Source organism: Amblyomma americanum, chromosome 6 (genome assembly GCF_052857255.1).
Source record: "Amblyomma americanum isolate KBUSLIRL-KWMA chromosome 6, ASM5285725v1, whole genome shotgun sequence".
NCBI classification, from domain to species: domain Eukaryota; kingdom Metazoa; phylum Arthropoda; class Arachnida; order Ixodida; family Ixodidae; genus Amblyomma; species Amblyomma americanum.
The window spans coordinates 86,220,738-86,509,095 of NC_135502.1; the positions used below are offsets into that span (position 1 = coordinate 86,220,738).

General features: G+C 45.7%; 1 protein-coding gene and 1 non-coding gene across 2 annotated transcripts; one reads left to right on the forward strand and one right to left on the reverse strand.

Annotated features, from left to right (window-relative positions):
* Nucleotides 1-18,999: 18,999 nt before the first annotated feature.
* Nucleotides 19,000-227,635, reverse strand: LOC144093809 (protein turtle homolog A-like). The gene is made up of 13 exons (XM_077627515.1): nt 226,911-227,635; nt 135,333-135,668; nt 84,655-84,765; nt 81,115-81,321; nt 66,705-67,001; nt 54,188-54,478; nt 46,716-47,009; nt 38,184-38,489; nt 26,332-26,460; nt 23,919-23,946; nt 21,885-21,988; nt 20,423-20,551; nt 19,000-19,613 (listed from the first exon to the last, which is right to left on the reverse strand). The coding sequence occupies exons 1-12, from the start codon at nt 227,056-227,058 to the stop codon at nt 20,541-20,543; spliced, it is 2,262 nt and encodes a 753-aa protein (XP_077483641.1). The 5' UTR covers nt 227,059-227,635; the 3' UTR covers nt 19,000-19,613; nt 20,423-20,540.
* On the forward strand, nt 170,617-170,697 carry TRNAL-GAG (transfer RNA leucine (anticodon GAG)). The gene has a single exon. It is a non-coding gene; the product is annotated as a tRNA-Leu (tRNA).
* Nucleotides 227,636-288,358: the final 60,723 nt, after the last annotated feature.

Sequence of the window (288,358 nt, forward strand, 5' to 3'; positions counted from 1 at the left end):
GCGTAGAAATCATGTTTTCACACCGCCAACAAAAACCTTGCCTAAGATTCTCGATTGATGCGTAGGAAGCCAATCTCAATCATTTCAGCATGCAATTTGCATCCATACCGTCATTCTCCGGTAACCGACAAATGGTTGTGTGTGTGATGCAACGTTTGCCGACGGGCGCGCGCAATCAAGCGACTGGAGCTGTCAAACCGAATTCCTATTGAAATATCGACGTACAAACCTGTGCAATAGGCAACGATACGCCGTTTCAAAGGTTTGTGCTTGAAATCGGCAGTCTTAGCAACCTGAGAACGCAGTAGGATCAGCCGTCGCGTTCGCATTACAGCCGTCGGAGCTCGCGCGACGGTCTGCATATCCTGCAGCCGGTGCGCTTTTCGCCGCGAGTGGCGCCCTCGTCGGCTCCGAAGTAAAGTTCGCCTGTTGTTTGGTTTGCTACTGCTTCAGAACACTCATCCACCGACACAACCTTGTTGTTGTTGTTGTTAGCATTCACCCCTCATGTTATACCGCGGGAGCATAGGCTGCGCTTCGGAAATCGTCTTCTTTCAATTTTCATTCATTCCTCTCGCGCTGTGCTCTTGCAGTTGTCGTCTTCATCAGCATTCATCCGCTTGCAAGCGCGAAAGCACGTGGACACTTGGACGCAAGAAGTAAGGGCAAAGGAAACGCGATGTGACGAGCATGAAACAAATCACACGAGCAAAAAGTGACACGGAGCAGTTGGAGATTTGAACCAGTGCAGCAGGGCCACAAATAACTTCAAATGTCGCGGGTGTGAATGAGTTCAGCTGGTCAACACAAAGCGTTAACGAAATCTGAGCACACATTCTAAAGAATTGCCTACATATCAATCCCACTGATTGGCAGTGAATTTTATTTGCGACCTCTTCTTTCTGTCCCTGGATAGTTTTTTCACTCCTGCCATGCACAGCAAACGCTCTATTTTTTTCCTTGAGAGTGTGTAATTAACAGACCGCAAACATGAAAAATTGCGCGCTCGCTTTTCAACCATACCGTTGTTTTTCTGCACAAGGTTTGTTTGCGCGTGCGTGTGTATATGTAAGAGCGAATCAGTCAGTGAAAGAAATTAAGATTGCCGATGAGTAAAAGATAGGCACAGCAAATGCCTCACTCTCAGTGGAAGCCTCCACCGCGTCATGAAGGCTTGGATATAGGAGAGAGAGAAAGAAGAATAAAACAATATTCCCTAATGGGTGGCTTAGCCAAAGAGCGTAACCATACAGCATTATGGCACAAGATGTTTAGTCCATACTAGTGGGAGTCAAAGACCAAATGACGTACTGAGCCTCCCACAACGGCCGATTTGCGAGCACAGAGAGTCGCTGCCGGCTGAAGCGAGGTCCAGTTCGGACGCGAAAGACTTGAGTGGTCCAAGTCTCTATCATTGCGGACTCACTGCACATGAGTAGTAAATACTAGTATCATGGGGAATATAATCTCCCTTTAAGCAAATACACATATGCAAGTGAAGTACATCGTTGTCATTGCTGTGAACCACCCCTTAAAGGAGACGCTTACAAAACTTGAAATTGACTGTAGCCTCGCCTGTCAAAAGCTGTTTTATAGCTATATAAACCTATGTCGTTGCCCGCAGCTCGCACCACTCCTTTCACCAATTCTTACTTTCCCTGTTGTAAAGATTAGAAGAAAGGGCCTAAAAAATTATTCATACCTTGTGGATGCAAATTGAGATAATCGCTCAAAGGATGAATAATAACGTCCGGTCAAATAGGTGACCAAACCGTTTCAAACTACGCGTTCTATTTCAAGCAAAGCACTCCATCCTCATATCGGCAAAATTAAGTTTCCTGTAGTGATCCAGTTGGATATTCCTTCGGCTACATCCAAAGATAACATAGAAAGTGACGTTGGCCTGTCGAATCTCCACCCCACAAGGCAATACAGACATCCTACAAGCGTATACGTTCTGGTTCTAACTTCTTGTAACTTCTCGCCGCTAGATAATTTACCGGGACCCAGTGACCACATTGAAATTTCAATCCACGTTGCTCCGCTTATTGCCATCCCTAAGAAAAGTAAAAAGAGATAAACATAGTACTATACTATACAGAAAACTAAGCGATCAATAATTCGAAATGCAATGATTCCTGCGCACTCTTTATCCGTGATATTAGAACTGCTCGATGGGTACTAACAGGTCTTTTTTAAAAAGAAAAGTACTCATTTAACACAACAGTACATTTATATAACCATCGTCATCGAAACATCACAGTCACTGTTGTGTAGCAACGAGCTGAAGTACCTCAATGACAAAAGAAACTGCTTTATTGATCCCTTGAACGCTTGAATGCTGCATACATCTAGAAAAATATTATTCCGCAGAGCAGAAACGTTATCACGAGCAAGGAAATTTACGCGTTCTTTTTGCACATCAGTCTTACGTTCTACGTTACGCACCAACCCTCGCAAGTTTGAGATCACTAGCAAACTTCTGCTGCTTCAAACCTCTAATACTACATGCCAGTTGTAATAACTTTATTACCATGACGTTCGTTGTCTTTTAAACAACTTTTTGTGCTCATTTTTCACTGAAGAGTCGAATCTCTAATTACCAGCCTCTTCGGCCCTCGACTACCTGGTCATGCTAGACATTACACTAATTTAATAGCATCACATGTTCCTCCTGTTCTTTAGAAAAGCCAGCACCTGTTCATCTGTGTCACTAAAACACAGGCGGGCTAGCTAGCACGGTGGGCAGGTGGTAAACTGCCCGCCATTGCTGTTCGCGATGAAATAATTGAAGTTGCTACCAGACTACCGTGGCAATGTGCATCAGCTCATTGGTGAAGAGACACAAAGCCTCCTGAAGAGCTATCTGCAAAAATGGGCCTTGCAGGAGATTGGGCAGAGCAACGTGCGTCTTACAAACCCCACCGGTGGCTTTGTTTGAAACAGCCATTTGCCGGGGAAGTGGCTCATTTGTTTACCGCTGCCCGCTATCTATGAATCTGGTAAAGAGAAGGAGTACTTCGGCAGGAGAGCTCTGCGATTCATTCGAGCTGTACTCTTAAGCGCCGTTTAAGCGACGCTAAGTTTTTTTATCCTAATGCCTTTATCATACAGATCGAGAAATTTAAACATATTAATCTCTGGTAATGACAAGTGATTCGAATGTACTAAATACTTTAAATTCCTGTAAGCATCATCATGTGACATCTCTTTCAGCGTTCCTTTCATGTGTGCTTCCACATAAGCCCTATCATCACATTTCACTGACAATCGTCCATCTAAAACTAAGAGAACATGTTGTTTATTTTCACATCAACAAATTTATTGCCTATCTTAAGTGATTTCATCGTAAACAAAATGGATTCTCAAAGAAACTTCCTTGTGTCTCCGAGACTGACAACTTAAGAACTCAAAACGAGACTCAAAACCGGAAGTCCACCTTCCGCCACCTTGTCTTGCATTGCCGCAATTCCTCACTTGTTCGCTTTTTTTTATTTTCTACAGCCGAATCGCATATTGGGGTTCCTTTGCACCTTCCAGGCCAAGGAGTTTTCTCAACGCCACGCAAACCGACCAAAGTCAAACCACACCACGCGCACGCTGCCTTCGTTAAACGGTCCCTGAAAAGAGAGTTTGAGGTTTCTATAAAATGCTCGCATTATGTAGAGTAGAGGCCAACGAGCGTTCATGCCGCGTACAAGGCCTCAAAAGCAAGCCGATAATTTACAATACAATTTTTAAAACTAACGCTCCCGCGCCTAGCGGCGATCTGCGGTGCTGCGCTTTCGCCCGAAAATCCGCTCTCGTTACGTCAGCATCCGCGCTCGTTACGTCATGTAGCACTCGTTACCTCAGCAGCGGACTGCTAGCATTGGTTCGCGCATATCGTAAGCCGGCGGAGGGGGCGAGTGCGAGGGGCCGGCGGAGGAATGCCGACATTTCAGCGTGCAAAAAGTGACGGGAGGAGAGGGAAAGGTGCGAAGACGCGGAAATTCAAATTTTGAGTAGAGATAACTCAGCTTCCCCAAAACGCATATAAAAAATTTTTGCTGGAGGATATTTGTGAGGCGGCGTCCTTTGGCATCCCAGGCACATTGCATCTTTGTTCAGACCTCCTTTCACAGCCCCTTTAACACTGCGCAATGCCAAAGGCAGGGCGAGCGCGCATTAAGAAAGGAACTGCATAAACTGTACCATTGCGAAGACCGATATTATCGTCACGCTACACTAGGTGCGTTAGAGGCCTAGCTGTCTGAACACGCTGTAGTAGCTGGAAAAACAAATTATGTCACCGAGGAGACATTAAAAAAACAGTAATGGTTAAAGGACATTTTTTTTAGGGCATTTCTTTAGCAAGTCTTTCTCATTTCGCAGCACCCAGAAAATGCGGGCGAATGCCATCGGTTGCCACAACTGCCAAAAAAAAAAGACAAAAAGGGAGATATGGTAAATAGGAACAACCGAAAGGGGAGAGGATATTTTGCTTCTGTGAAGAAAGAACTAATGAGAACCAAAAAAGTGAGCAGTGAAGGAAAGCTATTGAGAAACAAGGCTAGCAGCCCTCGATGTCTGTGTCTTGCATCAGTGGCCAAACGCAGCAAAAAAGCAGCAGTTCAGAGCTGCCGTTGATAGCACCATTTGGCGCGCGGGAAGTCTCCAGGGGCAAGAGAAATAACGCGAGAAGCGACACAACGTGGAGCAAAAACAAAAAAAAAACAAGAAAATGATCCGAAGTATAGTTGCGTCAGAACAGTTCTCAGCACTGGAAGTGGCGGAGGGCATGGTCGTCTTCTGCTGACTTTTCATGTCCAGCTGGACGAGGCAGCAGCCGAATAAATACACAAATACGCCACAAGCACACACAACAGACACTTGCGCTGGCCTGGGCTAGACAGCTTGGGCTGGCTGGCTTTTCATGACTGCAAAATTAGCATCACTAATGGGAATTGTTTTTTTTTTATTTTCTCTTCCGCAAATCCCGTTGTTGTGGTAATTTTTTGGACGCACATATGCACCCGCGCACATCGAAGCGCACGGGCTCCAGAAGAACAGCATAAGAGCGGGGCCCGGGAGCTGCTAATAGCATAATCGATAGGGGTGCCACGCGAGCTAGTGCGCTCTCCAGCACATAGCGAGAAATTTGAAGCGCGCCGAAGACCTCACTCGCCCACGCCGTTGGAGTCATGATTTTTCGTCGCTCAGGGGAAGGAAGAGAGGGGCTTTCCACTGACAGTTATTTGTGGTTTTTTGTGGTGTCAGTGGTCAGCCAATGGCCAATTTACCACCTCTTCGCTGGTCAAAGAGGAGCAATCGGTAGCGTCTTCACCTTCACCAAGGCGCTGGTCAAAGAAGGGGACCAGAAGTACATTGTACCGCTTTGCCAAGAGGAAAAATGAAAGGGTACGGAAATTAGGAGAGGCAGAGAGGGACGTAGTGGCTGCACGAAAGGGATAGCTGTCTTACGGGTCACAAGACTGCATTGCGGCGGTGGTTACGCCAAAAGTTTGAAAATCCTTATTACAGCTAGGGGTTTCTTGCAATCGTTTCAGTTTCACTAAGGACAAATAACACGGTGAAAAAGAAGGACGCGATAGACAGTGAAGACCGGTGCTGATCTTCCGGACGTTTCATGCCCAGCTTTCCTTGTGCCATCTGCTCGACGCCAGTAGCGAACACCGCTTGTCACATCAAAGATGTTTTGAACTTGTAATCTTGAGAAAACTAGACAGCGCAGAGGGATTCCGCGCAAACATAGTGTGTACCATGGCCGAGTACTAACGCTCTCTGCAAGAACTTGATGTGTAAAATGCTTCCTTAGCTCGCAACTATTTCCGATGGCCATAGAAAACAAGTTAGATGTAGCGAACATTCTAAATCCCAGCGGTGATTCTGAGTGCTCAGTGCCATTCGGCTCATGGTGGCAGCCGTGCAAACTAGAGGCGTTTGTCCTTGCGCGGAGCGGCTCCTCTCCGGACCGGCCATGGTCTATTCCAATTTCATAGTGTTTTAGCGGTGGAACGCACGCCGTATGATATCATTTATTGAAGCTCGCGCTTTGCTTGTGCTCATTGCAGGGATGCTAATTTCTGTTTGCCTTCTTTGGTAATGCGGATAATGGGCTTTAGGTTTCCACACACAATTACGCTTTAATCAGACTTTTCCTTAGTCCATACAACTCATCTATTCTTCAGTGATGATCAAAACCTCACAACCTGAAAATTTGACAAATTGGTTATGGCCTTCACATTGAATGACAGCGTGAACACCAGATCGATGCAGTGCCTCTCAACGCGGTCTGTTGTTCTGTATTGGTGTCCAGAAGGAACTTTTATTTATTCTGCAATATCCCACCAAATCAAGTTTTATCACATCATAATTGAAGTTAACGGGGGGGGGGGGGGGGGGAATTAATAGAATTGATGACGCCCGTCGCACATTCACTAAAATCTTCATATTCAATTAAATCTTATGTCTCTGGGAGGCTAGCTGATGTATGTACAGCGCTAGGACCGTTAAGGGGACATGCATGTGAAAAAACGAAAATATTTGTCAAAAAATCTCAAATTTCGTTCGCGTTCTCTTAGTACGTCTAAATCCTCCTCTTTAACGTCTAAGACTGCTAGCGTCGAAAATAGACGCGAAATTACTAAATCTACAATGTAAACCTGCAAAGCGGCCGAAAAATAAGCAGAATTTGGCGACATTCACAACAGTAACCGAGTTCAGTAGCGGCGTTCGCTACCATTGCAGCTATGAACTTAGGTCGAGAAGGCCTTCTTCTTTCAGAATCATCCTCTAGCAGTTTCTTAGCCCGAAAATTTGAAAAGTGACGTTTTTATGTCCCCCGGAAGCTGCGCTGGCACTGACACTTTGACACACAATTTTCTTTATCATTTTCATGCACCCGAAAGGCGCGGGTTTGATCCCGGCTGCGGCGGTCGAATTTCGATGGAGGCGAATTTGTAGAGACCCTTGTGCCGTGTGATGTGAGCGCACGTTAAAAAACCCCAGGTGGTCGAAATTTTCGGAGCCCTTCACTACTGCGCCCCTCATAGCCTGAGTAGCTCTGCGACGTTAAATACCCATAAGCCATTTTCATGAAGCTTCAGTTCGTGTGCACGGCATTCTTGCACGTACGCTTGTCGCGTCACAGTGGTATTTGGTATGAATATGCTTGACAATACGTAGGGGGCTGCTATGCTGATTTTATTAGTTTTGAATATGTGAATATTATTCTGATTTGTTAAAGTCAGTGTAGTCTTATCAAACTGAGACATTCTAAACAGTATAAAATTTTTAAATTATATTTTTGCGCGGCATGCATTTTCGCACTGAACAGAAGTAATGAGTACAATAGAGCATTTTTTGTGTTTTCATATATTAACCTATATTAGCGACTAATATTACACGAAAATAGCCCCGTAATTTAAATGCATGGCTTCCAAAAATTGAATCAACCCAATAAGGAAAAATAACAAAAAATTGAAAATTGGTATTGAGCGAAGGAAATGACGAAGTAACCGTCCCACACTTATCGGTGGGCACCCAAACCGAGTCGCAAGGGATGGGATGAAGGAGGGAGTGAAAGGGTAAAGAAAGAAAGAGGTGCCGTGGTGGAGGACTCCGGGTAATAATTTCGGCCACCAGGGGATCTCCAACGTGCACTGACATCGCATACCACACGGGCGCCTTTTGCGTTTCGCCTCCATCGAAACGCGGCCGCTGCCGTCGGATTCGAACCCGGGTACTCCGGCTCAGTAGACGAGCGTCTTAACCACTGAGGAACCACGGCGGGTAAAAATTAAAATGATAACTGCATTTTAAAAAAGTGATAAATATCATTGAACTCTGAAATTTTAAGCCGCCTTGCATAGATATCAACAAATATTCTTGAAGCAAACGCGCCGGAGCTTCTGCCTGACGCTCTCCGTATTTGGGACTGACGAGCGATTTACTCCCGGAGAGAGCGCCGAGAGCAACCGCAGTGGTAGTATAGTTGTCTTGATCACCTGCCTCGTCTCCGGGAGGTAAACGGTCTACTAATGTCTCCGGGTACCCACCGGGTCCGCTGGAACGGGTACAAGCGCCCAACCTGTTAGTGCTTCCGTGGGAGTCAGCGTCTGGGAGAAGCTCGATAACCCCATGACCACACCTGACAACCTACCTCATTGGTTTCCAGTGGGACATATAGGTATTTACACACAGGTGCCATCGTGTGACCGCAAAAAAAATTAAGTCACTGTCGGCTTTACCGACCAAGACAGATTTCGGTTCCTCGTGTATAGATTTTCCTTGGAGAGAAGGTGGGGTGCTTACAGCCCTTTTTATAAGCATTTCTCCCCGAGGAGCATAGAACCAGGTTGGGCGAAGTTTTGTACCCATTAGAAAAACGGTGGGCACTGGCCATCGAACCCTGTACCTCCCGAATGCAAGGTGGATGGTCTACCACAAGGCCATCGCTCTCCTCTTTGGGGGTTTGAATGCATTCTTAAGAGGCCTCTGCTGCAATTAAGGTGCCTGCTCCAGACTGCCTCCTAGTATTTCTCCTTCTCTGCGTACACCACGTCAGCGAAAGACAGCGCGGCCACAGCTGCTTGTCGAATCTTCAATTCTAATTAACGAGCTCCTATGTTCTGGAGAGGTTGCGAACGTCTTCATTCTATGCAGTGCCCAACCACTCTTCCTCGTCCAAGCCCCCCTAAAGCGGGCTTCGGTTCATGTGTACTGTTAAACTTTCGCCAATGGTATACTGCGGTCGGCATTTCTCCAATCCGCTGCTATATTCTGGCAGCCATTTCGAATTTGTGACGCCGTGGTTCCTCACGGCTCCCTCCCGAGTACGTGATCATTAAGAGGGTCGTGGCTTTTGTTGCAGTCAAGATTCTCGAAATCGTTTTATGTTTTCGGTTACCGCTTTTTCCCCGTTTCGCGCGTTTTTCCTTTCTTTCCGATGCCTAGCTAGAGCGTTTGCGCGCGCTTTTTTATATCTGGTTTCTTTACAGCACGGACACTGTTGTGGAGAGAGCGTGCCAGCCACCGTTTTCCGTGATCGCCTCCGACATTTCACGTCTAAGAACACGACTTTTCTTGCGTAGTAACCTTCGCCCTTGCATTCTCGAAATCGTTTTATGTTTTCGGTTACCGCTTTTTCCCCGTTTCGCGCGTTTTTCCTTTCTTTCCGATGCCTAGCTAGAGCGTTTGCGCGCGCTTTTTTATATCTGGTTTCTTTACAGCACGGACACTGTTGTGGAGAGAGCGTGCCAGCCACCGTTTTCCGTGATCGCCTCCGACATTTCACGTCTAAGAACACGACTTTTCTTGCGTAGTAACCTTCGCCCTTGCATCTAGTGCTTTAACAAGAAAACTACATGAAAAGCCAGATATCTACATCGCGCGCGGCTAATACTCCGGGAATGCTAGGTGCTTCACCTCAGGCGAATAAAACTCGCGAAGACACATCGCAGTGCACAAAATGTGTCCAAGGAAGCCTTAAAAGGGGCATAGCATAGAGTTTCTCGTTTGTACGACGAGAGTTTCTCCGTGTGTCTCTTCATGTTATTTTTCTTTCCCTTGTACTATTACTTTGCTATTTAATTTCTTGTTCTTTTGGTGAATTTGAGGCCACCACCACCCCTATCACTACGCTAACACCACGGAAAAAAAAATCACAGGCCCTCAGGTGAACGTAGATAAACCGAGACGTGCAAAAGCATATGTGTTTGGTCTGGTTGTCTCATGCTTTGGCTTTGTTGGGTCGTCCACACGTGTGGCAACTCATATTAAGCTCAAATCGTTTAAGCTGATTTAATCTCTTTGCGCCGCAGATGGAAGTGGATGAAGACGACGAGATGCAATGCATAGCGTTACAGCGTGTTGCAATTTAACACGAGGCGTGATAAGCTGCGGCGATAGCATAGTGCTTTCCTGCAGTGGTCAGCAAAGCTGTGCTCGCGCCACCACAAGTTCGAAACCCAGTCGTGGAAGTATTTGTTTTATTCCTGCACGGGTTGTTGCTATGATGGCTTTAGACTAGGTTACCATCAAGATCACCCTCCTATTGGCTACATCTGACGCGACGCTGCTCCGAACTCGCCCGTGCTTCCTCCCTTTGGCTGCAGATCGCGCCGCTCCTGCGAACTAACTCAAGCTTTCCCAAGTTATTCCGAGGCTTCACAAAAGATTCTTTGTGGCGACCATGTTAAGCAGTGCTTCCGTTCTAAAATGTTTTTTCTTCAACCACAATAGCATGCTTATATTTAACCCGGTTAAACCTCATAGTAGCCACCAGTGTCGTTGAGGTCTGCACATCAGAAGGATACAAAAAATTCTGATACAGACAGTGAAGATGAAAGGAAGCAACCGACTATGAATGAGCTCATGAAGGCTATCCGTTCGCTAGATGAGAAACTTTCCAAGGTTAGTTCTAGAGTTGACAAGCTAGACAAAGCTATACAGTCACAGAGCTCGAAGAGTGATTCAGTGCTTGAACACATTGAGAAGCAAGGGCAGGTAATTACGGGCATTGAAACTTCGATGGAACTACTCGCCTCCAAATATGAAGAAATGAAGGTGTCTGTGGCTTCGTATTCAGCTGAGGTTTCTGCCTTAAAGGAGAAATCAGAGGAGTTGACGGGATCTCTTGCGGGGCAGGCGGCCACGCTGAGTTATCTTGGCACAGCCTTGAATGACCTGGAAGCCTACTCAAGGCGCAACAACATAGAATTTCATGGTCTCAAGCTTGAGCAAAATGAGGACCTTGACATTATACTGAGGTCACTGGCAGGTAGGATGGAGATTCCAGAGACTACGCTTCAGTCCATAGAGGTGGCGCACCGACTACCTGCCCAAAAGGGAAAGATACCAGCTGTGCTAGTAAAATTCCATTCACATACTGCTCAGGAACAGTGGATAAAAAAACGCTACGCACTTAAGGAAGAGGATGTGTACATTAATGAGAACCTGCCTGCCCAGACAAAGAAGTTGTTGTGGCAAACTAAACAGGAAGCAAAGAAGAAGTCGTACAAGTTTGCATGGTTGAAAAATGGCAAAATCTTTGTGAGGAAGATCGAGGGCTCTGGAGCTATAAGAATTGAGAGCGTATGTGACTTTGATAAGCTTGAGTAACCATGAGTGAGGACTTCGGCTCATTTACCGACTGGAATACACACAGAAGTAGTTTGTTTAACTCCCAAGTAAATTCTGCTCTAGATCTTATCCATATCAATATAAGGAGCATCAAGAAGCACTGGAATTTATTAAATATCTACTTGTCTGATTTGCTTGGGTACCTTGATATTGTACTTTTGACTGAAACAAATGTTCACGAGTATGAGTCTGATACGTTTATTCTTCCAGGATTTCAATCTTTCTCTTGTTGCCGTGACTCTGGTAGGGGTGGTGGCGTATTAGGATTTGTTAAAGAATGCTGGCACATTGAAAGAGTAGCTTGTGCTTTTACTGCTGTGGAAGTAGCAGCTTTCACTCAGTTGCAAAGATGAGACATTTATTGTGCTAGCAGTTTATCGCCCTCCGAACTCAATACTAGAAGTATTTTTTTCTGAACTTGCGGAATTTTTAACTCACCACGATCGAATTAACGTAATAATAGCTGGAGGCCCTAATATTGACATTTCCGAAATAAAGAAACCCGGTGTTTAGTGCTATTTAGATTTACTAGCTTCATAAGGAATAGAAAATATGATTTCTAGTTTTATTAGGGAAAGAGGTCATGGGCACTATGGAGTTCGCTGACCGTTCTTTGAACGAAGACTGAGAAAGGCCGCGCCAGTGTCGGCGCCGCGTGCCGCATCAAAGGGAGCCGTCTGGTCCCTACTTCCTCCGTCTTGCAGCGGACGTCCTTGTTTACCCGCGCCGCCTCGGGCATAATCCGCCTTGAAAAAGCCTAACCAGATACAGCTGTCGACATGTGTGCGTCGTCAAGGGGTGACGAGACTTCGGCGATGCGGGAGAGATACAGCTGGGTGGGGACCGAGTGCTGGGTGGCCAGGAAACGGATTATTCCCTTAACGACTGTGTTCTCTTTGTTGCTGTCAACAACCTGAGTCATCGCCTCGTCGGCACATGTTTCTAGCATCTGTGGTGCCGTGGGTGGCGTGGGCACCGGAAGTCGCATTTGTGTTGTTTGTGTGGTTATTTGAAACCTCCTTCCCAAATGTTTTAATCAGAACTTTTTCCCCAATCTCTGATCAGTGGGCGGACCTTATTTTCCTTTCCCTTACCACTGATTGGAGAGATGGGTCGTTTGTTATCTTATTGGTTGCTGTCCCCGCTAAAGGCGGAGACAGAGGGTTTAAAACCAAGCGCTCTGGGTTGAGCGGGGGCTGAATTCCTCTGATTCCCTTAACGACTGTGTTCTCTTTGTTGCTGTCAACAACCTGAGTCATCGCCTCGTCGGCACATGTTTCTAGCATCTGTGGTGCCGTGGGTGGCGTGGGGAACGGAAGTCGCATTTGTGTTGTTTGTGTGGTTATTTGAAACCTCCTTCCCAAATGTTTTAATCAGAACTTTTTCCCCAATCTCTGATCAGTGGGCGGACCTTATTTTCCTTTCCCTGACCACTGATTGGCGAGATGGGTCGTTTGTTATCTTATTGGTTGCTGTCCCCGCTAAAGGCGGAGACAGAGGGTTTAAAACCAAGCGCTCTGGGTTGAGCGGGGGCTGAATTCCTCTGATCCACGATTTAGTCATGTAAATAGCTTTCTCCTTGCTTTGTTTCTTCTCGTTTTTTTTTACCTATGTTGTAAATAAATAGTTAACCTTCTCCTTTCCTTGAGTAATGTGAATGTTTGCAAGTAGAACCACCGGGTCATCAAGAAATCCCGATTTCATCATCAAGTAGTTTCCTCTCATCGCCACCGGAAGGGGAAACTCAACTGGCACCAGACTTACTCAGTCGTGCATCGACCATATAGCAGTCAGACTCCCGTATAATGTCGCCAACGCTGCAGTAATACGAAGAAAGGTGGCGGATCATTATTTCACAGTGCTGTGTGTTCTCGCGCAAGAAAGGAAAACGCCGGGTCAAACCGTTAGAACGATAAAAATAATTGATAACAAGTGCTTGGATGAGCACGATCAAACTTTTGATTGGAGGTCTCTGCTAAGTCAAACTCACATTGACGCTTATAACTCGTTAGTAGCCAAGTTTGATGAGATATATGCCAGTTCCAAGAAGGAGGTTAAAATCAAGTTAAGAAATCCAGAGAACAAATGGATAACGAATGATATACTTAAACTTTCTCATGAGAAGGACAAACTATGGAATGACTATAAACAAGACGTCGAGAATCTTGCCTTGAAAGAGCAGTATAGGGCACATCGTAATAAGCTTACTGCTATGCTGAGGCAAGCAAAGAAGCAATATTTTTCTGCTGAGTTTTCTAGGTGTAGCAGCAATACGAGGAAAACTTGGAGTCTATTAAATGAATTATTAGGTAGACAGAAGAAATCTAATTTGGATGAGAAGTTGCTCTGTACTTTTCTGAAAGCAGATCCTTCGACCATTGCAAATTCTTTTAATGATGCGTTTGTATCATCTATTTGGGAACTTAAAAAACAAACTGTTGTTTCTACCATTCAATACCAAGGCAAGAAAACAATTAATTCTGCTGCTTTTCGTCCTGTTGATCAAGATGAGTTGTGGAACCTTATTAGGACGCTACCAGACAGCAAACACCAGGCTACGATAAGATTAGACTGCGTGATTTGCGAAACAATTACTCTAATCTTAAAGATGTACTTTTACATATACTTAATGGGTGTTTCAAGACCGTTGAAATACCATCAGGTCTGAAGATCTCAGTACTAAGACCCATCTACAAGTCGGGAAAAAAGACAGATCAAACAAATTACAGACCAATGGCCATACTTCCAGTCATTAGCATCCTGATGGAAAAAATTGTGCACCAATATATGACATGTTTTTGTGAGAAGTATTCTTGTTTGAGTACTACACAGTATGGTTTTCGTCGTAATATTGGTGCGGTTGAGCTTCTCGAAGATAGCTGTGATTTTATCAATGGTAACTTGGATGTTAATCAATGTGTTTTTGAATTACTTTTGGATTTATCGAAAGCATTCGATACCGTGGAGCACTCCGTTTTCTTACGTAAGTTGGAAAGTATTGGATTCCGTGGTTCATACCAACAATTTTTGCAAGTTACATTTCGCACCGTAAACAAGTAGTGAAAATTAAAGAATCATTTAGTACTTTTTCTCATTTTCAGTACGGCGTTCCACAAGGTTCTGTTTTGGGACCCGTTTTGTTTAATGTTTATGTAAATGATATGGTTAGTCTAACATTAAATGCAAAATTATTTCAGTATGCTGATGATACAGCTTTAGTGATATCCCATGAATCAAGCCCACTCGCACTGAAATTACTTCAGTACGATATCAATAAAATAGTAGACTGGTTATCTGGAAATCAAATATACATAAACATAAACAAAACTGTGTTAATGTGTTTCAGAAATCCGCACAAGAATGTTGATCTTACCCAGTCGGTTATTCTGCATGGTAGCAACTGTGCCAAATGCGAATGTTCGCCACTACACTACTCGAGCAGTGTTAAATATCTTGGCCTATATCTTGATTCCAACATGTGTTGGTCTTCCCAAATTGACTATTTATTAAAACGACTCCGTGCTCTTTCTGTGCAGCTTTATCGTATCAAATACACTACACCTATAAACTTGCGTCAGACTGTGTATAGATCTTTAGGAGAATCTATCCTTAGATACGGTGTTTCAGTGTATGGTTCTTGTGCACCTTGTAAGATTAAGAAGGTAGATAGCTTCCTGTGCAGAATCTCCACTAATTTATTGTATGGCACTGCTTACGAGAAGTCCGACCATAACACCAGAATGGTTAAAGCAGGAGTTATTCCTCTGCATGACTTGTACTTGCAGGTGGTAGTTCTGAGAAACTACTTTTCAGCACAGTTTAAACAGCCAGATAAAAAACCAGAGTCGCTTAGGCACATAGTGCGTTATAAAGTTCCAAGGGTTTATACACATTATGGTAAAAGGACACGACAGTTCTATATACCCTACCACTTTAACAAACTACCTGCAAAGGTGTTTGATTGTGATTCATTGACGGCTGTGAAATCTGGACTGCAAGCGTAGTTTGAAAGTTTTAAAGAAAGGAAATACTGAGTTGCTTTCTAATTTCTATCTTGTTTGTGTTCTATTTATTAACTCCAGATTTTCTTTGCGTTACATACTTATCAATCGCTAAATTTGTTGACTGAACTATATGTAATATTTCGGCTTTGTTATTGCGATTTTTTTTTCTTCTTCTTCTTTTTGCATTGTAAATTGGGCAATTTCAGCGTTTAGTATTGACCGCATGCTGTTGTGACTGCCGTGGCCCGCCCACAAGCGCTTGCGCTTCTGCGGGCACACGCTATGTACTGTATATACATATCTTGCAATAAAATTTCTGTATTCCTGTATTCCTGTATACTAGTGGCTAAGCGCGCTCGGCTGCGCGCCATTGCACGGGAGGCTGCGTGCTGCGATCTCGGTGGGTACTCTGAAATCGATTCCCACGTTGTGACGACGTCATATCCGGACGCGGGAAGACACCTTCCGGATCCAAAGACGGGAGATGGTGGGATTGTGTAGTCGTGCCCAGGTTTGTGGCCTTATATACAAAGGTGAGGGTCGGAACCCGGTCCAGTGGTCTGGTCACTGGCAGACTAACCTGGTTACGTCTGCTTGTGTTGGCCAGTATGCGTATATGCCCTGTGCTTATACATGCCGGTCTCTGCTACAGTGTTAACACTGGCGTCACTTCCAAAGAAACGGCTGAGACCGAGCCGCTGGGCTCACCCTGTGCATTCACAGACTTCCCACAGGTCTGTCAGTGTCCAAGTGAAGAGCTTGGGTGACTTCCTTCGGCATCAATGGCAGACGCTCTAGAGAAGGGAGACATACGGGAGTTTCTGGTGAACCTCTGCCGGGCTGATCGGACACACCGTCTGCATAGAAGTATACAGTAAATCCGATAGGGCGGGAACCACGCTCTCCATTTTGTGGCATTTTGGAATGTGACGGTGGAGTTCACTGAGGACCGTATTTTTGTTTCTTTATTTGAACGAAACCCTTGTTTTCACTTTTTACTTTCTTTACACATTCTATAGTAAACAAGGAAGGCAGTACGCAATGTAAAGAAAAGCCGCGCCACTAAGTACAACAACACGACGAAAAAGAAAATTCGGGGGACACTTAAACTCCGCCTGAAGGGTATGACACGAGGGCATTAATGGCTCCCTTCAGCGGCCTGGGGTCCCTTTGCATGTCACTTCGCAAGGACGCACACTGTCGGACAAGACACACAAGCGTTGCCTTTAATCAAGTCGAAGGACATGCCTCGCTGGATAAAGACGAAGTCGATGTTCTAAACGATCGCGTTTTTAATGTTCTCCGCTGCAGTTAATAAATCAGCCCCTGGCTGAGGTGCTGTTGCGGCACCTGCTGCCAATATTACTTATCGTACTGTATTGACCAGTATGCCTGCTTATAAGCTGTTTCTCAACGCAGTTTTTCTGCATGCGGATTTAGCTACCCGTCCCTATTGTGCCGAAGGTTTTAGAGATGCCTCTAGGACAATGATAACGGGCTTAAGTGCCTGTTTGTATAAATATTGTATATATAATCTGTGAGGAATTTTATTCTTCCTTCCCAAGCTTTCTTTTATCATTACAAAGGCTTCAAAACAGCTCTTGTGCACACTTACAAGGAAATACATAGGAATGTGAATACTAATACTGATATGAAACTGTGCCATAGCAGTACACATATATTGCAGTAGCAATATACTTCAAGCGAAGTCCCAGGAACAGAGAAGTGGTTGAATAAGGTGGCTCGCTGAGGATTATCGTCGCTGATGTTCAAGCAGTTTTTGAGTGGTCGTGAAGATTCGTGGCTTGGCCGTACGAAAATTTGCTTGAAGTTGCTGATTTCAACTCCTTTATAGCAATTATTCTTCATATCGATTAATGTTGCTCGGGCATGATCGTCTCTCCGCGGGGTTTGTTCTTGTGTCCTGTGCTACCCGCTCTCATGCTGCTAAAAAGCATACCCAAAAGACGCGTGATTCTTTGCACTTGGCGTCGTGGTTAATTAATATCCACGCTAGGAAGCTGGCTAAAAACTAAGGCGAATCAATTCGCTGCATAAATCAAAGCACTGCTCTTGACTTACCCAGAAAAAAAATGACCCTTCAGTTAATTGGCCGCGGTACATGTTCTATCGCATTCGTTTACAAGTTTCATTAGCATTTGAAGTCAGTTTTGCAGCAAGAAGCTGTTTTAGGGAGCTTATCTACCACGGAAGTTTGGTCCCGTCCCTGGCGAGCTCTCGCCCTGCCGTTCTGAATCCCTTAGGATCCCAACCGCCACGTGCGAAACGGAGGGGGTGGACGTAGCAGTAACCAACCCCCCAACACAGGTCCTCGCAATAAATTAGCGACAGTCGTAGCACCGGTCAGGCCGACATGTCTCCTTATCTGCGTTACGAGCTAACTCCCTCCTTTTTCCCTCCCCTCACCGCCTCCTCCCTCCCCGCAGGACGCTCGCATGTTGGCATGCCTTCATTTTGGAGCACTTCCCCTCACCCTCCAGCACAGCACACCCGAAAGGGCGCATTCGGGTGTGAAAAGAAGCCTCTGCAGCGGCTACTCCAGCTCATTTGGTCGGAACGCCGACGTGGATGCCGGCTGGATTCAGTGAAAACGTTCCTAGTGCCTGCTTCCAAGGAGAATTAAGGGCGAGACTCAAAAGCGCCTGAATGCACTAAGTGCGCCTGTTCACTTGGGAACCACAATAACGGGGTTGCCATTTCAGCGCCGTGCAAGGTCTATCGATAGTTTTGCAGCCACTCTCCAGCGTTGTAATAAAGACTCTTGACCGTCGCTTAAGCCTGACGCACTGAATTTAGTAGGGGTAACTGATTGGTTCAGGATATTATGACATCATTACTCACGTGGCCACACAGATACATCTTATTGGTCCTCAGAATTGGACGTCACCACACAGTCACCAGACCGACGCCTCGGATTGGTTTTTGGTGAAGGACAAGGCTCAAGAAAACTTGGGGGAGGACAACAACGTTTAGCTTAATGTTACGCGAAACGGTCCTTGTAGAGGTAGGATTCCCGGCGCCTCGTGACACAAGGACAGAGGCTCGGTTCCAGCACCTGACCAATCAATATTTTCTAAGCGAAATTGCATGACTCAGACACCACGATCTCTTGACCATCTAGGATTTCCTGTGCCAATGTCGACAAACGCCATGTTTCCGCCGAGCAGGTAGCTTAACGTTGTCGCGTTAAAGCTGTCTGCGCACAGCGGATATGGTCTATGCTGTAGCGGTTAGGTTTAGGCTGAAGCTTGCGGCCGGAAGCCCCTTCTATACCGTCATAGAAACAGCTCTCGCTGTCAGAAAATACGAAAACAATGCAAACGATGCGCACTTTACGGAATACATGATCCCACTTATATTGATCATGTTCCATCTTTAATGAGTAAAACTTTGCTGTATACGGGAGAGACGCCCGTCATTAGACGATTGTAATAGCCAGCGCTGGCTTATTTAAAGCCTTGTGAAACGCCTGTGATACGCCCACCGGGCAGTCGCCGGTGAAACTACAAACCGGGCCTGCCACTCCAGACCTCTCAGCCGCAGATCCCAATGAGCGTTCGCAGATTAATACCCTTAGCAAGTAAGCCCAATTCTACAAATTTTTCCTATCGCTCTGAAACGGTGCTAACTGCAACCAGCACCTAGAGGTATCTCCCACGAGTGCCACGCAGAGCGCGCAAAGGTCGCCTCTTTTCGCCATCTGTTCTCATCTGGGCAACCGTGAGGGCCGAAACACTTTTCAACAGTGCTACTCTTCCCTGGCTTCGCCACCTGACTTGAGCATCCTCAATGGCAGAGGGCGCCACATGAAAGCACCGGACACAATTTTCAGGACAGTTTTTATTTCGTATGAGCCGAGAAAAATATCGTGTGGCGAATATACAGTCATGGCGGTGTGGATGATGAGCGACAGCAGGCTGTCGGTTGTGCTTGTGCCAGGCCTTTTCCCTCTTTCGCGGGTGAGCTGGAGCTCATGCGCCCACGCCTCGACGTTCGCACGCGAATTACGTTTGGCCTCGGTCCATTGTTGCCAATCCTGACGCTTATGCGTACGCAATGGGCCTTGCTCCGCCTCCGCCTCTTTCTGATCTCGAAACCGGCTCCCGCCTATGCGTCACGTCCTTCGTCCTAGTTTCTCCACGACGCTGTTCCTCCATGCGACTGACGCCAGCTCCACCCGCACATGGCAGCTCCGGGACAGGCAGAGAAGCGTCAGCACTGGTCTGGCAACCTGCAAGGAAGTTTCTGATAGCCTAGGGCGTTGTTGCGACCCCCCAAAGCATAGCATTGCTCGAGACACCAGAGTCTTTGGTCTGAGGCAGCGTTTGGTCGTCTAAAGCAAAGAGGCACGCTTGAGCCATGGTGTCCAATGTATGTATCTGCATAATCAGGAATTCCGGACAGGCACTTCCAGTTCCCTTGATTGTCGCCAGGTGGCGCATGCTGTAACAATAAAAAAAACAGCGCGCTGATATCATGAGCAAAAAGAATTGCGGCAGCAGCTGAGATTTCATCACATGTCCTTGAGATTCGCTAATAGCACCTTTAGACTACTCAGCCAAAGAGAAACGGCTACGCAGCAGCGGACCAATTGACTTTGAATCCTACTGCGCGGGATAAGACGACTGTGTTCTGAAAACATCAAATTTTAAACTCTTTTCGTTGTCCTGAGAAACAAAAGCTTGAAGAGCAGAAACCGGAGTCTCTCCTCTATATGCTTGCTTTGAAAAAAACCGATCGGAGGAGTAAATTCTTGAGAAATCGAGTTCTCGTCTCCCAAAACACTTTCAAATCTCCGCCATTTGCATATACTCCCATCCTTAAAACTTTCAAGGGCGTGAGAACCAATTCTTGATCGAACAGCGGTGTGTCGCTAGCTTCACATGCGCGGAATGTCGTGAAAAGTCCGTAATAATCTCAAAAGCTCCAGGCCGATGTCAATGCGACTAGTTATCGGAAAGTATTTGTCTCCTCCCGCGAAGCACTTTCACTGCTGGGCGCTGTGGCGAACACGTGATAAGGAGTTATTAGCAGTTATAAAACATTGGTGGTTTAATTCGTACTGTGGCTATATTACCCCACTGCAGGAACAGAATCGAGCTGTTCAGAGTTTTGATCTGATTCCTATAGAAGAAACCACACAAGGAAGTTGTCCCTAAAGAAATTATGCATTTGTTTCGTTATGCGATCTGTAAGCAAACAGCGAGGACATGGCATATAAGACATGCCAGGGAACCAGCCTCAGTACCCACCTTTTCTGTGCAGTGGTTTTGCCATGAAAGCTCATTGTGTCCAGCTTTTTTCTTCGACGCATGCGGAGTGGAGTAGTCTGTTCAGGTCCCTTTGTGTAAGCAGTTTCTTATCTTGAGCTCAGCCATAGGCTGCGCAGAAAGAAATAAAAAAGTCCTTGGAGTGAGCCAGCTTTTACTAATATTCAAATCAAACCAGTGCCAAACACGCGGACACTTAGGAGACTAGACAGACTGCGCGTTGTGCTCGTTTAGTCATTTCGCTATGCGTGTTTTTCGCGCTGGTTTAGCTTGAATGTGAGTCCTCTGTAACTGGCCCAGTTCACCATCCTTATTAACTTTAACAAAGTTAGGGCTTACATATGTATTTAAGAAAGTTGATGGGAGATAATTATTAGTCAAAATGAGTTTCCCAACATTATATTAGTTCGAATCTTTTGCGGTGCCTTAACGTGTTTGGCACGTAATAGAAACAGAAGTTTAATAGATCTACCTTTTCTTTTTCTGTTAAGAATAAGTGGCATTATTTTCTTTTCGTAGGTTCATCATTACCGTTAAGATTAACCTGCTTCTATTCCGGAATCCAGCCTTAAGAGTTGTAAAATATATAGCCAAAGAAGCTTGGATCTTTAATAGTTTAGGCAGATAGGTCGGATAATATGATTTTTATATGTAAGATTTCACATGAAAGCTCTCACATGGAGATAAAAACTTCTGCCTCCGTCATATGAATTGCCCCTTCTTATATATTGTCATATTAACTAGTTGTAGCCTGTTAGAAACCTTCAGATGTTTCAACTACCCTACGTCTGACCTACGTATTTTTAAATGACGTATTTGATTACCTTTATGTCTCTAAACACATCACTGTGTTACATCATGTATACTCAGGAGGCGATAAGCACGATTTAAATTGCTTGAATCTTCCTGAATTTGCTGACCGTTTGCCCAACAGCACTATCAATTGCTTGTGCCGAAAGCGCAAGGTGCGCTCGTAAAAACTGCCATTAGAGTATAAACATGGCTACAATATACGATGAAACTACCATTAGATTTGAATATTTTTCGCGCTATATGCGCCTACTTCTTTCCTAAACTGCAGCACCTATTTAGGATCATAGGAATATAATCCTTCTTTTTGCACCCACACAACATGAGCCACAATATAATATAAAAAAGAACGTACCGAACAAATATCAAGACGCAATACTACATATTACGAAGCGTAACACCTGTCAAACAAAAACTTAAAGCTCTATAGATAAGGGAAATATGCTAACAACCCTGGAAGCATCCAAATAATGAGGATCTATATTGAATGCATGATATCTGCGAGTTTATTTTTAAGTAGTCATTCAATAAAGACTGCAGAAAGGTTCTTATATTTACTTTCTTGAATGGTCTAGCTTCCTTTATGTTTACACGGAAAACAGCTGTTTCGCACATATTAGTGAAAAGTGCCTACACTTGTAGGTCACTAGGCACAACGGCGTCGCTGGGAGTATGTCTGGTTCCGTCTCCTCAACGTCAGTAAAGTCGTCTGTGTCTTTCTCGAGAACAGTGTTACACCTGCGAAAAAGAGACAGTCTGATTCACGAGCAACAATCACGTGGTGTATCGCTAGTTTCAAATCATGTTTGAATAATCAGCTCTATGGAAGCTTTTCTCGCCAACTGCAATGTGAGATAGAGTGGCACGAAAGATCAAGAACCAGCCTTTTTAAGAAATCATTTTGCAATAGGGTGGCAGTGCCCTTTTTTTTTTGGTGTCGCAAAGGCTTCAGCAAAGAATACGCTGTGCATTTCAGCTGTTATGAAACTCAACAAAATGCAGGGCTGATTGAAGCATGAAGCTAACAAATTTTCTCTTCGGCGTCCAGTCCGTCAACGGCGTTGAAAAGATATAATGGTCGAATGACAAATAGCATTGGTGAAAGTCTGCCTCGTTCAAGATGGCGTCTATATATGCTTCCAGACAGAAAATCAAAACACCCCGGAGCGACTTTTCGAAATATTCACGCGGAGGAGAATCTGTAACCTGCGGAGGTGACAAACACATGATAGTTTTGGATCATCGCGGGTTTTCGTAGAAATGCTGTTGTAAAAAAAATGTCTATTCAAGAACTGCACCAGCTAAAATGTTTCGATGTTTAAAAATAAAAATAAGAAAACTAATCCTTTCTGGTCCCGATTCCGCAATTTGAACTGAGGTGTATCCTAACCGCCAGTAATGTTTATTAATTGCATTTAACAAGTTATTTACCGATTGCAATTAATAAACAATTATAATTTAATGCGAGTCATCAAGAGTGAACCTTCGTGCCGACGTGCCATTTGGCTGTTTTTGAAGACACTCACTTGAAATGTTTTCGATAAGATACTTTTCACGTCCTTCTTTTCTTTTTACGTCTCATTCTCAAGATAACCACGAAGCTTGAAACATATGACGGACTAATAGAAGCTATGTCAGTAACCTCCGGAATGAAAAACGAAGTCACTGTTACTTTTCGTGTTTTCTGAAACAATGCTTCGTGTTTGCTGTGGCCGCGACATCAACTCAGCATCTATGATGTGGCAGCAGCTTACTTAAAGTTCAAGTAAAGAGCCGCCCCTAGCTATCCCTTGAGAATTCCTCGTCCGCTTGTCTTTATCAAATTCCGCTGATGCAGGAAGGCTTGCATCTCGCCACCAAGACAACCAAGCCAAGACATGCGATTACAACAGCTCGGAGTTGGTAAGTGCCGCAGCTCCCCGTTAGCGCCGCATGTCAAGCGAAAATTCGGCGTGCAACAAAGTAGCTGCCTTTTCGCTAAAGGAATGTTTTCTTCTTTCCCTAGAATCAGCCGTTCCTGTTGCACTGAGGTCTGCTTTCCGAAGTTCCTGTGTACGGAGCGAAACAAGGAAACGTCATCGGCCGCTAGGGTCTTGGACACGGGGCCGAATGACGAGAAGTCCTGGCAGAAATGTGACGAGGAAGTCATTGGGCATTTGGTTCAGCCATTAAACTACCCTTATATGGAGGCCAGTGCGAACGCGAAGCTCCGTATGAGAATGTGCATCAGAGATTAGTTACTGCGTTTTACTGGTGCTGTTTCGAGCTCCAGCGTCTTTAACACGAAAGCCGTATTAAAAAAAGCGGAGCGGCACAACGAAGGGAAAGATTTTACAAAAATGTTCTTGGTTTGTGTTTTTCATTCACATTAGCCTTTAGTAGTCCTACGAGATATGGCAGTAATTCATAGCTCAAATAAAGAAAAGCGAATGCTTTTGGAGCAGCTGTAATAAGATGTGTAAATAAATACTGAAAGATGTTTCATTGACGCTGACAAAACGCTGCGACAGAACAACCGAAGTTTTAACTTTAAATTGCGATTGCAACTAGCTTACGGCTCTGTTAACATTTGTTGCTTGAAGTCGATCTAAACTAATTTATCGAAGACACCTGTGTATGTACAGGAAAAGGTCAAAGAATAAAGAAAAGCGCTTAGCGGACAACTTACTTTCCATCACCAGGTTCATTGTACGTATCTGTTAAAAGGAAAGTAAAGCACATCAGTTAGTAAACTTGTACCAGTGCGACAAAGAAGTGTGCAGGCAAATCACAGCTTATAATGTAAAAAAATGAAAATGTACAAACTTAATCACAAGCTTTCCAGACTGAGACTGATTGCTTGTATACAATAATAAGCTCATACCAGAGACACTTAGACACACAAAGAAGGGGAGAAGGAAGAGGAATAATGGAAAAGAATAACGAAGAAGAGGGTAAGAAAAGGATTAAGATACAGAGTGAGAATAATTTTCGTGAGCACATGAAGAAGTTTTAACGACCTCGATAAGCACCCCGAAAAACACAGCAGAAGCTTGTTCCCTACCCTCCGCAGTGACTCAGAGGTTAGGGCGCTTGGCTACTGATCCGAAGTTCCTGGCTTCAAACCCGACCGCGGCGGCCACGTTTCGATGGAGGCGAAGCACAAAAGGCGTCCGTGTGCTGTGCGTTGTCAATGGACGTTAAAAATCCCCAGGTGGTCGAAATTATTCCGGAGCCCTCCACTACGACACCTCTTTCTTCTTTTCTTCTTTCCCTCTATATTTTATCCCTTCCCTTACTGTGCGTTTCACGTGTCCGCCGATATGCGAGACAGATACTGCGCCATTTCTTTTTTCCAGAAACCAATTTTCAAGCTTGTTCCCAAATCCTTTGCAGTTAATGGCTCTTTCCGAGTACAATGAATTCTTTAATGACTTTGTGTTTCTGCAAGAAATAATATCTTGGCAGTTACATATTACGTGCTCAGAGAAATAAAAATAACAGAAGAGCCGACGTCAGAAAACAGGCGAATAATAAGAACAAGTAAATTCATGTACTCAATAATAACACTTTCACATTTTAGGACAGGCGCCTGCTTGGAATTGGGGACTTGTAGCCTGCAGTAAGTCATAGCCCTCCAAGTTTTTAGAATTTCTAAAATATGGTTACCGCTACCACATTGACTCAATAAATTTGGACCATTTATTGCGCTATCTGAGAACCGCGCGCCTATGAAGAGCGCAAAGTGAAGTCTATCAAAACGCGTCACTCCGTGGCGCACGTACCATGTGACAACCTCTGACCACCCAGGCTGCGGTGTGCTCCTCTCCTTGCCACTTCGCTACTTTAGCTTAGGCGGAGGAGATATTGGCACGTGGTACGTGTGCGAATGAGTGACGCGTTTTGATGGACGTCTCTTCGCGCATTCCGCAGGGGCGCGGTTGAAGAATGGCGCGAGAAAAGACACAAATCTGTTGAGCCACACAGATGTGGGTTATCGCTTTTGTGAAATTTTATAAACTGGTATGGCTCTTCCTAACAGCCGGCTACAAATCTTTAATGAGAATGAGGCATCTATGTGCAATGCTTACAAACTTAATAAATAGAATTTACTGAATCTTTTTACTAGTTAACATGATTCGCCTGATTTGTAAAGTCCGCGAACACTGGCATTACTCCGAAAAAAGAGACACTTTAGCGCAAAAAGCATATCTTAAACGTTATTACCGCGTTGCTATAAACACCTGGTATATATATGTATAGGGTTGTAAGACCTTATAAAAAAATGACTATGTTATGGAAGTGGTAAAAAACAGCGACTCAAACAGTACCAAGTTCCACGTTCTCTCTATGTAAACATTTTCTAGAGGATGAAGTTTTTATAAATAAGCTAAGTAACGTTAAAACTTGCAGATTAATCCATGCGACGACTTATTACTGTAGTGCACGAAACTCGGCTGGGAAATCTGTTATACCATGTAGCCGCTTCTCGTTTCGCCTCCTTTAAGAGAGCTCCCACGGAGGCCAAGGAATTCTTCGAGACTGTCATCTACGCGTGCAAATGCGCCGGAGAGCTTATACCTGTATTTCGGAGGTGGGCGCCCTCTGAAGCCCGTGCATTAGAGTGCCATTATTATTATGATGCGTTGGCCCGTATCACGACATTACGAGTGCGCACAGGTGTGCAAGTACAAAGGTGCAACAGAGATAGATTGAGTGTTATGCAAGCGCACTTGAGCGACAGGACTGACAGGCTTGAAAGTGAAAATGCACCCACATAACGTATTACAAAGCCTCTTCATCCTATCAGCAGCGGTAGAAATTTTATGCATGAATGAAGGGAGAAGAAGCAGCTTTCGTATTATTTTTCACAGCTTACGAGCCAGACAAAACCGGATTATTTTACTCGCAAAGCGTTATTGACTGCAACGCTTCGACAGGCTGCGAACAAATTCCTGCCGATGCTTCCTCCTTTAGCTCACAAAAAGAGTAATCTTGGTGATTGCAAAAAGGACCTCGTGTTAACAGTACCTCCGTTGCGGAGCTCTTTGCTTTTTGTAATGTTCGTAATCAACACATAGGTTGCAAGCACACGAGCACACCTCTTTTTCCCTTGGGATACTTGTACTTCACGTAGACCACAGCCATTACAGCTGCAACCAGCAGCGTCGCGGTGAGTCCCAGCAGCCCTCCGATTATGGGCCAGTTGGCGATCATTCCATGACTTCCACCTGTTGCAAAAAATGAGGAGAATAATACATGTGACGCAGTAGAAAACCCCGTCTTTGAAATCATTTCGAATTCTAGGCTTGCAGACCCACTGACGTATATATACTGCCGGCATTGTTATGCTCGCATATCAAGAAAAGAAGTGCAGGTAATGAAAAAAATAAGTTTATCCAAATTCGTTTCACAAAATATATATTGCGTACTAATGGCCGACCATACACATAAAAATGCGGTATAGAAAACCACAATACTGTCCACGTTTCTATGAAGCAATTGTAGCAACAGTAACCGCCGAGGTGGCTCAGTGGCTATGGTGCTGAACTGCTGACCGGAAAGACGCGGGTTCGATCCTGCCAGCTGTAGTCGCATTTCGATGGCAGCAAAATGCTAGAATCCCGTGCACTATGCGCTGTAAGTGCACGTTGAAGAATTCCACGATGCCGAAATTATCCGGAGCCCTCCCCTACAGCGTCCCTCACAGCGTGAGTCTTTTTGGACGTTAAACTCCACTAAACCATAAAACAACAGCGCAAGAATTGTCTGTATGGCCTCAGTATAGAAACTCATGCCAAGAATTATAGCAGCGGAAAAAAAGAGCAGGAAATGCAGGGTTCAGTGAGGAGCTTGTAGCGCCCCACGCGTTACTCTGCGTAGGCTACAAGGCGCTCCTCGTGGGGCGTACGTCAGTGGGCACGAGGCTTTGCAGCGCGTGCAGCGCACTAAAAGAACTGTTCGGGGCCAACACTGTCGGAACCGGCTATTCCCGGTGTTGCTCCTACAAGCGTTCATCGCTAAGCAGCGCTTCATTAAACGTCATTTTCAAAGACTGTGCCCGGACACGACAAGCCCTTCAGAATGTCGCACCGTTTTTCGTTTCAGAAAAAAATATTACCAATATAAAACGGTAATCTGAATAAACAAAAATATATATAACTTTTTGAGCACTGACAAGCTTTATTTGCTGGCCGCGTCACGAGCGATGATTGATAGCTAGCGTCCAATATCAGCTCCGCCGGAGAAAGAAAGTAGAAGCCGATATGATGCGAGTGGGTCTCCCGCAGCTAAGGAAAAACCCGAATGTCACACGCATGCGTAGAAATAATACAATAGCAAAAGAAAAAAGGTAAAGAAGACTCGAGTCGTGTTGACAGTAAACAGACGTTATAAAAAATTTGTAACCAACCGATTTCGTTATTTAGAAAGAGATCTTGCAACGTCTTTTTTTGTTCTTGTTAGTTTTGTTACCCGGGCTCTCTTGCATCCAGAAAAAAAAAATAAAGTCAGATGGCGCGGAGTTTAAGAAGTCTCAGCGAAGGAAAGCTGAACGGGCAACCCTGAGAGGGTCGGGATACACAAACACGCGAACTTGAAACACGTATGATCTTGGTCTCGTCCCACAGGGCACATATTTCTGACAAGTATGATCGACGATGTCTTGAAAAGAACCTCGGGGCTTTCTCCGTTGCGGAATTTGTGCGTGCGCTTGCCTGCGGTGGCGTTGTGCATTAATGCAGATGCGGCATATCAGGCAGAAAGAAAAAACAACAACAAAAACTATGGGGTGCTTGCGCATGGTAGCTGTTTGGGTGATTTGGTTTCTTCTGACAGACAATGACGTAGCACTCGTATCACGAAGACGAAGCGCGGAGAGTGTGCTAGCGCATGTGTTGTCCTGTTCGTTCTACCGTTGAGTTACGATCATCGCTGCATTGTTCATCAGGAGATGTTTATCTACAACGAATCTGGTAAAATCACGAGGCAGGACTATGCCTTAAACGAAGATGAGTGTCGTAAGAGCGCTATGTTTTAGCTTAATTCCGCTTATTTTCACGAAGGTTTACGCAAGGGCTAGAAAAGGCCGAATTACCGGACATTCATAGAAGTCCAGCTTTCTTGCACGTCTCTGTTAATTATGAATCAGAGGCGGAATATTACCAGATACCTTTATGAGATGTCGATGCGCCGCAACCTTCCGTTGCGGAGCAAAATCATGTTTAGAAAGCTTCTCTTCCGCTCACACCGAGTTGTTAGGATTGCTATAGAAAACCAATGGGCTGCCTTTTTGACATAATAGTGAAGCAACAGGGAAAACTGTGAGACATTGTTAGGACCATATTGATAGGCATGATCTAATCTGCCGATGCATAGCAAAATATTGCTTTTAAAGCTGGTGCTGTGTCTGCGCCGAGTAGTTTGTACTGCCTTAGAAAACCAATGGGACACATTTATAAAAATAAATAGCAGAAAACTACAAGCGTCCCAAGGAGAGCACTGCTGATTCGTTGATTGTTATGACGCAGTCTTACAATACGCAAAAAAATGCGTTCATAAACATCTTCCTATTGAAGAAAAAAAAATTAGCCGGCGGTCACGATTCTCAGTAATGAGATTTTTTAGCGCAGCTGCTGTGGTACTCGAACTTCAGGTGACCGCATACAGAACACTCAGTGCCAAATGGATGCGAGTCTGGGTTTCGACTTTGGCAGCGCGTACAGCGTTTCGCCGCCAATGAGCCTCGCCCCTGGCGAACGACCGACGCGCTACTCTACTCTGCATTATTCACACTGCAGCCGTTCCCTCCGTCCCTACTTTCCTACTCGAGCTTTCTTCGCTATCGTCATCCGTTTTCCTCCGCTGCGCTCCGCGCCTGGCTACGCAGAGGCCAAAGAAGACGCTCAGCCCAGGAACGGGCCCCTACGCTCTAAAATGCTCTTGTTCAAAATTTCAGTGTTTAATATATGCTCCATACATATAGTAGTTCCATGAAAAAACGATCCACGATATAAACGGGAAGTGTTGATCAGTTCTTGCAAAGAAAAATGAAAATAAATACTTAAATTTAATGTACTTCTTTAAATGTTCAAGAACAGTGCCTTCAGATTAAATGGAAACTGAAGCGGAATTATGAGTGAACTATTTTGTCGCTTTATTTTCCAAAACGTCCCGTTAGGATGACTGTCGCTTCTCAAATGCACTATAAATGATATCGCATGTCTTGGCATCACGACTGGATAGAAAAATTTTCACTCGGACACCCAGCAAAGTACTTTCTAGGTTGCGCTTGTATTGCCGTTCACTTTTAGCCGCCGTGGTGGCTCACTGCCTGTGGCGTTCAGTTGAGGAGTCCAATGTCGCGGGATGGAATCCTTGTAGCAGTGGTAGCATTAATGTGGAGATGAGCTGCAAAAACGACTGTGTGCAGTGCGATTTCATTGCACTTCAATGCGGTTGGTCTCAGTCAATTCGGGAAGCTTGATTACGGTGTCTCACACAGCCCATGTGTCGCTTGAGGACGTCATATCGAACATACCACACGTACACTACACACCACCCTTACTTAACCGGGGAGGCAAAGTGAAGAACACAAAAAAGCATATATCGTTGGACACCTGAACCGCGCTGTAAGGGAAGAGGGATAAAGGAGGGAGCGAAAGAAGAATGGAGGAAAGGGGTGCCATAGTGGAGGGCTACGGAATAATTTCGACCACCTGGGGATCTTTAACGTGCACTGACATCGCACAGCACATGTCAGTGCACGTGCACTGACATGTGCATTTCCTTTCCCCAAAAAACAATTATTATTATTATTATTATTATTATTATTATTATTATTATTATTATTATTATTATTATTATTATTATTGTTATTATTATTATTATTATTATTATTATTATTATTATTATTATTATTATTATTATCATTATTATTGAAATGCGTTCTGTGTAAGGGATGAAGGTCATTACTCGTAGACACAAACAACTAAAACGGCCCGCCAAAGAACTGCAGCTGATGAAGGGAAGTGCGTGCACGTGTGTTAGAGTCAAAAGAAGCCAAGCGTGCAAACATGATGAAACTGATGCACAGGTAACACTAAACTGCGGCCCTCAAACGCAAATAGTTTCTTCTTCTTTCGCAAGCGCTTGCGATTGCTGCTTGTTTGCTTGGTCGCAAGTGGTGCATCATGTGTTAGACACCTTGGCTGCATTACAAAATAGTAATTTGGCGGTAATAGTGCGTGGACGGCGGTGGAACGTGTCCAAGAAGGGGAGCAAAGAGGCGTCCAGGCCGCTGGCGCGAATGACGACGGCTAAGGGAGCGATAGGAGGCCTAGGGTGGGAAATGGGGAGAATGGTGGTGGTGGTAAGCGCGATGTTGGAACTCTCCCTGCAAGATGCGCTGCGTCCGCTCGGGCGGGAGCGCCCACGCGGGACGGTGTTCTAGTGGAAGCGGCTATAAGGAACATCTGCTACAGCTGTTCGCGTTACAGCCGCCCGCCCAAGGTCGTGCCACCACGCCCAAGTAACAAACTTCTGCTGCTGCTGTTAAAACAAAACCAAAAAAACGACTTGCGCGTGCCTTCCTCCCCCCTCTTTCCTTTCAAAGCTGCCCGTTTTATCATCCTACTCTCCACCTTACTCTTCCCTTCACGCCTAAAGCTGCCGCCCTTCTCTCATCTTTCGACGCCTTGAAAGGAAAGAAGCCCGCTTGCGGTGGGGAAACAAGGAAAGTGAGAGGAGAAGAAAGCAGATCAGTTAGGGGAAGAGAGGAAATAGAGTGTATTTTCCGCCGTGAGCGCTCCTGAAAGTCGCTGCGGGGGCGTTGGTAGCGGCCTAGGGAAGCGTCTGCAGCTCCCTCTAGCCGCCTCTTCCTTGCACAAAAGAGGCTCGTCTCGTGGGGCCATCATTGTCGCGTGCAGCTTCATAGCGATTTCTATGCCCGCGAATAATGTTTCCCCGTTTTATGCCGGCGCCCAGAGCGCCTCTTTCTCTCTCACTTTCTCTTTCCTCGAACTATCCGAGCGTCATGCGTTGTGGCAAGCCGTCGAGACACAGAGGGGCAATCGCTATGAATTTTACTCTCTGTGTTCGTTCTCCTCTCTTGGGATCGCGCATGCATACAAAAGGGTGTAATAAAGGACCTAACCTTAAAATTTTCCTTTGACTGGTGGTTTTCTTAAAGGAATAAAAAAACTCAAAAGAGAGGAATTGAGGAAGCTGCTATGATCGTGGACGGATGAACAAGTTTCGCTGGAAGCGATAATAAATCGGTGGTGTTTTTTGTCTTTTTGTTTAGGTTGATGTGTCTGTGAACCGTTTTTATGCCCCAAAAACATTTTCCCCCGACTCCTGTGTTGCTCGAGCTTCAGGCCTAACAATATTTTACACGTGTGTGAATAAGGTCATGAAAGCCTGCAAAGGAAAGGGAACAAGCGTCAAGGGTTTTTCTCATAGCTCGCCTCACATTTCGACCAAGTATTTTTTGTGTTTGTGAAAGAGAAAAAAGAAACATACGACGCTGAACCAGCCAGTTCAAGGTTTCTTGTCAACCATTTTATTCCGCAATTGTTTACTCGGATAAAGTTTATTCTCTGTCTCTTCCGGTACCTCGTGCAATCACCGAAATACAGTTAGCATGCTTATTAAAGTAACTGCGTCTTTACAACAGCGTATTAAGTATGCGTATGCTCTCGCTCACTATTATTCGCATCAGGGCGAAATGGGATGCAGTCTTGAGACCGAATTGAACCTGCAAAGATCTCATACGCGTGCATGAGGTTTTTAAGATCTTTCCAACTTTCTCCGAACAACAGAGGTGGCTGAATTAGCGTGACCTACTTTACGGTTATATCATATTATGATATAAAACTGAGAACATAAAACACTTGAAATATTTTTGTTTGAATAGTAATATCTCTATAAGTTACAAATATACTGTACAATCGTTTATTTTTGTTATGATATCATCTTCACCTTCAACTTCACGTTAGATTTTGTCACGTGCTTTCATGATTACGCATGAGGCGTTAATACTGGCTGTTTTAAATATCTTAAGCGTGAAATATCGAGCTACTACAACTAGAACAAATCTTGGCACACTGCAGCATTTTAATGTCCAATGAATCTATCATAACAATTTGTACGCGATAAGACATCTGCAGTCTAGTTAATTTTTCAAAAACTATAGCAGGTGTTTCAGCGAACACTTTAAAATATTCCAAGCGTAAAAGGATGAAATGCAAAAAGAAGATTTTTCAAGGAATACTAACTGCAAGCCACTGCAGACGTCAGTTTCTATAAAAATCAGCAATAATTAGGCTTACAATAAAATGACGGGCGAAGAGGATGACACGGGCGCTATACTTTCATGTGGTTTTATTTATTCCACGTGCAAGATTTTATACAGTGCGGGAGCATGAAAAAACAAAATTAAACGAACCTATTACAAGGAATGTTACTGTCCACCACTCCTTTCAACCCTTGCTCCAGGCAATAAGGAGAGCCGTTTTTCTTTCACACGTCCGTCAAGTGAACTCGTCAATGATTGAAAGACGTGTTTCAGTCATTGAGCGCGACATAGAGGAAATGCTTACACAAGCATATTTCAGTCTATTTTTCGATGTCTGGCTTTCACGATTCCTGCTTACGGCTTTGAATTTAATGAAGATAGAAATATAATCACCGGGCTTGCACTCTTCACAGCGTCCGGAAAGGTTTCCTTTATGGTTTTCTATGTTTCTATTGTGTTCTCGTAGCCTGTCGTTTAAGCGCAGTCCGGTTTGGCTTACGTAGAATTTACCACATCTCAAACATAAGGAGTGTACAAACCGATCCTCACAGTAAAAAAAAAAAGAGGTTTCTCCTTGCACGCTTACTTCTATACAAGATAATGAATTTATCATCATACAATGTTCGCTGGTTTTTCAGGTACTGAAAACACTACGCAAGTATTTGCTCGCTGGTCAACTTTTTTTAAAGAATGTAAACACTGTGGATATACAGATCCGCTGCTACTATTTTATACTTCTCATGTGGGTTTGTATCCACGAAATGATCTTTACTTATAAGATAGACCTTCAGCTAACGACTCCAGGTTAGCATTAGAAATAGCCAGCATCTTATTAGCGTTTCACTTACTCATAGTAACTACAGTTCAACCAGTGCCCAAACGACTTTTCCAGCGCTGTTTTCAAGCACTTTTTTTACAACGCTTCTTTTTATCAGCATATAATGTGCAGTACGATATGAAAGTAAGGGGGTGTTAGTTCAACGTATATAGCTCCAGCAAGTGTAGTCTTGACACATGGCGCATCAGGATTAACAACTCCTGGGGCGATTTCTTCATCTCCACGGCGAACATCGGAACGAGCGTCAAGATTTTCCGCACGTTATTAGGCAAGATAACTTGTTTTAGGGGCGTAGATTGATCAGTTTTGTGCTGAAGGCCTGGGAGGCAGACGCGATCGAAGATGCCTCAGCTGCTGCTGGCACATGAACTCGGTGGTATAGTCAGCAAGGCGAAGGCAATGCTGACTCGGGTGGTGCTTCTTCTAGCAGTGGCACTTCTACCTGCTTCAGGTAAAATCACGCTTGTTGACGGAATTCAAATTTTTCAGACTTGCATACCCTTATGCCATTACCCACAGAAGGAATGAAGGCACTGACGATGCAATTCATGTCCTCAGAAAGTCTATTCGAGAGGACGCGGAAGCAAAATAGATCGAACTCTCCAATCTGCTGTGGCGATGAGCGACATGGTGGCAATGTGTTGTCCTCCTCGTGCCGTCTATGTGTTTCAAGCGCTGCATGTTTCGTCATGTAATAGTTTTCGTTTTTAGCTAAACTCAACGAAAATGGTGTACTAAATTCCGCTTCAGGGGGATGTTGCTCAAGCTGTTCATTCTAATTTTCTGTTCGTGCCCTCATAATCTCCTCGATTTTGCAATCAGCTCACAAAAATTATTTTTGGTTGGTTCTCATACCTGAATGATTTCATGGAAAAGCTTGCCTTGCTAGAATAACTGCCGTTGGGCATCTCGCTCTTGTTCTAACTTTTTAACTCGCTTTAAAAGGACGTCCTGTCGCTGACAGTTTCGTACGAAATCTAAGTGCTTTGCACATTGCACTCGGCCCGTCTTGACAGTGGTGAATGATGTAAAAAAATTGCTTGCCCAAACGCACGGCGCTGAGACTTCCTTTACTTTCACGCCACCTTGCGTGAACAACCTCTTTTAATATCTGGAAGATTTCGCAATGTTCCGTGCGGAGTTCTCCAGTAATAAGGAATAAACACCTCTGAAAGCTTCTAGTTCGAGTACCTGCGTTAGGAAAAATAAAAAGAAAATTGCAAGATGGCGGCCCACTGTGGTCTAGGCTTTATGAACTGCTCTTTATAGGCCTTGCGACACTGTCGCCTTAGACAATTTTTCAAGGAGGCCTTCAAGCTAAACTGACAATTTTCTCGTCGATGACAAACTTTCTCGCCTAACTCAATAACTGTAACCTGTGCAGGTCTTCTAACATTGTGCGCGCCTGGGTGTAGGAATTTATGCTTAACTTTTTCGTTTGCAGTGTCGCGAATTCGTGACATAGTGTTCGCGTGGTGTACTGAGTAGCTCGTGCAGCTTGTAGGCAAAGTTTGAGGTCAACAAGTTTCCAGCGGCCAGCACTTTCAGATATAAATGGCTAGCGTCACTAGGAGCTAGCTGTGTGTCGAAGAAAAATTATGTTGCTAAGATTGAAGACTTACCGCGCTTCAGTTACCCTGAGCTCTTATAGTTTTTGTTTAGCCATATAGGCCTGGATCCTGCCATGGAATCACCATCAAGATGCGGTTCACCACCTTCTTCTTAATCTCGTTCTCCAAGGGAAGCCACCTTCTGGGTTATTTCCGGTTGCGGATTCCTCCGCTACAGCCATTACTTCCCAAGCCACTAAGCCAACCGAGAACTCCCACCTCCCCTCTTTCCTCTCGCACTTTCCCTCTTCTTCCTATTCTCTAAAAGTGAAGAGGTGGATCCCTCCTCTCTTCGCTTTTCCACCTGCCCCACATGGTAGGATGAAAATGATTTTGGGTTAATTAAGTTTTTTAAATAAAATAAAATATATTCATGTGATAATGGTAAACTAAGTTATTCAGCAAGTAATTATCGCCTTACTGCTGACAGTGTACATTCCATGGTAAAATACAGAACTATAGGGCTGAACCAAAGCTGTAAAAGCTTTCGCTCTGAAAGGGGGCTCGAATGACCAACTTCCAGGCAGCGTCCAACGATTCCTCGCCTTCTATTTTCTGACATAATTTGCGGGTGAAAAATGAAATGGAGGCATTTGTTTGATTTAAAAAATTGCCTATTCCCTGGTCCTTCAAGCTGGTACGAGGCCTTCGCTTTGGTCTCTCATAGAATTCAAACTAGCTATAACAATTGAAAAAAAGTGCTGATTTTCTTATTGCTGACATGCCAATGTCTCAAATTTTGGTGGCGGTAACAAAATTTTTGTATTCTCTTTTAACTTGCGTATATTAGCTGCCATAATGCGCTGGATATTGATAGAATAAGTTAAATGAGGAATGAAAGAAAAGCTAAAACGGTGAGGAGACTGGCGGATCTACAGCAATCAAACCCTACGTGATTTGCTAGGCTGCGAGCATCACAGGAGCGGAAGCAAAAAAAGTATTCCCGATATGCAGATCTGCGCCGGATACCTGGAAAATACTTTCATTACGTGTTTTCATGTGCCTTGCGGGCCTTTTTATGCTTCGATTTTTTGTGGGCGCGTATGTATCGAAGAACTCTGGGCTGTGCACAGCGTACGCCGTGCCTGCTCCGAAGAAACAAACCTGAGTAAACTAGCTTTCCTGTAAACTTACCTCGCACGTTGAGTCCCCAACACGAACGCGTTGACTTCCGAAAAGCCAGCACCCTCCATTTTCAAGTGATCTTGCTGATGACAGTCACCCAGTCAGCAGTAGCACTACTTCCAGCACTTTAAACCTCGCTTGCATTAAAGTGACATAAGCAGCAAGACGGTAGGTAAGATAGTTATCTAAGCCAGTTTTATCCCCTTGGCTAGAGAAGCGAGGACCCCGACGCTTTCGTTTCAACTACGACAACACCGCCGTAATTCCTGCGATAAGGTTCCTCACACAGCTATTGATTAAAAATTAACGGGGGTTGTAAATTCAGTGCAGCCTACTTCTTTTTTTCTCTCATTTGGCTGTCGTTCTAAGTTTTTATTTTATGACTGCTTTTTACTTATTAGTTTCTATTCCATGACTCTATCCCAAAACAAACTTGCAGCACTACTATAGGCACAAACAACTTCCAGTCAGGAGAGCGTGTTAAACGTGTTCATCCTCACCAAGTCGTCTGTTCGGAGCGTACACAGATATGGTCAGCAAAGAGTATAAATTTACGCGTGTTACGTACCATATGAACGTATGCAATTCTACGTATGCTAAACGCTAGAGTTTTGCGGGGCGCTACGCTATTTGTAACATTCGCACCTTTAGCTAAGCGTATGCAAATTAAGACGCAACGATATGTTCGGCCTAGTGGCGCCATCTGGTTGTTGGAACGGGAAGCATTTTTCTCATCAAACCGACGCTCTTCTTTAGGACTAGAAGCCGTAGAATCGTCGGTCTAAACAAAAACTACATCAAATTTATCGCCAATACGTTTCGTTATAAGCGAGATGAGACGAACCGAAAGCCCGGTGCATATTTATGGCCAGTGAACGGAGGGGTCCGGCTTCGAAGCAGGTCAGTCCGAGGCGAGGGGTCATTTTTCGAAGGGCATCGCCATTTTGGAAAACATATTTCAGAGCACGCAAGAGTCGCGCAAGATAAATTCCAGAAACAGTTCACGTGCCGCGAGCGTACGTTAAGGTTCCATATCATATATTGTATGGCGCACACGCACTTTAAAGAACGCTATCCCATATGCCCGTATGACAATTTTATACAGGCAGGTTGCCTGTGCGCTCATCGCAGCTCTGTTATACTGCTTCGAGGAACAACTGGGATGAAGTAAAGAAGTCCTCAAAGAAGCGGAGCGAAAATGCAACAGATAAATTTAATTCAAACACGCAGCGGGAAAGCCAGCTGCTCCTCAGTAGCATCCGTTCCACCAATTCCTCACCCCTAGCCACCCACCCAGTCAGCTAGAAGACTGTCCATTCAATCACCGCCACCCTCGACTCGCCTTCGCACACCTGTACGCTTCAGAAATAATCCATCGCGTGTGTGAATCCTCCGCTTACAGAAAAAGCATTCATTTGAGCAAAAGCATCAAAGTAATGGTCGAGGGTAAATCCGACTGTTTCCGCAGAATTGTCTCATCAGATGTCTGAGCGTCCTATAGTTTTATTCTCTTTCACAGTAGCAAATGCCAGTAGTGCTTCCTGTGGGATTCGCGATGACGTCACACAAACTCCATGGCACGCCATCAAGATTTATCGATGGATGTTAGGTCCTTTATGGGTACTCATTAATGTTCGAGGGGGGCATTCATTCGGTGAATAAAACATCATCGTGCGTTGGCCGGATCCCAAAAGTGTGCCCTAATACAAAATCTGTACAGCAACACAACATTTAACATTATATCAACGAAGCGTCACAGGTGCCGTTGTCGTTGACACTGCGGTTGCCACAGATGTTAAAACTTATTTTGTGCGCGTAGAAAGTTCACCAGACATTAATCATATTGCAAGTTGAATTTCAGCTAGAGCTGGTATGGTGAGAATGCTGGTGCCACTCGGAGCATATAGTAACTGAGGAAAAATTGCGTGATGTCTGCTACATTTAGGCCGCCTTGCACTCAATGAGGATCAGTGGGAAGGGCTAGTGAATTTCTTCCGCTGACAGTGCTGGAGTAACCGGCCGCAGTAAACAGTCATGCGGTGTAGGTCATAGACGTGACGGAGAACATTGTTTCGAGGCACCCACCGGTGAGCTTCTCGGCCGGTCTCAGCGTGCTGACGATGAAGTGCACAGGGGACCGGTGTCCCTTCGGGTCGGCCGAGTAGAGGAACACCCGGAAGGTGGCGCCGCCTTCCAGGCCGCTGAAACTGAACGCTGGTCCCGAAGAGGAGGAGGCGTTGGCCACCAGCCTGTCCGAGTCCGCCTCGCGCAGCTCCGCGACGTACGTCACTGGCGCCACGCCGCCGTCCCAGAATCCCTCGGTGCATTCGAACGACACTGAGTCCTCGGTGCCGTTCACCTGGCTGCAGTTGTTCACGGGCTCCGGAGGACCTGCGGGTAGAGTGTTAGTGCTCTTTAACGAATTCCTTGAACTTTCCTTGTCCAATCCAATAAAAGCAAAACAGGATTATTGTGCTCGTTTAGAACAACGTTATTGTGAAGTCAGGAAGATGGCTGAGGCGTTCCAAAGAAAACTGATTGTGGGCGAACTTGAGCTTGAAAACAATGCAACTCGGTGTCGGCGATAGCAAAAACTGCATGCCATGGGCGTCTCTAAGGAAATGGCCATTACTCCTGACCGCACTGAATTTAAAGGAGGCAGGGGACCTTGGTGATCAGGCGTCCAAAATACCTACGAATTAACGGAATTTCGCTGAACATGCTGCGCGCACTGACAGTACCAGCGGGCTCTGGTCGCGCCTTCCATCACAATTTAAAAGCCCGCTTTCGTGCTTCCATAGGAGCACGTTCCTGCGTTGATAATCAAAGCAGATAACAACTAAAATATAGTTGTGCGGCAATGTTACACACAGTCTAGTTCTATAATCCAAAGAGCTTTAAAAAGGCTGGAGATTACTACCTGGGACTGATTGCTAAATACTTGGATTGAGAGCCCTTGTGGCCAATGATTCAAACCTCCCAGATATAATTATCCATCGCTATAGCTGCGACCGCTGTTCAGTTCCCCGGAACAGGAAAAGATCGTTTGGTGCATGCAGTACAAACGCTCTTCCGGGAATTGTTTGTTCTGGTTGGTTTTTGATTGAAGCCCATTATGAATAGAGCGCACAGAATTATCCCGGCTCAGCTCACGTACTAAGCCTGCAACGTGGATGTTTTTGATATCGCCTAAACCTTTAGCAAAGTGTCGTGGTTAGCCACTTCAGAGACGACTTCGGTTAATCTTCGCTGTAATAAAGAGAGTAATAATTTTTAGAAAGAATACACAGTCGACATCGAAGCAGGGCTCGTAATTACAGCCGTGCACACCACGTTTAGGCAGCGATGAATGCATGCAATTATCAGAATTATTAAGCGGCAGCGCGAGGCACGTCGGCTGCGTCCGCGCGACCGTGCGCTGCAAGTCTCACTATTTTTGTGCGAACGATATCCGCAGCTTGGCGGGAGTTACCCACAGGTCGGAAGGACTTGTCTGTGTGGCACAATGTTCTCATTTTCAAATTTTCCTTTTTTATTACTTTTAGCCCTGCTTATGTATGCCTTTAACCAGCTGCTATAATTAACGACTTGCCCGACACGGACACGCTTTTCACTTTTACTGATGTTTACGGATTAAAAAGGCCGGCAACGTCTGGAAGACGTTGATGTAGCGAGCGTTGGCTGTTTGGTTTACTAGACGAAGAAAGCGAAGAAGAACGCGCCCGTTGTCCAGTTACACCCCCTCAAGATGCATCCCAAGCGGAACTTGCTTTGTTTTGGGGGGTCAAGGTAGGCTTAGAATTCGGCTTCCTGCGCTATATGGTAACGCTTCAATTAGCAATTGCATGTATACAATGTTTACCTATTATTTAATTGTGGTTTTATTTCTATACCACACACCATAGGGTTTTATTTACCTACCAAATTCGGTACACAACTCTCCCCGGATGGGCGCCCCTTGTTGTCGGAGTAGATATAGCGAACCGGATGTATACACATATAGTGGTCCCGTAACCGGACAGTTTCCTTCCGTTTTAGCATATCTTTTGGGGAATGAGGGGGGAAAGGGATGGGAGGACACAACCAATTTTAATGGCCGTCATCTTAGATTCGAGAAACCGAAACATTTATTCTCTTGACGTCATTCTCACATCGTTCCACCCCTATCCACCATATTGCACCGAGAGGTCATCATTGGCAGGCGGCAGGTGGTTGTTTCTACAATGCTATTGTAGATGGCGCTAGAAGTCCCCATGCGAGATATGCTGTTTTTTAGTTGCTGCCACAGATGGCGCTGTGATGCCAGGGTGGTAGCAGACCCCATGAAATCTCGAAACGTGAGAAGTAAGAGCTAACGCTCTTAAAAACTGCGGGATTACCGCGCAACCACGTGCTCATGGTAGTTTTACGCGCGCTCTATTGCTCGGCTCGGCGGTGGAGGCCGCACCGTGCTAAAGAAATGTAATGGCGGCGTCTTGAAACAACCTAGCGAAAAGTTCTCAAACAGAACGAATTTTATGCGCGAACATGCCGTTTATCTGTGTCTTCTGTTGTCTAGCACCAAAGAGAAAAAAAGGAAGGAAAAATATATTTCCTTGCGTCAGGTTACCTTTGTCGATTTACACTGGGAGGGGGTACAAATTTCTCGAGCCACAATCGCGCGCTCCATACATTTGAGATAACCCTTCAAGGGGAAATCGGGTGTCCAAGAAACGCAGAAACAACCCTCCAAGAAGGCTGAGATAGCAGAGAGTACGACTTACATAAACCCGGACTCCATACTTCAGCAGAAAAGTGAAACTTCTCATGATGAATCGAACACAATACGAATAGAAATCTGGCGCCCTTATACAACTCAGCCTATCAGGCAAACAGATCCCCTTGCTGAACCCGTGCAGAATACTCGGATTCTTTATACATGGCCACAATCCAAGCTCTAACGTTGTACAATATCAGAAAGATTACCGAATTTCCACGCATCTAATCCGACGAATCGTTAGCAAAAAACACGCGCTTACTTAAGAACAAGCAACGCAGCTCGCCAATGCGCTCTTTTGCACCAGACTCCTTCCCACCACCCCGTACTTCGTACTAACATAAACGCAAAATAGAAACCTCGAATCTCCACTGAACACCCATCACAAGACCGCTCTGGGTCTATCCATATGCGCCTCATATCAACGACTTCAACGCACATGGCCTCTTTCACACTACGCGTTTTGTCCTGTGCTTTATTCTCTGCCTCCCTCGTCGTTTTGCGCGATTACAATATGCACTACATTGTTCACACCCTCACCGAAATAACACAGCAACACAGAGACAGGCAGGTAGAGCGCTTGTCTTGCACAGAGCAGGGATGCGACATCCTGAAACGATGGAAGCGACTGAACAGCGCTGACAGACAGGACAGAAGACAAGAACACAGATACATCTGCTGAACAGCCTAACCAAGCCCCTTTTCTGAAATTAGCCGGCATTACCCCCTTCAAGCTGACACCAGTTAACCAAGGCTCTCAGCTACTGTCCAACACCGCATTTCCAAATATACCAAAAAACATTTCGCCACACCGCCATAACGCTCGACGCAAGCAGAATCAATTCATCACCGCGGAGACCCGTGATGTATAGCGATATACACGGACGCCACACGCTGCATCATGGGGTCATACGCGTATTCACTATATGCATCCGGACAGAGAGCCCCGATCACTGACGCAGCTGTAGATTTAAATTCATCCTGAGTTGCACAGGTAGTGATGCTAGGATCGACGGAAATGGCTTGATTTATCAATGGACCCCCGAAATAAGCAACGAGGCGCGATCGATCCCCTGCGCATATCCGACGTTAGTGGAAGACACCGCAACATACAAAGAGCAAATAGCTGAACATTACCACTGCACCAGAATTACCACTGCACAAAAATACAGAGCACAATTTTATCTACTCCTCACCCGTCATTCAACACGGAACAAGCCACGTCCTCCGCAAAGTTCAAACTAACTCTCCTGACCCCACTCATACCCTAAAACTTCGGATGGCGTGACACAGACCACAGTCTATGCTTTCTGGAGGCAAGAGTAGACACAGAACAGTCTGTACTCATGTAACACTGCCATTAAAGTAAGACATGATGCTGGCATAGCAAGTTTATAGTGATCGCCAAAGAAAAAAAAAACTTCGCGAAGACGACGGGACAAGAGGAGGCACAGATACGCACACACAAAAGCGCAGAACCTATTCTGCGCTTTGTGTGTGCGTCTTTGCGCCTCTTGTTGTCCCGTCGTCGTCGAGCTCTTTTTGTTTTTGCGACCACTGCCACTACCTCTCCTTATTTCCCGCCCCTCCTTAGTGGAGTGCTTGGCTTCACTCGGCCTTGGTAGATGGTCAGCGGGCTTTAGCGGAGCAAGTCCTTTTTATTCACTGTGCTTTAGCGCTGGCCCTAAATACGGTATTTTCATCCTCCTCCACCTCTTCCTCCTCGTCATATTTCAGTGAGATTTTGATATGAAGTATGAAATCAGGCACTGTTGCGTTTTGATCTAGAAATGTTCTTTTGCGCAAATAAAACGACACACGAGAAAGGCGACACACACACACAAGCGCAAACTGTCAACTGGCTTTATTGGCGGAAGGCCATACCTTATAAAGGCCGAAGGGTGGGGTTGCGTTATTTGGTAGAGGCGTAAGCTATGCGGCCCTCATTATTATTTATGTTTAGTTTGGTTGAACATAAGCGTAGGTCACACTACTCTCTCTGTTTAGGGCGTGAGTCTTGTTATTTCTTATTCTCCAAATGCTCGTAATCGTTTGCGGAAAAAGAGTTACTATATGTTTGAGTTCTTTTGTTTGAGACTGCAAGCTTGCATAATTGGTCCTACTGCCTTGCAAATGAAATGGAAAGAAAACGCACAGCTGTGGAGACGCCTCGTAGGTATCATCTCCAGAAACTGTAAGTCATTGTGAAAGGACAGGAAAGCAGACCTTCCCAGCCATCGAAATTATTGCGGCTAAAATCAGGGCCCAGCAAGCAAAAAATAAGCGTCTTTCAACTATTTACTGATGACAAAAGAAAACAACAAAAGAATACGGCTGTGGTCCTATGAAGGAGCCTTCGCACGACGCTCCTACCGGCACGCTGCTTCTATATGACTACAAGGAAAAAGCGATTATTTCAGTTATTCTTAGATGTGTCTAAAGACAGGGCATGTTTTCGAAACTATCGTGCTGAAGAAAGAAATTCCCCTGCGTCTCTGAAACGCTGGACAGAACAAACAACGACTTCGTGGCTCCTTACGTCAGAAACAAAGCATCACCGCCGCCTTGAAAACAGCTGAAAGACACTAAGAAATAAAGTTCTATATTCGCCGTCAGAATGCACTTGTGCATCGTTTGGCTGTTTAATGCACTGTATTTAATATCTACCGCTTTCGTCGTTTTTCTGTCTTTGTTACCTCACTCTTCTGAGCATGTTACTTGCATATGATTAGAATTAATACCACGAAGACGAACCAAGTGGCTTTTTTTTTTGGATTGCGTACTCTGGCTTAGGATGGAAAATCCGCCGTAGTTCTATAATTACCCAGCACAGGGCTGTATTCGCATTGCAGCTAGGCGGTATATGCAAACAGCTTTTATGGCGCATTAATTATTGCGATCCAATCCGCATGCGGAAGGGCGCTAATTTAAATATTATTTGCATAGTTTCAGACCACACGAGTAAGGCTCCAGGCCGAGCGATAAAGTGGCGGTTTGCATTTTATCAATTTATAAAGGCTAGCAAAATATACAGAGCGGCTGGGAGGGTGCGCGCTTCTAGAAAAAGAAAAGAATTCTGCTAATGAATTTGAGCGTGGGCAGTCCGCTGCACCCTGGCTTCGTCTCAGTGCTTCTGCTCGTAAGAGTGTGCAGACACAGATATGGTTTCCCATTGATGAGAGAAAACTAAAAGACTAGTAATGTCTGGTATGCCATAATAAATAATTAGTGCAGCTGTGGCCAATAACTGCGCACCGGATTCCAGCAAAACTAAGAATTCTTAAGCACGCGGCTTTTGGTACAGAAAATTCGGTATTTGTAATGGAGCTATCAGTATTGAGAATACTTCGGGTAAATTCAACGCGCTACATATGCACGGTAATGTCTAAAGACTTTACCTTGCTTGTTTCCATACTAGGTGCGAACATTTTCATGTTATAGCCTTGGTGAAAGACAATCAGGAAGTTGTGTTTGGTTATAAGACACGTGGTGTAGCTTTTCTGGAATCCCTGAAGGTCACGAGCTACAAAGCGGTGAGTACGAGAGTCCTCTTTCGAGAGATTTTAATATGCTGACTGCTCAAGTCAAGCCACACAGCATGGTCCGCGAGCAGTTGCTATGTAAGAGAGCTTCTTCGGGGTAAGCGTTGCCACTATGGCTGATATGCCCCCTTTTGCCCAAGGAGGGAAGAAAAAACCGGTCTAGTAGCTTACAATGTCTCAGACAAAAGACACCTAAAATTTTAGTTTTGATTTGTTTGCTCCATTTTTTATTTGCGTGCTATATCCCGGTGTTTTATGGTAGGCACTTCGGTGATGCTTATCATAAGTTAGGAACGCAACAAAACTAGCTTTAGAATGCACCATAATGCGCCATTTTCTCTCAACGCAGCTCCGAATCAGAAAACAAAATACACAAAAGTGCCACCACGAAAGCAATGTAAACAATCTGAAAGTTCAGGCAGTAATATACACCACACGGCCACTTAAAACTGTTATCTGAGATGGCTTTATCTCGCTTTCTAATGCGTTCCCTCGTTCACAACCAATAAATAACAAAGAAAAATAAAGAAATGCATAAAAAGAAGCCGAGAGGAGAAGGAGTGTTGGTGAAATGGAAGCTGCTCGGAAGCCCATGCTCTTCATCATGCGAAACCGTACGCCTTCTAAAATACCTTGTTTCAGGTAGCTGAAAAAAGAGCTGGGGTATTCGCTTCTCTGGCGGAACTTCCCTTTCAGTGTCCACTTTTGGAGCATGCGGCGCATCATGCAGCGTTGCGACACAAGACGAACGATGTGGGGCTTTGGCGCCTAAGCTTTTCTGTGCCCGTGGGGATGCCTTCTGGAGGCTTTTAGGAATGCCCTCGGGAATGAAATAAAATTATGTTTACGCGGGCCATAAAAGCCTAGTGGGCGGTGACTGGAAGATAGTGCCGATGCGTTCGAGCTGCTCTGAAACCAGTGGCTTCGCATGCACTTGCATACGCAACCCACGATATATTTTTGAAATATTACTGAGCCGAGCAGACGTGCGCGATGTTGCACTGCAGTCTGGCATCATAAATGGGCGAGCATAGCAGCAACTAGAAAAAGAAACAGAAATGATCCCACAGTAAAACAAGGCTGCCCTTGTGGTTATGTATAAGCGTTTTAACTCCCTACCATTCTATTCTTCTGCATTAATGCGTCACCTTTCGTAATCTCTTTTTGTGCTTTGTGAAAAACAAAAAGGTACCTTCGTAAGGTTTGCTCACTGGATGCTAACGAAAATCGCCCTCTCTTAACTAGTGATAACTATGGGACATTTGAAAGAAAGGGATTAAGCTTACGAAAGCGCTTTTTTTCGGCTTGCATTGGTGTGAAAAATTACAAACAAAAAATAGGGGCTTTTCAGTTCAATACTGCATTTCCAGGGAAGTTGAAGCACTCTTGCCTTAGCTTATTTGCTTTTCACTGCCACTCGAATTTCGCAGTCGGTAATGGAATACGCGTGCCGCAATTTGCCGCTATTGAATACGACCGCAGAGTAGGGTATGTTGCTATCATAGAGTGCGCAGCCGTGAAAAAAATTGTTCAACACCTTTGTACATGGGTAAAATATGTCACATTTTGAGGCATTTCAAGCAATGCCCAAAATTTTTAATGGCAAAGAAGACACGTTGATGAGCACGTATGAGCAATTTGGACACCTAACACAGTTTTTACTGCTTTTTGTGTTGTTGTGTTGCACACTGCTCCTCTCGTATACATGAAGATGGCGAACGGGTCTACTGAATAACTAGCCAACGCTAAATGAAAAAAACAGGAAAACACATAAACGGCGAAGAAAAACAAGAAGAAAAGAATAGCGGCGGTCAAGAATATCTCAGTATTCATTACTGTGCAATGTTTGACTGGATGTTGCTCCAGAACAGTGGTCTTTTCACGTACTTTCACCATAGCGCTCTTTTCGTCTGAACATTGTGTTCTGAGCTTTTACAAATTACACTAACGTTGGATCTTTCGTATAGCCGGGAGAGAGCAGTGCGGAATGCACACGCTAAGCATGCAGTCTAAGCGCTTTCTGCGTCCAAATCTGGTGGGCGCCGAAGTGGCGCTCACGGCCCGGTTTAAAGAACTCTCCCATTACAGAGAAAGAAAGCAGCGAAGTACAAGCATTCGCCACCTCTCTTACAAGCGCTGGGGTAAGTGGACGTCATTTACAGCGGGTGTTATCGCAAGGTGAAAGGGGCGGAGCGTAACAGGAAGGGAGTGGTAAAAGAGAGGAGAGGAGATGGCATCTCAATTAGGTGTGATGGTAGCGGCCACCACGAGGCGTATAAGTCATTAGCATGTTGAGCGAGCTCAAGCGAACGGACTCACCGGCAGGGACGATGGTGAAATTGCAGGGTCTCTGCTGCTTGCCGATCTCGTTAGCGCCCCAGCAGAGCAGGAAGCCGAAGTCGTCTGCGTTGAGAGGCGAGTAGATGGCCATACTTCGCGTCAGCGCGTGGCTGTAGCTGGCCAAGTCAATCCGCTTGCCGCTCGACGAGCTGTTGAAGCGCCAGTAGAAGGTGACATCCGCCGGGTCTGCCTCTAGCTCGCAGCGTACAGACACGGACTCGTGGCGAGAAACTCCATAGATGTGCTTCTGATCCGGCTTGCACACGGGGGCATCTGCGAGGGCGGGGCAAGCGGTCGACAGGTCAGTGGAATAACGGTGTTCTGCTATGTTCTGTGGCAGTTATAGTATGTCGCTGCGAAATGAATGTCGCGGCATTGCAAAATCTACTCAGTCCATCGAAAACGATCATGCACTAAATAAAGAGAGGATATAGAAGGCTCATACAGGTTAGACCGTGCGGATACTAGTCAAAATCGCCTATAACTTGTCCGTGCTTACACAATTCTAATACCACACCTGCAGACCCTTATGTGGAGGCTTTCGAGGCAAATTTAAATAAAGGCACTGAACGAGCCTCCCGGAAACGAACTTCACAAAACACTTTCCTGATTTTGTTTTTGACGGTTAAGTTGCGCTGCTACACACGAAGGCCCTGAGCAAAGCATGAAATCAGCCCGTCACGTGGAAATGTGGTGCACCTTTTTTGGGCTCTTTTTTTTATTAAAGTCACTTTCCTTCAACATGCTCTCCTAAAGTGTAGTGTGTACTAAAAGTAGTGTACTAGAAGTAGCGCGTGGCGCAGACTGCGCCCTTTAGCGCGTTTCGTCGCCGCTGGAGATCGAAGTGGCAGAGCTGGAGTCGTCCATTCTTTAAAGCATGTTCGGAACTGCTTGGCCTGCAAAGAAAATTGGTAACTACCGTTACGTCGCGTGCCTTGGACGTAAAAAAAGAACTAAATATTTGTCTTCGCTTACGCAACCAGTGGGTCGGCGGGCATCTAGGAGGAAAGAAAAATTGCGTCCGCTCGCGACAGGGGCAAGAAGCGTTATCGGCAGTTTTGCGATCGACAACACTTGAAAGCGGGCTGTCTCTACTCGGGAAGCTGCTGGAGCCACACCAAGAACACGTACCGTAATTTATTATAACGCATGGCAACACTAAAATGAGCAATGAGTTTAAAGAAAAAAAGGTTCTATTGCGAAAAATGCCTGGAGGAGACTTTTAGGTAACATTCAATTTGCTCGACCCCATTTATCGTATCATAAACTCATAAACACTAGTAATTCTTAACGAAGCTGCGCGTCGGGATGGAAATAAAAAAATATAGGACCATTATTGTCGGTGGCAGCTTTAGCGAGGGAGGGCAAGTTGTAAGAAGAAGAAATGCACTAGTAGTGACTTCGTCAAATCTCTGGCACTATTGCAGATATGGAAACTAAGCTCACACTGCTGCTAAGAAAACCCTCGGTGCGCACTGTAATGGTAAATTTCAGGCCACAAGCGATCACTGCTGCACCACGTGCGAAAGGGAATGTTCATATAATCTTAACCAGAAACTCTGGACTAGCGCAGTTTTCAACCGGAAGTTGTTTATTAACGCAATTATTTCATACATTCTAAGTTCCACTATACCAATCAATACATTTACTAATATCCCGTCGGCAGGCTTGAATTTTCTTTCAATTAACGTTCTTGCTGTCGTCAAAAACGTTCCACATTGCTTTTCTATGGAAGTATAGACTACTCGTTGCTGTTGACGGAAAAACTTTAAAAGAAAGATTTTGCAACGCATCCCATCAATGGACCGTAATTTTATATTTCCAAAAGAGTGCCTTGCTCCAAAGTTGCCTCTCCATTAAAATTAATGTACAAGAAACAAGGACTTGATCTCTCCTTGAGCTCTTTTAGCAATATTTGGTTATGCCAGGATTCTCAAGAACAACGTCCTGGAAGCCTTTATCACTTCACTTCCTTTCATTTGAATTCTTTTTTAGACAATGCGTGCTCCAAAGACATCGCAAAGCGACTGCGCTTTAGTTCCCCTTTAGACTCTTGCATAAGCACGTGTACACGTCTAAAAAATTTATTTTTCAGTGAGCACTAAGCTCGAAAAAGTAGCAGGCACCACGGAGTTTAAGTTTGGTCATAGAGACAGCATACCTCGCAGTTGGCTTCGCATGTTTTGGGTAGCAGCAATTGGTGCCAATGCTTTCACTGGTGATTATGATCACGTAATCAACAAAATATAGGCATTTTGGTCATTCTGGCACAGCCCTATAACACGGCGGCATTCTATCTCTGCAGTGCTTCTTACCTAAAAGAACTAACTGTTTTTCGATATGCGCCTGCCTATAATTACAAAACTTCGCGGCTCGCAATAGCTTAAAAAAATTCTGGGAAAACGCACAAACGGCAATAAAAAGGGCAGTGCCAAAAAAGGAAACAAATGAAAAGAAACAAAGAAACGCGAAGATCTACAAAAAGCGTTCCAAAAAGATAGAAAAACAAGCTAAACACATTAGCTTTGAGCTCTTAAGTGGACGCGCTGAGTTAGTTTACAATGCTGTCGTTACATAATCGGCGTATTCCGAGCACAAAGTGGCCCATCAAGGCAGTTAGCAGCGGCAACGACTTCGACCGTGCTTATATCGCGTCGTTTTGCGAGACTGAGCGCGATGTTTTCGTGCCTCCCAGAGAGGCGCTGCTTGGCCGCTTGCTCAGAGCTGCCTTTTATTTTATGGATCCTAAAACCGCTGGTCCCCCTGCCCATCGTCGGTTAAGTTTGAGCCTTTTATACAGGGCGACGAGAGCCGGACTTTCGCCACTGACATTCCCTCGCTTGTACTGTCGTACTCAGCAACGGCATTTGGAAACGAAGCTGTTTGTCCCAAAGAAGACCTCTTTTATGCCTATCGCGGTTAATGGCTGGGAGTAACGGTTGCCATTCTGGAGTGAAAAAAAAAGAAAGAAAATTAATGCCAAAAGCCAAGACCCATCGACTACGTGCAGTGTTTTACTCACGAAAATGTGAGCAAAAATATTATTACTGCTTGTGCTCCAAATAAGTCCTATTAAAATGCGGACCTATCCCCGGCCTTTATGGGCATGGTTAATTTTTCATATTTGTATTGCGAGCCTAAATTCGCAAGCGGCGGAAAAGAGGTTTTTTGGTATCGTTTGTAACGGGGTGTTTAACGTCCCAATGCTTCACACGGGCTATAAAGAACGTTGTACTGGAGGGCTTCAAATTAATTTCGACCACCTGGAGCCGTGTTTCATAAGCTGTTCCTTTTCCGTTGTCCATTTGGTCATCTTTCATTCGTCACTCAGATATGCCCGCGGCTTCCGAGCGTCCGTGGGAAGCTACCCGGTAATTGGGTGGTTCGTGACCGGACCTCACAAATGGCTGCATATCGCAGCCAATGGTAGCCGGTGGTCAGGTCCGCGCTCCCCTGCTGTTGACATATTGCTGCGGTGCACCTCACCATTGGCTGCACATCACATCAGCCACATCCCAACCTGTACATCACAGGCTGCACATCACAGCCAGTAGCAGCCAATAGTGAGGTCCGGTTACCAATTACCCAAGGACCAGTTCGCGTCCCACAGCTCCTTGAAAGCCGCTTCCCACAGCTCCTTGAGTGACCAATCACACAGGACCAAATTGATGCGAAATGGACAATGGAAAATGGACAGCTTATAAATACGGCCTTTGGGGTTATTTTACGTACACGGGAGTAAAGAACACGACAGTCTTTGCATTTAGACTCCACTTAAAAGCTGCCGCTGGGGCCTGCATTAGATACCGAGACCTTCAGGCCTGCAGGCAAACGCCAAAGCCAATACGCTACCGCGGCCCATTGCAAGACAGTTGCAGAAGTGGAGTAACGGAAGCGCCACGTTTTACTACACTCTTGTGTGCGTCTTCCAGAACAAGATTGATGCGTCTTATTTTTGTTAATTTATGCGTACTGCAGCCTCTTCCATGCTGTAGAATGGAAACGTCTAGACAGAACAACTCCTGATTGTTTTCTCTTTTCTGTTTTATTTCTCCAGTAAATGAGCGCATTTAAGGTGTTGATATCGACGCAGTACCCTTTGTTGATATTAAGTCACCAACTCGCCTAACAAGACACACTCTTTTTGTACGGTATCGACACTGTCTCTAAATGTCACGCTTAAGTAGTATTTTACGTCATTAGTGTACTGCGCCAATAACAGCTTGTGATAGAATCTGTAAAATAATAACACAGAAAGGCAATAAGGAAACCATCATGTGTTTAAGAATGTTTAGATTTGAAGCAATTAAAGAAGCAAGCGTTGTGCGAGCAGTCACACAAACAGGCCTACTGCCAAGCGGTGAGCTCCTCATGTCTACCTGACGCGGCTCGTAGTAATTCCTTATTTTTATTCGGTACATGATACCTCTTGAACGACTCTGGTACAGGCAGCTAATAGCACAGCCTTTTTGTAATTTTATACGTAGTTTTGTAATGTAATTTTTTCTAAGATATTGCGCACGGGAATGCATACGTTAGACCAGACCGTCATGGCACGTGCTTCATGACCCTGTTATATTTATTCTCCCAGCTTCCTTTTTCATTTGCTGACTTTTTGTGTACCTTGCACCTGCAAATTAAAACAATTAAAAAGATTTGTCGCGTCATTGACAGGCATGCCTGCAACATATTTATACGAAGATGAAGCATGGGTGCTTTGTTAACTTGCAACGACGCCTATGTACGTACATGTTTAAAATGTCACGCGGGTAAACATCCGCGAAAATGCCGTTTTCACCAGCCTTCTTCTTTGCAGGACTCCTCTGTCGCAGTGAATTTTACGCAACTGCATCACCAACAAAATGCTCCGTGGTCTTCGCTTATGCTGTATTTGCATCACATGCCTCCTGAAAGTTACGCGCACACCATGTAGGCGTTTCGTTACAAATGCATCGTATGTTCGTTTTGTTTGCTAAGCGGCGTATTGCCATCTGGCTTTACTTTATGAAAGAAAAAAAGAAGTAAAAGTAGATGAATATCGAGTGAAGACGCCGTTTGGTTGCTTTGTGTGGCTCTGATGCTTCTGCCAGCTTGCTTCCAAACCACATGCGTTAGAAAGAGCTGGAAAACGAAAGCAAATAACTGTCCATGCCCGCATCGGCTGCACGATTATCGAACTGCATGCAGTGCATGAGTATCGTGAGTGGCTGCAACCAAACAAATCAACGCGTATTTATATCACGCACGCATTACTTTTAATTGCGAAGGCTTCTAGCTCTTCGTACCTTCGACAACGCAAAAATCGATTGACAGTTTTTGCTGATGATGCATTGGCTTCAAATGGTGACCGCAGTAATTAATTCGCTTTCTTGTTTTCTCAACGGTAATATTGCACACGTATGTCTGGCGTCAGTGAATAAGTGCCTCCTTGAAAGCGACGCCTTCACATATTGGGAGATTGCACCACTCTCTGTCCAGTTGGAACTTGATTTGTGTCGCAGGGTAACTCTACATGCCCAGCTTTCGTGACATCTGCAACTGGCGTCATCTGCTGGCTGCCAGTAGCGAACACCTCGTAAATGAATGGGATATTTTAAACCTGTTATCTGGAGAAAACTGAAAAATCCCGCCCAATTTTGCACGAATGTAATGATTATCATAACCGACTATTACTTCTCCTCGGGAAGCCTGGACTCTAAAGTGGTTCGTGTGCCCCCCACAGCTATTTCCCACGGCTATAGAAAATGAATGGGGTGTACCGAACGTTTGAAATTCACGTGGTGCTTCTGAGCGTTCAGCGCCAAACGGCACGCGGTGGCAGCCTTCCAAATTAGAAACCTCTGTCCAAATTTACTTGGCCTGAAAGGTTCGATGGTTTAAAATTGCCGGGCGGAGTTACACAGAAAACGGAGAACCTCACGAAAACGCATCTCGCATTCTCTACAGCGCGCAATGATCCTCCGCGCGCGCATTGATTGCGTGTGGCCCGCGGAACGACAAGAGCGTCACGGAATCGCGATGTGTGTGACGGATGCGGCGCAGTGGAAACACTGAAGCACCTGCTCCTTCGCTGTGCCACGTTCGCCGATATACGTCGCGATATGTTTGAAGCCTCTAGGGCGCTGGGCATACTATTAGACTTCTTGAAAACGCTATTATGTCCACATGGCAGTGCGCGCACCAGTGAGCGAACCTTGGGGAGCCTAAGTGCATTCCTCGAACAGACGGGCCTGACGGGCCTGACGTCCCGTCTGTTCTGACGTCCCGTCTGTTCTCCGCCATGTGGTTACGCGCAGTGACCGAATGCTACGTACGTGCTACCTTGACCGATTAACAACTGGGCGCCCCACTCCAGTTGTAATCAACATAGTGCTGTCCTCGTGTGTTTTTATTGCTCCATCTCGAACTATTCGCGCGCACAACCTGTACGTATTTCTTATTGTGTAAATAGTTTGTCTATATTACCTCTCCCCCTATCCTCTCTTCCTGTCCTCTCACCTTTTTCATTTCATTTCTCCATTCTGCCTAATATCCTTTATTCCCGCTGCCCCAGCTAAGGTGCTTCGGTATCGATGGCAGATGTCGGGGCTAGCAAAAATTTTTTTCTTCCTTTTTACGATTATTTTTAATAAAACCACTTAATACTACTACTCTGCAGAATAACTCTCCAGTGTAAGCTGTTGCACTTGTTTGTTTTGGCCAGAATGGTCGCTTTATGACTCTTTATCACTGAGGCTCTCGCATCACAGCACGAGCGGGCCAAATGTAGCTGCAACGTTTTTCCTTAATCTAGCAGCTGCGCCTTCCGACGTATTGGAAATAAACAGACACACTACGCTGACATATAAATTCAGTACCGAAAGACTCACATATCGATGCAGCGTGCCTTTTTAATGCCTTTAGGTCACGAGTGAATGCATTTTAGTTTTAGGGCCGAGTTCGGCTCATTTCTGAAGCCTTCTTTAGTTGTATTAGAATGTGTTAGCGAAAAATAAGTCTGCCAGAGAAGCAAGGGCAGGAACGCAGTCAATCCTGAATGTGATCTACTCCTTGAGGACTCGCAGTGTACTGTTCTACTGCACTGGTGAGATATATGGTTTGAATGAGTGAAGAAAAATTCTAGCATTATATTGAGCATTGTTGTCGTTAAAACCAAAGGTGCTTCTTTGGCTGCTTTGGGGCACGTTTTCTGCGAAAGCGATGCGCGTTCTTAGTTGCATTCGTTCAGGAAGCGATGTCGATGCATATAGACAGTGAGATTGCTAATTAAAATCCAAGCCTAGAGCAAGTTCCGCCCACTATCAAGGACTGTGCCATTGTTTTAGCGCTAGGTGCGATTCAATCAGTTGTATTTAACTGAAGTTGAACTTCACTATTATGTAACTGCGAAGACCACTAACGCCGAAGCTTTGTTCACCCTGTCTCTATATCTGTCACGGCTAGTGACTCACACTTGATGCGCAGCATGAACACGTTGCTGGTGCCGTGGCCCTCCCTGTTCATGGCGATGCATTTGTAGCGGCCCCGCCGCAGACGGTGCACTTTCTGCAGCACCAGCGACTGGCTGCTCACTATGACGCCGGCACTGGTGTTGGTGGTGACCTCGGTGCCTTCGAAGAGCCACGTCACCTCGCTGGCTGGCGGGTTGGAGTCCACCTCGCAGTCGAGGTACACGTCGCGGCCCTCTCGAATGTCGTCCTCCCGGAGGTTCTGGCCCAATCGGAGCGAAACCAGGGGTTTGTCTGCGGACCGTAAAGGAATAAGAGGTAAGCAGGCCAGGCGAGAGCTCCTTCCAAACGTCGGTCAGGTAATTGCAGTCGAGTGCCACACCGCATTGCTGTACATGCATTCATCTCCTCTTTTACTATTTACAGGAAGAACCTAGGGGAGTAGCATGACGTCTCTCTATAAGGTATCCTACCAGCGTGTTTTACTAAGGATGGGCCCCGCCAGCCGTCGCGTCATTCAGACGTTATCTGCCCAATATTTATTTGTTATTTAAAATACATACATACATACATACATACATACATACATACATACATACATACATACATACATACATACATACATACATACATACATACATACATACATACATACATACATACATACATACATACATACATACATACATACATACATACATACATACATACATACATACATACATACATACATTCATGCATGCATGCATACATACATACATACATACATACATACATAGATACACACATACACACACACACACACACACACACACACACACACACACACACACACACACACACACACACACACACACACACATACATACATACATACATACATACATACATACATACATACATACATACATACATATTTTATATATTTCCAGAAATTGGAAAGGTCTCGCCGCGGTGGCTCAGTGGTTAGGGCGCTCGACTACTGATCCGGAGTTCCCGGGTTCGAACCCGACCGCGGCGGCTGCGTTTTTATGGAGGAAAAACGCTGTGCGATGTCAGTGCACGTTGCGATGACCCCCATAATGCGCAGGTCCACACGGGACGGAGAGGCAAAGAGACACCGTATGGCTCAGTTTAAACAAACAGATATATTCAATAATTATACATGATTAAGATTCAGAGGCTGGGGCGTCCGAGCTTACGTGCCGACGACTTCATGGGGGCGATGCAGTGGCTCCGGAGTTGGGCTCGAGCGGTTGCTGGCAGAAGCTGCACGCCGTCGGGCTTCGGCGCTGAAGGCCCTCTTGGCGAACGATGTCGTCCTGAGCGTCCCTCTTCCGTACTGCTTGTCGATTTTTATATCCTCTTCTCCACACTCCCTAGGGTGAGGACGCCCACGCCGGAGGGGAAGGAGGGGGGCTAGGGCTTTCACTTGGGCGCACAAACATACCACCGCACTTATGGTCTCGCCCCCCTCACGTGTTGAGTCCGAGGGAAAGAAGGTTGTCTTCGAGGTAGCGCATAGCGTCGGCTGTGGTAAGGCGCGCTCTGGCCCGCTGACAGTTCCCGCGGGTCACCGGCCTCCGCTCTCCATCCATCAACTGACACTCGCTCCTCAAGGTAAGGCGCGCTCTGGCCCGCTGACAGTTCCCTCGGGTCACCGGCCGGGAAAGTGGTCCCTTGTCCTGGGATGTGCTCGGGAGGCCTCCCCTGGAATCGCCACGGTAATTGGGGAGGATAAAGCCCGTTTCCCCGCGGCGGCGGCGGCGGGTCCGGTTGGGTCCGGTTGGGCTTAAACCCCTTCGTTCTGGTCGTCACTCTCAGAGAGCATGGCTGGGTAATTGATGATGCCGCTGTCATCTGGGTCTCCGTCCGCGCCGCGCCGTCGAACGTGGAACCTCGTAGCACACACAAGGAACGTCACACTCGCTCACCCTCCAGAAGAATGTTCTCCGAACATTTGAGTCCATGCGGCTCCCCTTGTCTTTCTGAATCGCCTCGCACAGTGCGTCCGACAAAACACTTTTCGCTGCACTCAACACCACTGCACAACACCATATGCCTCCGCTGTCATAACTGGCGTCTCCGGGGGCAGCACTGATCTTCTTTTACAGATAAACATGAAACTCAGAACCCAAGCCTCTCCTTTCTAGTCCAAACTGGACGAAATAAATTTACCACAGTTACAAAGGAGCTCCCACTTCTAGCACGATCACGGCACAGACAAAAATATAGATAACGAAAGGAAGTAGGGCAGGTTCTGCATGCGCTCCGCATGCTCTCCTGTGAAGGTGTTACTTAATGACAGAAAGGTTTAACTACCAACTCCGATAACTTAACACATAAGCACATAGCAATATTATGAGCTGCGGCATTACACAATTCTAACCAGTTCACAACTCCGCTCTGTTTACGCCATTATTCCGACTTAGCTTTGCGATTTCGCAGCGGATATCGGCCTTCATGAGTCATACTAAGTAAGTCTGTGACCCTTTGTCTGCTTTGGGACTCGCGAGGGCTCGTGGCAGGAGCCTCTCCTGGCGTTATCTGCGCGGCAACCTCGCGCGCTTCTTCTTCTAGCAATGCATGAAGTAAATCCGGTGGCATTCCGGCCGTCACCTCTGGCGCCTGCCGAACAAATGCAGGAGAGGGCGTTTCTTGCGAACTATCTGCGCGCTCCGCTTCACTTCTGTCCCCATCAAAATCCGCGCTTTCCCTTTCCTCATTTCGTGAATACTGAACCGGTGCCGACGTGAGGCGATTTGCGTGTATCCTTATCAAGCGCCGCTTCACGTCTCGGACTCTGAAGTTTACCGGAGAAAGCTTCTCGACAACCTCGCACGGTCCTCTCCACTTCGTCTGGAACTTACGAGCTAGCCCAATCTGCCTTTGGCAGTTTTCAATGTACACGCTGTCCCCCACATTAAACAGCGCGTCTCTAGCACTGCGATCGTGCACCTCCTTCCTGCGCTTCGCCGCTTTCTTTAAGGCCTCCTTTGCGATGTCCCTCGCCACTTGCAAGCGCGATTCTAGCCCAACCTTATAGTCGTCCAGTGAAGCGTATGGGACACGACGGGGGCCCTCTGGCACTTCACTAGGCTGGTCCGGGTCTCGGCCGTAGAGAAGAAAGAATGGCGATTCGCCCGTGCTCTCGTGTGCTGCGGAATTGTAGGCAAACATTGCATACGGGAGCCACAAGTCCCAGTCCCGCTGGTCGCGCGAAACAAAATGCGACAGGAACCCGGCCACGGTTTGGTTCAGTCGCTCCACCGCGCCGTTGTAAGCCGGATGGTACGGTGTTGTCTGCTTCTTAGCGATCTTAAGCAGCTCGCAAACTCTCCTCATTAGCTGCGACACGAAGTTCGTTCCCCGATCTGTCAAGAGTTGCCTCGGGGGTCCATGTCGGAGCACGATCTGTTCGACAAATGCTCTTGCAACCGTGTCTGCCTTCTGATCTGGGAGTGCTACCGCTTCCGCGTATTTTGAAAGGTGATCGACAAATACTAAAATGTCCTTGTTTCCGGAAGTGGTCGTGGGCAATGGGCCCATTATGTCCATACCTGTCCGCTCGAAGGGAGCCGAAACCTCAGAGAACGGCTGAATTGGAGCTGGTCTTCGTCCCTTGGGTGTTTTTCTTTCGAGACAGGAATGACACTTCGCACAGTAGTCTCTAACGTCCTGTCGCATGCCACTCCAAAAGTACAAACGGTCCACACGCCTGCGTGTCTTCGCTACGCCAAAATGACCGGCGCATGGCGCATCGTGAAACGCGCGAAGAACCCTTTCTGTCCACGACCGAGGTATGACGACTCTCTCCTAAGCGGTTTTCTCTGGTCTCCCTTAACTGGTTGGCCTCGTGCGCCGACACAGGGTGCCGTCTTTGCCAATGAAATAACCTAGCTGTTCGGGGTGAGATGGTGCGCCCTCTAAGCTTTCGATTATTCGCTTCAGGTCAGGATCTTTGCACTGCTCTGTGCGTAATTCGGCGGGGTCGACTACGGGGACAAACTCATCTATAGCTGCCACGGCAGCTGTGCGGCTGAGTGCATCAGCATTCAGATGTGTCTTTCCTGACTTGTGCTCAACTTCAAAGCAGTATTCCTGCAGGTGTAGATTCCATCTAGCGAGTCGCGAGCTAGGGTCCCTGACACTCATCACCCATTTCAGAGGATGGCAGTCTGTGACTAGCTTGAATTTGCGGCCGTAAAGGTAGCATCTGAAGTGCTTTACTGCCCAGACAACGGCGAGGCACTCCCTTTCCGTAGCTCCGTACTTTTGCTCAGTGGGGCTCAGCTGTCGGCTAGCAAAAGCAATGGGATGTTCTTTGCCCTCGATAACCTGAGATAGCACGGCACCAACTGCGAACTTTGACGCATCTGTGGCCATAACGAAGGGCAAATTAAAATCCGGGTGGCGCAACAGCGGTGCACTCATTAGCTTCCTTTTCAGGGCCCCAAAAGCATCCTCCGCGTTTTCGTCCCAACGAAAGGCGACATTTTTGGCTGTTAAGGCGGTGAGCGGCTTAGCGAGCTTGGCGAACTCCTCTATGTGCCTTCGGTAGTAACCGATCAGGCCGAGAAACTGCCGGACCTGGCGGACGCTAGTCGGTGATGGAAAATCCGAGACACACCTTAGTTTCTCAGGGTCCGGTCGCACGCCGTCAGCTGAAACAACGTGCCCGAGGTATTTCACCTCGTTTTTGAGGAATTGGCACTTAGAGGGCTTCAGCTTGAGACCCGCTCCTCTTAGTCGCACCAAAACCTGCTCAATATCGCGCAAATGGTTCTCAAAACTGTCACTGTATATGATTATGTCATCCATATACACGAAGCACAGCCTCCCCAGAAGACCTGCCAGGATAACATCAGCGGTTCTCTGCCAGACAGCAGGGCTGTTGGCCAGACCCATCGGCATTCTTTTCCATTCATAGTGCCCTGAGGGCGTGTTGAATGCCGTTTTCTCGGCATCTGCCGGATCCATTGCTATCTGCTAGAATCCCGCCGCCATGTCCACTACCGTGAAGTACCTGGCAGAGCCCAGCTGAGAAAGCGTCTCCTGTATATTGGGGATGGGGTATGGATCGATGCGAGTTACGGCATTTACTTTACGGTAGTCCACTACCAATCGATACGAGCCATCTGGCTTTTCCACCAATAGTGCTGGTGCTCCCCAGGATGACTTTGAGTGTTCGACAATGCCGCGATCAATCAGGTCCTGCACCTGCCGCTCCATCTCCTCACGTTGGGAGTAAGGAATCCTGTACGCACGCTGGTAAACGGGCGATGAAGTGCCGGTTTCTATCCTGTGCTTTATAACGCCACAGCAGCCCAAATCCAGGTTGGACGCGGCGAATACCTCCGAGTAGTCGTTCAGCAAACCAGCCAGAGCCTCCCTCTCTCTGGATTTTATGTGAGAAAGATCGAACGACACCTTTGGAGCAGCCGAAGGACTAGCATGCTCTACAGTTGCGAGTACCGTATCGGTGGGCTCACGTTTCTCTATCGCAGAGGTGAAGAAAGCTAATGTTTTGTTCTTGGGACGGCTCAGTGGCTGCTGGCTATAGTTAACCACCCGTAGGGGCACTCTGTGGGCGTCATTAACTGTCACGAGGCACGCGGCTGCCTTCAGGCCATTGCTGAGAGAGTCGACCGGCTCAAGCACTCCCACGGCGCCGCTCTCTACATCTGAAGGCACAAACGCGTACAAAATGTGCTCCGACCAAGGAAGGACGACCGCCTCGTCGACCAGCCTGACGGCAACCCGCGAATATACCTTCTCCAATGATCCCACTGTTGGGCGGGTGTCAATATCGGTAATGCGAATCTCAGCCCCTCTCCTGTTCAAAAACGGAACTTTTGAGCCGCCCGCATTAACCTCTTCCTCAGAGAATGAGACTACTACCTTCCCTTTTCTCAAAAACTCCTGCCCTAATATACCTGACACTCCGTTTGGCAGAGACACCGTGTCCGGGCATACGTAGCAGGGGTGCTCCAATGCAATTCCGCCGAGAGAGAAGTGTAACCGGTAGAGTCCACTTATGCCAAGAGGATCCCCCGTTATGCCTACAAATTTGGTTGCCATACCACCAGACGCTTCCAACACCTCGCGGTCAACCTTCCTTCGAAGCGTGTTAAAACTGCTATCCTTGGGCAATGTCACCTTTGACCCCGTATCTATCAACAATCCCATGCAACAACCATTTACCTTCCAACGCACAACAGGGCATGCCTCGTCGGCCACACAAACTACCACCACCTCATCATCCACTGCTCCCTCTCCACGCTCCTCAGGCTGGGGAGGACTAACTAGTTTTTTGTCTCGGTATCTGGAGCCCCGCGGTAGGCTTGCTTAGGGCGTGTCTCGCCTGCTTCTCTTTGTGGCTCCCCACGGCGCACGTTTTGGCAGAACCTGGCGATGTGTCCGCGACCCTGGCAAGCGAAGCATACGATTTCTTCAAAATCTCGCATAGCGCGCCTGTAGCTTTGTGGCGGTCTCCGGTTTCCCGCGAATGGGCGCTGATGAGCGCGCGCTTCAACCTGGCGTTCTACCTGCTGAGATAGCAGCTGTTCTAAGCGATCTAACCGCTCTGTCAAGAGAGCAACCTCAGGGTTGAGCACCGCTCTCTCTATGACGCGTACTCTCGCTGCGGCTGTCGTTAACGCCTCATTTCGTTCCTCATCCAATGCGGCCTCCACGGCTTGGTCGAAATTGCTCGGCTTGCGCGAGAGCACGAACCGGCGCACGGGGTCTTGCAGACCAGCCACGAACAAAGCGGTCATTTCCTCTTTAAGTATATCCTCCGCGTATTTCTTCTTTAGCTGGTCTCCTTCCTCCTCCCTGCTTAACTTATCGCGCGCTAAGCGCTGAAGCCGCGACGCAAACGTTCGCACGTCCTCTCCTACCATCTGTCCGGCGTCACGGAACCTCTGTACCCGCACGTGACGTGGTTCAGTGTCGAAATGCTCAAACGCGAGCTTCTGAAATTCCGCAAATGATTTTGTGGATTTTACTTTTTCGTCTCGCCAAGCAAAATCATGAGCAGCTCCTGCCATCTTACACCTCGCCATTCCCAGCATCTGAGCATCGGACCATCCCCCCATTTTCCCAATCTCTTCTAGCATGGAAAAGAAATCGCAGATTGGAACCCCTGTCTTATCTCCCGTAAACGTCGGAATGACGCTTCCTAATGCCAGCATGCTTGCTCCGAGCGACGGCTGGGGAGTGGGAGCTCCCTCAGATACAGACATTTTTTTTTCTCAAGCCCTCCAGTGCCTCAAGCCTCTCAAATGGGGGTAAAAGTACCACAATCAGTCCCGTGATTCAATTTTGATTACAATTTTGAAGTCATGAATGTCACAGCATTCAGAGGACATTTGCTTTTGAGACCCCACTTCTGACACCAGTGCGATGACCCCCATAATGCGCAGGTCCACACGGGACGGAGAGGCAAAGAGACACCGTATGGCTCAGTTTAAACAAACAGATATATTCAATAATTATACATGATTAAGATTCAGAGGCTGGGGCGACCGAGCTTACGTGCCGACGACTTCATGGGGGCGATGCAGTGGCTCCGGAGTTGGGCTCTAGCGGTTGATGGCAGAAGCTGCACGCCGTCGGGCTTCGGCGCTGAAGGCCCTCTTGGCGAACGATGTCGTCCTGAGCGTCCCTCTTCCGTACTGCTTGTCGATTTTTATATCCTCTTCTCCACACTCCCTAGGGTGAGGACGCCCACGCCTGAGGGGAAGGAGGGGGGCTAGGGCTTTCACTTGGGCGCACAAACATACCACCGCACTTATGGTCTCGCCCCCCTCACGTGTTGAGTCCGAGGAAAAGAAGGTTGTCTTCGAGGTAGCGCATAGCGTCGGCTGTGGTAAGGCGCGCTCTGGCCCGCTGACAGTTCCCGCGGGTCACCGGCCTCCGCTCTCCATCCATCAACTGACACTCGCTCCTCAAGGTAAGGCGCGCTCTGGCCCGCTGACAGTTCCCTCGGGTCACCGGCCGGGAAAGTGGTCCCTTGTCCTGGGATGTGCTCGGGAGGCCTCCCCTGGAACCGCCATGGTAATTGGGGAGGATAAAGCCCGTTTCCCCGCGGCGGCGGCGGCGGGTCCGGTTGGGTCCGGTTGGGCTTAAACCCCTTCGTTCTGGTCGTCACTCTCAGAGAGCATGGCTGGGTAATTGATGATGCCGCTGTCATCTGGGTCTCCGTCTACGCCGCGCCGTCGAACGCGGAACCTCGTAGCACACACAAGGAACGTCACAACGTTAAAGATCCCCAGGTGGTCGAAATTATTCCGGAGCCCTCCACTACGGCACCTCCTTCTTCCTTTCTTCTTTCACTCCCTCCCTTATCCCTTCCCTTACGGCGCGGTTCAGGTGTCCAACGATATATGAGACAGATACTGCGCCATTTTCCTTTCCACAAAAACCAATTATTATTATTATTCCTGAACTAAAAGCTTTTAGCTTGACTAGCCCCAGGAGACGCAATACATGGCAGTAGCGTGTGTTTACAAAAAAAGAGATAAATAAACATTCACTCAAAAAGTTCACAAATGAAACTGATCTGTACTATTTCCATAGCACACACACAGCTTTTAGCATACATGGTGCATATCACAAAAAAAAGAGATCTCACGCAAAGCAAAACAACAAGAGTAATAACATCAATGTAGAATTCAATATGAAATATTGCTAATAGAACAAAAATTGCAGTAGAAATCATATATTAGCAAAATAGGAATGCAGCTGCATGACACTCTATTCATAAATAGAGTAGTATTTGTTGAGCGAAACACGAAGGTTATGGGTCAACCACTGATGTTTATAGAAAGTGTGAAAGCACGGGATTGCCCATTTGTCTGTGTTTCTTGTGTTTATGTTTGAATACTAGAAGCCCTTTCGAACTTTGAGAAGTGGGAATGAAATAAACAAAAAAAGAATAACACAAAGGAACGGATAGCAAGTTGCGGAGCACATAGGTTGGAATTCAATAGAGTAAACAACCACGATTAAATGAAAAATACCGACAATAAGATCGCAAATTGGACACAGTAAAAGGTGCACCATGCCCGCGCTAATACCTCGAATGCGAGTTGTCGCAGAAACGCGATACTCAGAGTGTGGTTTCCACTCTAGTCAGAAAAACTGGGCGGAAAAATGCCTTGTGTCACGGCTGCCCCCGGTCAAAATCTAGGAAATTATGTCCAGGCCTTGCACGAGTGCGTCTGGCACATAGTACTGAGCAGGACACGCGTCCGCGAAGAGAAAAATTCTGCTTTGCAGAGTTAACACAATGCATGACATCGCGATAACAGATAATTCTTCGTGTTCCTTTCGCAGCGCACATCATGGAAAACCGCAATTAGAAAGGCTGCCATGAAGTCTGCCACTGCATTTATTTCATTCCTAATAAAAAAAAAGTAGACAATCGCACAGAATTGGGCATACTTCTTTGGCCGAGGAAATGTTAATAAGCCACGCTAAACAAGGTGCGGATAAAGGTAGGGAGTCGGAGGATGAAATAAGACGAAGAAAGGAGATGAGATCCTTGAAGGGGAGCTTAAGATGTACACAAACTTTGAAAGGATAAGTTCATTCGTGCTGTTAGGCTTCAAAGCTCTATGTCCCCCGGATACACCGTGCGCTTTCGGCTGGGGGTTTAATCTAGGCCGGCAGAAAAGAGCGTTAACACGCAATGTAATCTAAGCACGCTGGAGCTTTTGCATTTCCAGGCCTTAGAGATGCAGAATCCTTCGTACTGAGCGCACGACCTTCAGGCTTTATCTTTTCTTGATCCTTCAAGCTTTTTGCAGGTTTGTTGCGCCGAGCACAGTGTCTCTGTCTGCACGGAGAGCCAGGAAAACCTAATTTACTCCCTGAATAGGATTTCGACCTTACGAAATTAGAGAACCGGGACACGGAGCGGGAATTAATGGCACATTGGGCTCCGCGGAAATCCCAACGGAGGCGGGCAGGCCATGTTAAGTCTTTGTGTTTACGCAAGGGAAGAGGATATTTTCCAGGACCGCACCGGTGCTGTAATTCATGCTCCGAAAGGCGACAAACTAAAAACGACGGCACGCAGCGCGATCACTGTGCCTACTCTCAGTATAGTGCGTAACCCAGCTGATGAAGGAAGGCGTAGGCAGAACATGCAGCTATGGAGTTCGGCATAAAACTTCTCCATACCATGAACGAACTACGAAATTTGCAAAATTTTACCAGATATCAATATAGTCAGGATCTTCCTCCTATATCAACAGTAGAGGCAACCGTGGAAAGAACTCATTTAGAACCAATTTTTTTTTCTTTCCGGAAAAGACGACAATAAAGTTCTGACGAACGTTGCTTCCAGCTAACTCCCCATTACGCAGTGTGGAAGATCTCTCGAAGAGCCCGATTATTTCACTACATCTATCTGCGTTGATCTACTATATTGATCTGCTGGCAATCACAGGGTTTACAGCTAGGAATTCAAATACTCTACGCTCTAAATAATTTTGCAATCTTAAGGGCGCATTTCCGCGGCTATTACTCATACCCATGAACACGCTGAAATGGATGCAAAATACGGCATTCACACACTTGCATTGCGGAATGAGAGCTGCACTTGCACCTGCTTCCCGGCTTCGCAGTTTCGCCAGCCTTGATTGCTTCACATTTTCACGAGAACGGTCTGCTCTAAAAGACGCCGTTCATTATTGAGGTGCGTGCACTTATTAACGAAAGCTAAACACTCTTTACGTAAACGTGCCGAATACTTGTCTTAATATGCACTAGAATTATTTAGCCCCTGACAATAATTATGGTACCCATATATGTCTTTCACGGTGTGTCTGCACCTGTTTGCAGTAGTCACATTTTTCATGTCAGCATAATTTTCAGGGCACAAGTTTTCAGCCCCTGACAATAATTATGGTACCCATATATGTCTTTCACGGTGTGTCTGCACCTGTTTGCAGTAGTCACATTTTTCATGTCAGCATAATTTTCAGGGCACAAGTTTTCAGAATTCATTCTGAAAAGGGAAAAAATAAATTCCTTCAAGGTGGTTAACAGTCAGCGAACTCGCTCGCACAGTAACATGATGCTAGCATGAGCTCCGTAATTATCCCAACAAGAGGCAACCATGGTGAAAAATCATTACAATGAGTCATACAAGGCTCCTCAGGTGATACAGTTAAAAAAACAACACACTGAGGCTGGGCTTCATATATATATTCACTTTAAGAAAGCGTGTGTCCACTGACAGAGCTGGCTTGCGCAGCGCACGTGTTTCGAGAAAGGAAAATGAAGGGTGAGGCAAGGCTCTTGCCCGCCCTTAAGTGAGCAAAATGTTTACTGAGTAAATGCATTAGGATGCTTACTCACGCGCATCGAAAGGTTTTACGCCAGTCCGGTTTTCAGCATGCTCGTGAAACGGCCCTGAAACGATGCCTGGTATTTTCATCGCGTCACAAACAGCGATTATGGAATAAACCGATTACGAATGTACCACCATCATTACTCGGATTTCCGGAATCCTCCGCTGCATAAGAAAGGTATCTTCCTTTGATATCTCGGTCCTGCGCGAAAAGCGGCCATCTTGACCCAGATAACGTCGTAACCTAATTTGCTCCCCTGAATTGCTGCCCCTCTCAGCGGCCTTTACCTTACCTCCCCCCCCCCCCCCACAAAGGAAATGTCCCCCAAAGGGAAGGGTTGACATTCCCCAAAGGGAATATCAACCAACTTTTCTGCACATTACATGCACTGGCCACATCATCTCTTCACGTTAACAATCGGCATGACAATATTAACTACGGTATGTTTTCTAATAAAAGCTTCCACGCTTTCTTGCTAGTAATGTTACCCCAGATACCTTGCTTTTCGTAGCACACTGGGCTGTACTGAATTTACTCGCAAGCATTTTCGTTACCCTGCAAGTTTCCACCACATACAGGAGTAACGACAAAAGGCAACGTTTATAGTGCTTTTTTTTTCAGACATATTACTCAGTTGCAGCTGAGAGCTTACGGAAGTTTGATAAACGAGCGCCACACAGTTTTATCCAGATTACATTATGGCATGCTCAGCGTCTGAGGTCACATTTGAAGTTAGATGTACTATCGCACTCAGCTGGCGCAAATATTGAGCGTACTTTTTTTTCCATTGACGTTAATTCTCTGTCCCACTGGGCTCACACTGCTTCCAGCTCTGAGCTCATAGCATAGCTGGTGCTTTACAGCCCCACTGCGCTCTATAGTACAACCTTGCAATTACCGGTGCCTTACTATATATCGTAAACAACTGTCAGCTCCCCGGTCTTGAAGTAGTAGTATATTGAGCCAGCCCTAAGAGGAGCGAAAAATTAAAAGCCTAAGCTGCTGCCTGCCAGATCAGTTAGTTTGATATTGCCTTCAATTTCTTGTTTCAAGTCTGCTGTCGTGCTCTGCGCGTTTAGGTTCTGAATGCGTAGTACCTAGGGAGCCCCGGTAAGGGCAATTAAAGAAGGAATTAACGTTCTGCAGGCACTCACAGAAGACGTCCAGCTTCCAGCCTTCCTCGATGGCGCTGCCCTGGATGAACTGGTTCTCAGCCCGGCACGAAAGCACGGCGCCGTTGTCCTCCCGTCGCGGCGTGAAGAGGAGCACGCTGGAGCTGGTCCCTTCGTGTCCGCCCTCCTGCTCCTTGGCCGACAGGAGCTGCTCACCCCCTTTCCACCAGGTGAGCAGCGCCGGGGGACGCGAGCCGCTCGACGAGCACACCAGCTCTACCGGGTGAGCGGCCGACAGCGGGTGCCGAGGAGGTTGAATGGCCACGTCCAGAGGAATCACTGCGTGTCAGAGGGGGGGAAGTTTTAAAGGGCGTTCGTGGAATGTCACTTTAGTTTCAGCATCACCTATTAAAGGGGTCACTCTTGAGATGAGGTCATTGCGGCGACGTACACGTAAAAGTGTCCCGGATTGCTATTCTGAACGTGTCCAAACGTGCGCCTGTCTAAATTATTTTAGATTTAAACTCAGCGTGCGTCTTTTGGCCTAGAAAAACAGACAACACTGCCGCCACTGTCTCGGATCGAGTGAATTGTACAAAAGCCTCCATAATTGTTATGCCGAAGATAGCCACCTGTGCCTGTTTTAGAATTTATTGATATAAATAACAGTCGTTTTCAGACCAAGTGGTGCAATAATAATTTTTTCTCTAAAATTGTTTTCGCAATGGAGAGAACAGGTTATGCAGAGATGACACTGCAGGAGAGACTGGCCAGCTCTCGCCACACAGTCATCGCCAGCGAATTTAGGGCTCCGACTGCAAGTTGTCATGTAACCCACCAAAACCCTTACATAAAATTCAGTGAGCCACGTGACAGATTGATCATATAAACGACGACAATGGGTCGTGTGACTGTCCTGTTTGACGGCGTAAATTCTGCAAATGACAACCACAGCGCCACGGCAAGTAGTGAGCTCGAAACATTCCCTATTCCCGGCGTCGATGATTACAAAGACGGGATGCCACTCTCGTCAGAATAGTCTACAGTAGAATTTTACACCTATTTGCCTGATGGATCTGGAAACTAAAAGCCCATACCATATGACCTCACTTCTTAGTCTGCTGTTTCAAACATAGATAACATCGTTATGATCGAAGGAGTTTATGTCCTTCCTGCTAACCAGGTGACTAGCTCGGACGACGTTTGTCATACGCTTAAGATATAAAACGAGTTATAGTACCTCCTAATTTTGCCGCCTTTTTATAACGTTCCTCTGATACCGAAAGCGTACTAGGTCGTTGGAGCATTACCTTTGTGTCCCCGGTGGTACTTTTAAATGTGGTTACTCATGTGCAGTTACTATTAAGCTCTGGCCAATTCTTTAGTTACTAAACCCTGCAAGCTGATCCGTAATATTATCCTTTTTAATTAAACTAAAGAAAGCTTAGCCTCTTCATTAACCACATAGTTTCCGGCAAAGTCCTTCTTGTGAAGTGCAAGGTTTTTTAATTTAAGGCGGATATTCACTTTGCCATCTGTGGCTCATCAAATATTGATGCCAAATGAGTGAGTTTTAGGAGTCTTTTGCCGGGGTTAACTGGAAATCTCTAAACGTTCTAGCTTGCCAACATCTACCTAAATGATGAAGTTTTTATCTGAACCAATAAATATATATAAAAAACGTTAACCATCAGTTCATGCTTACAAATGTCAATTATAGCAACAGTCATACAGGGCATCCTGCCACAAGCATAGAGTTGAGCCAAATATGGTCTTAAGCTCCAGTAAACATTTTAAGCACTGACATGTGTTTTTTTTACCAAGTTGTCTGCAAACGTAAAATAGCGCTATTCATAAAAGTAAAGCAAGCTCGTTCGATGGTAAATCATTGCAATGAGGAATGCGCAAACTATTTCTATTGTGTTAAGATCTTTAAAAAGAAATTATGCAACGAAGACGGAAGTAGTGACGTTCATCACAACAAATAAATATCAGCTCTATTCATACTCATTTATAACGCATGGCAAAAAGGGCAACTAGTTCAAAGTATTTTCGTGTCCAGTTGTCTTTTAAACCAATACTTCATCAGAGCATCGAAAATGCATTTGTGTGCCGCTCATTCTTCTGCCAAGGTTTTAGCTTCCACATCCTTAGTATCTTACGACGCGATGTTTCTCAACAAATTTCTTTTCTGAATTGTTACGCAGCTCTTTGTCTGAGTTTTCACTTCCATACTTGTGCCTCCGCTATCCAGTCTCCCCTTTTTGAGACAACACAAGCGCTTGTGTCGGTCGGTCGGTCGGTCGGTCGGTCGGTCGGTCGGTCGGTCGGTCGGTCGGTCGGTCGGTCGGTCGGTCGGTCGGTCGGTCGGTCGGTCGGTCGGTCGGTCGGTCGGTCGGTCGGTCGGTCGGTCGGTCGGTCGGTCGGTCGGTCTCAAATAAAGCTGGCACATACCCACTACGGAGGAGTGGCCAAGACACAGGCGGTTAATTGCTGGATACAGGAAAGTTTTGACGGGAAAAGGAGTGGTAATAGTATGTAGCTGATAGATTGGAAGAAGAAAGGACAGGGGTCCTGTTAACTTGGAGATCGAGGACGGGACAACGGCTTAATGTGCATAATAGTATACAATGCCTGTAATGTTACAATGTCGTACTGACTGAGAGCGGGAAGAAGAAATTAGAATGGGAGGCGCTGCGTTTCTTGAAGAAAATTTTGCACAGCGGAGCACACACTCCTCTCGCTTCGTCCAAGCAAAGAAGCGCCAATGGAAAGAACAACCGTGGAAGACACAGGCAAGCCCAGTTGATGAAATGGAATTTGCAAAAGACGCTTCCTCAAATGAGAGAAGCGGTGGCAGAACAGCAGGAAGTGATCTATTGTCTCAGGTTCGGCACAAAAAGGGCACAGTGAGGAAGCCGCCAGGCCAGATCTCTGAAGGTAGAAATTTAGAAGGGGAACCCGGCAACGCAAGCGCGTGAAGGAGACCTCTAGTCTGCTTGAGCGCCAGTCTGCTACTCCAAGGATGCAGAAGATGCTGATATTCGGGAGATGATGTAAGAGCCGAGGCAGCAAATTCCTGAAATATTGTGTAGCTGTGAAACCTCACCGCAGCTGTATATGCACACGTTGGCAGGACCGCAACAATTGGGCCGCAGAGAGAGGCTCTTGCTAAGGAATCTGCAACCTCATTTAAGTGAAAACCCATGTGACCTGGTACCCAAAGCAACCTTACCGAATTTAGATGGAGCGGAATCAGGAACTTAAAGAGGCGTAATGCCCGAGACTCCGTGGGCGAGGATAATGAAGAGCAAATGGACAGAGATTCTGTCATAACCATGACTTGGGAAACGGTAGTTTCTAATTTTCGTAAGGCTAAGATTACTGCTAATAATTCAGCCAGATAAATTGGAGTGAAGTCAGGAAGACAGAGAGAAAAAGACCAATCCAGCGAAGGCGAAAAAATTCCCACACCTGCCTTTTCGTGATCCTGCGAGGCATCGGTAGCAATAAAAACATGAGAGGGAAAGGACCTTAGGTGGTCCTGCAACACACCCCGAAGAAGCGGGAAGGGCTGCAGCTTTGAATTCGATGGAAAAAATGTCATCGAATTCAATCTGGACAGATGATGAGTTGTTATACAATTGGTGGACAACTGTGAAATGAATATTTATGCGATCAAGGAGGGACTGCACGTAACATATCTGCGGGGTATGAAATAGAGACCAGGCAGCACTAAAAAGGCGGAAGGTTGACTAAGAAATATTATACTGGAAGCGTGAAAAGGTGAGTCACACAATTTTAAAAATGTTTGAACTGTTAAAAGGTGAAACCTAGCTGATAACTATGGCATTCGCGCCTCAAGGTGCAGAACAGCATTGGCGACATATTTTGGAAGCCCAAGACAAAGGCGCAACACCTCACGCTCCAACAGCACAAGAGGGCGATGTTTATAGGCAGGAGCTCCTGAGAATAAAACACACCCGAACTCCAAAATTGGGCGGACGTATTTATACGTATTTTACGTGATGATTTTATAAACCATCAGAAGTGTATGCCTTCTAATGCCTGAGCTAGGACTACAAAGCCTACGCAGGATGCCAGGAAAGAGTAGAATCGTATATTACTCCGAGATACTTCACCGTCTGAACTTGAGGTATTATGTTATTTCTATAGACCAGGCAGATATTTACAGGAACAGAAAATGGAAATACTAACAATGCGCATTTCTTCACATTAAGGGACAGATGAATTCTTCCTAACCAATTGTCAAGAACATTGAGGTAATTTTGCAGGGTTCGATAAAGAGTGTGAATGTCACCTGCTGATAGATAAAATGCAATATTGTCGGCGTACACATCAGTTTTAATATTTTGAATACATAAAATTGAGCTTAGAAAAATGTTAAAGAGAACAGGCGAGAGAACTTCGCCTTCTATTGATATCTCCTAGAGGAAACACCATTTTGGCAGCAATAAAACTCTTTGTTTTCCAAAAAGCACAAGCCCAGCCTACAAAATAGTTTGGGAAATTGAGTTCTTGTAACCTGAGCAACAGCTTCGAGTGCTCAACGCTGTCGTAGGCTTTGCTGGCATCCAAAGTGACAAGCGCGGCAAACTGTTTTCTGTTGCAAGCTAATTTAATACGACTCTCGAGGTCAGTATGAGCCCACCAAATGGAACAGCCCGACCTGAAACCAATTTGACGCGGATTCAAGATAGCATTTTCAGAAATGAAAGACATGACACGGCTGAGCAGGCCTGCAATGCGACACCAACTCGCCCATCACACAGAAAGAAGAGAGAAAGACGAAAACAAAGCTTGTGTTGCTTTCGTCTTTCTCTCTTTGTTCTGTGCGCGCTTACATGCGGTGTGCAATGCACCGCCAATTTGCGCGTCAGTCTGTGCTTTTGAGTTAATGTTGAGGCGAATGAATACTGCGAGCCTCGTTTGAAAGCGGCGAAGTCCCGATGAAATCTGCCGAGTTCAAATGCCGCCAGAGAGTTATAAAAACACATCTTTGGAACAATTGGGGTCAGGTTGCACAGAGAGATGTCAAACACGTGGCTTTGCCATAGTGTCCCGCCAAGTACGCCTTTTCCAGAAGTAACAATGGCAACAGGGTTTCTTTCTTGCCCATGTAGTGGAGCACTTATGGAGCCCTTAAGCTCACTATCTGCGTAAGGTAAGGGGAACCGGATTTTTATCTTTAGAAGTGCCGTTATGACTTCTATACGACTGAGAAGCAAACTCCTTTGCCTTGTTATTGTCGTAAAAGATCGCACATGGAGCTAAACTAAGGCTGATGGATGCCCATAGTACACGTGTCCATGAATGTACATACCTTACCTGCAAGACGTAAGAAAAGGTCCTGCCACTCCTTTCCAGCTTACAAATCATTTAAGAACTATAGCATGTGCAAGGCACCATTGTAATCGTAATAGACAATGGGTAAGCTGTTCGAAAACGCCATAACGTTCCTAACGAATTGCTTCTACAAGTTACGCTCAGTTCCAGGCCTCCCACAATCAGACTTATTCTGTTCTAATAACTAACATCGATATTACACTGCAAGCGCAAATAGTAGAGAAAAATAACAAGAGTTCTCCAAACCCTCTTTTCTAATAAGAAATGTGCTCTCTCTACAGCAAGCAGCATGTCGTGGCGCTGCCTACACTGCCAGCCGAGCCATAACACACAGCCTATAGAGCGAGCGGCGAAAGCAGGTTTTTGCAAACTTAGTAGTTTTGCTACGCTTCCCGCCGCCACCTATCGGAAGCGCTCGGGTTCTGCCGAGACCGCACGCATAGAGCACGTTTGCTTGACTGGGCAGCGCCCAATGCCCCATGGTATTGAACGCAATAGAGAAGATCCTCTCTCGTATATGAAACAACCAGTCTGTCCTGTATAGAGTGGCTACTTCATTTTCATCATGACACGTACTAATTTTTTTTTCCTGTATTGCCTGGCTTTGACACAGAAAATTGCACATAACAAACAATCAACAAAAGACAAACGCTATGTACACCCGACTCGAAGTCAGCCAGCATGAGTCTGGCTTCGTCAACTTAAAATTGCCGTCAGTCGTTTTCAGCAGAACAGTCGAACGATCAAAGCGCAGACTGTGCTGTGCGTGGCCTATGTAGTGCAGCCTTCGACAAGCGTTCCTGTTTTTGCTATTGCACTCCTGCCGCCGTGACCCACTCGCTTCTGCCAACGATGAAGGAATCACCCGAAAGAGGACGCCAGATCAAATTGGAGCGCGCACCACCATTGGAATTAATTGATTTATTTGCAGCCCTTCCAACGGACTTGAAATGAGTTCGTGCGCATGCGTAGATACCACACGTAGCTGCTATGTCAAGAACACATGGTGATCTACAAAATTTTTATTGTCCTTTTTTGTAGCTCTGTTGATTGCAGCTTTATATGTCGTTAGAACATGCACCGAATAGCGTGTTTAAGTTCGTTGCGAGGGCTGATAAACAGCTGCCAGTCGGGCAGCAGCGCGCGTCGTTCTTTGATGTCTTCCTCCGCTCCTTTCTCGGCTAGTTTATTCAGTGTCGGCCGCGACTAGAGTAGCCTAGCAGCTCGTATTACTGATTCTTCTGATTAAATTTTTGCTAACCGTTACGATTACTATCTTCATCTGCGCCAACCCGTCCCTATGGTGCTGTCAGACGCCGCCTCCAACCTACAAGAGAAGCCTTGCCCACTACCCACTCACCTTTTCTCTCTTGCACCATCTCCACCTCTCCAGAAGCATCCGCCGAACGCCGAATAAACCATCTTCAACCTCCATAAGGTTGGCCCATCCCAACTACCCATGTCAAGCCACAAGATAACATTCATCTACTACCATCACATCTTTCCCAACCACCCACTTCTACCCTTCAAAAGACCTCAATCCACAACCCTCAACCGTTTACCCTCCATCCACCTCAAGCCTCCAGAAGACCTCTGCCCACTACAATAACACCATTACCCTCCACCCAGCTTCACAGAAGCCACCACCCACACCATCCAAATACGTACACTCTTCAGAAGGCCCCATTCACAACCGTTTGCTCACTGCCGCCCTTCAGACGCCTCCACCCCCGATGAGCCCACGCAGCAATTAAACAAAAAAGCGACGCCGAAATACAGTTGAAAGATGCAACACGAAGGTGACCCTTGAAGATGTGAAATGTACAAGCAATGTGCTAATGCAGATTTGTCTTAATACGTTGGGTGATTGCCTGTGCAATTTTATTAGTTTTCGTTGACAGTGCTCTGCAAATAGCAAAAGAAAACAGTCCAGAGCATACTGATTCTCATTCCATCTTTTCGTGCAAGACAGGACGGTTTTCAGCAGCGAAAGTTGAGGCTAATGCACGACAGAGGAGTTAAAACTTCTCGGTCGCGACTCCAGGTCTGTGTGCTCACCACCGTCTTAATTACTAACGAGATGAGCAAATTCTAAAGCTGGAGCATCGCACGCTGTTAAAACATGTCTGATGTTGAACACATAGATTGGAGTAAACGAAAACCATTTCTTCTTTCTCATCGAACTGAAGGGATCTGGAAAGAGAGCGCTATTCGCCGTCCCACTTACAGCCATTTTCGTCCGCTCGACGGAACTTTATTTGCTTTCATTTGCTTTTATTCGACGCTTAGGTCTTTACGAAGTAAGAATAAATTCAGAGCTTGCGCATGAAGGAGCAGACAGTTGTGCCTATTTGCTTCACTGAGAATGATGAACAAATCAAAACAGAATTCTTCTAATACCTGCACCTCTGGCATTTTCGTGATGCATCTCTGAAGAGTAAAGCCATCGCAACTCTCTAGGCATTACAAAAAAGGAAAGAAATAATGACCTTTAGGCTTGTTTACGTCGCACGTGTCTCATTAAGCCCGCGAATCAGAGGTAGGGAAAAACAAGCCGTCTGAATCTGTTTTTGGGACGTGGCTATTAGTTACTTTTTTCAGTCACAATTTTTTCCTTCAGTGAACTTCGCTATTTGGTGCAGTTAGGTTTCGCCGTAGTGTTCCATGTACAGCGGCTGATGTGCGTGCTACCTCGTTCTGAACCTTTAACAGAAATGCGATCAAAGCAGGCATCCTGCTTTTGAAGAACGCTGTGACATAGCCAATGTCATTCGTTAGCGGCATTTATTGAGAAAGTCATAAAGCGACAGTCAGAGCTACACTGTCTGCTTGCATACGCAGAGTATCAAAAGATTGTCTCATTAGTACAGACAATCATATGTTTGTCAAACACTAAGCTCCTCTCTCCAACGATCTACCTGAACGATCTACCAACGTGCCTGAAAGGAGGAGTCTTCGACTCATGGAGACTTATTTGGCAGACAGTAGCTGGAAAGCGCTAATGAGCATAACTCATTTCATTCTCAGTGTCCTAATTTTTATTAATGTTCTGTGTTGAGAACTACTCCCGTGTTTAAAAAACCCGACCCTTATATTGCCTTACTTAGTAGATAGAGCTCATGCATACCGGCTCTCTGTGCTCGTTAATTTTACTAGGGCCGTAGACAGAGACGCTCAAAGGCATTCGAGTCGCCTCTGAGACTTAACTTGCGCGCAACATCTTTTATCCCACTCTCTCCTTTTATGAAGCGAAGCAGTACATCGAAGAGGAGAACAGCAGCTCAAGATAACTTCTGCAATTTCTAAAATGCAAACTACGGCCACTTCAAAAGTTAGTCATAGAAAAATGCTAGTTAGCGGCGAACACAAAATTTCAGGCGTCCCTCTTAGATCCTGGTGTATCTAATTTTTGTGCTCAAGCTGCACTACAACAAAGGGTGAATTGCCATAGCGTAGGGCCGGCAGTCCGGAGTAAAATTTTTCAATTTTCTCGCTGAACCATCACCTAAATACTCAGAACAAAAACAAAGAGGAATGACAGGCGAAGTCAAAATGTCGCCCACATATATGCACGAGGCACCCGACCCCAACTCGTGCGCGTATAAATGTCCTAAGCGCAAAACGTGAATCGACACAGAATTTGGTAGCAAGTAGCACACGACAGAGCTGTCTAGCACACGCAAAGTGAAGCGACGCAGGGTATGCGGGTGAGTGAAGAGGTCATGACCCGACAAGCTAGGCTCGTTAAAGGAAGCAATTAAATTAATGAGCGCAGCGACGAAACGAAGTCGTCAGTAGACGTTTTGCAGGGGCTGGCTGGAGCTGCAAACTCATTTCAGTCTCAAAGCACTCGTTCAAATTGTAGCTCGTTAAGTAGATGCCCCGACGCTCAGCGCGCAGCATCCCTCTGCGCGCTGTGTTTTCTTTGGGGAATTTCCAAGGGAAAAAAGGTAGAGAAAGAAAAAGAGGGAGCAGTCTGCCTCGAGAAATCCATAACTCGTACTACGCCTCACTTCATCTCTCTAGATGCGCACTGGCGCTGGCTGAAAACGCCGCGAAACAAAGCACCAGTGATGAGAGGAAGCGGAGAGGTGGCGGATGTGCAGGTTTGGGGATTTGGGGATAGGCTCGCGCAAAAGGCGAGTCGTCGGTCGGCAGTATTCCCGACACAATGCCCGACCTCGCGCACACGCTCACGTATTTTGCCGCTAATTGAAACCTTGTGGTTGCGCGCGCAGCACTTCGCATTGTAATGTTGTTCGTAGCATCTACCGCAGCCCCACGCTTCACCAGCGGGCGGTACAACTGTCGAGAGATTCGTATGCATATATAACAGATATCAGTACAATGAAGCGCCTTCCCGTGTTCTGTAATGTTGGAGGAAGCAGCAACGGCTCTATTTGTTGGTCTGTTGCGCTCGACTGCCCAGAGCGACCACCTTTCGTGCTTTGATATATGTATATTAGGTCGCGGTTATTTGGAAATAATAACCCCGATAGAGAAACTTTGAAACTGCGCTGCATTCCGCAAACACGACTGTTTTACCTCGGTCGAGCCCTGATTAACCCGTTGTGAATATAGGGCCGTGCAGCGAAGTAAGAGACTAATTAGACAACAGCCCCTTGGAAAGAGTATGAGATGGCAGGGAGTTTTAGCATATGTTGACAGTAGTTAATTTACGTGCTGCTTCGGTTGTATGATTGTCCAGTCTAGTAAGCCACCTGCACTTTTGTAGAATGAAGTTGTCCAGGTTCTTCACTCAATGCCCCAGCATTGAGATAGTGTGCAACCCACAGAACTAGCGCAGCAGAGTGCTGTAAATGAAGGTACAGTGAGGAGGAATTCCGCTTCCCTGCGCGCGGACTATTGCACCCGCACAACTCGGGTGTGCAGACTCCTCTTTGATGAAGGAGACGCGGGTGGGAGAGGAGGAAACGGGGTACGGACTTAAGTGCGTAACCTCGCGCCCTCTTCTTCTTACCGCCTACGTAGGAAGCTGCTTCACTGTTTTTTTTTTTTGACGGGCTAGGGAAGGCGATAGTTCGCCCGGCGCTTAGTAGCCCACAATTAAGCTGGCCCTTATTTCTCGATTGATATTTCTCCTTTGGCGAGTAGGCTCATTCCTAAAAGTCCGTACTTGCGCGAAGAAAACACGGACGAACGAAGAATACGCATGCGCCGTGTACATGTGATGTGCTTCCCACGTTCGTTCCTATCTTCTAGGGCAAGTGTTCTTGTTTTTATGCCTCAATATGTCTAACCGCCTGTAATGGAATACAATCTCTAGCTGAACAATGCTTGAACGATTTATCTTGCACCAGCTTATTGCCTTTCCACCGCATCACATCTAACCCTTTATCATGTTTCCCTAGCGAATACGATGCAGGTTTCGCTTTAGATCACGCTTTGAAGAGTACAAGGACAAATACTCTCTGGCATTGCGAAGGCCGTGGTATTCAGCACAGCAGAAAACGATTAGTACAGTGTTTTCACCTCTATGTAGATCGTCATTCAATTCAGCGCACTCGGCGCTGACATGCGGCCCACCGGCGCTATGCTGCAGCCGTATTCGAATGTAGCATTGACGGTCTCACTAATTTTGTCCGTAATCCGACTCAGCGACGCTTTATATTAGTCGAAGATGCGTGAATATGAACTGCGTGCAGTTTGTCAGAAACTGGCGGGAACAATGGTAACGATCTCAGCCTAGAAGTATGAGCAACAGCGTAAGTCTTTCGCAGTCGTCAGCCGTTTTGTTACTGCCGACAATAGTTAGCAATAAAAAGCCGGTTGAAGAAAAGGCACGTGCACTACCGATCATTAATTAGTTCTCCAAAAACTAGGTGCGTTTAATATATGGGCTAGCATTATCTGTCGCGTTAGAAGAAAGAAAGATACATTCAGTTCCGACAAGTGGCGTCGCGCTATATCTGTTTCAATCATCCGCGTCTGTTCCAATCGATGCCGGTGGCGCTAGCAGTGCCATTCAACTATACCCTGTGTGGTGATCAGAACCACGTTACTATGACAGCAGTCAAGGGCGTGCCGCTGTGTATAACATTTCCGAGCGTCGCCAAGGTTTAATCAAGGTATGAAGACGAAAACAGAAAAAAAACCACGGGACAGAAACAGGCGATCACACAGGATGGTACTAGCGATTTTTTGCCAGATAACACGTGCGATTGATCCTTGTAAGCCACAGTGTTTCTTCAATAAGTGTTCGGTTGTTAGTACCGTCGTTTGTTCTCCCCTGCCTCTGTCCCGTCTCTTTTTGCGGTTTTTATTCTTCATAGCGTCCCACGAACTGGCCTGAAACTATGTGCTCTATAGTTATTAATCATAGCCGGTGGTGACGACGTGCTTTCCAAGATCGCTGTTTTTTCATGCGAAAATTTTACACATAGGTGCTCCGTCGACAGAACACCCGCAATGAGTGATTTCCTCTCTTTTTACAAATTTACTGCATTTTGGGGGATTCCAGTAAAAATTTTACAAACACTGTTTCCACTTCGAATTATTCATCAATTCGCTCTAGCCCTACCATTTGCTAGCCGCCCTGGTTAGCTCAACTGGTGGAGCGACTGCTCCACTGAAGCGGAGGTATTGGGTTCGAATCCCGGGCCAGGACCAATTTTTCTTTACGTGTGGGAGCTTTATAACTTTTCTTTCTAGCCGTATGGCTGTGCTTTGCTGGATGTCAATTAGTAACTTGCTGCCTTAATAAAAACTTATTCGAGCTTTGGGGATTCCCTAAACATGTGACCAACAAAAATCGTATAACTCTTCTCGCGGGATTTTTGTATTACTTGAATTTTTTAAGGTCATCCCCTGATAGATTTTTGTTTGTTTTGTTGGTCGCAAAACCGGCTATGCATATTCCAGCTGGTTGCTATTTTTATGCACGCCATGTTTTAAGATCGTAAAAGTGTAAACATTTTACTCTTGTGTCTTAGTAGCGCCTTTGTACGTTGTTTTGTGCGCTCATTGCATGGACCCAAACATGCACTTGCTAAGGGCATATATGCTTTTCTCGTGCTCTTTTGGTTCTACATGTTGTAAACTAAGTAATCTGAAATTGAATAAAGTGTGCAGGCAAAATTATTTTCATGCTTTCCTAACCCAAGCTTCTGCGGTAGAACATAATTCCAGTCTCCCCATATCTGCTTTGCCCGGCCGGAGCGGCAAAACTATAGCTGATGAATTTTGCCTAGCAAGCCAAGTGACATCATAATTACGTCTTAGAAAGGAGCATTACATATGGGTTTATGTGGATTGTAGGTGAGCGTTTGAGAAATATATTTACTACTTGTAGCTTTTCAATTGGATCAAGTACTGCAACCATGAGTTGTACAAGGTTATTTCAACAGATGGCGGCTACCTGTAAGTTGCACATCCACCCTTAGCTTCATATTCAGTACTGAACTATATTTGAAATGAAAGCAGGCATAGTCCGCAGTAATTAATTTTGGATAAAAGAAAATTTCCTTTTTAATGGATTGCCTGCACCCGGTACAGGAATCACATTGGGTATTCTCAAATATGATGGGCGATATTGAAAACAAAATGCTGTACATTTGCGCCAATATACAGTGTACAAAGGCCGGAATTTTTTTTTTTGTGCATGTATAGCCAGCGGGGTTTGTACCGAAATTTACGGTGATCTAAAAAAATTAGCTGTTGATTACGCTTCTTGGTAATGCAATTTTTGAGTGCTGCTGCGGCGGTACTCGAACCGTAGGTGACCACCTAAGCTACAGGCAGTACCGAACGGAGTCTGCCCTGTGTTTCGACTAGGGATACGCGTTCTCTCACCCATGAGCCTCGCCTCGGGCGAACGACCAGAGCGCTACTCTTCTCTACTCTTCATGCTGCCGCCATTCCCGCCTTCTCCTCTTTTCTCCTCACACTGTCTTCGCTCTCGACGCCTTTTCTCTGCGCTCTGTTACACGAGGCCGACGGCGACGCCCTACGCACGAACGGGTGCTTAAGAGCTGAGCTCTAAAAGTTCTCGATTACTCTGTATTATATTCGACTACAACGCAAGAAAGCGGAGGCAAATCTTCCCCAAAGGAGGCCTTCCAGTCAGTTGTGTCACATATTGCCACGAATACGCGAATAATTCTTTTTTCACCTGCAGGCCGCCCGCGATGGCACAGTGGAAGGTACAAGGTGAAGGTACGTCATGACAATCGGCCGACGCCGTTGGCGTATTTTCCGCAGCGCTCATGACCATCAGGTAATGCAAAAGCAAATTTCTTTTCATGAAATAAAGAAAAGTATTTTCTCCCTGATCACAATGTAGGCTTATCATTATTGGCTGATCCTGGAGTAGTGCAAGAAGCAGTTCAATATGGGTGTTTACAAAACACCTGCTAGTTACTTCTTACAAGTCCACTGTTGGCAAGTCATATATAACATGTTATCTTAGTCAATGCTATTCGAGGAAGCGCAAACATCTCCACTTTAGTGAAGACAGTAGCGTTTATTTTAGTAACCGCAGGTGGAGCATAGGATGGCACGGTGTACGCAATGAAACCTGTTACTCACTCAACTTATTCACCACTCAACGAAAGCCATTCCTTAAGTTTTGGCGGCTATACATTTTCTAGCAATGGTTATAATAACAACCTGCCGCGTACAACCGCAACAGATGCACAGATTACAGATGAAAGCCAAGCGACCGGCGCGGTAGTGGCGTGACTTTCATCTGATCGAGCGGATGAATACGACAACGCAGGGACACAAGATTTGAGAAAAGAGCCCGTGCTCTGCGATACCCGTGCACAGTAGACAAATCCTGTTCTTTATTTGGGAACACGTCTGGGGTGGGTCCTGTTGAAATGCGCGCTCTACAATACGTTCACACACTATGCGACACAACTGTCATGCATTGGCAAGCAGAAACAGGACGAATGCAAGGAATGCATATGCTCAAATAGGCCTCGTCTGTTAAAAAGGTGCTGCCGCACTATGAGCATTAACACTGGCGGCGTCGCACAAGTATATCGTAAGAGCGTTTGCATTACATTGCACCGTCCCTGCGAAGAACGAACTGAGGTCCTGTGGAGAGAGTAATCACGCTTACGGTTCATGTCCAGAGTGATGGATCGGGACACTGCCACGGTGCCGTTGTTGTTCGCCGCCTGGCAGGTGAGCACGCTGAGGAAGTCCGAGCGCTTCAGCTCGTCGATCTCGAGCCAGTTACGGGCCACGGTGCCGTCCCCCACGAAGCTAAAGTTGGAGTCCACGAGCCGCTTGTCGCGCCACCAGGTGACCACGGGCCGAGGCTTGCCTGGAACGCCCGCACGCAAGTTATGAGCTTCTCATGCGCATTTTCAGTTTGCTTGGGATGCCCAGAGGGAAAGTATAAACCAGTTATACATGGATTAACCGTTGAAGGCTATGAAGAAATGACGGGCCTAACTTCAAGGCACAAGAAGAATGCTGGATGGAGTAATAAACAAACGCTGTCTACTGACACCAAAACTGCAGTCTAAAGGAATTGGGCTCGGGCGGCTAGTATAATCTGCAGAACAAATAACCACATATCGTTTAGATAATGGAGTGGATTTAAAGGGCAAGGTGGAAAGTCATTTTGGAAGAACTGGTTTTCATGAAAAGGAAGGGGCAGTAACTGCCTACCTCAGTGCGGGCACCCGGACCTGGCGGTGAAGAAGAGCAGGAAGGAGATGTTGGGAGGGGGATAACAGAAAGAGTTGCCGAAGTGGAGAGCTACGATTTATTTTCTGCCGTCTGGGGTTATTTGTCGTCTACAGCCATCGCGCAGCACACGGGCGTCTATTGATGGTAAAAAAAAAAGTATTTAACCTACTCAACTGGGCTGATGATGGCGACTGCTTTCATTGTGCGACAGGTGTCGTCAGTCTGTTGGGTACGCGTAAAAAAAAGAAATAAGAGCATTGGCATTTCTTTGTGCGCTGATATTACCCTGTTCAATGTCTCCCATGAGTATCATTGCCATGAGCCCTGGTCAAAGAGGCAGTATCTACATACAGCCATGAACGCACCACTCTATGTGACGCAGAGCCTTATGGCACAGGCCTCAACTTTAACTAATATATCCGAACAAAAAAGTACCAGGATTATTTCGATTTAATGAGTACGGCGTAACCTTTAGCATGGTTGGCTCTGGAAATGTTTAAGGAGATTGTTTTAACAACGACCAAATAGGGGCTGACTGTTAGCCATGACGTTGAATATGGCTCATTTGACTGCTGCAATACGACGAGCTGACTGCACCGGTTTTCTCCGGCAGCACACAGTTATGAAATAAACGCATGCCCGGAGATTTTCAGTGTGAACGCAGTGTGTGAAATGAATGCGTTTAAAGATAATTTATGTGGTAGAAAAATAATCCCGATAAGATTTCATCAAGTTTGAGAAATAATTTGCCCGAAAAATTTAATACCTCCGTCAAAGTAAGCTACAGCATTGCGCACATTTATGTGAGGCTTTCTTAATACGACTTGGAGCATATCCTGTTGATGTTTGATGTTTTTTCGGTCTAGATTTAATTTTCTTGTTATGTAAACATGTACAGGATTCGCGCCTACTCTCTTTTTCAGCGCTGAAGAATAAAAAAATCGCGGAGAGCATAGGCAGCATAAACCAAAACAAACACAAACACAGGTAAGAGTGTTGCACACACAGCAGGCAGGGTTTGATCTAGACAAGCTTCAGTGCATCAAGAGCAGTAGTGAGCATTACTTAAGTGATCAAACATCAGTACCGAAGAAAGAGGAAAGCATATTACACGTAACTTTTTAAACAAAAATAAAAACGAAAATGCGGCCGCTACAATGGATTGAACGGAACGTTTTTTTTTTAAAAAGTTCATATAAATATTTAGGTTTTACGGTCCAACATCCACCGATTTAAGAGGCTAAGTTGGATTGGTCACTTTAATCACAGTGCATTCTCGCCATTAAAAGCACTTCTAAAAGGTAACGAAGGAGCTAAGGATTTTGTCTGATCGCCATTTGCTTAATGCACTGCACAATAAGTGCGACGGAGATTTTTGAGGAGTTGTGCTGACTACTCCTGACTTGAAGCATTTCCTTTAAGACTATTCAATCACACAGTTGGTAAAGTGCCTGACCTCGTCATTACTTTTAGAAACCTTTGTTTTTCTGATCTGCAGCGGTCAACAGCCAGTTTATATACATTGTTTGCTCTTAAGGCACACAAACGTGTACAGTGCTTTTGGGTACTTTATGCTTCAGTGTCGTCTCAGTATTATCTTCCATTCTTCCCAAGGCGGTATTGCACTACTAGAGAAACTTTGCAATTTGTAAAGTCCTTAATGAAGTGAATGTGCAATCACGGACAGGTTTAACTTTTTTTTTTGGTCAGATCCTAGCAGTTGCGTCCTAATGCAAAAGCACTATTCGGATGGGTTCACCCCGAGCAATATCTTGCAATGTTTGTGGTTTTGTGCGAAGTGAAAGAAACAAATTAAATAAAACATAAATATCCGCAACTGGAATTCGAACTCGCGGTAGCGCGAAAAGATCTGTTTCGTTGGCCACAGTGCGACAGCACTAGGGTATCGCCGCAGCCTAACATGCCTCATGTTAAACTGCAACACACTCTCGCGCGGCTCATTGCACGTCGTCGTCTTAATCAACTGATACTACTTTCAAACTAATAGTCTCGCTTTGCGCTGGCGCTGACAACATTGCCGCAAAAGCGCGGCACTGGAGCATAGGCCAGTGGCGTACATTGGGTAAAGTCGCATTGTCGATGGAAAAGCTGAAGACGCGTTTTACTGGCTCCCTGGGTCAGTGGACACCTCAATCGCGCTTTAAGGTACGTGGCGGTGGTGTCCACCAGCAAAGACCGGTGCTTCCACACAATATGTTGTGCTTACAAGTGCTAAACCACCAGCCATTTTTCTCACATCTTTACCAATTATCAGGCTCGTAAAATGATCTGTTTACTTCTTTCGGCGTGTTAGCGATTTCAGGACATACAAAATATTGCCTTTTAAAAGCGCACAAAATAAATTACAATCGATTTTGAGCCTCAGCTCTTGTGCCACGACAACGATGTGTAAAAATTCTGCCCGTTTCTGTTTCACCGAAATGATCGACCGTGTAAACGACAAGAGAAATAAACAGTGAAGGCAAGAAAGCCATCAGCCTCCAATTCTGCTCGAGAAGAACACCGCACCGGGAAATTACTGACGGCCTGACACCAAAGCAATCTGCACGAAGAGACAGACTCAATCAGTCTCGGTTAGTGCTCTTTTCCCGTCCTGAGCGAGTGAGTATTGTTCTATAACATATTTCAAATTTTCAACAGCAACACAAGGGCTAAAAAAAACGGTGACGCCGAATAAAGCACGTGAAACACTCCGGTGAGAGACTAATGCCTTCCGCTCAAGCACGAGGTATTTCTTTTCTCGAATGACCGCTTACCTCGGGGGGAACTACAAAAGGAATCGCCGTGCGACGCGACAACGAAACGAGCAAAGTGGACGGAGAAGAGACAGAGGCGAAGCGCGGGGAAGTGAACAGGAAGACACGGGATAAAAGGAAAAAAATAGGGAAAGAAAGGCAGAAAAAGAAAAATTGGATTGTTCCAGCGTGGTTCTTCCACCTACCTCCTCCAACTTCGCAGAGGAGCTTCAGCTTTCGTCCTTCGCTGAAGCGACCCACGAGACCTTCCAGCCTTCGTCCGTCTTCGTCCATAATAGCCGGATCGCCCGGAGGTACTGCGCACAGAAAGAGGAAAAGGCGGGGTTCAGAATTGCCGCACGTGCACCCCTCGCTAGGAGAAAAGTGCGAGGGAGAGCAATATCACACGCGAGTAGGTGTACACGTGCGCACTGAATCGTATTCTGCGAACCACATGCCTAGCGCCTCAAAGAGAGGGGAGGTTTTGATGTTTGCCGAAGCTCGGCTCCACTCTGGTTAATGGAAAGACCGGCAGGTCTTACTTGATACAGACGCCCATGCAGAGAGGGAGAGAAAGAACTTTATGCCATAGAATGTCGAGATTTGGGGAAGGTGGGTTTGGTGTGGCCCCCCGGTGAGGCGACTTTCTGATCCCATTAAACGATTGCAAGTTGGGTGGTCATGCCTGGCCTTCTGAGGAGTTGGTTACACCCCTCCTGGGAAGGAGCTGGCAGTGAGATGTGTTGGGGCCGGTATCCCACTCAACCCCAGAAGATATGTGCCTGGGTGGCGATACCTCCCTGGTTACAACTTTGGCAGGCGGGGCACGTCAGGCGAGCCCCGATGAAGTGCAGTATGGGACTGTGCATACTCTTTTCTGTACGACACTTGCTTTTTATTTTTGTGATTGCTTGTCACGTGCCGCTAGCTCTATTTATGCAGGTACATCACAGTCGTGTGCTGCAAATAATTATTTCTGGTAGTTACTGAAAGCGATGTGCTGTTGAAAAAAAGGCGAAGAATGAGTCAGGAGAGAGCAGTGCAGTTTGTATAGAGAACAAAAGGCCCAATAAATTTCCTTTATGGGGGGGTTAAGCTTGCTGGCTATATTTGTACAGTCGTTTACAGCAGTTTAGTTTATGTGCCAGTTGACGTCAGGCGAAGGGCACCCTCCGTTCTTTTTTTTTAGGGGGGGGGGGGAATAGGGGCAAGCGAAAAATCCGAACATTTCTGAGAGCGATAATAGGCCTCTCTTATGATGCAATTTAGATGTAAAAATATTTCTCTAAGATGCAAAAGAAAACTTTTTCCATCCGCTTACTGCAGACGATATTGTTTTTTTGAAAATCTTTCAGAATTTGCTTTTTTTACAATAACGAGATGCCTAGATTGCCCTTGTACTGCCCTGAAAAATCCCAGCGAATAAGTTTTTTCTTCATTTTTGGAGTGTATATAGCACCACCCAAAGGAGGCGAAGCCCAGTAGTCAAAGAACGAAAATAGCGCTTGCATAATGTAAGTTCCACAGAGCCAGACATCCCGATTGAGGCGGGACAATCCCGCTCCTAGAGCCATTGTCCCAGTGTCCCACCAACTTGCTTGTGGGGCGGCGTTTTGTGCCGCTTTGGCTTTCTCAAAAGAAGCTTTCATAACAATGTCTTCGAATAATCTCGTTCTAATCAGGGTGGTCATGATCACCACGAATCTAATTTTCTTTTCTTCATCCTCTTTCCGAATGATGTTCCAGACGTTCCAGTGGTTCAAAAAATCGTACTGCGGGCTAGGCTTTCAGTAGTACAAAGAGCCATAGCCACCCCAACCAAGGTCCTGAATTGAGGTCCGTAGAAATGGTCACATTAACTTGCAGGGTTCGATGACGGGGAGTCAAGCGCATGCTGCAATTTTTCATCAATAATTTTCGCAAAGGTCGCTACCTGAAGCTGGTTGGAAGACTGTAGCAACCGACGCAGCTCTTCTTGGACAATGTTACGGATTACATCCCGAAAGGTCACCTTGATTTCTGTGCACTCCAATATGCGTGCCGAGGCGATTTCGAGAGGTCGTGGCTAATCGCAGACTCCTACATGAAGGGTTTTCTCAATCATGACTACTTCCTGGTGAATTTTAAGGCGGTCTTAAGTGATTTGCAGTTAAACCCAGCGATGCCTCTCGAACACCTGGCAACGAAAGCTCTACCTTTTTCTTTGTTATGTCCGGATCGGCTGCCCGGAAAGGCAGCTGAGCTCTTTCTTTCCACACTAGGCTTGTGAAATTATTGAGGAACTCTCGTTTGAATGCACCTGGCCATAAATGAAAATATTTTAAAGGTATGTCATCAAACTGCTCAGTTTGTAAAGGCTCCCACTTCAGATTCAGCTTTATGGGCTGAATAGCAACGATTGCCTTCAACGTTAAATCATGCTCTAACTGTACTATACGCCGGTGATAAAAGTCCAGTATTAGCAGATTGCGACGAAACTGCCTCGATTAGGAAAATTAACATTAAATTACGAATTATACATAAATAGTGCAGAGCGAGAGCATTTAACTGTAGTCCTAGTAACACTGTTTTTATATCCTTCAGCTCTGAAAAGGAATTGTTTCTCGCCACTCGTACGGAATTTACAATAACATGCATATTCAGCACGCAACCAGAAAAAAAAAATTCTTGTTGATTGAGACTGAAAGCTATCTTACGGTTTGATTTTCACGTCCGGTCAGTCATTCAGAGAGCCTATTATGGCGTGCGCATATTTTCTAAATGACGAAATTTCCTCCCATAGATTTTCTAGTTGACATATCGCTAATGCATTTTTTGATCCCCATACTAATTAGTGTATGTCGGTTCGGGGATGTACTTACTGATCACATCTGGCCCCTTTATCCTTTTTTTTAAAAAATAAGAGCTCGTCGAAGCGTAGGACTGAATATTCAGTATGAATATTCTGAAAAATTATCTGCACTTTAAGGTATCCTAAATATCTATGCCCTAGTAAGATAATTATACTGCCCCCTTAATATGCCAAAAAATGAACGGCACATTACACTAAACAACCTTATAGCTTCGTCAGTCATCACCGACTAACAGGTCAACTACACTACATCTGCGCTTGCTTCCTATCATGCACATTAATTGTGGCCGACGAACAATGAAATTTGTGGGAAAACCTAGAAATAATCTTGATTATAGCCTTTCGTTTTTACCTTCTCTCTTAACTTTCAAAAGCATTAAAGCCTTCTATATTCAATTCAAAACAATTTACATTTATTAGTTCTACTTTTAAATACTTGTGCTTTATATTTTTAACCACTCTTCTGCGCCTGCAACTTTACAGTGTTTTTTTTTAACTACAAACATTATTTTGCTACTGTTTCGCATGTTTAAGTTTATATTACCTGGGAGCCTTAAGTAATTCTCCCTGCAGTTGAATTTTCGTATTTTTCTACTCTGTGACAAATAACATGTCTGAAACTGTGAAACAAACAAGAAGTCGAGTTCAGTATTACCCTCTGCGACTGTTATATTCTCTCGCACAAAGGAATATATGCGTTTATCCAAACATCGCTTTCCACGACTGGCGCAGTGAAATTTAGAGTCACATGTCTTAGATTTGAAGGCTAAAAGAAGAGGCAAACTTTTAACTAATTTAAAGTTTGAAGCAGGTGGATTTAAATCCGCCTTGGTGGATATACGAACGTAGTTAACTTCAGAATGGGGCATTTTCACAACGCATTTGCAGCAGGTAGCGGAACTTTCGCGGCAATAAAACGAGAGGATAGAACAAATTGCTAATAACGGAATGTTGCTAATAACGGAACTTGTTGCTAATAACAGAATTTTATGCGACATGCCGATGCGCTTTTGCATTGTTTGTAAGGCTAAAGAAGAAGATGCGTCTGATGATTTGAAAAGACGAAGACGAGGTGACAGTGTTCTCGAGAGTTTTTGCCAGCGCTACGCTTGTGTGTCTTTTGCCGATCTGATCCCAGACTGCTGCCGTTGCCGTTCCCGTCGCCCCAGTACCTCGTAACAAACCCTCCGTTACATTTGGTGGAGGTGCCGGGGATCGAACCCGGGGCCTTTCACTGCGCACCGCCAGCGCTCAGAACATCCAGCCGTCAGCAGCGTGTACCGCTCGCGTTGTAATCCAGGGGACCATTTATGCCGTCGAATTCGTCGTACTGCCCTGCTGTTCTCATGCTGTTATCCTGGGCTGGGATTTCCTATCGCGCCATGCTGCTATCATCGATTGTGCTCGAGCTGAAGTCGAGTTCTCTCACCTGCCCGAAGCTGTCTTGGACACTGCCCCTCCTGGTGCCTGTGTTAAGGCCCTAGTTGCCGAAGACATTGACCTGCCTCTCTGCTCTTCAGTCCTCGTACCCCTCTCTTGCGGCACTCTTCGCGACGACACTGTCCTCTTCACTCCGTCCCCTATCTTTCTGCACCGCAAGTGTCTGCCTCTGCCATACGCTGTACTGACTATATCCGCTGGCCTCTCCGTACTGTTCGTGTCTGACCCATTCTCGTTCCCCAACGCCTTGCGCCTAAGTGAATGTCTCGGCACGGTACAACCATTCGCGTCTCTGCTCATCCGCGAAGAGACGGACGACGCGCCGCACCTCTCCATAGCCGCACTCAGCCCACCTACTGCTGCGCCCGATCCCTCCTCAACCGAAGCATTCCTTCGCTCCATCGACGACAACCTTCCAGCGCCGCAAAGGGCACAGCTTCTCACTATACTTAATCAGTTTCGCTCATCATTTGACTCACATCAAAGTTCCTTGGGCCAAACTTCCACTGTCACCCATGCCATCGACACAGGTGACCACGCACCGCTGCGACAACGTCCCTATCGTGTGTCTGTCGCCGAGCGCCAAGTTATTGAAGACCAAGTCGACAAGATGCTCCAGAGCGGCGTCATTCAGCCCTCAAGCAGCCCATGGGCGTCGCCTGTGGTGCTCGTCAAAAAGAAGGATGGCTCCATACGCTTCTGTGTAGATTACCGCCGCCTTAATAAGATTACGCGCAAAGATCTCTATCCCCTCCCGCGCATAGACGACGCTCTGGACTCTTTGCAAGGGGCCGAACTCTTTTCATCTCTTGATTTGCGTTCCGGGTACTGGCAAGTTCCTATGAAAGAAGCCGATCGCCCCAAAACCGCCTTTGTGACACCGGATGGCTTGTATGAATTTACGGTGATGCCCTTCGGGCTTTGTAACGCCCCCGCGACTTTTGAGAGGATGATGGACACCATTTTGCGCGGACTTAAGTGGAAGACATGCCTTTGCTACCTCGACGACATTGTGGTCTTTTCCTTGGACTTTGACACCCACCTCTCCCGTTTGAAGCACGTCTTGACCTGCCTCTCTGACGCCGGCCTGCAGCTGAACTTAAAAAAATGCCGTTTTGCCGCTCGTCAATTAACCATCTTAGGTCATGTTGTCTCTAAGCAGGGCGTCAGTCCCGACCCAGCGAAACTTCGTGCTGTGGTTGACTTTCCCAAACCTATCTCCATCAAAGACCTGCGCAGCTTCCTGGGTTTGTGCTCATATTTCCGCCGGTTTATTCGCAACTTTGCGTCCATTGCTGCGCCTTTGACTCAACTGCTGTCTGGAAGTGCGGATTTATCACTGTGGTCTCCAGCGTGCGACGACGCATACACCACCTTGCGCAGTCTCCTCACGGCGCCGCCCATTTTGCGCCATTTCGACTCGGCCGCTCCTACCGAAGTTCACACGGACGCCAGCGGTGTTGGCCTCGGCGCTGTCCTCGCCCAACGAAAACCTGGCTTTGACGAATACGTCGTTGCTTATGCTAGCCGCACACTCACACCAGCAGAACGCAACTACTCCGTAACTGAAAAAGAGTGTTTGGCGATTGTATGGGCCCTCGCGAAGTTTCGACCGTACATTTATGGGCGCCCTTTTGACGTTGTGACCGACCACCATGCGCTCTGTTGGCTTTGCAACCTGAAAGACCCCTCCGGCTGCCTCGCTAGGTGGGCCCTTCGCTTGCAAGAATATGATATCCGCGTCGTGTATCGCACCGGCCGCAAGCATCAAGACGCCGATGCACTGTCACGCTGCCCCCTTCCAGCCGAGATCGCCAGCCTTTCCACCTCCGACGCTTCTCTGCCCTTGCTTCGCCTCAGCGACATGCCTTCAGCGCAACGCATGGATCCCTGGATCGCTTCCCTTCTCGACTTTCTCGCCAACCCGACGGCTGCTTCACCGTCACGTGCGCTCCGCCGCCAAGCTGCCCATTTTGCGATCCGTGACACCCTACTTTATCGCCGTAACTACAACTCCGAAGGTCGCAAGTGGCTGCTCGTTATTCCACGTCACTTACGCTCGGAGATATGCGCATACTTCCATGCTGCCCCCCACAGCGGTCACGCGGGCGTTTTCAAGACCTACACCCGCATACGGCTGCGCTACTACTGGCGCGGAATGTACACCTTTATCATGAAGTACGTGCGCGCATGCATTCCCTGCCAACGTCGCAAGACACCTCCCCATCGTTCTGCTGCTGAGCTGCAGCCGTTACCATGCCCTCCACGCCCGTTCGACCGCGTTGGCATTGATTTATACGGTCCGCTTCCATACACTGCAGACGGCAACCGTTGGGCTATAGTAGCGGTGGATCACCTTACACGATATGCCGAAACTGCTGCCCTTCCGGCTGCCACAGCGACGGACGTCGCCTCCTTCATTTTGCACCGATTCATCCTTCGCCACGGTGCACCTCGTGAACTGCTCAGTGACCGAGGCCGCGTGTTCTTATCTGAGGTGGTGAAGGCGCTTCTCAAAGAGTGCAACACGATTCACCGAACTACCACCGCCTATCATCCGCAGACCAATGGCCTCACTGAGCGATTTAACCGCACACTCGGAGACATGCTCTCCAAGTACGTCGCTTCTGACCACACGAATTGGGATCTCGTCCTTCCGTACATTACTTATGCGTACAATACCGCTACGCAGTCTACCACCGGATTCTCTCCTTTCTTCCTACTTTACGGCCGCCAACCCTCTGCTACTATCGACACTATCCTCCCTTACCGCCCTGATGAATCCGAATATCGGCCTGTTTCCGACGCCGCGCAACACGCCGAAGCCTGCCGCCAAATTGCCCGGTCACTCACCACTGACACCCAGCATCGCCAGCGCTCCCGCCTCGACCAAGACCAAACCCCACCGAACTACACTTCTGGTGCACTTGTGTGGCTCTGGATCCCTTCAGGAACTCCCGGTCTCTCCTCAAAATTTCTTGCGAAGTACCATGGTCCCTACCGTGTGCTGGAGCGCACCTCTCCGGTTAATTATATCGTGGAACCCCTCACGCCGTCTCCTGATCTCCGCCGCCGAGGACGGGAGACCGTTCATGTCCAGCGCCTCAAGCCCTACTACGACCCCGCCGTCTTGCCATCATCCTAAGTCGCCAGGATGGCTCCTCTTGTCCCCGGGGTGATTGTAAGGCTAAAGAAGAAGATGCGTCTGATGATTTGAAAAGACGAAGACGAGGTGACAGTGTTCTCGAGAGTTTTTGCCAGCGCTACGCTTGTGTGTCTTTTGCCGATCTGATCCCAGACTGCTGCCGTTGCCGTTCCCGTCGCCCCAGTACCTCGTAACAAACCCTCCGTTACATAGTAATCTTTTTTTTTTCGTGTAACTTGCTTTTAGACCACATGCGTGAATAATTAGGTTTAGATAAGTTGCTCCGAGTACCTTGTTAGCTTTGTTTCATAGTATTTTGCCGATGAATAGACGAGAAATGAGAATGCTAGACAACTACGAAAGAAGAAATATTACTTTTTCACCGTCCAACCAGATGTCCTCTTGAAATCGCTCAGTACGTTTATTAAAAAAAGAGCATTCGTAAAAACCTTTGGGGGTTTTCAAGTATCATCAAACTGGATAAAGGTTCATTACTTAATGAAGCCCGCATAAGCTGTTCGCGCTGCTCGTCTGGGGCCCTGCTGCCGAGAAGATAATACTCGGGCACATTAAAAAGTGCCTGGCAGCCGCTTGCTACCACCGATACCGCGCACAGAAAAAGGTAAACGCTGTAAAAGACAAGAAAGAAAAGAATGATAATTCTCGCTCAACATACGTGCATTAATAAAAATAACTTTATTTCCCGTAGCTGATTGACTTTGGTATTAAGAAAATAACCGGAGCACGCAATTCGAGAGACTAATAAATGCAATCCACCTCCACGACGCAATTCATAATGAACGCGCTTGCCAGGTAGATTTCCTCGCCGGTGTTCTTAGCTTTTATTGACGGTCAAGGCAAGCATTTGTTCGCATAAAGACCCGACAAAAAATTGAAAACAACACGTATATTTCAGCGAAGTGAGAACAGGTCGGAAGCCTGAGGCGCCATCCTTATACTTCAGAACAGCTGAGATGCCTTTGCTCGACTTAAGCAAGTCCCGGTTACTATTTATATCTGTGGCGCAAATGATCTGCTAGTAGGGAATAATTAATGGCAGAAGGTGGGATAGAGAGGCATATTAACTGAAATATAAATAACTTAAATTTGCGGAAACTCTTCACATGTACGATCGATTCTTAATAGAATACGCAGATTCGTGGATGAGCTTTTTGGCGCGCTAGGTGGTCCATGAAGTCAAGTGAAGGAAACAGCGCAAAAGACAAGCACGTGATACAACACACCGGCTTTGTTGTCGTGTCCCCTCTTTGCTTTTTGTGCTGTTTCCTTCACTTGACTTCGTCAATGGGGCTTGATGACGAAAGGATTTTTCAATGAAGCGATGTTTATTGCATACTATGTCATCAACGTGGGAAAAAAAGCCTCTACGATTGTGCTTACTGCTTTAGACCAAGGCAGTAGTTGTATGTGGTGCCTCATCCTGGCACCCGCTAAACCCCACTACACTCTTTCGGTCGATTTTCAGTGCTTCTTCTTTCATCGGTTGCGTCATATGAGGGCGTATAGTTTACTTAATCTCATCTGTCCAATATGCATGTTCTTTTGCAACGGGGGAGTGCGCTTGGTCTCACCACCTGTTCCTCATAAAGTTCTTATCTCCTTTAATCCCTTCTTTTTCGGAGGGCTTTCATTATCTCTACGCCCTTCTCCACCAACCTTTCCTCCTCACCCTCTTACAGATGACGCCAACGCCCCAAAATAGCGCTAAACAGCTGTGCTGCAATAGTAAAAGATAACACCGAGACTTTGGTATTCCCGCTAGGGCGAACAGGTGATAAGTGATAGCTTCCGTTTGAACGGACTCACTTTAGGCTCACATAGATTAGGATTTCTTGAATGACATAAGAAAAGAAGATGCATCCTTTGGCATGTTCACCTCACCACCAGCTTGGTTAATCTTCATATCATCCATCACCTGAGCGCTACAGTTTATTGCAGCGTCACATTAGAAGCTGAAGCAGTTTACTCCTATAAAAGCTTTCGCCACTGATCTGGTGTACCCGGGTTCGAATCCGACCGCGACGGCCACATTTCGATGAAGGCGAAACGCAAAAGACACCCGTGTGCTGTGCGATGTCAGTGCACGTTAAAGATCCCCAGGTGGTAGGAATTATTCTGGAGCCCTCCACTACGGCATCTCTTTCTTCCTTTCTTCTCTCAGTCCCTCCTTTATCCATTCCCTTACTGCGCGGTTCAGGCGTCCGCCGAGATGTGAGACAGATAATGCGCCATTTCCTTTCCCCAACAACCAATTTTCAATTTTTTCAAGATCGTGCTGTAAATGCAAGCACGTAGAAAAACTAACGACCCTTCTTATCATCACTGGCATAGTGACTACCATGTTCTCAGAAAATCTTCAGCACAAAATCATTTCCGTTGGACGACACGACACTTGTACCTTTTCTCCTGGCAAGCTACAGAACTACTACAACGACAGTATCATCCAGAATACGGAGCGAAGGCGCCGTAAAATCAAACGTTCTTACAAGAACTTCAGCTGTTTACGGTGCGATTTACGGGCTTGCGGGCGCGATTTACGGGATTAATGTTTTATAAGCCAGTAATTTAACTTCTGGAGAAGTTAGACGTCAATTACGACCAAGGTAGCCGAGAGTTTTGTTAACGTTGTTAATTATCCGTTTTCTATAAGTAGACCAGTTAAGGGTACCCGGGATGTCAACACCAAGATACTTAATGCTATAGCGGGGTAAGAGACTAGAACCGTTAAGAAGATAATTTAGGGTAGGGTAATTTTGTCGTCTGTGGAAGGAAACAAGCGCAGCTTTGTTAGTCTTTAAGACCATCAGCCATCTACGACAGCATTCCTCCAGCCTTAATAGATGACACTGAAGAACATTATTATCTGCTGCACTATTATTAGAATGGTAAATGACACAATCATCAGCGAATAAGCAGATGTTTGATTAAATATGATTAGACAAGTCATTGATGTAATTTAAGAAAAGGAGAGGGCCAAGAACTGTGCCTTGCGGCACACGAGGGAGTAAGTTAGAGAGTGAAGAAGGTTTGTTGTTGGCTTCAGAAAACTGTTGACGGTTAGTGAGGAAATCCTGTATCCAGTTGTGCCTGGCTACTGCTTAGAGCCAAAAACAAATTCTATGACTAGCTTTCATCGTATACATACATGCAAACATCGTCCACTATTCTTAAAACAAAAGCTTCCCAGAAAGTTGAACAAATTCATGAAAATATGCCCCATCAGGAATATATGAATGGAATTCATTTCATTCGCGTGCAATTTGCGGAAAGTATGACAATAACAAGGAGTTATCAGTAAGCGAAAATTACGCACGAGATTGCACCTAGAGACCGACAGAAAATTGTTATTCTAATTTTCCTTGTGAGATTCTACACGGATGTCGTTTTGAGAGCATATGTGTCAGCAAAATTTAGGGGGGCGCCTTTAACGACGTTATGTAATATTGTGTGGCTTAAGTTCTCTGTAGCGCTTCTTATTTGGCCTTTTATAGTTTTGTTGGAGTATATAAACGTGGGCGAAAACCAGAGCCTCTGCACTATTTGTTACTTTTTGTTTAGCCTCGTGGTTCACGTGCTATGCACGCGTTCTGCTTGCTTGTCACTTAGGTATATTCAGAAAAAAAATTAAATGGTATACATGATATAATATTTTCATTCATTTTCTGCCACACACAATGAATATTTATTAGGTAATTAGTAGAGAAACTATACAAGTCATGGTACTTTGAAGTTTGAAGTTTGAAAAGTTTGAAAAGTATTTATTTGAAGTGTGTTTCATACACTTCAGGAAGGAGGCCAAAAGGCGTGGTGCCTGACGAGGGCCTTCCTCCCTGGGGGTAAGCAAACTGCACTCGGCACATACACACACAAAATAAACAAATAAAATAAATGTAGCGGTCGCCATTACACTTGCTGGCATGTTAAAAGAAAAACAAAGGAAAACTGTACAACAATGTTAAGGTATCTTAGAAGTTGTTAAGATGCGTGCTGTTGGGTTACAGGGAATTATAAAAAGGAAAAAAAATATATACAATCATGTTGACTGTTATCAATTTATAATATGTCACAGGATGTACCGGTTAGTCATGTAGTCAACAGTGCAATCACTTTTCTCTTGTACATTTTTTGAGTTCTGCATTGATGGAGGAGGTCATGAAAATTTCTGTTTTCATTCAAAAAGGTAGTCATCTGATATCTAATCGTTTGGAATCCGTAATTTGTTCTTGATTTTGGTGCTCTTATTGTCGTGTGTCGAAGGGGATATGGGTTTTGCGGTAGTTCTGGTGTTGCACAAAAATTAGTTTCAAGATGAAATCTGTTATATGTTTCAAGTGCTAGCCGAAGAGTTTTTAATTGAAAAATTGTCAGTAACCCCAAGCTGTTCCACCACGAGTTAATGCTATCCAAGTAGCCTAGATTAGCAATTGCTCGTATGGCCTTTTTCTGTAGTAAAAACAAAGCATTTAAATTAGTCTGTGTTGAGTCTCCCCATATCAGTAAACAATGGTGAAGATGTGAATGAATTAAACTGAAATAAAGTTGCTTTTTGAGCCATACTGGCAATAGAAGTCTAAATTTATTTAGAAGGCCCACTGATCGCTAAATTTTTTTCTTACTTGATTAATATGGTCAGTCTACAACAGGTGTTCATTAAATATAACTCCAAGGAATTTTATTGACTGTATTCGTTGTAAAACATTCGAATTGTATAATATGATTGGCTCATTATCTATGACTTTATTTTAGCTCTGAATATTACATACTTCTTCTTCGTGATGTTTAGTTCTAACCTGTTGGCCCTCAACCATAATGTAAGGTTTTCTAACCAGAGATTAGCTCTACATTCTATTGCTTGTAAACTCGCGTCATGAAAGAAAATATTTGTGTCGTCAGCGTATAAAACTGTTTCGGAGGAAGGAAGAATATTAACAATGTCATTTATGTGAACTAGGAATAGAATAGGACCCAGTATTGAGCCCTGTGGCACACAGGTGCGTATAAGGCCGTGGCTTGAAGGTATGTCGTTAATCATTGTGAATTGTACTCTGGATGATAAGTAGCTCTGAATAAGATTAAGTGCGGAACCTCGTATCCCATAGAATTGTAATTTGCGCAGTAAAATTTTGTGACAGACCGAGTCGAAGGCTTTTCTAAAGTCTAAGAATAGTCCAAGTGTAAAAATTTTGTTTTCTATATTGTTAATTATTTTATCCTTTATGTGAAGTAAAGCTTTTTCCGTAGATTGTAACTTGCGTCAAAATAATATGCATGTTCTGCCCTGTAGAAAGCAAATATTTACTTCACAGTATACCGTTTCAAGCTACACGTGGCATTCACAAAACGGAATAATTTATAGCTCAGCCGGTCGTCTAAAGATTCTTCACATAGGTCAGTTGTTGGAAGTTGTAAAACAAGACAATGTATAGAACAGAACTGAAGGCTCTAATAATAGGAGTCGGCGTGACAACAAGCTATTTAAGGGTAAGGGTGAACATAAAGTCTAAATGCGATTCGTGCGCATTTTTCCCGTATTCATAATGCACCAGTTTCATTACGGAAGGTATACGTTACCAGTCGTGATAATTTTACTTGGGGACAGGAGTTTAGCGTGTAATAATGCAGAGAGTCAAAATATATTACTTTAAAATTCGGAGGTCTACAGACGGTATCCACGTGTAAGACGCATTCTTGCAGATACGCATTGTACCACATAGAAGAAAGAGAGGAACATCGGGCCTTCTTTCAAAAGAATTACAACGCCCCAAACCCGTCATCCTCTCTTCATGCACACAATGGCCTAACCGGATGGAACAATTTCGTGATCACAAGTATTCGTCTGTACCTAAGACTTAGTTATACTGACAATAATTATTGTTTCTACTAGTGACAGTTATGCATATTAATCACTTATGCAACTGCCTGAAAATCCCCAAAAGCCTGTATTTGCGATTAGGCTTCAAACAGCGCAAAATTCTTTGCAGAGCAATGACGCATGATGCAGGCTGATGCAGGCCCGTGTCAAGCCCAGGCAATGTGCAAAATCTTCCACACTCGTGACTTTTCCGCCCGCTTACTTTTACTTTGCTGTAGTTAAGGACCCATGAAGACATGCTTATTAGTAAGAGCCATGTTGAAGTAGTCTATGAAATACATTTTCACAAAATCTAAAATCCTCTTTAAAAACCTCCAATTTTCTTGTGTGAATTGTCTCGCTCCATCGACCCGGCTTTTTCGTACATGCCGGGAACCTCTGATTAAGCATTGTAGCTATAATGATCTCGTTACATCACTGGTGTCCCCATAAATACATCATTTTCCCCCTTCCCTACCACTATACACGAAAAAAATCTTGCAGTGCAGTTGCATAATAAAGAACTAATCGGCTCAAATCTGGAGCAGTTGATTTCTTTAGAGAAACCAAATAATGGGTTATATGCAATTATTTTCCAGCTTACTGGCTCAGCATAACTGTTTCTTTAGTTGAGAGACTTGCAACTTAACAAATGAAATTGTGTTTCTAGCCACAGCGGTCGAACTTGCCATGGCAAGCACTACAAGACAAAGTAAATCAACATCGCGGTACAGTCGACGAGGGAGGACATCACAGGGCGCTTTTTTTGCAGTCACTGTGTTATTTCCTTTTGCTTGCACCCTGTTGCTAAGGTACTAATGAAAAAAATATAAAGCGCTGCAAGGCAGAAAGTTCGCGTTTTATTATGCTCTGAGGGGTTTTATATTTTGACGAAAAAAGTATACAAGGTGCAGCGCATAAACTTTCTCGTCTCCAAATCGCCGTCACAAGCTGAGAAAAGCATGCGGTCTGTCGGTACGGTCACTTGATGTTTGCAGGTTTTTCTTCTCTTACAAAACCCGGCCCTTTTGAAATATACGTATTTGGCGTCATCTAAAGGTAGTCTTTTAAATATAGACTCTTCTTGTTTTCGCGGACCTCATCTCTTTCAATCAAATACGTATGTGGCTGCAGTGTTTTCTTTGTGCACACACTAGAAGAATTATATTTTTTTACAAAATGAATCTTAATATCGGAATTTTTTCTTAGTCAAAGCTCATATTTGACGCCATGGCCATCACATATCTTGATTTCTATCCTTGCCTGCGTAATTTGCTTCTCGTCAATGTGTACCGTTTTCTAACTCCTCGTCTTCAGATATCACGCAGTTTTGATATAATTTCTATGTATACATTCACAACCTTGTATACGTACTTAGTATCCGTCGTCAGAGTCACCCTACATACACAACATCGTCTAAATGCAAAACAGTTGAATAAAGCACATCCTCAGCGCTCTGAAGATCGCGGAATGTTCACTGTTTTAGCCCCAGCAGCAATTCTTCATTTGGCGCGAAGTCAAAGATATGCAGCACCATTTGCGTAAAGGTGCATATTGTTCTGCCGCCACAGGAAGCCTGGAGACTGTAGCCCGTCATGCGTAAAAATGTTTTTTCTACATATTCATTCACCAAAGAAATCAGCAAGTAAAATTTATTGCACTTGGCATGTATGCGGCCCTTTCACACAATAGTCGCGACTACCCAGGTTTCCTTCATCGACGAAGTACTTTCAGGACAACACAGAATATCTTTCGACTCGCGCCTGAGCCTGCCGGAAGTTATTGGACTTTAGGGAAGCGCTTCCCCCGCGTCTCCTTACGGAGTGAATGCCTTGTGGCTTTCATCCGGGACACCGGACTGAACACCGTCCTGTAGATAACACTGAGTACGCGTCAGTGTTCGCGTGAGTTGTGGGCATCCGGTTTGCGGGCACGGTCCATTCCTCTTTCGCCTTTATTGTAGGGAGCGGCTTGCAGTTCCGGTAGCTGAGGAAACGGTTTCTAGGCACCCTAAAATAATTCTCGTTTTCTGTGTTCGTTTTTTTTCTTTCTGCAGTACGTTGGCATCAGAGTATATCAAGCAAGGAATGTCTGGAAATCCCTAGGCTGGAGGTTAGATGCTGCCTAAAAGCCTAATATATGCATCTCCGACTTTTGCGAATCTGGTTAGCCGCGAGATGAGGCGTTCTAGAAAAATATGCAAGTATGCGCAATCAACACCAATATGTCCACTGCTAGGCACTTTACGGATATTTTCCGCCGCATTATAGGTTACGAGAACCAAAATCATTTCTTGCTTAACGCACTGAACTGAAAGAACAAAAAACACAATTGCCTGTATGCGAGCAAACGGAAAGGTAAAAAAGGTCCGATGAAAGTGAAAAAATAACCTACTGACAATAATACGCAATATACACACCTTTCATAAATGTTTCTGAAGGCAGCACTATTACACCAGGAACATTTCTCTCTTCTGTGATTTTCTTTTAGTGCAGTAGCACCACTAGCCGCGTTTTGCCTGCTTTATGGCAGCCGGCCCAGCTGCCAATCGGGTTGTTGCGCAACTTTCCAGGTATGCACATCTGGCAAGCTTGTGTGAAGGGTTAACTTGAGTGAATGCCTTCAACGTAAATGTCTTCAGCTTCAGGACAATGGCCTTTAGGTGAAAAGATTTTATGGGAAAGGCCTTTAAGTGAAATGCCTATAGCTCATAAGAACCTTAAGAGCCCACCGCTTCTAGTGCTTCTGCACGTTATTCCATACTCAGCCACGCTAAAGTGTTTACTCTTTATTCTTCAGTGGAAAGCTTTATGTATAAGGAAGAGTTTGCGATGCTCTGGGACCATCCTAACACAGGTCATAGATTCCCAATAGTTTAAACAAAACGAGACTGGTGAACGAAATCGACAACGGCGGCATGTACTATCAGCCGGGAAACTAAATGAACCACGTAACTCGATTTAACCTTTCATTAGTACGACTTAATGTTCCGTTGAAAATATTGCAAAAATATCAGCAGTGGCTTAACTATGTTACACCCAAAGCTCGTGTATGCCATAGTAAAATTAACCTGGATATTGATTTTGGTAAAAATCAGAGGTCAAATTTGGGGGTGAGGTGGGCCAAATTTAGAATTTAGTAAAACTTAAGGGTCACCATCGTATTCACCATAGACAAATTTGCCCGGATATCAATTTAGGTTCAAATCTGAGAAGGTGAAAGTTTGGGGTTGAGGTGTGCCAAAACTGGAGGTCACCGCCGCATTTCCCATACTCGAATCAGCCTGCACATCGATTTTTGTCCAAATCCGAGATGAATTTTTGGTGTGGGGGTCGGCCAAATTAGGGTGGGGTGGGACAAATGTTGGCAATGACCAGGACCAAATTAGGAAGAGACTGTGTTGGCCATAGAAAAAGTATGCTTCGACATGGCCTACTGACGAAATTTCGATTTGATGTGAATGATATGACCCTCGCCTTCCTTCTGTACTGCAACTATCTCAAGGAGTCGGGACCTTCAGTCAAGCTGTTGCTACAGCTTTTAGTCTCGACTCCTCCTTTGTATGAAAGGAAAATAAACTTGAACTTGATCTGACTTAAGGCTGTTGATATGAGGTTTCCGAGTCCGTTGATGTCTAGCCTGCAGTTCTCCCACAGGTGCAGATTCAGGAGGACCTGCAGAAATTAAGCATTCATGGGGGTTTTGAGTCATACCGAAAGACAAATTTTCTTTTCTAATATTACTTGAAGGGAGCCTCTATAAGGTCGGCGGATATACTCGAATTCTCGTTGGCTGGCGCCAGACTTTCGATGCCGTATAAGCAATTTCTCTTCGTTGAACACGCATACCCCAAGGAATATGCTAGGATGTCATTGCTAGTGATTTACTTTGATGAACATTTCTTTTATTCTTGCCGCATAAAGGCTTGGGTCCGGCCAGGTGAATACGAAGAGTGTCGCTACACACTAAGCCTGAATAGGGGGACGTAGCCGGCTGTGCTTTTATCATAAATGAGTGGACAATCGTGTTCCAACCCCTTCTCTCTCCGTTATTACCTCGTAAGTTTAGCCTACCGCTTACTCTAGTGGTATTACACTACCACTGATTTCTGCCGCATACGTGATGTTGTTTGTGGTGGGACCAGGTTACAGTCAACCAGACAGTGCGACGTGATCTGCGCCCACAGTGCGTTTTCCTCGCTGACCTCAAATTCTGCGACGACGCTCGCAGGCGCCACAATGTCATTAAACACCACTGACGTTCGCCTGGGTCACGTAGGCAACTAAAACTATTACGGAACGTCTTCCGGCCATTTATTACTGGGTCTCATAAGCCGCTACCTAACCACGGCCGAGCAATATTAAACGTAAACAGCGAAAACTTCTGGGGCTCAATCTACTTGAAACGGATAGGCAAAGAAAATCCATCGTCTGGGTCAATGGACCGTATTGTGCGGACAGGTAGAAAATTCTGCAGATAGGGAGAGGCGTATTTGTGGTCGGGTAAACTTCGGCAGTGGCTTGTATGAGAAACATCATCAAAGATCAATTTCAAGTGGACTCATGCTCACCTTTCCTGGACACCAGTACTAGCGAGATCTGTGTGCCGCCAGGACCTAACATCGTGTAAATTTTTCGCGTTTCTGCGCGAACAAGGTTGATTATCTACTCTCATCGTGCTTTTCTGCATTTTTTTTTTCTGTGAGAACATGCTCATCGAAAAGACGTTTTTTTCGTCAGAATAGAAAGAGCAATTTTGTATTAGTTTTTTTTTGTTAAAAGGGAAGCGCTTTTCACATGGCGTCACATGGCGTCACCCATCCACGTTGCGAGCATATTGTTCTTAACTCTTTGGAATAGGTCTTAGTGCAGCCGACGAATTACTAGCAAGCTGTGTCCTCCAGTGCATAAGATTTTTTTTGGCTAGAATTAAAGTAGGTCGGCTGCGAAAAATCAGCTGATTGAGCATTACTCGTTTCAAAAGCAGCACCAAGCCTGTTTTCTGCACGCAAAGCTGCGGCCTAACCTTTTAACTCGGATGGTGCGGAGAAGAATATGGCGCGCCTTCATGAAGCCCTAGCTCCCTTAAGGAGCCTAAACAGTAACCCTAGAGATTTAGAACGTTCAGCTGCACTCGATACGTGGTGGCCGCCGTGCAAACTAGAAGCGTTTGTTCAAATTTCGTGGGCTTGCCCACAATAAGGGCAACGGAACCACGCTGGATATTGCGCAGGCATCTTCGCAAACGTATTCAGTATACCTTCTGGAGGGCACACCTGAGGACCTGAGCAAACAGTTGTAAGTGGCATGTCTTGGCCGCATTCTAGATGGCGAACGTGCAACTTGATACCCCAAGACTATTTCCTTCTTAACCTTCCCAACAGACGAAGTGCATGATAAGCAGCGGAGGTTTCCGGGTGAGGTTGTAGGCCTGTCCGGTTCAGTGAGAAGGAGTAATTTCGCCAGTTTTCCTAATACTGGCAGTTGCCTAGTCATCCGTTAGTAGTTTATGTAGTTTATTAGTTCGAGTAGATTGGATTCAGGGAGGTTAGTCGTAAATGATTAATTCGCACTAGAAGCTGGTTCGAGCCAAAAATACGCGTCGTCCCTGTAGGACTGGCTATATGTGCGGCCTTTCCAGAACGAACTCAGAGCGTCCCTCTCAGAATTCGGGGAACAGTTCATGTACCGAAAGTAACCTTTCATTTGTCGTATTGACAGGCATTTTTTCAAACAAGTGCCTTCTGCATACTTTCGCAGCGATGGTTAAAAAAGGCCAGCACGAGGACTGTGTGTTTTCTTTATATGCAAGATGATGAAGGCTCCATTGTGGGCGTGAGAGGGATGGGTATCATGTAAGTTACTCTCTGTGTAAACGAAGCAACATTCCTTAGAAAAGAGTTAACATCAGTTAAGGTGAACACATGTGTACCATTGTACATGCTGCAAACAAAAGTGTTACTGAAGTAGCCCCGACCACGCCATTACGATCGACGAGGTCACCGCAGCGGTGGCCTAGTCGTTTGAGCATCCGCCTCGCATGCGGGAGGTGTGGTGCTTGATCCCCAGTGCTGCCGGGCGCCCACCGGTGATACAATGACTACTAGTTTTCCCCTGCCTGGTGCTCGGCTTCTTTAGGGTGAAATGCTTAAGAACCGGGTCTTTTACCCACCTTGAGTAGAAGAAACAACCTTGTGCAATGGAGATCTTTGGCCATCATCACCATCGTTGGATCGATGAGGTCGAGAAGCCAGAGTACGCAGCTATTTGTGTAAGGCGAGATTGTTTCGAGGGACAGACTAAACCGTTGCTGATCTCAAAAGACAGTGACCAGAAGGGAGTAAATCTGTTTGAACGCTGTGCGCGAATGTAGCCTGTGACATTGACCAAATGCGAAAGGAATACAAAAAAAAACAGGAGCGAGTCCACACAAAACACTGATACACCCCAAATATCGACCATATCTTACAACTAGCAACAGCCGTACATCCGCGGACAGTGTACGGCAGGGCCTGTTGGTTTTATGTTTGGTTTATACAGGTACCATGTTTTCTCTTATCTTGTACTGACACGGGGACAACTGTCTATATATAAGTCAGAGCCAATGTCCTGGAATACGCTGACGTGCTCTGCAAGTGGTATTGGCTAATAATGATGTTTCCGAATATGCATCCGATTAAGAAACACGCCTTGTACCTTCTTGAATAGGCACTTCTATAATTGATGTAGTTTGATATCATTTAGAGTTATTTTCCCGCTAAGCGAATTTGATTGCAAAATATATAGACTGTCAACAAAATGAACTCGTAGCGATAAACTTCGTGACATTTCAAAATCACCATATAAAAGGAGAAAAAAGTTATCCAATAACAAGGGAGTACCGTCGCACGTATTTCCTACGACGCTTATTGATGGAGGCGAAACGCTAAGGCGCCCGTGTGCTGTGCGATGTCAGTGCACGTTAATGATCCCCAGGTGGTCGAAATTTTTCCGGAGCCCTCCACTACGGCACCTCTTTCTTCCTTTCGTCTTTCACTCTCTCCTTTATTCCTTCCCTTACGGCGCGGTTCAGGTGTCCAACGATATATGAGACAGATACTTCGCCATTTCCTTTCCCCAAAAACCAATTTAAAAAAAATTAAAAAAAAGAAGCATTGCTGTGAAAGGAAAAGCCTTCTTTTATGGCCTGAGTTGATTATTTATGAAAAGCATAAACGGCCTTGACATGTTAACCCCATCAACCAGATCAACCAGGGGTAAAACTTTCGGAGGAAGGAGACACGGAGTCTGAGACCGGGAATGGAAAAATACAGCGATCCTCGTCAGTGCGTCTTGGAAACAGTGTTCTGCTCTCAGCATTCGTTTTCATCAGCAACGGAAGAAGGCAGCGTTGAGAGAAAACCTAAAGGACGAGGTGCAGTCGCGTGCAAACAGCAGAACACGGTTTTCCTTCTATGGTGGAGGCCACGCTCCTGAATGGGCTTTTCTTTCCCTATACCTCAATTGCTGCCAACATTTTCACTTAATTTTCTGCGTTCGCTATTGAATACTGTTTATCAACTTCAAACGTGTGTCGCGCTCGCTGCCTTACAAACGACAGCGGGACACACTTCTCCCACTTGCTATAAGTAGCGGCGAACGAAAGACGGTGCACCTACGTAGCATACTTTTGCGCGCTGAATAATGCCAACTTATCAAACAACCGCTTCAGAATGTGTTTAATAGGCTTCCTTGGTAACCTGTGTGTTCTTACATGCGCGAGTGAAGAGTTCGACGAGACAAACATCTTCAAGCCATCTTGGCGGGAAAGAAAAACTTGTTAATATTGTAACGTGAAGATGTGCACACCAAAAGGGAAAAATATATTTACAGGGAAACAGCTTACAGCCACGCAGCCGAACAACCGGGCACGCGAAGCCCAGCAGCAGAAACGCACTTCGTCCTCTTCGCGTTCCAAGCGCGAGCGCACCAAGCACGAGCGTTCCAAGCACAAGCACAACCGTAGCATAACTCCCGGCGGCAAAAGCACCGTCCCGGTGCTAAGTGGATGATGTAGCAGGCGTGTGGTACGGTTTGAGACGGACTACATGAACGACGTCAGTCAAAGGGCTAGTGGACGACGTCGGAGCATGAAGAGGTGTAATCTCGTAGGTCACGTCGGTCACCTGACGGAGAACTCGATAAGGGCCACTGTACTGACGTAGAAGTTTCTCAGAGAGACCGACATGGCGAGAAGGGGACCAAAGGAGGACGAGTGAGCCCGGCGGATAGTGTACTGGGCGATGCCGGCGGTCGTAAACTGACTTCTGGTAGGTCTGAGATGCGGTGAGCCGGTCTCGGGCGATTTCACGGGCCATAGTTGCTCGGGAGATGGCGTCACGTGCATACTCTGTGGTCGAGGCAGTAGAACTCGGTAGTAATGTATCCAATGGCAGCGCAGGATGCCGACCAAACAGAAGGTAGAAAGGAGAATAGCCGGTGGTATCATGCCGCGACGAATTATAAGCAAATGTTACATAAGGCAAGGCAACGTCCCAATCGCGGTGGTCGGGCGAGACATACATGGATAGCATATCGGTCAGAGTCCTGTTGAGGCGCTCGGTAAGCCCGTTCGTCTGGGGATGGTAAGCTGTAGTGAGCTTATGCTGCGTGCCACAGGACCGGAGGATATCGTCCACTACTCGGGACAAAAAGTAGCGGCCGCGGTCCGTCAGCAATCGGTGGGGAGCGCCGTGGTGAAGGATTACGTTCTGCAATAGGAAGTCGGCGACATCGGTTGCGCAACTTGTTGGTAACGCACGCGTGATAGCGTACCGGGTCGCATAGTCGGTCGCGACAGCAATCCAACGGTTGCCGGAGCAGGACGTCGGGAAAGGTCCGAGAAGGTCGAGTCCAACACGGTAGAATGGTTCGAGAGGTACGTCAATAGGCTGTAGAAGGCCAGCAGGCAACGTTGATGGTCTCTTCCTGCGTTGACAGAGGTCGCAGGAGGCAACGTAACGCCGAACAGAGCGGTACAGACCAGGCCAAAAGAAGCGGCGTCGGACCCGATCGTATGTGCGGGAGACGCCGAGGTGGCCTGCGGTCGGTAGGTCGTGTAGTTCCGCTAGGACAGATGAACGGAGACGCTGGGGAACGACGAGCAGGAGCGGAGGTCCGTCAGGACGAAGGTTGCGGCGGTATAGGACGCCATCCTGAATGACGAACAGTTGCAATGAAGGATCTCGGCTGGCACAGTTGAGGCGATCAATGAGAATACGCAAGGAAGAGTCTTGTCGCTGCTCGTCCGCGATGTTAACCAGATCGGAGATAGCGATGACGTTGGCCAGGTAGAAGATGACGTTGGCCAACTTTAGGGTCGGGTCCCACCTGTTGTGTGTGCTCACGCGCTCGTACATTGCGAGCCAGTCCTCCACGTCGACGCCGTCCGTTCCGTTGAAGGTTCCAGGATCTCTCGGATGGGCAATGATGAACGCCGGGTTGGCGGACGCCGACGGAGCGGCCCCTTCGCTGGTCATGGTTGAAGAGCCGGCGAGCTGACGACCGCTGCGAAGTTCCGTGCTTGCTGTGGCTGTACCCAGCACCTCCACCAATAATGTAACGTGAAGATGTGCACACCAAAAGGGAAAAATATATTTACAGGGAAACAGCTTACAGCCACGCAGCCGAACAACCGGGCACGCGAAGCCCAGCAGCAGAAGCGCACTTCGTCCTCTTCGCGTTCCAAGCGCGAGCGCACCAAGCACGAGCGTTCCAAGCACAAGCACAACCGTAGCAATATGTTCAAGTTTTGCACCTTTTCCATCAGCCAGCTGCGCCAGAATACGTCTTGAAGTAATTTCCAGCTTTAAAAAATAGTCTAATACGTCCAAAAGACTTTGCTACAGAAACGTGCGAATTCCAAGTTTTTTTACGAACTCGTTGCCTCGACTAAGCAACCCCTATTTCTACAAAACCAGTGGACGAAACGCTTTGAAAATGTCATTCAATTCTTCTGGACATTCCGGGCGCTATTTTACCATTGCATGCATGTGACACTTGCCCACAGCTTGCGCCGCATAAAAACAGGTAAAAACAGCGAACGAACGCTGCCCGCAGATGTGAGTTTGTCGATCTAAGTTTTACGCTGTATTTAATACTGACCGGCAATAAATATCGCACGAAGCAATGCTTCGCAGAGGAACGTGAAGAACCTGTTGAACAAATAGAATGTAAGAGTGGCTGCAAACCTCGCAAGTTTCTCGGACAGTGACTGTAGAGGGAGGACATGCACTTACAATCGAGCGCATAACAGGATTTTGTTTGTTAAAACTAAACAGTGAGACGCCATTGAATGTGGTACTGCATAGGGAAGACATCAACTCGGCGGTTTATTTAGCCTTTTATGATAAACAACACGGCCATTTCTGAGCCACCAGTGACAAAATTTTGTGGCAGAATCAAATCGATCCGCCAAGATCTTTGAACGCAAAGAGTCACTGCGCGCCACTTTATAACATGCTATGTCGCTACTAAATAAAGCGAACAAAATGGACAGTCGTCCATTTGTTTTCCGTGGGTTACATTGTAGCTGACGCGCACTGAAGCGCCAGCTAGAGTTATTAGATACGCAAAGCCGGAAGTTGGGCGAGTTGGTGTTCATTGATATGAAAAATAGCACGAAGGGAACGCGAAGGACGAACCAGATCGAACGGTTTTTCAGGACATCTCGTACAGTGACGCGTAGTATACAAATACCAGTACTGTAGGGCCCAAACTCAACAAAAAGAAAACGGTGCAAAAGGCCGTCTAATTTATGGCAAGCTCTTTTGGTTATAATTTCTAGCCAGAATAGAAAATGAGGATAATAGCAATAAGCACCGAATACTCTGATAACGCAAACAAAAGATGTCCTCGTGATGCCGATTCCGGTGCTTTTGCGGCTCAATCGGGGCACAAAGGCTACTCTAATAGGTTCATTTACATTATAGCCTAATTTCGATCATATCATTGCAAGCAAGTAGTACTTGAACTGCCATTTATAGGCTCCGATTTGTACGATCCTCCGAATTATATGCCCGTGTTAAGGATTAGGGGCTTTCTCTCCAAATTAAAGAAAAAGCATACGTGTCAACATGTTTCATTAACCAGTACTAGAATCACATCCGGAAGTGTTAAAGAACCTGTGTTTAAACTTTAACCTTTGCTTGCTAATCCTGAGATGAGCAGTGTTGCGAAAACGAATTTAAAAAAGAAAATCATGTTTGCGGAAGGATCTAAAACATTTAAATATCCGCTTGCCGCTGAATCTGTAAATTTTAACTTACTCCGTTCTTTAGAAAGGTGAGAAAAAAATTAAAAAAAATATTTTACAGGAAAATTCATGTAAGTAATGAGCAAGTGCTTTCCAAATTATTTATACTGCAAGTAAATTTACTGAAGTAGACTGCTGCTGGGTTGATGCTGTTGCATAAATTGAAAAGTTACACACAACCAAAGGTAGCAAACACATGCGGACGAGGTTTGCGCGCAACGTCCTGGTTGACCAAGCGCTAACAACGCCAGACGTAAAAGCACGCAGCGGACGTACGCAGCACACCAAAAAAAAATGAAAATCACGGGCGTGTGTGCTCATTCTCTTCTCGGGCGTGGTGCTCTGCAAATTATGGTACTCATAATTCATATTTGCCCTGTGCTGCTGCTAACTTCACTAAATATCTTGAGTTCGTACCTGCTCTCAGGCTGCTTTCTGAGCGATGCCACTTTTCAAAGACTATAGAACCTAGTTATAACGCATTATACGAATCTATCCCATTCACTTTTCTGTCTGGTGCTACAAGTATCTTTAGAAGAAAGGCGCTATGACCTCAGCCTACATAATAGCTTGCTGGTTCGCTAATGTTGCTCGACGCATCGAATCGGCACCTTCTCGTGTTTCCGGCAGTGAGTGTTCACTTCAGTCTACACCAACGTCGTTCACATGCGAGACACAAGAATAATGGTGCTGTTCTCGCCTTTTCGGTGTTCAACATTCCTCGGATAACTTCCCTGAAGCTGAAAAGAACGAGAGAAAACACGACACGAACCTGTGCATCGTCGAATCCTGCACGGCAGCGAGGCAGCAAGCAAAGATCGGATAGACGTCAGTCTGAAAGCTTCCTGCTTCTCTAACGCTGCATTTTTCTCCATCTTAGCCGCCCCTACGTCACTCCTTTAACTCCTGTTTTCACCAAGCACAAAGAACCCAAGACGCAAAGAGATAAGAGCTGAACAAAGACGCAAAGAAAATGAAAACATCCAGAGCCGGTTTCCCGGGAGAAGGGAAAATGAAACGCGATGTCAGGACAAACATCAGGCAAGCCTAAATCATGGCATCCGAACAGCGGCAAACAAAGGCCCCAGCGACGTTGTGCGTGTATTTGTCTGGAGGGGAGAAATCGAATTTCCAAGAGCCAGACTGTCACCCGGGACAAGCTCCAGACATGCATCGCCTTCTTGGGTGCCCCCGCGAGCCGTATATCCGCTCGCAGCGCCCCATGCGGAGGGGGAAGAGGACTGAAGCCGAGAGCTCCCTCAGCCAACCAAACCGCCTCCGCCGCGAAGCTTTAGACAGGAGACTGTATTGCTTGCTTCTTTCAACATAGAGGCGACGCTCACGGCGCGAGTGGCGCGCCAGCCAGCGCTGGAACAAAGAATACCTACATGTTTCCCGCCTTTATTCGGTTATTTTCGTTTAATTTGCGCCTTGACTCATACGCAGGACACGACGATAAAAGGAAGAGCTAGCGCACAGAACTACAGACCACATACCTACAAAACTGCACACTAGTTGAACGCACCATGGCACAAGACTGAGAGCGCGGAAACATTGTACTCGTGCGCGAAAAGACAATCTTCCAAGGACTTCCCGTTGAGTCTCAATGTGTTAGGATATATGATTGCGCTGTCGAACGTTTTTGCACGCCCTGCAGAAATAGGGTAAAGGCACCATGTCCATAATCTTATATGCTTCGAAGACTCCCGAATGACTCCCTGCTCATCTCATTTGATTTCCAGGCAATCTTCAATCTGTGCGCTGCAAAGAGGTAAGGTTCAAGCTGGAATGATGTTTTAGACACACAGGTTTTATCAGCGTCAAATGAAATGCGAACAGGGGAGCGCGTGGCGAAAAGTCCACTTTATGCGCGCTCATCCGGTTTTTGATAGTTCTGCTTGTGTTTTCTTTGACATTCATTTTCTCACTTTGCCACTGGAGCTGCACATTCACTCTCTCCACCCGTCTCAACTAGATCAGGGCGGTTTCGCTGACAGCACCGGCTGTGGCCGGCGTAGGGGAAGCGAGCCGTTTTAGCTCCCTAGCCAGCAGCGCTTTGATTTCGCTTACATCATCGTCGTGTTATCAGCGTCTGGTTGCGACGCAAGCAGTTAAAAAGACTTATCGGGTTGCGGTCGGTGTCCAACGATACAGTTCCAGAATAACTTGTTTTAGTGTGAGCACAACTTTATCGCCACCTGGAAAGCTCAAATGCCCTGGAATGGAACATTCACGCGTAAGCGTGCAACCTGTAAAGAGAGCGCGAATCGTTTCTCTTTCCCGTCACTGTGTGCAGCAGCGCTTTGGCAACGCGTAATTGCAAAGGAAACAGGTCGTCTACTGTCTGCATTTGCTAGAATTTTCCAGGCGTTCTGTGGTAAGGGAAGGCTCAGGAACTTGCCCCGTGATCACAGACGGCCGGTTACCCGCAAGGACTAAGACCAACTTTTTGTGGCCGCTACAGCAGACACGCCCGGAATTACGGCTCGCTATTTAAAGGACATTTTTCAGCTGTGTGCCAGCACATCAACCTCTGCACGGGGCTGCTCTGCGAAGCCCTGTACCTTTGCGAAACCTAGCAGTCTCGGAATCAAAGAAGCAAATAGAAAAGCAAGGCTTGTGTGTGCACATGACCATGTACCATGGACTACGGAGAAGTGGCGCTGCATGACGTTCTCTAACGAGTCAACGTATTCAACTCGCTGGGACCAGCATCAGCGAGATTGGAGAGCCGACATCAGGTGTGATTTTCCTGCCATACTTGAATGTCGACCGGCAATATTTGAGGTAAGATTGCTTTAATGCAATGCTTTGCTTGCATCATTGCTTTAATGCATAACGACTAGAAGAAACCTTTCTTCTTTTCTTGATTCACGGAACCAGTCGACATGTATTTGTTCACAGCGCAACCGAACGCTGATAACACGCCGAGGAGTGAAGCTAAATCAAAGCCCTGCAGGCCTGGGAGCTAAGAGCGCTCGCTTCACGAAAGCGGCCCATAGCCGTGGCCACCAGCGATATAGTATACCACGGTGCGCGCGTTGCGATCGGTGGAAAGAATGCACGGGGCGCACCAGTATCAAAGGTATGAATCGAACGTCAAGGAAAACCGAAACAAAACGATCGCTAACAGGATGATAGCGCCTATCTCTAATGAGAACAGGCACACGGGGCAAAATGTACCTTTGGCCACGCGCTCCGCTGTTCGCATTTCATTCACGCTGATAGTATGAAGTTTGCGAGAGCGGTACAGAAGAGACTACAGTAAATCAATAATATGGCCCCTCGTTAAAATGAGAACGTTTGAAATAAATGCTTACAGTTGGAAACGAGCACGCATTGAAAAAACGCTGCCTTAGTGTTGATATATCCTGTAATTCATTTCTGTTTCTAACACTTGCAATTCCTTTTCGTATTCGAGAACTTGAAGGAACGCCGAGGTCGAGCTATTGCAGCGAAACGTTCGGCAAGCTTTGCAGCTCACTCAGTGCTGATCATCTACATTTGCTTGAAAATCAAGCTATGAGTAAGCGGAGGTAATCTGATTGCACCAATACTGATAGCTAAGCGGTTCTCCTCACTGGTATAACTTTTTGTGATTAAGCGACATCGCCTGGTCGCATACTTGAGCATGATAATCGAGATTTTCTATTTATAGTTTTTTGAGAATCTGAAAGTCGTTGTTTATACAATTTATTTACGAGGAGTTGCAATCGATTTTTCTCATCGGAAAATCGGCGCTCATCTCAACGCGGAAAAATGCTTGCGGCGTCGCCATTTCCCTTTGAGCATTAAACAGTGCGACCGAGCTAACTTCAGCCAGGCTTTAAAAATATGCCGCGGCGCTCTAAGACTACGCAACCAAATGCATGATGCTGGCTATTTTATGGAGCAAGTCACAATATTTTTTGTATTGTGATTAATTGCGTAATTGGTCGATATTATTTAACCAACTTCGCAACCAACGGAGGTAGGCGAAACATTCAATGAGAGGGTTGTAGAACGGTTCACGAAAATTCCATTTGAACAGTTTTTAACCCTACATCCGTTAAGTATCGGCTTTTTCTCGCTCTCTACAGATGCCCGCTCTCTACAAAAAAAAATACATGTTGGCTTGCGCGCCACGACTGCAGCGCTCTCAAACGATCCGCCAATAAACATCATCTCATCTTGCCGGATGTGCTGCTGCTTAAAAGGTGGCAGGACTTCGACGCACGCGCTGGCTGTGCGATTACGGGAGCGCTAGTGATAAGGACTGCGTCTGCTTGTCGCTATCTTCAAGCGCCGCGAGGGAAGCATACCGCTGGAATAAATCGCACAGGCGGCTGCAGCGTCTCTGCCCTGTCACCTTCTAAGGAGCAACCCACCTGGCTGAATGACCTGTCAGTTCCTATACGGAACATTTGAAAGCACTGCAGTCGCGGTGCGCAAGCGGACATATTACGTAGCATTTTTTGTATTTCCCGGGCATTTGCAGTGGGCGAAAAAAAAAGCTGATATTTAAAAGATTGAGGGATAAAAACTGCTCAAACGCAAGTTTCGCGAACCGTTCTACAACTTTCTAATGGACCTTTTTCGCCTACCTTCGTTGCTTGCGAAATTGGATAATTATTATCGGCTAATTACACAATTAATCACAATACAAAAATAGTGCCAGTTGCTCCATACGATAGGCAGCAGCATGCGTCGTCTTGAGTGCCTTTGCGTATTTTTAAACCCTGGCGAAAGTTAGCTGGGACACTCTGTATTAGTCCCTCTTGAAATACTGCGCAGTTTTATTGTGATCTTCATGTCTGATACCCCGGCAACGTTACCTTTCGAACTTCAAGGACTACATATCGTGGTTTATGCTCCTTTGGAGACAGAGCAGCTTTAGTGGTCTGACTCTGAGCAGCTCTTCTAAATTTATGGTGCGAAAATGTATTTGGCTTATTAACGCAACACTGAAAATCGGAGAAAAAAAAGGAATATATTCAGTTTAGGCTGAGTGTTGCGTTCATGGCATGTATTTTTTACAGCGCAGAAGACTCAAACGAGGGTTGATCGCTAAAGAGATTTCACTGCAATCTGGCTGTACTAAGTGATCGCTAGAGTATTGGTTTTTTCAACGGCACTGTATAGAACCATCGATAGGGTCGTAATTTCCACAAAGTACATGAGTAGGCGTAGAGGTCTGCATGCTGGCGAAAAGAAAGAATTGAGAGGACATAGTAGTGGCAGCCCTAAACAACAGGTACAGAAGGAGAGAAGGCAACACAAGCGCTACTGCTATGTCGTCTCGATCAAAACACCAACTAGCCAAGCTTTCTGCCTAGAAAGAAATTCAGGCCGATAATCTATGCAGCTTGAATCTGACTGTGCTTTCAAGTGGATTCTAGGGGCAACTAGCTCCTCTCCGCTGATTCTGGAGACCACAGTACGGGCCGCCCTGCTATAAGACAGCACTATTAGTTGCATAAAAAAAGCTTACTGACTACTTGCCGCAAGTGCAAGAAAATACTGGAAAAACAGGAGCCAATCACTTTTATCATTTATGGCGAAAGACTGCGACTATGAGTTTTTGTTCATGCTTGGTTTTTAATTTCTAAAGAACCGTTCTGGGAAAAGGAACACTTAATTTTCTTTCGTATATTATCAAGAGCACTGATTGTCTGTCACCCAATTTTTATGCCTGAGACAGTGAATGCCCAGAGCATGAGAGCGATTCACAGCATTGTGATGCATGTTTCGCCCACAGTTCCTATGCGAAGCGACAGTAACTGTTCTCATACGCCGCTCCTCTGGCAAGTTCCCAGGACCGTCTGGCGCACATAATTTTATTTTTTTTATTATGTATTGGACAGAGAAATCCCCAAAACACGAGTAGGAGCCACTACTCTGCTTATGATCAATGAACGTTTCCACTCCCTCAGTAATCGCAAGGTGAGGTAGTTTCGGTCTAAAAGAAGGCACTAATTCAGACCTTGTTCTTCTTTAAGAAGGGACGTTTACTCTGCGCATGCGCTCCTGAGTGGGTAAATTCTTCGATTCGAAGAGCATTCGTCGGTCTACTTAGTGGTCAGGAATCAACAGCGCAGACGGGCAGCATTGAGATGAAAGTAAACAGGATAAAGTGTTGACTAACAGCTCAGAGTTTTATGACTGGACGCCTGCTTCTGTATACGCCTATATATCGTCTTTATGAATGAAAAGAGAGTAAATGCTACAATTAACATTTCAAGTACACAATACTACTCATTTGCCTCCCTATGATTTCAGCAGTTCTCTTTCGTTGTTACTTCTTAGTGCAAGATCGCACTCCTGAGGACGACCTCGAGGTAGTGAATTTTATTACTTGACTATAGGATGCAACTCCTGATGCCTGCCTGTGCTGGGTAGCACATACTCTGCTCCTAGGCGTGAATGACGCAGTGATAACAGCTAACGGGAATGTTACGTAGCCATGTTTTTCAGTTAGGTTGGATTTTACCACAGAACACGGACCAGTTGTTGCACTGCTAGAAATGAAATTAGAAGTTTCAGCTTTCCCAGTCCGCGCATGGCATGCCTGATCTTTAATTCCGTAGACAATAAACTACATATTTATTGAAAGCTTCCGTTCAGCAGTATATGCGGTAACCAAGATGTTCCCAGCTATATTTTCAAGATAACTTTTTACGGCTCCAGGCCCAACACTCTCGGACAATATTTTTATTATTGGAAAGCTGTAAGATACTCTTATGGAAACTTTGATGGTAATAGTTCATTCTTCAGGTCTAAGGTAAAATCTTTCTTTTAAATTGTTACGAAAGCTCGCATCGAGCAGTCAAAACTTTCATAGAAGACCAATGGGGACCGCTTTTGACTATGCCGAAAACGCTAACACCAAAAAAATGCGAACCTGCCGACGGGATATCTCCAGATATATTGATTGTTATAGTGAAATCTTATATTATATGAAAAAATTGCGTTCATAAACTGGTTCCAGCTCAAAAATGCTCTATCCAGAATTGTTGGGCATGCGCCAATACAAATAGGAAAACATAAGTTCCTCTAACCTTATGCCTCTTCGATCACTGTTGTGGTGACAGTTTCTTCAATAAAAAGATCACGCACATATTTCCGTGGGTTCATTTTCCAAGTTAAGAGCCCCAGATGGTCGAAATTATTCGATCCCATTTGCTACATTGCCCCTCATAACCTGAGTTTCTTTGAGTCGATAAGCCACCCCCCCCCCCCCAAAAAAAAAGAAAAGAACACAAATCAAACTTTCCGTACACTCCCTTTGCTCGCACTCATACAACTGGAACATCAGCGACAAATAACGAAAAAAGTGGACCAATTTCTCAGTTGAGAAAAATCACCCAAGTAAGCCCTCCGAATTCAATAAATTAAGAATGAAAAAATACGACCAATATATGCGAAAATAATTAGTGACGAAGCAAATGGCGATAACAAATTACGCTTTCAAAACCAAGGAAGTCCAACACTTTCTCTTAAAAAAAAATCAATGAAAGTCCAGCAAGGTTAATGTTTGCGCTCCTCGAAGAGCTTCGAGATAGGCGTAAAATGATCGGTCACTCCCAGCGCCGCGCCGATTAATGGAGTGAAGCGAAATCACTCGTAAGAAGAAAGTGCGACGCGCCCCCAAGCGTGCCCCGCCCATCACACAGGCGACCGACGGACGGACGCCCGATAATGGAGAAGCAACGTGTCTCTTCCTACGTCCTGCGATTCGCTACATTGTCAGAAGCAGCCCTCTACTCACTAGACGGAGTCGCCTGCCGAATGAAAATTGAGAGAAGGGGGGGGGGAGCGCTATGGAAGGGGGGAGAAGGGGGAGGCGCTAGCGGTAGACTAAACTTTTTGGCACATCACGAGACGGCGTCGAGTCGGCAGCGTCTTTGAACGAGAAGGATCGTCTCCGTCCCCATTACACGAAAACAGAGCATCTCCACAAACAAAACAAAGATCCGAAACTATGATCCAAAACAATATGCTCAAAGATGCTGCCGAGAAATATCGACATTCCGAGATGCCGAAATAAAGAAAAAAGCAGCTTAAACGTTTCAGAAACAAACGTTGAATTGCGCTAATGGTGACACAATAGAAAGGAAATGAAAAAAGTTAGAGGATTAGGAGCGCGTAGCATAGTAACGTTGACGACAACAGATACTTCGTTGTGCTTTGTTTTGTTTTTTTCAGGAAAGAGAAGGCTGAGCGTTTAAAGAAGGGCTTGCGTGTACTCCACCTTGTTCGGCGCTGACAGCACTGTCCACTTATTAATGACTGCTCGAACAGGAGCGCCTTTCGTTTTATATTCTTGCAGCAGTCACTAGCAAGGCTTTCGAGGTTACGGCTTCACGCAGCGTGCTTAACGAGCGCCGAGAAAGACGATATATTTAAACTAGCATCTGTCGACGACGTAACACGACTTAAGGATTATTTTGAGAGGGGAAAATCAGGCGAAAAAATGTAGCAGCAACTGCATCTAGGACAGCAGTGTTGTGTGCTGCATGACATAAACGACAGCAGTGGTTAAAGGAGCTTTAAAACTAAATTGCGAGCTCGAAACGGGCTATATATGTGTTGCTCGGATTTTTGCGCAGAGATTTTTCAAGCCTGAAAAAAAAAGAAGCCTGTTTGAAGTGTGCGTACAAAAGACCTACGTGCGCATCCAGTTAGATCCCATGAAAATAAAGCTTTGTGCAATAACAATTCTCGCGAAATCATATACGCGCTGTCATAAAGCCCGATCGCTTATAATCCTGTACACAGTGCCCCCCGCAGGGGGGCGCCTGCAGCTTGCAGGCGTCGCGACGGTGAGTGGCGACACCGCGGGTTCCCGAGCATCCGCAGGGACATCCCCGCAAGGGGATGATGGTGAACTGTGCATCACCACGGACCCGAGCACCCGCGCCTCGCCGTGCGTGGCATCGCCGTGTCCGGGGAAAAGGGGATCCTGGTGGTTGAGCCGATGCCGAGCGTTTGGACCCTTAAGGCCCCTCGGCGGAGGCAACACACCACTTTGGCCCCAGCTTCCTGTAGACGGCACCTCCGGCCTGACCCGACCGGGGGAAATCGGCAGTCGTCTTTTCCGTATCCTCCCCTCCATCTTTTACTTTCCTATCATCTTTCTTACAACTCTCCTGTCTCCTCCTCCTTCCTTGGTTTTTTTCCTTTTTCCTGGCGGCTAGGGTTAACCCTGTGTGGCGAACTATCCTGGGTTTCGTCATATTCGGTTATAGCAATGGTGTACAGCTGGCGTGGGCAGGACTTGTTTTCAAGTTCCTGTCCTGTCCCCTAGTTGGGCTCCATGGTGGGCGGCTGGCACCAAGGCCGAAGAACAAAATTTTTTATGGCTTCCTCCCTGCTTAATAATGATCGCCCTCTGAAAAGAGGACGGACCGATGTCACAACACAGTTTTTCAGCAAAAAGAAGACAACTTTTCCGAAGTACCACATCGTCCACAATAAAGAAACAGAAAAGCCAGCCAGACAAATATCCCCGTTCCTTGTTTCAAGAGTTCTTACAGAATCCCTGGGCCCTCAGTACAAAGTCACAAAGTTGGCTTGTGGTGACCTCCTCCTCGAACTGCTCGACATAACTCAGATTTCAAAGCTTGCAAACATTTAAACTTTTGGCGATATTCCTGTCTCTGTTACACCGCACAGATCATTGAACACAGTACGTGGTGTCATCTCAGATAATGATTTCCTGCACCTAACAGAGGAAGAGATGCTTGAAGGACTGAACCCTCAGAATGTTACCAACGTCCACAGAATTACAATCCGCAAAGACAACAAAGAGATTCCGACAAAACACCTGGTCCTGACGTTTGCCTCATGCACCCTACCCGAGTCAATCGAGTTAGGCTATGCAAAAATATCCGTTCACCCTTATATCCCCAACCCTAGACGCTGTTTCAAATGCCAGAAGTTCGGTCACGGCTCCCAGAGCTGCCGCGGCCGCAACACCTGTGCTAAATGTGCCTCCAATGACCACCAATCAGACGGCTGCGACGCCGCGCCACGCTGTGCAAACTGCGAAGGCGAGCACGCTGCTTACTCAAGGTCTTGTCCTGCCTGGAAAAAAGAAAAGGAAATCATTACAATAAAGACAAAAGATAATATCACTTTTAAAGAGGCAAGGAAGCGTTATGCAATGTCGCAAGGCACTTTCTCCTTAACACCCCACACAAACTTCGCCGATGTGGTGCGCGGGCGCGGCGCATCACACCGGTCTCAGGCACCTGCCCAGTTGACACCTAGTGAGGCTGAGGCAGGGCCATCCGCGCCCCTGGCAGATGCAGCGAGAGCTGCTATGCCACCCCCAACAACGGGCCGGCCGTCCTCCAAGTCGGCAGCCCGCAAGGCTTCCCCCGTGCGGGAGAAGTCTACCACCCCCCTGCCCGCGGGTTCCCCGCGGAACTCCAGCGCCTCCATGGAGGCGATGGATACAAGTCAAAGCTCGCCTCGGTCGCAACGGCGACGGGGCTCTCTTGACCGGAAAAAAGAAAAAACCACGATAACAGGCCCTCAACAAGGAGGGACCTGAGGTCTCAAAACACTCCTCCTTAAAATAATCATGGCGTTCCTTATCCACTGGAACTGCCGTGGAATTTTAAATAACTACAGCGATGCAACAGATCTCCTACGCTCTATGTCTCCTGTAGCACTGTGCCTTCAGGAGACCAATTTGGGACCTTTACAAAAAAATATTTTTAAGAATTACAAAGTCTTTCGCCGTGACCGTGAGCAGGCAGATAGGCTCTCTGGAGGTGTTGCTGTCGTTGTTAAGAGCGGTGTTGCAACACGTGAAATCCAGCTGCAGACGAATTATGAAGCCATTGCAGTCACCGTCATTAGCTTTAAAACAATTACCATATGTTCAGTATACCTTCAGCCACACCTCACAGTAACACTTCATGACCTAGAATCACTTTTTAATCAGCTACCAGAGCCATATCTGGTAGTTGGGGATTTTAATGCACACTCCCCTTTCTGGGGGAGTGAACAGACAGACACTAGGGGCCGTATATTAGAAGATTTTATTCTGTGCAATAATGTTTGCCTACTCAATACAGGCAAACCCACATATTGCTCTCCAGCCTCAGGAAAAATGAGTTGCATAGATTTATCTTTTAGCTCTTCCTCCGTTTTTACCGATTTTAAGTGGGATGTTCTCGATAACCCGTACGGAAGCGATCATCTTCCGGTAGTGATTAACTTTTCATCGCCACCATCAGTCATCCCTAGTAAACCACGCCGTTGGAAACTACACCTAGCCGACTGGCAACTATTTAGAGAAAAGGCTAGCCTGGAGAAATTATTTTCAAACAGTCTTAACGTTGACGAACTGAATGAAATTTTTACAAACTGCATTATTGATGCTGCGTGCCAAGCTATTCCGCAATCGTCAGGAATAGTACGACAAAACAACAAGGTATGGTACACGCAGGAATGCCGGGAAGCAAAAAAGAAGCAAAATAAAGCTTGGGGAGTTTTTCGAAGATACCCAACTCAAGATAACCTCATCAACTTTAAAAAGACGAGAGCAAAAGCTCGGTACATCCGCCGAAATGCCGAAAGAACATCATGGAGAAGCTACGTATCATGCATAAATAGTTCAGTTACGTCCAAAAAAATGTGGGAACAAGTCCACAAGTTTAACAGAAGCTTTTCTCCTTACACAATTCCTTTCTTAACAGCTCCAGGTACACAGACAAATATAGAGGAACAGGCAAACATCTTGGGAGAACATTTCTCAAACATTTCTAGTTCTTCACACTACACAGAAACATTTTTAAAGCATAAACATGCAGTGGAGAAACATAGACTTCCAACAACGGGCTGCACAAAAGAACCGTACAATGGTTTAATAACACTCCAAGAAATAAACGAAGTTCTCTCGGCCGGAAAAAAGACAGCACCTGGCCCTGACAATATACATTACGAAATGCTAGCACATCTTTCCCAGCCATCTGTGGAGGCGCTCTTGAAGTTCTTTAACCAAGTGTGGGTGCTCGGAAGATTGCCGAAAGCCTGGAAGAAAGCAGTTATTGTACCATTCCTGAAATCTGGAAAACAACCAACATCCCCTACTAGTTACAGGCCGATAGCCCTTACCAGCTGCCTTGCCAAATCATTCGAAAGTGTGCTGAATAAAAGACTAACTTTTCTGATTGAATCTCTTGAGCTTATTGACATCCATCAGTGCGGTTTTAAGAAAGCATGCTCAACAACAGACCACTTAACTCGCCTGGAAAATACTGTCCGAGAGGCTTTTATACACAGACAGCACTGTCTTGCCGTCTTTTTTGACCTCGAGAAAGCATACGACACCACCTGGAGGTTCGGCATCCTTCGTGACTTAGCAGATCTTGGCATCCGTGGCAGGATGTTGAACTGCCTGAAGGACTTCCTTTCCGACCGCTCATTTCAAGTGCGCCTAGGATCAACCGTGTCCAGGGGCTTCGTTCAAGAGAACGGGGTTCCTCAGGGGTGTATTTTGAGCACGACATTGTTTGTTATTAAAGTAAATTCCATAGCCAAAGTAATACCGAAGGCCATTATGTATTCCGTCTATGTTGACGATCTGCAAATAGCCTGCACATCCTCAAACCTGGTAACATGCGAGAGACAAATACAGCTGACAATGGATAAACTGGTGACCTGGGCAGAGGAGAACGGTTTCCGGTTTTCCACACAGAAAACCGTGGCCATTCTTTTCTCTATTCAGCGAGGCTTACAGGCTGACCCATTTATACACCTGAACAAAACACAGCTACCGGTGAAAAATGAGCACAAATTCCTAGGCGTAACCTTTGACAAAAAGCTCACTTTCCTGCCTCATATAAATGCACTGAAAAAGAAAGCCTCCCGATCCCTCAACATACTCAAAGTACTGTCACGAAAACATTGGGGTGCCGACAGGACATGCCTTCTAAAAATTTACCGCTCTGAGGTACGCTCTACCCTTGATTATGGATGTATAGTGTATGGGTCAGCGAGACCATCATACCTTAAACGACTAGATACAGTGCATAACTTGGGTTTGCGTCTCTCCACTGGTGCTTACAGGACATCACCCATTAACAGTCTTTATGTAGAAACCAACGAACCGTCACTCGAGGACCGAAGAACCATGCTCACGTGCTCGTACGTTTTAAAAATCCGTTCGCTTCCCAAACACCTATGCTACCCCATAGTCACAAAGTGCCCATCAAGAACACTTTTTAACAACAAACCACAAGCTATCAGGCCACTCCTCCTGCGTTTTGAAGAGATGTGTCAAAACCTCGGAGTACTGGACACATTACCTGCCATTGCTCGAAGACGAGCTCCACTGCCTCCATGGCACAATTTTCCGGCAATCTGTGATTTTACCCTTACGCAGTTCCAAAAAAAACAAACTCCAAAACAACATATAGTACAGGAATTCCTTGCACTCGAAGAAAAATACAGTAGTTTTACGGACTTTTACACTGACGGTTCAAAAACGAATGTTTACGTAGGAAGCGCAGTGGTGCGAGGAAATTCGGAGACAGCAATGCGACTTCCACAGTGCGCATCCATCTTCAGCGCAGAATGTTACGCAGTATGTGTGGCAACAAAAAAAATACTAAACGAGAACCTCAAGAACACTATTATTTACACAGACTCTTTAAGTGTACTTTCAGCCCTCCACTCTAGAAACGCAACCACTCCCATACTTGGGGACATCATACACAACATTGTAACAGCAACAGCTCGAGGACAAAACATTAAACTCTGCTGGGTCCCGAGCCACGTCGGAATAAAAGGAAATGAGAGAGCAGATTTGTGTGCCGCTCAAGCTCGGGGCAAGGAAATAAAAAAAGTAGATATACCCTTTAATGACTGCATGAAATTAGTTCAACAGAAATTAAGACAAAAATGGCAGTCGCGTTGGAACAGCGAAGTGAATAATAAACTGCACTTTGTAAAACCAGTTTTGGGTGAATTTAAGTCATGTGTGCACCAGGAACGTTTTAAAGAAGTGGTTTTATGCCGTCTGCGAATAGGCCACACGCACCTCACGCACAACTTCCTGCTAACAAAACAAGATAAACCTGGTTGTGAGGAATGCGGAGAAGAACTTACTGTTAACCACATTTTATTCTCATGTGTGAAACTAGAAAAACTAAGAAAAAAGTACTTCACTCAATTTTATCATGAATACATTCCTTTTCACCCAACATTGCTCTTAGCTGATAATGCCATTGTTAACATACCCTCCGTTTTTAGCTTTTTAAAAGCAGCGGGCGTCCTCGAAAAACTGTAATTTTTGAACCACTGGCTCCCTTTATTACATGATACACCTCAGCCACTTTCTCATTCCTGAGAAGTAGGCTGAGGCTTTTTATTTGATTGGTTGGGAGCCTCAGGATCCTTGCCTAGCCAAGGATAGCCGCTAAGGCTGCCTGACCTTCTTTAAGGCTTTTACCATTAGCGATTTCCAAATTTCTTCTCTTCTTTTACTAGGCAGCACAATGTTTTTAGGTCATCTACGCCATCGGCATTTTTTTGATATTCGTAAACATTCTGTAGAAAAGCAATTCTATACCTTGTGCTTGGCGCATGATGGCCTTAGCTGCCTATGTGCCATAAAACCCAACACACAACAACAACACAGTGCCGCCCCCACGCGGTATCCGTCGGGAAGGTAGAGCTGTGAAACTGCGCATTCCTACATCTCTTGTCTTTTTCTCGGCTAGTTTATTTTGCCAGCACCGCGCATCTAACATAGGAAATTCTATTTCGTCGCATCAAGACACAATGCTATATTGTGCAGTGCAAGAGGCTGCGGAAATTGATCCAGATATTTTCTTGTTTTTGTTATTGCTTGTTTCCTCCAAATGTGAGGCAGCGGATAAAAGTGACACATTTTGGAAGGACGAATTAAGGTCTTCATTCGAGGGAGAAAGAGAGAGTGAGGGAGAGAAATTTTTTATTCGCTGAAATCAAACGTTGTCTCCGGCGTTTTCACTAGTCGGGTTCCTTGTGAAGGACTCCAGGACCCGGGATGGTCTTATATGCCTCCTGGGAATAACCCCAGCCTGTCCGCCCTCCCGCTGGTTCAAGTGTTTATAGAGAAGACTATAGGTGGTTCTCTAGGTCTCGAATGCACTGACCAACTTGATCGCTTCCTCCTGCCTTATTCCCTTCCTCCGACTGGCAGTTCTTTCGATTAATGAGATGCGCTGGCAAGTGTTTGGTACTTATGGGTTTGTTACTGATGTTTTCCACTACACACGAACATCAACAACAAAAACAATACGAAGTGCAAGCCAGTTCCTGTTAGATGCTATGCGCAGCCATAGTTTGCAGGCGGAAATGGTTTTGCGCTGTAGCTTGTCTGTACAACAAGCAATTAACTGATATATAGTTTGGCACATTTACACACAATATGGCACATTTTGGGGTACTAGTGTTGGAATTTAGTACAGGTTACATGCTGCAGGTTCAAAAAATGAGCGAAAAAAATATAGGGGACACTTATGGCTCTCCCTTAAGGGTATGACGTGCTATAGCGTTAACGGGTTAACGCCCATAGTGATACCTTCATTTCGCCGCGGCATTTCCGTCAGGGAGAGAAGGCGTCTTCCCTCAAAGACAAAATTAGCCCCGATTGGTCACGCAACGCAGCTTCCGCTTCACCAAGGTTCCCTGTCAGCGATCCCTTTTTCCCACGGACAAAACAAGAGTCTTCAATCGTTGACGAAGCCGCTGTGAGGGCGATGGCTGTAAGTTGGCGCTTCATTCAAGCGCGTCTGCTAATAGCTCACGGTTATTTCTCCCTTGTTGGAGGCCTTTGTCCTTAGCAGGTTCCAACAACTCCCACGACCACCTGCAACAGGTAGGGATTTCTTCAACGCTGACTCCATCGTCCACCCGTTGCTCCCAGTGGTTCCCCCGACGTCGACACCTACGCCGACGGCATTACCTTGCAACGAACAATGGTTCCTGGCACGTCGATGCCTTCAATCCTGACGGCACACACGCGCACATCGAGCAGCAACAAGCATCTGAACGCGCACCCAGAACATTTTGAATGTCGTGAACAAAACTATGAACTTTCATCGCACTTACTGTTTGGATTTTTTAAGTAGGGGTTTCCTGAGTGGTGTGTGCGAGCAACCCATGCATAGTTACATTATTGAGTGTTTTGATTTTGTTCATACGTCTTCTGTCGTAGTGTCTGCTGTTGTCTAGCGTGTATTAAATGTCTTTTTGTAGTTACTGCGTTTGATTTGTCTTTTGACTGAGTGTTCCTCTTTGAGTTTCGTGACAGACCTATACCCTGAGATGCCTACGAAATAGGCCAGTGGCGCATGTCAAAACAAGAGCTGTCAGCACTAACAGCAACTGTTTTTCCTGTCAGACTTCAGGCGGCATACCTTGTATCCTACGGGAAATAGCCAAACACTGTTGATTAAAAACTGCGGCGCTAAGGATACACAGGCAGAAATAGATGAAGACAGGATGAGCGCTAAGAATCGGCTCAGCTTTTACTTCGACAAATGCACGTAAATAAATTTAGGTGCAGCACGCGGGAACACAAAGAAGAGCATGCGTCAAAACAGCGCACAAAAAACAGTACAGCGACAAAACAGCACGCGTCAAAACAGCACGCAGGAAAAAAACGGCACAGCGACAAAACAGTACGACGAAACAAAAACGCAGGGAAAAAACAGCGCGGCGACATAACAGCATATCGGAGTACGTTACAGCACTGCTGGAGGGGTTAAAAATCATTGCCATAAACGAACGGTAAATCACAATGCATAGGGCAGCGACCTTTGAGGTTAGCGAGTGCTCGTTTCGTTGGTTCATTTAGAAACAGGTCGGCTCATTCAATGAGGTACAGCGTTACTTGAACAGTACACATGGCAGAACTAGTGGTTATGTAGTCCTTGCTTACTTGACTTCAATGATCTAGTTTCTATTTCTATTACGTAAGGAGAACCTGGGCAACTAAGAGATAAAATGGTTCGGGCGTCTGCTGCATGGTAAATTGTCCCGGATAGATTATCTCGCCTTACTAGCTGTGTTTCTTGCTAGCTTTTCTTGCGGTCTTTACCGAAGCAAAACATAGCCAGATTGGGCAATACACATCCTGTGAAACGGGATTTTCTGCATTTATTCTATAACTCTGCTTCCGTAGACTCCCACCTTTGTTTGTTAGGTTAGGTGTGTATTTGTTAGGGGTTTCTTGTGGTTCGTCAGCAAAAGGGTCAAAGTTCTTAAAATTCGTGTTAATAAAACTGGCTTCTAAACGAACAAAGTAGCTTTCGTCAAATATTGCGAAAATTGATGTTTCGGGATAATTCTGTTCGAAGTAAAAAAAAAACACTTAACAAATGCCCGCTGATGTATGAATTTTCAGGTAAGCTGTAGAGCACATTAAAAAAATCATAATAACCGCCGATCATCCCCGACAACCACTGTGCATTGTCCTGGTTAATCACCAAACAATCTAAAATTGTCGGATGGGGCATGCCTGCCACTGTTGAAAGTGAGCATCGCATACTGGATATTTTCAGTGTATGAAGGCCCTGTAGCTCACTCCAAGCAAAATTGCTAAATATTCAATTGCCGACAGCGAGAGTTTTGGAGAACAAGAACCTCTGGCACACCGACAGCCTTACGTAGGGCGTATTTGCCAGAATTCAGCATCATGATGATCAACCCGAAGAATCGATGCTTCCAGAACTTCTTCAGCGTTATTCATTCTTTTACCCACCAGAAAAAAGTACATAGTTGAGATCGCGAATATTGTCCTGCACTGTTCCTTACATAGTTTGTGAAACGAGCACTCGCTAACTGCAAAATTCGCTTCCGTGTGTGCTGTGATTTACCGTTCGTTTATGGCCATGATTTTTCACCCCTCCAGCAGCGCTGAATCGTACTCCGATGTGTTGTTTTGTCGTCGTGCTGTTTTTTCGCTGCGCTGTTCTTTCGTCATGCTGTATTTTCGCGGCGTCCATCGTGCTGTTTTGACGCGTACTGTTTTTTTCTCTGTGTTGTTTTGTCGCTGGAATGTTTTTTTGTGCTCTGTTTTACTTTTCGACACGTGCCAGACAGTTCCAAACTTGGAAAAAAAGGCATACAACGAGAGCGGTCCAAGGGCCTGTCGTCGTTCTGCTCCCCCCCCCCCCCCCCCCTCATTGCCAAAAAAATTTATCTCATGAGTCATTAAAGTTGTTTACCTACTTACAGCACTCTTCCACACTTGGGAGACTGCTTCTAACACACATCAGTTTCTTCTGTAACAAGGAAAGACAAGAGGCCCCGACTCAATTATCACCATCCCTGCTGATGTGACTGAGAAATACGCCGGAAAGTATACATAGACAGAGTTATTCACACTTCGCACGCTTGCTGCACACTAGCTTTACTGGTAATGCGCCTAGTAACAATTACACAGCGAAAACGAGGCCGACACTCAGAAACTCCGGCGAGAGAGCAAAGTGTGTCAATGTGTACTAAAAGGTGACCATTTTGGCTTCTCTGAAACTGTTGCATGCCCACTTTAATCAATGTATGGATGTGTTTTCATCGCTTCAGGATTGGCGTACTCACATGTCTCTGTCTGTAAAAGCACTGTAAAACATATTATAAAAGACGCCGCATGAAGTATTTGGTCCGGCCTTGAATTGTAGCACAGCAATAGAATGCAAGCGTAGCAGGGGGCGGCAGAAACTTAGGTGGGCGGAGGAGATAAAGAAGTTTGCGGGGATACAGTGGCCGCAGCTGGCAATGAACAGTGTTAATTGGAGTGACGTAACAGGGGCATTTCTCTGCAGTGGGCGTAATCAGGCTGATGATTATGATAAGGAGGAGGAAGAGGAGGAGGATAATGATGAATAGCCTTCACACCGTTCCCTCGGTGTTCGGGCGCTCGTTCATTTTTAGAGCGCACATCTTAAAACGCCCGTTCCTGGGCTGAGCGGCATGCCTCGTAGTCTTTGGTTTAACCTACCGTCAAGTGAAGCGGAGTATGAAAGACGGTGATAGCGAAAGGAGAGTGAGAATTGGAGATGATACATAAGCTCCACATTAAGAGAATGACGCGAGAGCCTTAGTGGGCTATTATATATGCGGGATTGGTAATTCTACACTTTTCTTCCTAGATCCCTAGCAGTCCTCATTCTACTCCTGGTGCAGCAGTGCACCGGTTAAGCGACGCGCCTCTGCCCTGCAATGGCAGTGCTGCCAACGGTGGGGCTTGTGCGACTCAGGTTGCTTTTCCCAAGCAATCTCTCGCGACTAGTCATTAATTTATCTGCCATTAGCCACGGTGGTCAATTTGTTCACAATCCGGTGGGCAGGTTGTGACGACGCCAAAAGGTCACGTGACCTAAGTGGCCAACCTAAGTTGCTTCTCTGCGAATTTTTCGCTCACAACGCCGACGACGAGACCGACTGCGCCGAATTTTCGGCTGAAAGGGGGCCATAACGCTGTCGCGTTAAAAATAAGAGGGGGAGAGAACTACGGCAGTGTGAACGCAGGTCGTGGAGCGGTGACCCGCGTCACCAGAGTAGCTTGCGTCATCGTTTCCTCGCCGATGACGTCATCGGTAAGTTATGCGTCGATCGCCAGAGACGGCGCCAGGAAGTACGACGCTGAAAGTGCCGTGGTTGCCCGCTCGAGGCGAGCCTTACCAAGTCGAACTTACAAAGCACTCTCCGTTCGCTACTGCCTGTTCCGTATTCGGTCGAGTACGGTCCGAGAACAGGTTCAGACGCGCTGAAGAGTTACATTACTGAGAAGCGTGATCGTCGGCTATTTATTTTGTTCGCTTACACCACAAAGCTCCTTTCAACATTGGGAAATGGAATATGTGGCTTTGGCGTGACACAGCCCTCGTTTCACCTACGCCATGCTATACAAGGTTTCCCAGCTAACTTTAGCCAGGGTTTTAAAATATGCCCCGGAACTATAAGACGACGCTACCAAATGCATGTTGCTGGCTGTTGTATGGAGCAACTAACACTATTTTTCGTATTGTGCTTAATTGAATAATTAGTCGAAATTAATTAAGCAACTTCGCAAGCAGCGAAGATAGGCGAAAAAGTGCAATGAGAAAGTTGGAGAACGGTCCGCGAAACGACCAATTGAACAGTTTCTAACTTGGTTACCCGCCGCGGTGGCTCAGTAGTTACGGCGCTCGGCTGCTGATTCGAAAGACGCGGATTCGATACCGGCGACGGCGGTCGAATTTCGATGAAGGCGAAATTCTGGAGGCCCGCGTGCTGTGCGATGTCGGTGCACGTTAAAGAACCCCAGGTGGTCGAAATTTCCGGAGCCCTTCACTACGGCCTCCCTCATAGCCTGAGTCGCTTTTTGACGTCAAACCCCCATAAACCAAACCAAACCAGTTTTTAACTTCCATCTATTACCGTATCGACTTTTTTTCGCTCACTGCAGATGCCCGCGAAGTACAAAAATAGCCACGTGACATGCCCGATTGCGCGCCGCGATTGCAGTGCTCTCAAACAATCCGTGTAGGGACAAACAGATCATTTAGCCCTGTGGGCTGCTGATTCACAGCGACACGTGGACAGAGCGAAATCGACTAGGCACGGCCTTTAATATACTTAAAAGAATTCCGGCCTGTGGCTTGTATACGCGTCTGGCAATGGAAACCGCGAGGGAAAGCTGAGAAAAGGGAGCTGCTGTTATTTGTTCATCGCAACGGAAGAGCAAAGAACGAAGAGACGCCGAGGAAGGAAGATGGTTGAAATATGCAGGGATTGTTGAAATATGCTGGACAAACTTTAGGGTAGTATCTCAGGCAGGCAAATAATCCGGCATATCATAGTGAACAGGCGCTATATATCTCCTGCAGCAAACATTTCTCAGTGGCCCACATTCTTGAATGCGCTGCTCTTCTTCTTCTAAAAATACAGTAGCTTCCCTATTTCAAGCAAGGTGCATTTCAAGCATGAAGTTGAAGTGTGACTGAGAATGAGCCTCTTCTAGAGTGTCCGGTACTGCAACCATGGTCGCGGCTTCCTCGTGCCGACGGACAAAATTCATTTGAACTTTACTTTTTTCCTAAAAACCATAAATGCAATAAATGGCTTTGTCCCCAGATTTTCGCCGCCACAGTTTTTCATTTCCACTGCAGCGCTCAGATATGCACCCATTCCCGCGTGAGCTCACCTGGTTGACAATAAACAAAAGTTATAGCTTTTATATAAGCAAGTACTGCATGTAAATCCTTGTAGGGCGTGCAGTGCCTACATGGTGGTTTTGGTTGTAGGAAGAATTATCAGTGTATCAGGGAGGCTTAGAAGAAGAGGAACACAGGAAATACTTCGAAACCTTTGACAAAAATATTGCACTTTTTTGAGATCAACAGTGTTAAGAAGACGGAAAAAAAATCGGGATGTGTAACCACGGTTGCTACCGGCAACCGGTAAAATGGCTTGACTAACTCGAGTCTACTGAATGTCAACGTAAACCATTGAAAATTTACAAAACAATAAAATGAATCGGTGCTTTGCGGTCCTACTTTTTGTGAGGAAGGAGATAAAATTCTTCCCCTGTCTTTCTTGTTTATAAGCAACGGCTGCCGTCTGACAATAAAATAGATATCAGAAAAAGCCCTGTCTATGTACTAGAGCAAACAACTTAAAATCTTCACGATCTTGCGTCAACAACAATCAAGTAGATAAAAAGCACAGCCCATGAGTAAAGAAACCGCTCCAGACAGCGGACGAGCAGTGACCGCGTCAATTACGGGAACGCCAGTCTCGGGAGGAACGGTGCCCGGAGAGGTCGGGGGTGGGAGGGGTAAGCGCACCCCGTGGCAACGCCACCACACAAAGCAGAGCAAACCACGAAACAGGCGTCAATGTCCACGCCTCGCTGCATCGTTGCAGACAGGAGGATTTGGCACACATGCCCTCGTGCTCTTCCCGTCCGGCTGGGGCTTTCACTCTTCTAATCGCCTGCTTTCCTTTTTTTATTCTTACTTTTCTGTGTAGGTCGTCCTCCGCATTTTATTCTGCCTTTGCGTGCGCTCGCCCTAAGCGACTTAATTAACTTGTCCCGCATGAGTCTCTCTGTGCGCACACACAGGACGACCACGACGCAAGAAACCCCCCCCCCCCTCCCCCCTTTGACAACGCCCAGACTTCTATCCACGCATGCACGCCGTAAGTTGTGCACTCATCTTCGAGTTAATAAAAGATGCCGCCCAATGCGTGCGAGTTCCTATTCGGTCCTTGCCATAACTGCTGTGAATTCGCATTCTGTTTAATTTGCACTGCACACGCCACTCTTAACGCATTCTGCGATAAATTATCTTCAATTTCTCGGTTACACAAACATAGGTCGATTCGCAGAGCGCCATATGGTGAACTCGTATAGATTGTCTCCTCCGGGGACCAGGATTTCAACATTGAGGTCCGAATCAATGACCTATTCATCAGTAAGATACAACGTCCACAAATACGGGCTGCATGATTGAAAATTCGATCATGCGTACATCAAGTATGTCTGTGCGGTCGAATGATCTCGAAAGTGCGTGCCATCTGATAGCATAAGGGCAAGTAGGCTTCGAGTAATCCTTTATGCGAACGCAACTACTACTGAAGGGTATTTATATTTAACTCAAAGGGTCACGGGAAAAAAAAAAACAGTGGAGTGCCGAGATGCCCGTCGTTGCCGCAGTATAACAGGATTGGTCACTTTGAGCTCGCGGTTCCTGTCTGAACAGCAGTGGCCTGCTCATTTGATGCGAAAAAGCAGCCGCGTCGGGAGAGAAAATGGGTAAGCAAAAACAGTATAATAGCCTCACCAACTATTGGCCGCGCCAGGAAGTTACCGACTATCACGACAGATCAAAAGGACGCACTTTCAATGGTGACGAACATTGGTATGCAGTTATTTATTGTATGGACACTGGCTTTTACGCAGTGGTTACGCAGTAATACACTCTGTTCGATGGAACTACAGAAAAGACCTAAAATACAGCAGCATTAGTGAGCTTCCACTCTCATAATGGTCAGTCTTACAGGGCGACACATTTTTGTCAGCTTTTATTGCTGTGCACTTTACAAGAGCCAAAACGATTAAAAAGCCTAGAATATATCCTGCAATGTTTGCTAATTATTCTATACAGATTTTTTCCCCATAAGCCGTAGAAGATACGCCCATGAAATTTGTTCATGAGTATTGCATGGCCAGTTGAAGTTTTTTTACGCGATAGAATGCATGCGAAGAAAAATTTTCAAAAAAACTTTATTAATCAACTTTCAAAAGTTCAGGGCAAAACGTATTGTTCAACTTAAATAAATTAAAAATAGAAAGTGAAGCGACATTTCAAAATTTTTGATTCGGCAACGCAGTTTGAGATAAGCTTTCGAACGCTCCATAACTTTGATTCCCCCTTCTGCGCATTCATCAAATGACGCCGTTGCATGCAATTTCACCGCAGAAACATCACCCTCATTTTCTACTTTAAAATAAATTACTGAATGAGCACTTCGTAGATTAAATATTAAATTGACGATGGTTTCATGTCTAGCGGTTTAACGTCCTAAAGCGACTCAAGCTATGAGGAACACCGTAGTGAGGGGGCCCGGAAATTTCGACCACCTGGGGTTCGTTAACGTGCAAGGTGACATTTTATAAATGCCCAAATCGGATAGCTGTGTAACCAGCTTAGAAGATTGCATTTTAATTCGTAAACATTGTATGGCTATGTTTGCAGTTTTGTGTTATCGCGATCTTGTCATCATGATAACGTAACGACGAATTGAGTTATAAGAAAAAGAATGGTTCCATTAGATAGAACATCAAAAAATCCCGCAGTGGAAATCATGAGGTGCATGTGGTGGAATTAGTTAATTAATTAGAGCCAATAATGTCCAAAATTGGACGGGGCCGGAGCAAAAGTGGTGCCAAATTTGAAAACACGGGAAGTTCGCGGAGCTAAAGCGTGGCGCTGAAATTGAAAAACCAGAAGTGTGGACGGGGCGAAGCATGGAGCCAAATTTGATAACAAAGCGTGGCGCAAAGTTTGAAAGCTGAAAATGGGCAATGATGGAACTTGATTAATTTAGGCAAAGGGGGGTAAAGAGGGGCGAGGAGTCACTAATGCTTACGCATTTCTCCAATGCGGGAGCCGCAGTGATCTCATAATTTTTTTTCACGTACTATTTCTTAAACCACAACGTCGAATGCGCGATTTTAAAAACTCAGCTCATCTTTGATACAGAGACCTTCATGTTCTCAGTTATATTGCGCCTTATATCCGAAAACGAAAAAGTTCATTAATAAATTTCAGCTCATTTATCTTTCATTTCGTCTTTATTCTCTTTCATTTGCAATGGCCAATGGCCACGTTGCCACACATTAAGCCTGCCAGGTACACACCGAACTATGTTTCAGGGCTTTCAAATAGAAATCTGCATTGAATAATTTCAAACGCCCAGTATGTATTATGACGACGTTTTGTGCGTCAGGCTGCGAACTAGAATGTTGAGGTATACAGCAGAGAATACCTTTCCTGTTTTGTCTTCGTATATAAAAACTACTTCAATATAGCATTGTGCGCAAAGCCTTAAAACAGCTTTCGCTTTTTTTATTTATTTAATTTATTTAATTCGTTTTTGGGGAAAGGAAATGGCGCAGTATCTGTCTCATATATCGTTGGACACCTGAACCGCGCCGTAAGGGAAGGGATAAGGTAGGGAGTGAAAGAAGAAAGGAACAAGGAGGTGCCGTAGTGGAGGGCTCCGGAATAATTTCGACCACCTGGGTATCTTTAACGTGCACTGACATCGCACAGCACACAGGCGCCTTGGCGTTTTTCCTCCATAAAAACGAAGCCGCCGCGGTCGTGTGCGCTGACCTATTGTTATTGAACCAAAAGCGTCCACTACGTTGAGACAAGGAGGGCAGTGCCCACCTCCTGTAAACTTCAAAAACGTCAAACGCGGTGGTATACAAAGGTAAAGATAGCGTACTAAAGCACATACTTTCAAATTTATCGATGTAAACAGCTTGAAAAGTCATCCAGTGCATTTTGGTCAAGAGAGGCCTTTCGAAACCCTGCTACTTTTCGCACTTCAAGTTTTCTCCGTACTGCATTTAGTAGTTGAGAAGCACAAATTTCTGGGCGAGTTGGTAGATGTTCAAGAGAACCGGCGACTGTCTGTGTGTGTCTCCACCTGGTTCTGCGTCTTTTTTCGCTGGCTTTTTTTCTCTTGTGCATTTAGTACTTTGCTCTAGCTTATTTCGTTTCCTCCATGTTCACCACCGTCTGGAGAATGGGCACGCAACGACACAACAGCTGTAACAGGACATTTGGCGACTCTTGGAAGCTAGGAGCGGAAAAAAATAGGCTGTTCAGGTATGCGGTTAGTAAGGTCTGGCCAGGTCGCCACTGCTTCAGGGAAATGGGTATGTGGTCGGGCTGTGCAAAACGTTTTAAATGCGATCCTTCGTCGTCAGAGTTTAAGTCTGCAGAGAGAAGAGGATGACTTAAGTTTATAAAACTCGAAGCCCCAAGGTTCTCCCGTCATGTGAAACCTAAATACATTACAGACGGGCAGCGTTAACGCTGATATAACTTCAGGCCAACTTAAGGTTTTGGAACGCTAGCTAAGACAGGGTATTAAGCTAGGCCAGATCTTGTAGCTAAATAAATCGGACACGCAGTGTACTTCACGTCAAAACTAGCGTTATGGCTTAACATTTCGCGGAATAGTCCAAATTGTATTCTTTTTTTATACAAAATGGATTCAGTTTGCAACGTTCGTGGAACGAAGTATTCATTTGCAGCAATGACGACCTTCTCTGTCGATTTCCTTGCAGCATGTGACCCATTGATACCTTAGTGGAGCATGCGACTTATTGTCATGTCACACATTCATTCACAGTAGGTAATGTGACTCTGACTATTACGACCATGATCTTAACCATGGCCATGTGACCCTGGCTGTTACCGAATCACGACTCATTTACCTACGTACGACAGCATTCAATGCTGACGTTGATATCCTTGTGACATTACACGAACACTTCTGTTGTTGCCTGTTCTTTCATGGACAACGCATTGTCAGCGTCAAGCGCACCACTAGGAGAGAGAGCATTTTACTGGGACGTGGCTCGCAGAATAGCAGCGGTAATCCGATATGAAAAGTGCGCCAGGCAGCACGCCAAGTCAAACAGTTCGGCCACATGGTGGCGCCGGCAGAGCCTCAGCAGTGTGGCAATATATACCCTAAAGGCTCTGCCTCACCAATTCAAAACGCAACTTACCTATAACTTTGAGTTTGATGACGGTGTTGATGGAGCGAGCTTTCCGGAAATCCACTCGACAGCGGTACTCGCCGGCGTCGCCATCCCGCACGGGGTCAATCTGTAGGTGCGCAGGCGAGTGGCCCATGTCGAAGAGTAGGCGCCGTTCGAGGCCCGGTGCCGGAGACTGGCGCGCCTGGTCCACGTGCGCCCGCCGCGAGTCCAGAGTGAAGATGGGCGCCAGGCTCTCGTCCTTGTACCACAGCACCAGCGTCACCGAGTCATCCGGAGACGGAGGACTGATGTCGCACGGCAGCGCCACTTTGCCACCGGCTACCGCCGTGTACACGATCGAGGCTGCAAACAGAGCAGGCAGGATAGGATTTGCTCAGACATAGGAAATTACTTGGATAATTAATAACATCGCGTTTCTGGCTAGTAACCCGAGTGTTTTAATGGATGTCTTGTCGTGTGCTTGTACTGTCGAGAACTCCGTGTATTCGCACTCATGCTGTGCGTTGGCACGTTCCTCTATTCTGCACGATGCATTCGCGTTGGGTGTAGCTGCGCTTTTGTTTACTCTGCTCTTCTTCTGGCTACTTGTACTCATGTGTACTGCTGTATACGGTGGGCTCATGTTGAAAACATCAGTCTTCTTGTCAGAACCTTTGCTGCTTTCCTGCCGTTTTGAGCACTCGTGTACTCAGCAACTTAGCGGTGCTCTTGTCCTGTTGTGTAGTGCTGCGCACAGAGTGCTCTGATCATGTTTACCTGTACTCAACGTCACTGTGCTCTATTTTGTACTTGTGCTGTGCACTTGTGCTTTTGAGTACAGCTGTGCACACAGCAGTCGCGTTGAGTACACCTGTGGTATTTTGTACTCAAGCCTGCTACACAGATCTCCTGCTGCGTACCTGTAGAGTTTAGCATTCTTATATTCAAAAATCTTCCTTAGTGCGTGTTGCCTTGTGTACTACTGCGCACGGAGTGCTCGCGTTGTGCCTAACTGTGATACACCATCACAGTTAAGCGAAACGCAAGCACTCCGTGCGCTAACTACGTACAGAAGCACTGTACAGAAACACTACGCTCTCTAGGCACAGAACCACTCACTCATCGCTCCCATTGTAAACTTGTACTCCAGTACGTTAATGTACAGGGAGCGCTTTTATTTTCTGTACCTTTTTTGTAACGTACAGCTATCGACTGAGGTCTGCTGCTGCGTTGTTGTAGAACGCATGTTTTAATTTAGGTCGGGTGGTTTTAAATTAGAAACGAACAGAGCGTGCAATGAGAGAAAGGCCTTCACTGTATGCATTTCGCCTTCTTTGGCGCCGCCAAAGTATAATGTGGCTGCGAGCTTCTTTCGAGAAAGTAGGCCCCGACTGTCATGCTGTGGTCCACGTAGTGCTAAGGTGAGTACGGCCATTTGCACACACGAGCAGACTAACGTATAAAAAGAAAAAAACTCCCGAATGCCTATCTTTCAATGCCGCTTTCGATGAACCCAAGCGGTAGGAATATACAGCGAGCTCCGAGCAAAGAGCTACCTCGTCGCTTCATTATTTGCTTGATTCGCTTTGAAACTTAACCGAAATATGTATGTCTAATTTAAGATAACCCACAAACCAGATGTTAGACAAATTTAGAGAAACATAAGAAAATATCTCATTATACAATTTCTCAGATATGCTGTCCAGGTAATACAGCAGTTTTTGTGGTGCCCATATACTGCTTCGTTTATCGTGAGTTCCAACCGACAGTGCCAAATGCTGCCACAGGGAAAGGAAGCGCCTCAAAGAACGCTCTACTTTGAAATCAGCCGTTTAGGACCACTTTCAGTAAAGAAAGAGAGAGAAAACCTTTAATAAAAAAGCAGAGAATTTAGACGACGCTTAAAAATCCCTGGCATGCTACTCTGCGTGGGGAAGGAAATTTGGGAGGCAAAGACGGAAAGAGAAGAGTGCGGGAAAAGTTAAATTAGAGAAATAAAAAATGGGGAGGGGTGGGGGCGGAGAACAGAAAATGTGGCCATTGAATGTCTACTAAGTGGCCTCGGCGGGAAACTATGTAACATATGAAATGGTGAGGTGCAAAGTCTGAGAACTGGCCTAACAAAGTTTTGCGAGAAAAATGCAGGAGAGCAACACACTAGATGAAATTAGAGCTTTTCGAGATGTCCAATATCTTTTAAGTAGGCAAAAAAAAGTTCATTTTAATGTCTGTGTTGCCTAAGGCAGACCAAGGGGCCTAAAACACTGTCCATTGTTGGAGGCACTGTTCATAGTACGCACGCTCGTCAGTATAGGCAAGGCACCCAAGCAAAATATGTTTCACAGATTCAATCGAGCCGCAGTTGTCACAGAGCGGACTGTTCGTTTGACGGAAACGGTATCGCAAGGCGTTTGTAAACGCTGCGTTCAGTGTTTGGCTGTGGAGGTTGCCGACACATCACTACAAATTTCTATACTCAGTCGACCCACATCTGCGATCAAGACTCCCGCCTTTCGATCACCACTTTCGGTAATTTTTTTACTCCTCTTTTTAGTTTATTCGCAATATGAATATTCACCTTCATTTACATCCCTTGCACAATGAAGCTTTCTGCAATAGATAGAAAAATAAAAGAAGCACGTTTTAGCCTTGTTTCTGCTGTTTGCTCTTTGTCAACACAGGCAAATAATACTTTAAAGCTGCTGCCCGCTATCCAATAGCTCATGTTGGTTTATCAAGTTGCTTTCTATAGTAAAAACAAAAGAGAACCCATTAACTGCATGGAAATAACGAATACATGAAAGAAACGAGTGCGAACAAGCTCTCGCAGGTTGAGCCATATTTTTTCGTTCTTCGGGAATGATTAGCTGCATGCTTCGCGGTGGAGAAGGAACAAGTTGCGTGGGCAGAATATTTTCTTTATGCTTGAAGTGTAGCGTCGGGTGCAATAGAGCAAAGCCTGCTTTGCATCACGGCGTGCATATTTTGTCCCAGCAGTTTCTTTGTATATTTTAAAAAGATGTTTATGCAGATTCAGTTCGATCTTTGAATGTTTTATGTATATATATTAATGTTAAGAAAAGCGCAGAGCACGGAATGACAGCTGCACAGTACTTACGGCAACAAAGTAAACTTTACATAATTCATGACGCTTACACACCAGCAACTCATCATGTCTTCTAAACTTCTGTTGCCTCCAAGGTTGCACACAAATATTATAGCCCAGAAGAGCCACTCAGAGCAGTCAGCTGCCGGACAAATATCGAATGAATGTTTTAAAAGGTATTTCTAACTAGTTAGACAAATATAGCATCTTCAATCTATCTCCCAGAAAATTTTCTGCATCGGTTTAATGACAACATTTTTTGAGTGTGCTGAAGTGCACGCCGCATTTTAAGGATATCTTTTCACTTTAGATGTCTTACTCGGTCTCTTTTGCCCAGTTTTCCAAAGAATGAGCAAGACATTCGTCACGGTGCTAGAACCTCTGCATAATCATCGAGAAAATATAGAAAATAAATTGTCTCATTTCAGCTGCTGGTACATGAAGCATCTCGTGGGCTGCCGCGGTGGCTCAGTGATTATGGTGCTTGGCTGCTGTGCGATGTAAGGCGTCTCTTACAGCCTGAGTAGCTTTGGGACGTTAAACCCCCATAAACCATCTTCTGCATTAAAAGCTCGTTATCTCAGGACAATTATGTGTAGGTTAACTGTTTAGTCTGCGTTACGCTGTTCGCGTTGTTCGCCGAAGGACAACTTAGCTAGAGTGCCATGGTACAAGAAAACAATCAAAATTCTTACGCACATTGAAATCCTCTGTCTTCAGAATGTACAAGGCATGCTCATTTCGATAGGTGGATGAATTTAGCAAAATCTCTTGGAACGCAGGCAGCCTCAGCAACAACCTCTTTTTATCTTTTAAGCCTTGTTTATCACGCATGCAGGCGAGGTAGATATGATATTATAGAAGAAAGATTGTGAATGCACTACTCAAGTAAAAGACTTTGAAATCAGAGAATAAGTTCAGAATTCATAATAAAAAAATTTATCCTCTTGACGCCAATCTTAGAACGTCGCAATGCAGACACAACGATGTGAGCCCAAGAGGCTTTTTTTGCATGATCAAGATTGTTGAACACTGTAGAACTATTATGCCTAAGTTCAGGCCACAGTTTGCATTCTTTTAACTAAGATACTTGCCGAAACTGAACGCCGTAACTTCCCCGCTTTTTACTGCAGCTCCGAGTGTGTCCAATGCTTGTCACGTATGGGACGTATAAAGTTATTCAAATCGCTAGTTCAGCGCGTCGAAGCAGTTCACAGACCTCAAGAGCTGTTTTTTTTTGTTCTTTAAACATTTTTCTTCTGGCGTCGGGGCAGCATTGAAGGCCTCTTTGTATCCAAACTTTGGAAAAGTCGAAGTCCTCAGGTAACACCAACAAAATTCTAGCTGGAACAAAGGCTCCGGACAAAAGAAAGATCAGAATACCACCAGGAAAAAATCCTAAGGGCCGCACTGTTCCCGTGGAAAAAAAGGGCATCCTAGCGTGACCTCCCCTGGATGTATCTGCACGAAAGCATCTGGAACAAGTGCCTCGCTTCACTGCCGGGGCGTTTGTTTGAAAACCGCTTTTGAATGCCGCATTTCTCTGCCTCTAGCCCCGCTTTCTCAGGAAGAATGTATAAAAAAAATTAAAAGCCTCTCTAGAAGAAACAAAACGCAGGCCACGAAGTTCGCACAAAGTTTGCCCTGACCCTTAAGGGAAGCTTTACAGTGATGTTTGCACAAAAGGAAATGAAGTTCAAGCGAAAGCGAGAATAGCAAGCGAAATTTCGTTAAAGGTACATACAGGTACACATGGGTTTGCGGACTCGGCGGTTTGCGCTTAGTAGCCCAAATGCGTGGAGGTCGCTCGGACATTTTATACCGATGTAAAAGCCGAGAATAAATATTAAAGAAACTTGTAGATTCAGTACCCGGATGGCCTTCCTAGTTTGAAAAGAAAAAAAAACACTGTGTTGCACAGGACACTTTTTGCATTTATCGGTTTCAATTCGCGTCAGGCCCGCACCGCGGCTATGGATGGTCCACGGCAGGAAGCGCCGCGCGCTGAACACTTGCATGGTTGAGCATTTTGTTTGCTTAGCTGCATGCTGGCCGCCGCTGCACAGCACATCAAAAGAGAGATTAACACTGGGTGGAAGGCAGGATAAACGATGCCAGCGCGGTGAAGTGCAGTAAAATAAACTTGAAAAGCAGCCCTCCAAGACGTCAAAGATTAAAGGACTGGAAAACCAAGTCAGCAGCAAACGTTCGAACCCAAATGTTCCGGGGAAATTTGTTTGAGAAAACTTTACCTTCCAGTCAGATCTTTTTCTTTTATTGTGCCCGCTAGCGTACTTCCCTCTAGAAAGATAAAAACTCATCTCAAGTTCGCTTTATTCTGGAGAAAAGTAAGAAAAACTCTGCAAGAGATCTTTACGTATTTAAGGCTTTTTTGACCCAAATGGAAACAGAAAGAAAAGCTGTGGCACGCACACGGCTTCTGGGAGAGAGTCTGGGTTGTTCATTCCTTGACAGCTTCGCGGCAGAATTTATTATCGAGGGTGACTGACAGAGCAGCAGAGGGCGGCCTTTTTTATCGTCTCACTTCGGGCTGAGTGTGAACGATTCAGTAAGTTGTGCGTAATCTCAAACCGGTGTTTATTACGTTTTTTGATATCTTAACGGCTGTTCGTATACCAAAAACGTCAGGACATTAAGGCAAACAGATATGGAAATGAATAATGGGTAAAGGGCACATCCGGAACTTTGAACTCTCGCACCACTGACACCAATGGCTGATATCGCCTTAGCATATTTCTGCATTGGTGCACATATGTCGGTCGCGCAGCTTTTAATCCTTCTGCTAAAGTTCGAACGGTGTTTCTTTATTTTATTTCTTGTCTACGGCATAAAACAAACAATCCTTAGGAAGTTTAACGCTCTTAATATTCCTTACTTACCAACGCTCACACAATCCAGGGGCCGTAAACCACTTGCTGTGCTTTTAAAAAACTTAACTACTGCTATAAATCAGCTACAAGTTCAGTTAACCACTTCGATTAATCTCTTTGCAATGACATCTGCCCAGAGGTTTAATGTTTTGAAATTCACAGTACTGAAAAAGTCATTGTGCCAGCGTCAAACCTTAAATCGACTATTAGAAGTTTTTAACCGAAGTTTGTTATGGTTTCTGTTTTTTTTTTTTTTACGAGAGAAGTTTTGGGATTCAGCTTAGGTGCAGCTTTACGGCCTGATGCGCACTTAAAAAGAAGCGCATTGAAATTGCTTTTTCTGATGCTTCTGGACTACTGAACTTTCGAGGACGAGTGAAAAGCAATGCAACCAAACCATTTGCGTCTGAAAAAGTAAGGTCAAAATCAAAGCCCCAGCTTAAGGTTTTTACGATGGTTATATAACCCCCAAATGCGCAGCAAAAATGAAAAGGACCTATGTAAGAATTATGACCCAGGCGCATGGCCGAAAGGAAATGCTGGCTCAAAGAAACGCAAAAGTACGGCACGCAGTAACCTTCTGCTAAGAAATAGCCAACGAAAAACATTTTATAATCGTTTTTCTAACATACAAATAAAATTAAGAAGAGAGGCCATAAGCAGTCGAACTATGAAACGATAATGATAAACGGCCGATCTTAGTCTAGAGCCGTAATCTAAGAAAAGCATGGACATTTTCTACGTACGGAACAGTCATTTTCTCTAATGGTTTGGAGATATCTACTGCAAGCACAATCGTAATGTACGAAGAGAAAAGTATAACAAGAGAGGTGTATTTTGTTTCATCTCAAATGTTTCTTCCTTTAAGCTGCAAGATGATTCAAAACTTCAGTTTGTTACACAGGGTATCTTTGTACATCATTTAATCGAGCACTAAAGAAAGTGTTTACTGCGCAGGAGAGCAGGAACCCCCGGATAGGCTTTGCTCATTTCACAAAGTGCATTCGCAACAAAATTCAACTTTCATTTTCAACCTTTCAGTGCGAAAGAAGTGTGATTTTTCATGTTGATGCTTTGTGGTGATACATTTAAAGATAGGTTCCGTAATTCTAGCCTAGGAGCCGCATCTGCTCTGGTGCAAGAGGTAGACTTGCTAAGCCGTATACAGGGAGTCCAGGCTAACTTTAGCCAAGGGTTAAAATATAAGATATTTGAGGAAGGCCAAGGAAACCGCTTACATACATCTACCAACCGGCTTGCCCATCATAGGAAATTTCTTGTATTGCTATTAATTAAGTAGTAATTAAGATAATTTTTCTAAACGCGTAAATATTGACTTTAGACAGCAGATGTAAATATCAAAGCTGGAGAGCACCTTCAGAAACCACCATTCCATTTATTTGCGATAAAAAAAAGCCTGACGTGTATCTTTTTTCCGAGCTCCAAAGAAAGCCTGCGAAATACCAAACAAAAATCACTAGACTAGCGCATTCGCGCGCCACTATTGTGCTGCACTCAATCCTGGGTTGAGTGAACGAAATCAGCTGCTGGCAAGGAGCGACGACACCATTGCTCCGGCAGGCCGATATGTTGACGGTGGTTGCGACGCCCGCTCAAGCCAGTCTGCAAGCGTGATGTGCAGAGTCACGCTTGAAAGACGTCAAGTCTTAGTTGACGCTGACTGCGTTGTCTGGCCTATAACGCTCTGTAATGGCTTACGAGGTCGGACACCACACGCCTCATCATGATATGTCTATGTTCATTGCATAAAATATGAATCTCCCATTGTCATGGCTTCTAATTAACCCTTTCTTGCGCCAGCTGCAGCATACTCCCTTCAAATTATCGTACCACACCCGCCTGCATGACTCTTTGCAACCGCCTGCTGCTTTTTCCTTGTCTTAGGCGCACTGCGTCATACTGAGGGACCACCCGTTATTGTTTCTTTGCCCTGCAGGCCTTACCCGCCATTGGACACTTGCATAAACAGAGTTAATAAGCTATTGCGTATAGTATCTGTTATTGCCAGATTTGGTACACGCGGTTACTTGATTTTTTTTTCTAGAGACATCACAAAAAAGCATGTGATTTCCAGTTTCGTGGTGTGAGTAATCACATTCGCTTATCAGGGGCTGTATTCTATAAGCTGTTTTTTTTTAAATCATTATTTCGCGTCCATCTGGTTCGTGGTTATTGGCCACTCAGATATACCTGCGGCTTTCAAGTGTGCGTGGAAAGCGACCCAGCCATTGGGTGGAAGGGGATCGCACCTTACTGTTGGCAGCACATCGTTGCCAATGGCAGCCAGGGGTCATGTCCAGTCGCCTCGTGTTGACAGAGCGTTACGATGCACCTCACCAGTGGCTGCATATCGCAGTCAATGCCAGCCAGTGCTGAGGTCCGGTCGACAACCACCCACTGGCAGGGTCACTATCCACAGGCGCTTAAAAGCCGCGGGTCTATCTTAGCGACCAGTGGCAGATGACCAGACGGGCGTGTAAATGGCCATTTAAAAATCGACAACTTATGGAGTACTACCCGAGGTTTCTTTAGAATAAGTAAAAGATTTATCGTGCGTAATAAAGAAAAAGGCTACTAAATGTGCGCTCATTAAAGAAATGCATTTGTAGCTTGACATTGACCTCTCGACACAACTTCGTATGTAGAAAACGCTCGAATTTCAAGTTTAGCCCTTTAAAATACCTCTCAGTTAAGGCAGTGAATCAAGATGGCAACTATACCACCACGCTAACACGAGACATGAGGTCAAAGGAGAGTTACGAGAATGCAATATGGTGTAACATACTAAGCCTTTTGCAATATAATCATCTGCTCGAGGTAGTTTTGACGGCGTAACTTTCTGAATGTTTGTGCGACCAATAACACGTACATTAAGACACAACAGGTACGTCTTGGGTGCTTTCAGTCCCGGACGAAGAGGCAGCGCTAAACAAACACGGCAGTCTTTCCGCGGACCTGATTGCTCGGGCTCTCCCAGGACCGGCAGTCGGGGATGTGAAGTGTTCGGTAACCTGACGCCGTCCTCTCTCTTGGCACAGGTGTAATTCCCGCTTGGCCTGGGGAGCTTCCAATCGGACTGCTCTGAGAAATCGGCGTGATCAAGGAAAACAGGAGGGACCACTCTCCTCCGGTCCCTTGCACAAACAACTTCTCATTTGTGGGGCAGCACAAAAAAGACCCCCCCCCCCCCCCCAACCCCTACTTCCCACTGCGGGGAGGAGGAAGTGTAGATGTTTTATGTATATTTTTGTATGGTCCGACGTAAATTCTATGAGAGGGAGCCTGCCTATCTCTGCATCGTAGGGGTCGTAGTCTCGAGGTGTCATGTCGCTTCATGTGAGAACGAGGAGGAATTTAACCTTATTATGCGAAAGGCTCGGCAGCGTATTTATGAATGTTTGCCAGCGCACGTACACAATTCGGCCCTGTGAATGCTTCTGAATACACAATGTTACACCAGACACTCTATTTTTTGTTGTCTAAGCTGGACGTTGGTATTTAATTGTTCTTACAGGGTAATCAACAAAGGTGTGTGCCATGGCATACAAGCAGCAAATTGAAAGGAGCAAATCATTCCATTATCTTTTCACTGCACCCAAAGAATAGCGGCACAGTTAAGCATATAAACCCCAAAACAATCACAAACTTATTCGGAAGTGCTAGTGAGGGAAAGGAAAAGAAGGAGAAAGTCTGGTTCAAGCCGATGAAAGCAGACCTTGTTTCGCTGTTTTTGTCTTCAGAAGCGGTTACTATATAACCTAGACGCAAGAAGAAAAACGTTGTTCCACTATTTTTCGCTTCTCACAGAGCCTGCACATTAGCTGCTCTTTGTCAGTATAGATAAAATTCCATTCTATTGACTAAATTGTGCTGAAACATTCTTTTTTTTTTGCTATTCACTCTCTTCGGGTTTCCAGAAATAATAACAATGTTATGTTTGTTAGTTGTTACAGGTTAGTTACTGTTGTAGCCGAACATCATATATTGGTAGCTAAAGTCTACGGAGGAGGCAACTGTAAAAAAAATTGGACGTCATGAAGGAAGATTTAAAAGCGAATATTCAGACTTGGTGCGTAGGAAGAGGAAACAAAGAAAAAATAAAGGGAACAAAGGATCACACGATGGAGCAAGCCAGCTTCAACCTGAAGTGTGAGCCTTTTTTGAGCTTTTAGCGGTAAAGTGCTGAGAGTAAAGCATTGTTCTCAACTTCTATCGTCATATCAGGCTTGAATGAAGCAGAATCAAAAGAACGGGATGCAGAAAGAAACGCACAAAGCAGGCAGCTTTGTCCTTGTTTTGTGTGTTCCTTTCTGCGTCCCGTCCTTTTGATTCTACTGCATCCAAACCAGAAGTATGGGCCAACTAGCTATGTTATCCACCCTTATACTTTCATGCCTGAGGTGAGCTCACGAAGCATCGTTAATCCATTTACGCAAATGGTAGCGCTTGCGGACCCATGGCTCGTTTCGGTAGCAAAAGGTCGATAGTGGTATTTTCGCAAAGGTCCGAGGTCTATTCGTTTTTCCTTTTCTTACCTGATGATCGTTGAACGGCATTTCTAGTGGTAGAAGCTCCATAAGCGCATGGCTAACACCACGCTCGCGCGTCTTAATACAATAAATCAAACCTTATGAATGAAGGCAACTTCTCATTTCGAACTTCCCTAGCTCTTCACGAACAGGCATTGTAATGGCACTTTGAAGAGCATGAATTAAATATGTAAATTTAATTTCAATGCTTCCGACTGCTCCCGTTACAGCCTTGAAAGAATATAACTAAATATTTACAGGGGCACCCGGTTACCCTGTGTATTGTCAGTGAGATAGCTTTAGAAGCGGTTGATGCCCTTACCAGATGTGACGTCCTTTACTAAAACTTCTTTAGACAGTCTATAGACTGTCCATAAACTTCTGTCTATAAATGCTATAGACTCTCTATAGACGAACCCTAGAGAACAGTCAATAGCAAATACAAATGTTTAGACGGTGTATATATAGACTATCTATAAATTTATGGCCATACACGTTTAGTATATTTTTTGTCTACAGACAGTCTCTAGGCTAAGAGTAGACTAAAATAAATATCTATACGAAGGTAGTAGAGTGTATAACAAGTCTATTGACTGTCTATAGACCATTTTTATAAGGGGTCACTTCCCTCCAGGCGATGGAAATGATCCGCTTTGCTCACGTCACTTCCTTCCAGTCAATGGGAAGTATCCTGTCTGGTAACGTCACTTCCTTTCAGCCAATGGGCACATTTTAAGACCGACGACGCTTTTTTTTCCCCGATGAAGCATTCATTGTTCTCACGCTTTAAAAGCAGAGTTGCAATCCAGTTACGAGTTTCAAACCAGCTCTTGTTCAGCCTCGGCACTAGCGCAAGGTAATGAAAAACGAACAAAGTGTGGTTTTGCTTCAATATGCTTTTCGAATCGATAGACCTGATATTTTATTTCTGTGAGGCAGTAAGAGCGTATACATCGCCGAAGCAAATGGTACGTGACGTCCTGCGCCGGGGCTGAAGTCATCAAAGAACCTGTGCCATCGGGCACCCGAAAAGTTTGAGTTTAAAATATTATGTTTTTTTTTTTCGTTAATTTCCTTATGTACCTCAGTTCTCACAATGGTTTTATGACTTGCAGTGCAAAATTGCATGAAAAACTTTTCACACTGCAGTATTTCAGTATTGTTGTGGCATCGGAGCAGTGAACTTGGCGTACCAACACGGTGCCAACAAAAGCCCTTGTCGCTCGGAACAAATACAGTATAGTATAGCTTTCTAGGCACATTTAGCTAATCAAAGCTGCCTGTAAACAAAGAGGCATCGCAGACGTCAAAGCTTGGAGCGTAAAGAGGATGTTTTAAGGATTGCGCAGGTTGTACCAAGAAATTATTGCAATGAAGTGAAATGTCTCAGGGATGAGAGGAGATCATCAGTTTATATTGTGATTCTTTTGTGAGAGTCCGTCCTTACTAAGGTTTCCTCACCATTGCGGTTATTGACACTAAGCACCCATAAGTGGCATCATTTGGGACACGACAAGACAAACATTTGGTTTCGCCATTCAGATAGTACACTCAAGAGAAGAGTGATGCTCGCCGCCGCCCTTTTATTTCTGATATCCCATTAAATCTCACAGAAAAAAAAAACACAATGGGAGTGTCACTCAGAGAGACGGAACGATGAGAATCTTCAATGAGAAGTGGACTAGCTGAATGATGAGCCGTAAAGCATATGCAGGAGATGCGTGCATGAGTTGTGGTTATAATAATAATGTGGATGGACGTAAACAGTAGGATAGTGCGAGGACTAAGACACAAATGATCGATGGCGATGTTCGGTAAAAAAGCAGCGAACAAATTTTTCAGCCTTTAAGCATTAGCATATTCACCAGCACGTACGTTGTCGCACGTATGCAGCGAGTACATCACCACTGATTAGCATTACCGCACGTGGGCTCAATACTTGCGCACGTCATAGCAATTTCCGTGGGGTTACTCTTCGCGCACAAATATAACGTGTTCCTTAAGAGAGCGCGAACGAGAAAGGAAGAATTGGAGTCTAATAGAAACAAGAGGACAAAGTAGAAAGTATTTCTTTCTATTTTCGCTTTTCCTTTCTCCTTTAGTTAAACTAATTTCGTGTATGTGCGTGCGGGTCGCTAAGACGCCATCTCATTTTGGGACTCGACGCTGAAGCTAATTCAAGCCGAGATCGCCCGCGCTCAGGCCAAGTCACGGAAATTCGTAGAGAAAGGACGCAAAGAAATTATGAAGCTGGTTGGGGCGTCTACGTCGATGAGATGCATAGTCCGTATAGTGCGTCCTTCCCGACACACATGCACACACCCCAGTCTCCTGGTGCCTGCTGCTCCGAATACAATATATGCGCGTAAAAAAGGTCCCCGCGAACGTGATCGATGGCTTCGTACGCGTTCCTCGCTTGGGCTAAGGCCCGTTCCTGCGCCGACGGTCACGAAAGCGTCGCCGCCGTAAAGCCACTCTCCCGCTTCGCGGCCCCGGCCATTAGTCGCCGGAGGAAGCGTGTTTCTAGGCTCGGGACAAAGACGACGACGGTGCTGGGCTTCGCAGTCGCTTTTTTCCTATGCATGCCTCCTTCTTACAGGGTGTCCGAGAACGCCGCGACACGAAGACGACGACAAGCCCCGCGCGGTGTTTATTCCTGTGCCACGCCCGGGATGACGAAGGCCTAATGGGAGTTGTTAGAGTGACAGCTGCTGGTGTAAGAGAGCCGTGTCAGGATTTCTAGTCGCCCACATATTTGAAGGTGAAATGACGTGAGCAAGCACACTGGGGCGCGAAATCTCAACGCTCTTGATGTGTCGAAACGGTGGGCGATCTGCGGCCACTTGTAGCTTATAATGGGGTATGAATGCAGGTAATCGAGCAAGTTCAGGTTTGAGGAACAAGCCAGGACTATAGAGATAACGGCTGTTGTCATTTTCTATGTTCAAAATCTTCACTAAATGCAGTATATATATAAAAAATAAGGAGTGAAGAAAAACTGATTCATGTTGCAATGTATCTGTAGCTATCAGTGTTAGCAGCGGAAAACGGTGAGAGCGTTTGGAGCGTATAGAAAATCGGCTTCTCATTTAGGCGAGATACTGAAGTCAGCATAACAGCCTCATTGGACTTCCTTTCTCAAAGTCGTCCGACTAGCGCATTTAGTACCGGAAAGTAATGGCGATAACGTTATGTATGACATTTGGTCGGCGTGCACTTGTAATGGAGTGACGGCTACCTCACTGTTATTTCTGCAATAAGCGAAATTTCTCATGTCATGTACTTTATCACGCGGTGCAATATCCACATTTACCATGCTACTTTTGAGCTATTCTCATTATTTCAGTTAGGAGTAAATCATTTTATTTTGTTTTTAGGGCAGCTAAACCTTTAATGGCTCTATTAGCGCATTTATAGCTCGTTGTTTGAGGATAATTCATTTCACCGATTTTTGTCCACTCCGTGTGCGGGGGACGCATACACCCTGTTTCAAAAGTATACAGTTAACAGACCTTACTTCTGAGCCAAGCAGCTTAACTCCTCTTGCATTCTCAGTATCCTAAGCCCTCCGAAGGTTAAAATACTTGGCGTCCTCATCCTTTCAAAACAAGAATGCCAGAAGTGTGGTCCCCACTACACGGCGCAGAATCAAACCGTCCAGACTACATATTTTTCGCAAGGGCTGTTCGTCCTATCAGTTGTATCTTCGTGTGAATGTGCTATTTTGGGCCACGTGCTCAAGACGCCATTGAAATTGGCCTATGTGTGAGTCAGTATGTCTTTCCCGCCAGAATGATCGCTGTTCAGATGAGCCTCACTCCTGTTCAAGATACTGCTTGGAAGTTGGCCCACTTATTTGCGCCGATGTTCGATTTTTATCACACTTAAGTGATCACACGTACGGCATACTCGATACACTCGTAAAAGGGCAAGTCGACAACATTCACAAAAATGTATAATCGGTGGCGGCTGATACCAGATATGGAGACAAAGTGGGAGTAAAACTACCTGCCCCGCCGTCAACTACGCAGCTTATCGTTCTCAATAAACTATACGTCTACAGTAAAGACGCACCTACAAAAACGTTTAGTCCAATGGCAACTGCTATAAAATGTTGCTCGTTCAACCTTTCAAGCGGCAGCTTAAGGAGCTCCTCGTCTCGCTATGTAAAGTGTGTCGTGGTGCTTGGGCTGGTGCCGCTGGTCTGGCAAAACGTACAGCGGTTCCAGAGTTCCGCCGCTAAATTTAGCGGGCGTGGTGGCGCCCCCAGAGGCCTCGTGGGTTCTTTCTGAGCTGGCTGTAGACGCTAAATTCAAACGACGGGACATGAAACATCACGACTAATCAAGTTTGATTCGTGTGTGATTGGGTGGTCGGGCTAAGCCGTGGTCGGGTAAATCCTCGTCCTATCGTCAAACCCGGTTGATCGTTTCCAACGCGTACATTAATTTTTCTTACCTCGTTGTCTCTGCCAATATATTAATCCTAATCGTAAAATGTTTTCGTCTCTTTTTTTGAAATTTGAAGAAACTAAGATTTGACTACTGCTGAACTAATCGGTAAGGCGCGACGAATCTGAAGTACACAACCAGAAGTACGATACTCCTTTTGCATTTCTCAAATCCTTCTTGCCTTGTCTTCCTAGGATGTCATTCTGTCAACGTATTCACTATTCACAATTGCAGTAATGTAAATTTTTTTGCGACAGCATTTATAACTCCTCATTCACAGCAAGAAACTATCTATCATATTAACTTCTTACAGGGAAGTTACATTTGAGGGGAGCGGACTCGATAGATGCCGTGGCTTGAAAAAAAAAATATTCATGTATGTGTTAGTTATCATATTGAAATAATTCGAAGAAAAACCATAATTCACCCTAATCTATTTGTGCATATGTGTAATACCCCTGTCACAAAAGCAAATTTAATGTTATTCGAATCGAGTGACATTAGCATCTGTCCTTATTCGGCTGCTACACGGAAACTGTTAATGTTATTAGCTTCGAATAACATTAGCCATCAAATGAGTTAGGGGAACTCATTTGCATTTGATCTCAAACCGAATGCTCACTTTGGACAACAGATACGCAGCAGTGACACAAAACATAATGGGCGCGCCGCCAAAACAAAAAATTATATTTAAACAGCTTTGTTAAAAAATTAGCAGTGGCTCAGCTCGGCTATACCAGGATATACGTAGCGAAAGGCATAGCTTGATTAGCCTTCGTTAATCTTGATTGCGAGGAAGTGGCGCCATAGCTGGTCACGTGGTTAGTCACGCGGTTGGTCACGTGACCAGTCACGTGGTTGGTCACGTGGTGCGGTGCGACCACGATGGGAATGCGAGCACCGCGCAACTGCGACTTCGAGGCCAATGTAGCTTTCGCTACAAAAATGTTAATTTTGACGTGAAACTATCAGCACTAAAGGTTATTGTGGATAGCTATTGCTCTCGGTCTCAGAGCAACCCACGGCGGTGGCCGAACTGACGCATGGCCCCGCCCGCGACCGTCGGTCATTGTGGGTTGAATGTTTGCTGTTGGTTGGCGTTCTATGTAAGTTTGGCTCGGAAGTACTTAGACCTGCAACTGAACGCTTCACCTGTTGGAAATAATTTTCACGCTCCGCACGTCGCCACGCTGCACCATGTCAGCCTAGTTGTTTGCCTACATTTATCGCATTCGACTTTGTAAAGCTTTGTAGGGGGCGAGTTGGTCGTACATACTGAGACTGGGGAGCGATACAATCAAGACAAGGGGACAACACCACATAAGGACTCCACGAGACACGAGCGTTGCGCTCGTGTCTCGTGGTGTTCTTATGTGGTATTGTCGACTTCGTACTCGGCTTGACATTTGTTGGATAAAGTGCTGCAGAATAGCCAGAAATATTACTTGAGGCGAATAATATTGCACAGAAATGTTCTGACTCTTTCTTGAAATACAACACAACAATTTCAGACACCTTTTCTGCGCGCTGATGTCCCTTAATTCCAATTTTTTTCCACTGACCGCCATTGCTATCATTTGTGAATGACATTGTATTTTACTCCGTAGCACCGAAAAAGACCGAAGGACATTTGATGCATCAGATGTCTATCGATTCAAAGGGCATTAAAGTCGCTAGTTTGACAGGGGTATAAATTTATGGTTTCTGCGTTCCTTGGAGGACTCCACCGTTACAATTGAGACGAATTTTCGAACCCCTATCACGTTCCATTTAATGGCTACCGTCTTGAAAAGTAGGGTACCACATCCAGGTCGGTGTGCTTCGGCATTTCACCTGCAACACGAATCGCACTCTTCTTTCTTCAACGCTGTACAGGGGTTTCGTTCCCTCAACCGAATTCACATGGTGGATGTTGTGACACCACAGTAAACTACTACTGTCTGACTTGCTGAAGATGGGCCAAAAGCGCTGTGCACCACAGGGAACGGGTATGCGGTGTCTTTCCATGCATTATTGGACGAAAGAATCATCCCCGAGGAGAGGCGCCCGTCGACAGCGACAGACTGTCCGGCAGAATAAAAGGCGGCTGCTCGATTCAAGAAAAGGTCTTGGCCATAAAGCAGTACAGGCTTCCTTTATAAGCCGTGTTCAACAGCGGAAAGCCCGTTAATTTGAGCTGACGCCTGCGGCGTCGCGAGTGCCACACGCTGTTTTAAAAAGGAGCGATGTGAGAAACGGTGTGACTCAAGGCCATGAGCGACTCCGCTTACAGGAGCAGTGCTGTGTAAGCCCGTGCATTATTGCTTCAGCTGGTATGCCGTGCTTGATTCGCTATCGTTCTGATTGAGGGGCTGGACCTGCGGCGCTTTAGGGATGGTACTGAGTGAGAAAACACGTCCTGGTCTCTTTGAACAGGTTTCATCCAGGCGCTGTTCGCAATGAGCTCTTAGCTCTTGGCTTCATGCACCTAAATCTTTTCCTGCAAAGAAGTTTTCATAGAAGTATCATAAAACATTGTTATTTTGGCTTTCCCAATTTTTCAATCATTCAGTCCTTCCTTAACCAAAAGAATGCGACGCACTACAAAATAGAGCCCGGGTTTGAGCTAGCCTGAGCGCCTCACGACAACTGGCGATAAGGGGTGGCATCTGAAGCTAAAAACACCAACAATAATCGGCCAGCGAGACAGCCGCAGTCTCGACACATCGATCACATGTGGTGGGGAGTGCTTTGCTTTCCCTGTGATACTGACTTGGTTTAAGAAAGGGTTAGAGTTTAGAACTGGTTGAGAACTAGTTTTGAAATACTGGAGGTTTGGTCGTCTTACCAACTTGCTTTGGACACAGATGACACTTGGAACGATCATGCACCTTCAGAAGTTGAAGAAGCTTGAATTTTCGCTCCAGTAGAAAGAATTGGGGATCGATACAAGGGCTTTGGCATGAAATCTCGTGATTATATATGCAGTTAATGATTTGGAAGCAGATAAAAAGGAGCACAGTGAACGTTGGTGCGTCTTCGAGCAAAAAAAAAAAAAAGAAGAAGAAGAGAAGCCCAGACAGAAAGAGTGGAATGACCAGGAAGCCAGGTGTGAGCGCGAAAGTGAAGAGCACGACTTAGACTACAAAAGCGAAGAGGAAGCCTAGAGTGACAGTCTGAACTCCGGGGACCTAAATTAGAACTCGAGTTGAGTGAGAGGCACGGCAAAAGTCCCCAGCAAGTGGTAACCTCTTCCCTACTATTAGGAACAGCTCTAGATGTTAAGGCACATGATCAATATGGGATATCATGGGATATCGACATGTTTCTCGCGAACGTCGAAAGAACTTGTGAGAAGCTGTCATTTAAGCCAGAGACTTTATCTCAAAGGCTGTCCACGGTTTTTCCCTGCTAGGCAGCGGGTGTTTCCGCGCAGTTCATCAACGTGGACGCGGATAACTACGAAGAAATAAAGAATTGCCTTCTAAGAGAGTAAATACTAAGCGCCGATGCCGTCAGGCAAAGATTTCGAGGCGCCAGAAAAGTTGAGGGACTAGAGATACTGGGAGTATTCTTATAATGGGAAAGTGAACTTGGTCAACTGGTTGAAGAGCACGCTTTCTACAATGAGTCGGATGACGTAGTTGAGCGGTTTCTCATGAAGTAGTTTCACAACTGTCTGCCAGGACGGGGAAGCAATTGAATAATGAAACAGTGCAAAGCAACGTCTCCGACCGAAGATTCTGAACTGACAGTGAATTTCAGATTGCTTAGCAGCAATAGAAGATGTTGAAGGGTCTTTAATTTGAAAATTAATACGAATAACCTTGATGAGAGGCATTTCGCGAGCTGCAGAATTGCGAGAGAAGAAAGGTGTCCTCGGATAAAGTTCAAAGAAAGAATGACACTGAGAAGAGAGATGTGAACACGCAAAATCTAAGAGTTCTTGAGGCTTGCAAGCAACTCGTTTGCTACAGATGTAATTAGCCAGGTCCCATGGAAGTCAAGTGCCGAAAAGAAAAGGTTACGTTCTCGTATTTCTTGAACCAGGATAAGAGAAGGAACAATTTAGAACCTTACATGCATGAGCCAGCAGGGAACGGGAAGCCGTCCAAGGTACTGCGCGACTTGGCTGAAACGATGAAATTCACTACCTGGCGTGGATCCGCCCGGTAGTGAAAGAACAGAGTGTGTGTTTGCCAGCTGACCAAGCGGTGATCAAGGGCGCTTTCGGCAACACAAGCTGCAGTTTCAAGGAAGCTACCTCTATGCTATCTTTGTTGTTCTTAAACACACTGGATATGTTGTTACAAGAGAGGGGACTCATTTTCGGAGACAGTGCTGTACAGACCTTAACACGCTCAAAGGTAGCGAGTACTGACTACGCAGCTCTCGCCAGAAAATTGCAGTTTGGAGAAAACTGCAGTTATAACCGTGGCGGAAATAGTTAAACGCAGCTCAGAAAATTGCACTAACGAGGCACAAGTGTTAGCTTCACTAACTCTGAAACGATGAAGAGCTTGACAGCACCCTCGCGCGCACCCCTGTAAAGCGATTTCACGACACTCGCAGCTGGGAGAAGAGAATAAGTAACTACTGCGCAGGCAAGGAACGCAGCCACTCAGGCGATTAGAGAGGGCCACAGAATCAGTAAGGTAGTAGAGAAGACTATTTATTTCCAGGACAGAAGCGGTGTGCTGTATCGCTTATAAATACAAGGGTAAGCGGGAGTGGAGCGAGGCCAACTATAAGCGTTCTCCAGCAGTACCGAGAAGACTTACTGCGACTTTCACCCATCCGGAGTTTACGGGTTCGAACCCGACCGCGGCGGCTGTGTTTTTATGGAGGAAAAACGCTAAGGCGCCCGTGTGCTGTGCGATGTTAGTGCACGTTAAAGATATCCAGGTGGTCGAAATTTTTCCGGAGCCCTCCACTACGGCACCTCATTCTTCCTTTCTTCTTTCACTCCCTCCTTTATCCCTTCCCTTACGGCGCGGTTCCGGTGTCCAACGATATATGAGGCAGACACTGCGCCATTTCTTTTCCCCCAAAACCAATTAAAAAAAAAACTTTCACACAGCAATTCATGGTCGTCTCACTTTAGAATTAGGAGAATAAACCACAAGTTATTATTAGAGTACTAAAGGCCTGAATGTCTTAAGAGCGTGGCGCATTTTTGAGCCGTCGTGCCACACATGCCAACGAGCCAGAAAGGCGCTAGGCAAGGGAGAGTATAGATGGTGTTAGTACTTCTGATTAATTAGCCGAGAACTGAGCTACCTAGAGATGGCATACAAGCGCCAGTAGGTGAGAGGTCTTCCAATGTGTGGGCAAAAAAGGAAGTACAATGCTCTATCGGAGGCGTGAAATTCACCGCACAAATGAAGAGCTGTCCCGTCGCCTGGCTGCGCGACGTCAAGTACAGTCACCTTCTCGGTTGGAGCGCCTCACCGTAGAAAAGTTTAGTGTTGACAACAAGTACAAGAGTTACAAGTCAAATGTGAATACGGACGCGCCTAGCCGTTTTTTCTATAAGTGGACCAAAGTGCTCGTTTATGCGTGTCCAAATTGCTGGTTTACTTTTTTTTCGTGAGTTCGTGGGTGTGTCAGTGTTGCACGTTTGTTTTTCTCAGGATATTTTGGTTCAGATAACTTTGAATGTGGGCTTTTCTCCGGCAACTAGTAAAGAATGTCTGATGACAGTCCATTTTTTACATGTTTTCATCGGAGGAGGTCCAGTGCTTGCTAGGGCATTTGATTGAGTCTGAAAGACGGATGGAATAAACGTCGATATTGCGGCATCAACTGGCCAGCAATTAAGTCTTCTCTACGTGCAGCAGCTATGTATGCTACCCTTCGACACTCTTCTAGCGACAGAGGAGATTGCTAAGACCCTACAACCTGCGACGCGCAGTCTGAAGAGCCGAAGATCGCGCGGCGAGAGAATTTGCATGGGCTACCTAAGCATCATTGCAGAAAGGAATCCTTCCCAGAAAGAGGCGTCTGGTGGTATCGATAGACTGCCCGACGGATGGAAGGCACCGGGTCATAGAGCTATCACACACATCCGCTAGAAGACATGTTGAACAGTAGATAGCACTGTTTTTTTTTTATGGATGCCCGGGGCGTCACTCGTGCAACATGTGCTTTTGATGAAAATAATCTGCCTACACCATGGTTGCTGAAATATAAAAGAGCGAAGCGGAGTTCCTATGCCTCCTTGCTCATTACCGCGGTGTGGCACAGGGCAACGAAATACCCCGCTTACTGGAACAGCGCTGTGTCAGCCCGTGCATGATTGCTTTTGCTTATACGCCGGGTTTGATTGGTTGCCGTCCAGGAGCAATGTGTTCTGTGTTTTACTGGATGCCGTCCTGAGGGAGGGGCTCGGTCGGAGCTTATTTAAGGACGATGCTGAGTGAGAAAAGACGCCGTGGGTCCTGTAAACAAGGATCATTCATACGCTCATGGCAATGAACTCTTAGCTCCTGCGTTTTTCCTCTTAAATCTTTTCATCATGTAAATTGGTTTTAGCGCAGGTTCCATTAAATTTTCACGCTGTTGTTTTCAACGCTTTCTAAGTGCCAATACTTCATCAACCCTAAGACTCAGACGTGGTACCAAATGGAGCCTAGGTTTCAGCAAGCCTGACAGCCACGAGACGGCTTTAGTTCTCAGAGTGTCAAGGTATGACGCCACGTATTTCCCGTACCAGCTGTTGTGAGCAATTAACTAAATAAGTTACTAAATTTAATTTACGTTACCTACCCAACCAAAACGTGTTTCGTAGAAAGAAATTGTGATTAGCCACTGCTCTTAATGAAACATGCTAAATTTTAAACAGCGGAGTGTGCTACAAAACTGGGATATTGCCATAAGTGAAAGTATCATAACAACGCTTATAGTACCTTCACGACGTGTTTCTTTGAGTAAAATGTATCCTCTCCATTTAAAGCTCCTTCATGGCACAATACGGCAAGAAAATCATAGATGGCTAATGAATTATATAGATAGTTTTAAACTGCAACAATCTTCCAAATTTTTGACGCAGGATGTGAAAACAATGTGTGAGTGCTTAAAAGCAGAGAAATAAATTAAGCGTTCATATCAAGATGCAAAGAAAGCGTACTACATGAATAAGTTTTTAGAAATACATAATGAGAAAATAGTTTGCTCCGAGACATTATGTGCAAAACCAGTAGATCAAAATGAAGTTTATTTTTATTATCATTATAATTTTGCAGCGAATATTTGAGTGAAATCCTCGTGGCATACCGACTCAACGAACATTTCAGTGCTGTTGGTGCTTCGGCAAATGAAATGGCTCAAAATACCATGACAACTTTTCGTCAAAATACAAATTCGAAATACAGTATTCATATCGCCAAATAAATTACTCAACATAATAAAGCCTTTGAGAAATGTTTGGATCTCTGTAGAGCACGGTAGTATTCCCAGATCATTAAAAGCGCTGCAGAAATAGAAAACACCCATCTTACAGTCTATGCATGCTCTCAAACTCTTTTTTTTTTACCGCAGTGCTTTCAAACGCAATGAAGCAAGCTCGTGAAGATAGCGGATAATACAATACATAATATGTGTGTTGTCTGCTTGGTGATAAATAATATAGCAGTGAATCAATAATACGGGTTTACAAAAAAATGCTAGAAGTCCCACGTCTAGAAGGGAATGAACAGATTCACGAAAGCATTGAAAGTTTTTAAAACAGGTAGTATTTCTGCGCTCCAGAAAGCTATCGACTGCGTACGACACGACGTCCTTTTCAGGAGATTGTCATAGTATGAAATTCATAGGAAATTATGGGTGGTGATAAAATGCAACATATTATGTAGTGGTCAGAGCATACGCATAAACTGCGCAAACTTTGACAGTATATCTGTAAACACGGCACATCGCAAGGATCATTAACTTTTCAAGAAATCATTCTTATAATATTTCAAAGATGTTGCGGTTTTCAGACTTACTACAAAGTTATTTTCATAGGCTGATAACAGGGATTTTTTCTTCTGATGCGCGAATTACGTAGTAGACATATTTGGTGTGGATAACAAAATGTTTATAGATCTCGATTCATCATCACCGTCATCAGCCTGACTACGCCCCCTGCAGGACAAAGGCATCTCCCATGTCTCTCCAATTAACCCTTTCTTTCGCCAGCTGCACCCACCTTAAGCCCGGAAGCTTCTTAATCTCATCCGCCCACCTAACATTCTGCTGCCCCCTGCTACTCTTGTCTTCTCTTGGAATCCACTCCGTTACCTTCAACGACCAGCGGTTATCTTGCCTTCACATTACACGACCTGCTCAAGCCCATTTCTTTTTTTTTCGACTAGGATGTCATTAACCAGCGTTTGTTGCTTGATCCACTCTGGTCTCTTCTTGTGTCTTAACGTTACACCAATCATTTTCCTTTCCATAGCTCGCTGTGTTTAACTCAATTTAAGTTGAGCCTTCTTCATTAGATTCCATGTTTCTGCACAACAGGGCAATACCGGGAAGATATGCTTTGTATATGCTTTATATACCTTATCGGTAAGGTATATTTCTGTATATACTTCTCACTTGAGGGATATTCGTAAATTGCAATTCATGACGTCAGAGAACCTGCCAAATGCGCAGCACGTCATTCTTATTATTCTAGTTATTTCCCTCTTATTATCCGGGCCTGCGCTCACTACCTGCCCTAAATAGACGTATTCCTTTACCACTTTCAGCTTCTCGCTATCAACCGGGAACTGCTGTTTCCTTCCGAAACTGATGAACATTACTTTGGTTTTCTGTATGTTAATGCTATTCTCACCGTTCTGCTCAGCCTAACTCATTAATCACGCTTTGCAGTTTGTACTCTTTGAGACTAAGTAACGCGGTGACATCAGCGTATCGCAGAGTGCTAAAGCACCTCCATTCACCCTTAATCCCAACTGTAACCATTACAAGTCTCTGAATACCTCCTTTAAAGCGGCGGTGAATACCATTGGAGTGATCATGTTGAGTAAAGGTACTGGCAAAATCATACAAATATAGACGGGAAGGGCACAAGGACGGGCATATTATCCGTGTTTGTATTATTTTGCGCAGTAACTTTACTCAGCGATGTACGACTGACTCGCCCAACAACATGCACTAATGAGTGATCGTTCTTCCTGCCTGACACTCTTCATATTTGGAATTTTATTGCTGACTTTATGGAGGATTATTTTGGCTGTGCAGCCGTTATAGATGCGTTTGAGTATATTTATGTAAGCTTCATTTACACCGATTCTGTAATGCCTGCATGACTGCTGAGTGCAATGCTTTCTCATAAACTATGAAGGTTATATAGGTATAGGGGCTGGTTATATTCTGCGCATTTCTCTGTCGTCTGATTTATTTATTTATTTATTTATTTATTGAGTGGTTGATCGATCGATCGATTGATTGATTGATTGATTGATTGATTGATTGATTGATTGATTGATTGACTGACTGATTCTGAAGCACACTCCTTCGATATATTGATATTTTTCGTTTATATCTTTCTTCAGCCGTGCATCCAGCGACTAGAAATGAAGAGTGCATTAATGCGCAGATTCCTTGAAAACAAAAAGCAGGTTTCTTTCTCCAAGATATAGTGTTCGGCAGAATGCTGGAAGCTCTCTTTAGCAGACGCATTGCTGAAGGGTGGCGTGATCGTGCGGTTTGCATTGGTGTTTTCATTGCCACAGGCGTTGCAGGATTTCGGATTCATGACGAATAAATTGAAAACAACATTTTAATGAAGATCTTCAAAGCTGACAGTGATGTCACGTTTCCTCAAAGCATAGAACTCAAGACGACCAAGAAAAAAGATGAGGCCACAGCTGGTACGCTCTAAATCTTTCTCGATAGCTTTTCATAACAGTGCCAATGACTTCCACTTACATTCATCTTATACAAGAAAGACTAGAGGACAGAAACTAAACTGGTCTGTGGCAACAGAGGAAGCCTAAGAAGAAACCCCAAAGCGAAAATTACCATGGATACTGGCTCAGAGGCTTATAGTTGCCGCTTTGGTGGTTTATTATACTTTTCATTTCGTCGCGTCGACTTGACGGATGCGCACTCTTTTTTTTATTGTTTCATACCACTGGTACTCTAGCCACCCTCCTATCGTCTCTAAAACCAAACGCTGAATTCATTTCATGTATGTATGTTTCATTGCAGGCAGCATCCACAGCACGTGGACGCTTTCCTTGTGTCTGATCTCCGCATTTCTTTTAAATGCGTCCCTGAATGCACCGCGCGACCAGTGGCAAGAATGGAAGAGCTTAGAACGTGGAGGCAAGAAGAGTTAGCGCATGTGAGCATTACATCGGCAGCTATGCTGGCCGTCAGAAGAAAAAAAAATTACATAAACTTGTACGGCTGCCGGCTGCAATATACGGCCATCTTTTTTCTCTATAGAGTCCTGTGTTCATCATTCACCCGGGGACCGGAACCACGCCCAAATACATCGTATTTGAGGGAATCTATAGAGGAGGACATGCCTGTCGCACAAGCAAGACACTAAACAGAGCATGAGGGGAGTGAGAGAACCGAACGAAAACTGGAAGATGGAGGTGGTTTAAGATGAAAGCGCTAAACCGCGCTATCGAATACGCAAGCCGCCGTTCGACCAAACCAGATAGCTCCGCGGTGTGCTTTTTAAAGCGGAAACAAGGAAAGTGCAATTCATAGCCTGTTGGCGCCGGCCGAATCGTACGCTTTCCTTCTTTTATATCCTCCTGTTGTTTACTTTTACTTATTTTTTGTTTTTCATTCTATTTGCCTCGCAAGTCGTCGCATATTGATCTGTGAATCTTAGAAAACGACGGGGTCGAATGTTTGAAAGGAGGCCGCCGTTGGGCCGTCCATCCTTCGGGTTTCTCCGAACATTGGACGCCCTTCTCGCTGCCATGTTTTCGATAAACGGGATCTGCGCAGCTGTGGTGAGCGAGTAGCTGCTGAACAGGGAGATGCGTTTGAAGAAAAAAGAAAATGAGAAAAGATAAGAAGGATCGTTTACGGCTTCCTTTCTTGGTAAGAGTCGCAGTGAAAACAAGGGAAATAAAAATAATAGCATAAAAGGGCATAAGTATTTGCAGAGTCCTCTAACCGGGGTCAGAATAAATTTGTCTTCTTATCGGTCAGAATAAATTTGTCTTCTTATCCTGGGGGTGACATCGAGAGCCGTGGAGCGGTAAACTCAAGTTAACAAGACCACATAAACACCAGAATGCCCGAAATTTCTCGAATCAAAGAAAAATGAAATGAAAATGGATTGTTAGGGAAAGGAAATGGCGCAGTGTCTGTCTCACACCTGAACCATCAAAACGCGGCCGCCGCGGTCGGGTTCGAGCCCGGAAACTCCGGATCAGTAGCCGAGCGCCCTAACCACTGAGCCACCGCGGCGGGGCGAACCAAAGAGCGAAGAAATCGTGTGCTGGTCTTATTGCGTTGCGTGTTGCTGCGGTTGTCCCCCGTTATGCATTGTAGATGTCTGCGTTGCACGATGTCTTTTTTGCTTATTGCATTTTTTGCTTTGCTTTATCGGCTTTTCTCACCGGTGGCCACGATGCATTCATTTAAGAATGGATTTCGAGGAAGCGTACGGGGCGATGTTATTCCAGCCCACATTTCCATCACAATATCTTGCCCGAGGTTTGCCTCTACACCTACGCAGCCGACGCCATGCAAGTACACGTGGGTTAGGCAACAACTAACATTTTTGTATTTCGAAACGTTAAAGTTCCTTGCTTCCCACACTTATACTGTCTAGTAGCCCATTCTGAGACACGCAAACCTCACCTTATTTCTTTTTTTGGGTCCTTTGGCTGTCTGCTTTCCTTCCTTGTTTGAAATAGTGAGCGTTCCCCACTATTTCAAACAAGTCACTGCAGTTCCAACTGCAGTGACTTGCCACCCAGCACCTCAAAGCGCTTAACAGGTGTCAGCGCTTACCACAAGCAAGTTTAGGAAAAGTGTATGTAGAGGACAGCTTGATCATCTGAGGTGCGAAATGCAGTCTGCTTTTCTGGAAGGAAAAATATAGTGAAGAAATGTTTGCGTAGCGAAGATTTAATGTGCTCTTGCGCCAGAGAAAAACCGGCTGCATATTCAAAGCTGTTACAGTCAAGTTCTGAAACTCGAAATACGCAAATCTCAATAATTTTCCTTCTCTGGCATATTGAGACGGTAATCTTAACTTGCGTGAACAGAACTTGCCCCCAAACACACCAGTTATCTTAGTAACGGCTTCCTGGGGGGAGATGCAGGCAGGTGAAGCTTACTAAAGCCCCTTCCGGGATGCAAATGTCTCGCCCAAGTACTTACGCAAAGGCAGCCCTTGGTGGAGCACCATCTTCCCATGCTCCCACATAGACGTACGAGGAAAAGCGAGAGGCAGGAAAAGGAGACGGCATGCAGACAGGACGTCGCAAGGGCCCACTTCGGGACGACACTTGGAGTCTGCTCCCTACGTCTCTACGAGTGGCGGGTGAGAAGTGAAAAGTGGGAAGGCGGATACCGAAGGGATCAACTGGGATGGATGGCAAAAGGGAAGAAGGAGTGATTGCGGGGCTGGAAAAGAGAAACGAAAAGAAAGGAGCGCGAGGGTAGGCAAGAAAAGGAGGGGAAGTCTTTCAGTCGTTTCTTGAGCAGCGCAACGTTATAGCGCAAACCGCGTAAATAGCGCTAGCAGCTCACTGTTTCTGCCGCCTGCCTGCAGCAGTCATATCTCTCCACTTCCCCTTCTTCCTCTCCTGCCACCGTCGGGAGGACCCAGAAGCGGCAATGTCTGCTTCCGCCCTGCGCCGCTCGCCTTCCATTTAGGGACAGCTGAGCTTTACGACTGCCTACAATCTAATTCGCGATACCTTTCTGCTGCGAACATCAGGGAAGGCACAAAAAGGGAAGGAAAAATAGGTAGACGGGCTCTGGATAAAGAAAGAGTGTGACGGAGAGATAAAGTGGCAGACAAAAGGATCGCAGAGGAACTTCAGCGGAGCAAACGTTGCTTAGACGAGCGGACCGAAACGACGCTAGAACGGGGCAGCCGACTCTGTTGGCGCGAGTACGCACGCTGCCGACTGGAAGAGACGACGTCGCAATCCGCAACCCATTTCGCGCTGTCTGCTTCGTAATACTCGTCCACTGCCAGCGCGTAAAACCAGCTGGTCACTCTGTCTGGCACACCTAGTCCGCGTATTACGCCAGACTTACTCCTAGAATGCACCATGCAAGAGGGTGAAAGAGATTCACGTTCATAGTATTCCAGCGCAACTGCATATAGCCAAAAAAAAAAAGAAGACGGAAAAGAAGAAGGACGAACACAACGCTGTGTTCGTCCTTCTTCTTTTCCGTCTTCTTTTCTTTGGCTGTGTGCCGTTGCGCTGGAATACTATGAACGTGAATCAAGAATAAAAACTAGCCCAAGAACTGACTCTACTGGAGGGTTAAAGAGGGACAATTAAATCCCGCTGACACATTCGAACAACAGGAGGACAGCTCTGACCATCTCCTGCACCTGCAACTCTGGCAGCGCGGTGGTGTAAGCAGTGTGGTATTTGCCTGGGGGCGTTCCCAACCTAACCCTACCGCTTCCAGCCTCACCTTGGGAACTATTTTTTTTTTCTTTCTCTTCCTGCTTTTCGGGCGTTCGCTTTAGGTCGAGGCTTGTGTATGCCACTTTCGCTGGCCCCCAGCTCCCAATACAGCGGTTTGTTTTGCTTTGTGTGGATTGCGGAAACGGATGATATTTCAACGCCTAGAGTGAAAAAAGTTTGCAGAAGAAATGCAGTAAAAGAAAATAGAAAAGTCTAAATACACGAGAAGAAAAAAATAGCAGCTCACAATAACGACGAAAGAACATCCCTGGAGCGGGCTAACTCAGCAGGCGAATTCAATTTCGAGCACACCCCGATTTGTGAAGCAAAATGATTTCATAGCGCCTCCTAGCGGGATCTGTATGATGCCTTTTTATCCCAAAACTGCATGCGCATTGAAAAGTAACCGGCTGCAGAAGAAATACGTAGCTACAGTTTGGGTTTCTCAAAATTCCGGCGCTAGCTCTTTTGCGCGAGTAATTTCTTGTGTAACTTAATCTAAATTTAGTCATGCTGTTTTGTAATCACTTTGTCTGCTTATGGAAGGCAAATTCAAGCTGAATGTAGCAGAAAAATTCGTACGCTCTGTTTGTTTTCCTTAAAGTTTTCACATAAAAATGTGCATCTTGAAATCGTATTTCTCAGACGCCGGCAAAAATTTGCGAGATGATATATGCGGCACGCATCCTGCAAACCCCTCATGTTTACGTAAGGCGATGTTTGAAGGTTGTCAGAGCAGTTTCTAGAGCGTCAGTTTGTCTAGTGCCCCCCCCCCCCCCCCCCCCAACAAGCGACAACTGTTCGCTGCCATTGCGCCGTGCTCCTGGCAGTGATAAGACAAGCCGAACTTTCCTAGAACGGCCACCTTAACTTCGTGTAAACTGCGTGCAGGAAAAAAATTGCGGGAATTTATGATTCAAAGGTATATATATGAGATGAGACTGGCAAACAAGAATAAACAGTGAAAGAATAACGGCGAAAATTTTGGTGTCCGCCTACGTTGGAGCGAAAAGGCGTTTTAGCGTCTGACGCAGGATAGCAGCCCATTGATTTCAAAAGAGATGGTCTTTCGTTCGAAACGGGCTGCAGGTTTTGAAACTCAATTTTCTCCATTTCTTAAAGATGGCGCGGGTGCTCCAGAAAAATTGAGGAGAAGCCGTGTATAGATGAAATGAAGCCCCGAACTCTGACGCAAAGTGTAATTTTCGACCTCCCAGCCGGATTCTACCCAATATGTAAGGGGAAAATATAGGAATGATAAAAAAGTAGGAAGAGGAGAAACTACACAACCTCGAAACAAACGATAACTGTGCTTAGAATTTTGTGTGGCCTCTTCAAGAAGTCGATCAGATGCATTCTCACCGTGGCGAATAGGTAAGCGTACACGTGTGCATGCAATGTGTGCGTACATGCATTTTGCAAGAAGCCAACTGCATGTACGCATTCCATTTACGTTTCTCTTGAAGTTGGTGACGATCATGTGTAAGGAAAACTTATCTGCAGTTCCCCTGGCGAAAAGGGTGACGACATTTATACAAATACCAGGTCCTGCAGAATAAACATCACTGGGAGTTAATACGTAAATAAATAAGAAACAACCTGCGATCCCAAAAATAGAGGTCACAGGGCGAATTCCTTTCGAGTCACAGTAAAGAACAAGGTTATTCAAAACACGACAAAGGTTCAATTTTGCGCATGTTTGTAGCCTTTAAACACGAGCGCCATAAACTGTCATCTCAGTTCACCTCGACCTGCATCGAGTAAGGCTCCAATTACCTTGATCCTTCTTTTTTGTCTGAAAACGTTGTGCCCAGTTACTCCCGTGGAACAACTAAAACCCGCACGCGGCAATTTGGAACCCACTTAAGTTATTCCTGTCTATAGCTCATGAATCGGTACAGAGTTCCGCTGAGAGGGTTATTTACTCTGCCGACAGATAATACGCCAGAGTAACTTTTCTGAGTCCTCACACCAAACTGTCTGCTTTCATTCTCCGGTGTAATGTTTTAGTGCATTCTGCTTTTCATAAATTCTATTGCTCAAATGATGCTATCTAACTTCTTTATAACTGCCTTCCACAGGCCTTCAGATCCTGTAACCACACCAAAAGTATTTAACTGTCCCATGACCATAGTAGCGCACATTTGTTCTCGTTTTTCATCCATAGAGTGAAAGAGTAGAATGGACTTCTCATCAAAACCATTCCTTACTGCAACCTTAAAAATTTCAAGACATACATCGACAAAATTATATACTGATGTATTTGTGCTGCCTCTCCTGTGTTACCCCTTAGGAGGGACCTGTGATGAGCATTTTTAAATGAATGAATAATTGTGCACTTAAAGTAAGCTTCATCGCCAACGAAAGCAAGCCCTCTCAAATAAAATAGGCGCTGTAATGGCAACTGGTCTTGTTCTTTGAGCGACCCACGTATAATTCCCTCAAAGCTTGGCAACCAACAACCAGCAAGATCCACATGCGGAAACTTTTCTAAACAACTTCCAACCATGGCACGTACAATCCTCCACGACGACCTCTTGTTGTGAAATTGGAGACATGAAGTGCTGGAGATTTCGATAGGCTCTGGCTAGTTGTCTTTGTTTCTTCTTTCTCTTTTCTTCACTCCCGCTGTTATTCAAAGACTAGCGCTACCATGCTCAAGAGATTTGCTCTCGAATGGGAGAGTACATAAAGTCGGGTACATTTTCCTTTCAGCTCCCAAATGTGCACTTGCGTAAGCTCTTTCATAGGATATAGAAAAGACCTTACGCAAGGTTTTGCCATCGGTTGGCTTCACTGCGTAGAGAAGCTTTATACGAACGTAGTAGCGTCGCTTGCATTTCTTGATACAAGATTTAGGACAGTGCGCAAAAGAGTTACTGCAGATATTTCCTACGGGAACAGCCGTACGGTTTCAATACCTATTGAAACTGTAGTGTGCCCTTTCGCAGAAGTAGGCCGTGCATCCACTCAGCACACAGTACTCGCGAGGCCTGCTTGTGTGACAATAGAGGGGCGATCCTTCTCACTTTTACGTGACTCACGATCGCTGGTTGCGTGCTTTGTATTCAACATCTTATATATTTGATACCTCCTCCTTGTCACTCAAAAGAGAGCACTGAAAGATTATCTACTGACTTAAATTTATTGGAATTCAGCTGGCTAGCTTATCAGCCATATGAAGTAAAGAGATGTCAAAAAACACGTGCATTTGACAAATCAGACATCATCGCCTATCGGGCTTCCAGCATAAATGTTCTCAGCAGAGGAGAACGAATTGCGGGACTATAGATAAAGCCTGTAAATGAGAATTAGTACAATAGACATCATGTTCGAGTCATTCAATTCATTCTTGGCGACAGATGAAGAATATAAAGAGCCTCTTACTTTTTTGAACCGATAAAATATTGCATAACCACGACGGGCGTGCGAGTGTAAGTTTTTCAGAATACCGATCGAAGACCCATAGTTTGGTTCCAATCACGAAGCTTTGATGCATGTCGTCTATTAATTTTCATATCTGTACGTACTTTGTTTCATCGCGGTCTCGTTTATTCATGATGTGTGCTGTATTTGCAGATGCCTGAACGCTTATCTTGGTTCAAGTACGCACCGGTAAGCTTAAACACCAAAAAAAAGTCACAAGCGATCAATGAGATTCATAAGGCGCAGTACGCGTAAGCGTTAGCATTCTCCCCTGACGGTGGCGGAGTGGCGTGGTCCAGTACATCAGTCAACTCGTGACACACTATAACCCCCGACTTCTCCTGTTCCCTCCAGCAATTCCATTTTGCCATGGACTACCACCCGACCACTCTCCCCACACCCGGATTTTTCTTGGCAGCCACGCCGTTCCCTAAAATCCACGCGTTGCGTCCCAGCGACTTAACCACTCTCCCTCTCTCTCGTCCTCCCTCTCACTTTGCCTGCCTTTCTCTGAGCCTTGATACGCAGGATGCCAATCCCGGACATTTTTTTTCTACTAGTGCGGGTTCCAATCCTAACGCAGTCAGGCATTCCTCATATTGGTGGAAACAGAAACCTTGCTTAGAACAGCTCAACAATTATCTTGTAACTGTAAACTGTCTCGATGCACTGCTGAAAAAAAACATTGCACGGTGGATCAAGGTAACTTATAAGTAATCCTAACCCATCCTAATAAAAGCGAATTAATATAACACTATCATATAAAATTGTCATGTCATACAAAAAATATTTTGCGTTTGAGCATCACAGGACATTCATGGTAACCCTCAGGTTACTGTATCCCAGACCGTGGAAATGAGAGAATTTGGCCGCGAATAACATCAATAGTGTTTGTGCATGCACATCCAAATAATTGTCCTATCTAATATTCATGTACTTTCGATTACTCGAAATACATGTATAGCTGATTTTTCGAATCGCATGCAAGTATTATACGTAAAATGTTTGAGTCAGATGCGATAATTTTGAACGCTCATAGAAACCAAGTACCCACCTCCTGTTTTATGTTCTCTTATGAAAATATCTCATGGAAGTAGTTTAAGAGCATTTGTTCTTATGATATATACATTACATGTTAAAAGCGGCGACACTGAGTAAGCCATTCCCCACGGCTTGTCTGGTGCCACCGGACTGTTAGTAATAGTCAGACAACGTACAGAGATAACGATTTAAGCAACATCTTTTCAATTACTAATGAATACAAAATAATCAGTCAAGCATTTAGTCGGTATGTCGGCCAGTCCGCCGATACAGTTTAAGTTTATTGATTTTACTGCAAAGTGCTATGCTGAAGAAATTACAATTTCCGATGATTTAATTAGATTAGCCGTAACTAATCGTTTAGTTTACTATTTACGCTGCAGCCTCGCCTCGTAAATAAACGGACTTTGTTTTTTACAGTTGAAAGCGCGAGGAAACGGAATGCTGTTTCACTAGCTTGACTCAAGTTTCATTCACCGAACGAAGCAATGCACAGCGTATCCAGAAGATAAGAAAGAAAATTGAAAAGAAATAAAGAAGGAAGAACAATCGATAGCCACATTTATTGGGGCCGATCGGACTCTTTTAAATGAACCTCTCGATAGAAAGCGGTATTGATTTTTGAAACCCAATCTGTCAATCTGAAATCTTTCCGGCACGCTTTTCCTAAAGAAACTTTCAATGCAGCCCCTTTCCTCAGTTCAGGTTTCACGAAACTGACCAAAAAAAATCATTAAAAGACGCCTTTCTCTCCTTGGCCTATTTACTCGAGTTCCCTGCTATTGCGTATGGTGTTTGGAGGGAAAATATAGCTCTTGATATCCTTGTATTCATTCTCTAGCACTCGTCTTCTCACCCCAGAAAAGGTATAAAAGGATGGGGGAAAAGGGAAAGCGATAGGAGCTCCATTCAGTTGGCGTCGTCCCCTTCCCATGGAAGCGCCGCTATTTTGCGTCTAAGGCGAGATACGAGAGCGCGCGCCAGAAAGTTGTACCGGACGGGCTCTGGGCGAAAAGCGCCCCTTGCTCTTCAATCGGACGTGCCACCGAAGTGGGCCAGATATTCCGGGGAAAAGAAGGAAGAGGAAAAACGGCCGAAAGGAATCCGCGCGTTCTTGGCTTCCGCGTTCACTCGCCGCAACAAGGGCCCGCGCGGAGCGAAAGAAGTGGGGTGGAGGGGGGGGGGGGGGGGGGGGGGAGGGGGGGGGGGGGGGGGACTGCTGGCGTGAGCCCGCACCGCTCACTGCAACAATGTATGAACACTGCTCGTGTTTATCATATCTACGCAGCCGGCCTCCCATGTCCCACCACAATGGGAGTTGGAGGCCACCGGCGGCACAACCGTGGCTCTCACTGCGGTGCATATCGATTGGTTTGGGTTATAGGGGTTTAACGTCCCAATGCAACTAAGGCTATGAGAGACGCCGTAGTGAAGGGCTCCGGAAATTTCGACCACCTGGGGTTATTTAACGTGTACTGACATCGCACGGCACACGGGCCTCTAGAATTTCGCCTCCATCGAAATTCGACCGCCGCGGCCGGGATCGAACCCGTGTCTTTCGGGCCAGCAGCCGAGCGCCATAACCACTTAGCCACCGCACATTGAATCAAGCACGCAAAAGCAAAAGGCTTTCTGTCTCATCTGTCATCGTTTGCGAATCGTTTTGCTCTTCTTATCTTTCTCGTAATATGGATCCTTTGTGAGCCAGGCTAAGCCGAGTGTCTGCATCTTTCCTTGTCTCACTAGACGACCACTCCTTGACGGGCGTCGCCTGTCGTTTTGAAAAGCTGTCGAACGTCAGCTACCAAAAACAAAATTGCGTTTTTATTCCTCAGACAATGCGTGCGACACTTTTTCTTTGGATTTTATATCTGGGCTAGTGTGTGTTGCAAAGTGTAAGTAAATCACAAAATACAATAAACAAAGACGAGCGATACGTGATCATAACACGACGCCTTTCTTCGAATTATTTTGATCAAGTGATCTGAGCCAGCATCAGTGAAACACGAAATATGAATCTGAGGCTATTTTGAATTGTGGGGCATCTGAAGCAAATATACATGCAAAAACCTTGTCTCTGTAACCGCAAGTTGATTGAACGTGCAAGCCCTTGAAAGAACCTCCGGCTCAATTAGGTCTCGCAGGATTTTTTCTTTTTGCAGTGCATAGATTTCTACGCTATATACCCACGCGTCATGGCTTCAAGATGCGCAATGGAATGCACTTCGTTGGCGAGAACTGGACTGGTAGCGTGGCCGAGTGGTCAAAGGACTGGTTTGAGGCACCAGTCTCTTCGGAGGCGTGGGTTCGAATCCCACCGCTGCCACCAGCTGTTACGTATTCGACGGCTAGACGTCGAGGGCGGCAGGACGACCGGCCCAAGGAAAAGACGACCCACGCAGCGCCAGGAACACAATGACCTTTATTCGTTCGGCGACGCGCTTTTTGAGCGCTAAGCAGCCAATCAGGGAGTGGCAAAAGAAAAATATATCGTGGCAAGCGAGGCAATTTTATCTGTAGATTACAACGGAGAGTGCGACCAGCACCGCGAATGTTACACCATCCATGCTTGCATACATTCGTGGCTATAAATTCCTCTGCTATATGCCCCCACTACAAGCAGCGCTCTGGTGGGTGCTCTATACGGGAACGAAAACAGCAGCCTCCGAAGGGGTATTTAGGAGGAAAGTTAACCGAAGGCTCGACGCAGACGCCGGAGGCTTCTGAGAGTAGACTGACAGTTAAAAACAAAACACGCATCGCAAGGAAAACAAGATGGAAGGAATATACCATGCGGATGGGCAGAGCGATAAAAGAAAAACGACGAGATTTCTTCCCCAGCGACAGCCTATGGGCTCTTGTGACACTCCTTTCTTCACGCGCGTACTCACCTCAGCCTTCACACCTCTATGTGCGGGCAAACTCATCGGCACTGAAAAAAAGGCCAAAAAAAAAGACACGTTGAACGATAACCAGTCGCAAGCGGTATAACTGACCAAATGGAGGGACTTCGGCAAGCAGGCTAAAAAGGAAGTTTTCTCTCCTCAACAGCACCCTCATCGTTCTCCTCACACCGTTTTCTTTCTCCCCAGAGTCTCCATACTCTTCGCTTCCCTTTCTCGCGCGTGCAGACAAGCTGCGCGTACCTCGGGCCCAGTCTTGGTTCATTATTGCAGGGTGGCCACCGAAGACAGTCTGCGCGGCCCAGCGCGAGATGGATGAACGCGCTGTCCCGCCGCGGCGTACGTGAGCCGCGTGTCTATCGTCGCCTTCTGTTCGGCAGCCATTCCGCCAGAATACTCACTCCTGGGTCGTGCATAACCACCGGTGACAACGACGACGCCCAGCGTTTTGAACAAGGTTGGTCCGTAGGCACGCGTGCCCCCCCCCCCCCCCCCCCCCTTATTTCTCTCTGCACAGGTACATCCAATCTTCTCGCACTGTGAGCGTACGCGGCGGCCGAACGAAAATACGCGTAAGTCGGCCCCCGGACGTGCTTCTCTATCAGGTGGTCCCAGACTACGTGCAACCTGCATGTACTTTCATTTCCTTTCTTCTCCCGAATCTCCGAACCATATTCGTTATCGGTAGCATGAAGGAATAATTTTTTGTACTGTAATACTATTACGCCTCTCGTGCAACGAGGTGCAAGAAGAGCTGGCGGCGCCTGGAAATAGAAAAAGGTCCTGAGGATTGGCAGTCAGTCGGTGTTGTTCTACGCACGCAGTCACACCTCTAAGAGAACTCGCATTCGGGCGGGGTTTTACTGGAATACTCAATTCGCCTCAGTTGTGAATAAATGGGGCTGACAGCACAGTGAGTGTAATTTGGTGCAGTTTTGCGTCTGATACCGGTTTTTTGCATGCTTCTTTTACCTCAGTTACACACAGCAGCATGTTTTGAGCCATAGTAATTCGTTTGCAACCCGTAAGAAAATCGCGAGCTAAATTATCTAGCAATCGCCCTCTTTTCATTTGGTCAAAGCGTCAACAGGTGTGTACGTTTCCAAAAATGACAGTATTTGAAGCTACAATTATTGTGTATTAATTGATAGGCCGAAGACTACATACGCCACCAAACTGTTCCTATAGGTAACAGGTGCAGCGAAGCTAATAATAACTACTCATCTATCGAGACGGAAACGTTCCTTTCTGCCGCAGCACAAAGCTCTGATTTCGTCAGCTGGTCCACGTACTCAAGTTGTTTTTGCAATATCATTCTGGAGATTCTTGAACGCATGTTGGACAATTTGCGCACGCTGAGCCGAGTTATCAAAGTGGTAGTTGCTGTCATCCCAAATGTATTCATTCACGGTAAAACTCTTCGCTATGGTCAGACTCACTCCAAGCAGTGGGATATAAGCAAAACCATCCGCAATGTCCGAAGAGCTTAGTTGTCAACACTTTCTGCAGCTAGTCACCGCGGTGGCTATGTGGTTACGGCACTCGGCTGCTGACCCGAAAGACGCGGGTTCAATCCTGGCCGCGGCGGTCGAATTTCGATGGAGGCGAAATGCTAGAGTCTGTGTACTGTGCGATGTGAGGCGCACGTTAAAGAAACCCAGGTGGTCGAAATTTCCGGAGCCCTTCACTACGACATCTCTCATGGCCTGAGTCGCTTTGGGACGTTAAACCCCCTAAATCAAATCACTTGCTGCAGCCTCTATACGCCTTCGTAAGTGTTAGATGGCGTGTTTTTAAATTATTCTAGAGGTGGTTTTCTTTGAAAATCTGCGGAATGTACGTCGGTGCGTTCTTGCAGCGGAATTTTGCGCCAAATGCGAACAAAATTCGTACGACAGAATGCAGTTGAGAATATTTATCTAAATACAGCTAATCAGTTAATTAATTTTAGCTTATAGCAACAACATTATTACGCGAAATGTAAGACGCTCAACCTGGGAGATGAAGCCAGCTTACGAAATTTCGCAATCAGTACCCGCGATTCAAAATATTTAACACAGAACAAGTGGCAGGGTTTTAACATAGTTACGCCGAGTAGACGTGCGATAGGATGAGTTTAGCCTGGTTGGCTCATGGACTTGGTCTGCTGGGTCAGCGGCACGTCAGGCAAGGATATTTCAGTTAAGCTCTGATCGAAGTTCAGCTGATCTGATCTGTTCGTGCCGCAGATGGAAGTTGGTGAAGACGATCATGTGCAATGCACAGCGTGAGAGAGTGTTGCAGTTTAACACGACGCGTGATGGAAGTGCGGAGATAGCGCAGTGCTGTCGTGCAGTGGCCAGCGAAGCTGATTTGCTCGCGCCGCCGCGGGTTCGAAACCCAGTCGTGGCAATATTTGTTTCACTTCTGCAGACTCAAGTTCAGGCACGCCAGAAAATTCTTGGTTGGACTGATTGGGTTTCGCGCTAAGAAACGCTTCGGACATCCCACTAAGTCAGCTTTGCCGCATTGCACATTTCTGAAATAACGTCCTCACGGGTGGTATCGCCAGGAAAATCCGCTCAATGTCTTCTATCGAACAGAAGACGTAAACTGCGTCTGTGTTTGATTAAATTGGCTTGAAAAGCTTTCATAAGGGTTTTAACGCGATAGCTTTAAAGGCTCCGTTCGCCATAAAATCAGGCGTCGGTGTTGTCGACGTTGGCTTTCTGAGCGAAAAAATCAGGGTCATGGCTCTGGCACGTGGTCCCCACAGAGCAACCTAGGAGGCCGTTGAGTCTCCTATGTCACGTGACCTTGCGGCGTCATCACAACCTGCCCACCGGATAGTGAGCAAACTGCCCACCGTGGTAGGTGGTAGTTAACTTAATCATTGGTCGCTCGAGAAGAGCAACCTGGGTCGCACAAGGCCCGCCACTCGAGCACATGCCATCGCAGGGCAGTGGCACATTCCTCAACCGCTGCATCACCCAAGGATCTATGAATGTAGAGAATTAACTTCAGCATTTACGGCCGCACTTGCGTAATACACTTAAGGCGGAACTTAAGTGTCCCCTCCAATTTTAATTCAATTTGGATACTACGCACCACAATGCCTATCACGAAATTTTTGAAAACTTGCTGACCTTAAATTCTGAACGTTTTCTACTTCAGCATTCAATCGCATACCCTTGGACCGAAAAAAAAATGTTGACTACTTATTTAAATTGTAATAATTGCCTTTCTGCTGCACTCTATCACGGAAATAATGTCTGCACTACATACACTCAACTTGCAGAGACTGCACTGAAGTACTTTGCATGGATTTTCAACAAAAAAAATCTGCACTGAATAATCTGAAACACGCGGTGTAACCTGCTTTTATTTCGCTTAAGGAGTACAGTTGCGCGGCGTTGCCTACTTGTACAGGGTGTCCCAGCTGAAGGTAACCAGGCTTTTAAAACGACGGAGTGTCCCTGCCCCCTGAAACCACCTGATCGCTGTTAAGAGCCGCGTGGTCTAGCCTGCAGTATTGTTTTTGTTCTCTAAAGTGAATATTGAATAAATACTAATTGTCTAACTCTTTATTATTCAGTTCTGGAATAGTCTCAGTTCAGAAGTTATATGTCACCTTGTAAAACACCTGACAGAGATATTTGAACCAAGGTTAAATTTATTTAAATTAGCCTTTATTGCCTGCCTTTAAAAAGGACTCGGTCTATACAAAAGCTTCCACATTACAGCCGTGCAGCTTCAGCGCCCCAAAACGTGTCTCAGAGCAAAAAATCCGTTTTTCTCTGTAGCGCTGTTCCCGACTGTGCTTCACGTGTGCACTGGGCTAGAGATATGCGCCAGCACCTCTGACGTTGTAATTTTATTTTCTGTAGCGGAGTCTGTAGTGGAAAAATTTCGGTGAACTGTTTTTCAAAGCGATCTACAAATTCTGCATTGATAGTCTATTCCTGAAGCAAATATTCAATGTTAGCTTTCCGTCTTTATAATTAAAAAACTTTGGAGAACAAAACTATCTCCAGACTGGGCCACGCGACTCTCAACAGCCCACAGTTGTTTTCACTGGGGTAGGACACTCCGTGTTTTTTTTTTTTGTAAGTCGTTAACTTAGCAGGTATGCTCTGTATAATACGTTTACACAAGCTTGTTTCCCTTATTAAGGAGTGTCCTGGGGGAAAGCGCGCGACTTGCTCTTTTTCCTTGTGCATTTTTTTTTGTAATGCGCACAGGAGCACAATTCAGTGCGATCTTTTTGGGCAAAGTGATGCATTGCTTTTAACATACGTTTTATTCGCTAATGATTTTTGGTGCTATCATGACACCTATGTTTTAAGAAGATGGTGGCGTTGTCATGTTAGTTTTGCTGGTTTTCTTCAGTGATTAATGAAACTCATGCCAAATTACGCAAGCAGAATTTACCGCAATTTTTTTATTCAACAAAACAACGTGGCCGACGTCTCACTCGAAGGGATATTAACGCTGAGACGCGACAGTTGCATGTCTGGACCGAAAGCATGAAATGCACACTGGAAGTATTATCACAAAATTTGGGCTCTGTGAGATTAGGATCGCTCAAAACCTGCATTCGGTCTTTTTGTTTTTCAACGAGGACTGGTGAAAAAAAAATTGTTATAGTTTTAACGTAGCTAAACCGACTAGGACGTACGAAAGCTTTTGCGCAGTGTGTTGCAGTTTAACAGAGGGTGTGACCGGCTGCGGCGAGAGTATAGGGCCACCGCTTAGAGGATCCAACTGCTGTTTCTCAAGGAGCGTGTCGGACCATGAAGAGAGTGCTCGTGATTTGTCGACGCAATGCTTCATTTGTAAGTCTTCGCACGGCCGCGCGACTTGAGGGAATGAGCACTAACTATATGCAAACAACGTAGGCTAATCATGGCGGTCAATTTCGTTTTCTTGCATGAAAAGTTTTGTTTCCGGACACGATAATGGCTCTTATTTTCCTCTTCCCTTTATTTTAGGTTTTCGGCAGGACATTAAAAAGCCTAAAAAATTAAGAGTGCAAAGCGTAAAGCGTAAGTGATGCGCGCGTGTGAGCATGAAGTAAGAGGAGGGCTGCCGGAAGCGGAAGCAGTCCACGTCGCTTCCAATATCGGCAGATCCGCGCACGGAGCGTGAAATATTGAACCTCCTTCGCCGTCGTCGGTGCTCGCGCAGCCCGGCCTCCGTGTCAGGAGGCGCGCATAGTTGATGGCTTCTCAAATTTGGTCCATCGTGAATTGTGTATTCGCGCCGCTTTCAGCCCGCGCTCGACGGACAGGAGCCGGGCGCCTGTACACTAGGGGGCGCTACATTTTTCATGGCTTGTGACGGTAAACGCAATCATTGTTGTTTGATGGCGCGCGCATTGCAGCGTCGGGCGTCGTAAATGTTCTATACGGCGGCGCCGACAGTGGTGGGAAAAGACCTATAGAGAAGTGATACAAAAGGAGCGAGTGAAGGAAGAATGAGGGAAGGCAAAAGTGCCGACGTTCAGTCATAAATTGGAAAAGAGAGAAGGAAAAAAAAGGACTAAGGACAGCGTAAGAACTTGAAAATACAGAAAAAATAACGTATCCGATTGGAGCAGGAAGAAGTGATATGCTTCCCGTTTCAAGCGATGCAAAAAAGTGGCAGGTAGAGAGGAAAATAGAAGAGAAAGAGGGAGAGGAGTGCACCGCGTTCGGATCTGATCGTGATGCCTGCTCGTGCATTCAGACATTCGTGGAGCAGGACCAACAACACGTCTTTTAAATGTAAAGTTGACTAAAAAAGTTGATGTTTCTCCCCTTTTTTTTCTTTCGCTTTGTAGCGGAATATACATGAGAACATGTAGATGAATATTCGGAAAAGTCGGTGGCAGTGCACAATTTTTCATCTCAGCCAAGCAAGGCCACTGATCACCCGGTGTCTCTATGCACGGTGAAGACGAGCGGTGGGGCCCTATGGAATGCAGCTATGCTGGAAAAAAAAATATGTGCGCGGTATTCTATCGCGTATTACCCACGGCTGCAACAAATTTTCAGAACTAATTTCGGTCCCCTCGTGACAGTAAGGAAAAAAATCCATTGCAATCCCTACACCTTAACTTTGTAAATTATCCATGGTTGAGGGTAGCGCTGGGAAATGCTCTCAGTGGTCCGGTTACACGCAACAAAAAAATTCGGACGTCGTGGGTTCGGATCCCACCGGCGTCATGTGGTTCTTCTTTTTTATTATTCTCCCGTCAATGACAACAAACTACAAACTGAAAAAAAGGCATCTATTATGCTCCTTGGCTTCGGTGTCTGTTGGCTTCCGTCATGCTTGAAAGTATAAATTTTGACAGCCGCCGTTGTAGCTCACCTGTTAGAGCACCATAAGCCATATATGGAGATAGTGGGTTCGAATTCCACCGATGCCTTGTGGTTGTCTCTTCTACTTTCTAATCATCTTGAATTTTAAAAATGTTTATACTACTAATTTCGCATTAATCAACGCCACAAATTAAAAAAAATTGTCCCATATGTTCTCTTTGGTCTGAGTGATTGTTCGCTTCCTTCAGTTGTTTATGTCTTAAAGAGCCCCTACTCTCACAATATTGCCTGCCGTATTGCTATGCGTTTTGTACCCCTCTCACACGAGTCCTTTCAAAGGCGTTTGAATTGAGAGTCCTCGATATTCTCACTTGCTGTCGAGGTAGATGAGTTGTGCTTATGCTACACGGCAAGCTCGAAAAGTGTAGAGAGATTCCATCATTTCACACTAATGTGTTATGGCGCCACCATCGGCTCCAATAATTTTGCAGGCCCGCAAGCTATCATCCAACAAGATTAACCTGAAACGGTTGAAAACGGCAATTTTTATTAGTGAAAAAAGTAGTAACCACTCGTGAAATTAACTTTCTTGCCTTCGGCAAGCTCTAGAAGTACACATGCACTTTTGAGGAAGCTGTTAATGGTTATTTACGCCGGCTGCATTGTTATGAAGGCCCGGCTGTATTTTTCTAACGAAATAAGCTGTGAATTTTGGTTTGGTTTGGTTTATGGAAGTTTAACGTCTCAAAGTGACTCAGGCTATGAGAGACGCCGTAGTGAAGGGCTCTGGAAATTTCGACCACCTGGGGTTCTTTAACGTGCACTGACATCGCACAGTACACGGGCCTCTAGGATTTTGCCTCCATCGAAATTCGACCGCCGCGGCCGGGATCGAACCCGCGTCTTTCCGGCCAGCAGCCGAGCGCCATAACCACTCAGCCACCGCGGCGGCCGTGAATTTTGGATATCCGTTTTTCTTTCAAAGATGATACTGCTTTGATTTCACTACGCATTGCGTTGCTGTGAGCGATGAGCGTCCGACAGCGCACTAAGCCGCCGCTTGAAGGCGCTCAAAAGCTCGGTAGAGGTCCGCGCTGTTCTGATGACTGGGCAAACTTTTGACTCGATGGTCATCGGTGCAGCCCATGGAGCAGCGCCCAAATGGGTTTTTTTGTTTAAGGAGGACCGTGTGATAGGGATATTAGAACACTGATAAGAGCGGTCAGTTTGTTATGAACGTAGGTGTATTTTGAGTTACCGGTGGCACTGCTAAATTCATGACCGCCAGCAATCATCGCTGCTAGTGCACTTTTCCAAAGCTTCGAGTTCAACGTCACAATCTGAATTGTCAAGATTTTCCTGGATGGAATGTGTTCTATAGACTCCACGCCTGTACGCTACAATTACCCACTGGTAATAGATTGCATCTATAGAGAACTTGGCGCCGCTGTGGATGCCAGGCGCTTGCACTATTTCGGCTGCTTGTGCTAATGGTCGCTGCTGCTTGTCAGACCTACTACCAAGAAAGCATTTGCCCGGTTATCATCGATTAATGGTTTCACTAGGCGCCTCACTATTTGTCAGCGTGGTCGACTGTCGACCGCCACACCTGCTCTCATTTATGCGAATGTGAAGACGAAAAACTAGTTTACCTTCCGCGCCTGCAAGCCACTTAGTGAACTGGCGCCTTCATGGATGGCAAGCGCTACGCAGTACTATTGCTTGTTGGGTGGTCTTATCGAAATTTACACGGCACACCGTCCAGAAAAGTGCCGTCTAATCCCACTCTGTGTCTTTATAAGCGTGCTCGCGACTTGACGAGCTTCGTCTCGTATTTCCTTAAACTCTGTGCTGGTGCCGTGAAAACACACTAACTATGGTGTGGCGATATTGAGGGCACTACTGGGCCTATTTTAGTTGAGAAAGAACTGAAAACTCTTTCAGACTATCATGCAGGTATCATCGCTTGCGTAAAACCACTCATTTTTAATGAAATTCACTTGCTTCTGTCCCACCAGAAGGCGATCGAAGGAAAAGTATTTGACCAAGCCGCGAAGGTTGGACAGGAAGAAATTTGTGCCTCATCTTTTTTTCTATCGCAACGGCGTGAATTGTGACATAAATTATTATTTACATATATAGACATACGCCGGATGGTAGACGACTGGATATTTGGGCCGCGCAACAGGATCTCAAGCCTCATCTGCACCGCCCTTAAAGGATGGTGCAGATGACGTGGGTCGACCCGGCCGCGGCGGTCGCACTTCGACAGAGGAGAAATTCTAGAGGCCTGTGTGCTGTGCGATGTCAGTGCCCGTTAAAGAACCCTAGGTGGTCGAAATTTCCGGAGCCCTCCACTACGGCTCTCTCATAGTCTGAGTCGCTTTGGGACGTTAAACCCCAAAAACCAAACGAAACCTTAAAGGACGTAGTAGAAGCATTTCTGCATGTGTTGCAACGGCCGTTTCCTCTCTTGCGGCAGTGCACGATAGCCAGTGTGGCTTAGATAAGAGATCTTTAAAGGACAGTCTGATAACCCATGGCCATTTGAATGCAGCGGAAATATTTTTTTTCTCTGGAAAGCTGAACGTTTCTTTCAGTCCGACGTGTATTGAACCATCGCGCAGCCATACTACATTGAATACAGCCTTTTATCGCAAAGTTCTTGTTGAACCCGAAGAGCGAGCGCTTGCTGCTGCTCCTTAACTAAAAGATGCGAAATTTACTGAAAAGGTGTTCAGCAGACATGGGAAGAAAAGTGAGAAGGAAGCATAATGATGGTTTCGTTTATGTGGGTTTATCATCCCAAAGCGACTCAGGCTATGAAGGACGCCGTAGTCATGGACTCCGGGGAAGCATAATGAGCATAAGCATAACATAATTAGGGAAGCCAACAGCCAAAGAAACGAAGAAGCATAACAGATGTATTTTTTTATTTCTGGTTTTCGTCAATGGGCGATTAATAAAAGGAGAAGAAAAAACAACCACATATCGCCAGTTGAATCCCAACCCACGAGGTCTTTATTACGCGTCCGGTGCTCTACCAACTGAAGCACAGCGACGGCTGTCAAATCTGCTTTCGGCGGTATTTATTATTACATATGACCTAATCTTGAAAGCATTCACGAGCGCCACCCTCGTCCATCAGCGGCGGACCTAGCACGTCCTGTATTACACATTTCATTTCCCTTTCTAACAAAATGCTGCCAGAATAGCATCCAGTAGCTACAATCAGTTATATCTACCGATTTGTTTCGATTGTGCGCTTATTTCTTGCATTGATTTATTACCCAGTGCGAAGACTTTGATGTCGTCGCACGAGTACCTTGAACTGCAACCCGTCGCCGGAACCCACCATCGCGATTGGTAGCCAGCACTGATCGAGCAGATTTCGCTTCAAAATCTCGCGAACTTCAACATTCCGGCATAATTTTGCACAGCACGCCTATTCACTCCATGTTGACTTTGCATTGCGTCTTTCCAAGATAAAATTTTAGTTCTAACAAAGTCATATCTCCGACTCGCGTCATATCTTGTAAACGTCGAACCGATAAGCCATAAATGAGCAGAAATCTTCAGGCATTGAATAACAGAAGACACCGCATGTATTGATGGAATGGAATCAAAAATGGTAGGAACTTCAACCTCAATGCAAGATAAAAGTACATATTAAAAAGAGTGAAAAACAAATGAAGAAAGCAGAAAGCACTTATGTGAGTGTTCTAGAATGAAAGTTTCAAAAGAACCCGAAAGTGTTATGCATGTACTCCAGCTCGCAAGTAAAGCGTGAATGCACTCTATTCCAGAAGTTTTAGATGAGAGTAATTTTGACGAGGACCTGAATGTAAAATCTTAACAGTTAATTAGGTACTTTTAAACCTTATTCTTGCACTTCGAGAGTCACGTTTGTTGCATACTAAGTGTCAAGTATTTACCACAAATTAGCGAGATGTCCTTTGCGATACAGGACAGAGTAACACTACTGTAAATAGTTGGGAAAAACTAAGCACCCGGCTCAGATTGTACGTCTAATTACATACAATGAAAACTGTGTTGCGTCATTTGCGCAATTTCTGGCAACTTTTTCCCAAAATCAGCCAACATCAGTGTCTAACCTAATGATATAAAAAAAAATCTCAAATGGTTTTTCCTGTTTAATATTCAGGTGACGAAAGGCAAACAAGGAACTATAGAGATAATCTTTAGTGTGCTATGTGGGCAATATACACTTTATTTATTCCACCTTTACGGCTCACCTCCAAGAAACTAATTTTTTCTAGTCAACACAGCGCGGTTTTAGAATGGAAATTTCTTCCGACACCTAATTAGCCGCATGTAGTCATGACATTACTGCGTCAATTAATAACAAGAAACAAGCTTAAAACCTGTTTTGAGATTTCTAAAAAGGCGTTTGACTCAAGCACATAATTCCTTACTAGATAATTTGTCGGCATTCAATATACCTGTTGTACTTGGCGCAAGATTGAGACTTACGTTGCTGACGGAAAACTGAGTCTTGTGTTTAACAGAACAAGCCCACCGCATAAAAAAGTCTTATAAGGTATCCTCTGTGGATCTCCCGCTAGGCTTCTTCTCTTTTTGGCATTTTCTAATGATAAGAGCGAGTTTTCAAGTCATGTGAGATTATAGGGCAACAATCTGTGCATTTAATGCGACCTTAATTGCTTAAATGGTGATAGCAAGCTACAAAGTGACCGTGACTATACAGGTTGTTCCGCCTAAGACATCGCGCCGTCGTGCCATACATCGCGCCAAAACGCATGCGCTTTCTGAGAAGCTTGTAGGCAAAGCTCCAGTGTACGTTACTCGTCGAAAGAGCCAAAATTTATTCAGCCACAGCGCCGTGGGTAACCGCATTCAAAAAATTCTAGAAACTGATATGGAGATTGATTACGGTGGGCTACACGCCTCTCAGTAATCAAGGAGCCTAATGGTAATAGATACAAAAGTTGAATACTCAATATTAGTTAACCATACCGCTAGTTAGCACGTCTTAGCGGTATTCAGAGGTACACGGCGGAAAATGCTATGCAAAAAAAAGCGCTCTTCAAAATAAAAAAGCCTATTTTTTAGAATTGTGTAGAGTCTTAGGTGAAACACTGTGTATATTACTCTAGTGAAGAACATATAGTATGACGCTGAATTTTTCAAATGTTAAGTTCTCCATTAAAAAAAATGAAAATTAAAATTGTTATTTGGGGAAAGGAAATGGCGCAGTATCTCTCACATATCGGCCCACACCTGAACCGCGCCGCAAGGGAAGGGATAAAAGAGGTAGTGAAAGAAGAAAGGAAGGAAGAGGTGCCGTAGTGGAGAGCTCCGGAATAATTTCGACCATCTGGGGATCTTTAACGTGCACTGACATCGCACAGCACACGGACACCTCAGCGTTTCTTATCGAAACCCAGCCGCCACGGTCGGGTTCGAACCCGGGAACTCCGGATCAGTAGCCGAGCGCCATTTAAACAACAAACGTCACATTCTAGACACTACATATTATCTGGATGGCGAATATCGATTGGTAGTGTTAAGTTTCAACACCGTTGATGCCCAGTAAAAAACGACATTTAGTAGAATCACCCCACTTACTATATAGGAGCTAAGGCTGGCCTTGACCATAACGTCCTGAAACAAACTTTCACGCAAGTTCCAGCTCAAATAAAGGAAAACACTAGTTTTCTAATGTGTCGCTGTATGCGGAAATACGGACGCGCCACTTGGGGCCTTGAAAAAAAAAACACGTATTGGCGAGTTAAAGCCTATCAAAAAACGTGCAGCACGATTAGAGTGCTCAAATTTTAACCTCCTGCAAATCATCTATAACAAAATAATAAATCTAGGGTCCTCTCTTCTGCAAGAAAGGCGGTAATACATGCGCCTCAAACTATTCCATAATATTTTTAAAGGTGCAACAGGTTTAAGGCATCTAACAAATCGTACCTACAGATTTGCGCGAGATGATCACTCCTGAAATGTGCGCCAACACAAGTGCCGAATCAATATATTTAGGCATACATTTTTTCCCCAAAACTGTCCAAGGCTGCAATATTTTACCAGAAGAGAGCGCCTCGGCATTTGCCGGAGTGTTTTGAAATGCCGTTGTTAAATTTTGCTTTATTAACTATCATGTGGCTTTTTTCTGTCTCTTTAGTGTACATGTTGAGACAAATGTAAGGTATTTATCTGCTTTCTTGTCACTATGTGATCAATTCTTTCTTTATTTAATTACTTACACTACTAGCGTTGCGTTTCATGCTGCAATCTGCTCTCTGTACAACATTCCTATGTTTGCTCCCCTTCAATAATGTACATGTCTTAGGGGCTGTGGATACGGCAAAAAATAAATATATAAAATTGCGATAGTGATGGAGAAGTCTTCAAGGAAAGGTTCAAACTGCTGCGAAGCGTAGCCTCTCGGCAAATTTCGCACACAACCAGCAACCCCATTTTCCATCATAATTTGTTGTCTTTAGATTTTCATACACGCAAAAATACGGCATTATACCAGGTCAATTGAGCTTTTATTAACTATTTTTGCTGATTGAGTTCATATCTGCGGAGTATTTAGTGCCACAGAAGAAATGCTCAATATTGATTTTGTGTTTTTTTTCTTCGTGAGGAGCTTAAATGCACTTGTTCGCGCCTAGAAAGTGAGAGCACATTTGACAAATAATTCGCCGATTTATAACTTCAGAGTGCATGACATAATATTGTTTGCCATGCAGTAGGCTCACAGAAGTATAAATATATTTGAAAGAGCAAAACCTCGGCTGTATAAAGCCTGAAAAATGAAATCAGTACCCGCGATTTTTATGTTAGTTTTTTCAAGCCGTCTTGTATTAACAGCTTTCTTTGTATTGTTCTGAGCAATTGCTGGCGAGCTGTAAAAATGCAACTGCTCTCACGCGCTGAAATTTCATGCCGGGAAACACAATAACAGAGCTAAGCTCTGTCCGGTGCCATTTTTCGACTCAGCGGCAGCCGCATACGCCGAGGCCGGAGAGTGCAATGGAAGCACAGAACCCCAATAGGGGGCGAGCAAGTATAAATGCGGAAACGGATCCGACAAAAGAAGCAGCGTCGGAATAAGGCGTCAGCGCTTTTAATCCCACTCCGAAGACTTGTTGAGTCAGGGAGATTTGTTTTGGTCTCGGCACCACCGGACGTAGCAACGGAAAAGCCGCGAGAACTGCAGAGGTCCATCCATTTTTATTTTCGGGCATACGCATTCCTAACCCTTCGCAACCCGACTTTGCAGGCGTTATAAAATATTTGGCCTTCGTGCCCGAACTTACACTCGTTTGACGTTTTGTACGGTCTTTCTGAAAAATATGCAGCCCAAGGAGTTTTCCTCCAAGCCATGTAGCGGAGCTCTTAAGAACATCTGACAGAGTTAAGCTTGCAGTGGTTGGGGACTTGAGTTTCTTCCGCCTTTGTAAGATTAGGGTCCTTGATTATGCAAAGAGAGCCTGGCTTGAGGGCTCAGAACCACACCCCTTGGGCCTTATACTTTTGACAAGGACTGTACAGGTGCGGACGTAAGTAAGCAGAGCACGCTATTTTGTGAATAATTGTTTTTTTTTTGGGGGGGGGGGAGGAAATGGCGCAGTGTATCTGTCTCATATATCGGCGGAGACCTGAACCGCGCCATAAGGGAAGGAATAAAGGAGGTAGTGAAAGAAGAAAGGAAGAAAAGGTGCTGTAGTCGAGGGCTCCTGAATAATTCCGACCACCTGGGGATCTTTAACGTGCACTGACATTGCACAGCATACGGGCGCCTTAACGTTTTGCCTCCATAAAAACGCAGCCGCCGCGGTCGGGTTCGAACCCGGGAACTCCGGATCAGTAGCCGAGCGCCCTAACCACTGAGCCACCGCGGCTTGTTGCTGTTTTGTTTTAAGTGCAATCACGTCTTCCTTATTGGAGCTGGAACATTGTTTGTCCAAGAGAAAGCACCCCAGCGTGCACTACCAGCATGCACATGCTATTGCCGGGAATTTCAATTAGGCAACACGTGAACATTTTTCGAACACAACTGTGTGCTCCATTTACTTTTGTCCGCACCTGTACATAACCCATTCGATCTCCCCAATGCCGACAGCTGGAAGCATGGTATATAAAAGGAATACACAAGAACAAAATAAAAACAAGCTTTGAACGCCCGCTACTGGCGAAAGAATGCCCAGAGATGTGAAAATTGGCCTTTCACAAAAGCGCATGGCGTGATGAATTTAAAATTTAAAAACTTCATAACTAGAGAAACGCCCGTGTGAGTTCGGCACTTGGTTCATTCATGCATTTTTAACTAGATTTTTTCTTAATTCAGACGTCTTTTCTCCTTTACAGACAGGGAACGGAAATGAGACACGAAGGTGAAAGCTGGTCCCACTCTTCCCAAGCTTTGCCTCGAGGTGAGCCAGCCGATCCCCAACTGGCACGTAACGGGATCGGACTCTTTCATTAGGAAGGGACGTCCGACGTGAGATTCGTACAAGATAGAAATAAGAGTGAGAACGAGGGCGAGAGAAGCCAGCAGAAGACGAAGAAAAAAAGGAATGAGAACGTAATTGACTGAAGCTCGGCTCTGACTTTTCTTGAAAGATAGCCAGAAAGGCAGAACATCCGTGCAGTAACTGTGGTAATCGCACGAGCACGATTCCCGTTCCTTTTTTTGCCTGTATTTTTTTTCTTTACTGCCAAAGACAGAAAGTAGGACTGTAAGAAAAGACTTCTACATGGTCGATGTGTCAGGAAAAAAAATAAGAAAGCAGCAATATATATGGCCCGCTACACTACACGTGACTAGCGGTTCAAATGTTCCAGCCAATGATTCCTGAAAGAAACAAACACGAAATAAATGCGAAGAAAGGACAAACGCGTACTCAATGCGAAACTGCGAGCACTTGCCCAAGAGAGAGCACCGGGTGCAAGATTGCAGGTTCCAACATTTTCTAAGGCGTGCCGCCGGATTCTCTCAGAGTATAATGAACGGTGGTGCACCGAAAGTCTGTATCCTTGTCACGCCGGTGAAGAATCAATTCCGCAATCCTCGGTCGCGTCTGATCGTCTCATGAATATTTTACTATTCACTGCGCGTTCCGATGTTTACGAACCGTCGTTGCTCTCTGAGTTCACGCGCAGACAAAGTCATGAGGTCACGCTGCGAGCACGTGTACAGGTAGGTTCAACAAGTGTCTCGGCTCACCAGATAGCGCATGCGCACTACAACTCACGCAGGTACAGTCGCAAAGGCAAGCACGCGCAGTCTGACGTGCAGGTGAACAAGCAGGGGCCATTGCCAAGCCTCTCCAACCAAGCAACTTTCAGCTCGATACAAAACAAAATTACATGAAGGAGGCCCTAATTTTTCGAGATAGCTAAAGCCAGAATAGTGCTCATATTTCCATATGTCATATTCCCGATTACGTTAGTGTACTTCGTTAAGAGTAGTTAACAATATAAGGCCAAGTTAGGAAAAAAAGACACGTTTGTGGGTAAAAAGGATCACATGCGCTGCCCTGGCTTTTTTTTTTTTCAACAATGGTGCAATACCATTCAGTACATTTTTGCGAGGAGACATCGATGTAGCACGGGCTATTCATTTCAAGGCGTTTTACCTAAAAATATAAAGAAGGTATCTGCCTTTACAAGGTCGTTTCTTATTCCAAAAACACGCGGTTAATGAATAAAACGAAAACGATCTAACGTTTCATGCTAGTTAGGCGGACCAAAACAAGGCATCGACGAAGTCTTTGCAGTATAGTACGAAACTGAACGAAAACAAGTTCTTAAAGTTACAGGAAAAGACAAGCAGTCTATGCAGTACGCGAGGATGGGCGCCAAATAGAAAGGAAGGCGGAAGGAAGGGATGAAGAGTACAACAAAAGCAAAGTTATCTTCACGTATAATAGGGTCTGGACTAAGTTTTGAAATCAAAGAGGAAAATTAATCGGATTCTCCTGAAATGGAGTGGCGAAAAAAAACGAGGGACGGTGTGGACATAAATGCATATCCCGGACTAACAGACTTCGGCTGCAAGACGCTAATGAAACGAATTTTGTAATACCCTTACGCGGACCCAGAAAGAGAACAACGAATCAAAGTAAAGAAAAGAAAGTACAATTAGGGAGAAGCGACGAACAACACTGAATATGATACGCACTGGAGAGGAAAAGGGTTCTCTTGCTCTTGGGTTTCCCCTCATTAGAAAAAGATATGATAAAAATCAGTATATTACACGCATCACATACGAGCAATATAGTACCTAAGAATTATGTATCTAATAAGCCAGCAGGTATGTGAAAGAAAAGCCATATTATATAGAATTCAAGGATGGTGGGCATATCATCAAGTTTTCTTTTTGTTTGCTGATAATTGATGATTCCCCAAAAGAAAAAAAAAACGTACGACGAAGCTTTTTGTCTAATAAAAAAGGAACCTTTGATTTAGTTTCAAATACCGGATCGCAGTCGTACCCTGTTCACCTCGGCCCATGGAATGATGAGCAGTATTTCCAGAAACAAATTTTTACACCAGATATGTCCTTCGTCAGTGGGAAAATTTGCTGCGCAGAAAAACAATGTGAAAACGCACTAAAGCATTTGGAGGCATTTTAGTCTCGTTGATATGGACACGATTGAGAACAAAAACTACTGCGGTCCTAAACAATTGTTCCAATTGTTATCTGTAGAGTGCAGGGCACCGATAGACGGCAGAGCGAAATTGCGAATACCTCAGTGAGCGCTTTTGTTTTGTTGTAGGATTTCATTCTGTACACGTAACGTGTTTCGTTAATGATGGTTTTTATTTCAAATATTTCATCAGTGCTTGTGAACAAACCTCTCTGCAGCTTGCACTCCGTTAAAAACCGAGTTCAGCATCTGTCAGCTAAGTGGGTATACAAAGGTACTTCTGGTTCGCGAGGTGTAAACAGTCTTGTCATTGCCCCATGATTACCAAACGCTTCAAACTGAACTGAATTTTACAAGATTACGCCTATCACAAAAATTAGCTTGGAGTTCCTAATGTTTCTTTTCTTAACTTCGCTGCACACTGGAATAAGCAGAAGCAGACCAGATCACAGATAAATGTTTTTTTATTACTATTTCTATTTTGGTCCACGATTTGTTACAACGGACGGTTCGCTCTATAAGCAGGCTCTCATGGAAACGAAACTGTCCATCGAGTCACGAGTATTGTTCAAGCCAGAAACGACGAGAAGTTGTACAGGCTATACTCTTTCGGAACTAATTATGTTGCCACAGCTATTATACCATGAAAATCCACCAGTACTTATTTAGAGCCAAACTTCAAACGAAACTCATCCTCGCTTAGTAATCCCGTCTGTTAGCTTTACTACAGGAAGAAAAAGGGGTGCGTTAAGTCCAATTCGCCTATATATGGAGTAGGGTGTACAAGGTCGCCTGTTGGCATCTGGCAGTAGAAACGGTTGACGTGATTAAAGCACCGTGAAGGAACCTGTGTAGAACACGTATAGAAGAGTGGAATGGCGGCATTGAACTTTAGGGGCTCTGCACCAGCTTCAAATAGCGCTGCGACATTAAAGATGAGGATGTTATAAAATTATTTAACCAGCGGTGGTGAGGCACTGACGCTTGCAGCTACAGCCGTGGAAGTGTGAACTTACATGGGGCCAATGCATCGCAAGAATTAAGCCGTGCAAATGAAGCTAAACGTGATATGTGAGGCCTTAGTTACGCACCCCATTTTTCTATCGTTTATTCATGGCAGTGGAAAAAAAAATACTAAGAAACCGCGGATCATAATTGTGGTGTGACGCTTCCGATCGAAGATATGCCTATTGTTAGAGGTGTGCCTGCATATGCAGCAGATCCACTGCCATTATGCTCTTCAACCTTCTGCCGGAGCTATCACAGGTTATAAATTTAATATTCTTCCTTTCTTGCACAACGCTCGCGTGGGTGCCCGTTCACAAATGGTGGTAACGTGCTCGTTATTTTCTTTCCTCTGAATTTCTTTCGCTGAAAATGTGGTGCGAAGTGCCTCCGCTTAGCTTATTGCCTTGAAACAACAGGAGGCGATTTTTTTCATCCTCTTAAGAAATCCCAAGATTCTGGCCAAACCTAGACAAAGCGCGAGCCCTTGAATGGTTCCAGACATTCTTAATACCGGCACGCAGCTAGCTCAGCTATGCGATAAACTCGAGACGTTTCGATATAGCCCTAAACTGACGAGAAAAAAAGAATGGGCGAGAAGCGGTAACTCGCTGATCAGCCTGTTTTTTTAGTATGTGCACAGCTAAGAAAGAACGAATGATAATTTTTAGAGTTTTCACCAAATCCCAGTAACGTGACATATTTTCGTTCGGTCTCCAAATTCCAGCGGAAGAATGAGCAGCGCCAGGAAGAACGAGACGCAGACGGACTTGATGACAGACATCTGGATTCGAACTGGCTGCCGATTTTACCGCTGTAAACCCTACTGACAGCCTCCTTTTCTCCACGTTCTTTCTCCTCATTCCCGGATAAAGCGATTTCTCTTTTCAGTTGTCTTTCTTTTTTTGGTGTGTTTGGAGATTTGCGGAACAGGGCCGTCAAAGAAGTTTCGACGTTTTGCGCCACTTGCATGCATCTGTGCCGGTGGTTTTCTCCCAAAGCAGTTACACTTTCACCGTCGTTCAGCAAGCACTTCTTGCGGAGTTCTTCGCAGGAGGAAACTATTGCCGGTTAATAATTTTGTTGCTTTCATGGAACTCTCAGTGCCACTGTCTTCTCATACTGTGCCATTTCTTTAATCTGGTTGGCTATAAGGGCTCTACCTTCAGGGCCTCGCCAACTCTCTATGTGCGTTACTCGGTAATTCTCTGAAATATAATTCACCAGACATTGTCTCCAGCCTTCGGGCTTTTTTCTCGAATTTTTTTGTAAGAGACGTATTGTAATTTCACCAAGCTTTACTGTGGAAGTTGCCTTCACAAGAAAAAGGCGCTTACCTCCAAGTCAAGCACAGAAAACTCATCAGGCAAGATATAGCAGCCCGTCGTACTTTCTTGCGCCGTATTCTTTGGCCTTCCAGCCGCGAGCTTCGGCGTTTGATTACTCTCCATTAGTAATATATTTTGAGCAGAGTTCTGTGGGTTCCATGCAGAATTTATTTTACGTTTCTCTTGTTTTCTGTACTGTAAGAATTGTCGCGTGCATTAATTAGCTTGCTGGTTATTTTTTCGCTCTTTTCTTTCACCTTGTGCACAATTTTTATTTGTTCGTATTACAACCATTATAAAGTTGCATGAAAAATTTATAAAACTGCCCTGAAAATATTTTAAGAATGAGCAAGAAGATGTTGCGCCCCTTCTGAATGGCGCGGTTGCTAGCCTGCTCCTCCGACTTTCATGCAATTCGGTATGTGAGGTGGAATGAAATTAACAGTAAAACTGCTAATAGTTTAATCGCGACCATCCAAGAAACCTTTTATATAAAAAGAGCGAAAGAAGATGGAGATCATTGAGAAGGTTTCTATTTTTACTGTGACGTAGAATTGCAGCTTCCTGGAAAGACACTGCCTTGTCAAGCGTTCTGGTGCGGTTTGCCTTAAACATTGTGGTTCAGAGAAGTTACACGTGAACTCCTTTATATAAGTATTATTCCTATATACACGCCAGTATCCACGTGTCAAGGTGTCACGTTAGGGCATTCTATTGCTGAGGCACTGTGGCCCTGTAGTGGCAACCGCATTTCACTGGGCGGGGGGGGGGGGGGGGGGGGGGGGAGGGGGGGAGGGGGTGTTGAAGGCCGAAATTATTGAAGAAGCTTCCTAATACAAATTGGATTTAGGTTATATATGCGTATTAATGCTACAGGATTAGAGTTAACGCCAGCAGCGAAATCCGCCATACGATGTCACGGAAAACGCTGGTTGGTCGAGAAAGACCACGTGACCTTGTGACTTTACCTGCCGACCGTGGCAGGTGGTATCTGGCCACCGGGTTGTAAGGCGTTTGCTCACTGTGGGAGGTGAGCAAACACCTTGGCACAGCGGCAGATACTGAGGTGGGCGGATGAGCTTAGGAATTTTGCTGGGATGATGTGGTGGCAGCTGTCACTGGGCAGGGTTAATTGGAGGCATTCGGAAGAGGCCTTTTTCATGCAGTGGACGGTAGTTAGACTTGTGGTGACGACGATGAGAAGTAGATGTCCTTAAAATTTTAGTTACTTTAAAGCAACATCTAATGCCTCTTAGCACAAGCGTGGATTGCTGGCGTTTTTAGAGAGACAGGCGGTGTTAGGCGTGTTTTTGTACCAGGAATTGCCTATTCTTCGTCTCGTCCAACCGCAAAACACGAGTGGTAATGCAAATAAATATGCCTTAAATAAAAACAGCGCAATCCCATATTTGTGTTCAGTCAGTTAAAGAGCGTGCATGGAGAGAAAGCTGAACAGAATACTTCTAAAAATGGAAGAGAAGAGGAAAATTGAGCCGCTGGGCAGCAGTTCAACGAAAACTCCTAGCAAGCGCATTTCCAAGCATACGTGTCGCGACGGGGTGTAAACAAATCAGAAGCTGAAGAAAGCTCAGTAAAAAAAAAGACGTCTGGATGTCTGCACTGCTACCAATATTCGCAGTCATAGCAGCGGCTATTCGGCTGTTCCGTGAGCGTAAAGCGCACGCGCATCAAGAACATTCCTTATGCATGAGTGGATTAAACAACAGACCCTCCTCCTCTCCCCAAGAGTGCCAGCGCAAAGCTTGACAGCGCTCAAAGAAAACACAGGCAACAAGGCGTAAAATCTGCGCGCGCCAAGGCTTCGTCAGCGCATTGCGTTTTCTTTTCTTTTTGTTCCTTGATCCCAAGCAAGCCGTCGGAAGGAGATTGTTGCGTCAAAGAAAATCGCAGCGCTTGTGCCGACTGTGCGTCACATAGCTCACTTCTCTTCCTTATCATCCTCCCCCCCCCCACCCCCCCCCTCTTCCGTTCGAATAACGCTACGCACATCTGAAGCACCGGGAATTGCGCAGAAAAAAGGAAAAAAAAAATAGAGATAAAACTACGGGAACCTCGTGTTTTCTCCTCCATGCAGCATAAGCTGTGAAGATGCTCCTCTTCGGGCTAAAATTGACTTAGGATGAAGAGTAACGGTCTCGAAGGGAGCCCCCTTCCGGCGTGCTCTCAAGGATCAAATTGATGTGTTACCCGCGCACTCTGGTGCTCGGGCACGGTATAAGCCATTCCATATGCATGTAGCGCCAACAGTTTCACAGCTATACGCTTTTATTTGGCTCCTCCGCACACCGCCGTCGCCGATGCTTCGGTTGCTAGGAACACTGCCGCTAGGGAGCGTGGATGGAAGTTGCTCCGAAGGCGACCTCCTTGGCTTGCGCCATAACCTCCCTCCGTAATGGTTATATTAGAACCTCTCTGTACACACCGCATGCGTGTTCCAATAGGTCTGCGAACTTTCTGAAACTCGTTGTTCAACGCCAGTTTCTACGAGACTTATGAAGCTGCGATAAATTTCTAAGTCTTCACCGCGTGCGCCAGCCTATTGGGGGGTGCCGTATACATTGTTGAAGCCGATGAGCTCCGTAAGCAAGCGCTTCTTATTCCTCTTGTGAGAGCGCTTTATCCGGTTGTAGAAAACATGATGGCTATAGTTTCAAAATAATCCTGATAATCTGCGAACTTTCCTTTTAAGGAAGAATCTGTGGTTCATTACTGTAAATATTTAGTTTCTCACCTGATTATCTTCGCTGAAAGAGTAAGCCACTTACTGTGCTTTTGAGTCCCTGCTCTAAAGAGGAATGGCAATTTATTGCACCATGACCAGCATAACATGCGATTTTAATGATGTTGCAGGAGAACTCCAGCGGATGCAATTTGGAAAACTGCACATAGTTGCTTTAATTTTCACGCTAATGGCATACAATACCGTTGCTCGGTTTTCACGCCGCTTAAGCGTGTTGGCCATCCTTCAGTCCAGAATGCATTGTCTCTTAATAGAAATTAAGCCTGAAAAACTCTGTCATGTTTTCTGGCTGCCTCCTCGGGCCCCACCGAGTTTACCCAAAGAAAATACGTACAGTCAAGTCTTACGAATCATAGCTGAACAAGTACCACAGAAGCAACTTACAAGGCGGGCGTACCTTGTTGTGGGCAATTGGTGGAACTGTTATCGATCACATGGACGTGATGCAGATTACCACCCGGTACTAGCGCATTTTCTTTTTGACGCTTAATCTACGTGAAAGGTACTCCATTATGTTGCCTTGCTATTTTTGACGTCTTTTTTACCCACCTGCACCGCATCTCCAAAGTGGCTGGGATAGAAGACTGCCCAAACGGACCAATACTTTCCTCTAGCAGCTTCAACCCCAGCAACAGCAGAACAGACGAAGTGCGCATCCCACATTTTTCTACTTTTCCGCAGCACGCAGGAAGCTCCGGCCGCAGCCATTTGAGTGGAAAAGAAAAGATGGACAGATTGAAGGGCTTCATTATTTTTGTGGCATATCAACGCCGCTGCCCAAGTCGTTTGTTTGCTCCCCCGAGTCACGCAAGAGGCCCGTCTGAGCACAGCTCTTGGGAACTCCGGGAAGTGCAGCTTATGTGGGGAGGACGGAAGGGAATCCGGGATGGTTGCTTGTCTTTCCAGTTCTCGCATTTTCGTGCGTGGCACATTCTTTCAACCTGGCGCTGCGTTTTGGATGGGTAGCTGACTCATTATTCTCCCGCGCTTCGCCTGACTGACGGCCACTCCTTCGGATTGCAGGAATGTGATTTCTCAAGAACTCTTGTGCGTGTGTGTCATAAAGTCATCAGTAGTCTCAGTTAAGAATAATTAGTTAACCATTTTGTTTGAAGACGCCTGAAAAGGCAGAACACAATACAACGCCACATGTGCCATTTACGCACCGTTAACTTGTGTTACTGCCCTGGTTTACCAGCACCGTAAGCTTACATTTGCAGAGGACTTTCGGGATGAACAGTCCGCGTTACACGATATACTTGGTTTTAGAGGAACCAAATTATCCGGAAAATTCCGCACTTTTCTGGTTGATCCTGATCAGTTTCCACTAAGCTAAACAGCATAAACGAGGCCCGATGATATGCGGGTGTGGAAAGGTTTGGCAGAAAGAAAGAGTGATGCCCGTCTTAACGCTGCAGTCACGAGGCTTTCAGAAGGCGCACATGCGTACCTTGACACACGCGCAATTTCGAGGTAGGCTTGATGAACGGCAATACCCATGAGCTACATCGCACTCGAGTTGTCAGGGCGGAATGCTCTGAAAAGACGGGCACAGACGTTGAAGAGGGAGGGGTGGGGGTGAAGGGGGATAAATGAGGGGGAAGGTTTGCGAAGGGGATACTGGGCTGACGAAGAAGGATGGCTCTCTCCTCCCACGCCACAGCAGCACCATTCGGCATAAAACGATGAGGCCCCCTCCCGAGAGCGCTGAGCGGTGTGTTTATAAAGAATGAAAAGCATTGTGCCTAACATAGCGGGGGTTAGCGATGTCTCTTTGGGGACAGAATGACGAATAGATGCCGGAACAGTAACATTCCAGCGCAGACTTTCTTTATTTGTAATTCTTTCATTAGTTATCTCCTGCTCCTCGAATTTTGCTAGCACTTCGGCCTGTTTATGACTGCCACAGAACCAGGATCAGAAGGCGCTGGCGATCTGCCTCACTCGAATGAGTCTTTGTATGGCAGCAAGCGCAGCAACAGCTGGTATAGTCGTTGTAGCTGCATGGCCAAGAATACGTAAAAGTGAGAGTAAAGGAATGAACGAAGAGCAAAGGAAGAGGTGGATTAGAAGGAACAAGGGAAAAGAAGGCAATGAAAGGAAGGGAAATGAAAACGAAAGAAAAGGGAAATAAATGAAAGTTAATGAAAGGAAAGAGAATAAAGAAAAATAAATGAAAGAAAAGGAAATGATATGCAAGGAAATGAAATTAAAGGAAAGGAAATTAAAGGAAAGAGAATGAAAGGAAAGGGAATAAAGGAAAAATAAATGAAAGAAAAGGAAATGAAATGAAAGGAAAGGAAATGAAAGCAAATGAAAGGAAGTGAAGCATCTCGGCTATGAGAACGCCGTAGAGGAGGTCTCTTGATAATCTAGATGACCTGGGGTTCTTTAAAATTTCATGACACCGCACAGTTCCCGGGCTTATAGAGAAGTAAGGAAAAAAATAACGGCAAGATTTCATTGCACACGTGGTGTTCAGCTGTGTCTTCCCATTTGCTTGTACCATACACTTTGACAAAAAAGAAAAGAAAGGAGAAAATGATAGCCTTCGAAGCTACTACAGCCGCCGCGCCTCCAACAAAACTAATTCTGGGAAAGAAAACTTTCGCTGTAAGTTTTTGCTCCCGTACTTTGCGAACGATCTGAGTGCACGTGGTCGCTTCTTTGGAAAAACAGTAAGGAAACAAATATTTTTGTGGTCTGTTTTTTGCCCCAGTCCCGGGCGGTATTCCGTAAATGTTTGTGCATTCGTTCGTCATTCATGCAAGCACCGGTTCTGAAGTTTTCAAGCTATTCTTTTGGTAGCCGTATGCCATCGGCTGTGCCAATTTATTACCAGAGTCATACGAACATGCTATACTTCGAAACGTTATCATTTATTTTATGCCGTTTTTAATGAAAACAAAGGAATAAGAATTGAAAGCACGAACATTTATTGGTCGCTTCTTAAAACAAAAAAACATGAGTCGTTCCGGTCAAAACATGCTGTGGACGCTGGCATGCAGCGTATATTATGGCCTCAATCAAGAGAATATTAAGCAAGGCAGCCGCTTCTCGTGGCTCCACCAGGCCTGCTTGCACGACGACCAGTAGTACGCAAAGCATAACCTTAGTCCTCCTATCCTTTTTAACCTGTCCGCAAAGGGGAGAGGCGGAGGCAGCTTTACTGCGGAGGGGAGGGGGGGATGCTGTAGGCTGCTTTCATAAATCATTCACTGCTGCTGGTCGATGCAGCCTGCAAGTGCGAAATGTGCCATCCATCACTGCCTCGTGGCATACCAGGACAGGGGACGGCCTACGGAGGCCCCTGTGGGAATCGAAGGGTCACATAGGTCTAGCCTAGAATACTGGGGCTACAATAAATGAAAGGGGTTGCTAGCAGGTCCGCATATGTGCGTTCAGCATACCTAAGGTAAATAAAGCAGACCTCGTAGCCAGAGAGAAGACAATTCTACATAAGCGCGATGTAGTTCCAAGCGTCACATAAGAAAATACTGGAACCATCGAGAGGCAGCCGGGTCAGAATTAGATACTATGTTGCCAAATGTCCGGTTAAGTGACCTGTATGTAACCGTTTGTCTTGGTTTCACGGCAAAACTGTATTGGACAAAAATTTCAAGAAATTCAAACAAATATGTGCGGGACCTGAAAGTGACACTGCAGTAAACTATCTTCGTCATTTTGTTCTCTCAGTCTACCTGTAAACTGTGATAGGACTTACTGTAACCTTTAATAGTTTTACGCTCTTTCACTACCGTTAAAGTGACTTTACTGACAATAGGTTCCACTCAGAGGTGGGATGTTCTATGAAGTTATCTTTTGGGCTAATAATAGTGTGGGCTCTGGAAGCAAGGATACAGGCAAACGCCTAAAACAAGGATAAGCTGAATTTCTATATCCTTGTAATAAGCGAAATAAACCAACAATACAAACTAGGATATCTACACCCACATCAAAGTTCATGGAACACGCGAGTCGTGGGAAACACGTTAATTGACATTGACGGCATGCTTTCTTAGAGGTATCACCAACGGTGCCTATTCCATTGCAAAACCGCACAAGGCTTCGTTTAAAACTGCATTGGTGCCATTCTAAACCATGTCCAAACTTTAAACGTTTATTTTTAAAGCAGTGGAGATTAGTTTAAAGAAATACCCATTGCAGTGTTCGCAGTAATTTGTAAGACACTAACGAAGCTTCGTGTCCAGCGTATAACTAAATATATAATACCTACTAAGCCTCGATGCGAGAACAGCCATTCAAAGAAAAGTTATAAGCGTGTTCATACCGCCTAATATCAAAAGCGGCGCTCAGTGTTTTTTCTTTTGCTTCCCCTAGAAGAAGAGAAGCTTTCGATAAATATAACGGCAGCCAGATCCACCAACACACTTTTCTTTGATGAAAAGTAAAGAAGGAAGAGTCATTTTGACTGAAACTAACAAGCGTTTAGCCGTGAACAGACGCGCCCGCGGGATAACCGAAAATTGTAAGGCGAATCGCGGGTGTTCGCTCTTTATCTTTTAACTTGCTGTCTTCATTTAGCGCAGTTTCGGCTCCGACTCGCACTCATCGAGATTGTATCTCCCGCGGCCCCACGTGATGTGAACGTGACGAAATAACGTGCATGCACAAGAAGCGACTGCCAGCGAGCGCTTCTGGCCGTTCATTACTGAGCACCTGCTCTTCTTTCTCTTTTCTCTTTAACGTCCTCCTGAATTTTGGCCTTGCTTCTGCCTTTTTTTTTCTTGCGGCGAACCTTGATAAGGGGCAATAATTAGGCCGTGCACCAAGCTGATAGCACAGTTCCGTGTCAGAAAAGGTGGTTTCATATTTCCTCCCTTATATATCATGCCGCGAAACTTTTGCACCAGTAGCAAATTGCTGTCGCAGCAGCGGTGAGTTAACAGCGATGAAATGTGTCCTACCTCAGGGGACGTAGTGGAGGGAGAGGGTTGTTGACAGGACAAAGAGGTGAAGAGAAGTGACGAGGCGGTGGAACGATGGCTCGAATGGTTCATAATGAATAAACCTCTCCCGTGAAAGGCTGCCCGACGCCAGTCCATCGCGTGTACGCGATAGTGCTGCCACTGGCGGTGTTCAGTAAGTACATTGTGAGACAAGCGTTTTGTACAGGGCTGCAGATAAGCTGTTTCAATATCTAGCGACATTTACTGTTGCGGTTTTGCGCAAGCAAAGCTTCAAGCAAATCACCTGCCTTGTGGCTCTGCAAAGTAGCAACCTTTTGTGAAAGCTGCTGCTGTATTAATATTCCCACTTCACTCGTACTTATCTGCAACACCAACAGCAGCGATTTGCCCTAAAGCATTTGCACATTTTTTTTAACAGTGATTGCTTACCACACCCACTGATAATTGTTCACGAAAAATTCTTTCAAACATCGGTGGTTGTGGCAAGTTTGTACAATGCTGCCTTGCGTGATTAGCAGATTATGAGATAGCATTAGTTGGGCAAGAGTCATGGCAATATTTTTTTCGATACGACTATATTTCCTGCATTAAATACGTGCATTTGTTACTAGGCTCATTAATCATTCACATTAATGTATTGCGCTATAAAACTACAATGGCACTGCGGTGGCCTGAATATGTATGAAGGAGTATGGCACATTTAAAAAGTGCTCTTATCTATTAGACCATTAGGACCACAAGTCAGATGCGCGCCAGATACTTTCTGAGCTTTATTTAAGTAAGACGCAATTGTCTGCAATGTTAAAAGTTTTAGTTTATCAATGCAAAGTTCAGGTAATTCGGAACAAAGTTAATGTGCATAATACTCTCCACAACCGGGACAGCTTCTTGTCTTATATAGCTAGAAAACAAAGTTCCACATCGGTAATGTGCCGCCGCTGTGGCTGAGTGTTTATAGCGCTCGGCTGCTGGCCCGAAAGACGCGGGTTCGATCCCGGCCGCAGCCGTCGAATTTCGATGGAGGCGAAATTCTAGAGGCCCGTGTAGTGTGCGATGTCAGTGCACGTTAAAGAACCCCAGGTGGTCGAAATTACCGGAGCCCTTCACTACGGCGTCTCTCATAGCCTGAGTCGCTTTGGGACGTTAAACCCCCTAAACTATAAACATCTGTAATGTGTAGCCTGAAATTGAGAGATGAATTGCGGGTTGGTTGCAAAGTCGAATGTTCAGCGTAGCCTTCGACTCTAGGCGGCCTGAGTATGTAGGGTCTTTTTGTTCAGCATCCCACTTTCCCGAAATCGTTCGCAATAACCGACTTTACTTCCAGTCCTGATTACGAAGCCCCAGTTACAGGAATATTTAATGACTGCGACAGCATATAGTGGTTTAATTTATTTTTAAATCGAATTTCCTCCGCAGTGAGGAATTGAGAGCCGGAGCTCAGTGCACCAGGACACGCCGTCCGGTGTGGGAAAGGCGCGGCTGACAAAGTAGCTGGAGGGCACACTTACCGCGCTGTGGAGGAACCGCTAGAATCCAGACCAGCGGTTCCAATGCACAGACGTATGTTGGAATAACATCGAGGGTGGAGAATGCCACCTCAACCTGTTCAAAGCTAGCTCACAAAAGAACAGGCAACAGCTTGGTGGTGGCTCCGTACAAAAGCTTACCCTAGTTTACATACCCTATGTAAAACTGACCCAACAGTCTGCACGGCCGCCTGTTCGCTGCGCGGGGATGTGGCTACAATATATCACGCCTTGTAGGGCTCCCAAAGTAACACAGCAATCCCCAATATACAAAACCCATGACAGGAGTAGTGGAAGAAGAGTTTTCCCATCTCAAAGCTGGAAGACTAATTACACCTGGTGGACCGGGTAAGAGCTACTGCAGTTTCCATAAGGGCTCTAAGCTAGGGCCTCCAACCAATCGCCAGAGAAGGCTTCGTTCAACCAAGTAAACGTTGTCTACTCACTCATTAAATTCAAAAATGAATGCGTTCATATCAATCATGGTCGTAAAATTCCAGCTGCACTTATTTGAAATATTAAGAAATAACTACAAAAAGACGTACTTGAAATTTCAAAAGTAAAGAACAAAAGTAAACAGAGCACCTTCCTCGCTTCTAATATTTTTCAAGCGTTGCCTAATTGAAAGTGCCAGCGATGGTAACTCCTTGCTGGTAGTGGACGCTAGTGCGTTTCATCATGAATAAACAATGTTTCTTTATTTCCCCCAAGGAAGGCACGATTGCTCTCAGAACAAAACAGCGTGCTCCGTTTACTTATGGCCGCATCTGTACGTCTAAGTTCGGTTCCATGCGTAACTGATACTGTTTTCGCAATAGCACCAAAGAGAAAGAGGATAGGCAGAATTAGACGGGACGATGTACACAGGGCCAACTTGCCCGAGTAGCTGTTGCGTTGAATTAATACTGATATTCGTTTCGTTGTTTGGAGCTTCCGAACATTCGCTCATCTTGTTAGAACCGCCTAATATTCGAAGAGCTTCTATCGGTCGACTCCAAATTTGGCAGGAAATAAGCGGAAACAAACACGGGAGAAAATTTGCGTTCGGATCTTTTGTGTTCAAAAGAACAGTTTAGTTCCGCTGGAATTTTCCTTATGCAAGACCAGTGAGCCACCAAAAGCGGTCGAGGGAAAATTATGGTCGCAATCGTCTTAAACACATGTCGCTGTATCTTTATTTTTTTAAGCTAACCAGTCGCCTACATAGCAGGTCCAGTACCCTCCGTGCTTTAGATATGTAGCTGAAGTAAAGTAATTTTAATAAAGTTCAACCCAGAAAGAAATCACTGCCGCCACAGCTGAATGCAAAAACACGCTGCCATTTCAACGCTCCACAAACTATTGTTTGAACTGCCTCTCGTGAACGGACTCAAGCAACTGCCTCAATATATTGGAAGCGAGAACGAAGCGCCTGCAACAATTCTTGGTTCATCGCTTCTAGAGTTTCCACTGCTATATTCGCTTTTCTTTTCTTTTTGTGAAGCACTGGCAATAGTTGGAAATTACCAGGCGGCGTGCAGCTAGGCCCGATCTTCAGCCTCTGGTTTCATTTATCGCTTTCTGTTTGCGCCGATATTGAAAACAAATGGTAAATGACTCTGCGCGTTCCGCGCCGCTTCGAACACAAAGTAACGGCGCCTTATCAGCGAGGCCCGCAGTGTTTTTGAAAGTTTGCTCCTCAAGCGCTGTATGTTCTGACATAAAATCGTTCGTTATTAATTGTGCCTAGAGTCGCGCTATGCGCGCAAAGCGTTGTTGCGCTTTCATCGATTGCTCGGAATTATTGCTGAAGACAACGATTTCGAATATCAGGGGGACACTGTGGCGAGTTTCACTTCAGCTGCGAGTGTTCAACAAACACTGTTGCCATCTCGGATCGAGCGTGCTTGTTTCCAGCATGTTCAAGCCATAGCGTGGTTTTAAGAAGGATACTTTGTTAAGAGTGAGTGGAGATAAAACTTTGGCTTTACGGAAGAAAGTATCATTATGGTTTGTGTAATCGCATCGGCACTGATAAGGACGAAAATAGCCCAATGCTCTAAAACCTTCTTGTTGTGGTTAGTGTAGCCAAGTATTACAGCTTCTAGGCTTAGAATTCACTGAAAAAAAGGAAACAGACGAAGAAAAAACGCGTAAGGTTCTTACATTTTATTGTCACGGTACTGCGCGTAACAATTATATTTAAGTACTCGAAGAAGATAGAACAACTAGATGCAGAAAAAAATACTCTTTTAAAAATATAGCATAGCACTTCGAAATAGTTCATGCACAGATATTTGCATTCATGACGCAACAAAACAAGAGGAAAAAGGTCTAAGTGTATTTCTTATTTGTTTATGCATGTTTATATTTACACTAGCTGTCTGACAACTGATGCGACAGAGCCGACGCGGTGACCGAGGGGTTATGGCGCTCGGCTGCCGGCCCGAAAGACGCGGGTTCGATCCTGGCCGCGGCGGTCGAATTTCGATGGAGGCGAAATTCTAAAGGCCTGTGTACTGTGCGATGTCAGTGCACGTTAAAGAACTCCAGGTGGTCGAAATTACCGGAGCCCTTCACTACGGCGTCTCTCATAGCCTGAGTCTCTTTGAGACGTTAAACCCCCATAAACCATAAACTGATGCGACAAGACGGTGTAAATAAACTTACAAGAATGAAAGCTGATCCACTTTCGAACTCGCAACGATTAGAACCATGCACATTTTGGGCCATGCGAAGAAAAACTTGAATAGAAGACTCAACGTATTATGCTACTGGCACGGCCAAACTTTTTCTTTTACGCATATGTCATATTAGCCGTAATACTTGCCGTGTTTTGCAAATTGCCTCGGGCAGCCGACCTCTATTCATACATCTTTGACGGAAACAATGTCGGCAGGAATATTTGCCGTAACACCGAAATTGCCTGCCAGTCGCAGCGGGTCACACAACTTACTGCTGTTTTGTGTTCAGTTCGTAACCATTCATGCGTGACATGTCAGCCGCAGACCACCTGTCCGCCTAAGTGAACACCGTTTTTACTCGCGCCGTCCTCCTTCAGCCACCATTTCCTGTCCTCGCATGAATTACCCGCTCAATAAAGGTCGAATTTTCGCAGCGCGAACATGCGAATGAGGAGTCGCATAGGTCGAACACCTGGACCACCATTAACAACGCAACAGAAGGTTCTGGCATCCACAAAACATTTTCTGATAATATCGTCGGACGAAACCACAACGACGCCCTACAACAGGCTGCGTGTTTCTAATTGCAGCGAGTCAAAAGAGGAGAAACCATGCAGAGCGCGCCGTGCGAGGCGGGCATTATCGCACAGCCGTGGAACTTCTCGACCGCCTCGGTCACCGCCGTCGCCTTGTGGGCTCCTTCTTCCAACAACAGCACCGCAACAAAATCGATGCGCCGCCACCGAGTACTGCGCGCTTTCCATTAGGAAACAGGAAACACGTCGGCGCATGGGTGGTGTCAGGCCCTGACGGCCACGAAACCACGCGCCTGTCCCCGTGCAGTCGAACTCGAAAGACGTTGAATGGAAACTCCCGCATAGTATATATGTGGGTGTGTGAATATGTTTATGTAGGCGGGGACGCTGTGTTTGTCGAGGCCCATGCGCCGAGACCCGCTTGCTTGCTTGCTTGCTTGCTTGCTTGTTTGCTTGCTTGCTTGCTTGCTTGTTTGCTTGAGCGCATTTTCCCCACCGATATTACGCTACCAATGCTAGCGGTCAGCATTGTAGAAGCGTAGCTTCTTGAGCTTGTTGGTGCATGGTACCTGGTAGAGAAACCAGAGGAACAGGACGCGTACACATCAACAGGAAAACACAAGGACGACGCTGTGATTACATATCCTTGCGTACGCGTCCGGTTACACTGGCTTCGGTACCTAGCGCTCAGCATTTTTAATATTTTTTTTCGTATGTTCTAGCGGGAGAAATGTTCATGGAAAGCAAGAAGCCCCAGCCCGCAACCCACTATGCCTGCTATTTCTGACGGCGATGCCTTTGCTGCGAGCAAAAAGTAGCCTGCGGTAAAAATAAAACCCTCGGACTATTTGTTCTTATCCAAAGCGGGAAGTTGTACCCAAAGCACCCACCTTCCTTACTGACTTGTGCCCCCTTCCCCATGTGGCTTGGTGTCGAGGCATGTCGAGCGGCTCTAGGCACGGAAGTGTACACTTTAACATGAAGCGACTGCAGTACTTTCTTTTGCGTTACAGTCCCCAGGAAATAACATCTTTCAGGGTTGCGTTTACCGGTCACCTTCGGGTATCACCATTGTGCTTCAGAGACAGCATAATTGTCACAAATGTGTCGAACTAGGTCGTCATTTTATCGCTGTCCATTATTTTTCTTTACGAAACATCTGGTTTCAATTCACACCTATTACAATCACAAGAAATGCAGTGGCCCGCGCAGCTGACAATTTGGAACTGAAGGAACCCCAACGATCCGACGAAATCCCCCACAAATTCTGAATTCTAACAATTTCTGGATACGAGAATATTTTAGGACGACTTTAAACTTGCACATGTGATCCCTAAACTTAAAGAGAGTGGTAGCGCTGATCAACACAACTGCAGGGTCATCTCCCTGCAAATAACTACTGCTGAATACTCGTAGAGCATATCTTGCTTTCTCACATCATGAACTGTGTTAATCTAAATAACTTGCTTCGTTAGAACCAGCATAGATTCCGACATAATCGATCATACCAGTTACAACCTTTAGAGCTAGTAACTGACCATGACGGTTCTATGCATATGTCACTCTACACAGCTGCCATTCTCGTCCACTTTTCTAAGCCTTTTGACCGTGTCCCTCAAAAATGTTTATTTATGGAGACACGTAAATTTGGGTTTGACGATCAAACAACTACTCGAATCCGGCAGTTTTAAAGGGATGGTGACAAGTCAGACAAAATTGAAAACAACATTTCGAAAGCCACTCGCGCAATATCTGCTGTTCCGCAGGGTTCGAGGTTAGCGCCCTAGCTTTTTCTTTAAGTAAACGAGAAAGCTTCTAACATCCCTTTAACTGTGCGCCTTTTCGCAGATAACTGCATAATTTACAAGAAAAGAGCTACACCAACGATGTATTAGCATTCAGTCCGACTTATTAAAACGAACACGTACGCAATAAATCTAGACAAAAGCATCTTAGAACGGGAACAAGTTTGTGAGCGCAATTTTTTCACATAATGCAAGACTTCACTACATAAATCAATATACTCCGAAATCTCCCGTCGGCATGCTTGCATTTATTTTTGCTATTAACGTTTCTGCAAAAGTGTTCCTAGTTAGTTTCCTATAGCAGTCTTAACTGCTAGATGCGAGCGATGGGAACATTATAAAAGAAAGATTTTGCTACATACTGGAATATATATATATATATATATATATATATATATATATATATATATATATATATATATATATATATATATATATATATATATATATATATATATTTATGTATGTATGTATATTGATACGGGAATAAAAGAAGAGGCGGAGAGCGAGCGGCGAGCGCGCGGCTCTAGCACGAGGGAGATAGAACGAGAAAGCTTGGCCGCCGCCGGTCGTGCTTCGCCGGCTCTCCTCCGTACTGCTGCTATATTTCTCTGGGCGGGCCCGTGGCCACCCCGTGGCATCCCACACCGTAACATTTTGGTGGCAGCGGTGGGATCATGCCGCTCACGCGCTCCCAGAATCAAGCACCCGACGTGCCAGACGACAGGAGTCCACCACCAGCCGATAGCGCCGACGACGCGGCGGCCGGCGCCGCTAGACCTAGGCGCTCGGAGAGGCTCGGCTCTTCGCAGCAGCCGGACGCCGGTGTTGAGCGCCTCCTGGATACAGTCACCCAACGGATGGACGCATGGGAGGCCCGTCTGACTGCCCAGGCTGGGGAGATGGAAGCTCTCCGGCGCGAACTCCGTCGCCTGGTGCCAGCCGAGCCGAGCACAGGTCAGGTGCCTTTGGGCGTCCCCGCCGCCGCTGTTTACGGCTCTGCCGTCGCTGGGCCTGCGGTCGTGGCCTCCAATGGCGTGCTCGGCGCGGGTGCGTCCTCACCGCAGTGTTCGTTGGACGTTGTGGAATTGCCCACATTTGACGGCACCATCTCGTGGGATGCTTACCGCATCCAGCTGGACTTTATTGCGGCGGCGAGAGGCTGGGACGAGCAAATGAAGGCATGGATGCTCGTTGCAAAACTGAGGGGCCGCGCCACCGAGCTGCTGCAGAACGTGCCGCCCGACCAGCTGGGCTCTTACACTGTTCTGGCGGGCCTCCTCGCCGACCACTATGGTGCCTCAGGTCAACCCCGTGTGCAGTACCACCGCCTGCGAGCCCGCCGTCAAGAGCCCGGGGAGACGTACCAGGACCTCGCCGCCGCCATTGAGCGCCTGGCTCTTCAGTCGCTGCCGGGAGCGCCTCAGAACGCCGTGGCCCTGGTCGGCACCGAGGCGTTTGTCGACGCCATCCGACTCCCCGAGGTGCAGCGCTTGGTCCGCTCTGGCCATCCTGATTCCGTCCGCGCCGCCATGGCGCTCGGCATCGAGGCGGAATTGACTTTGCTGGCCACGCGGGGATCGCCACCGTCTGCCGAGCGCAGCGTCCGGGTGCAGGCTCCTCGGTCCGCAGCCCCAACTGCGGCCTCTATCCGACACCTGCGTAACGACGTCCGCATGACCTGCTTCCGCTGCGGCCTGCGGGGACACTACGCGAGGGACTGTGCCGGCCCTCCAACGTCGGGAAACGATTTGGCGGAACTCCGGGGGCACCGTTCCGCCGAATAAAGTCCGTCCCCACAATCCTTCGTTCTCCGCGTCCCCTCCTTTCGTCGGCTCCGATTACCACTGATGCTCCTTACGTGCTCGTCGACGTCGCCCTGCTTGACCGGCACGTAAAGGCCTTGGTTGACACTGGAGCGGCTGTCAATGTACTGCACAAATCGTTTGTTGCTAACGCGCCCCACCTGCTTCTGCCAGCCGCCAAAACCCGGCTCTTAGCTTTTAACGGCACCCCTGTGGAGCAAGTCGGACGTGTCGTCGTCAACCTGACAGCACTCGGAAATACCATCTCCACCGAGTTTGTTGTCGCAGACAGCCCTATTTGGCCAGTGGTCCTCGGGTGCGGGTGGTGCCAGCAAGCCGGAGTCTCCCTTAATTTTACTAGAACCAAACCACGGGCGAGCCGAACTCTCTGTGGGCCGGGCTGGCTTAGCCGGGTTTCCAGCCTCGGTGTCGCCCTGTGGCAGTCCCTGGTGTCGGCGACCAAGCGTGCCTCAGCATCTCTGCGTGACCTCGCGACGAAGTGGCCGTGTCGAGTCAAGCCGTTCGACGTCACTACCGTGACTGTGGTGTCCGCCGTGACCCTGCCACCGGGTGCGGCAACGTGGGTGTATGCCAAGCTTGACAGTCCGGTCACAGCAGACGTGCTGTTCGAACCCATCCGGTGTTCAGCTCCAGCCCGTCAGATGACCTCCCCTCGAAGCCTTCTGCCTGTGCTCAAAGGAGAGGCCCACGTATTTATACTCAACATCAGCAGCGTACCTCTCGCGCTGACTCCCGGCACGCAATTGGGTACAGCCTCAGTTTTGGACCCCGGGTCACCAGTGGCGTCTCTGCAACCTGAAGCCCCGCCTCGCCACCCTCCAGCGCCGGCGATCCTATCATGGGAAGAATTTAACTTTGGACCCAGCCTGACCTGCGCGGAACTCGCCTCTCTGAAGACCTTGCTGCTCGAGCATCGCAGTTGCCTTGCTCTCAGCGCCGGTGAACTCGGGTGCACTTCCCTGGGCTCAACACCGGATCAACACCGAAAACCGCGGGCCCGTTCATCACCAACCTCGCCGTGTAGCGCCAGCCGAACGGAGAGTCATCCAGCAGCACGTGTGCGACATGCTTGACCAGGGAATCATTGCCCCTTCTTGTAGCCCTTGGTCCTCCCCTGTCGTCCTTGTGCGCAAGAAGGATGGAACACTCCGCTTCTGCGTTGACTATCGGAAGCTAAATGCTATTACTAATTGCGACGTGTACCCGCTGCCTCGCCTCGACGATGCGCTTGACCGCCTGAAGGGGGCCCGTTATTTTTCCACGCTAGATCTGCTCTCGGGCTACTGGCAGGTGCCTGTTCACCCCGATGATGCAGAAAAGACGGCTTTCGTGACTCCCGACGGCCTTTACCAGTTTAACCGTATGCCCTTCGGTCTCTCGAACGCTCCAGCCACTTTCCAGCGTCTCATGGACCGAATCTTAGGCCATTTGAAGTGGACTATGGCGTTGGTCTACCTGGATGACGTAATTGTCTACGCGGCTACATTTGAAGAACACCAGAGACGCCTCAAACTCGTCCTCAAAGCCCTTACCTCTGCTGGGCTTCGCTTAAAACCAAAAAAATGTTTCTTCGGTTTCGCGGAGGTGACGTACTTGGGTCACGTTGTGAGCCGGCATGGCATCCGTCCCGACCCCGAAAAGCTAAAAGCGCTTACAGCTTACGAAGCTCCCACCACCGCCAAGGAGCTCAAAAGTTTCCTTGGATTTGCTTCGTATTTCCGTCGTTTCATTCCGGACTTTGCCAAGCGCAGCGCTCCATTGACCGCCCTGCTGAAGAAGAATGCACCGTGGAGTTGGACGCAGGCCCAACAGCTCGCGTTTCTTGACGTCAAGCACGCCCTCCTCGAGCCTCCTACATTGGCCCATTACGACGAATCGGCCCCCATCGTCCTCCACACGGATGCCAGCCAAGATGGGCTCGGCGCTGTCCTCCTGCAAGAAGACGAGTCTGGTGACCACAAAGTCCTAGCTTATGCCAGCCGCCAGCTTTCCGACGTTGAGCGCCGCCGCCACTCTTCAGAACTCGAGTGCCTCGCCGTTGTCTGGGCCGTCGAGAAGTTCCGTCCCTACCTGTACGGCCGTCACTTCACCATAGTCACGGACAATAGCGCTCTCACTTGGCTGCAGTCCGCCAAACATTTGAATGCCAAGATTGCACGCTGGTCCCTGCAACTTCAAGAGTACAATTTCACAATAGTGCATCGGCGCGGCTCTGCCCATCAAGATGCCGATTTCCTTTCTCGCCACCCTTGTTCCGTGACGGCTTTGACGGACCTGAGGACTGCACAAACGCAAGATCCCGCCATTGCTGCCATAATCCACTCCCTTGGCACCGCCGCCGGCGCAGGCCTCCGCCAACTACGCCGGGTCTATCGAATGAAGGACGACCTCTTGTGTCATGTGAAGCGGCTCCGTGGTCGACCACCCGTCTGGTTGCCAGTTGTGCCGGCAACACTGCGGTCGCAAATCTTGCGCGGCTTACACGACGCTCCCACGGCTGGTCACCTTGGTCGCGGCAAGACCTACGCACGAGTGTCGGAGCGGTTTTGGTGGCCTAATATGTCCAGAGATGTCAAGGAACACGTGGCGTCCTGCCAGACATGCCAGTACAGAAAACCGTCCACAGGTGTAACCAAGCCACACCCGCAGGTTTTTTCGCCACCAAGTTCACCTTTCGCGCTGGTTGGACTGGATCATTTGGGCCCGTTTCCGAAGACGCGTGCCGGCAACCGGTATGTTCTGGTTGCGATCGACTACTTCTCCAAGTGGGTCGAAGCACTGCCCGTTCCAGACACGTCGTCCGCTCATGCCGTCGCGTTTGTGAAACAGCATCTCGTTCTTCGGCACGGTGTTCCCCGGCGCCTCATCACGGACCGTGGGAGCTGCTTTTTGTCCCATGAATTCGAGCGAGCCCTCCGCTCCTTCGGCATTGCGCATTCCACTACATCCGTCAATCATCCGCAGTGCAATGGCCTCGTGGAGCGTGTTAACCGTACCCTCACGGATATACTCGCATCCTACGTCGCTCCGTCCCACACAAACTGGGATCGTTTTGTTTCTGCTGCAGCTTTTGCAGTCAACACTGCAGCGCAAGAAACAACGCATGTGACGCCGTTCTCAGTCGTCTATGGCAGAACGCCCTCCATCCCTCTCGACGCGCAGTTGGGCCTTCCCCATCCTACTGCGTCACCAACTGAATCTGCTCAACGACTTCATTCCGCCCGCCTCGACCCCCAGCGCAACCTCCTCACGGCTCACGCGCGTGTGCAAGCGGCCAACGCGGCAGCACCACCACATCCCCCCTTCCGGCCCGGTGACTTGGTCCTCGTTCGCCGCACCATCCGTGCGACTGGCCGTGCCGCAAAGCTCTTGCCCCGATACCGCGGCCCTTACCGTGTCGTTGCCCGACTCGGCCCCGTGACATACCGCCTCGAAGACCTGCCAGAGCATCGACCATGCGGTGTGCACCACATTTTGCCAGAGCATGTTTCAAACATGAAGCGATATGTCTACGGCGCCTGCGGTGACTCCGACTTAGCTACCGGGTCCTCATCAGTGCTGTCGTCGCCTGCTGGCTCCATGCCTTCCCCACGCAATGCAGTCCCATAAACGGATCGCCGCTCAATATGCATAAAACTCCCTGAAGTTAGCCTAACCGGTGTGGGACCTTCTTCGGCGACTGCAGACACCTTCGCCCAGCTCACACACTTCGAATTCAACGAAGAGTGTGACCGTTTCCTATCTGCGAGCCCACATTGCATCGCCCCAGGAAACCCTGCATCAAAGCACGGCCTGACTTCTCCGCCCCCCCCCCCCCCCCGGTGGAAAGGTGATACGGGAATAAAAGAAGAGGCGGAGAGCGAGCGGCGCGGCTCTAGCACGAGGGAGATAGAACGAGAAAGCTTGGCCGCCGCCGGTCGTGCTTCGCCGGCTCTCCTCCGTACTGCTGCTATATTTCTCTGGGCGGGCCCGTGGCCACCCCGTGGCATCCCACACCGTAACAATATATATATATATATATATATATATATATATATATATATATATATATATATATATATATATATATATATATATATATATATATATATATATATATATATATATATATATATATATATATATATATATATATATATATAAGTACGTTACTGTTTCCCATATTTAAATATTTTGTCCAAAGAATGTTGGACATGGTACGATGTTGAGCATGGCAAAGGCAAGTTAGCATGAGAAAATCTAAACACGGAACATTCTCCTTGTAGCAGAAACCGGAATCAAATAACTGGGAGTATTTTTTAGTCATGACCTAAATTGAGATGCTCACATAGATTAGTTGGTCGCTCGGTTTATAGAGTTTTAACCGCCAAAATGACTCAGGCTATGAGGGACATTGTAGTGGAGGGCTCTAGGTAATTTCGACATTTTGGGTTCTTTACATGCATTGACATTATACAGTGCACGGCAGCCGAGCACCACAAAAACTGATGTAACGCGGCAGCTCACATAAAATGCATAACTAACGAGGCATTAAAAAAAATATCTTTTCAAACGCCGTTTACTAACTGCTACTGAAGAAACAACACACAGCACTTACACCAAGCTGATCAGGTCATCTCTTGAGTATGCCTCATTATATGATCATGCGCATAATGCCCGTTCCATTTCTCCTCGCACAATGTTACCTCGGAACTCGCGGTTGGTGCTTGGCAATAAATGGATGCTACAAATTACCGCCAAGCATCGTCACCCACACTGAACGATCGATTATTTTCTTAACATCTTTGGTAACATTTTTGAACACGAGAAAGTCTCGTTGTCCTTGATTTCTGTGCGCTTGATGAAAAGCCATTACATATTTCCGGCACCTTTTTGCTTTGGTAATGTTCTGTTGTTTATGATATGTTGAACGATATCAGAGCTTGCTTTAGGTACTAGACTGTTTGGCTTTTTTTTTTTACTCTTCTCGCGTTCAGCTGTTAATTCAACTCTACCTGCTGTGTCTTAGACATTTGTTAGCATGTTCCTGCTTTTTTTTAAAATTATCTTCCCCCTCCCCAATTATTGGCCTGTGTTGGGCATTTAGAGTCAATAAATAAAGAAATAAATAAAAAAATACAGGGCACTTAAGCTTCGCCTTAAGGGTACGACGCGATGGCATATTGGGTTAATTCCCAGATATGTAATAGTAATAATAATTGGTTTTTTTGGGGGGGAAAGGAAATGGCGCAGTATCTGTCTCATATATCGGCGGACACCTGAACCGCGCCGTAAGGGAAGGGATAAAAAAGGGAGTGAAAGAAGAAATGAAGAAAGAGGTGCCGTAGTTGAGGGCTCCGGAATAATTTCCACCACGTGGGGATCTTTAACGTGCAGTGACATCGCACAGCACACGGGCGCCTTAGCGTTTTGCTTCCATAAAAACGCAGCCACCGTGGTCGAGTTCGAACCCGGGAACTCTGGATCAGTAGCCGAGCGCCCTAACCACTGAGCGACCGCGGCGGGCTACCACATATGTAAAATGTCATTCTCTACTTTACATTCTTAGATCCCTGGGAGTCCTCGTACCACTCCTGGCGCAGTGGTGCAGCGGTTCAAGGATGCGCCACTGCCCTGGCAGGTGCTCCCAGTGATGTGCCTTGTGCGACCCACGTTGCTCTTCCCGAGCCATCGATCATCAAAGGTCACGTGCCCCAGACGGCCCATCTGCCTCCTAGGTTGCTCTCTGGGCACCACCTGCCAGAGTCAAGCTCGTGATTTTTCGCTCATAACAACGACTCCGACAACTCCGACAACCGATTGACTTGACAACGGGGCCTTTAACTCCGTCGCGTTAATATCTGACCCGGAACAACGCAAGCCTAAAACTCTGATAATTTCCAGCGCTTGAAGACCACTTAATTCACTCTTTTAAATATGAATAGCACTCTTCTAAATCCAGCCTAACGTCAGCAACCTAATAACCTTGGCAAATACCGCCGCTGAATCCTAGACGTCGGCATTCAGGGCTGCAGGCCTTTCAACAGACGTCGCCCAGTTAAGTACTGATTTGCTAGAAGCTCGAAGGAAGACGAGCTCTGGTTATATTTGGCTCCCAGTTACTCGTTTTATGCTGCACATATCCGCGGCCATTGTTGCTTACAGCGGGAGAAGTTATTAGATTAATGTTTGTCACTCCTACGCGAAAACAGGAGCGGCGAAGTGTAACCTCAAATGTAATATCTACCTCGGCGGAATTTTAAAAAATGGAGTAGCTTCATATTTTAATGCTGAAATAAAAAGTAACACAATGACTTCATCACGGCGAAACAGTTCATAAATCAGGGATGTATTTGCTGTTTGACAGTGGAAATTAATTACTTTTGTCAACGTAATGATGTAATACTCTGTTCAGAAAGTTCTTGTTTTTAAAGTTCTGTAAACGGATAGTTCTTCACTAGGCATATTTTTGAAGTGTTTTGGAGAAAGTTGATTTTAGGACCATATGATTTAAGCATCTGCTTTGTAACACACCGTTATTTAAACATCTGGTTTGTTTGAGAAGAAAAAAAAAGGTAGGCAACTGAAGTTTTGATCGCGATGAATAAAAGGACCGGAAGATAAGATTTGGTAAAGGCGCACCGTACAAGCAAACGGGTCCATCCGAATGGAAACACGGCAGCGTTGCGGCTTACTGGGTTCCTTCGAGCCCATGTAAGTAAGACTTGCACAGTTCTTGGGAAAAAGGAAGAAGACTAACAAATCAAAACGTGAGAAGAGGTTGAAAGCAAAAAAAAAACCTTATACACGATGCGCATTAGAGTGTGTCGCCCCCAGAAAGGTTGTCCATGAATCGCAGTCTATCCTTCGGCTCAACTTCACATCAGCTCCTCCCGCCCGGCGCGGGGAACATTGACGATACACTACCCCTTGACCTACGAGAGGGCGGGCCATTTGCTTCCCACCAAACCATTAGCAGAATGGCCTAGTCGGCTTCGATGGAAGCCGCTGCTCTCTCCGTTCCTGGCGTGGGGCTCCAAACGGCCGGTCATTCTAATGACCCTGTCCCTATATATATACGCATCCTGGGCGGTTTTAGGGTAGTTGAGACGAAGAGGCGAAAGGAGGGAAGCATCGGAGTGAAACAACATCTTGGCGTCCGCACTGAGCCTACACGTTGACGTAGCCCAACTGATAACCCTCGACGCTGAGGGCACTTAAAGTGAGGGAAAGATGAAGTGGGAGAGAAAGTAGGAGCAGGAGGTGGGCGGGAAGTGATGCCCAATCGCGTAAAAGGAATGAATCACCCTTGTAATTTAACTCGGCAATGAGTCTCCGCGAGGGGGCAGGTGCGTGTGCCCGAGTGGGCGTGTGCCCTATGAGCCCATCGGCTCCAACTCCTTGTTTCCTTTGACTGCGTTTACGGTACAGTCGTATATTAGAAAAAAATCAGCGGCATGGGTGTTTGTGCGTTCGTGGGAAGCCTCCTTCTCAGCGCCCATAGCGGATAGGAAAAGATCAGGGCAATGTGCGGGCGCCCTTTAGGCCTGAAAAGGACGCCCTCCAGAGCACTCTCCGGTGTGTGCACCTCTGGGGGGGTAAAAATGCATCCCACACCTACAAAAACTACATACCGACCACCTACATCCCTTCACCATGCAGTAGTTCTCCACTCACCTCGCACCCTCTAGAGGGCCCCATGTCCGCCCACAAGAAGCCCTAAAAGGTTGGCGAAATTTAATGCGAAGAGGCTGTGGAAAGGTGATCAATAAAAAAGCGAAATGTTCAACTTTTACTAGTAACGAAGAGTTGTCGCTTTTTGCCGTACAATTACCAGTGCACTTTTTTTTTCCTTTGGAAGGGAGCCATGCTGGTTACGCTATTTAGGCACTCGTCAATTACGTCATCTCGAATTGTGCATGCTCTATGCTATAGCTAGCTGTCCACCCCAATGTACATCTAATGATAGGCAAATGAGTCTTAAACCTTTAAAATATAAAATGTGGATACAAGAGATGGCCTTAATACCTGCACATTCTTTTCCGTCATAATCACCTGCTGTGTATATGAAACCAGTTGTGCATACACAACGGTGTAATTTTTAGGATAGTAATGAATAGAAAACAAATAAGCCCTTCTAAAATAACGTACTCTTGGTTCTAAGTCGTGCTCGCAATTGTTCGCGGGGAAAATCTACGATCTAAAGAAGTTACTTTAAAAATGGCGTTACAACTAACGGCATGAACCTGTGTCCCTGCATCGGCCCACAACATTTAGTATTGTGCACACCAGAATGCACCCTCACGATGCAGGACTGCTAACTTTAACGTTCGCGGTATGTGCCTTTGTTCCCCGCAAGCATCTAGCGTTAACGCCCTGCATTGCACATGTGTTACACCCCCACCACGCTACGTCGCCGATACTCCGTCGCATGCGTTCATGCGGTTCACAGCGCCAGCAGCAGGAGCAGCCGTCCACTAGAGCAAATGAGCTCGCTATCGCCGATAATGGGCGCGCAGCCAGCGAACGGGCTGCACGACAGGACGGAGGAAACTCGCCTGCTAATCGCAGTGACTCATTTCTCTCATAACGCCCCAGGGATTTTGCCTTCCCCACCCGAACGCTTGCACGCGCAAACGCACGTACGCACGCACGCACGCACGCGGACTGCATGGCCTCTTTGAGCACCACGAAAGCACTCCAACATAAATATCGATTGTTGGGCGTAAAGTCCATCGGCTCTTTCAAACTGCGAGTGCCTGAGACAAGCTCTCGGGAGATAAGGCAAGTGTCACGAAAGCGAGGAGTGTTTTGGATGTACGGGAGAGAAGCGTGGGAGAGAATAAGAACACATGGGCGAGGAGCAACTGCTTGGGGCCGGTTCATCTGCCCAGTTGGTCACGTGGTGCCTTCTTTCCTGCGTGAGCAGCTGCCGAACTGATGCTGTCAGGGAAGTTATAGCCTCGCTTCCTCCTGCCATTTCTAGCGCACCCTCACAACTGGCTTTAAGGGCGCTTCAGGGCCATGCCAACAGAGCGTGTGGCTCTTCTTCCCCGTTTTGCGCCCGCCAGAATAATACGCAATCAAGAGAAATTAAAACATGCACATTCCTCCCCGCCATTAACAACCTCTTTCTCTCTTGCGCAACGAAAAGCAAATCGATGATAAGCGCGAAGTCTGTCTTCATATGCCTTTTTTTTTCACGATCAAGCGCAGCCCTAGTGTCATCTGAGCGTATGGTGAAGGTTATTAATTTTCTCCAGCAATACTGACTGCGAATGCGGTATTCGACTTTTTCTTTTGTTTTCTTACCTTGGGATTTAAAAATAAGCGCTGAAAGCAATTTCATTCATGTAGAAGCTAGGGAAGATAGTTTGTTATTTTTAAAAATTACGCCTTATTCTCTCCAAGCAAAATTGAGCGTGATTTCGATGTTCCCTGCTAAACTCGGTGTGGAACCGGATTTAATAAACATTACTTCCTGGCATTCTGAAAAATGTCAGCCAATATTATTTTAAAGTGGAGTAGCCAACTATCAAGTTCTAAGCACAGTGCTAAGCACAGAGGTTGACTGCAATGGGGCCGTATATCTTTCTAGTCTGCAGTTAGTTTTCAATCCAGCATACTTGATTCAGTTGCTCGAAGTGGAGGCTGGATAGAGACATCATTACTAGAAATATAAGGAAGAACGTTTAGAAGACCGTATACGGAATGGAGCAGAATAAATAACGCTGATATGAGCAGCTGGACTACCTGGGTTAACCTGCGGTGCATGTTACTCCCAGTAATTATTTTACTCGCTGAGTTTCAGTGAGATAATGCGAGAGGTGGTGTTCAGGCTCCAATAATATTCACGACTCTGCGATAGCTTTCCTTGAGACTGGTAGATTCTCTCAAGTGTTGGATGACCATAAGCGGCTCTACGAAAACAAATTACCTTTCGATACTGCTAGAGTAATCATTCAATATTGTTAGGAGCCTGCACTTCAGTTGCCGCTAAAGCTCTACCACCGCATCTCTTGCCTTTACGAGAAAACATTTTCAACTGAGGCATAGAAATTCCATCCGAATACATCGGCTGTGATGAATAAGACATTTCAACCAATTGACGGTAACCGAAATTTGCGATATTAAGGCGCCCCTTGACTTGCTCAAGAGGCCTAAACCGCTAACCTCGACACCGACCGGGAGCGGATTCGGATTCCTCCGTTGGAAAACAAATTTTCTGACATGCGGGGCATTAGTGGCAAACACGGACGTTGGCAGATGTGCACAGTGGCTCATGGTTGTGCCGTCAGGTTCGTGTGGTATTAAGCGACGAACATGCACTTTGAAGTCTGGTGGTAATGTAGTAGGAGGCAAGACTGCAGAGCACTGCAGGCGACGAGCAGAAGCTGACGGTAGCGGCATCTTCGGTTGGGTTTTCTTGGTTCTTCTACGTAAACATCAGCTGTCTAAATCGATTATGAAAAAAAATTATTCGAACAAAACAACACGAGCAAAAAATAATTTTTCTAGGCTTTCATCGATTTCGTTGTTTATCGGTCACGCTTTCTTATGCAAAGAACTACAGTTGATCGATGAAATAACTACAATCCTGCATAATTCGGCTGCGTTTCATTACCAGCGAAACTTCGAAACTTCGATTGGTGATAGGCACACAAGTCCAGTTTGCAGGATATTTCATTTTTGATTTCTTAATTCTGGGCGACGTTCTTGAAGCCACTAAGTTCAACTATTTTCTCAGCGCATGTTCTTGAAGACGCAAATTCTTGCCTACGAATGCGCACTGATTCGGGTTTCGGTAGTTCGTTCTTTTCTATACATTCCTTCGTTGATGCAGAACTTATGAAGCGCACCACTAGCCACAGTAGTCCACCTGGATGTACTGCACGTTCTTAAATGGCGCGGTCGTGTCTTAAACATAGAAAACTGCTATGCACTCCTGTCGCGAAGTTCGTTCTCGTTTTTTTTTTCTCTACCACACCGGAAACCTTCAAAGCAAGCGGTATCCACAAGACCATAGTGTAGCGTTGAAGGAACGCGAAAAAATTTTGCAAGCAATGATTCTGCGCAAGCTTTGCTTCATTCATTATTCATCCTTCGGCGCACGTAGCACCTCGAAAAGTAATAAACATCTACAGTAAATTACATGACGCGATCATCCCCGCAATGCATTTATTTTCTGCTCCCGCCTAGAGCCGTTCCTAACCTCCTAACCAAAGCAAGGAGGCAAGGAGTGCGCCTAACTAATGCAAAATCTTTGTTATACCTTCAGCTGTCTAAGCCAAATCTGAAAAAAAAACACAGATTTTAAGAACACTTGAAAAAAAGCATGCTCGCCAGCATTGGAGAGTTTCAAACCTAATAACCGACGGCGCGCAGTACAAAATACAAGATACAGGTAACTATTCTTTTTTGTAGTGTTACCATGAACTCGGCACACGCGCTGTTAGTTCCCTTGGCTGCCATTACATGGCAAATGGCTTTGAACATTAAAAAATAAAGCGTTGACATAATCCGTGACGTAAGAAAGAGAATACCCGATAGTGGCCTTAGAACAACGTGGTGTGCAGCTAGGCTTAGCTGCACAGTGCGGGAGTTGTCCCGAATTCGTGGTAATGCTATGTGCTGTATTTGCTCACTCCAAACCCACGTCTTTAAAAAATCAGCAAAAGAGCAAAGACTACGCATGCATGCTGAACTTTCTTCACCCTGTCGAATAACTAAAGAGGCGCTTGCGGTTTGGCATAATAAACGGGTGTGCATAGCAATGCTACCATTTGTTTCACATAACAATTTAGTATAGTTTTCTGTTAATTTTTCCAATCAATGTTGAAAGTCAGATTAGTAGTATGCTATTACCTTATTGCAGAAATTTCTCGGAACGGTTTCAGGATTCTCTCAGCAGTACTACCCTTTCAGCTATTCTTAGAGTCCTATGTGTTTTCCGGAAAGGCTGCGGAAGCTGCACTGTTTAAGGTTTTTCTTTCAATAGAGCTACTGCCACTATTCACACAGCAATGCACAGAATAAATACGCGTGTTTTACTGCTTAATGATTACGCATAAATATGTTAAAGTACGTCTAAAAGAGAGAAAGAAGGATAAGAAATGGCGGACAGGTTAACGAGGAGAATGAGCCGGTTTGCTACACTGGCCTAAGGGAAAGAGATGGGAGATAAATTGAAAAGCAGAAAAGGTAGTCGATTATAGAAGGGAAGAAAAGAGTTCGCGCACGGCAAAGTGATAGCCAATTGGGCTGGCAGGACGTCTTCAAGAAATCTAACCATGCCTAAGACGCCTTCAGAGCCGACAATCGCTGCGGTCACCCGCCGAGAACATTCATCTCTGACAGCGCGCGACAATCGAGACGCTCAGGTGCAGAACACAGTCATTTTCTTTCAGCTTTAAATACTTTAGAAACACCTTTTAAAATGTCATTCGACTGAGGTGGCGGAGCTTCGAATGGAGAGGTCGAGAAAACTATCGAGGCTATACACAATCTGTATTTATGACTACGCAAAAAATTTACAAAAAGTCCAAACCTATCCGGCGAAGGCACATAAACATCTTGATATGCCAAAACGAACTTTGTGCACTCGGCACACTTTGCTGGCTGGTTATAAATATCTACAGGAACATAGCCAGAAAACACTAAATATGTTTTTACAAAACTTTCACGTTTTGGCATTTCGGAGGAACTACCTCAAACGAAGCTAGGGCTTCGTAGGCGTCCTCCCTCTGCCGACTGATTTTGGGAGGCAGGAGTTGTGTCATTCTTTAAATCCCGAACACACTTCCTCTTCGGTAATGTCTTGAGCACTGAATTCCGGCTCTATCAACGGCGCTGTGATGCCGACGGCTTTGCTCAACAAAACAGTTGTCCGCAATAGGTCCGCCTAGACGTCACAGTGATACATCAACTTCTAACACTTTACCGAAAGGCGAGTGGCCAATAAAGGCATAACAGATAGCTGACGTAGTCCAATGTGACTAGCGTAATTTACAAATCTTGAGGAGTTATCAAATAAGGGAATGTATACTCATTAGCATCCACCCAAGCGCTGCGGTATGCCTAAAAAAAGGGTAGAAATACTTCTCACAAACTTCGTAGATGTCGAAAGAAAACTGTAGTTAATGGCTTGAAACATTCCCAGTACCAAGGAGAATTTTTGAACCGGTAGGTTTTATCTCAAAACTGCGCAGCTTTTTTTTCAGCCGTATGGCGGCACTTGGGTTGACACTAAAGACTAATTACTTGCTTGTTTTGAAGCTGCGCTAAAGCGTTGTTTCGGTTCGTGGTATTATGACGAACCCAATACCAAAGACTCGAAACAGCCGCACTTTGTAGTGTTACGTAGTAAGGTTAGTCAGTTTTCCTAAACGCGCGAATGCCGTACAGGAAAATTATTCGCAATACATTCACAAGCACAGAGCCACTTGAATGGCATTCTGAATCTTTTTCTGTAGCATAGGCAAGGTCAGAGCGCACGAGTTATAAGTTACCGCAACTTCGTCGGTGCAGAGGCTACTTGTAACACAAATAAGCGTTCATAGTAAACTGCTCAATGGAAAACAAAAGTTTTTTTTTTCTTTCCTTAATTGACGCCACTAATTTATCAAGTCCTCAACAGAGCCTCTTCGGGGAGAGGCTTATTATATTACTATCTCTCCTCAAGTAGGGTTGAAGATACTCTTAACCGGGTGGCGAATACCCCAAAATTAAGAGTGCAACAAATTAAATTACGTTCGAGTCATTAGTCAGCTGCGCCATTCACACTTTATTTTAATCTATGGTTTCAATTTTTAATCGACGCTACTCGGAAAGAAGAAGCCGATGTTGTGGCATGAAATACGATCGATTTCTAACAGAATGGACAGTTTTAACAAGCAGGCGGATAATAATGCCGCAATAAGCATGCACAACAACAATTATTCTAAAAATGCCGTAAAACGAGTTGAAGTAAACCTCTTTAGAAGTATTATGCATATTAAAACATTTTTAAGCACGCTTACTTCATTCATTACCATGCCCGTACCACCCGTTTTCATTTCAAGAAAGGGCAAGTAAAGAACGGCTCACATTATTACGGAATTAAATAGCTAATTATTGATATAACAATGGTGGTGTGTGATGTTGCCCGAGATGGTTTTTTTTAAAATAAAAAGCGAAATCTGGAGTTCAGGAAAAAGCAAACTGGACCACACGACGCAACGAAACTAGGTGCCATTAAGCCTTTATTTTTCTATCGACTCTTTTTTCGCCTGTTGCCCTCTCCACCATCTGAGATGCTGTTTTCTCATCACGCTACTTTCCTTATGTTGTTCGTTCACACAACAGAAACTTAAAAGGCCTCCGGGCACAAGCAGGCATCTGCGACACCTGTGATGTCGTGTGCAACGCTTCCTTCCGAAGGTTAGTCATGCAAGAGAGCAAAAAAAAAAAAAATGTAATCTTGTGGTGCTGCTTTCTACCGCGGCTGTTCTTTCCATCGTTTTCATCTGCTCTTAGGCTGTCAGGACGGAAGTATTGGCTCTCGTGCAAATAAAACAAAAAGGGGGAATGCTCAGCTCATAGGACTGAGAATTTGCTTGAAACATTTTCTTTTCGAAATAGAAAACATCGCTTCTTTTTTTTCTACGTGGCAGACTCGGGCAGGAACAGGAAACTGTCGTGTTGACACGAGCGGCATGCAAGAATCAGAATGAATTATCAGAAGGGTTCTTCGCAAACCTAACTAGTGCCCGCAGTTTTGATATTAACATCGAGCTTTTTGCACAAAGCCTAGCATGCATATGTTGGTATGCATACGCTCCGCGTCTAAGTATGTGTGGGAGTTTGAGCGGTGTTTCAGTGCTGGATGGTAAATGCTATACCTACTTTTTTTCCCCTGACAAATGATCTGCTACTGTTTATTCAGTTCCGATCTCTGCGAAACACATGACCAGACACTTCCAACTTATTGCGATGAAATGCTACAAAGCAGTCCATTTGACTCCCACAGATTTTTTGCGTGCCGCATACAAAACCGAATCGATTTGGGGTATTTGGAAGTCAAATTTTTTGCACTTTCCAGCGAAAACGCGACAGTGACGTAGTGCCGTTCTGTTTGCCCATGCTTATGTTTTTCCTATAAAGCCTGGCGCCGGTCGATGAACAACAGCCTTGTGGGTGACTCCAGTACAATCACTCACGAAACTCTTTCGAAATTATATCGCACATGGTTCATCGGAGCCAACCAGAAACCATATACTGATGCTTAGCCAGAAGTCGAACCCTCGACGTCTTTATTTAAATGCTGCGGCACCTGACGTCCGCCGCCAGCGCCACCTCACAGGAGCTAGACCTTTGGGGCGAAGCTATGTCCAGATGTCAAAGTGCATATTAAACGCTCGGATATTTAGGTAATAACACCCTACAGGAAATCAGCCTACTCTTGTTGTGGCATGGCCGATTCCCTTTCTACTTAAAAAAAATTGGCATATCTCCTTCTTCAATTTGCTCATGCGGTGTTTTGTGCGAAGGTGTTAGTCATTACTTCCGGAATTGCTCCCTTACTGCTCCTTTAGTTTCCTGTTTAAAGCCTCTCTGCTCATCTGACATTACACTGTCTACTTACCCCTCTCTTTTGAATAACCCTGCTGCTTGTGCTGTCCTCATTAAAATGGTTCATCTCATCAGCAGCACAATTCCTACTTATTCCCGATGAGTACCTTCGTCAGTCTCATTTCTCCTGCATAAGGTCTGTACAGAGAAGGGCTCTGTGTTCCTTTGCTGGACAACGATGTATCTCTCTGTGGTATGTCACTGTGTTTGAACCAACTGTGCCTGTGATTTTATCTGTGCTGACATTTTCTGTGACTTAATCTGTGCTTCTGACTTCCTGTGGTGTTTGGACCAACTGTGCCTGTGACTTTATCTGTGTTTACTTTACCTGTCACTTTATCTGTGCTTCTGTCTGTCTGTGGTGTTTGAACCATCTGTGCCTGTGACTGCATCTGTGCTGACATTCTGTGTGACGTTATCTGTGCTTCAGTCTGTTCTGCGCCTTTGGGGTTTTATGTTTTTTTTATTTTTCCTGCTTTTCTCTTTAAATTAAGTTTTTTTTTTATTGGCTTTAAGTCCGGTAAAGCATTGCTAGTCCGGGTTCCCTCTCTCTTTCATTTATGTTTTTTTTCTGAGAGGACCAATAAAAGCGTAAAAGGACGCGTTGATATTTATTTTATAGTTTACTTATACCTCAGAGACAGTGGCTTAAATGTTTCTTGAAGAAGATCCTAATGCCATAATAATATAGCAAAACGAAAGAGACAGCCCGGATATGCTAAATGTATCCGGTTCTCACAAACTATTCGAGGGTGCTTTCAAGCCCGTCAAAGAGATTACCGCTTCTCAAGGTGGCCCTTTGGACCATGACGCTTTGCCGTTGGCCCGATTCATTATCAAAGTACTCAATTCCCGTTTTGAGGATCACACGCCGCAGAGATTGAAAGATATGCGGAGAAAACAGGATAACGTATTTCCCAAAGTCGTTCTTTTTCTTACTTACTTCTCCAGAAAAATATATAGAGCCATAACGGCAAGTACTGCAATGTTTAGAGATATCCTCGCCCTATTACTCTGACGCAAAAAGAATGAACCGTCGCCGTAGTGAAAGATCCAGATAAAAGCTCCGCCAAAAATAAGGCAATAGATTAGAGAGGACTACAGAATTAACGTTTTTGAGGATGTTTGTTTTTCTTCCAAAAGAAAAAATATTGATTAGGGCTGTCAGAGTGAAGTGCAAGAAAACTCGTTTTTCGTGAAATATAAGTACTCAGGTGCCCTAAAAATCAGCATAAAAACGAAACACTTGATAGATTCTTCCAAAATGAAAAAGCGGTGTTTATTGGCGGAAAGCAAACGTATCCCAGGGAGAGGAATACTATTTTAACACACAAGCATTAGCTACCTACGACACTGCAAACAAAGCACGAGCAAGAGAACTTGACTTTCTCGGTGCCCGTATATTTGATATGTATTTATGACAAAAAAAAGAATTCTTATCGCCGAATTTCAAAATAGAAATTTGCGCACTTGCTCTTAAGCGGCCGCCCCGCCGCGGTGGCTCAGTGGTTAGGGCGCTCGACTACTGATCCGGAGTTCCCGGGTTCGAACCCGACCGCGGCGGCTGCGTTTTTATGGAGGAAAAACGCTAAGGCGCCCGTGTGCTGTGCGATGTCAGTGCACGTTAAAGATCCCCAGGTGGTCGAAATTATTCCGGAGCCCTCCACTACGGCGCCCCTTTCTTCTATTCTTCTTTCACTCCCTCCTTTATCCCTTCCCTTACGGCGCGGTTCAGGTGTCCAACGATATATATGAGACAGATACTGCGCCATTTCCTTTCCCCAAAAACCAATTAATTAATATGAGATAGTACAGATAGTACTGGTTTTGTGTTCGCCCTGCTGATACATATGGATCGCAACCAACTAGCCCGACAGATGGTGTTATTCAAGTGCTATTTCTATTCATGAATACGAAAAACAGATACAACCGAATTATTGCCTACCATTCCCTAGTGGTATTCCCTACTGTCCTGGCATCCCGTTCCATAAATATGAGATGTTGGAGTGAATAGGAGCACAGCAAAATTTAATCACATTTAAAACTTCAAATATGGCATTTTGCCACATGTGATGGGATGAAATGAGACAAAACCAAGGGGGGGGGGGGGGGGGGACTAAATGTGACACCCTTCCAAAGTTACCATATATCTTATCGTTTCAAATTAAGCGCAAGAAGTTGGCTCCATGGAAACGTAGCAAATCTTAGCGAGCTTACTCGAACCGCAGACACCGCACTAAGACCAAAGCCGGTGCTGTTTTGCTCCACGGCACATGACAGTCTATGCTGTTCTACCGATGGTCTCGGCATACAGCCCAGCTACGTGATGTTTTTCAACTCCCCACTGTGATCGTTTTTATGGAGGAAAAACGCTAAGGCGCCCGTGTGCTGTGCGATGTCCGTGCACGTTAAAGATCCCCAGGTGGTCGAAATTATTCCGGAGCCCTCCACTACGGCACCTAATTCTTCCTTCTTCTTTCACTCCCCACTCCCTCTCTTATCCCTTCCCCTACGGCGCGGTTCAGGTGTCCAACGATATATGAGACAGATACTGCGCCATTTCCTTTCCCCAAAAAACCAATTATTATTATTATTATTGTTATTATTATTATTATTATTATTATTATTATTATTATTATTATTATTATTATTATTATTATTATTATTGTTATTATTATTATTATTATTATTATTATTATTATTATTATTGTTATTATTATTATTATTATTATTATTATTATTATTATTATTATTATTATTATTATTATTATTATTATTATTATTATTATTATTATTATTATTATTATTATTATTATTATTATTATTATTATTATTATTATTATTATTATTATTATTATTGTGATCTGAACTTTTTTTCTGCTTTAATGTGACAGTTGCTATTTCGCTCAGCCGTGTTGAACGGAGATGCGATTTGGTTTAATTCGTAGCGCATGAAGAGGAGGTTTTTAATTTGATTGTAGGTGAGACAAAACGTTGCTTGCTTTGTTGTCACAATGTATATTTCAACTCTTCATACCCACCGGACAGAGTCCGATGCTGACACTGCAACACTTTTTATACAGTTTCTGGTTTTAATGTTTTCTCATTTTCTTTACGGTTCAATGGGGGCGCCGTTGGGAACACCAAACCGCTTGATAATAATAATAATAATAATAATAATAATAATAATAATAATAATAATAATAATAATAATAATAATAATAATAATAATAATAATAATAATAATAATAATAATTGGTTTTTGGTGGAAAGGAAATGGCGCAGTATCTGTCTCATATATCGTTGGACACCTGAACCGCGCCGTATGGTAAGGGATAAAGGAGGGAGTGAAAGAAGAGAGGAACAAATAGGTCCGTAGTGGAGGGCTCCGGAATAATTTCGACCACCTGGGGATCTTTAACGTGCACTGACATCGCACAGCACACGGGCGTCTTAGCGTTTTTCCTCCATAAAAACGCAGCCGCCGCGGTCGGGTTCGAACCCGGGAACTCCAGATCAGTAGTCGAGCGCCCTAACCACTGAGCCACCGCGGTGGGGCGCTTGATGGGGCTCCAAAACACTGTCTGCGTCTATTCAGAGCTTGTTTCATGTTTTGTGTGCCCTAATCGGCCTTCATGGTTCTTCTTTTGTGCGTTCCGCTCATCCGAGAAGGCATGCGAGAAGGCATCAATAGAGCTTCAGAGCAAGCAGTAAAGCGATTACACATACTTTACTTCCTCTAAAATCACAACTTTGCATCCTGCTCCACATGCAGCCTGCTGATAAAATATTCGCATTTTAATTACCCGAGGCGTAAAAATTCTTAAACTTTAAACAACACAAGACCAATAAAAGACCGTAATAACTAAACATATTAGTTATTCTGGTACTCTAGGATGACTGCGCTGGCGTGCAGAATTTCGCCCCTTTGTGCACGCTCTCGCTTACCAGAGCCCACTGCAATTTTTCTCTCCGCTTAAGAGCGGCCAAACTAGTAAACCTTGAGCTCAGTCGCAGTCAACATATCTGGGGTCATAGGACGTAAATGTCTACGTAATATGACAGCTCGTTTCAAATTTACGGAGCGCCAAGTAACAAGTTGTCGCGTTTTACCTTATGACGTGTTTTACCCGAGTCTCCTTGCCAGAGCAAAATATTTCTCCATTCAAACGCCTGCAACTTTCTAACTTTTCTAACCTTCATACGCCTCCAGCAATACATCTCCCATGCTGAGAAATTGTGGAGAAGCGCATTTTTCAACCGGAAATAGCTTATAAGCTCAATTTTTTTCATACATTGTTAGATTTCACTATGAAAATCAATATAAGAGCAGATCTCACCTCTGAAATCTTGCATTTCCTCGCTACTAACGTTTTTGCTATCGTGAAAAGCGTTCTCCGTCGGTTTTCTATATCGGTCTTAACTGTCCAATGCGACTGATGGACAAACTATGAAAGATATTGCTAGGCATCACAGGAATGCGCGATAACCTTTCAATATTTTTATGACAGTATATTAGCGTATTTCTCAGTCACCTCACAGATAAAATTAAAGTCGTGCAGTTCTTGACTTCCGTGTCTTGCAACTTTCGTAACGTTTCGTAAACAAGAAGCGCTACCCCTTTCGTACGAAAACAAGAGGACATTTGGGAACACATCACAGAAAGCCATAAAGCAATCTGAGAACAAATAAACGGCAGAGCGCAATGCAGCGTCTCCCAAAACGCACCGTAGGGCTGCTCCTTGTTGGCCGGCCGCTGCTGTATCCGACACTGCACCACCACTGCACACATCCAGACGCGCACCGCACAGGTGACGACCGTCCGTGGCAGCGTCCGCCCCCGGCCCGGCTCCTCGCCGACGCTCGGTCGCCTCATGTCGCGACCGCCGTGACCAAGAACGAAATGGCACTCAACATCTGCGAGTGACCCACATTCGGCTGAGGAACAGCGAAGAGTCACTCAGGTGTGTCTTTACGGCACGAAGACGCGAAGAATACAAGATCGAGTACGCACACACAGAACACTTGGAGGATGACGACCGCCACGACTTCACTAAGCCATTTGGCCCCCCTTAAAAGCTATAAGATTCGACAGCACCAGGGAGAATCTTTCAGTCAGTGCTCCGACAGTACACCGCGTGAGTAACAGGGGAGACAAGAAATACGGCAATTGGGCACAAGGGTGATTCTCTGATGCGACGAGGCGACGCTCTCAAAAATTGCGCGCGACCACCGGCTTCGAAAAGGGCGCGCGCGATGGGCCGGCCGTGGACGACGGAGGAGGACGCGTGACGAGAGCGCGCGCCTCCTTCAGAAGAGAAGCGTCAAAACCGCACGAAGGCAACCGTCCGTCTAGTACTCGGCTGGGAAAAAAAAACACCGGCGGCGGCGTCGAAAGCAGGCAACGAGCAGCGATGAGGTGTCCTATCCGCCGCGCCGGCTCTCGCTTCTCTGGCGGGGATCGATGCAGTGCGCTGCCGAATATCGGACTGGAGCGCGCGCTTTTCCCCAGGCGCCCCCGCAAGGCGACCTCTGGGCCAGGATTTTGGCGCCACCGGGAAAGGTGCGCGCGCTTTCGTCGGAAGGAACAGCACCTGGGAAGGCACTGTGCGTGCTTTTTTTTCGCCTCTTTATCTTAGCGGTCACTTCTACCAGCTCGGGGACAGTTTTCTCTCTCTTGCCACGCACAGCTTGCGTCCCAAGATACCTTTTGAGAGTTAGCACCGAAAATGGTGCGCACGCGTTTCAACAGCAGTTTTGCGCTATACCGATTCTTTTTTGCGTGTTTGTGTCTATGAGATAGAGAGAGAGAGCGGGTGAAAGATAAAAATAAAATAAAATTTTCTGTTAAAAAAGAGAAGCTGCAGTAAGTGCTTTACTTCTCTCAGTGGACACCTCAACCGCTTCATGAAGTCTGGGATATAGTAGGGGATAGAAAAGTGAGGCAGAGGCGTCCTAGTGGGGGGCTACGGGATAATTTTTTTTACTGCCTATGGTTCCAAGTGTACTGGTATAGTGCAGCCAACGGGCCTCTTGGATTGAGTGAGTGAGTGAGTGAGTGAGTGAGTGAGTGAGTGAGTGAGTGAGTGAGTGAGTGAGTGAGTGAGTGAGTGAGTGAGTGAGTGAGTGAGTGAGTGAGTGAGTGAGTGGGCCAGTGGGTGAGTGAAAGGAGCGGGTGAGTGGAGTGACTGGGTGTGCGATGTCAGTGAGTGGAGTGAGCGAGCGAGATAGTGAGTGGAGTGAGCGAGCGAGATAGTGAGTGAGTGCGTCTAGAAGGTTAGTGAGTGCAGTGGATGAGCGGAGTGACTGGAGTGAGAGAGTGGAGTGGGTGACTGGAGTGGGTGAGTGGGTCAGTGAGCGAGTGGGTGAGTGGAGTAAGCGAGCAAGTTAGCAAGTGAGCAGCAAGTGAGTGCGTCAGTGAACGCAGTGGGTGACTGGAGTGAGTGAGTGAGTGAGTGAGTGAGTGAGTGAGTGAGTGAGTGAGTGAGTGAGTGAGTGAGTGAGTGAGTGAGTGAGTGAGTGAGTGGGCCAGTGGGTGAGTGGGTAAGCGGAGTGAGTCAGTAAGTGCGTCAGTGAGGGGAGTGAGTAAGCGAGTGAGTGAGTGGGTGTGCGAGTGAGTGAGGGAGGGCATGAGTGGAGTGGGCGAGAGAGTTAGTGAGCGAGTGAGTAAGTGGGTCAGTGAGTGGAGTGAGTAAGCGAGTGAGTGAGTGAGTGAGTGAGTGAGTGAGTGAGTGAGTGAGTGAGTGAGTGAGTGAGTGAGTGAGTGAGTGAGTGAGTGAGTGAGTGAGTGAGTGAGTGAGGTTCCTTATATCGTCTTAGGGACAACAGCTTCCCGACGTCATGAATACTTGCGAGTCTGCATTTGCCGGTAGTCCTTGGCAGTACTGTAAACCCCTTAAATTGAGCTCATTGGGTGGACGATACCCCAAAAGCACGAAAAGCTTCTTACACCAAAGATAGCAGAGCACCGAAATGCTGGTAGATCTCGTGAAGGTGAGGAAGAAGTTTTCAGAAACTCTCGCCAGCATTGTTTTCACGAGAACCACTGCAAAATGGAGTCCTTTAAAGAGTTCTCTATGTCTTTGACACTTACCTCCGTACCTGCAGATTTCATAAGTTCGATGCATTAGCCACACCGCGATCAACGTTCCATTTCCAATGTCTTCTTGAGCGTTCTTCTCGAATGTGCATTTTTTTAGAGAGCGTCGCGTTCCTGATTTTCGATTTTTCGAAAATAAGCTCTGCGTAGAGGCAAAGGGAGCCAACGCTGCTCAACCCGAGAGGCAACAGTTCACTGCCTAATGACACGACGGTGTGCGTCAAGGAACTCCAACAGCTGCCGCAAAGTGCAAAGAAGGAACTCGGCTGCCAGAGAAGAACAAAGGGAAAATGATATGCGCGGTGCTTGACATCCACGGTTCTGCAGACGAAACCTGTAATTTGAAACACGGCGCATGCCAAAGCGTGCGGAAGTTGGGAGCTAAGGTCACAGACAATGTTAGCTGGTCAATTAAAACCAAAATGAAAATGGAAATTTTTGGTCAAAGGAACACAAGGACTCGCTTGAGTGCTGTACGTTCTCGTGTCCACTGGGAAACTGGACGGGATAAAAATTAATAATGCCATCTAGCTTTTAGAGATTAGATTCTTAATCATGCTACATGAGCAGCATATAATCAAGAAGGAGGAGAAAAAATAAAGAATAATGACTCTCACAGCCTACAAGAATTTTTCTTAGCAACATATTGTTCCAAGCTTCTCGAATCAAAAACAGAAGTATTGCTGAAATGGATGTCATAGCTTTTTATTTGGTAGTTAAAGCCCGCAAAAAAAAAGAGAAACACACGCGCTGATTGGGGGTTTTTTGGAAACCCTTATTTTGCAATTTTTCAGCAGAGTTTTATCTTGGAAACTACCGACCTCTTCTGTTCGACCTTAGATTAGCAGTTCTTCCTTTTGAAATTTACTACACAGCTAGCTTCCCGTAGCTGCACCATTCATCTTTAGCAGTGGCGATTTGAAGGTGCATAACACGAAAGCAAGTCCTTCTATCATCCCTACAAGTCTCAAAGTATTGTTTTTAATGCCCGGAACTATGCCGTACTGCGAAAAAAAAACAATGAAAGAGCGATTTGACGTGGTTAGCCCAAATTCAAAATAGGTGAGCTACACTACTGCTGTAACTTCGGTTTTGGTTCGAAGCTTGGTTTTTAAGGTCAATTAGCTTCAGAGAAAACATTGGCGAAATCGGTGAGTAGGGGCATTAGTGCTAGTGCACTAAGAGCACGCACTGTTGCAGGCGCAGTGGTGCAGTGGTTAAGCGATGCGCCACCGCCCTATGATAGCAGGTGCTGCCACCTTTCGAGCTTGTGAGATCAAGTTACTCTCCCCGAGCGACCCTCATCGCCAGACGGTGGTGAAATCGCTGAGTGGGGTGCTATCATGTCCAACATTCATGGACAAAAATTGGTTTAGTTTATGGGGCTTTAACGTCGCACAGCGACTCAGGCTATGAGGGACGCCGCAGTGGAGGGCGCCGGAAATTTCGACCACTTGGGATTCTTTAACGTTCACTGGCATCGCAAAGTACACGGGCCTCTACAATTTCGCCTCCACCAAAATTCCACCGGCGTGGCTGGGATCGAACCCGCGTCTTTCTTCTTTCAGGTCAGCAGCCGAGCGCCATAACCAGTGAGCCACCGCGATGGCAGGGACAAAAGTTACGAATATTTAAATATTATAAGGTACTGTTATGAAAATATTGAAGGTAATGGTTCCTTCTTCCCATGTGCGGAATAACATTTTTTTTTACTTTTTCGATGACTCGCATGGAGCAGCTAAGACTGCCATATAAAACTAATGGGCAAGGTTTTGACGATCGGAAAAACGTTCATAGCTAAAAAATGCCATCCTTCTCACGGGAAATCAGCGGATGTATTGAATGCTATGTGTACATATTACAACAAATGGAGAAATTGCGTTCGTAAACTTTTTCTTTCAAAAATACATTTCTCCAGAATTGCTGGGTATGGTGCCAAAAAGAAGGTTCACGTTTCGACCAACCACATAATATAAACAAGCTGCTGCTCAGATGCGTCGGAAGGCACATGAAAATGACTAGTCGTGCCATTGTGTGACGCTTCAGCGTTCAATGCAAGCAGCATTGAATGCTATTTTTAATATAGGCACTATATTTTCAATTTTATCTTCAGCATCTCAGCCATTTAACAGCAATAAAAGAATTTTTTCACACTCTCTTGACATTTTCTGCTCGGGAATATTTCTTGTTAGTATAGAAATAGAAAACTGTACATTTAATTTCTATTTTTCCGGAATCAGTTCTTCAAGATGCCAAATTTTTGCTGATCGAACTGCAAGTATCTTGTTAATTTAGAAATCACTCTAACAACGAAAAAAAAAGTCCGCTCTGAAATTACACAGGACCACCCACCTCACCTCTCCCCTCAAGGTCTCCTGCTCGGAGAACATTACTCGCTATTATAATTACAGAAAAGTTGTAGCATATTAAATCTGATTATCTCCTGAAGAAGTTCCTCAAGGAGCATGTTGATCATGTTTGTTTTATTTCAGTACGTTATTTCTTTCCTAATGTCTATTTGCTATGTAAACAAACAACTAAGCTTTCCCAACGTACGGCACCGCTAGGGCGTTCTGCCATTCTATAGCTATAATGGAACGACCACACAATACCGCTGTGGTTTCCGGAAGCTGTTTCCTATTCGTGCGCCATATCCCCGGCCGATCGGTTATCTCTACCAACTCCGAAGCATCTCTGCGGATCCTATCCAACCTGCTGAGGAACACCAATCATCAGCCAGTTTTCCTTGATATCGGGAATCTATATCATTTGGTAATTGTCGCAGGCCACTTCATAACGTTTCGGAGGATACCAGCACACTGTGGCAATCTTGCCAATGGAAAAGCAAATGAAACGGTCCGTAAAGGCCACCAATATCGGCGATACATTCGGACTTCACGAAATCTGATGCGTCCCAAATGGCTAAAAGACTTGATTCCGAAGAAACGTATCGGCTCTGGAGCTTGCAGACACATCGGTACCAATTTCTTTACTCAGTCGACTCACATCCCATACCAAGACTCCTATCCTAAATTCCTCGCCCTCCGGAAACACTTTATCACCGACTTCGCCTCAACTCTGCATTTACGTCATGCCGTTTCGGTCAAATGAACAGTCCTGTTAGTGACAACTGCGGGTCGATCGAAACTCTGGAGCATATTCTGCTTGAGAGTCCTAAGTATGCGGACGAGCATGCGTACTATGAACATTGCATGGAGAAGCTCTCCCCAGTGGACAATGGACAATGTTTAAGGTCCCTTAGCCTGCGCTAGGCAACAGAGAAATGCAATAAACTTTTCGTTTGCATATTTAGAGGAAATTTGACATCTTCGCAAGCTCTAATTCCACTTTGCATGTATTCTCATGCATTCTTCACGCAGTGAACTTTGTCAGCTAATTTGTCGGACTATGCACTTCATCATTTCGTATGTATGCCTTTCATATGTTTGCCTATGAGCCTTAGTATGCATTTAATATCCACATTTTATCTTCTCCCCTTTCTATTTGCTTTATTTTACCTTTCACGCATCGCATTCCTTTCGCCTTCCTCCTCAAAATCCTTTCTCCCAAATTCCGTCCCAAATCTCCCAAATTCCCTTCCCCACGCACAGTAGCATGCCAGCGATTTCTAAACGCTGGTTAAGTTCTCTATTTTTCATTATACGGCTTCTCTCTCTCTCTCTCTCTCTCTCTCTCTCTCTCTCTCTCTCTCTCTGTGTGTGTGTGTGTGTCTTTGTGTGTGTATAGTTTCCGGTATGAGCTAAGCACAAGTTCAGTTCGCATGCTGAAAACGACCTCCACAATGTTGAGAACCGGGGCTGCTTGGGCTTGTTGGTACGTAGCTTCTCAAGAATGAATGGAGAGATCAAAACAGAAGGTTAGAAGAACCCCGCTCGAGCGTGTGCTGTTCTTCTTCCAACGTCTTTTTTTTTTTTTGCACCAGGCCTTCTTTTGAATGCAGAATTTTCCGTACCTACGGAGCGATGACATCTTTTACTCTATGTTAAATATGAGAGCTGTATTTGCGCTCCTAAAATTATTTGTTGTTCTACTGCAGTTTCATAACACTCCCCTGCCTGGAGACAAACATCAGCTGCAAGCTTTCATTCAATGATAACCACAGAAGCGGTGGTACCGTTTTTCGTTCTTCTTTAACTGAGGGGAAATCAGTAGCACCTGAATTCTATTGTGCGCCTTTTTGGCGCAAACGAAATCACTTTTCTCAAAGGATTGCTACAATCTTAAAACACGCGCCATTCTTAAAGCGATAATTTTTTGAGACGTAAGAAGCGATTAGTAACGGCAGCATAAGGCACACGCTTTCGGCATTACTTATAAGCTAGTTCTCTGAATGCAGCAACTCGAGTCATTGTACGCGGGGCCTTCGAGAACATAGACGGCGTCAGTAAAACATTTTTCCACAAGTGCTCCTGGATTTCACACTGTCGAAACACTGCCAGGGAGACTTGCAATATTCCGCTTTGATTCATTCGTGTGTCTAGCAGAAAAATAGAAAAACACAGGCGAAAAATCTGCGCGTTCAAATATGCGCAAGAACGCTCGCTCCGCGTCACGGCGCATGTGCGGTGGACCTTAATATTTCGGAATGGGAGCGGCGAACTCCGGTGTTAGCCCCGAAACAAGCGGATCCCAACAGAAAGTTGGCATGCAAAGGGCGGGCGATAAGCGGTGCGGCGCCAGCGGGGCTTTCTGCAACAGTGCCCATGACCCGGGGCTTGGCCTCTCAGCGGCTACAGCGCTGGCACCGCCGGCGCCGCCGCCGAGGTACGCCGCGGGACCCGGCTGCGCCGCTTCAAGCCGCTCAAAGAACAGTTACCTGCGACACCGGTCCCCTTGGGGGCAGTAAACGTGCCGTGATTACTTTCAGCCGAAGGTTCTCCTTTTGCCTGCCCCACAAGCGCATGTTCATCGCACGATAAAGCGGCCGTTGCCGCTGGAGGTCCCTGAAATAAACTGCTCCCTTAGTATACGTTACCCATCGCTTGCTTGCGTTTCTCTAACTTCTCCCTCTTTACACGTTCGCGCCCACGTGCATTCTCCTGATTTTCTCACCAATGGCACCTTTACTATTTCCCGAACCACGGTGGCCCTGGAGGTGGCGGCAGTGACGGCGGGGTTATACCAATAAACGCGTAGCTGCAGAAAAAAAATACGAAGTCGCGCCTGGCAAACCGGGCACGTCAGTGGCAGGCCCCGGGAATCAGAGGAAAAACGCCTCGCAGAAATTGAAAGCGAGTTCTTCCCGTTTTTCCCCATTCTTCTCCTTCTTTCCCTTCAAGCCTTTCCTCTCTTCCCTCCCTTCTGCATTGCAACCTGCCACCGATAAAAATGTTCCCAATAACCTATCCTGCCACCCTTAAGACCAGGTCTTCCCATCCCCAGCACACCCTATGAGTCAAGAATGCTGAGGCCTGTTTTTCGGTTTCTCTGTATCAAGCTCCCCATTCGTCCATGTGTATCGGTCTTCGGCAGAGCTATGGTGTCTAGAGCAAAGGACTCACCGCCGTCTCCCAGTAAGCGTGCTGCTATGCCGGAATACCAGCAAGGGTTGATCAAAACCCAGCCAAGCCGAGCCACCGACCCTATAGGTTCCGAGACAGTCAGAAACGCCCACTAGGATGTGCATTGGCTCGTCCCGGCAGCCGTATAGGCCCTCCAGCACTGCACCCAGCAGCAATTGCTTTAAGCCATTGTTTGCTCTGTCAACAGTGAGCCCAGGGGATGAATTGCTTCTCCCGACCATAGCGTGATTCGCAGACGGAGCTCGGTTAGGAAACGACCTGGTTCGCTTTAACTCCACTTGTTCTCGGTTTTCAGCACAGGCGGAGAAAAAAAAATTTCTTCGGTGTCCACTCCTGGCGCTTGTAGGGCGACTTCAACAGCGGCGGAGTTTCATCCCTGAGCAGGAAGGCGGCAGAGCTTACTAATACCGATGCGAGTAGTTATGACATCAGTTCAGCACTCGGTAGAACCGGTTCACGACTCTTTAGTGCCCACTAGCAGCAAGTGAACTGAGAGCAAGGTAACTTTCCATGCGGCCAGCTAGGTATTGAGCCTATCTGGAGAGGGGCACGATTTGAAAACTGACCCCGAATTAGGCAACCAGGTCGGTCCGTATGCGCCAGTAAATCAGAGCCAACGCTTGATACAAAGGCAACATTTACACGCGCAAGCAATGGATATGCAGGATAGTCAGTCTGCGTTCCAACATTAGGCAACGTTTGTAAATAGAAATCTCAAGCCTTACGTGTTTGTATGGCCTCTCCTTTAGAATCTGGCATAAACTGATCGTCAGCGGGACGACTCAAACATGAAATGCGGAATGCAGTACTAGTTTTAAGATATATGCAACGGCTGCGTGTTTGAGGCTGAAGTGGAAAATGCGATGAACGGCGTGGAGAAGTGATAATGGAAAGTGCTCGCACATCTCTTTCAGCTGCAATCAGGAGGAGTTAGAAAGTCATCTTAAGAATTTATTTTAATTGCAATAAATGCAGATTAGCTAAAAACTATTCAATCATCTATCAACGCCGGCCGCAACATGCCCAATGAAGGACCAGAATGTTTCGTTCCTGCTTCGATTCCACAAGAACATAAAGTATTAATGAGGTTGATCCTTTTTTGTACAGATGCTTGCACCTAATAGTCCTTACTGAAATTCGTCTGCCATTGTTGCCGCACGAATATTAAACTTTCTGTCCAGCTCGAAAACCTGCTGGACAGAAAGACGAGATATCACGTTTTAATCATCTTCAGATATGAATTCAATTTTCACCCTCGCTAGTTACAAAGCCAATGACCGCGCACTGCACTTTTCTCGTACACATTTTCGAGGAAGCTGCCACCTTCTATAAATCTCTTTATAAAGCGTTCCGGCCTCTTAGGAAGATGGCGCCATCTAGTGCCTAAGCTGGTAAAGACCTCCATGCTAGTATGCGTGGTCGCGTCCGCCTAGCATACGCCAAATGAGACGCAGGTGGCACAGATCATCATTTCAGAGCTTCCGCATTCGTTCTTTTTTGCCATTCTGAGATTTCTGTGGGACAGAAAAAGGTGTTCAGGCAGCAGTGCAGATGATCGCTCAAGAGATGGCCGGAACTTCATCACTTTATAGCGCCGCAAACGCTTCCATCGTGAAACAGTCGCCGCGGTGTCTCAGTGGTTATGGCGCTCGGCTGCTGACCCGAAAGACGCGAGGTCGATCCCGGCCGCGTCGATGTAATTTCAAAGCAAACGAAATTCCCTGTGTACTTTGCGACGTCAATGCACGTTAAAGAACCCCAAGTAATCGAAATTTCCGGAGCTCTTCTCTGCGGCGTCTCTCATAGCCTGAGTCGCATTGGGACGTTAAATCCCAATAAACTAATAAACAAACCAATCATCCAACAAATGGCGCCAATAGCAGCAGTCGTTGAAGAAGGAATGCACAACTGTCCTGTTGAAAACGGGTTATAATTCGTTGCGAAGACTTATTCATACGCAAACGAAATAAGTAAAAGTGTCAAACCGCCAGAAAAGAAACAAGCCACGAGCCTAATGGAATAAGGATATTAAGGCGGCCACCGAAAAACGAGGCCAGTTAGTGCTTACCAAATGTGAAAAAATATATGGGGGGGGGGGGGGGGGGGAGGCCTTTCTATTTAGCCTTCCTAGACATAAACGATGTGTGCGACAATGTAAATAGGGAGCATCTGTTGAGCCGGCTCAAAGATTAAGGTGTCCGTCATAGTTTAATAGAATTGCTGGAGGAAACATAGCGAGATAATAAAGTTGGAATTTGATGGAAAGGAACAAGAAGTACGGGAACTGTCGAGGTACGCAAATGATTAAGGCAGGGTGGTCCTCAATCACCGCTGCTTCACATGTTTTATATGGTCAATATAGAAACGAGGTTGCACGACAGTAATCTGGATTATAATCTGCGGCGCAAATTAGACGAAATGGTCCTGGAGGAGTGGCTGCCGGGGTTAATGATACGCTGAGGAGGTTACTGAATGACAGCCAGGCAGATTTTCCGCCTCTGATTAATACGTGTGGCGACGAAGGGGTGTTTTAGGATTTAGTTTAGCGTAATTAAGTTAGTATTGACGATATTCACCGATCCCACTGATCAGATGCTTACACAATAAGGCCACGAGATACCCAAACTTACAAAATGCAAATATCTTGGGGTGTGGGTAAAGGAAGAACAGATATACATAGAACAGCACGAAAAGTCTACTTGAGCTAAAGGGCGAAGAGATGTCGCGATAGTGAAACATAGAGCGTCATGGGGGTGTTACAAGTATGAAGTGGTGATAGGTATTTGGAAAGGAGCCATTACGGAGGGCGCTTCCAACTGATTACATGCTTTCAATGCGAAAGCACTGTCTCATATTAAGCGTTGTAAATTCCTTCCTTTCTATTCTCATACCAGCTCTTTATCATACAGTCGTAAGGAAACGCACACACTAGGTTCCTCTCTAACTAAGAAGTAACGCGCTTTTGTGGCCTTTGGGTTGCATGCTCTCCCCGCACATTCGGAAAGAATTCTGTTTTCTTCTTTGCTGTAGATATCACTACCTTATGGCCAAGTGCTGAACATGCATGAGCATGGAGACACCACTGAGGAATTTCGTGGCGTAGTCAGCGGCGTACGCCGGCTTTGTGCTAAAGGTATATGTGAAGCTTTCGCATTAATAATGCTGCGTGGGCTTACTCCTGGGAATGCGGTTTTGTGCCTACCGACAGAACTTCAGTCATGCTTAGAAACAAATCGGGGGACTATTGGCAGATTATCAAGAAGTGCATACGGTTAAACCATATATTAGGCAGCGCAGGGGGTCATGGGCTGGCGATCATTAAGCGCGGTTAACTCAGAAAAAAGTATTTTATGAAGAGCGCCGGAGGAAATTCTACAATACCAGATATGCAGAGAGGGCATTTTAAATACATATGCAGAAGGCGGGCTCAATCACTGTGACGGAAAAGGATTAGAAAACTAACCAGTGAGTATGCTAGAAACCAGAAAGGCAAAATAAAGAGCTTCAGCAGAATTATTGTTCATCTTTATTGGAATTATATGCTCAGAACGAGTTTGAACCGGAGTGGCAACCACTCATAGTGCTGTGTTCTTCATTGCTCTTTTTCTAGTGAATCGTTGCTTCGGTGTGTGGTATTATGTTGCAGTAATTACATGCACTGTGTTGCGTCTTTTCTCGTGCTTTCTTGTTTAGATGCGTCTTTTTTACGAATTGTGTTGATTTGCGATTATTTTCTTCGCGGTTTATTTATTTATTTATTTATTTATTTATTTATTTATTTATTTATTTATTTATTTATTTATTTAACAAATACTGCAGGCCCTAAGTGGGCCCTAGCAGGAGAAGCGAAAAAAAATACAGCATTGTGAATATCAATTCATCGCGCGAAACATAAGTAAGCAAAATACACTGAGACATGTTCAACTCTTACAATAAAACATGCATAAATACGAAACACGGGTATGAGGTAGACGACAACAATTTGTCAATTAAATCAATGGACATGATAACATCAGAAGGCAGCTTGTTTTATTCCTCGATATTGCGTGGATAAAAAGAATATTTAAAGGCATTAATTTTTGTTTGATACGGCGTTAAATAATGTGTATAATGATGTCTTGTGGAACAACTTGTAAGGGGCGCAAGGTGAAGGTCAGAACTCATGTAGAGTTTGTTTGTTTTTTCAGCAGAAATAGAAATTTTTTGTTGGTAGTTCATGTATACAGAACGTTGCACACTCTAATAAATAATATGTTTATAAAAAGCGGCGATGGTATAGTGGTCTCGTTCAGGGGCAATAGAAGCTGTTCTTTTCGCGTCGTGGGTTCAACTCCCAGTCGTGGATATTGATGTTATTTCTTTTTTCTGAGGTCTGAACCTCCACACATACATCAGCAAGAGACAATTTTGAGAGACTCTGAACCTTCGAACACACTTTGGGAAGACCCGCTTTTGCTCAGGGTCTGAAACTCCGGATTGGTGTTTTCACACTACAATATGACGGCCGATTTGTGTCTATGGTAAAGAAAGGGAAAGTACATGGTTTCTGACACTCACAAAGTGAACAAGAAAAGGGATATATTCATTGTTATAATATATCCTTAATTTATATGAAAATATGCGTTAATAAGTAAGCTGCCGTTGAAAAATGCGCTTGTCTAGAATTTCAGGATGTGAGTTGCGCTAGCGCCCTGTGGCCGTTGTTTTTCATTGTTTATCGCCCTGCTACATTCCAGACCACATCCCGCACAAGTTACCGTTCCTAGACCTCGCGTTGTATTTTGTCGTAGTAGTCGCGTGTAGTTTAGTATTATGTCGTAGTATCCGGCATAACCTCTGGGAGTGCAGTTAGCGTGGAAGGAGGCGGCTATGACAAGAGCGGAAGAATGCTTAACGGGTGGGCGGTTACCAGGGGAACCGTCTGGAAGGTGGTTACCGTGGAAAGAGGAGGTTTAGGCGAGAGCGGAGAAATCTCAAACCGAATTATACCCCGCGAATGCCCTGCGGTTGCCACAGAAATCAATCGTATTGTAGTTCCTGGAAGAAGGAGGAGGTTTACCATGGAGGAAGGAGGGTATACGGCGAGAGCTTAAGAAGGTGTTCCTAGAGGGTGGTTACCACTAAAACCGTCAGGCAGGCGGTTATCATTGAAAGAAGATGGTTTGGGTAGAGCAGAGAAATCCCCAACCTGAGGATGATCAAATGGAAGGAGGAGGGTATGGCGAGTACATAAGGAGGCGCAGCCCTTCTGTGGTTGCGCCGGGAACCGTCTAGGAAGAAGCTACAATGCAAAGAGGAAGATGTGGCTAGAGAGGAGGAATCGCCAATCGGAGCATGGTTAGGGATGGAAGGAGAACGATATGGCTAGAGCGTAAGGCGGAAGCGGAGGATGTCTGCCACGGGAATCCCCCGAAGGGTGTTACCCTGGTAGGAGGAGGGTTTGGTGAGATTTTAAGCATGTGTAACCTTAAGGTGGTTACCGCGGGAACCATCCCGGGTGTTGTTGCTGTGGAAGGAGGAAGGAAAGTATAGTGAGTGTGAAGAAATGTAACATGGTCAATCTGCTTCGGCTACTGAGAAATGTGCTGCCCGTGGAAAGGGTCATCAGTGACGCGGCACCTCTGAAACCGCGCACTGGAAGGGGAAAGGTTGTCAAGAAACTTGTATGAGTGCGATCATAAAAAGAGCACTCAAGACGCACAAGATTATGCGATTTCTCTCCTATTCTCTACCTCAACACATCGTGAAATATAAATACGAGAACAGCTGTCGCTGAGTCATGCCTTACACGGTAGTAACTGTGCTGTCACTTTTGAATCCTTATTTTTGGTTATTTTATATTCTCTCTCGTGTTTTTGTGCGTGTGGGATCGCATTTGAATTGTGCCTTCGGCAATTGTTTTGTGGATGCGCACTGAAAAAGTACCAAGAACGGGAGTGCACTAAAAAGACTCACACTCGCTTTGATGCCAGCCTGTTTCTGTATCCGCCAAGAAAATGCCCCTGCTCTCTTAGCAACGCTTGAATTTTAAAGACAATCCCTTAAGGTTTGTGTACGCTATTGCGAGCATGAACAAAAGAAGAAATAAGCCCGATTCTCTTTAAATAATTTTTGCCCGCATTGCAGGCTTGCTCGGCTCAGCAGCCTCCTTTTACGGCTGCTTCTGACGCGCCCAGTGCAAGAGAAATAATGTCAGAGCGAATGTTCCCCGCACAGCTTAGTGCAGGCGTCGTTTGCAAGCAGAGAGACAGGAGCTGTGCTGAGAGAGCGATACGAGCTCGCGTCGTCGTCCCCTATATTGTTATTATACACAGCGGGTGAAGCTGCCGGGGGTGGGGGCTTTCAAGTACACGAGACACTATGCGAACGATGTGGCATAAAAGCAAGCAACGCCGCAGGGGATTGCATGAGACAACGTATGACGCTAGAAGGGCTGTCTTCTGATGTGAGAGAAAAGAATTGTTGAGAAAAAATATTTTTAAAAAGGTCTACAGAAATGAATAAATTTAGCAGTAGTGTTGCACTCCGCTAATTCGCTTAAGTGCCCCTACGTAAGCCAAGTCGCGTGATGTATACGCTTGGCTCGCGAGAAATCACCGCCGTCAAGTGCTAGCGCGCTGTCTTAAGGTGGATCCGAGCAAAGTTTGCGCACTATTCCCGGCCGGTCCGCATTCGACCGTGAGACGTCCCATAGCTCATTTCGACAAGCGCTCGCCCTGGCCTTTATTTCTTTCTTTCATTCGTTTTCGCATCGTGCTTTGAGTCTCACTCAAATCTATGCTAACACCTAAAAGGAATACAAAAATAAAGAAGGAGAGCCGCAAAAACAGAAAAAATGAAGTCATAAATGCGCAAGCAGGAAATAATGAGAGAACATTGAGTTTATTTCATAAAAGCGTGCAGGGGCCGCTTGGTTTGGATCAACGCGTGTGGGGCACGCACACATTGCCGTTAAAATATGCACGCATTTCTGCGTACACTTTTCATCGCTTCTAAGCGAGCACCGAAATAAACTAGACGCCATTAAACGACGTATCTTCTGGATTTTCAACATAAAACACTCCAGGCTCAGTTTCAGGACGTATTTTTCTGCGCTATGTATGGCTGCCGATTATACTCTGGGGACCACCAACTGTGGCTCAGCTAACTCGTTTTTCTCACTATCACCAGGTACGCTCGACAGTTAAGTACGGCGTTAAAGTCAGGTTGTCATGTCTGGCCTCCAGGAACTGGGCGGCGTCGACGAAACATCGAGGAACATTTATTCCTGCTACTTGGCCATCCGCAAGCAGGTTGCATTACTGAGCGCGATGAGGCCGTAGAAGCGGTATTTAAAACCAGAACAGGCTATCAGACCAGCGAAAGGCGAACAGTGCGCAAACGCATACAGGTACGCGATAACAGCACCTGTACGTAGTTTTGGGGGCACACACCAATGTAGCTTTCGTTCAACTGCGTATCAGCTGGACATAGACACGTCCCTGTTGTGCGTTATGCTGCGAACAGCGAGATTTTTCTGCAGAGCTCTCATCTACTCTTGGATATCGGGATGATTGATGAAAGCCCCCGTTTCCACACGCACCGTCAGGAATATTACGATTCGAGAAATATCTACTTCTCCCGGTCTGCGTGACACACAGTCCCGAAAGGAGAAATAAAGATTTGGAGAATCAAAAGAGATGAACGATTTCACGCCCGTACTAATATATGGCTCGGAGAAGAGAAATTGAACTGCGCTGCAAGCCAGGAAAAGCAAATGCAGGGAAAAGAGGAAACCGGGTCGGTGCCTCAAAATCGATTCGTGGAACACAGTAACTAAACACAGGTATCGCCGAAGTTTTGTTTAAACATATTGAAGCCAACTATAGAGCTCGTCGTCTCCTTTCAATCCCCCCCCCCCCTTCCTGTGTCCCCTTTTGTTCGGCGCCATTTATTATACGCGCGCACACCAGTGTCTGTCTTCTAGTTGTTAACATAAGCCTTGCAAGCGTGCGGCAACTTCTAGGCACACATGAGTAAACTATAGGAAAAAACGCTTGCTCGGGTCAGTCAAACCGCCCTTTTCTCAAGACGGCTTCCAGTAATATTAAGAGACGGCTGAGCTACAAAGAACAAATTTGTTCTGTGTCCTAATTTTAAATTCGCCGTAAAGTAGCGAACAATTTCAGTTTCTAAATGGGACATGACATTCATTCGTAACAGAATAGTAACAGTGTTCAGTATGACCCTAAGCGTTGTCTCGCGATGCGCACGGTCAACAATAGATAACCTAAACAGTAAAGAACGCCAACGATGCCTGTGCAGAACGGCTGCATCAGTAAGACACCCATCATATAGGAAGCCCAGGCTGGCCCAAAATTAACAAAGAATAGCTCGGTTATAGGCGAGCGCGTTTCAAGCAAACTAGCAATCGCCTAGGGCTATTCGCGCATCAGACAAGCCAGGCACTTAGTTCACGTAAATATCCAGTTTTGTCGTCACTTTATAGACGCCTACCTGCGCACAAGCGGAAGATTGGCGCACGAGGTACCCCTGCAGAGCATATAGACATGACCGTGGTTGCAAGAGAAGTCAAGAGAATAAAGATAATAAGAAGAAAATAAGGCAAAGGGGTAAACAGACAACCGATGGTGCAGGCAAGAAGCTCGGCGTTCACAAAGTCACGCACTTTCTCTCTCCCCTCCCCCCGTATTCCTGACGTGGCGCACATTCATAAGCACGCACCTGCGCCCGCCCTTCCAAATACTTCAGCGTTGACGCCCTCGTCCGCCATATTTAATAAGCAAAAAGCCACTCTCCGCGACGCGTGCGGATCAGGCAACCGTGCGTCACGCCTGTTTCCTTTGCATTCCTTTCAGGTTTTCTCATTGAGCTGGCTCGTGAATGAGCGGAAACAGCTCACTCGCTCCACTGCCGACAGGCAAGGGAGGCGTCACGTATGCTCAAGCCTACAGCAAAAGAGCAGGCACGAAAGAGGAGGCACTCTTTGGCTCACTGCATGCCGCAAGAGCGAACGAAGGGAAAGAATGACGCAAGAGCTTCAAGATAGTGACAGAGGAAGCCGTGCACTGCGGCTTCACGGCGCACTCGCAAAGGGACCAGGCAACGACGACGACGATACGTTCCTTTTCACAGCGCGTGTGCGCTGCTTCTCATAAAGGAAACGTCCGGCTCCGTCTAATTGCGCGGCCGGTCTCTGAGAGTCCCTATGCTAGGCGCCGGCGACAACGCGCCCTAATTGAAACATGCCTGGAAAAGGGTTGCGGCGCGTACCACAGGCAGACAGGCGGACATCAGCCTGAAGCCCTGTGGCTCGAGTGCACCGCAAAATAAAAGCTGCACTAAGCGCCATACAAGCGAAGTTTAGATTGCTAAAAAAAAGGAAAGAGCGAAGATTGTGACAGATAAGAAGAGGATCAAGAGGAAAGAAAGGAAGGAGGCGATTGAGTGCGCCCGTGTTTGTGTGTGTGTACGAGAAGAAATTTGTTCAAAATTACGTGATTAGAATAGAAAGCGGGGAGTTAAGGCGCCTGCGCGTCCGCTAACGACCATTGCTAACAGGCACGGTCTTCGTGTGGGAGACACCTTTTTTCCGCTTCAACAGAAGAGAAAGGAAGAAAAGCGAATGCGGGGAAGTTGGAGGGGACAGTTGATTCCCGTTGATTGCAAGAGACGCAAAAGAGTTGCGGACGTGCTTAAAAGATTCTTCCTGCGGCAACCGCCGGCGCCGGTTCTGTAATAATTGAGTGCGTTGGGGACACCAAGACGATGGAACGATGGAAATTAAAAAGCTAACCAAGTAAAGATCGGCTGGCATAGACTCCTCATGCTGCCCTCCCCTCGTAGCATGTCCCTTGCCTGCAGCTTTTCTTCCCGATTTTTTTTACGTTTCGTGGAATTGAGAGAAAAATAAATACTAGTGCGTCTCGACAGCGTTCGCAGAATTGTTAACGCTGCATTGCTTCCGGCGTAAGCATTTTCCTCTTCACGCTTATTCTCGACATTCTTGTGAAAGCGCATTATCTGTTGTTGTTGTTGCGCCTGAAGGAAGAATGAAAAGGAAAGTGCACTGGCCTGGCTACTGGCTCAAGCTGAGCTACAATCGCTACCGCTTTCAGACAGTAGGAGAGTTAAAAGAGACGTGAGAAGAAAACTTGGGACAAGACACGGGTCACAACAACCGCTTCATCCAATGTACAATGTATAGCTACGAAAGCGCCGCTTAGGGCACCAAGTAAAAGCTGTTATCGCTTGATCGCTGTTATCGCTTGAGTGCACCAAGTAAAAGCTGTTATCGCTGATTAAAAACAGCTACAATTTTACACAAGTCGCCGCTTTAACAAATTGAGCGTGAGCATGATATAGAAAAGCAATTTGTCAACGTTCAAGTTTTTTGCTGGTGAGTGCTGTGCTTCACATTTGCAACACTTCCTTTGAAGTGATGCAAATGCGAAGGACGAGAGCGCTTCCTAACGCCTATCTGTAAAAGGTTTTTGTTTTTGCTTTCAAAGTGACGCCAGACGCATTTTTAAACGACACGCTTAAAAAGATAGCTTCTTACGTTAAGAGTTACAAATACAATGCTTCAAGAAAGAAACGGTAAGTTTGAAATGGTCGCTAACGACGCGACAGTGAGCGTTTCCCACTGTGGGTCGTTTCTTGCCGGGGATCCGTCTGGCTTTTTTTTTTTTTGCTTTTAGTCGTGGAGACAGAAGCATCAACACTCAATTCTTTCAGCCGCTTAAACATATCAGGACTTCCTTTTATTGTATGCGAATTTTCGAGCTCTAAGTCAGTGCAGAAGTACAAATGCTGGCCTTCCACCGATGCGTAGCATAGCAAACATACGGGGGCGGTACATTCGAACAAAAATGAGTCTCGTGATGAAGAGAGTAACGATAGCGTTTGAGACTAATCTTGCTATTTAGATGGTTTCAGTACGTCGTCGCCATTGACGCCACTGTGCACTTCTTAGACTGCATGCGAGCCAAGATCCGTGTCAACTCAATGGGACGAACATACTGGTGTTTAACACTCTTTGGTGAAGAAGAAAATGAGGGATAGTAAAATTAATAAAAGAATATTTTTCGTTTTTTATAGCCAGTTATTATGGCCAAATAATAACTGAACGCTGTGAAGTTATGGAAAACAGTTCCTTGCCGCCACAAAGCCCGTGCGCTTTTTACGAACTGTGCAATAATTAAAGTTGCCTTTTTCAACAATTCACTTCGTGCAATTCCCGCAGCGCTTGCTAGAGCAACTTTCGGGCATTTGGTGTGCCACGGGTACGAGCTGCGTCAACGTCAATGTGCGTCACTGCGTCTGCGAAAGAATTGTCGGACTTCGTTGCCGGCTAGGAAACCTTTTGAAAACAATTACATTTTTCTGTGTGTAATGAATAGTTTGTTTTATGAGTTCGCCAGAAACGAGCGCATTGAGGTTCATTACTGCCGAAAAAAGTGCAAGTGGGGTGACGACGCTACCTCTACCTTGGCCTGGTATGGACTGCACTAACCCGTGCTCCACTCCGGCCTGATTTGTAAATTTTCATGGTCTGTGAAACTTTTTACATGCAATTTTTTTTGCAGCTTATAAATCGCGCATAACAGTAATGCTTAGCGTTTTTGATCCAGCTCACCTGGTGCTTTTACTCAGTAGACTGCAAAGCCCATACTTGTCTAGGTGCTCAAGGTGGTCTGTCCCAACGTTACCCATGTCTTCCCCCATGAAGTCTAAATCGTCATCGTCAAGTTGCAACGCGTTCTTACGATTGCTGTCGTGGGCGAGCAAGATTATAGTAGTTTCTCTCCCTCCGACACCAAAAATATGCGCAGTTTTTCTGCCATCCACCTGCGAGACAGAAGGCAGCGGTTAGAAAAAGGAATGTAGATGGCTCACAGGCACACACTGAGCGAAAAAAACGCGTCGTTCATTTTTCTTATGTCACATTTGCGAAGGCAAAAAGCAGCAACTTCGCTCACGTTCACGAATTCAAAGCAGAACTAACCTTGCGGTACAGAGACACACGTGCTCCAACCGAGTTTTTCTGTTACATTAGTGCGATATGCTCTGATGCAACCATTCCTTTTGTGTTCTCGGTAACTATAAAGCCTAAAAACCTATTCCTATTATGACTGGATTGATAGCACACAAAAAATTTAAATGTAGACTTAATATATGGCACGAAAACCGCTGCACTTCAGGTGCAAAAACCGCCTCGTTTCGAGGGGCGTCGGTGCCCTTCTTACCGACCGAAACGTGGTGTTCAGTTACAGTACCCATGAGAGAGTGAACTGCACAAGCTATACGCTTATGCGCATGGTAGTTCTTTATTGACACTGGTTTTAATTCCGGCGGCATATGTGTTCCGCGTGCCTGAAAGAGTTAAACTGTGTAGGCAAGGTGACCCTACTTTTTTTAATAACATCATCAAGTTTTATTTAATCCTCTCTCCTAGTGAGAGTAAATACGGGCGTCACACCATTACCTTCTTGACAGACGTGCAGTTCGGAGCGGGTAGTTGTGCTGGCGCCTACATCTCTTCCAATAGCTACAAAACCGAGGCTTGGTGTCTGCGTTCAGAATTGCAAGGAGTGTGGAATCCAAGGCTTAACACTTGTAATTCCATGTCCTTAAGTTGCGAAGCTCACACATAATGTCGCGATATATGGCGCGGTAGGGCCACGTTGGAATGAAATTTCGTCATGAAGAAAGAAAACAAACGCAAGTTTTTACTTCAAAAGAATTGACTGAAGGTATAAAAGACAAGTTGAAGTCAAATATAAATAAATTAAGCGGTTTCTTGCGAGAACGTTACCGCTAAGTATTTTACATATTTGTATAACAACAAGAAGAAAAATAATGTGTACAGAATGTCAAAAAACTAGAAAATAAAAACCCGCCTCGGTGGCTCAGTGGTTAGGGCGCTCGGCTACTGACCCGGAGTTCCCGGGTTCTAACCCTACCGCGGCGGCTGCGTTTCGATGGAGTCAAAACGCTGAGGCGTCCGTGTGCTGTGCGATGTCAGTGCACGTTAAAGATCCCCAGGTGGTAGAAATTATTTCGGAGCCCTCCACTACCGCACCTCTTTCTTCCTTTCTTCTTTCACTCCCTCCTTTACCCCTTCCCTTACGGCGTGGTTCAGGTGCCCGCTGATATGTGAGACAGATACTGCGCCATTTCCTTTCCCCCAAAACCAATCTTCTAGAAAATAAAAAGGTAATCATTATTTAGATAAGTATAAAAAACACTCAAAACATCCAAGCAAACAAAAAGCAAATAACAACGCTCAATATTTTCCTTCTTCTTTGCGAGCCACTTTTCGTCACGTGGCAGAAGCTGGCTTCTAACGGAGAATTAAACGTAAAACGCAGCAGAACAAGCTACTGCTGCAGCTGGTAAAGCTGTTTGTCTTTTTTCGCACAACGCGAGGTGTGCAACGTGCGAAGCATCGTCACGACGTTGACAAAAATAATAACAGCACTGTGGCAACTTTTGTTGTCGCTGGCGAGAACACGACGTGTGCTGGAAGGCGGCGCAGACAAATGGCGCACCCAGGCAGGGTGTGTCAAGGCCGACACACTTCCTGAATCCAAGCAACTTTCATTTAGCCAGCATGAACGTGGCGCGAATGAAATCACTTTCTCCTTTTTCCTGCTTGAAATAAAGCGCTCCCTTATTTCTCATTTCCTACAGCAGAGAAGTCGTAAAACGTTAGGTCGCGTAAGGTCTGATGTCGAAAGGGCTGGTTCCGTCACTGCTGGAGGTCGTAGCGAGCGTGTTGTTATCGTTAATAACGATTAACACGTGTTTAAGGGTGCGTGTCGCGAGTATCTTGTACAAGCTTGGAATTCATCTCCCCGCTGCGCTTTCACTCTTTCATAAAGCGACGTGAGCACAACAGATGGCGCTGAGACTGCTTGCCTGTGCGCTTCAATCATGCTGCCTCTGTGCTCTTATGTCGGGAGGAATATAAAACTGCCGTTTATACGATGACAGACGCGCACCTGATTCTTAAGGCGATTGCCTTTAATGGCTCGTTCTCGCGGTGACCGTCCGTTCGTTACATTGCCGCCTAGGTCACGTGACCTTGGATGGTGACCGTCCGTCCACTACATCGCCACCTAGGTCACGTGGCGCCACGCTCGCGCCAGCTGCTTTTCCATGTCGTGAAATCCATTCAAGCGCGGCAAATTCAAATCAGTGCAATGAGTCGCAAAATGTTTTCGCCTTCCCGCAGTTAAGAGATATCTAAGTGCCTCCAACGAATTTTTCGCCTAGCTCTAATGCAAGCTGAGTGTTGCAGTCACTCAACCATGTCATCAGAGCGCAAGTGCTCTTGCCTTAAAGGGCCTCTGGAACAACATCTGAGGAGAGCACATAAATTCGCTCAGTCCCTACATCTTGTTGTCATGGATACCTGAGAAAAATTATACACTTCTACTTGCAGCAGAAAACCCACCATCGCGCGCGAAATTTGGCGAGCTCTTTCCGGTGACCTTTAATACTCGTCCTGTCCTCCGTTTCGCACTCCTGCGTGTCGCTGTTAAAAGACGGTTATTGGTCAGATTCTTTGAAACATCACACGGCGCCGTCACTGCGGCCAGTCAGCCACTTCGCTCTGGTGGAATAGGAAGATCCGCCCACCAGGAATTCTCGCGCGTGTCGACAGCCGGTGGAGGAGCGCCGACTTTTTCGCGCGCATGGAATTACGAGAGCAGAGGGAAAGGCGCGAACACGCTTACATTCTCACTTTGACTAAAGAGAGCCCTTCAAAAAAATTCATTAAAAAATTCTTGCCGAAGGGTCTTTGTGAAGCGCCGTTCTTTAACATCCAGGGCATGCCGCACCTTTATTGTGAGCTTCTTTGGGGCTTCTGCAAGACAACGAATTACACGTGGTGTCCCAAAACCACTATGTGTTGCAGTGAAACTTCATTGTCCCGGTCACCAGGCGGTGCCTTACTGCGTTCCTGTTGGTACAGAAACTTTTTGCGAAGAATGCGTGGGAAACTGCTCTGTTTGTAAATAAATATTTTCTCTTGTGAAGACGCCGGACAGGTCTTATATACCCAATTTCTACATGAATATCCTCTTGTCTGGACCTGAAATAAGGTCTGGCGTAAGAGAACCCCGATAACGTCAATTTTCAGCGTCAAAATTAAGACGGTTCACCTTTTTTTGATTTCCCCAAGACGACCAATTATGTTGAGCTTTAGAAATGCAATATACTAATCTCGTTGCAGCTTGTTGAAATACAAAAAAATACAAGTAACGCTGTGACTGATTACCGCAGATAAGCAACGCGTTGCGCCCATCTACGTATGAAACTCTTCCTCGTATATTGCACTGAATGCTTAAGTCCATTCTTAAAGCAGTGCACGCATTCACCAGTGATGATGAGCACGTATGGTATCTAGGAACATTGATTGCGTTGTCACAAATGAAACTTCATGTGGCCTGTCCTCTCGTTTCTACACAGGACAACCAGCTATGCCCTGCTCGTTCCCTCCAGCCTTTAAACAGACACAGCAGGGCTCCTGCCTGCTTGAGTGAGACACATCAGGTGACAATTAGGCCGCCTCGTTCGTTGCTGGATGGCAATCGCAAGATGGACTCAGCGCCTAGCTCCGAAGGAGTGACAGGGCAAGATAAGAGTGTCGCGTCGAGGATCCGCAGAGCTTCGAGCAGTCGGAGTCTCCGGGAAGAAATCTCACTCCCAAGCGGACATGTTGGCGCGAAGGATAAGACCACGCGCAAAAAAGATTGAGCTACATCTGTTGGCTAAGGAGCAGAATTGGGCTTCGTCGGCGCTAAGCCTCGCCCTTGAGAGCGATTATCCGCAATCAGTGATTTATGAAAGACCACTGCTTCGGCGTGCTGGTCGATGGAATATTGCTCGAAGCAGGAAACGGCAGTAACTAAAACCATCGACGTCTTGTACCCGACGACTGAGCTCGGCTTTGATTCAAGCTATATGCTGAATAGTTTAGGGATGAAAAGTAATAAAGAATTTAAATTAATTTATCAACTTGAAACTAAGATGCGGGAGCTGAGGTGCGCTCCAACCACTGGCTTCCCTCGTGCTTCAGTTCTTCAGGAGGGGAGGCAACATCACATAACACCAGGGTTGAACGCTGTAAATTATACATTAAAAATATTAGTTTGCATTAAAAGGCAATAAAAATGTCTTATACAGGATACGAAATAGAAACCCCTTTTACCCAATGAAGCCAACAGGTCACCCAACAGGCCAGCTTCCAGCTCACCGCCTATAGCAACAACTGCGACCTAATAAGAAGCAATAGAGTTACAGGCTAGTTGGTTCATCATACACACGGTGCTGACTTTCAACTACTTTCATCGCAGAATTTTTCATCATTATATACATCGCTTGCTGTGCGACAAATGCAAGAAACAGGTACAATGTGCAAGCAAGAATTAAAACTGACACTTTTAGACATTTGCCTGCCTTACCACGCAAGTAACTTCCTTCCCAGGTAACGCATGGGAAGGGGAGCTGGCGCAGAGGTGGCCCATTTTGAGGATATTTTGTGCGTCAGTGATTACTGTCGAAGCACGACCCTTGCTTTTTCTGTAAGTTCTGCACTTATCGAACGTAGGCCAGCACTATTTCTTGCTTCTCTCTGTGCATTTATAGGACTGAAGCGGCAGGTTGTGGTCATTGAAACCAATCATATCATTTTTGTTTCCATAATCTCTAATTCAGTCTACGCATTGTTTGTCCCACGTACATTTTCCTGCAAGATAGTAGAAGCTCGTAAACCAGTTCTGCATTGCAATCTACACACCTGGTATGGTGCTTCGTCTGCATGCATAGCTTAAGTCTGTGATGACTAAAAACTATGGCACGGTGCGGAAAAGGCTACTAGGACCTTGGAACATTGATCTATCTCCTTTAGGATGGGGGAGAATGTATGCATGCAAAGAACGTCTGGCTGTCTTTTTCGGCTACTTTCTTTGCTCTATTTTTGAGTGTTCTGTGTCCCGGCTATATTCGTGTTTCTGTTGTTCCTCAAGTAAATGCTGAGTAATACCCACTCTGCAAAGACAGACTGGACGCAGACAGGAACACAGGGAACCGCTTACAATCAACTGATTCTTTTTAAGAGACGGTACACGTAGAAACGTCAACTATCGTTGTGTGGGAATAAAATTTGTGCATTCAGACATCCGGTGTTGCCATCGTGTCCAGAGTAGCACCTGTTTTGGCTAATGTTTAATAAGCCATGTTGACATGGCCATGTACAAGGTTTCGGATGGGTTAGTACTCCTCATATTTCGATACGTGGTTTACCACCTGGGTATTACTTGTGCGGATAGCTTCCCGAAAACCTTGGTGCGGTTTTGAAGCTGTTAAGAAAACATTGTCATGGTTTTTACTTTAGAACAGAGGTTCTCAGTAAAACCAACTTCAGTTTTTAGATTGGGTATTGTGCCTATAAAAAATGCATGTGTTGTCATTCGAGATCAGCCAAACAATTGTTAAGCTTCTCGTCAGATCAAAATAAGCTCTTCAAGAGAGGCATAGCAGTCTTGTCTTTGAAATTTCCTCTCAAAAACCGACTTATAAAAAGACTAGTGAGTGCGTTTCGGCACAGAACACGCGCAAACGGCTATCCTGAACATGTCATTTCAATTGCTTCGATAAACAGCCCAGATGAGTGAAAATCAACAATCGTCTCATTAAAAACTGGAGGAAACAATAGAGGCAGTGGTTCTATACGGGCATGGAATGACACTTGGGCTTAAATAAGTTGCATTACTTTTGAGAAAAAGCACATCCTTACCTGCGAAATTGTGTAGACTTTTCACATTCAGAATAACGGTGCCAGCTGCATTAGAGATTTATATGTAGCTTTCTCGAACAAAGAAGTGCGCAATCATAACTCCCAGTCATCATATCCCGATTATTTTGGGCGGGGTTTTCAAATATTGTTTGGTTTTTGCATTCCGCCGCATTTATGTTTGTACCATGCCTCAATAAATAAAATTGATATTCAGCGCTTGTCTGTGTTCCACTCTGCATTCGTATTGTTTTTAATGTTCAAGCGCAACGTGAATAAGTTATCGAGTTGTTTCCCCGAAAGTATCATTTCTTCTCTCTGGCGTCATAAAACAGTCTACAATGCTGGACTAGGAGTCCTCGTTTAATTTCAAACACCCCGACAGCACTCAGTCATTGCCTTCACTTCAATACCTGCCATTTACTGCGGCTGAAAACAATAACTTGCGCCAGTTTCCCTCTCAGCTCACTCCAGTGTCACTGTAAAAACATAAAGAAAGCTATCGGATCCAAAAAAGTGCGTATAGTAAAGATTGCTTGTAAATCTGTGTTGTTTTCAGTCGACCAGCAGGGAGTCAAATAGTTCTGACGAGCAAATGGAGACATATTTCCTGAATAGAACTTGTATTTACACAAGCATTGCGAGTTTGACTCCCTTTCGGAGTGTAGTTCGTGAATCCTAACAAAGAAAAAAAACTGGAGGAACACTAAACTCCACCTTAATGATATGACGTGATAGCTTTAATGGGTTAATGCCCGAACAGCATATGAAGAATTGTTCATTCTCTACTTTAAAATCGTAGAATGCTGTAGTCCTCATACCGCTCCTGGCCCTGTGGTGCTGCGGTTAAGCGATGCGCCACTTCCTTGCGCTGGCAGATGCTGCCGCCAATGGGGCTTGTGAAACCCAGGTTGCTCTCCCCCATCAACGTCTCGCGAGCAATCATTAACTGTACTGCCACCTGCCACTGTGGGCAGGTTGTGATGACGTCAGAAGGTCATGTGACCTAGGTGGCTCACTGACATGTAGTAGTAGAGTGGTCACGTGGGCCACCCTTCCCCGGCTAATTTTTCGCTGACAACGCCGACGAGGACGACGCCGGCTTTTGTGAAGAACGGTAGACTTAGGGCTGTCGCGTTAAAACAACCGAAGGAGGAAAATAGAATAACATCTTTGGATGTTGTACTTCAGCTACAAAGTTCATTTCAGTAATCGCCGATGTACCTGCCTCGTTCCCTGCTAGCCGGTTCGGTACATATGCGAGCATGAGGTCCTCGCGCAAGGTTTACTTTTGCCACCGTGGTTTTTCCTTCATTTGAAGTAGTCATCTACTGTTTTGTCTTCAGCGACGAGGTCTCAACGCGAGAAACTTCTCAAATGCGTATGAACGGCGCCCGTTCTTGAGCTGCCACTGCTGTAAATAAAATGAAGCAGCCAATTTTTACAGTCCTTATCTTCGATGGGGAGCAGGCTTCTGAAACAAACCTCGTTTAGAGATGAAAATGGAAGCAAAGTGTATGCTTCTTTTGCACAGTGTGGATATCTCACTAGTCCAAAATAACAAAGTAATACGCGTGTAAACACTGGTTTTCTGACCGGCCATCATGTCACCAAAACAGAAAAAACATTGTTTTGCAAGCAAAAGGGCAGTGTCTAAGGCAGCATGCGGGGCCTGCAATAAATTAAAGTGGTTTTCATGTACAGCACACATGCAGCGTTTGCTCGTAGTGCCTTGAGTGCTTCAAACTGATGGGTTGGAAAATGCGAAAGGTACAGTCGCGACGTAAGCTATTAATAACAACGTAATAAAGACCAGGAAATCGGAATCTATGCATAAGAAAATCGCCGGTACACAATATGGCGCCGTAGTTGAATGGTGTTAAGGTTGTCTATATTGAAGTTCGTTCTCGTAGTCGCCAACATGCGGGTAAAGAGCTCTACTGGGCGATGCCGAAATTAAACTTGCAGTAATTGTTTTTAAACGCGAGCTAGATTTTATAAACAGAGCTGTTACATCGATAACTGCAATGCGCTCACGCGGACCGTTATAGGTACAAGTATAAGAACAACATGAAATACCGTCAAGATATATATATTTTTAAGGATTGTGGTATAAACTGCCTTTTCAACTTGCAGTGCAGCTATGAAAAAAAAATGAGCCCAAGCTAACAGCACTGAAAAATATTTATTATCACCAAAGCCCCTCTTTGTCGCGACGCAACGAATGCGCCTACCTCGCTATTTGCTATTACGCAATGTGAACAGGCCCTTCCACTTTGCTTCGGCCCTAATGGCTTCGCCTCGAATTCGTAACGGTTTGCGACACAGCTTCGTTCACGTACTCGCATTCTTTGGGAGAAGCCATAGGCATTAAAATCGTACACGTGCCATTGAGCTTGAAGCTTTGCGCGGAGGCGGGTCTTTCATGGCGCGAAGAAATGCTATGTAAGTAGAAATCACTCTTGCACTCATGCTATAAGGGGGATAAAAAGGGGTGCTAAGATGCAAAATACGAGTATCAAAAGAAAATCCGAAAGGAACAAGTCAATGGTCGTGTAGCGGGATGTTCAGAGATCGCTTTGATCTAAAAAAACAAAAACAATGATTGCAAATTTCGACTCAAGTTTGGCTTGACTGTTTAGATCAATAACGCATGCGGCGACATCATTCTCTCGAAGGCTGCTTCCCTGAAGGGAAAGGCTTGCTTGCTTGTTTGCTTGCTTCTTTTCTTTCTTTCTTTCATTCTTTCCTTCCTTCTTTCTTTCTTTCTTTCTTTCTTTCTTTCTTTCTTTCTTTCTTTCTTTCTTTCTTTCGCTCTCTTCCTTTCTTTCTCTCTTTCTTTCTCTCTCTCTCTTTCTCTTTCTTTCTGTCTTTATTTATTTCAATCTCTCTCTTTTCTTCCTTTCTTTCTTTCTTTCTTTCGAGGCTATTTCCTTCCCCAGCGTCCAATGTCAATGAACGCGAGTGCTAGCCCAAGTCAAGCGATCACGTACAGTCATTTGATTGCACTCGGTTAAATCAGAGGCCAGCTCTGGCCTTCCGTCATACCTGTGGACGCGACCGGGACTTTATGCCGCTTGCATAACGCCCTATGAAAAAAAAAAGCACATGCTGAAAGACCGTGCGGTGCACAGCTGGGCCATGTTATCGCAGGGCCAGCTCAAAAGGGTCTCGAAAGAAAGTAACAAAGAATCAAACCAGGGCGAGATACCGTTCGGCCCAACAAACAACAGAGCTTGTGAAAGGCTCTAGCACATACGCTACCTGAATACAAGGCACGATTGCGCTTTCAAAGCAGCTTCTCCCTTTCCTTTTCTCCTCTCTACCGCCAGTTTTCAATACACCAGGCAACAATGGTGAGGCAGGCGCGGGCGGCGTTTGTTGCAACAGAAAAACCGCGAGCATTCATGCGGTAGATAACGCCCACTCGCTTTGCCGGGCGTCGGGTGGCTGCCTGCCACGCTCCTGTGAAAAGCGTAACCGGATAGCACTCATCTCGCTTATATCATCTGTGGAGAAAGAGCGCTTCGCTTTCACTGCGCACAAAACGGGCGCTTCTGCGGGCATCTCTTTTCGACAGGCTTACGCCATTTTACCTCTGTTTTCTGGAAACAATTTGATCTCCGCAACGATGGAGGTTGGCGAACAATGCACAACATCACTGCAAACGGCCCACGTAGCACCCCTCATCAATTCCGGCTCACACTTCTCCTCAGTTTATGAAGCGTAAAAAGCAGGGCTACGTGCGGGTCTCCCACACGTGCTATCCTCCCCCTTTCAATACACACCCCGTTGCGTTATGATTTCATTTCGCCACAGCCGGTTACGGGTAACTCCAGGAGCCAATCGCAGACTTAGTTATTTCTATCAACGTGATTCATACGCAAGCGTGTTGAGTGCGGCTACGTGCCTTGCAACGGCCGTCGTAATGCCTTTGTCCCATTCGCGAGATTCCGCGCTGCGCTGCGGGAGGGTTGAGCTTCTGAGCGTGTTTCACGCACGAGTTTTGAACTGAGAAAAAAACTACTTTTCAAACCGCGCGGTTATGGATTCGAAGAACCCGATAACAGCGAGCCTAAAGCAGATAGTTACGCGCTGACCTTTTTTTTTTTAATATCTCCGGAACGTTGTCCGCCCGACGGGAACATTGGACACGACTGCTTTGTTAGCCCATTTTTCTTACAGAAATGCAGGTGATTGCAGAATCTCGATCACCGAAGGCTTCATTTCTGAAAGCAAACTTTATTTAGCGGCACAGATGCTACTAACACCTATACTTGAGCTCACGTTTAAACACTGTCTAAGAATCAGCTGCGGATCGTGCACTCTAACTTTTGTCCAAATGAATATACGCAAGATGTAATGCTTGGGCTAAAAGCTTGGCAACCGTGCTGATGACGAGCTCTGATAGCTGTTCCTCTTTGCTCAGTCAAAAACGATACAACTACGCGGTGGTGCCTGTTCTCATTAGCCGTGGCAAGAAGCACGAATGGAAAAGATTTGCAATTTGAAAGAAGCCGGCGACGCAGAAAAACGTATATTTAGCGCATCACAACCACGCGAAAGAGAAGAGCACCATAAAACAACGAAGAAGAAAACTTAAGCGAGAGCCCAACGGTGAGGTATTAGAGTGCACCGCGGTCGGAATATTATTGAAAAATATTGACGACATGTGTGCTCAGAGGTCGTAGGCATATTTATCAACACTAAGAAAGAGGCGGCTCCTACCGCAGATGTTTTAAGCCTCGAGAACCGGAAAGCCGAGCAGGTTTCTGTTTTGTAGGGCTCACTCCATTAAGAGAAGAATTGTTTCCTTCGACATGCATCAGACGCAATACCGCTGGTTTGCCGTAGCTCTGTCGTTGTGGATCACAAGTAAAAAAATGCTCTCCGATTCCATTAGTGTTCCACGAATGGGAACGAGAATTTTAGATAAAGCATTTCAGATGCCGCTGAGGACAAGTAACTGAATTATTGCTAGGGTGTGGGTTGTTTAAAGCGTGCATGTGCAGTTGAAAAGCTGAAACTGCACAGGATAGAAAAAGGAAGAATAGAATGGTATCTCTAAGAAGCGTTGTTGATAAGCATGCTTTCTTTTTTCTATTTATTATTCACCCTATGCTGAAATCATTTAAGGCTATATGAGGAAGGAATGTATAGAAAAAATGAAATGTAATGCAATGCATTATCAGATGAAACAAATCATTCGTTTCTAAAAAGGAGAAAATTTTCATTGCAGGTACATGAAACTGAGGAAAAACAAATTGAAGAAAGTGCGAATGTCATACGTTCCGAACAAAATACTAAGTCATAGACGAAAAAAGGTATCTATTGGAAAAACGTACCACACTACACTAAATAGTACGAGTTCTTGAAGATCTCAGTGCAGGTCAGGTACAGTAGGGAAGTTGCGTGGATGAGTCTGTACAGGTAACTGAGCTTCACTTCAACAAATGAACGACTCCATTTATACTGAACTGGCCAGTGCGAAGTATGAACATAAACATCAGTCCGGTAAATGATTTTCTTGTTTCTAATCTGTATAATTGTTAACAAAGACAAGGAACGATAGCGAATTTCTTTGAGGACAAAATTCAAAGACCTGCATTTTTTGAAGCATTGCTAGCTTATCATTCGCCTTTTTCAGAATGAGATAATGCGGTAGTTACTTACACTGCGAGAGTTAGTATGCTGCCACCTGTACTGTTTTCGTATATTTTTTCAGACGGCCTAATATAACTGGCGTAGACGGCATTTGAATAAATAGTATCATAAAATTATTATTCTGATGTGTTATTATATTTTTTTTTCAATTGGTCTAACAAAACTGGACACAAGAAATCAAATATGACTGTCTCCTGCACTCCGTATGCGGCACGTGCGGTCAAGACTCAGTGCAGCAAGAATGTGCGTGTGCATATTTCGCGAGGCCGGGAGTACGTTATCTGGATAGTCTGCTTCATTCACAGGAACTATGTAAAGTATCTACTTTAAGTGATCTGACTCTAGTGTCACCCTGCGCTGAGAGAGACAAACTTGGGTGTCTGTAACTATGGAGGGATCGGCAGAAGGAAACGGTGTCCTAGTAAGGCACGGCACTTTTGGGGAAAAGGGAAGAAAATATGAGGCAAGGTGCAGATGGGAAGTGATGATTTTGTAGTGTTATGAGTTGAATACAGTGCTCTGGACGATGCACTTGTCCACGCCAACTCAAGGCAGCACACAACAAGCGCGTTTTGCCTCTGAACAACAAAGCATAGAACAAAGTACCCTTTACAGAAGATACACAAGCTAAATCGACGTCTCAGTGTTGATAGGCTCCAAATGTACTACGTGCGTGATTGATTGGATGCATCAATAAGTATATTTTTTTTCTCTCTAAAAGCGCCGTTAACGCAATTTTTAATGCAGTGAATAAATTGTGGCAAAACTCTTTGTGGTATAACCTTGTATTGTAATTGTTCTCTTCGCCTGAATATGACAGAGCATGGGTGCCGCCGGCATATCTTCTTGTTTATTATGGGACTAAATAAATGTGGAGTTACCGCCCAAATTCAGCTCTCGATATAAGTGCTAGGTGAAGCGGAAACCATACCACAAGAAACACAATTGTATGAAATTTTTTAATATTTTTCCCAGTCCTCAAAGACAGAACATGACCATTCGATGCGCGTTTCTTATTACATCCGTGGTTGCTGACGCTATTGGTAATTCAACTGACCTCCTTTTTACGCAACAAACAAAGAAACCTCATAATATCTATCAACTTTGAGCAACCTGGAACTAGTCTCTTGTGCTTTACAATGCGCTTTGCAGCTGTTGCATTAGAGCAAGGCTAGAGCATTACTCATGCCCGACCCTATTTTCAGAAATGGGACGCTTACTTCGCGTTTAAAAGATGGCAGGGAAACCTGATTGCATTATGTGTACCAACGCGATAGCATTGCATTCTTCTTATGTCTTTACATTGAGTTTTGTGTGATTCTGGTATGGCTGCATTTGCGGACCCAAACTCGTCTGCCTGCATAAAACGAGACATCTCTCCGGGTCATCTAGCTGGTGTCTAGATTTTCCCCGAATGTATATAGAGGTGGCGACATCGACGAAATGGAGATACATCGAAACGTGTAGGTGTCAATACCAAGACGCATAATGTCACATTAAAGAGGAGAAAAGGTGTGCGCAGCGCCGCGTTCTCGTGGTAGTCAAGTTGGTTAACGTGTATCTACGTACCAATCCTACGCACGTTTTAGAAAAAAAGGCTTCGGATTCATTTCAACCGTTGGGTATCCTTTAATGTCAACAGTAATCTCAGTAGAGCATTTTGCCTTCTTCGGAACATAGCTACCACGGCTGGTAAGGGCATAGAATTTCTTACCATTAACTAGAGGAAAATCTGGCGCCCCGCCGATGGGAGTTGGCATGGAGTTTTCTCGAGACGTCTCAGCCACCATGGGCGCTCTAAGCACCCATAAGAACGTTGTTCGATAATCAAGAATGTCATAGATATCAATCAATCAATCAATCAAAGGAAGCTGTATTTCACAGTTCAAGAAAAATTTGTACAAAATCATTACACCGATAGCCTACATAGCTAGTGTCCGGTCCAATACAAAACAAGACATTTAGGCAACCACATAAACATGTAAAGTGAAAAAGAAAAAAATTAAAATGGCGAAATGAGACAGCAAAAGCATCCAGTGTGCGATCGGATGCAAAGCAAGGCATTTGGGCAAACGTATAAAGAAGCTACACACCAGCATTTCAACAGACTATACGCAGCGAATTCAGAAAAATGCAAACACAGAAACACAAAAGCGAAATCACATCATTACTTGATTATGCAAGAAATATTTTTTATTTATTTATTCATACTGTTAACCCTCTGCATGAGGGTCATTACAGGGAGGGAAACATATACAGACACAAGTGCAATTCTCTTCGCTAAAAAAAAAGAAACACTCAAATGCACAGAATTACAGATTTGCACAGCAATCTTCCAGGAACGCGCTCACACCTATCACAAATTTTTCTACATCTGTTTGGTCCACAACGTCACTTGGTACTTGATTCCAAATTTCTACAGCATCGGGAAAAAAGGAGTAGCGATAGACATCAGTACGTGTAATAATAGGTTGTAATACCTTACTGTGATTTTTCCGAGGGCAACGCTTCAGGGGAGGTGTAACATAGTGATGTTTTTTAACTTTGACTTTATCATTCATTATCAGAAAAAAAGTTTCAATTTCTGCTTTCTTCTTCTTACTTCTAGTGATTCTAACTGACACTCTTTTAGCATAGCTGTGACTGAATCAGTGCGGCGGTATTTAGAGCATATAAAACGTGCTGACATCCTTTGCAATCTTTCCAGTTGCCGTTTTAAACCCTTTTGATGAGGACTCCACACTGCACTTGCGTACTCTATGATTGGCCGCACGAACGTCTTGTACGCAATCAATTTAATTTCTCTAGTCGCATTCGGCAACTTCCTCCTCAGGAAACAGACCTTCTGGTAGGCTTTTAAATAGACATTTTCAATATGGGTGCGCCAGTCAAGATTATTTGTTAATGTCACTCCCAAGTACTTGAGACACTTTACTTGATCTAAGGAATTTTCACCGATATTGTATCGTAACATCATAACATTCTGCTTCCTTGTTACTTGCATGTAATTAGATTTTTGGTAGATTATTTCCATACCCCATTTCAGGCACCACGAGTTTAACGACTGAAGACACCTATTTATGTTCATCTGATCTGCCGGGGAAGCCACAGGAGAGTAAATTAAACAATCATTGGCAAAAAGTTTCATTCTGACAGGCGATTCGACGATAGCAGAAATATCATTTATATACAATAAAAACAAAAGCGGACCTAAAACGGAGCCCTGTGGCACCCCCGACAGAACTTCACGCCTATCTGATACTGCACTTTCTATTTTGACGACTTGACAGCGGTTACTTAGATAGGCCGAATCCATAGTACTATATTTTCAGCGATTCCTAATCTGCGTAGTTTAAAAAGAAGCTTATCATGCGGGACTTTATCGAAAGCCTTCGAGAAGTCTACACAGACCACATCTACCTGCTGACGTTCATCTATAGCCTTGCAAAAGTCGTTCACTGTTTCAATTAACTGCGTTACTGTCGAAAGGCCGGTCCGAAAACCATGCTGAAATGGACACAATAGGTCATTTATTTCCAAAAAATGAAGGATGTGTTTAGCTATTAAGTGTTCAAAAACCTTGCAACATACGGAAGTGAGTGAAACTGGCCTGTAGTTTTTTTACAAGAAGTCGATTACCGCCTGTAAATACCGGAACTACTATTGCGCTGCGCCAGTCACGAGGTAAAGAATGATACCGCAATGACTTTTCAAATAAAATTTGCAAATAATATGATAACCACTCAGCATACCGTTTAAGGAATTCCGTCGGTATTTCATCGGGACCGCTCGATTTCTTCGGGTCCAGAGACAGCAGCTGCTCACAGATGCCCTCCCTATTGATGCGAATCTCGTGCATTGAGTATGGCAACGGGTAAATTGTTGTATGATCACTCTCAATATCATTGTCATCCCTACTAAAGACCGACTGGAAGAAATCATTAAACAGATTTGCAATATCGTTTTTATCAGTCACCTCATCGTCCCCATCCATTACCTGTGTGATTGCGTTCTTTTTCGCTGAAAAATATCGCCAGAACTTTTGTGGTGAGCTTGTGAGAAAATTAGTCAGTGTTGTATTGAAGTAAGTTTTTTTCGAACCTAATAACACTGTTTTGAGCTTTTTTTTGATGTTTGAAAGTTCTGTCGCTCTATTTTTTTGCTTTCGTAGCCTTTTTACCTTGCGCTTTAACTGAATGATCTCTCTAGTGATCCAAGGATTGAGCTGCTTCGATTTCTTTGAGCGAGTGGGAACAAACCTATCAATGCAATATTTTAGTGTGCCCTTAAAACGTTGCCACAATTCCTCGACACTTTCATGGTGTGATGCAGTTGCAAACTGATTGAAGTTTTCTTCTAAGACGTCTAAGATAGACGTATCGTCTGCCCGGCTGTAATCTTTGACCTGTATTAAAACATGCGATTTTTTGCGAACTTGTGTGTTCAACCGCACATTCAAACAGATCATCTTGTGGTCAGATAATCCCGGCTTGACAGATATAGTGTGGTCTGCCACTTTAGGGGATAAGAAAACCAAGTCCAACAATGACTGGGACCCCGATGTAACCCTTGTAAAATCCTTTACTATTTGCTTAAGGTTATGAGTAAACATAATTTCCATTACTTTATTCGCACTGCTTATTTCTACATTACCTGTTGACAAAGTTTCCCAATTAATATGTGGCAAATTAAAGTCGCCAGCCATTATCAGTCTGGTGTTCTTATTTACATGAGAGTTAAGGAACAAAAGCAATTCATCCAAAAATTCAGGAGATGTAGAAGGCGGCCTGTACACAACACCTACTAAATGTACAAGGTTCCCACAAGAAACCTTGCACCACACCATTTCAGAAAGGCTGCAGTTAAGAGCGACTGCAGATACTGTGCTTTTCACAACAATAGCCACCCCCCCTCCTTTAGAATTTATATCCCATCTAAAAACATGGTAGCCTGGTGGGAAGATGCTATCGTTACTAATTCCCTCATGTAACCAGGTCTCGATTATTAACAATAAGTCAGGGTTCTCGAAAATTAGCAAATGTTCTAAATCAGTTGTTTTGTTTGCTACACTGCGGGCGTTTAACAGAATAATTCTGAGCTATATTTGCGAGCAATCGCTATGATCATCAGAATCTGCAGTTGATTTGGTCGGGGATAGCGAACTATGACCAGCAGACTCATCGTTAACTTTGGGTCGTCCTATCTTATCTTGGTGGGTTCGGTACAGACAACGCTTTTGTCGTTCATAATCCCATGCGTAAATGGTGTTGTTAATCTTAAGTTTATCATGTATCAGTTTGACCTTTGTTCCGTTATCTCTTTCTGCTTTACTACTTTGCCACAGTTTTTTTCGTACTGCTACTGTTTCCTTCGCATAGTCTGGGCTTACACTTATCGGGCCGCCTTTCAACTTCCCGCAATTCTTAAATACCAACTCTCTTTCTCTAGAGTCGAAAAAGTGCATAATGACAGGTCTATGGCTACCAGTTTTTTTCTTGCCTATACGATAAATTCTGTCTATAGTTTTCGCCTGAACGCCCAATTTTTCATTAAATATCTTCTGAACCACAGCTTCCTCAGATCGGAATCTGATTCGTCTTTTGCTTCTTTGACACCAAAAACCAAAAGGTTATTACTTCTTCTAATGTTCTCGTATTCAGTCAACTTATCTGCCTGCTGACGAACAAGGGTCTCTAAAGTTTGCATTCGTTTGTTCATTTCTTCGATAATATCAAGAAATCCAGTCATCCTATCGCATTTTGCATTAAGTTCGGTCATTTCTGTTCTCAGTTTATCTATTTTAGCATCTGACGTGGCCTGGTTTTCTATAATTAACTGCAACATTTCAGCAGCCTTTGGCCCCGGGTTTTCCTCAATATCACCAGAAACCGACAAAGACAATAACATAGACCAAGTGTCACTCAAAACAGTCAAAGCAGTCAACAATCTTCCAGGGCACGGCAGAACTAACATAAAGCGGTTGTCACTCCTAACACTTCCAATATTAGTCAAATAACGAACCTGTAACAGCAGGATCGGAGGCTTAGACATGTTGCCGATTGTCCAGGTGCCGTGCCCTCTGAATGCTCCGGCGTCGCGCAGTTCCTTTTGTAGGCTAGCCACTGGTGACGTCACTGTCATCGACGGAAGACGCCCCTTGAACAGGTTATCGCTGATATCGCTGTCATGATGGGTCGCGTAGAAAAATAGTGTTTCATCCGTTCCACAGGTGGAAATGCTTGCGGCAACAATCCACGGCAGGACCTGTAACAGCAGGATCGGAGGCTTAGACATGTTGCCGATTGTCCAGGTGCCGTGCCCTCTGAATGCTCCGGCGTCGCGCAGTTCCTTTTGTAGGCTAGCCACTGGTGACGTCACTGTCATCGACGGAAGACGCCCCTTGAACAGGTTATCGCTGATATCGCTTTCGTGATGGGTCGCGTAGAAAAATGGTGTTTCATCCGTTCCACAGGTGGAAATGCTTGCGACAACAATCCACGGCAGGACCTGTAACAGCAGGATCGGAGGCTTAGACATGTTGCCGATTGTCCAGGTGCCGTGCCCTCTGAATGCTCCGGCGTCGCGCAGTTCCTTTTGTAGGCTAGCCACTGGTGACGTCACTGTCATCGACGGAAGACGCCCCTTGAACAGGTTATCGCTGATATCGCTGTCGTGATGGGTCACGTAGAAAAATGGTGTTTCATCCGTTCCACAGGTGGAAATGCTTGCGGCAACAATCCACGGCAGGACCTGTAACAGCAGGATCGGAGGCTTAGACATGTTGCCGATTGTCCAGGTGCCGTGCCCTCTTTATTAGACAGTTTAAAATTTCTGGCAAGCTTTATTTCTAGTGGCAATGTATTCCATACTTTCGTCCCAATGAACTCAATCTCTCACCGTATGTGTTGTGATGAATCGGAATATTAAAATTACTGTCGGCAGCATGTTTTGTGTGGCTAGGCAAAATGATTAAGCTCATCGGGAGGGGAGAGTAAGTTGCTAGTATGCAATTTACCAGAATGGAGATTTTGTAGTCGCGTAGAGCGAAACATTTTTGTACTCGAATTTCTTCAAACAGATTGTTGCTTGGATGATGCAGTGAAGAAAATGTTATAGTCCTCAGTGCTCGCTTCTGCAAGCGTAGCACAGGTGTGAGATAAGTTGAGTATATGTCCCCCATGATTCGCTGCAATAACTCAAGTAACAATGAACGAATGACAAGTACAAGCTGCGTAATATGTTCCGAGGAAAGTATTGTCGAGCCTGAATAAGGTCGTAGCAGCCAAACGCAGCTTTATAACAAACGCTGTTCACTTGATTCTTCCAGTTATGGTTGTTGTCAAAAATAACACCAAGATATTGCCACCTAGTGTTGCCAGGTGGCGCAAGCTGTCCGCGAAGACGATGAGGTTGCGATCGTGCTATCGTGGATCGGCCGCCATTACCGTCTCCTCTTGCCGACTCCAGCTGTTGAAGCGTCTCTCCGTGAGAACTCCGTGACAATTTGGTGGAGCCTGCTGGGTACGAGTATCCCATGCAAGAAACCCCTCCAGGGAGCCGTGCCGCCAGCCCTGCGCCGATTGACACCCCGGTACACCGCTTCAGCCGGAGGCTGCAGGGACTTTCACCGGAGCTTGGACCACTCGCGACAGTCATGATGCCAGCCACCGGTATTCTCACGCAAGCTGCCGGTGCTACACCTGCCCACTATACCTTGCAGACCCCGCGGGTTCCCAAGGCCTTCCACGGGGACCTTTTCGAAGACGTGGAGGACTGGTTCCTTCACTTCGAGCGTGTGGCTGGTTATAACCAGTGGGACGACGCCGCGAAACTAAGAAACGTCTACTTTAGCCTAGAGGATGGCGCCCGCACGTGGTTTGAGAACCGTGAGGAAGTTCTAACTTCCTGGCGAGAGTTTCGCCGTCGCCTGCTGGAGGCCTACACCAGCGCGGATCGCCGCGAAAGAGCGGAGCGGGCAATCCAGTCCCGCGTCCAGCTACCGAACGAAAGCGTACAAATGTACGTCGAGGACATGACGCGGCTCTTCAGGAGAGCTGATCCTGCCATGCCTGAAGAGAAGAAACTTCGGCACTTAATGAGAGGCGTCAAAGAGCAGCTGTTCGCAGGCCTCGTGCGCAGCCCACCATCTACAGTTGCTGCATTTCTTTCGGAAGCCACAACGATGGAGAAGGTCCTGCAACAGCGTTGCGCCAGTTACGACCGGCCCGTGCATGCTGCTGCAGTCACATCATCGTTTGCCACCATCGGACAGCATCCTGATGATTTGCGGGAACTTATTCGCACAATCGTGCGTGAGGAGCTTCACAAATTTTGTAGCCCGTCGCAGCCTGCGCTCGGTTCCATCTCCGCTCTTGTACGAGAGGAGGTGCAACAGGCGTTCCGGGGCCCTGTTCCTGTGGTCGACGTACCACCTCTGCCTGGGGACTACCACCGTCCGACGTACGCCGAAGTTGCAAGGCGTCCGGCTCCCGCTTCGCCGCCACCAATTCACGCCACGCCTCAAGCCCCCCGGCCCTCTGTGCAACCGGTGCAGTACTTCGAGGATCGTCGAGCACCCCTCCGAAAGGCCGACGTTTGGCGTACACCTAACCGACGACCGCTCTGTTTTCACTGCGGAGAGCCAGGTCATCTTTATCGAAATTGTTATTACCGACGCATCGGCATCCAAGGCTTCCGCACCGACTCACCGAGACCCCGTCAAGGTGAACGACCCCCTGAAATTGAAGAATTCCTTGCGGACCAGCGCAATCCATCCCGAGCGCAGCGGCAGTCGCGCTCACCCTCACCGAGGCGCTCTTCCCCGACACCTCCCGGCTTCTCGCGAGCGGCACCGGGCCGATCGCCAAGTCCTCGTCGGGAAAACTGAAACCCGCGACCTTCGGGGGCGAGGTCGCTGGGGGGCGCTGTGCTGAAGACCTCCCGTCGTCGCCGCTACAATCCGACAAAAACCCGCCGACGCCATCACCAGAGTTAAAAAACCGCGTTTCTTTAGAAATACCCGTTCTTATCAATGGTCGCAGAGTAAGCGCATTAGTTGATACCGGGGCCGATTATTCGATCTTAAGTGGACAACTGGCGACCATTCTGAAAAAAGTGATTACCCCTTGGCCTGGCGCGCACCTTCGAACTGCCGGCGGTCATCTGGTTACGCCCAAGGGTATGTGCACTGCTCGCGTTCAGATCAGCAAGTCCACGTTCGTCGTCAGCTGCATCGTCCTGGGCGAGTGTTCTCGGGACCTAATCCTCGGCATCGACTTTCTGCGGGAGTATGGAGCAATTATCGATCTGCGCAACCGAATCGTCATGTTTTCCACAGAGCAAGCCGCCGAACTCGACAACTCCTGCCAACGCAGTGCCGCACTTCGCGTTTTCGCCGACAGCGTCACACTTCCGCCCCGTAGCAGTGTTTTGATTGAAGTCGCCTGTGCTGAGTTGCACGACGCTGAAGCAGTCGCCGAGGCTAATCATTCGCTCCTCCTGACTCAAGGCATCTGCGCCGCTCGAAGCTTACTAACAATTCGCGCTGGCCGGTCTGCGATCCTTGTTACAAATTTTTCTCCAGAGCACCGGCACCTTTTCTCTGGAACTGCGATCGCTACCGCTGAAGCGGTTGTGGATGTTCCGGTCTGCTTTGCGTTCGCGGCAGCGGCCCCTGACGACCAATCATCGCGCGCTACTGACGACCAATCTGTTCCGAATGTCGACATCAACTGCAACCTCCCCGAAGGAAAGCGCCTGGCCTTAGAGCACTTGCTATTGGAGTATAAACAGTGTTTCGCTTCTTCGTCGAAAGTTCGTCAAACGCCCCTAACGCAACACCGGATCATTACGTATGACGACGCTCGCCCTATCCGCCAGCAGCCTTATCGTGTTTCCGCCAAAGAACGGGAAGTAATCCAAAAGCAAGTTCAGGAGATGATTGACGACGGTGTAGTTCAACCTTCCCAAAGCCCGTGGTCTTCGCCTGTTGTCCTTGTTAAAAAGAAGGATGGAACACTTCGATTCTGCGTGGACTACCGTAAATTAAACAATGTGACTAAAAAGGACGTCTACCCGTTGCCCCGCATTGATGACTCCCTGGACAGATTACGGCGTGCTAAGTACTTTTCATCCATTGACCTGAAGAGCGGTTATTGGCAAATTGAAGTGGACGAACGGGACCGCGAAAAAACTGCCTTCGTTACACCAGATGGCCTCTATGAATTCAAAGTGCTGCCTTTTGGCTTGTGCTCTGCGCCAGCGACGTTTCAACGGATGATGGACACTGTCCTCACCGGCCTCAAGTGGCAAAGTTGTCTTGTATACCTGGACGACGTTGTCGTTTTTTCAGAAACTTTTGAACAGCATCTCGTGCGCCTGCGAACTGTCCTCAGAGCCCTCCATTCCGCTGACCTTACGCTGAAGCCCCAGAAGTGCCACTTCGGTTACACAGAGCTCAGGTTCCTCGGTCACGTTGTGAGCGCCGACGGAGTTCGACCCGACCCCGACAAGACAGCCGCCGTCGCCAATTTTCCTACTCCGACTGACAAGAAAGCTGTCCAGCGTTTTCTGGGTCTCTGTGCATATTACCGACGGTTTATTGCGGACTTCGCAAAGATTGCAGAGCCGTTGACGCGCCTCACCAGGAGCAACACCTCCTTCGTTTGGACAATAGACCAAGAGACGGCTTTCTCTTCGCTCCGCCAACGCCTTCAGACATCTCCCGTTCTTGCACACTTCGACGAAGAGGCCGACACCGAGATCCACACCAACGCCAGCAATATCGGTCTTGGAGCTGTCCTTGTCCAACACCAAGAGGGCATTGAGAGAGTTATAGCCTATGCTAGCCGTACTCTCTCCCGCGCCGAACGCAATTACTCTACGTCAGAGAAGGAATGCCTTGCTGTCGTATGGGCCACCATGAAATTTCGCCCTTACCTTTACGGCCGCGCATTCAAAGTCGTAACCGACCACCACTGCCTATGCTGGCTGGCTAATTTGCGAGACCCGTCTGGACGATTGGCCCGCTGGAGTTTACGGCTCCAAGAATTCGACATTACCATCGTATATAAGTCGGGCCGTAAACACGAAGACGCCGACACGCTGTCGCGTGCACCACTCGACTCTTCCGGTCCCGAAATCGACGACGACAGCGGTTTCCTCGGTATACTTAATGCATCGGACATAATAGCCCGGCAGCGGGCTGACACGGACCTCCGACCGCTGATTGACAACCTTGAAGGTCACGCCATGCCTCTACCACGACACTTCGCTCGACGTCTCGGCTCTTTCTGTTTGCGCGAAGGTATCTTATACAAGAAGAACTCGAGAAGCCAAGAAAGAGCTTACCTTCTGGTACTTCCGGCCGATCTTCGCGCCGACATTTTATTGGCATGCCACGACGAGCCCACTTCAGGCCATCTGGGTTTTTCCCGGACGCTAGCCAGGATACGCAACATGTACTACTGGCCCGGACTCTCGGACGATGTCCAAAGGTACGTCAAAAGCTGCCGTGAATGCCAGCGCCGGAAGACGCCACCGCTTAAGCCGGCGGGTTTTCTCAAGCCCGTTACTACACCCCGCTCTCCGTTCGATCAAATAGGAATGGACCTTCTCGGTCCTTTTCCGTTGTCACTCTCAGGAAACAAGTGGATCATAGTCGCTACTGACTATTTGACTCGCTACGCCGAGACCAAGGCGATACCCTGTGCCACAGCTTCAGAGGTCGCCGACTTTTTCATGCAAAACATCGTCTTGCGGCACGGAGCCCCTTCGTGCGTTATTACCGACAGAGGCACAGCGTTTACAGCGCAGCTAATCGACCATATATTTACGTTGAGCTGCACTAGCCATCGCAAGACCACAGCTTATCATCCGCAGAGCAATGGGCTAACCGAACGCTTAAACAAGACCATTGCGGACATGCTGTCAATGTACGTAGACGTTCAGCACAAAACTTGGGATGAGGTGCTACCGTACGTCACATTTGCGTACAACACGGCCCTCCAGGAGACTACACGCTTTACTCCCTTTCGTCTTGTATATGGACGTGAAGTCCAGAGCATGCTTGACGCGATGCTACCATGCCTCGATGACGACCAACTCGCACCCAATGTTCATGAAATTGCCCAACGCGCTGAAGAAGCCCGTCAGCTTGCCCGCGTACACATCGACCAGCAGCAGGGCACTGATGCGCGCCGTTACAACCTTCGACACCGACAGGTCGACTACAATCCCGGTGAACAAGTTTGGGTGTGGACACCTGTCCGCCGCCAGGGCTTGTCCGAGAAACTACTCTGCCGGTACTTTGGCCCCTATAAAGTGCTACGGCGTATCAGTGATGTTACCTATGAAGTGGTTCCCGACAGTGCCGCGCAACCGAGACGTCGACAGCCCAACAGCTCTGACATTGTGCACGTTGTGCGGCTTAAGCCGTACTATGCCCGATAACGGCTTAGCGGCCCTCCGTTGTGACTCTGTGTGTGCTCCGTTTTCCTCGAACCTTAGCGCGCCTACGCTGCTGGCGGCCCCCCTGCGATGCCCTTCTTTTTCGGAGGGGGGAATAATGCCACCTAGTGTTGCCAGGTGGCGCAAGCTGTCCGCGAAGACGATGAGGTTGCGATCGTGCTATCGTGGATCGGCCGCCATTACCGTCTCCTCTTGCCGACTCCAGCTGTTGAAGCGTCTCTCCGTGAGAACTCCGTGACAATATTTAAATGAAGGAACTGATTCGATTACACAGTTGTTCAAAGAAATTCTAATTTGATTAAGATCAATGTTTCTTATTCTTGCACAGAAGACGACATATTTAGTTTTCGCAAAGTTTAAAGTTAATCTACTCTTACTGAAGCAGTTGGAAACGGCCATTAAATCTCGTTTTATGTCGACTTGCATCGCAGAATCCTGTCTATATATATTATTATTGTCTATTCCTATAAATTGTCTATTCCTGCCTATATTGTCCTGTGTATAAATTGCAACAAACGAGCAGAAAAGCATGTAAATGTAAAGGTTGCCCAAAACAAGCGATGGCTTCCTCTCGTATTGGCCAAATTTTGCAGACCACGAAAGCCAATATTTTGTGCCTAACAAACGCGCTTTTAAACATACGTAAGCTTTAAAAAATATCGTCGCCTATACACTTTCAAAGGTTTTTAATGGCACTTCGGAAAACAAAAACCATTTATTGGCGCCCTATGCTGTTGCGTTTTCGCTACTATGGCTTTTGGGCATTACGTTTGCGCAAAAGTCGTCTGCGCGCGGAGCACGCCGTGGACGAAATGGCGAATCTCAGTAACGGCACTCTGTGCTGCTGAAAAAAACCGGCTGTCCCGCACCAAGTAGTTCATCGCCCCATGATGCTCTGAGCGCTCATGGTGGTTGGCGGGCAGCGCTGCCAGCTTTCTCTCTAGTTACTAATAAGAAACTCTATGGGTAAGGGACACACAAATTCGTACTCAGCAGTTGCACTCCGGCGGCACTTAGTTCTCGAGACGAATGAGACCGCGAGACTCTCTCAGTATCACAGTGTCCTGAAACTGGAGTTGAAGGGAAACTGTCTCCACAAAACAGTGCCGAAAGTCTGAAAGCTGTGCGAAAGAACCCACAGTACGTGACTGCCACGCGCTTGTCATTTCGGCAGTCATGACTGTTCCATGCTGCCATGGTAGAAAAAGTGCCGAGCAGACCACCACCGTTTTAAGTGAATACTTTCTCCAAGCAGTCCTTCACTGTGTTTGCTCCAGCTGTAGCTTAGAGCAAGTTTTTTTCACCCGCTCAAATTTTACTTCCTCTAATTTCTCTCCCTATCCTCGATTACATTTTTACCCAATTGTAAAAAAGGTGATTATTTTTCGTCGTGACAACAATGGCTGCCGCACAATCTTGAGACATGATCTTGTTTCGGTGGTAATTATTGTTGAAACGCCAGCGCCTTGTGCAGCCTTGCGCGTCCGCCTGTCGTCACCCAGAATTTGCCATGTCACTGCAACAAAAACTAAGCCAAGCTTGAATACTCTCCTTGATTACTAAGCGCTCGACTTGAAGTGTGAAGAAGGCCTGCTATATTTTCTCGCTACAAATGCCCACGCTTTCACATTTGTGCGAAGAGCACCAATCATTTGAAGGCTTATTGCGAAAGTGCATTGCAAAGAAACAATTCTAGTTTACCTATTATTATCCTTAGTTCTCATGAAAAAGAAAACGCTTGATGCTATCCACTGCCCCATTTACAGCAGCCCCATTTGCGATGTGATAACGATGGTCATCCAGGGCCGTGCAAAACAGAGCAGCTTCTCATCACTTCAAATTTTTTCCCACCATATAGCTTTTATTTGGTTCGCTAATTGTCTTGCTGAAACACGTATCCACGGTCAGAATTCCCGTTTGGCTGTGCAAACAAAACCAGCTCCAACATTCCCTGGTAAGCGTTGGCACCTACAATTTGGTGACGGCCCTTGCACGAGTGGAGAAACCGCCCCATACAATGGTTTTCTCACCCAATTTCTCTAATAAAAGAAGTTGGTAACGCGAATCATATCTCCTGCGTTTGCTGCGACACAAACAGTCGAAAGCAGCGTTTACGAACAATAAGAACTATTAACCAGTACGTTGAAAGAAATGATTGAAAGCAGTATAGGGAAAAACAAGATATGGCACTTTTATCCTGTTTTTCACTCTATTAGCTTAGTTTGCAACAACGGATATATTTGCTTTACTGATTAATTATCTATTAATAGTCTCCAAATATTGGCAGCGCTATTTCATTCCTGGCACTTGTGACTTGAAAATTCACTGAATAATTTTCGGCAGACAAAAATCACACCCTTTAGCTATAACTGACCGGTTCATGTTACGTTCAGCTTACTTCAGCTTTGGTATACAACTTTAAATTAGGCAACTTCAGAGTTCTTCTTCGAGCCGTCTTTTTCAAACATAGTTGGAAACAGCAACAAAGGTTGCAGAAACTATCGGAAGGTATAATTACACAGCGCCTTGAGGGCCAAAGTTGTCGCAAAATCTCAAAAAGGCACGCGGCTCTTCTCTACAGGATGAGGCACAAAAGAAGCAGAGGAATTTTCTGAAGAAAACCTTCTGCAAATTGTTATTGTTGGCCGAAGCGGCCGACATGTCTCCACAAATCGTCAGCGCGCTTCCGATCTCGCGGCACCGCTTGCCTTCACCTCTCCCGGTCCCCCTCAGGTTTTGCTGATAGCGCCCGAGCAAAATGTTGGTCCTTTGTCAGGGCTGCACCGCAGCAGTCCAAATAAATTGAAAGAAGCGGACTCCGGACAACAGCTTTTGAAGAGCAAAGAAAGAATATCAGGTATCTTTTGCTCAATTTCTCGTCCTCAAAAGAATTTTTGAAGAGCAGAAAGCCGTGAAAGACCGTGAGAATAGCAGTGGCGAGTAAAGGCAGAAACGCATTATAACTTAGAAAGCCTCGGGTAGAGAAAGGTTGAGAAACCCCAAAGTCGAAGCAGGGGCATCTTTTCTTTGAAACGACTCTAGGAACAGAAAAAAAAGAAGGGAAGAATGGATTTGGAAGTGTGAGACGAGGCGCGGAGAGAAGACGAGTAGAAAGCGAAATGAAATCATTGTCTGGACATTTTCGCTTGGCTTGATGATAAATTGTGGAACTGAGCTCGAAAAGCTCTTCTTGGCTTGGCATGGCTGGGCTTGCTCGAGGCGTCATTTAAAGTTATGTGCGTCGCTGGCCTTGTGCCCGTAATACTATGTTGGTTGATAGCAATTTGTTTTGTTTTGCTCACGTCTTGCCGTGTGCATAAAGGAATGAAAATACGAGGAGCAGTGAGGAGAGATGGAGAAAGGGGTCGTTGTAGGAGCCCGGGATTTCGTTGGCCGCGCAGCTATACCCCTTAACCTTTTCCTGGTTCCTGTTCTTCTTTCATCAATCTGGTCCTCAATCCATTAAGTTAAAAGGCTGCTAGAGCCCAAATTTCTCAAGCGTGTATTTCTTATCATATTACAACATTCTAAATGCATCCTTTATTTTAAGTTTACGTCTTCTCTCAACCAACTGAATACCCATTCTAACGAGTTCTTGGACTTCCTTGTTATCTCTTGTTTTCGGGTGTTTTACTGGGTGGTATCTCTCCAGCAAAGACTTAATGCGTTGGAAATACATCTCTTACCACGAGTGTCGTGAAGTAATGCTCGCACAGTCACCAGCCCTAGGTTTGATATAAAATAAATAGGAATTATGCATGATTAATGGGGCTCGGCATGCAGTCAACGCTAAGACGCCTTTTGTTTATTTTTTTTCAGTTTAGAAAAAAGGTTCTCCTTTTAATAGCGGAGCTTTTATATTACCTCTCATTTGCTTTACCAGACTTTTCTTCACATCTAGTTTAAATTATCACACATATATTATGTATTATATGACCTATCAAAGAAGTCTGTTTTTTTTTAGTAAAGTTTATATATTTGTTCTGAAAGACCTCAACTAAACGTACTCTCGTGAGCCCGTAAATGCGTGATACATACATTGAAAAAACTACGTATTAGAAGCGTTTGCTTTATCTAGTAATAAGTGTTTGACCGGTTCTCGAGGCGTAAGAACATACTCAGCTGTAGAATCAATAAAAATAAAAGGAGGAAAATGGCATAGCCTGCAAGCACTACACCCTGCAATCGGTGTAGTCAGACTGATTATCGTGATGATGATGATTACGCCGTTCAGTCAATCTATATCAGGCGCACCTGCCTGCATGTACAGTTGGAGTTCTGCAGGTTCTGGGGTATATGAGGACTGATATGTAGCCTCCGTTCTACGCTGTTAATGAAGCACTGAGTGTTCATTCAGCGCACCACTTATCTTTATCCTTAAGCAACACTAATCCTCTTAAGCACCAGAAAAGCAATGGACCACTCTCTATCTTGTAAACATAACTAAAGGTGCAACTATTTATCCACCTGTTAGTGCACACAGTAAGCGATCCTTCCCAAGCATTCCGTCCACTGCTTTGATCCGGGTCCGATCGCATCACCTTGTATCACAGGCGCCGCGTCCCAGCACCCTAGTTCGCTCGCCGGGCGCCAGCCACTTTACCGCGTTGGCTGCCGCTCAGAAGCGCTCATTCTATGGCCCAGCAAAAGGCCTCGCCGTGATAATGATGATGATGACTTAAGGCTTAATGGCACATACTCACCGCGGTGGGTTGGCCAGTGTGCACCACTGATGCAAACGTACTCATGAGCAAGGAGTGGAGTACGTAATTGGATAATTTTGTGTCCTAGATTTCAACTTATACAAAAAACAAAAAAAAACAAATGAAGAAGCAGTGAATTCTCATTCTAGCAGAGGAATCTACCTGATGAAATTATATATCCATGAATATATTCGCACACTAGTTTCAAGGCATATCTTTTGGCGCTTGCCCCGAAGGAGAGGAGAACCAGAATAGATAGAGCCTGCTGCACCGTGATGAAGGCTCGCAAATACCTCCCCTCTCTCCTGTTCTTCCAGTCATCTTTCCACTTTCTTTCCGCGTTCTTTGTCTTCGAGGCCGGTCCTCCTGCCACGCGTGAAAGGGAGCATTGTTGTTCGGCCATGTACGCGAGATGTGTGAACGCACTCAGCTAGAAATACATGGACTCGACGAAGAATGATTGCATTCTGTGGTTCGTGTGGCGCGACCACAGAAGGTGCCGAGCAACGACGTCGGCTAGCTAAACAAATGGAGAAGCGAGCTCCGCTATGGGGCTGGTACGGGGCCTTCCTTTCTTTGGAGCTACGCGAACGTGCTCCCAGACCAGGTTATTAGAGCGAAGCGACCGATGCGAGAGAACAACAGAGGAAGCCGAAGTCTTTGAGTTGTTCAGGGAACAAAGCACTGATTGCAAAGTTATTGATAACTGGTGGCAGACCCGGCTGCCACGTAGCGCTTGAGTTATGCTAATGTTTGGCGTTCGCAATGGAAGCAGGGTTCGTAGGCCCTATGTGGTGTTCTGTAGTTTCTTGCTATGAATCAATGCTTTGAACAGCGGTGAAGTATGAACGTTCTCCAGTATTGTCACACGGAACCGGAATTTCACAAGGAACCGGAAATTTGGATACGGCGGCAGTTTTGTTGATATTGGGTTGGACACTGTCAGCGTTCACAACGTCGTCGAGAAACGTGAGTTGTTCGTAGCCGAAGTGACACTTTTCTGGCTTGAGCAATAAATTGGCCGACCGCAAAGCTTATAATACAGTCCGCAGGCATTCTAGATGTTCGTCACAGTCTTCAGAGGACACGACCACGTCATACAAGTAAACTAAACAGGTTCGCCACTTGAGGCCAGCAAGGACAGTATCTATCATTCGCTGAAAAGTCGCCGGCGCTGAACAGAGGCGAGAGTGCAAGATCTTAATTTCAAATAGGCCATTGGGAGTAATGAAGGCAGTTTTTTTCACGATCCCGTTCATCAACTTCAATATGCCGATAACCCCTCTTTAAATCAATCGAGGAAAAATAATTGATGCAGCGAAGTCGGTCGAGCGAGTCGTGTATGCGGGGCAGTGGGTATGTATACCCAGCGCACTCCACCAAAAATATGTCACGGAACCAAGGACTGAGACACCGTTCTCCGCCAGCGTGCCCAGTTAAGTCCTCAAGGCGCGCTTGCAAACCTTCACCTCCTTGTCTGTTTGGTGCTACCTGGTGCCGATTGGTGGCAATATAAATGCAAGTAATTGTTTGCAAACATGTTCTGTAATTAAAAAGGAGATATCCAAATGTTGTAACCTAGAGAAGTAATAAACTTTTTGTGAATACAAACCGACGGCATCAATTATTCGTTATATCTGCCGATGCCAGTGTCACTGCTTTCCTTCTGCTCATCCCTGCATTTAATATTTCACCTCTGTACCAACTCTCTAGCCGCCCTTTTACAGGTTAAGGCTACCGCCACACATTCTAAATGACACAATCAATTCATGAACACTGCACACTGTACCAATGTTCTGTGCGCGTACACTACATTCAAGACCATGCTCACGATCTGTATAACATTAGCGTGGATACTATAGGACACCTTGACACACATCAGACACCTACCGCCTCCCTCTCTTCCCCAAAGTCCGTTCTTGTCCCATGTCCCTCGATCACAAGCTGTGCGCCAGTGAACACGCATTCTAATTCCTCCGTGTTCTAACCCTCTCTCCAGTAGTCTAACTATAGGGAGGAGGAGGTATTCGTGCTCTGGATTCTGGCAGGAGGGCTTTGAACCCTTCTGTACGTTATCGATGGCGTAACGACCAGTTTAACGGCGGAGAAGTTGCCTCACTTTCAGCTTCACTGGACGTGTGTCATGTTCGTCACTCTGTATGTAAACCCATCCATTCGGAAGCGGGCGTGTGGGGGAACCGCGAATGCGACAACGAACATTGCACCATGAACGATCGCTACGCCGGCAACATTAGCGGCTATTTAAGCAATACTGCTCCTCACTCCTTTTTCCAACTTCCTCTTGCATTCCATTCCACCTTCCTAACTAATGCATTGGGGCAAACTTCTCTAATAATAAAAAAGTCAATTTAATAAAACACGCGGCGGATGGGGCTTTTTCACGCATAAGTACAGTTTAAAATCCTCAATTTCTTCCGTTTTCAGCACTCTACGAGGTTTAGCTTATCGAATAAGTGAAAGTTTTCTTGTTACGAAGAAACAGTGTTTTGTATATTACGTTTATTGTTGTGAAATTGCTCAGGTTTGTTGCCTTGCTGCAAAAATGCATCATGAGCTCAACACTGCACTTTCAGCACTCACAAGTTATTAAAACACGTGCCTGTTTTTATCCAATTGCTAACCTCAAAATCGACGTAGTTGTTTCTAAAACAGAAAATATCGGCGTTAGTAGTGAATTTTGACAGGAAACTTCGAGTTGAACCACAGGTAGTCAAATGGAAACAACCACTTAGTGAAGTGTTTTCGATGTCTGCTCGTCTTGTTTGTTTGCAGCTGAGAACAAACTTTTTTTTTATGACGGCATATCTTGAACAGTCTAATTTAGCTCACAAGCGGCCTACCTACCTTTGCGCAATCATTGAAGCAGGAAAACTTGTCGAGAGCCAGAGCGGCCATGAAAATTTCCTCACAGCCAGCACATACATCACTCTGTGACAATGTTGGTACCTAAGCCCAGCGTGTTGACACGAACAGGAGTAAACCACCACGTCTTTAATAAACAGCTGCACTCAGACCCCCAGCCTGCAAACACGAACATGCCTAAAAGAAAGAAGCCTTGGGCGTGGGTTGCTAGGACTGCCTCACTCACGCACACCAACACTCACGCACACACGCACACAACCGCAAACTCAAGCTTACAGCATCAGCATCTACAGCTTTCCTCGCGGCGCCGCTGATCGCCGGGACATTGGGAGTACGTGGCGGTCCTTTGTGCGCGCCAATTGTGCTACGGAATGTGACTCGCTTGCCTTCGGGACTAACGCGAACAAGGGGGTCGATAGAAAGAAGGAGGACAACGAAGTGCGCTGCCCCGTCCAGTTCAGAGTTCGGAATCGGTGCTTGTCTCCAAGACCCCCTCCCAGGATCACTGCGGCACCACACCTCCTGAAAGTAAACAGGACGCGCCGTGCCCCGCTTGATCCCATCAAAACTAAAGGTTACGTTCCAAGCAGCACAGGTAATTGGCTCAACGCTGGAAGCTTAAATATGCTCTCAAGCGAGATCTACAATGATATTATGCCAAATTTGTGCAACTCTCTCGGGGCAGCCCGCCAGCTATCGCCTCGGTCGGTGCTCGCAATAGGAAACCTGTGTGGCGAAAGTGAGAGTCAATGATTTGGAGCACTATTGGGCCATGTACTGCGCTGTGCTCGTCTGCTGAGCTGCTTTTTTTTGTGACAATGAATAGAATTTGAGAACGTGACCTCTGCTTACTTCACCAAGACAGTGAACCATCAGAAGACACAACAGAGCTGCATGCATCGTGCTTGAGCGAATGAAATGCTTCAAAGAGTTTGTCAAGAAGAGAGACTCTTGTAAGAATTTAAAGAACTATTGCTTAACTCTGACCCTACAATGTACCCTAGCGGTACATAGTAAACCAAGTCATGTCAAAGCTGAAACGTATGCATACAGTGCACAGATGTGAGTCTGTTAGCAAAGTTGAGCGTTGTGTTTGGTTTTGTGGCACATAAGCGACTGAGGCTATCATGCGCCAAACACGAAGTTATAAGTATGTTTTTTTTCTTTTGCGGCACATGTACCTACCCTGACAAAGACAACGACCCTCCTCTGAACATAGCTCTGTCAGCTCCCGATTTCGATCCCTTAGACAAAAGCGAGCTACTCCAGCTGTCGCTTGTGGATATTCTCGAGCGCTCATTCCTTTTTCTTCAGCAAGAGAACGTCTAGAGTGGGATTTAACCCCACATTTTGCATAGAATAAAAAAACCTATGTGTTTTGTTTTACCTAAGAAATCCGGGCAACGCCTCCCTGTCCGAGAAACCAGTATTATGTAGAAAGCAAACGGAATCATGCGTTTCGTAATATGCTCAAAGTTTACCACCTGAGTCATCCTTCGCTCACATCTGCCAGACGGGTGGAAACTGAACTGCATTGCAAGGACTTCAGTGCAGCCATCCTCTTCTTCATTTTCAATGGAAAAGGAAAAGAAGAAAATTACTTTCATTGAGGCTACGTGGTGCAACCCATACAGGGCTTAACCTAAAGCTTAAGTAGAAAAACTTGAGGGTGATAAATATCACTAAAGAAAACTAAGCGCGCCCTTCGAAACACACAGCCAGCTTTCTGGTGGAATTCTTTTGGTTCCATGGCGCAGCTGCGTTTGATGGCTTCAAAACGCATTTATCCGAAGTCGATCACGGATGGCTTGCATGACCGCGTTATTGGGCAACCTGCTGGAACCCGCAAAATAAGACTGCCCTGCGAGAACCGATGAAAGACATGTGCTCGCAAGAAGTTAGCGGAAAATATGGATCAGGATTGTTGCGTAATGACTTCTGTCTCAGCAAGGATGGCTCTAATAATGAATGCAATATTAGAACACTGTAGTTTTCTGGCTCTCTATTCTTCCCTGTCTGCTTATGAGAAGTTAACTTTTTATAGAATTCTCAGCACTCATGCGGCCATGGTCTGGTTTCTTTTTAATTGTTGTCATTGTTTTATAAAAATGGCTCGATTATGAAAGCAGAATCATCATATCCTTAATGAGAAAAGAGAGAGAAAATCTCACGATATGCGAATAATCAGAATTCGACGCTCTCAGAAAGAGGGACAGAAAGACAGAGATAAGGCTTTTATTTCATGAGAGGTGGAGGAGGTTGAGGGCATGTTGTTTGTTTGGTCAGCTACACAGACCGATGACTTTCCATGAGGTAGCATGAAATTTCTTGCTCCACGATAAAATTAATGTTGTTCGCACTTTTTTGGGGAAGTGCCTGAATTTGTGTTTATGTTATTTTATAGCAATTTTTTTATTCCTTTTGGATCATTTGGCCGCGCCGCGACTGCTCAGTGGTTACGGTGCTCGGCTGCTGACCAATTTGTCATCCTATATTCGGTGATTTTTAAAAGAAAGATGCATAGCTCGCACCTATAGATAACCAGCAAAGCTGAAAATTTCGCTTTCTAAACAGGTTTATCACGATGATTGTATACCGAAATTTAGGTTGCAGACACGCTTCGTGGTTATCGTAAGACCGCTGAGAGGTGGCGCGCTCTGATTTTAGTGCGCTTAGTGGGTTTGGCAAGCGACCTCTGCTGAGCCTTTATCCCTTCTGGGACGAAGCAGAACCAGGAACAGCAACAATACGATCGAAAAATGGCAGTCGACGGGGAACAGTGAAGTAAATAACCAACTACACTTTGTAAAACCTGTTTTAGGTGAATTCAAGTAGTGTGTGCACCAGGAACGTTTCAAGGAAGTGATCTTATGCCGTCACCAAGTAGGCCACACGCACCTTACGCACAACTTCCTGCTAACAAAACAAGACAAACCTCTTTTCGAAGAATGAAGAGATAAACCTACGGTTAACCACATTTGATTCTATTTTGTGAAACTGTAAAAACTACGAAAAAAGTATTTTATACAATTTTATAATCAATGCATTCCATTCCATCCAACACTGCTCTTAGATGATAATGCCGTTGTTAACATACCTACTATTTTTAGCTTTTTAAAAAAAGCAGGCGTACTTGAAAAACTGTAAACATTGAACCACTGGCTCGCATTATTGCATGATACACCTCAGCCACTTTCTCTTCCCTGAGAAGAAGGCTGAGGATTTTATTTGATTGGCTGAAAGCCTCAGGATCCTTATCCAGCCAAGGACAGCCGCTGAGGCTGCCTGACCTGCTTTAAGGCTTTTACAATTCGCCATTTCCAAATTTCTTCTCCTTTATTATTACTGGACAGCAAAAATTTTAGGTCACCTACGCCATCGATAATATTTCACATTTCTGAACATTATACAGGAAACTTATTCTATACCTTGAGCTTGGCGCGTGATGGCCTTAGCTGCCTATGTGCCATAAAGCCCCAACACAACACTACACTTTCCAACGTCAGAACGCCAGCGTTATGGTTTATTACTTGTACTACCTTTGAGTGTTCATTTGTCTAATGCAGGCCTTTTAGAAGGACCGCCGCTTGACATAAATTCAGGAAAGTAATATTTGAAGTGATGGTACCACTCGTAATAAACAAGCCACATTTTATTATTCTAAGGCGCGTATGTTGCGCCCAGCGGCATGAAGTTAACTCGGGACGTCCGCATTCTCATTAAACGGTAATAGAATTTCGTTCTCAGAAACGTGATGTTACGTGCGTCGGTTTTGGCGCCTGCTGGGCGGCTCTTACCTTCTTTCCTGCTCAAACAGGCTCTTAAAGTTTTCCTCGACTCTCGCCGGCCACCTTAGATTGTCCTGCAGTGCTCGAAAAGCGCGAGTTTTCGTTGTTAGTGAAACTTGCTTTCGTGCTGTTTGCGTTGTTCCTAAAACGACTCGGAACAATCAAGAAGAACGCTTCAACTCCCAAGCAACTTTTTAGGGAGCTAACGGAGCTACCTAATGTTCTTGTCTTGTGATGAAGGTGGCGCTTCTTACATTTCAAAAAGGAGACCTTGTTACAAATTTTCATACGCCTTGGTTTAAGTGAGCGCTCGCGAAGTCTGTTTTGCGTCTGACTTGTGTGAGGGAAAAGTTGAAAGCATTAATGTTTTTTTTAGAAGTCTTTTATTAAAGCAAGTGAGGGTTCGTAGGCGTTTAACTGGATAGTACGGGAGGAACGCTTGTAGTCTTTACTTCAAAACTTTCCGTCTCTGAAATGTGAGGGCAAAAATTAGAGTTAGGCATACTTGATGACAATATAAGGCGAATTTTTTACCTGTTAATTGAACTTCAAACAGCGAAAAGTTAACTGTCACACCTTCGACATTCGTGATCAGATGCAAAAACATCAACACATGGGTCTAGCATACAGTGTGCTAAAGGATTATCATTATCATCAATAGGAGAGTTTTCCCTAGCGCAGATGAAAAACGAGTGTTAGTACTGTCTGGTGCGGCAATGTACACGCTTATTGTTTATTAATTACCATGAAGCGAACGCCTACTGACTGACTGACTGACCGTGCGCCGGATTCGGGCAGGGGCGGCTCTGACACCATCTGTCCGTCATCGGTGGCGTGCCAAAGATCTGCCACTACCTGACAGGTGCCCTCACTGTAGCGCTGCACCGGACATTTGTGATGTGCAGCACTTGTTATGGACGTGCCCAGCGACGGCTGCTATCAGAGAACGGCTCCTCAGGGAGGTGGGCCTGCGGTGGAACCGCGAAAGTGACTTCGTGAAGTAGACAATGGACAACCGTTTCATTAACAACCTCTGCGACTACCTCAGCGCAACGGTTCTTCACTCCTTCTTTTAACTTTCAATCCCGTGCATTCCTTTCCCCCTTTCCTTTTCAACTTATGCCTCATGGCACACTTCTCGAATAAAAAAAAAAAGACTGACTGACCGACCGACCGACCGACCGACTGAGTGACCGACCGACCGACCGACTGAGTGACTGACAAGAAACCAATCACGAAGGCTCCAAGGGACGCACTTTACTCGGCGGCAGCTTTTCTTGGTAATGAAGAGAAGGCTACAGAGGCGAAGCGTCTGTAACTGAGTCACTCCGCAAATAGTTCGGACACAGAACTACACACAGAACTGCTGCCTGGCCAATTACTCTCTTCGTGGTTGCTTCGTTTTGTGGCTGCTCTAGCTACCGCCTTCTGAGGGTGCTTCTTGAAACCGGACATGTCAGAAAAAAAAAAAAATCTTGTACGCCTTTCTTACTATTCACTTCATGTTGACATAAACTGCCAATTTTACAGTGACAGTTGTTAATATGTGATCCTCTCCATGCTGGCGTGTACTTGAAGCCAATAACAGGCAATTCACTCCGGCCTGAGCCTGTTCCTAGCTCAGTTACGGCGGGTCGCGGTTGAACTGCGCTACTCGCAAGTTCATCCTCAAAGACGCACTCCGGTAGGCGAGGAGGCTTTCTTGGCGGTAGCTGGGTCTTCGGCGACCCTCTTGAGCAATAAGGGTAGCACAGCTCACAGTTTAGCAGCTATCGCTGGATAATGCGATAAGTAGCTAAGGTTAGCACTGCTGATGTTCTTTCGTATCTGTTGTGGCGCGGAGTGTGAAAATGCAAACAATTTTCAATATTTTTCTCTGCACGATTTTCTAACGTAGTTGAAGAAACAGTCTTCACAAACATATTTATGAAAGCAAGGAGCCAGTGTCAAAGGCCAGAGATTCAGCGGGTCTCCGAAATTTAAATGCAATAAGGACCTCTAGTGGCAAAACAAGTAAACATTTTTTTTTTATTCGCAGGGTACAATTGCTCGGGGATGATTCACTTATGTGCTAAGTATATGCAATCCTGTGCATTTTTACCCATTTTGTTCATCCTTATACAATCTGAAAACATCAATCAGCTAAGTTTAATGTGCAATAATCAAACTATTCTTAAAACTCTCGCAGTCTATTTTACTTATTTCCAATTCAGTAGTGATAAAATCCCGGGAGATTATAACTTTGATCCTATGTTTAATTGTACATTGCGATTAAAATATTGTTTAGGGGTTTTGCCACTAGGGCACGGGGAAAGTCATTGCCTACTCTTACACCGTGCACTAGGGTTACTTTTTGCCAACTTTCAGGAGACATGCTGAATCTCTGGTCTTTGAGACTGGCCCCTTGCTTTATAGATAGGTTAGTAGTCTACCCCTGGAAGCTGGACACCCGGCTCGCAACACTTCGACCCCTTACTTCAACTTCAAATACCATTAGGCCTCCCTCTCTGTGATACTACGCTGTTGTGCCGCCTGTGGCTGGGAGTGGGAGTGGGAAATGGTTTTGTTTACAAACGCCTATTCCCATCTCATCGCAACGGCAGACTCTCCAGCTTGTAAGCAGTGCGGTTTCGATAAAACGATCGGGCACCTACTCTGTGACTGCCTTCGTTTTGAGGAAGAGCGTGCCTTCCTGGCTGCAACACTCCGTCGCTTGGACTCTCGTCCTCTTACAGAAACCAAGATACTCGGGTCTTTGACAAAACCTTCATCACAACGGACAGGGGTGAAGGCGCTCCTTAAATTCTTAAAGGACTCGGGGTTGAGTTCTCGTATATAAACTTTAAGCTTTAAGTGTGCGCCCTCTGTCTCCTTGTCATAGTGGTCAATGGACAGTGCCAAATGCATTTCGTTGCCGCTCTTTCTTTCCTTTTTTTCATATGTTCCCCTCCCAACGTGTAGGGTAGCCTACTGGGCATCGCCTGGTTAACCTCCCTGCCTTTCCATTCTTCTGTTTTTTTCATAAAATCAAAGGAATTAAGGGATTTAATTGGACAAGTTCAGAGTGAAAGCAAGTTCTCCGCACCCTGAATAAAATTTCAGAGTGGTTAGAACTTATTAGCTGGCAAAATTTGTCAGTAGGCGCTGATCGTGGAGTTGTATAGTTACTGCAAAACCTGTGCCGCTGTAGCTTAGGTTTCCCTAGGTAGGTTGAGCCCTTTATATTTACGGCTTTTTATGTCGAATGTCGCTTTGTGCACATCCGGCTTAGCAAGAAAACAAAAGAGCGTTGTAGGAGTGCAGTCGCTCTAATTGATAAATAGAGAGTACTTCCCAAACATTGACCTAGTATGGCGCAGCTGTTTCAAACGCAAAGAAATATTTTCCATGTTATTCTATTGGTTATAATAATCTGTACCTAGTCATAGACGCATATAGACGCCGCGATAACTTAGAGCTGGCGTTTCGTCCATTTTGCCGAAAGCGCTTATACTTTTCTCTGGTGTGTGGGAAGTGCACTCCTCTGGTGCGGAGATAACAATTTGTTCCAACAGCAGAGATTTATACATGCAGAAACAAGAGAGAAAGCAAACGGTATGCGCGAAAGCAGTGCTTTCTTCAGCAGGGAAATGTGGAAGTTTCTAGTAATGAAGTTCGCTGCTAATGTCAGCATATAAAGAGAGCCTGAAAGCAAACGAAATGTCTTTATGCTCCTGTGTGTGCGTTTTAACGAGAACGCGCATTTTGCTCGTCTGTGAGTGCCTCGTTTCTGGGACCCATTTTCCTCGGCTTCCCTTTTAGTCGCATAATGAGATTTCGTACCTTTTAGGCGAGTATAATAAGCTTTCAATTTGAACTTTTTACTCTGAGAGCAATGAGTTTAAAAGTTCTTTAATAATTTCATTCGACATCTTCTTTCAAGCATAGGAAATAAACTAAACATAAAGAGGAATTTATTCCACCGGTAAAATCATCCAGCACTGTCCTTTTCACAACTTTGTGGCACAAGCTTAAGGCGGCAGAAATGCAAAGGTGTTATGATAACGTATCCCTGTTCTTACTTTCCTCTTTTAAGTAAGGTTGTGGTCTTCTTAATGGTGATCATTAAGCCATAACGTACAATTCCTTTAGTTGCAAACAACTGTCGAGGCAGCTCGTTCTGGAGTCCATGCAGTAAATGAAGAGTAATTCGCTTGGATGCTTAATAAAGCGGTGAAGCAGACCCGGTAATATCTCCAGCATACTAGTACTGGAAAGCTTAACACTGACCGCTAATTGCCCTACGCACCGTGAGGGCACATACCTTTCAAAGGCTTCCATGTAATTGCACTCCTGGAGTGGAGAGCATTATACTTCAAAAAGCAAGAGTCGCTAGTCTAGGCTTCCCTCAATGTAAACTATAATGCTAAGTGCCACACATAAAAAGTGCAACAAACTACCTTAACGTAGCGCAAACCGAAACGTAAATGAAACGTGCAAAGCTGGTGGACTGAGGCTTCCATTGGCTGCTGGATGATGTCACAAATGAGTTGGGCACATTTCTGTTTCCTTCGACATTCCAAGCGACACACGGAAATGGGCGAGAAAAAATGCAACATCAGGAAAAACAAAAGATTCGTATTTTCAAAGGATATGAACACCATCTATCCAGCACCATTTTGCAGCCAGTTGCTGTTTTCCCCCACAATTGGTGAATCATTTTATCTCTCTACGGTCAGGCGCTATGTGAAAAGCATATGATCATTTTCCGAGCTCCGGAGAGGAGTTCAAAAGATTTTATAGCACCACAGGGATGCTGTCAAATGAGGCGTGTTTCTTTTTAAGTTCTTTTTAGGCCTACAGTGAAAACGAATGCTCCAATTTTTCCGTGTCCCTCATAAAATGTGACCCTGCAGCAGCGCCAGATTAAGATTAGCTGCAAAAACAGCGGAGGCGCTCGAGCTCTTCTTGTATGCTAACAATATATTCTCTAAGGAACCATGAGTCACTCATCCAATCGATAAATAACGCCTTTAAAGAGTAGTCTTTTTATGTAGTAAAACTGCCTTGCAGGCACTCGGGACCGCATTTTCTGACTATCTTTCTTGCTTCAATCTTTTGCCCTTCTGTCACTTGCTGGCACCAGGCGTAACATCATGACCAGTAGCGAGCGAGCAATATTCGTCAACAGCTCTTGCATCATAAATTTTGGTGATAAATGGCAACGAAGGAATAGGAGGCACAAAAGAAGCCTTTATAAAATACGCCCCAATCATCGATTTTCCAGTATTTGTCGGTAGATATCATTGCTTGTTAAAAATTATTTAACGAGCAAGTATGACGCATTCTTGCTACACAGCAGTACTAGGACTATATCTGTAGGTGAAGAACAATTGTAAAGCGATAACTGTTAAGGGCAAAATTCTCGGCTCAGTGGCGTGGCGTCGTTGCCATAATATCGTGCAACGCTCAGTGGTCAGCTTGCAGTGGCGTCATGCATGACGTAACTTCTAAGCGCCCGACTCAATGGTCCGAACCCAGCGACGTTACGAATGACACCTCAGCGACGTAACGCGCACCCGGCCAAGGGAGACAAAACAATACCGGTGGCACCTAAGTCCGCTTACGTAGCATAAATGCGAAACCATTATCCAATGTTGTTGACAGCGCTTCAGAACACGGACAGAAGACAGATACATGAAAGACGACGTCACAGGAGCTGACGACCTCTTTCATGTCTCTGTCTTCTGTCCGTGCTTTTAAGCGGTGTCAACAACAATGAATCAGTACCAACTAGCCTGACAACTTGTCCAATGAAAGCATTGTGCACTACTGCTGTTTCAGATGGCGCGTTCGTGGCTCGTGCGTTTGTGTAACTTAGTTACGCGTTGGTCACCAAACTGCACATCATTCGGGCCTCTTTTGAGTAATGTCCATATATGTAGAATTGGTCATCCTCTAATTAATAGCGGCGAGTCTTCCTCTCACTACCAGTGGCGTGGAGTGGCGGTTAAGCGATGCGCCACTGCACTGGCAGCTGGCTGTTCCCGTCACAGCCACTTGCCGCAAGGATTGTGTGACTCAAGTTGCTCTTCACGGGCAACCTCTCGCGCAGCTCACGCAACGCTCCTCCGAACTTCCCCGAGTTAGTAACGAGTAACCGAGTAACTGGAGTAAGCTCGGGTAAGTGTCCACAGTTTCCGTAGATACTTTCTGTATTCGCTTTCTGTACACACTTTCAGT

Excerpts from the sequence above, each read along its gene's own strand:
- LOC144093809 (XM_077627515.1), bottom strand. The coding sequence starts at position 227,058 with ATGAGGCGACCGAGCGTCGGCGAGGAGCCGGGCCGGGGGCGGACGCTG. Across the intron at positions 67,002-81,114 it reads CATCACTCTGGACATGAACC|TGATTCCTCTGGACGTGGCC; the intron begins GTAAGCGTGATT and ends TCTGACACGCAG. Across the intron at positions 21,989-23,918 it reads AATGAACCTGGTGATGGAAA|GTGTAACACTGTTCTCGAGA; the intron begins GTAAGTTGTCCG and ends TCTTTTTCGCAG.